This window comes from Cervus canadensis, chromosome 7 (genome assembly GCF_019320065.1).
Source record: "Cervus canadensis isolate Bull #8, Minnesota chromosome 7, ASM1932006v1, whole genome shotgun sequence".
In the NCBI taxonomy this organism is placed as follows: domain Eukaryota; kingdom Metazoa; phylum Chordata; class Mammalia; order Artiodactyla; family Cervidae; genus Cervus; species Cervus canadensis.
In genome coordinates this window covers 60,955,361-61,243,718 of record NC_057392.1, presented here as the reverse complement: position 1 = coordinate 61,243,718, position 288,358 = coordinate 60,955,361, and the positions used below count along the sequence as shown (strand labels likewise).

The 288,358-nt window shown below is 38.1% G+C and overlaps 1 protein-coding gene, 1 long non-coding RNA gene and 1 other non-coding gene across 5 annotated transcripts; all 3 read left to right on the top strand.

The window, feature by feature from the left end:
• Positions 1-71,127: 71,127 nt before the first annotated feature.
• Positions 71,128-71,198, top strand: TRNAD-GUC. The gene has a single exon. It is a non-coding gene; the product is annotated as a tRNA-Asp (tRNA).
• Positions 71,199-145,468: 74,270 nt separating this feature from the next.
• Positions 145,469-277,074, top strand: LOC122444891. Of its 3 annotated transcripts, none has more exons than XR_006270379.1 (7): positions 145,469-145,853; positions 145,968-146,040; positions 232,581-232,866; positions 248,417-248,524; positions 268,228-268,315; positions 269,802-269,953; positions 274,537-277,074. It is a non-coding gene; the product is annotated as an uncharacterized LOC122444891 (long non-coding RNA). The 3 variants fall into 3 exon arrangements; XR_006270377.1 differs by having other exon boundaries at positions 145,690-145,853; positions 145,972-146,040; XR_006270378.1 differs by lacking the exon at positions 274,537-277,074 and adding an exon at positions 271,621-274,477 and having other exon boundaries at positions 145,690-145,853; positions 145,972-146,040.
• On the top strand, positions 245,168-247,675 carry SOX2 (SRY-box transcription factor 2). The gene has a single exon (XM_043473638.1). It carries the CDS (start codon positions 245,608-245,610, stop codon positions 246,571-246,573), a length of 966 nt encoding a protein of 321 aa, XP_043329573.1. The 5' UTR covers positions 245,168-245,607; the 3' UTR covers positions 246,574-247,675.
• Positions 277,075-288,358: the final 11,284 nt, after the last annotated feature.

Sequence of the window (288,358 nt, the reverse complement as noted above, 5' to 3'; positions counted from 1 at the left end):
GCAAAGCTTCGGAGAAGGACAAAGCTAATAATATACTTCACATACTATTTTCCTCTATCTTCGTTTCCTCATTTTAACGTCTTCCTTCCTTTTTCTTTATTCATCAAAAACCAGCTGACACTCCCACAATGTGTGGCCACTTGGCTAGCCTGGGATGCATGACTATTGTCATAGTTTGGGAGATTTCACTGTCCCTGCTCTTGGATATTAGATAATTCCTGCTCTAAAGAAACCTGTTTGATATTGTTAAGTCCACCATTTTCCAATTATATTTACCCACATATGTATCCTTTCTTCAAAGAGTATCTGTTATCCTGGAGAGCAACTTTAGAAAAAGGGGATTTGACAATGATATTTTAAAGCATATTAACATACAATCAATAATCAGCAGGATTTGCTGGTAGTGCACTTATTGCCTTTTTAAAATAACTATTGCCAGGATAAAAAAGACTTCTGGTAGATTACCCATGCCCTGAAGTTTCTCTTGGAAGACTTGACCTGTACTAAAGGGAATAGAGGCAATCCTAAGCTTTCTTGATTATACCAGACGTTAGGTAAGAATCCTAATATACATTTCTACTTCTTTTTAGAAAACTGCGAACTCAACCAATTCACCTATTTTGTTATAAATTTGGGTAAATGATTCAGTATTATCATCTTGGTCTCTAACTGTTAATTTTCAGTTTAACTTTACTTGTTTTTAGATGATTAAAGCAACATGTTTATTTGAAAAACACACAAAACAGAAGCATATAAAGTAAACAGTAAGAACCAAAAATGATTTCCCATTCCTATTATGTCAGTCTCATTCCCTAGGCATGCTCCTGCATCTCTTTCTATTTTTTCCTATATTGTGTTTGCACACATACACATGCAATGTATGAGGAAATAAGTATGTATAATATGCAACCCTGGAATTCTCTTGCTTTTTCTATGATCCAGCGGATGTTGGCAATTTGATCTCTGGTTCCTCTGCCTTTTCTAAATCCAGCTTGAACATCTGGAAGTCCCCTTCATATATTATTGAAGCCTGGCTTGGAGAATTTTGAGCATTACTTTGCCAGAGTGAGAGAAGACTACAATTGTGTGGTAGTTTGAACATTTTATGGCATTGCCCTTCTTTGGGCTTGGAATGAAAACTGACCTTTTCCAGTCCTTGTGACCACTGCTGAGTTTTCCAAATTTGCTGGCATAGTGAGTGCAGCACTTTTACAGCAACATCTTTTAGGATTTGAAATGGCTCACCTGGAATTCCATCACCTCCACTTGCTTTGTTTGTAGTGATGCTTCCTAAGGCCCACTTGGCTTTGCATTCCAGGATGTCTGGCTCTAGGTGAGTGGTCACACTATCGTGGTTATCTGGGTCATGAAGATCTTTTTTGTGTAGTTCTTTTGTGTATTCTTGCCACCTCTTCTTGATATCTTCTGCTTCTGTTAGGTCCATACCATTTCTGTCCTTTATTGTGCCCATCTTTTCATGAAATGTTCCCTGGGTATCACTTATTTTCTTGAAGAGATCACTAGTCTTTCCTATTCTATTGTTTTCCTCTATTTCTTTGCACTGATCATTGATCTTTCTTATCACTCCTTGCTATTTTTTTGGAACTCTGCATTCAAATAGGTATATCTTTCCTTTTCTCCTTTGCTTTTCACTTCTCTACTTTTCTCAGCTATTTGTAAGGCCTCCTAGACAGCCATTTTGCCTTTTTGCATTTCTTTTTCTTGGGGATGGTCTTGATCACTGCCTCCTATACAATGTCACGAACCTCCACCCATAGTTCTTCAGACACTCTATCAGATCTAATCCCTATTTTCTCAGAATCTATTTGTCACTTCCACTGTATAATTGTAAGGGATTTGATTTAGGTCATACCTGAATGGTCTAGTGGTTTTCCCTACTTTCTTCAATTTCAGTCTCAATTTGGCAATAAGGAGTTCATGATCTGAGCCACAGTCAGCTCCTGGTCTTGTTTTTGCTAGCTGTATAGAGCTTCTCCATCTTTGGCTTCAAAGAATATAATCAATCTGATTTCAGTATTGACCATCTGGTGATGTCCATGTGTAGAGTCTTATGTTGTTGGAAGAGAGTGTTTGCTGTGACCAGTGGATTCTCTTGGCAAAACTCTGTAAGTCTTTGCCCTGCTTCATTTTGTACTCCAAGGCCAAATTTGGAGTTACTCCAGGTATCTCTTGACTTCCTACATTTGCATTTCAGTCCCCTATGATGAAAAGGACATCTTTTTTTGGTGTTAGTTCTAGAAGATCTTGTAGGTCTTCATAGAACCATTCAATTTCAGCTTCTTCAGCATTAGTGGTTGGGGCATAGACTTTTATTACTGTGATATTGAATAGTTTGCCTTAGAAATGAATAGAGATCATTCTGTCATTTTTGAGATTGCACCCAAGTATTGAATTTTGGGCTCTGTTGTTGACTGTGAGGGCTACTCCATTTTTTCTAAGAGATTCTTGCCCACAGTAGTAGATATAATGGTATTTGAATTAAATTCATCCATTCCAGTCCATTTTAGTTCACTGATTCCTAAAATGTCGATGTTCACTCTTGCCATCTCCTCTTTGACCACTCTAATTTACCTTGATTCATGGACCTAACATTCCAGGTTCCTATGCAATATTGCTCTTTACAGCGTTGGACTTTACTTCCATTACCAGTCACATCCACAACTGGGCATCTTCGAGTTGGCTCCATCTCTCCATTCTTTCTGGAGTTATTTCTCCACTGATCTCCAGTAGCATACTGTACACCTACCGACCTGGGGAGTTCACTTTCAGTGTCCTATCTTTTTGCCTTTTCATACTGTTCATGGGGTTCTCAAGGCAAGAATACTGAGTTGGTTTGCCATTCCCTTCTCCAGTGGACCACGTTTTGTCAGAACTCTCCAACATGACCCATCCATCTTGGGTGGCCCTACATGGCATGGCTCATAGTTTCATTGAGTTAGACAAGGCTGTGGTCCATGTGATCAGATTGGTTAGTTTTCTGTGATTGTGATTTTCCTTCTGTCTTCCCTCTGATGGATAAGGATAAGAGGCTTCTGGAAGCTTCCTGATGGGAAAGACTGACTGTGGGGGAAACTGTCTTGTTCTTGTGGGCAGGGCCATGCTCAGTAAACCTTTAATCCAATTTTCTGTTGATGGGCGGGGCTGGATTCCCTCTCTGTTGTTTGACCTGAGACCAAACTCTAGTGGATGTAATGAATATAGTAGCTACCTCCTTCAGAAGGTCCCAGGCACATACAGTTGCACTCAGTGTCCCTGACCCTGAAGCCGGCCACCGCCGACCCACACCTCTGCCAGAGACTCTTGGACACTCACAGGCAAGTCTGGGTCAGTCTCTTGTGGGATCACTGCTCCTTTCTCCTGGGTCCTGGTGTGCACAACGTTTTGTTTGTGCCCTCCAAGAATCTGTTCCTCAGTCCTGTGTAAGTTCTGTAATCAAATCCCACTGGCCTCCAAAGTCAAATTTTCTAGGGGTTCTCAGCCTCTTGGCCAGATCCCCAGGTTGGGAAATCTGTTATGGTTCCTAGAACTTTCTTAACAGTGTGAAAATTTCTTTGGTATAATTGATCTGCAGTATGTGGGTTGTAGAAAAAGCAAGAGAATTCTAGAAAAACATCTACTAATGCTTTATTGATTATGTCAAAGTCTTTGACTGTGTAGATCACAATAAGCTGTGGAAAATTCTTAAAGAGATGGGAGTACCAGACCACCTTACCTACCTCCTGAGAAATCTGTATGCAGGTCAAGAAGCAACAGTTAGAACTGGACATGGAACAGCAGACTGGTTCCAAAATGAGAAAGCAGTAGGTCAAGGCTATATATGGTCACCCTGCTTATTTAACTTATATGCAGAGTACATCATGTGAAATGCTGGGCTGGATGAAGCAAAAGCTGGAATCAGGATTGCCGGGAGAAACATCAGTAACCTCAGATGTTCAGATGACACCACCCTTATGGCAGAAAGTGAAGAGGAACTGAAAAGCCTCTTGATGAAAGTGAAAGAGGAGAGTGAAAAAGTTGGCTTAATACTCAGCATTCAAAAAACTAAGATCATGGCATCTGGTCCCATCACTTCATGGAAAATAGATGGGGAAGTAGTAGAAACAGTGAGAGACTTTATTTTCTTGGGCTCCAAAATCACTGCAGATGGTGACTGCAGCCATGAAATTAAAAGACGCTTACTCCTTGGAAGAAAAGCTAGTCAGTATATTAAAAAACAGAGACACTAACTTTGCCCACAAAGGTCCATCTAGTCAAAGCTATGGTTTTTTCCAGAGGTCATGTGTGGATGTGAGAGATGTAGTATAAAGAAAGCTGAGTGCCAAAGAATTGATGCTTTTGAACTGTGGTGTCGGAGAAGACTCTTGAGAGTCCCTTGGACTGCAAGGAGATCCAACCAGTCCATCCTAAAGGAGATCAGTCCTGGGTGTTCATTGGAAGGACTGATGCTGAAGCTGAAACTCCAATACTTTGGCCACCTGATGCAAAGGACTGACACATTTGAAAAGGCCCTGATGCTGGGAAAGATTGAAGGCAGGAGGAGAATGGGGATGATAGAAGGTTAAATGGTTGGATGGCATCACCGACTCAATGGACATGAGTTTGAGCAAGCTCTGGTAATTGTGATGGACAGGGAAATCTGGCATACTGCAGTCCATGGGGTTGCAAAGAATCAGACACAACTGAGCAACTGAACTGAAAATGCAACACTGGAATAGAAATGGGAGCCCGCCTAAGTATTCTTGCCTAGGAAATGCTATGGACAGAGGAGCCTGGCAGACTACAGACCATGGGATTGCAAGATTTGGACATGACTGAGCATGCATGTATGCATCATGTAATATATACAGTAAGTATATATTTTTGCAAAGATAACATCATACATTATTCTGAAATCCACTCTTCTGTATTAAATATGTTGTCTCAGGTTTCTGAAGTTCCCTCAAAATAGGGCTCTTAGGTTCCTGTGTACCTTTCACAACTTTTTGAGTATATCACCATGACCTTTATGTAAGCAGTAACACCTGGATCTAGAGTTTAAAGGGATCTATGTAAGTGTATTGCTTTCTGAAATATCCAAGTATCATGTGGTTGGTTAGTAACACCTCAGCACGTTATTACACGAGGGTGTATTCTCATGCATCAGTTGTAGGTGTGCCACATGACTTTCACAACCACATTCTATACAAACACATTTTTACAAAACAAATACTCTTTAAATATGCTAGAAGACTTTTACTATTTAAAGCAAAGCTGGCACAAAATTCTATTTTACATCTAAGAATTCCACTGAAAAATAAATAATTCCTCCCTAATTCATGAATCTGAGAAATCTGGCCTTTTATAAATCAAACATGTGGGTATTGGGAAGACTTTACAACCTCCCAAAACAACAAGATAACAAAAACTTACTATTACAAGGTCTATGTCATTTCCAAATCATGAACCATAAGAAAGATAACTCTTTGAATAAAGAAGAATGTTCTTTCCACAGTGTCATTTCTGTCTTCAATCTTTTCCCTTTTGATGGGATATAAAATGGAAGATACTTTTAATTTATTTATACTGAACTATTGATGAAATATTTAAAACAAAATATTTATTTGAAGAGATTAGCCATCATTATATTTAAAAATTGTATTTACAGTGTTTTGTAAAATAAAGCAAACCATGTACTTGATAAAAATGCTCAGGCGTTTTAAAAAAGATACTCAAAGTGAAATCTCCCTTTTCAAATCTCACCCCCAACAAGCAGTACCACTCCCCAAAATGACTATAGTTAATAGTATGTTGTGTTTATCCTTTCTGAAGAAAAGTCTATTATACTCCAGAGCTATATATTTTTTTATTATTCTCAGATAGGATCATACCATTTATTTTTTTATTCTCAGATAGGATCATACCATATGCAATTCTGAACCTGATCTTTTTCATTTAATAATATATGTTAGGACTCATCATATTGACATGAACAGATTTATTTCATTGTTTTTTTTAACAACACTGCATTCCTCCTTATCACTTCACTCTGATTCATTTAACTTAGCCTTTGTTTGGGATCACTTAGATTGTTTCTTTCTTCTTGCTAGTATAAACGTTGCTACAGTGAACATCCTTATGCTTACCTACCTTGGCACAGTTTTGCAAGAATATCAACAGATAATTTTTAGCAGCGATGTTACTCACAGAGATTAAGATGTATGATAATACTCAACATTCAAAAGCATGTCAAAGCAAAAGCTCTCTAATACTGTAGCAGTGGTGCAAATTGATGCATACTCCTGGGAGGGCAATTTGGTGATGACCCAACAAAATCTGAAATTCACTTAGTTTTATCTAGAAATTTTGCTGTCAGAAACTAACATAATGATATATGTCAATTATATATCAATGAAAACAAAAAGAGAAATTGATTCTATCAATGTGTGCTAAGTTGCTTCAGTCATGTCTGACTCTTTACAACCCTATGGACTGTAGCCCCCCAGACTCCTCCATCCATAGGATTCTCTGGGCAAGAATACTATCAATTCATAGTGTAATAGCTTTTTTGCATAGAAAGTTTTTGTTATTGAAGTATAATTGATTTACCATATTATATTAGTTTCAGATATACAGCATGGTGATTCAGTTTTTTAAAAAATTATGCTCCATTTAAAGTTATTATAACATAATGGTTATATTTCCCTATCTTGTTTATTTATCTTATACTTGGTAGTTCATGTCTCTTAATCTCATACTCCGATCTTGCCCCTCCCTCTAGTTTGTTCTCTGTATCTATCAGGCTGTTTCTATTTCATGCATTCATTTGTGTTATTTTTTAGATTTCACATATAAGTGACAACAGGGTATTTGTCTTTCTCTGACTTATTTCACTAATCTTAATGCATTCTAGGTCCATCCACATTGTTGCAAATGGCAGAATTTCATTTTTTATGGCTGATTAACATTCCATATTCTTTATCCATTTTTCTGTTGAAGGACGTGGGTTACTTCCCTATCTTGGCTATTGTAAATAGTGCTGCTCTGAACATTGGGGTGCATGTATCTTTTTGAATGGTGTTGTCTCTCTTTTCTGGATAAACACCTAGGAGTGGAAGTGCTGGATCATATGGTAGTTCTGATTTCAGTGTTTTGAGGAACCTCCATGCTGTTTTCCATACTGGATACATCAATTTGCATTCCCACCAACAGCGTACATGAGTTCCCTTTTCCACATCCTTGCCAACATTTGCTATTTGTAGACTTTTTGATGTTAGCCATTCTGACAGGTGTGAGGTGATGTCTCATTGTGGATTTGATTTGCATTTCTCTAATAATTAGCAATGCTGAGCATCTTTTCATGTGCCTGCTAGCCATCTGTATGTGTTCTTCGGGAAAATGTCTATTCAGGTCTTCAACCCATTTTTTGATTGTGTTGTTTGGCTTTTTGATAATGAGTTTTATGAGGTGCTAACCCCTTATCCGTCATATCATTGGCAAATATTTTCTCCCACTCAGTAGCTTGTCTTTCTGTTACGTCAGTGGTTTCTTTTCCTGTGCGAAAGCTTTTAAGTTTAATTAGGTGCCATTTATTTCTTTTTGATCTTGTTTCTTTTGCCTTAGGAGACAAATCCAAAATATATATATATATATATTGCTACAATTTATGTCAAAGAGTGTTCTGCTTTCTTCTAGGAGTTTTATGGTTTGGGGTTGTACATTGAGATCTTTAATCCATTTTGTTTATTTTTGTGTATGGCTTAGGAAATGTTACATAGTATCGTTTCTTATGGACACAATCTCTTATATTACATATGCAAGAATATTATGTAATATAAGAGGAAAGGAATTTGGAACTTACCTACTCCAATTTCTGAGATCTAAGGAGGGAAAGTTACATAGCGAACAGATGCCCTGTAGAAACTATTACACAAGTTCAGGACTACGAGCTAGCTATGCTAAAAGAGATGGATAATTAGACACATCCTTTTCCTCTCAGACCTCCAATTCATTGATCAGTCACTGTATTGCTCTCTCTTTCCCTTGCCATGTCTATTCTTATGTTGTTATGTCAGATCTTTATCAAAGGTATAGCTAAGGAAACACTGTTCTAGAAGATAGGTCCACTTCATATGGTTAAGGGCAGGACAGAATAGGAGAGAAACCAGGGTTAGGTTAGGAGAGCGAGAGAAGGGGCCTGAAATTTGTTCCTTAAATAGAAAGAAATTAAAACAAGTCAAGGGTCAGGGTGGTGTCCTTAGTTCCCAGGACCGGTCCGGATCTACCATGACCTCAGGCATTTCAAAGAGGAAAAGCATCTACTAGTTACAGGTTTGTAGAACCCACAGTGTGAGACGGAGATCGCTGCTGCTGCTGTGTAGTCGCTAAGTCACATCTAACTATTTGCAACCCCATGGACTGTAGCCTACCAGGCTTCTCTGTCCATGAGAGAAGGCAAGAATACTGGAGTGGGTTGCCATTTCCTTCTCCAGGGGATCTTCCCCACCCAAGGGTGGAACCCATGCCTCCCATTTGGCAGGCAGATTCTTTACCACCTGGGAAGTCCCATAGATTTCTGCAGCTGTCATCAATTAACTGGTCAGTTAGCAAGTGTTTTATCAAATGATGATTTTACCTGTAGATTTTTAATACTCAACATCTCAATATATTGTATGTATGGCAAGCAGGTACACATACATATATGTAGTAGGACATCACCAGGCAATTGAAACAAACAAAAAAAGGGAATTACTCACCAGAAATGGAGGAAAATGTTCATTTTAATTAGAAACAAAATAAGAACAATCATAAGGTACTATTTCCTGTTCAACAAGTTAACAAAAAATGTATTTTTCAAAAAAATAGTTAATTATATTAAGGTTTCCTTGCAATGGGTACTTGTTGGAGTAGGACAGGGACCTTGGGAAAATACAGCTGATGGTACAAACCTAAATATTGAAACATCTGGGGCTAGTAAAGTCATCCTACTACTAGGAATTTAGCCTGAGAACATCATTTAGGAAATGAAGTTGCTATAAGCTGTAGGATATTCCCATCAACTTTATTTTTTAACTAGAAACACTGTAAACACCCTTCAGTCTTATCAGTGAGGAATGGTGGGTGAAATTGTGGCACACCAATTAGATGAAACATTAAATAGATGATGATTACCAAAGCCATTTAACTCTATAAGCAGGTAGTATGATAGAGCCATAAAAGCAAGACATGAAATTGTACACAGTGATTGACACACCAAGTGTATGTCTGAGCTTGGATAAATTTTGGAGGAATACCCACACATAAAACATACAAATAGACTGTATTAGAACAATAATATGCTGGTTTTCCCTCCTTTTGTGATTTTTTGATTAACAATAATAATAAAATGAAACAATAAAAATAACAAATCTAAAAATGTCAGTAAATATTTTCACTTACAAAATTTTCTCCTCTCAATCTATATGTATTCTTGGTTGTTCCCACCTAGGATGTCAAGAAGGGATATATTTTGATCAATATATATAATTTCATGTAGATTCTTTCAGAGTTTAAGCACAATTCCAGTGTACTCTCTTAATTCATTTTGGAATAAGAAGACTAATAATGTAATAGAATAAAATCAAGCAAGACTTTAAAAATGTTTTTTTTTTTTTTAATTCAGGAAGATGTATACTGATTCAGTATTTCAACATGTCCAGTGTTAGGAAGTCACTAGCTCATAAAGCAGCATATTCAATTTATAAATTTCCATTTACTCATGATAAATGTATTAAGCTGATTCTCTGTTTAGAATGACAGTAACAAGACTGAAAGTAGGGAGATCAGTTTAGAGTCTTTCTCGTTAGTGTTGATGAGAAATGATGGAAACTGAACAAAATCAGCACCAAGAAAATAGAAGAACAAATTTAATACATATTTAGAAAACAGATCAATCAGACTTAATGACTAACTCCAGCCCAAATTCAAGGAGAGGGTATTAGTTTTCACTTCTTAATCAGAGGAATAGAAAAGAATTTATGGCTATCTTTTGTTTGACACATCCTCCTTCCATATTCTATGCATCTGTTTTAAAAATCTGAGCTCATCAGAAACCCCAGACATCTACAATGTTTCCTCTTTTAATTTTAAAATCTCACTTTTCTTCCTCCACTAAGAGACACTTTTTTTTTTATGGTTTTAAGGACTTTTTAAAATTAACTTCTGTTAAGATTTGTGTCCACAGAATAATCTAGATCTTATATCTTAACTTTTAAAAATCCATTTTTCAGAATTCTAAACAGTGCTTCTCAAATGTGAATGTATGCACACATCACTAGGAGATCTTGTTAAAATGCAGTTTATGATTCTGTAGGTTTAGGTGGGGCCTGAGATTCTGCATTTCTCACAGGCTCCCCAGATTATGCCCTGTTGCTAATCCTCACATCATACTTTGTGTTGCAAGAGTCTAGAGAATCCTATCTAATTCCAACATTGCTTAGCTCATGTGGCTCCATGACACTCTATCAATCAGTTCTGCCTTTGGGAACAGAGTAAATTTCAGAATGATGTTATTTCCTAGACTTTTTCAAGTGGTGTAATTGGAGACACATCAAACCAATAATTTATTAAAGACTCTGCTTAGTGAAATAAAAGTCCAGATAGCTATAGATACATCTTGTCACTGTACCTATTCCATACTCTGTAAGGAATTTTTATGGAGTCGCATAGCAGTCATATGAAGCATTTATGATTATCTTCTCTAGATGAAGAAAACAGTCTCAGAGAGGACAGATCCAATAGCTGGTATGCGGTTAAGTGCTGCCTCCCTAACTTGGATCATCAGACTCTTAATTATATAAAACTGAAAGAAAAAAAGTCTGATGAGGGTTCCTAAGGTCAGCATTGATTATCTACTAATCATATGAACCAGTATCCCAAACCCAGAGTACCCCTAAAATATGGGAGAATAAAACTCAAGTGAGGTAGCTGGGTATTTGGAAACCATCTATTTTCACATGAGATCATTCTTGATCCATTTTCCATCACAAGGCATAGATGAAGAGATACTCTCACTGTCTCCAGACCCCCAAACATTAGTTTGCCGTAATGACATGAACAAATACAAGTCTCGCCGCTCCCCGGCCCCCTAGGAACACACTTAGGTGTAGTGCTGGCACTGTAATGTTGAAGCTGTATTGAGAGCTTTTCTTCTTTGTTGAACATCAAGAATCAGGTCTGGGGAAAAAAATCTGTAAGTACTATAATTAACTTCAATTTAATTTCTGGGTGTCTTTTTTTTCTCCCAGCTGCTGCCAAGGTTCTCCTTCCACCACATCAGTTAGAGCAGTATAGCTGAAGCTCAGGTCAGACGTCCGGGAGCAATTTTTGTGAGGTTTCAGGGTGATGTACTCAAGCCCTTCTAGGAAACTGGGAGTCAAACTAATATCAGGATTGATTGTTTAAAAAAAAAAAAAAAGCATACCAGTTTCAAGAAGCCAGTTTATTTTTCTCAGTTTGGGGAAAAACTTTTAGGAGTTGAAATTTTAATACTTCATGGTTTTCAAATTGTTTGGGTATAATGCATTTAATCTTCAGTTCATTTTCTTTGTCATTTGTTTACTAATATTTTTATTACTCCTTCCTTACCTATTACTATTACTTTTCTCTATGTGTGTTCATTATTTCCCTAGTGACTCAGAGGTAAAGAATCTACTTGCAATGCAGGAGACTTGAGTTCAATCCCTGGGTTGGGGAGATCCCCTGGAGGAGGAAATGGCAACCCACTCCAATATTCTCGCCTGGAAAATCCCACAGAGGAGCCTGGTGGGCTATAATCCATGGGGTCGCAAGAGTTGGACACAACTTAGCGTCTAAATCACCACCATATATATTCATACATAGCATTATGTGCATTTATTCTGCTAAGAATGGAGATGACTAAAAGACTCAAAATGTATCCCTCTATTCTACTCCAGGGCTGTTTAAATTAAGGTCCTCACTTCTTTTAAAGTCCAATTTATGTTACTTGGAAGCCACATTTCATATTATCCATTATAATGCCTGTTTACCCACAAATTAATAGTGTACCAGACAGAACAAATGGAATAAAAATAGGATCTATTTGAGAAGTTAGGCTTCAGGCATAAAAAAGGCCTACTGTATAATAAACCATAGAGAGAGGGCAGGATGAGGGCACTGGTGACTGACCCAAAGGCTAGAAGGCATCCAGTGTTATTCTGGCATTAACTGAGGAGTAAGACTGTGCATAGTATACTAATCGTGGGTTTAAAACATGTACATGATTTCAGTCTTCAAGATGCTCACAGTGTAGACAGGGAGACAGATGAGAATATAGAAAGTGAATAGAAAGAGTCATGCTATGGGAATAGTATAGGAAAGAGATTCCTTTCAATGGAGGTAGAGGAAACTGGGAAAAGTCCATAGAGATTATTGCATTTGAACCAAAACTTACAGAATGGATAAAAATTAAATAAACAGGAATGAATGGTAAGGATAGTTAGAGAAAATAGATTATGCTGTTAACATCTACGGAGGTGGAAAGGTGGAAGGCATGCACAAAGAATGTGTGATTAATTGAAAAATTACGGACTGTAGAATTCAAAGTTAGAAAAGTAAACCTCCTTTTTCATCATTTTGCAAGTGGTGTATATCCTCTAACACCAATGCGTCTCACTTATTTTTTTAGCTCATTTCCTTTCGGTAAGACTCCTAAGAATAAAAATTGAGATTTTTGGTTTTATTGATAGGTATAAAGAAGAGGTTTTATTTTCCTTGTTGGGCTTCATAGCAATGTGTTTCCTATACATAACCCCCTATCACTTTTCAAGCATGTCCATACTCTTGTAAAGTATAGATGTCTAGTCATTTAAAGATAAGTTTAAATATTATAAATATGAGATGGATAACATAATTTATGCTCAGTTTAATGAAAGCAGAATATAAGTCATTGACATGTCTTTTCCTTGCTCAGTTTACTTTTAATTTTATTCCATTGTGTAGTTCATATAGGATGTCTCCATTTATATCTTGAGAGCAATTGAAAGATACTGATTAAAATAATTTTATAATAACTAAATAATTATTAATAAGTAATTAATACTGAACTAATTTGACTTGATCCTAAATTGCCATATTCTGACTTTCCTCTTGGCTCAAATGTGAATGTCTGTCTTTGTTATATTCTTAAGTTCAAATTCAGTGTCATACTTTCCCAATAATTCTGATTACGACACATCTAAATTTTATCCATTCTCTGGGCTTCAATTACTTCCAGAGTAACGTGGATATTACAGAATTTTAGGAAAGCCATTTCCTTCTCCAGGGGATATTCCTGATCCAGAGATCAAACCCAGGTCTCCTGCATTGCAGGCAGATTCTTTACCGTCTCAGCTACCAGGGAAGCCCCTTTAGGAATGTCAGGCATTCTAAATGTATGCAAACTGCCTTATTCTTTAAATTTGTCCCCTTATAGAGCGTAGCTTAATTATTTAATCCATTAAAAGGTTCTGAACAAGACTTTTGACAGGACAGGAATTGAGGGCCATCCTCCACGTCTGGAATCTTCTTTTTGACTCTCCCACTTCAAAATCCTACTTTGGACAGCAAGAAAATTTTGCATTGTGGAAGGTTATTTGATTTTTGATAGGTTTCCCTAGGCTTACATCTATCTATTATCTTAGGAGCCAGAAATCCTCTTTTTTAGGAAAGTGTATCATCATTATTTTGTTAGGCTTATAAAAATCACAGTATTTCAAATGACTGTATTGTTTAAAGTGACTATTTATGTGCACATTGAACATATCGCAGGTCACAGATAACTCTTCATCCAAATGTTTACTGATAAGGGTAGCTGGGTTCTGTTTTCACTTTCATTTATCTCTTTTTCAAGATGTGAATGCAATACATTTTTTCTTGCCTCCATCTGCTTCCTTCACCCCCTCTTCTTTTGCTCACAGCATGGAAACTAGAGTTACAGCTTAGCCTGTTTTGTTTATGGAACTGTGCCAGAAGCAGTTTTGAAGGTGTTTTAAAAATGAAGACATCTGGCAGCTGGCATACTTACAATTCATTTGCCAAAGACAAGTTGCACGCTGCTGGAATTTTTAACTGAAGGTCATGCACCAGGTAAGATGCAGTCAGACGGAGCTGGTGCATAGAAAGCCACACTGAAAATTTGTTAGCTCTGTGAAGTTGGGTGAACTAAATCAAGAAGCATGCCTGCCTCCTTGTCCACCATCTCCTCCATGTCACCAGGCCCCCTTAGAAGAAGTAAGAGGAAAATAAATCCAAACCAGGAAAGCTGACAGTGAATCACAAGACTCTGACATGTCCGCAGAAGCCCTGGAAAATAGGCAAGAGGAAAGAGTGTTAAGAAAATAGAGGTGAAAAGAGTATTTAGCATAGTGTTGGATACACATGGTTCTGTAACTTGAATAGTTCAGTTTTTCAGAAAGAAATAGCCTAAGAGATTATTGGGTTTATGACTCACGTCACTAGTGAATATCTAACAGCTAACCAACAAATAACGCACTCCAGTATTCTTGCCCAGAAAATCCCATGGACAGAGGAACCTGGCGGGTTACAGTCCATGGGGTCACAAAGAGTCAGACACGACTGAAGCAATTTAACACACACACACACACAAACCAATAGAATGCTCTATGATTGAAAATTGAGGTGTCTGATAGCATTAGAGTAGTTTTTTGGGGTTATCTGTTTTAAAATCTTTTATTGTAACTGGAAATAACTAAACACTAGAGTCAGATCAATTTGTTTTGTAATTTTACACTGGGATTAAATTAATCTGTGTTTTATACTTATGTTTTTCTGCAACAGGGATTTAACATATAAACATGGGTATTTCATTATGAGATTAACACTTGACCTAACAAAGGAAGGGAGGGAAATTATCCCACCACATTGACAATTTCTCTCTGACAAATTTCAGCACTATAAAAGTAGTGTGGGCCACATTTGACATATAGGCAATGAGATACACGTTTATAAATCAAGAACTAGAGATTACTTGTGTTAGACCTTGATATTTTTTCCATGTAAAAAGTCTGAGTTTTTTTCCTTCTGTTCTAAGTCCAGGCCTGTTGTCTCGAGTGTTCTTGTTCAAAATATTATGCCTAGGGGTGTTGGTTAGTGGAGAAGGAAGGAGATAATGTTGCTGTTATGATTCTGTTGTTGAGGCCAGTGGACCCTTACCTCACTGCAGATGGAGACAGAATTGCTGCCCTTGCAGAGGCTGCAAATCTGCGGTCTAAGTGCAGGATCTAGTCCAAATATGTGTGCATTTGACTCACTCAATATCAATTTGCAGAGTGTTCATAATTTTTTAAGTAAGTTGACAGGAGAGTTCACATTTTTAAAAATTTTGATTTCTGGTTTCTTTTTAAAAATCAGAAGATCAGGCATCACCACCCATAATTCCTCATGAGAGTGGTCTGTTGACCCTGGCCCCCATGATGCAATGGTGCAGGGGTCCTCCAGTCACCAGGCCCTGACACCCCTATTGTCTCACCAGGGCTGAATGCAAATTGCTACTTCTCTTTGTTTTTGCTGTTACTTTTCCAAACTCAGAGTCAAGAGGAAAGTGAAATATTTCTTATATCTTTGTCTCTGCCAAAAACGTGGAAATAGAAACAAGTCAGAGAGACATGTTTTTCTAATACCAGGCCCTTTGCCCACAGTGATATTGTCTCTCTTATCCCAGTCCATTTCCTTCCTTACATGAAGCACCTCCTTTGTCCACCTCAAATTCTGGGGCTGGAGACTCCAGGAGTTCAAGCAGCTTCCTGGCCCAGCCAGGATCACAAAACCTGTACTCCACATCAGAACTGCTGCAGTATCACAAGTGGAGCCTTCTATTTTAAAAAATGAATTTATTTATTTTAATTTGAGGATAACTACTTTACAATATTGTGATGGTTTTTGCCATCCATCAACATGAATTTGCCACAGGTAGACATGTGTCATCATCCCTCCCTCAGCTCAGTTCAGTTCAGTCACTCTGTAGTGTCTGACTCTTTGCAACACCATGGACTACAGCACGCCAGGCCTCCCTGTCCATCACCAATTCCCGGAGTTTACCCAAACTCATGTCCATTGAGTCAGTGATGCCATCCAACCATCTCATCCTCTGTCATCCCCTTCTCCTCCCACCTTCAATCTTGCCCAGCATCAGGGTCTTTTCCAATGAGTAAGTTCTTCGCATCAGGTGGCCAGAGGATTGGAGTTTCAACTTCAGCATCAGTCCTTCCAATGAATATTCAGGACTGATTTCCTTTAGGATGGACTGGTTGGATCTTCTTGCAGTCCAAAGGACTCTCAAGAGTCTTCTCCAACACCACAGTTCAAAAGCATCAATTCGTTGGCGCTCAGCTTTCTTTTATAGTCCAACTCTCACATCCATACATGACTACTGGAAAAACCATACTCTTGACTAGATGGACCTTTGTTGGCAAAATAATGTCTCTGCTTTTTAATATGCTGTCTAAGTTGGTCATAGGTTTTCTTCCAAGGAGTAAATGTCTTTTAATATCATGGCTGCAGTCACCATCTGCAGTGATTTGGGAGCTCAAAAAATTAAGTCTGCCACTGTTTCCACTGTTTCCCCATCTATTAGCCATGAAGTGATGGGACCAGATGCCATGATCTTAGTTTTCTAAATGTTGAGCTTTAAGCCAACTTTTTCACTCTCCTCTTTCACTTTCATCAATAGGCTCTTTAGTTCTTCTTCTCTCTCTGACATAAGGATGGTGTCATCTGCAAATCTGAGGTTATTGATATTTCTCCCAGCCATCTTGATTCCAGCTTGTGCTTCATCCAGCCCAGCATTTCTCATGATGTACTCTGCATATAAGTTAAATAAGCAGGGTGACAATACACAGCCTTGCTGTACTCCTTTCCCTATTTGGAACCAGTCTGTTGTTCCATGTTCAGTTTTAACTGTTGCTTCCTGACCTGCATACAAGTTTCTCAAGAGGTAGGTCAGGAGGTCTGGTATTCCCATCTCTTTCAGAATTTTCCAATTTGTGGTGATCCCCACAGTCAAAGGCTTTGGCATAGTCAATAAAGCAGAAATAGATGTTTTTCTGGAACTCTCCTGCTTTTTCAATAATCCAACAGATGTTGCTAATTTGATCTCTGGTTCCTCTGACTTTTCTAAAACCAGCTTGAACATCTGAAAGTTCCCTGTTCACGTATTGCTGAAGCCTGGCTTGGAGAATTTTGAGCCTTACTTAACTGGCGTGTGAGATGACTGCAATTGTGCAGTAGTTGGAGCATTCTTTGGGATTGCCTTTCTTTGGGATTGGGATGAAGCCTGATGTTTTCCAGTCCTTGTGGCCACTGCTGTTTTCCAAATTTCCTGATATTTTGAGTGCAGCACTTTCACAGCCTCATCTTTTAGGATTTGAAATAGCTCAAGTGGAATTCCATCACCTCCACTAGGTTTCTTCGTAGTGATGCTTCCGAAGGCACTTCACATTCCAGAATGTCTGACTCTAGGTGAGTGATCATACCATTGTGATTATCTGGGTCATGAAGATCTTTTTTGTACAGTTCTTCTGTGTATTCTTGCCACCTCTTCTTAATATCTTCTGCTTCTGTTAGGTCCATAACTTTTCTGTCCTTTATTGAGCCCATCTTTGCATGAAATGTTCCCTTGGTATCTCTAATTCCACCCTCCCCCCACCCCTATCACAAATGGAGCCTTCCTAAAGATACACAACATATGGGCCATCCCTGGTTTCAAAGGCTGTTAAGGGATTGGAGGGTGGAAGGGTAGAAGACCTGGGAGAGGGAGACAGTAAACTCTTTGATATTATGTCAGTTAAAAATGTACTTTTTTTCATTGTTGTTTAGTTGCTAAGTCGTGTCCAACTCTTGTGACTCCATGAACTGTAGCCCGCCTGACTCCTCTGTCCATGGGATTTCCCAGGCAAGAATACTGGAGTGGGTTGCCACTTCCTTCTCCAGGGGATCTTCCCCACCAAGGAATCGAACCCAACTCTCCTGCATTGGCAGGGAGATTTTTTTACCACTGAGCCACCAGGGAAGCCCTTTGTTCATAAATTTACTCCTAAATTAGTATTGCCTGTGAGGGATTTTTCTACAATCAGGCTCTACTGCTTTTATTGAAACTGACTAGTTACAAAACCTGGGAATATTTCTCTTTCTTTTTCTTAAGAGAAACCACCATAAACACATACAGGGAAAATGGTACGTGGTAGAAATGAAGACATTTGCCTGGTGATTTTAGTGATTGGTTATGAAAGCAATGATGCAGTAACTACTCGTTTCACCAGTCCATCTATTTAGTGTAATTGCTCTCTAAGGAGAATTTTATAGTTCTTGGAATTGTCACTCTGTGAAGTACTAGCAAACTCTACCTCATGTAATCTATACTAAAGTCTCAAGAGATGAATTATAAATGCTTAGAAATGGGTTTTAGAAAGAAAATTGATGATTTGTTAACTCTCCATCTTTCCTTTAAAACTTGCTTGTTATTGACAGTCAAGTGTCTATCAGATGAGGCCAGTCTAAAACCCCTGCTGTGTTTTTTATTCATCACATAAAGCTATTTATTCAGACTTTATAATATATAAAGCTAAACCCAAGGAGTACTGTTTCATTAGAGGATCTCAGATCTCTAAAATGACCATGGAAATTAATTTCTACAACATTAGTTCTCATTCTCCTTGTGGATGATTTTAGGTCTTTTCTTATTTATATAGAATTTTATTATTGGGTTAAACAGAAGCAAAGTGTACTTTATAGACAGCAAATATCATCTTCAGTAAGATCTCTAATCAAAAGGGAGTTGGAAAAGTGAAAAATGTGGATTATTGGAAGTAGGTGCATTTTCAAAGAATGACTTTTGGTTGTGTGTGTGTGTGTGTGTGTGTGTGTGGTAACAGAGTGGCAGAAACACAATTTATTCTTTTCAACATTCAATTTTAAAAGGTAAAGGAGATGGTTATGTTCTCCTTGTTGTTACTATTGATTTTAAAACATAAGAGTTTGCTCAGATGGCATGATCTAGAGGTTTTGTTTTAAATTTCATGTTGGTCATTCACTCAACCAACATTGAACAAATGCTATTCGCTAAATGGGCTTCCCAGGTGACACAGTGGTAAAGAATCTGCCTGCAAATGCAGGAGACATAAGAGACATGAGTTCAGTCCCTGGGTTGGGAAGATCCCCTGGAGTAGGATATGGTGACCCATTCCAGTATTTTTGTCTGGAAAATTCCATGCTTAGAGGAGCCTAATGGGCTACAGTTCCATGGGGTCACAAAGAGTTGGATATGACTGAGTGACTGAGCATATATGCTAAATACTTTAAAAGGCTCTGGGGCTACAGCTAAAAATAAAACAGACATGACCAGAGAGTTTACAGGCTGACTAGAAAGAGTATCATTAAATGTAATACCACATTTACATGTGTTCCAGGAATATACCACGTGTGCTCCTGTTTTGGGCCATTTGCACTCACTATTGCCTTTGCTCACACTTCTCTTCCCCCAGATAACTACATTGCTCCCTCCTTCACTATTTTCAAGTCTTTACTCAAATGTTACTTTCTCAGTTGAACAATGCAGAATTCTAAATCTAGCTAAATGAGCGCCAAATATTAAGATATGATGAAGGTATTTTTTAAGAAATCCATTCAGAAGGAAATGTTCAAGGAAGTAGTCAAAGAAAACAAAAAAGATTTCAGGAGAAAGAAACACATTAAATACAAAAAATAAGAGAGAAAGAGAAACCAGTGAGACATTTGACTAAGAGTAGATGCTAACGATCATGTGAACTTTTAAAAATACTAATAATTTGGAACAGAACTCCAAATGAGTTCAATATGAAAGCTGAAGGTGAAGCCAGTGTCATTGAAGGGAGAAATGATAGCATGCTGTGGTTCACTTTCTTTTATTAGGAAAAGGTTATATACATTTGGGCTTCCCTTGTGGCTCAGCTGGTAAAGAATCCACCTGCAACGTGGGAGACTTGGGTTTGATCCCTGGGTTGGGAAGGTCCCCTGGAGAAGGGAAAGGCTACCCTCTCCAGTATTCTGGCCTGGAGAATTCCACGGACTATACAGTATATGGGGTCGCACAGAGTCAGACACAACTGAGCAACTTTCACTTATATACATTTAAACATATTAGTTTAAAAATTCATGACTAACCAATGCAGGAATAGACACAGAAATGTAATTCTTAAATCTCTAGAGAAGGAAAAAGTGGAGAAAATGAAATTAAACCCCTCCCCCAAAAGACAGAGAGAGTAAAGAAAAAAAAATTTTTTTAAGGTAAATATGAAATATTTACTAGTGGTAATATGACCAAATATTTTAATAATTACAATAAATGTAAAATGTTAATTCTCCTATTAAAAGGCAAAGGTTGTCAGATTTTATTTTTGTCTAACTACATACTAATTCTCTGAGACACTTCCAAAACAAAATGACACAGCATAATTAAAGAGATGGACACAGGTATATCAGAAAGATGGTAGGTAACCAAGAAAAAGATTAGTTAAAATAATATTAACATGATTTAAGAGGTCAAACTCATTTATTTGGACAAAGAGAATTTCACACTATAAACAGAATAATCTGTCAAGATACAAAAATCAGTAAAATACATAAATTTTATGTACCTAACCATCCAGCTTTCACATATATAAAACAAAAACTATTAAAAATGCAAGTATATACAGGTAAATCCATAATCTTAGTGGGAGTATTTAGTGCAGCTCTCTTAGAATTTGATGATTAAAGTAATAATAATAATAAAGGTACATAGGGTTTAACAATACATATAACAATTTGTATGTGTATACACATACATGTCCAGTAAAAAAAGAATACACATTTATTTCAAATGCAAGTCCATTATTTATTTTTAAAAATTTACCACATAGTATGCTTCAGTAAATAATCTCAATAAATTTCAAAGAAAAACTGACACTACACGTACATGTACTGACTTCAGTTCAATAAAATCAGAAATCAATAACAAACTGATGACTAGACACAATCTAACTACTTAGGTAAAGTTTTTAAAACTGTTAAAATAATTCCTGGGCTAAGAATGATATTTACAAATGAATGATAATAAAAACACACTATAAAAAAACATGGGGCTTCCCAGGTGGCATAGCGGTAAAGAATCCACCTGACAATGCAGAAGATGCAGGCTCAATCCCTGTGTCGGGAAGATCCCCTGGAGAAGGAAATGGCAATCCACTCCAGTATTCTTGCCTGGGAAATCCTATGAACAGAGGAGCTGGTGGTCTACAGTCCATAGGGTCACAGAGAGTTGGATATGACTTAGCACACATACACATACAAATACATATAAAAACATGATATAATTCTAGGTAAACATATAGCAAAATATTAAAAGAATTATATTTTAAGAAAAGACAATTTAACATTTAGAAATGTATTTATGTCATTCACTCTAGTAACAATAATATAGAAGGATAAAAATATGGTCATCTTAATGTATTTCAAATTTTAAAAATATAAAATTTAATAAACATTTTTTTTGTTAAAGCTCGGTAAACTAGGAAAAGAGATAAGCCTCCACACTTTAACAAGAAATATTTATGTCTGCATCTCACAATATACCAAAATCAATAATGAAACATTATAAAGATCCCCATTAAAGTCAGGAATAAGTCTCCATATTCAAGATTGTACTCTCTGTCCTAAGCAGTGCAATAATAAAGAATAATATATTAATTATAGGACTAATAATATTAGAGTTATAAATGTTAGAAAGGACGAGAAAATTCATGATTTATAAATAATAAAATCTTATATCTTGAAAACCCAAAAGAAATAATTAAAATTACTAGAACTGAGAAAATTTAATATAGCAAATAACAATTTTAAAATGCACAGCTTTCGTATAGACCAATTAAAAACAACTAGAAAAATTTTGAATATTGTCTTTAATTGCAAAAAGGGAAAAAAACCACAAAATAAATAGGATATTAATATAATAAGAATATACAAGATTTACATGGAGAAAGCAGTGAAATATGGCCTCAACAATGGATAGAATTACTCAGTGTAGTAAAGCTCACAAGTCTTTTCAAATTAATCTGCAATTTAATGCAATACCAAACAAAACTTAAAAGTTAATTCATTTTAATATATTTTAATATATACATATTTAATTTATATGTTAAATTTAAATTAAATATGTATAGTTAATTTAAAATATAATTAATATATTAATATAATAAAATATATATTTAATTTTAATATATATCTGTAGGTGAGAATAGTCAATAGTGTAAAGAAAAATGGAGGTAAAGTATATTTTTAAACCTTCTAAAATAACAGGACATGTTAAGAAATTAAAAGAGATTGATATTGGGAGCAGAAAAATAAATAAATAAATGGAATATTAGAATGGAAAGTCCATATAAGCAAATTTAAGATATCATAAAAATTGCATTTTAAACCATTAAATACAGGAAAATATTTTTATAATACTGGAGCAGGACATGCACTGTTAGGAGAAAAACTAAAAGGTAAGAATCAAATTACTGATAGATTTGATAAAATTTAAAACCTATGTATGATCCAAAAAATACCCACAAGCAAATTTGTCACATGCAGTATATTTGGAGAAAATATTTGCTATATATATGTATACATATACATACACACACACACACATATATATATACACACACACACACACGTATATATATATATATACATAAAACAAAGGATTCCATATAGGATATGTTTAAGAAAAAGATAACCACCCCACAGAAAAAAATCAGCAGAATATGATCAAACAATCTTAAAAAGAAGAAGCATACATGATTAATTAACAAATAAAAATGTATTCCAATTCAGTAGCACTCAGAGAAATGGAAATTAGATCAGAAGTTAGATATAATTTCTCAGTCATCAGATTAGTAATTTATTTTTAATGGCAGAGTTCCAGTGTAATGTAGTATCATTAGAGCCAGCACTTCTACTCCGAGATGTCTGTGGTGGACACTGTTAACTGCCCATCTAGCATTTCATCCTTCCAGAGCACTGATTTCTGCAGTATTGCTTTCCCCTCCCACCACCTCCACAGCCTGTCTCAAGAAAAGCTGACCCCACCTTCAGCCCCAGGGATGAGTCTGATTGAACCAAAAGGTAATCTTAAGCCCCGCCCTCTCAATCCGTGATTGGTCAAAATTCTTGGGGCAGAGAGACACAGAGAATTTTGCAGCAAGTTTTTAGAAAAAGTTCTTCCTTACTCTTAAAGTGAATATCAAGAAGCAAAACTTACTTTCTCTCACAAGACATGAAAAATGAAAAATGGCCCATAAGTCCAAGTATGCCTGGCATGTTTAAGGAAGAACAAGAAACCCAGAGAAGAGAAACTGGTTTATGGTGGTGGAGGGGAGACATCAGGAGTTTGGTTCAGTTTTTCCGTTTGAGATAGTGTATTTCAATGTGGAGATGTCAAGTAAACATTTGGATACTCAGGTCTGGCTTTCAGTGAAAGTATTGGTTTGGAGGTAAAACTTTGGGAGTTGTCAGAATTCACAAGTCATTTGATCATGAGAAATGTTACCAGATCACCAAGGAAGTGAATAAAGAGAGGATACTGAAGAATGTGGCTCTGGGGCACTCCAGTGTTGATATTTAGGAAAGCCAGAAAGAGGAACAGGCAAGAAAGAAGAATGAGAAGGAGAGGTCAAGAAGATAGGGGGAAAGTTCAGGAAAGCATAGTGTTCTGAACGTTAAACAAAGAAAGTGATTTAAGGAGGAGGCAGCAATCAACTAGATAAATACTAGTGAGTCAGTATTGGGCTTCCCTGGTGGCTTAGACGGTAAATCGTCTGCCTACAATGCAGGAGACCTGGGTGCGATCCCTGGGTCGGGAAGATCCCCTGGAGAAGGAAATGGCAACCCACTCCAGTATTCTTGCCTGGAGAATCCCATGGACTGAGGATCCTGGTAGGCTACAGTCCATGGAGTCGCAAAGAGTCGGACACGACTGAGCGACTTCACTATACTATACCATACTATACTATACTATACTATCATGTAATGTCTAAGATAAAGGCTCTGAAGCCATATGCCAGGTTCAAATCCAACACTCACATTTATTTGCTGTGTGACCATGAAAAAGTCACTAAACCTCTCTGTCTCCTCTCCTCATGTAAAAAAGGTATTATAATGGCTCTGATGTCATATGTTATTGTGAGGCTTAAGTGTCTAAATATGTTTAACACACTTAGAATAGTGCCTGGAAGTGCTCAATAACTGGCAGCTAGGATTACTTTATTGTTGGATATTTTTTATTTTTCTCTTCCAGTTTTATTGAGATATAGTTGACACACAGCCCTCCAACAAGTTTAAGGTCTACAGCATGATGACTTGACTTTCCTATCCATATATACATATATGTGCTGTGCTTAGTCACTGTTATGTCCGACTCTTTGCGACTCCATGGACTGTAGCCCTCCTGGCTCCTCTGTCCATGGCGACAGAGTTCTCCAGGCAAGAACACTGGAGTGGGTTGCCATGCCCCCTCATATACATATATATACACAGACATATATACATATACTCTTTTTCAGATTCTTTTCCATTGTAGGTTATTATAAGATTAAATATAAGTCCCTGTGCTATAGTAGGTCCTTGCTGTTTTTCTATTTTATATATAGTAGTGTGTTTCTGTTAATCCCAAACTCCTAATTTATCCCTCCCCCCACCTTTCCCCTTTGAAACCTTAAGTTTGTTTTCAGTGGGTCTATTTCCGTTTTATATATAATTTCATTTCTATCATTTTTTTTAGATTCCACTATAAGTGATATCATATGATGTCATCATATTTGTCTTCCTGTTATTTCAATTAGTATGATGATCTCTAGATCCATCCATGTTGCTGCAAATGGCATCATTTCATTCTTTTTATGGCTGAATAATACTCCATTTTATGTATATACCACATCTTCTTTATCCATTTATCTGTTGATGGACATCTAGGTTGCTTACATGTCTTGGCTATTGTAGATAGTGCTGCAAAGAACTTTTAGGATGCATGTACTTTTTAAAATTAGAGTTTTCATCTTTTCTGGATATATGCCCAGGAGTGGGACTGTTGGGTCACACAGGAACTCTCTTTCTAGTTTTTTAAGAAACCTCCATACTGTTCTCCATAGTGGCTACACCATCTCACATTCCCACCAATGAGTGTGGGAGGGCTCCCATTTCTCCACACCTTTCTCAGAACTTATTATTTATAGACTTTTTGATGATGGCCATTCTGACCAGTGTGAGATGGTACCTTATCATAGTTTTGATTTGCCTTTCTCTAATAATTAGCAGTGTTAAGCATTTTTTCACGTGTCTGTTGGTTATCCATATGTCTTCTTTAGAGAAATGTCAATTTAGGTTTTCTGCCCATTTTTTTTATTGTGCTGTATATTTTTGGATATTGAGCTGAATACACTGTTTGTTTATTTTGGAAATTAAGCCCTTGTGAGTTACATAATTTGCAAATATTCCCTCCCATTCCATAGGTTTTCATTTTGTTTATAGTTTCTTTTGCTGTGCAAAAGCATTTAAGTTTAATTAGGTCCCATTTATTCATTTTTGCTTTTGTTCCCACTACTCTAGAATGCAGATCCAAAAAAATACTGCTGCAATTTATGTCAAAGAGTGTTCTGCCTGTTTTCCTCTAGGAGTTTTAAAATATCTGGTCTTACATTTAGGTCTTTAATCCATTTTGAGTTTATTTTGTGTATGGCATTAGAAAATGTTCTAATTTCATTCTTTTACATGTAGCGGTCTGGTTTTCCCAGCACCACTTATTGAAGAGACTGTCTTTTTCTCCACTGTATATTCTTGTCCCTTCTGTCATAGATTAACTGACTATAAGTGTGTGGGTTTATTTCTGAGGTTTCTGTCTACTTCCATTGATCTATATTTCTGTTTTTGTGCCAGGCCCATACTGCTTTGCTTACTGTAGTTTTGTAGTATAGTCTGGAGTCAAGGAGCATGATTCCTCCTGCTCTATTTTTTCTCAAGAGTGTTTTGCTATTCAGGGTCTTTTGTGTTTCCATACAAATTTAAAAATTTTTGTTCCCGTTCTGTAAAAACTGCCATTGGTAATTTTTTATGGGATTGCACTGAATCTGTAAATTACCTTGTGTAGTATAGTCATTTTAAAAATATTGATTCTTCTGATCCAATCATTCCATCTGTTATCTTTAATTTCTTTCATCAGCATCTTATAGTTTTTGAGTACAGGTCTTTTGCCTCCTTAGGTAAGGTTATTCCTAGATATTTTCCTCTTTTTGATACAGTGGTAAATGTGATTGATTCCTTAATTTCTCTTTCTGATATTTCATTGTTAGTGTATAAAAATGCAACAGATTTCCATATTTTCCATGTATTTTGCATCATGCAACCTTACCAAATTCACTGATGCACTTGAATAGTTTTCTGGTAGCATTTTAAGGATTTTCTATGTTTGGTATCATGTCATCTATAAACAGTGACAGCTTTACATCTTCTTTTCCAATTCAGATTCCTTTTATTTCCTTTCCTTCTCTGATTGCTCTGGCAAAGACTTGAACAAAAAATGACAAGAGTGTATATGCAAATCAATCAATGAGATATACCATATTAACAAATTGAAATATAAAAACCATATGATAATCTCAATAGATGCAGAAAAAGCTTTTGACAACATTCAGCACCCATTTATTATAAAAACTCTTTAGAAACTGTGCATAGAAGGAACCTATCTCGGCATAATAAAGACCATATATGATAAACCCACAGCAAACTTAAGTCTCAATGGTGAAAAACTGAAAGCATTTCCTCTAAGATCAGGAACAAGACAAAGGAGCCAACTCTTGCCAGTTATTCATCATAGTTTTGGAAGTCCTAGCTATGGCAATCAGAGAAGAAAAAAATAAATAAAAGGAATCCAGGTTGGAAAAGAAGAAGTAAAACTCTCACTGTTTGCAGATGACCTGATACTATACATAAAAACTGAGAGATACTATTAGAAAACTACTAGAACTAATCAATGAGTTTAGTCAAGTTGCAGGATAAAAAATCAGTAGTACACAGAAATCACTTGAATTCCAATATACTAACAACAAAAAAATAAGAAAGGAAATTAAGAAATCAATCCCATATACCATTGCAACAAAAAGAATAAAATATCTAGAACTAAACCTACCTAAGGGAAAAAAAGAGCTGTATACAGAAAACTAAGACACTGATGAATGAAATCAAAGACGATATAAACAAATGGAGATATTCCACGTTCCTGGATTGGAAGACTCAATACTGTGAAAATGACTATACTACCAAATGTAATCTACAGATTTAGTACAATCCCTATCAAATAACCAATGGAAATTTTCACAGAACTAAAACAAAAAATTTCCCAATTTTTATGGAAACACGAAAGACCCTGAATAGCCAAAGCAATCTTGAGGAAGAAGAATGGAGCCGGAGGAATCAACCTTCCTGACTTCAGACTATACTACAAAGTTACAGTCATTGAGACAGTTTGGTACTGGCACAAAAACAGAAATCTAGACCAATAGAACAAGATAGAAAGGCCAGAGATAAACCCACACACCAGTGGGCACCTAATCTTTAACAAAAGAGGCAAGAATATACATGAAGAAAAGATAGTCTCTTCAATAAGTGGTCCTGGGAAAACTGGACAGCTATGTATAACAGAATTAAATTAGAACACTTTCTAACACCATACACAAAGATAAACTCAAATGGATTAAAGATCTAAATGTAAGACCAGAAACTGTAAAACTCTTAGAGGAAAACGTAGGCAGACACTGTATGACATAAATCACAGCAAGATCTTCTATGACCCATCTCTTAGAGTAATGGAAATAAACAAGTGTGACCTAAGTAAACTTAAAAACTTTTGCACAGCAAAGAAAACTATTAAACAGGGTAAAAATGCAACCCTCAGAATGAGAGAAAATAATAGTAAATGAAACAACTGACAAAGGATTAATTTCCAAAATATACAGGCTATACAACCAGCTTATGCAACTCTATACCAGAAAAACAAGTGACCCAATCAAAAAGTGGGCAGAAGACCTAAACAGACAATTCTCCAGAGAATACATACAGCTGGTAATAAACACATAAAAAGATGCTCATTATTAAAAAGATGCTCAAAACATTGCTCATTATTAGGGAAATACAAATCAAAACTACTATAAGAAATCATCTCATACCAGTCAGAATGGCCATCATCAAAAAATCTACAAACAACAAATGCTGGAGAGGGTGTGGTGAGAAGGGAACCCTCTTGCACTATCAGTAGGAATGCAAGTTGATACAGCTACTATGGAAGACAGTATGGAGCTTCCCTGAAAATCTAGGAATAGAACTACAATATTGCCCAGCAATCCCACTACTGGACATATACCCTGAGAAAACCATAATTGAAAAAGACACATGTATCCCAATGTTTGCTGCAGCACTATTTACATAGCTATGACATGGAAGGCAACCTAGATGTCCATTGACAGATAAATGGATAAAGAAGCTGTGGCACATATACACAATGGAATATTACTCAGCCATTAAAAGGAACACATATGAGGCACTTCTAACAATGTGGATGAATCTAGAGCCTGTTATAGAGAGTGAAGTAAGTCAGGAAGAAAAAAACAAATATTGTATATTAATGCATTTATGTAGAATCTAGAAAGATGGCATGGATGAACCTATTTGCAGGGTAGCAGTGGAGATACCAACATAGAAAGCAGACCTGTAGACATAGGGGGCAGGGGGAAGGAGAGGGTGGGACAAATGGAGAGAGTAGCATGGAAACATATACACTACCAAATGTAACATAGATAGCCAGTGGGTTTTGATGTACGACTCAGGGAACTCAAACCGGGGCTCTGTGACAATCTAGAGGTGTGGGATGGGGTGGGGGGGTTGGGCGGGAGGGAGGTTCAAGAGGGAGGGGAAATATGTATACCTATGGCTGATTCATGTTGATATATGGCAGAAACAAGCATAATATTGTAAAGTAATTATCCTTCAGTTAAAAATCAATAAATCTTAGAGGGAATGCTTTCAGCTTTTCACTATTGAATATGATGTTAGCTGTAGGTTTGTCATATATGGCCTTTATTAGGTTGAGGTATGTTCCCTCCATGCCCACTTTCTGGAGAGTTTTTATCATAAATGGATACTGAATTTTATCAAAAGCTTTTTCTGTATCTGTTGAGATGATAATATAGTTTTTATTCTTTAATTTGTTAATGTCATATATCACCCTGATTGATTTTTGGATATTGAAAAATCCTTGCCTTCCTGGGATAAATTTCATTTGATCATCATGTATGATCCTTTTAATGCATTGTTGGATTCAGTTTGTTAGTATTTTGTTGAGGATTTTTGCATTATGTTCATTAGTGTTATTGGCCTGTAATTTTCTTTTTGTAGTATCTTTATCCGGTTTTGGTATCAGGGTGATGGTGACCTCAAAGAATAAGTTCAGAAGTATTCCTTCCACTACAAATTTTTAAAATGGTTTCAGAAGGATAGCTCTAAATGTTTTGTAGAATTCACCTGTGAAGTCATCCGGTCCTGGATTTTGTTGGGAGTTTTAAAATCATTGATTCAATTTCAGAACTTGTAGTCAGTCTACTCATATTTTCTATCCTGTTTATTTTAAATGTACCTTTAATCAGAGGTTGCCCTTAGAGAAGTCATCCTGAGGACTTGCTGGTGGAGGACAGAGAAGACGGAGGGATATGGAGCTCCAGGCACCTCATGTTTTGTACTTGTTTGTTATTATCTCTCTCTCACACACTACAATGTAAGTTCTGTAAGAGAGGGCCCTTATTTTATTCCCTGCTATATCTCCATCACCTTTAACAGTTCCCAGCACACAGTAGGTATCCAGTAAATTTTTGTTAAATGAATGACTACTTTCAGTAAAAATGTGAGGCCCAGGAAAGTTAAATAAAATGCTTTCCCACCTTATTATGTCAGAGTTTGATCTAAAACCTGAGTCTCCTGTTTCTCAATACAGGGACTATTCCAATAATACGCAAACCTGGGTTTCAGAATTTATATCCCACCCTTCAAAATGGTATCAAAGTTGTAACAATTTGAAAGGCAGAAATGAGACAGAAAAGAGTAGAATGACTTCCCACTTCTTTTCAAGATTATCCAAAGTCATTGCATAGACTGTTTTTATTTTGTTGAAAAGTTAAAACTTTTGTTGATGATGTGGCTGCTAAATAATTAAAATAGAAGTCTTAAAAAATCCATAAATGACCTAACAAAACTAGTCATTTATTGAACAATACAAATGAAAGTGAAATTTAAAAAATTACCACAATTTTACCTCCTTCTTGTTGCACACACTTTATGTATTTTTCAAGAACTACAATTGAAAATTTTAGAACATAATTCCTTATGGTAAAAAGTTAAATTGTGTATAAATATAACAGATACTTATTTCCACAAACCTCATCAGTAATATGACTTTTATGCAATTAGAAATAACCTTGAATCTCTTATCCCTCAGTTTAATAATTTATATATAGCATAAGACTGAAAGGTTAAGAGAAGAATTATATTTCTCTGTAGTTATTTACTCCTAGATATTTAAGTGGCAATATTAAGTAGCAATGAGTCACTTCATCCACATGTAAAACTTCATAGTTCTGTAAATAACTAGCTAGAACTGGAGAAATATTTTTAGAATAGCCAGGGGCTATAAAATGAAGCTAATTCATAGAAGTCTCCAGTTAATTATAGAGAGATTACTAGATGATTTCTACAAAAATATATAAAGTAGGTTTAAATCAACACAGATGGCAACATGTAACATGTCTGTATAAAGAAATTGAAAATTGTGTCTCCAATCATGTAATCATAAAAATGTCCCTCTTGCTAAGTTTCTAAAAACCATAACATTGTAAAATAAAACAAATAGTTTTCCAGAGTTAAAAAAATTTTTTTATTGTAAAAATGGCCTTAATTTTTGATCAAGAAAAACTCACTTTTGGAAGATTACTTTAGGGAAATAATCAAAAGGAAGGAAAATGCTATATGTTTTGGAGATGTTCACTGTGGTATTAAGTATATAATTGGAGAATCTAAAAACTTAGATGTCCAACAATAGGGAGATATTTAATTAAATTGGAGTTGATCTACTTAATATATAATCATTAAACAGTATAAAATGCTCATTATAAAAAAATGTTTAATCTGTATGTATATCATTAAGGAGTTCAATCCAAATTAACTCAGCTACTGTCATATATGTGTGTGTGTGTGTGTGTGTGTGTGTATACACACATACATAACTGTGTGAATGCTACCTAGGCTTAAGGGTAGGAAAAACAAAACTAGAGAAGAAGCACCCCTTATAAAATTCTTAAGAATGTTTAATTCTGACTGGTTAAGCCACGTGCACATGACACAGTGATAAAGACTTCTAGGTTCCTAGGGTAATTACAAGTCACACCTAAGCAATCACCATTTAGACTGCAGCTAGCCTGAAGCAGAGAAATTTAGTGTATTTATTCTGCATGTTTTGCTAACCTCTTCAAGTCATTTTGGAATCCTTTATAGGCGATATGAAGTAACTGTATATTTCAGTGCACATCTTTGCTATAGAAACATGATTTTCAGCTTTGCAGCCCAAGGATGCATTTCATGTATGAATAGGGTCTTTGTGAAACAAGAGTAAAGTCATCAGCTTCTATGCTATGAAGAAGAAATGTTCATCTTCTACTGTGCATATATGTAAGCCACCTCTTTAAAATCAGCCCCCTTAAATGGCAATGAGTATGCTTGTGTGTATGACACATCAATGTCCATTAATTGCATGAAGAGAACTGAGATTCCAATGGCAAAATCTGTAAAAGTAGATATACAAAGAAAAGTGGAAGCATCTGTTTAATATATACGACATTAGAATTTAATTTTACCTCTGTGATGCTTTTGTGTGACTGCAGTGTTACAGCAGAGCACATAAGCATAGCCGTGCAGTGTCAGCAGGTGCATGCCACCAAATTACTGCTTTTAATTTGCATATTCATCTGCTAAGAAGCATGTCATTATCATATCAAAGGGATACTAAGCAACATCTAGCTTGGAGAGATGTGGCATAGTTTCAATAGGAGCAATTAATGCAAGATGAGGACTCTCTTTCTGTCATGTCTCCCAGGGCTAGCTGTAATCGGGCTGATTATTGGATACCAATAAGACCGAGGGCCCAGTTGGCACGGAATAAGAGAAGAACTGGAAAGAGAGCCTGCTAGTCCTCTCCACTGTACTCTTGATGGCAACGTGATGCTCTGGTCACTCAAAAGAATCCTGTCCTTATTATAGATGCTATTTTTCTGCACTCATCTATTTCAGTTGTCATTAAATGACCAAATGCATTCCAAAAGTAATCATGTATTAAAAGAAAAATGATTTTGACTTTAGAGAGCATGGGAAAATTTTTGAAAAAGACATTAAAATTGTATTTTAATAGAGGTTTTGGTACTTCAGGTAAATTTCATTCAGGCAAACATTTTTCTTCCTCCTTCAAGCATTTATTGAGCACCTAAAGTATATATCAAACAGTGTCAAGTGATGAAGCTGCAGATGCAAACTAGTCACAGTCCCTAATCTCAGCTTGCAGTTGAACAGGGGGAGACAAACATGTAAACCAAGCAAAACTTGAATAACATTTCTTACTTACTGTTTATTAACTTAGGAAAGGTCACAAACATGCAGAACCACCTTTCTGATATAATAGTAAGGACATGTGGTGTAATTTCTTTGTGGAAAGACTTTAAGAACAGAATTTTAAATTTTAGTTTAGTTTTAGAAATGATCTCACTTTTTCTCTCCTAATGGTAGTAGCTAAAAACAGTGTACAAATATGAATACTTGAACAGTAGAAGTAGAGACAATTGTTTCAATTATTCTGTTGTTTTTTAATCTTTCATTGGATGCATTGGTATAAGCAAGTGCTTTTTAAAAACAGGAACCATTAACAGCTTGCTTCCTACGGTATATAAAATGGGATGGTATACACATACAGTTTCATTAATTTATTCAACAAATATTTTTTGAGCACTCACTATGTGGTAAGCACTGCTATAAGCACTGGGGGTTCAGCTGTGAACAAAATGGGCCAAGTGCCTGTCCCTGAGTTTATACTCACACATGCTCCCCTGTGTGAATATGTGCACTGAGCATATGCCTAATGAAAAGTTCAGTGACATTCATTCAACAAGCACTTAATAACCACCTTATGTGTCAGACTAGGGAAATGAAAGGAACATGAAGTTTACCTTGGAAACTACAAGCCAAGAATGAGTACAAGAGAGCTACCAAATGATCAGTGGACCTAAAACCACATGTCTAATGTGAAACAAAAATAAAACGGTATTCTTTTATGGTTGTCCAACCTTATAAGTAATTTCAGATATCAACCAGTCATCTCAGTATAACCCCAGAAAGTTCATTAACCACCTTCTTATCAATTGCTATTAAAATTTTAGGGGCGAAGTGTTGAACTTTATTGAGCATCAGAGCTAGGCACTTTGGGTGCATCATCTTTCTTAATACTCAGACGAACACTCTGATAAATGCTAATATACCCAATTTGCCAGTGAGGAAACTAAAGCTCAGAGAGTTTTCTATCTCCCAAGGTCACTCAGTTAGTAAGTGCCAGGTATAATCAGAACTTAGAATTTGCTAATGCCTAATATGTGTTCTAACCACAGTTCTTTGGGCTTCCCTGGTAGGTCAGCTGGTAAAGAATCCACCTGCAATGCAGGAGACCCCTGTTCAATTCCTGAGTCGGGAAGATCCCCTGGAGAAGGGATAGGCTACCCACTCCAGTATTCTCGGGCTTCCCTGGTGGCTCAGTTGTTAAAGAATCCACCCTGCAGTGCAGGAGACCTGGGTTCGATCCCAAGGTTGGGAAGATTCCCTGGAGAAGTGAATGGTTACCCACTCTAGTATTCTGGCCTGGAGAATTCCATGGACAGAGGAGCCCGGCAGGCTACAGTCCATAGGGTCTCAAAGGGTTGGACATGACTCTTTTGCTTTATTATAGTGGAAATTATGGGTTAAATGATATATATCTCATTAGAACTACTGATTGAAAATGTAAACAAATGAACAAAAATATAATCTCTTTAACTCTATGTTACTACTCTGGCTGACTTTTTCACCAAACGAAGAGGATCTTTTTTTCTTTTTAATTAACCTTATGCTGAGAATTGTAGACTCATTTTGTCTTGTTTAAATTGGTTGTTTCATAGAGCTGAGCTACTGACTTGGAGTCAGAAAGTCTGAGTTTAAATCCTAGTTGCCTGTGGAAGATCCTTAGCTGGTAAGAGCTTCAGTCTTCCTATCTACAAAATAAGGAATTTAATCTATATACTATATTAGGTTTCTTCCAGGTCTGGCTTTCTATGAGTCTATGAAAAACATCTAGAGAGGATCATAAAATATTTAAACATCCTATACTTCCTGCATCCTACTTTCCTGCAAAAAGAAAAATAAAATTCTGTTATGTTTTTAAATAATACCTTTAGGTAAAACATCAGTAAATACTAATTATTGATTAAATGTTTTCTTCTCGCAAAAGTTGACTTCATTAAAGCACTGAATGTTCATTTATTTATTTTTTACCAAGAAGAAAGGAATGAATGGAGGAAGGAAATAGAAAAGGAAAGAGAGAGAAAGCCACATATGGGTATATGTACATTATATATTCACTCATGTAACAACAGTTGTGTATGCATGCTTACATGTATGTACGTTATATGTACACAAATGAACATATCGAAAACCTCAAGTTCTATAATTTTTTTTTCTGCCATAGCAGAAGAAGGAAAATGTTGCCCTTTAACAAGTTCATATTTCAAGGAGTTTATGGCCTCCTTCCTCTAAGTGAATCCACAAATGGTGGAATTTCACAGAAAAGTTTATTTAGTTCTCCTGTTTTATCAAGTCAGCTTTATAAATCAATCATGAATTGGTTGAATTTACATCTATTTATAACTATTCATAGTTTTTACCACTATTAAGTTAAATATTATTCAATTATCATCTACTCTGGGCATCTGGGCATTTTCTAATTGGTTTAAGTCTGCATTCACACAAGGAGGTCTTCAAAGATCACTCTGTCCTTTTCAAGATACTCTAATTCATATCAAAACCTTAACTGATCTCAGACAGAAAAACTTTAATCACATACACAACTCAGTTTGAGGACATACTCAAAAGACAAAATCTTTTGCAAGTAAATCACATCTTCACCTATCAGTTCATTTTGTGTCCTTCTGTCAGTACAAATTCCCAAACTTCTTTACAGTCATTGTAGGCCTCAAATAAATGCTAGAACTTTTCAAACTATGAATAGGCTTTTTAAGCATAATTCATGAAGGAAATTTTTGTGTCAGTTCCTATCTTCATGGCTTATATGAAATTTCTCAGTAATTCACTCACAAACCTGTCCACTCCATGTTTGTCTGCTATGGTAGAAAATGAGAACCTCGGTGCTCTTACAGGGACGATTCAAAGTACTGCATCCACCTTAGGTAAACATATGTTTATTAGTATTTGTGTAACATATTTATGGGTATTGGTATAACATAAGATTTTTATATCTCTAAGGAAAGATAAAGAAGCTGCTTTCATTCGTGTATGGGTATATGTATTAGCAACAGTAAAGCCAAGTGGTGTTACTGGATATGGTAGAATAAGAAAATATGTGTTCTTTAGGAAAAAAACTAAACTTTATTGATATAATTCAAATTGCCAGAGATAACATTTATTTGTTCCCAAAAGGAAAAACTACAAATGAAAAATATTAAGTGATGTCTATAAAAAATTATTGCAGTTGAAACTGAAGAAAGAATTCTAGTATCACACATCAGCTTTTCTATTGGTACAGTAGGAGAGATATGAATAGAAAGAGATAAAATTATGCCATTAATAACATGGAAAAAAGTGAATCATAGACAAATCTTCTATTTTAACTATATAAGATATAAAGAGTAGTGGATTCATCATATGCTTCTGTTATGCAAAGTCATAGCTAGAAAGCCTTGGTCCATTTCTATAGCTATATGTTGATGGATTTTAACTAGACTTGTGATCATTTCACAATATATACAAATACCAGAACTTTATATTGCACACCGGAAACTAATATAATGTTGCATGGCAATTATGCCTCAATAAAAAAATCAAATAAATAAGAAATCCTTGATCTAGTTAGGAAGAAATACTTGGTAGAAAGATAATTGATGACTTAATTAAAATGCAGCTAAAACAAAAACAAATTTTGAAACCATCCACAACCATATAACAGTAATATATTTACATGGCAAAAGAGAATTAAACCAGAAGAGAAAATTGGTGACACCCAGATATGGTTGGCTGCTTTAAAAGAAGGGACATTTTATCATAAAAATATCTAGAATTTCTTTCTTTTTAAAGAAAACCAAAAGATCTGAAAGTACTGCCTGTATTCCTATATGACAAGTAGCAGGAGCTAAGCAGTAAATGTCCCCTTTAGCTGAGTCTCTCCTGGTTTGCCATAGTCCCCAACAGCTCCTCTCACTTTCCAGCCATATTGCTTTAGCTATGTGATGCCTTGGTGGCTTTTGAGTGTTCAATCCCTGATGTGCTAAATAACACTTTCTCTGTAAACAGTACCTTAAAGATTAGAAAGTTTAGACCAGTCATTCTCAAAATCAGCTACATATTAGAATGACCTGAGAAACTTAAAAAAAATATATATATATATATGGACCCTGTCTCAGGCTATAAATCAGAATCTCTTGAGGTGGCATAGGTTTTTTTTGTTTTTGTTTCTCAGTTAATTTTAATATATAGCCAGGGATGTAGTTTAGGTATTAAGGATGATTTCTAATTTGCTCTTAATTCTGATATTTATTAGTTGTGTATATGAAAACACAGACACAGAGACAGACATTTGGCATTACAAAAAAACTGCACTTGTTGAATGTTTAACATTTGAAAGTGTATTATATTGTTGTTGTTCAGTCGTTCAGCTATGTCCGACTCTGTGACCCCATGGACTGCAGCACACCAGGCTTCCCTGTCCTTCACTATCTCCTGGAGTTTGCTCAAACTCATGTCCATGGAGTTGATGATGCCATCCAACCACCTGATCCTCTGTTGTCCCCTTCTCCTCCTGCCCTCAATCTTTCCCAGCGTCAGTCTTTTCCAATGAGTTGGCGCTTCTCATCAGGTGGCCTAAGTATTGGACTTCAGCTTTAGTATCAGTCCTTCTAATGAATATTCAGGGTTCATTTCCATTAGGATTGACTGGTTTGATCTTGCTGTCCAAGGGACTCTCAAGAGTCTTCTCTAGCACCACAGTTCAAAAGCATCAATTCTTCAGCTCTCAGCCTTCTTTGTTGTCTAACTCTCACATCTGTACATGACTACCGGAAAAACCATAGGTTACACTATACAGACCTTTGTCAGCAAAGTGATATCTCTCCTTTTTAACAAGCTATCTAGGTTTGTCATAGCTTTCCTTCCAAGGAGGAAGGGTCTTTTAATTTCATGGCCGAAACCACTGTCTGCAGTGATTTTGGAGCCCAAGAAAATAAAGTCTCTCACAGTTCCCATTATTTCCCCATCTATTTGCCATGAAGTGATGAGACTGGATGCCATGATCTTAGTTTCTTGAATGTTGACTTTTAAGCCAGGTATTTCACCCTCCTCTTTTACCTTCATCAAAAGGCTCTTTAGTTTCTCTTCGTTTTCTGCTATTAGGGTGGTGTTATCTGCATATCTGAGGTTACTGAGTTTCTCCTGGCAACCTTGATTCCAGCTTGAGCTTCACAGCCTGGCATTTCTCATGATGTACTATGCATATAAGTTAAATAAGCAGGGTGACAATATACAGCCTTGATGTACTCCTTTCCCAGTTTTGAACCAGTCTGTTGTTCCATGTCTAGTTCTAACTGTTGCTTCTTGACTTGCACACAGGTTTCTCAGGAGGAGTTAAGGTGGTCTGGTAAATTTTCATCTCTTTAAGAATTTTCCAATTTGCTTTGATCCACACAGTAAAAGGCTTTAGTGTAGTCAATGAAGCAGAAATAGATGTTTTTCTGGAATTCTCTTGCTTTTTCTATGATCCAACAGATGTTGGCAATTTGACCTCTGGTTCCTCTGCCTTTTCTAAATCCAACTTGTACATCTGAAAATTCCTGGTTCATGTACTGTTGAAGATGAGCACAAAGGATTTTGAGCATTACCTTGCTAGCATGTGAAATGAGCACAATTGTACAGTAGTTTGAAAATTCTGTGTCATTGCCCTTCTTTGGGATTGGAATGAAAACTGACCTTTTCCAGTCCTGTGACCACTGCTGAGTTTTCCATATTTGCTGGCATATTGAGTGAAGCACTTTAACAGCATCATCTTTTAGGATTTGAAATAGTTCAGCTGTAATTCCATCACCTCCACTAGCCTTGTTCATAGTAATGCTTCCAAAGGCCCACTTGACTTCACTCCAGGATCTCTGGCTCTAGGTGAGTGATCACACCATCATGGTTATCTGGGTCATTAAGACCTTTTTTATACAGTTCTCCTGTGTATTCTTGCCACCTCTTCTTAATATCTTCTGCTTGTTACTGTATTATATAGACAAATAATTAACAAACCTCCTAAACTGAGTTTGTTTTGACCCAATTCTACATGGAGTTTGTATAGCCTGGTTTGTTAAAGTATCAAAACAAAGCAACCCTTTGAATATTGGTACCTGTTTGCTGTAGGGATCAAATATCTTCACAGGACTAACATTCAACTTTGCATGTATTGGGCCCAACCAGGCCTCTAGCTACTTTAAGTAATCAAGTTTTAGTACAGGTCATGGCAAAGCTTTCATCTTTTCTGATGCTTCAGGCCTCTTCTGGGTACTATATGCAAAGCTCAGTTTGATCAATCAGTGAAAAAATGATATTGGTTGTTTACTTTTTTAAAATAAGAAATTGGACTAATTTAACTCATCAGATCTACTAAGGTGGCTTAGTTTGTATGTGTAGACCATCTACAATATTAACGCCATTACTGTATTTTATTAAATTGTTGGAAAAATTCAATGTAATTTTTATGTGGATCAATTCAAATATTACTAGATCTGGAGAGGAGGAAGAAGAAAGTAGAAAATATAATTATTTAGTCATGGCAAAATGTGATACAATTTTTGCTTTAAAATAAACTCCATGCATTATAGATGAGTATTTGTTTTTAGAGGCTCGTTCAGTCAGGGAAAAAAAAAAAAAACTTGCAAATTACTTCCTTCTTTTGGAATATGTCTTTACCAGTAAGTGTACTGGAGATTATTCTACATTAGAGTGGTTTCTAAAGTGGTCCTAAAATTAGAAAATTTACTTCAGACATAACTTATTTTGATACATCATAAAATTTTGTGAAGAATAATTTTGAAGCGAGGTTTAAGATTGCAGTGTTCTCTATTTTAGTGAATAGAGAGCTGGATAGTTTCAGAATTTGGATATTCATCCAAAATTAGAAGCTAAAGAAGCACTGGAGCTTGCCACAATTAAGGGATGGATGTGTGGAGGCCTCATAAGCCTACTTTCTCAGGTCACTAGTATATGTTAAATAATCAGTCAGCATCTATTAAAAATCCTCTGTCTCAGTTAATTTTAGCTCATTTATTCTCAAAGCATCTTCGTCAGTAAGAATACTGATAAAAATCTATTTTACATACAGAATATAGTAGTAGTAGTTTAGTCACTAAGTCATGTCCGACTCTTTGTGAGCCCACGAACTGCAGCCCGCCAGACTCCTCTGCCCATGGGATTCTCCAGGCAAGAATACTGGAGTGGGTTGCCATTTAAGAGACAAACTTTGCTAAAGATGAGGTTGAAATTGCATAAAGTTTAAATTGTGAACTGAGTACAATATTGTAGCCTGTATAACATGTGGTGGGTAGGGGGAGGGAGGGTATGTATGCATAGACATGTAGGTATATATACATACATATACACAAATATCAAATATATATATAATACTTAGACTTTGATATGAATGTCATCATATCAATTTTTTAAAATTTTTATTGGAGTAGAGTTGCTTTACAACACTGTGTTAATTTCTACTGTAAAGTGAAACAGTTATATACATGTGTCCCCTCCTTTTGGATTTCCTTCCCATTTAGGTTACCACAGAGCATTGAGTAGAGTTCCCTCTGCTATAGAGTACGTTCTCACTAGTTATGTATTTTATACATCGTATCAATAGTGTATACATGTCAATAAAAATCTCCCAATTCATCCCACCCCCTTCCTTCCTTCTTGATAACCATATTTGTTTTCTACTTCTATGTTTCTATTTCTGCTTTGTAATTATTTACAATACATTGCTATTGTCTATACCAATTTCTTCAGATTCCACATATATGCATTAATATACAGTATTTGTTTTTGACTTCAGTCTATACGACAGTCTCTAGGTCCAGACACATTTCTACAAACGATCCAGTTTTGTTCCTTTTTATGAGTGAGTTGCAAAGAGTCGGACATGACTGAGCGACTGAACTGAACCGAATATTCTATTGTACATATATACCACATCTTCTTTGTCCATTCCTCTGTTGATGGACGTTTAGGTTGCTGCCATGCCCTGGCTATCGTAAATAGTGCTACGGTGAACACTGGGGTGCTTGTGTCTTTTTGAATTATGTCTCCCCCCCTGGATATACACCCAGTAGCAGAATTGCTGGATCATGTGGTAGTTCTATTTTTCAAGGAATCTCCATACTGACTGTATCAACTTACATTCCCACCAACAGTGCAAGCGGGTTCCCTTTTCTTCATACCCTCTCCAGCATTTATTGTTTGTAGATTTTGTGATGATGGCCATTCTGACTGGTGTGAGGTGATATCTCATTGTACTGATGGTTTTGGTTTGAATTTCTCTGATAATTAGAGATGTTGAGCATCTTTTCATGTATTTGTTGGCCATCTGTATACTTTCTTTGGAGAAATGTCTATTTAGGTCCTGCACCCATTTTTTAATTGGGTTGTTGTTTTGAATGATATCAAACCCTTATAATAACATAAGTTTTTTAGTTAGAAACAAGAAAACCCAATTCAAACTAACTAAACAATAAATAGTATTTATTAGCTGACATAGACCTGGCTTCATTCAGTGGCAAGTGGTGCCATCAGGGAATCTCTATGTTGGATTTTTCCTCAGACTGTCTCCACTTGACATCAAGATGCACTAAGAAGCCTCCCTCTCCCCAAACCTCCCTTCTGTTGTAGCCATTCTAGCTACGCCTCCAGAAAGAATTGTTTTCCAATAGCTCTAACAGAAAAGCCTAGGACAGCACCCTGATTAGCCTGGCTTGGGTCACAAGCCTGCCCTGTACCAATCACTAAGGCCTGAGAGAAAGTGTCCTCTTATTGCCTAGGGCTAGGTCATGTGCCCATCCTTGTATCTGGGTGAAGGATGAAGGAGCTTGGGTCATTCTGCCTCTCCAAGCCACGTGCAGAGGGTCCTCTCCTGGAAGAGAGAGCTCAGTTACCAGGAGGGTGTGGAGAAGCACAGCAGTTAAACAAAAACAACATATGCTCCACTTGAACATAAAAGGCTCATTGCATTTGGCCCCTGCCTTCCAGCATAGCCTTATTAATTCTCATTTCCCATAAATACATCAGTTACTAGAGTTTCCTGAATTTGATATTCAGGATACGCTCGATGAATTGATGAACAGCTTTATCAGTAGCGGTACCTCTATGCTATTACTGGCTATATGGAAAACTTGAAGCCTACCTAAAATAACTGAAAATTACAGATAACTTAAAGATAACCAATCTTGTTCCTAAATGATCATTATTATTCCATAGAATGTTGCATAAATATGAAAGTGGGTTTATTAATAATGATTTTGCATGATAAAAGTATTTCTATCTATGTATGTATCTAAGTACCAGGCTCCTCTCCCAGACTGAAGGCAGGAATCCCACTGCATTTACATCTTTCAAAGCACCTCTATGATACCATGTACATACTGTCTGCTTAGTAAAAGTTTTTGAACTGAAATGAATAGTGGACTTGAGTTTTGAGGCAGAGCACTTTCTGTTTTCTGAAAATAGGATGGCTATTTTCCTTCAAGCAGCTATAAAATGCTATAATTTACATATGTGTATTTAATAAAGAGACTCTGCTCTAAGTATAAACATTCTGACCTCATAGTAGTTGTCCAGATCACCCTGTATAATAAGAATTGTGTTTCCTTGTTTTTAGGTTGATGTTGAGTACTGGATTGTTTTAGAAACATTAGAGTCTATGCGTGAGAGATTTCCCTCTACTATTTGCAGCCAGATTAATGTAACCTTGTTTTTTTTAATGATATGGAGATTTTTAGAAGGTAGTAAGAATATCCACAAATTATAATTTATTCTGTGAACTTTTTCACTTTAAATATAGGTCAAATCTTCCATTTATGCTATTATCAATAAATAATATTAGTATAGTAGTTTATAGTCTATAAACTGCTTTCCTGTTCATAAATTTCCTAAGGTCATAAATTTCATAAGTCACATAAAAAAATCACTTAGGGTTTTAGTTGACAGCAAGTGAACCAATAAGTGTTTAGTTGCCAAGAAATGTAACACAATTTCAGACTGCATTAATAGAAGTAAAGTACCTGAACTAAGGAGGTGATAGTTTCACTGCAGTTTGTGCTAGTTAGAAAACACCCGGGCCATTGTGTTCAGTTCTAGGCTTCGTTGAGTCTTAAGAGGGGCAAAGATTGACACAACTGGAGCTTGTCCAAAGAAGAGCAATGAGGAGGATGTGAGATCTGGGAAGGTCAAGTCACATGACGAACACCTGAAAGAGCTGATGATATTGGGTCTCAAAACATAATTGAGAAAACAGCAACTGCCTTTATTAATAGGGCTATCATAAGAAGGAAGAATTAGACCTTCCCACATGTCTATTTAGAATATAGAAGTGACCAAGAGCTGAAAGCTACATACTTCAGTTCAATATTTTTTAAAGCCCTAACCCTCAAAAAGTTGTTTTCAATAACATAATGATTTGCCTGTCACTGGAAGTGACAACTCAAAATCTACATGATCATTTATCAGGAATATCAGCTCCACCATCTGTTAGTATGTAACTTGGGACAAGTTAACTTTCCCTCTCTAAGCCTCAGAGGTTTTTTAATCTTGAAAACAGATTTTTAGGATTGCTGTAAGGAACACATAATGTGATGCAAGTTAAGCCATCAACACAGTCAAGAATTATTATCAGAACAGCTTGAGAAGGGCACCTCTAAACAATGCAAGTAAGGTAAATATCAGGGTTTAATGACGTAGGCTCTTATACATAACCAAAGGTTGACAAAGGTTTGCCCTCATTATGTCACACAGTGATTGATTTTAATGATTCTCTTGTCTTGAATTTTACTGTAAGCCTTAGCCAAGGGAATTACCATTTTTCTTAATAATCAAAGACTTTTTATGGAATATCTCACTGATTTTATGAAATGCCATAGAGTATTAATGTTAAGCATTTGGGAATGAGAGTTACTTAAGAGGCAGCAGAAATGAAAGAGTGCGGTTGTTGAGCCAAGCAAAGGTCAACTTACAGTTTGTGATGTACCATATGCATCTGAAATAACTCAGGACACTTAAAATGGAATACTGAGAACAGAAATATATAATTTATGGGAATTTATCCCATTCACATTGCAAACATTTATTAAGCACCACGTGTCAGCATTTAAAGAATAAAAGCTGAATACAGGAAATATAGAAATAACTATAGGAAGTGATGCCTGTCCTGAGGATTTTATACAGTATAGTCTGAGACAGAGAAATATATAGAACTCAGCATAAATCCAAACAAAACAATTTTAACCAAATGCTGTGGGAAAAGAGAGTAGGAAGCAATGAATATAAAAGAGCCATAATTCTAGTGCAGGAAGCTGGGCAGGTTTTGCAGAAGTGAAATTTGTAGGTCCCATCTTTGTTTCCATGATGAAAGGAGGGCAAGCATTCAAGACCTTGGGGATAGCATTAATCAAGGTGAGGAGATATGGAAGAGCGCCAGTCTTGCAGGAATGGCAAGCTGTCTGGAGTGACTTGAATACAGGAGGTTGTGGGGAAGGAAGGAGTGGCAGATGAGCCTGGAAAGGCAAGTGTGGTCAGATGTTGAGAAGTGGAAAACCATGCTAAGTAAATAAACCAAGAAAGGATAGTTGGGGGATAAGTTTCATGAAGTATATTCACTGTTACATATTCCACTTGGGGCTGCTAATAACTTCTTTGGACCAGAAGGCATCAAATCATCCCAGGAAGGTTCCTGAGAAACTTATATTGAGACAATAGGTAGATATGACTCCTGTAGTCAACCACTGTCCTGAGTTTAAAACAATAAAAATATAAACAAATCAAAGAAAAAAAATGAACACACTATATTGTTAAAAGTTCGCTTGTTTTATTTCCCAATTTTAGTTCTTTCCAATCTCAAAAACCTCTTAAGCAGAAATATAGTTCCTGCACTAAGGAAGGAAATTCCTGCATATGATACCTAATTATTATTAATTTCCACCAGTTATACTTGTAAGGAGTAACTAGCAAATAGGCTTTTTACTCTTTGAAGTTTTCATAAACAAATCTACAATGTAATTTCTGCTATTTACAAACTGGAGTATTCTAAAGATGACGGTAGAGCAAGCTTTTACATGTATGTGCCTGACAATTCCGGACTACTTCTAAGCTCAACCTGTGAAGCAGGGATGCAATTTCCTCTCAGTTTATTGTCTTAAACTAAAAACATCAAAAATAGCAAAGATCATAATACTTCCAATACCCTTTGACTCAGCTTTCTAAGAATTTATCATTGAAATTTTTCATACATATATTCAAAGATTTTACTGCATGGATATTTTTGCCTTCAATAGCAAAAGGAGGGCAATCTAAATATCCCATAAAATGGAATTAATTAAATTATGACACAGCTATATGACAGCGAAATATTTTACAGCCTAATAAAAACATAGTATCCATTATGCTCACAATATAGTGTTAAGTGAAAAAGCATATCATGAAATAGTCTGTACTATATAATCTTATTTTTATAAAAATTAATGCACATGCATAGAAAAAGAATGACATTTATTTTTACATTATTCTTTGGCCTTTCTGTTTCTTATGGAATAAATACATAGAAAACAATATTTCTTAAATAAAGGGAAAGTACTTGAAAGTTATTATTTTAATGGCATGTCAGTAGACTTTTATTTTGAAGCTTAAAACATCAATGCATTTGTAACATTCAATTGGTGGTTAAGGCATTTTTCAAAACAACTTTAATTCTTCACTTATGTGAAACTCATAACAACAGTGAGAATGATATCATCTAGGACCCCCAAAAGGAAAAAGATGAATAGTTTAATTGTAGTTGAGAAGTGATTTTTTTCCCCATATAACTGTATAGTCAGAATGATTCTTTTGGTCTTTTGGTTCAATCTGACAGTCCCAAGCTCCACATCTGTTGGTTGTATGTGTGTGAACCACATGGAGTGAGTTTGGAAGAAGTCACGGGTATAAAAGTGATGAAAAGGGACTTTCTGCTTGGATGGATCTGCTTTGAATGCTAGTACAACTGTGACAAGAAGGGAAATACCTTTGAAAGAAAGAATCAGGAAGCTACTTGGAAGAGAGAGAGAGGGATCTCTGTGGTTAGAAGGAAAGCTTTATAACAGCACGTTTTCATGCTAGAGATGAAAAAAAAAATGGTTTTCCAAAGAGCAGAACTGAGATTATGGAATGACTGATGTGACTTTCAGTGTCCTGGGCTATGTGATGATCAGATGCAGGATGGCCGGTGTGTGGCACTGTGCTCAGCAGAACTTGAACTGGTCACCCACCCCTTGGCCAGGTGACTCAGATAAGAAACCTGAGACCTGTCTTGTGAAAATGATGGGGCAGATAGGGGAAGAAAGAGAAAGGCAAATCTTGAGATATGTGTGCAAAAACAATGGCATGAGAAAAAAGCACAGAAACATAATTTGATATGGTATGATAATCAAACTAAAGCCCTTAGTGAAAAGAGATGTAGTTTCTTCATCAGACAACCCAATGAAAGATGAAATAATATAGATGAAAGGTTAAGAAAGTCATGGCTATCATCATGACCATAGGAGCTACTTTTAAAGAAAGATACTTCAACCAGAGAAAGTGGGAGTCCTCTTGCGTGCTATGCCTGATTTAACGTCCAAATGCCCAATTCTGACAGTTTTCAAGACTCTGTCCTCCGAAACCTTCCAAGTCCCACCCACCCCCCAGTGCCTATGAAAGAAAGCTCAGATTTCTTGGCCTGGCTTTGGAAGTGTTCCCTGAACTAGATTCAGTCTCCTCCACAACTTTACCTCCCAATGTTCTCTTTCACACACTCTATGCTCCAGCCAGGAGGCTTCCCTGATAGCTCAGTGGGTAAAGAATCCTCCTCCAATCCAGGAGATGCAGGGGACTCAGGAGACACAGGTTCAATCCCTGGGTCAGGAAGATCCCCTAGAGAAGGAAATAGCAATCCCCTCCAGTATTTTTGCCTGAGAAATACCATGGACAGAGAAGCCTGGTGGGCTACAGTCCAAAGAATTGCAGAGAGTCAGACACAACTGAGCACACACATATAGGCTCCAGCAAACAGGATGATGCACTGACCACACTCTGCCTTTCCCTGTTTCCTACTTTTCACATACATTGTTTTCTCTACTTCTTCCCTGTTGTTAGATAGCTACTCTCAACTGTGCTTCAGGGTCTCATCAGAAGTGCCATTTGATCCTTTCCAGTGTCACAAATGACTTCTTCCAACACCAAACTTCCTCTTAGTTCAGTCGCTCAGTCGTGTCCAACTCTTTGTGACCCCATGTACTGCAGCATGCCAGGCCTCCCTGTCCATCACCAACTCCCAGAGTTTACCCAAACTCATGTCCATTGAGTCGGTCATGCCGTCCAACCATCTCATCCTCTGTCATCCCCTTCTCCTCCCACCTTCAATCTTTCCCAGCATCAGGGTCGTTTCAAATGAGTCAGTTCTTCGTATCAGGTGGCCAAAGGATTGGAGCTTCAGTTTCAGCATCAGTCCTTCCAATGAATATTCAGGACTGATTGCCTTTAGGATGGGCTGGTTGGATCTCCTTGCAGTCCAGGGACTCTCAAGAGTCTTCTCCAACACCACAGTTCAAAAGCATCAATTCTAAGGCACTCAGCTTTCTTTATAGTCCAACTCTCACATCCATACATGACTACTGGAAAAACCATAGCCTTGACTAGACAGACTTTGTTGGCAAAGTAATGTCTCTGCTTTTTAATATGCTGTCTAGGTTTGTCATAGCTTTTCTTCCAAGGAGAAAGTCTTTTAATTTCATGGCTGCAGTCACCATCTGCAGTGATATGGGAGCCCCCAAAAATAAAATCTGTTACTGTTTCTCCATCTATTTGCCATGAACTGATGGGACTGGATGCCATTATCTAAGTTTTCTGAATGTTGAGTTTTTAGCTAACTTTTTCACTCTCCTCTTTCTTTTTTTTAATTTATTTTTATTAGTTGGAGGCTAATTACTTTACAATATTGTAGTGGTTTTTGCCATACATTGACATGAATCAGCCATGGATTTACATGTGTTCCCCATCTCAATCCCCCCTCCCACCTCCCGCTCCGTCCCATCCCTCTGGGTCTTCCCAGTGCACCAGCCCTGAGCACTTGTCTCATGCATCCAACCTGGGCTGGTGATCTGTTTCACCCTTGATAGTATACTTGTTTCAATGCTATTCTCTCAGAAAATCCCACCCTCGCCTTCTCCCACAGAGTCCAAAAGTCTGTTCTGTACATCTGTGTCTCTTTTTCTGTTTTGCATATACGATTATCATTACCATCTTTCTAAATTCCATATATATGTGTTAGTATACTGTATTGGTCTTTATCTTTCTGGCTTACTTCACTCTGTATAATGGGCTCCAGTTTCATCCATCTCATTAGAACTGATTCAAATGAATTCTTTTTAATGGCTGAGTAATACCTCCATAGTGTATATGTACCATAGCTGCCTTATCCATTTGTCTGCTGATGGGCATCTAGGTTGTTTCCATGTCCTGGCTATTATAAACAGTGCTGTGATGAACATTGGGGTGCACATGTCTCTTTCAGATTTGGTTTCCTCGGTGTGTATGCCCAGGAGTGGGATTGCTGGGTCATATGGCAGTTCTATTTCCATTTTTTTAAGGAATCTCCACACTGTTCTCCATAGTGGCTGTACTAGTTTGCATTCCCACCAACAGTGTAAGAGGGTTCCCTTTTCTCCACACCCTCTCCAGCATTTATTGCTTGTAGACTTTTGGATAGCAGCCATCCTGACTGGCGTGTAATGGTACCTCATTGTGGTTTTGATTTGCATTTCTCTGATAATGAGTGATGTTGAGCATCTTTTCATGTGTTTGTTAGCCATCTGTATGTCTTCTTTGGAGAAATGTCTGTTTAGTTCTTTGGCCCATTTTTTGATTGGGTCATTTACTTTTCTGGAATTGAGCTTCAGGAGTTGCTTGTATATTTTTGAGATTAATCCTTTGTCTGTTGCTTCGTTTGCTATTATTTTCTCCCATTCTGAAGGCTGTCTTTTCACCTTGCTTATAGTTTCCTTTGTTGTGCAAAAGCTTCTAAGTTTCATTAGGTCCCATTTGTTTATTTTTGCTTTTATTTCCAATATTCTGGGAGGTGGGTCATAGAGGATCATGCTGTGATTTATGTTGGAGAGTGTTTTGCCTATGTTTTCCTCTAGGAGTTTTATAGTTTCTGGTCTTATATTTAGATCTTTAATCCATTTTGAGTTTATTTTTGTGTATGGTGCTAGAAAGTGTTCTAGTTTCATTCTTTTACAAGTGGTTGACCAGTTTTCCCAGCACCACTTGTTAAAGAGGTTCTTTTTTCCATTGTATATCCTTGCCTCCTTTGTCGGAGATAAGGTGTCCATAGGTACATGGATTTATCTCTGGGCTTTCTATTTTGTTCCATTGATCTATATTTCTGTCTTTGTGCCAGTACCATACTGTCTTGATGACTGTGGCTTTGTAGTAGAGCCTGAAGTCAGGCAGGTTGATTCCTCCAGTTCCATTCTTCTTTCTCAAGATTGCTTTGGCTGTTGAGGTTTTTCATATTTCCATACAAATTGTGAAATTATTTGTTCTAGTTCTGTGAAAAATACCATTGGTAGCTTGATAGGGATTGTATTGAATCTATAGATTGCTTTGGGTAGTATAGTCATTTTCACAATATTGATTCTTCCAATTCATGAACATGGTACATTTCTCCATCTATTTGTGTCCTCTTTGATTTCTTTCATCAGTGTTTTATAGTTTTCTATATATAGGTTTTTCATTTCTTTAGGTAGATATACTCCTAAGTATTTTATTCTTTTTGTTGCAATGGTGAATGGTATTGTTTCCTTAATTTCTCTTTCTGTTTTCTCATTATTAGTGTATAGGAGTGCAAGGGATTTCTGTGTGTTAATTTTATATCCTGCAACATTACTGTATTCATTGATTAGCTCTAGTAATTTTCTGGTAGAGTTTTTAGGGTTTTCTATGTAGAGGATCATGTCATCTGCAAACAGTGAGGCACTCTCCTCTTTCACTTTCATCAAGAGGCTCTTTAGCTCTTCTTCGCTTTCTGCCATAAGTGTGGTATCATCTGCATATCTGAGATTATTGATATTTCTCCCAGCAATCTTGATTTCAGCTTGTGCTTCATCCAGTCCAGCATTTCTCCCAGGCTCTTTCTATTCAATTTAACCAGAATTTATTGATTCCACATGTATGAGATACTCTACCAGATACCAGAAATACCTCTACACATGCACACAAATTTCATGTCCTCAAGAAACTAACAGTATAAATGAAATAATGAGACTATATAATAATTCATTATGAATCAGTGTGAAAAATTCAAAAAGAGAATCATGTACTAAATATACCACCAGGGTCCCAAAGGACAAATAAGTCCCCATCTCAGTAAATGGCCCCACCATTCAACCAATTGCTTAAGCCAAAAACTGTGGTGGTCATCTCAGAGTCCTTTTATCCCCACAGCCTCCACATCCAGTCTGTCAGCAAGCCTGTAAACCTCCATATCAATGCATATCCCAAATACATTCACTTTGCTCCTTTTCTACTACTATCATCATTTCCCCCCCTATCAGTCTCCTGTGAGTCTCTGCTTCCAGTCTTGCCTTCAGACTGGAAGAGAAATCAGGGTGAGCTTTCTACAACATTGACTGAATCATAGCCCTTTACTCTTTATAACTTACTATAGTGATTCCTAGCTACACGTAAAATCCAAACTTCTTTCCATGGCTTATGAAGTCTACATGATCCAGCCTCTGCTCCCATTACTACCTTTCTCATCCTCTCCACTTTTTTTCCCATTCATTCTGCCCCCATTTCTGTCCTCAGATACAAATTTGTTCTAATTTTGGCATCTTCACATTGTCTGTTCCTCCTGCCTGGAGCACTCTTCCTTCAGATCCCCTCATATCTCTTCCCATTATTCATTAGTAGTAATGAAGACTTATACTCCCCCATCACTTAAAGGTCTCTTCCTTGATCATCCTACTTTAAGTAGATGACAATGACGACTAATATTACTACTCTCCATTATATCCCTGTGTTTGTGTCTTTTATAAAAATTTTGAAATTCAAAATTATCTTTGTTTACTTATTTATGGTCTGTTCTCCTCACTACAAGGCAAGAAACTATTTCACTTCTGCCTCTCAACAAAGCTTAGCATGGTCCCTGGCATCTTGTAGGTACACAATAACTATTTTTGAATAATATTAACTCCAGTTAACATTTATATTATACCTATGGTGTTCCAGGTGCTGTTCTAACACTTTATAGGAATTAACTTAATCTTTGCAACAATGTTATAAGATAGATTAGATACTACTATCATCTTTATTTTATAGGCAAGAAATAGAGACTCCAAGGGGCTAAGTAACTTGTCCAAACTTATACAACTCCTTTAGTGTCAGAACTAGGATGCCAAACCTGAGTCTAACTTTAGAGCATTTGCTCCTCATGTCTACACAGGATCACTTCTGCAAATGAACTCAGTGTTGAACTTTGCTTATGTGGAAAGGATAATTACTCTGAAAAGAAAATGCTCTGGTGGAGTTTTGAAGGACAACTAAAAGTTTGCCAGAGAGTAAAGGCCAGAAAGGCATTCTAAGTTGAGGGAAGAGTGCATTCAAAAGTTTGTGTTTTGTAAAATCATTTGTATATATCTTTTCATATCTGCATGTACTTTACATTTCAAATAATACTTATTATATACCTACGTGCCCTGAGTGATGCACATATATATTAGTTTTTGTTTATTTATTTATGGCTGTGCTGGATGTTCTTTGCTGCATATGAGCTTTCTCTAGTTGAGGCAAGTGGGGGCTACTCTTTGTTGCAGAGTGTGGGCTTCTCATTGTGGTGGCTTCTCTTGTTGTGAGCATGAGCTCTAGGTGCACAGGTTTCAGTAGTTAATGGTGTGTGGGCTCAGCAGTTGCAACAATAGGCTCTGGAGTGCAGGCTCAGTAGTTCTGGTGCGCAGACTTAGTTGCTTCATGGCATATGGAATCTGCCTGGACCAGGGATTGAACCCATGTCCCCTGCAGTGGCAAGAGGATTCTTAACCACTGGACCACCAGTGAAGCTGCATATGTATTCGTTTTTAACATTTTTTCTGGAAGGGGCTTTCAACAAGAATCGAGAAAAATCTGTGTTCTATCCCCTAGCATCCTAGCATTTTAAATTTCTATGACCTCTTAAATGCACTCTCAACCTCAGTTTCCTTACTAGTAGAATGGGAATGATAATCCTACATTTGGAGATGCTGGGAGTCCTGAAGGAGATCATGGATGTAAAAGATGAGTGAAGATCATAACAGGCAAAGAGAAACTTTATGTTCTCTCCCTCACATAACTTAGTTTAATAATTACAATAGTTTTCACACATCTGTGAGATCTCTAGTCTTGTTCTGACATTTATACCTTTTCTATTTTCCCCTTCATCAGTCATATTTCCTCTATAAATTTTTCTTTTCTAGTTTCTAGAGGTAAATGTCTGTATCTGTTATGTCTAGTTTGGCTCTAAATGACCCTTGAAGCATAGCTTTAACTGTATTCCACAAATTTTGATATGTAGCATTTTCATTATCATTGAATTCAAATATTTTCTAATGTGCAGAATGGTTTTTTTCTTTGACAGCCCCTTGCATATTTAAAAGTTTACAATTTAATTCCTAAATCTGTGGGGTTTTTAGCATTGTTATTATTGGTATCTAATACATTTCCACTGGGTTTCCCAGGTCGCGCTAGTGATCAAGGACCCACCTACCAACGCAGGAGATGTAAGAGGCATAGGTTCAATCGCTGGGTCAGGAAGATCCCCTGGAGGAGGGCATGGCAACCCACTCTAGTATTCTTGCCTAGAGAATCTCTTGGACAGAGGAGCCTGGCAAGCTACAGACCATGGGGTCACAGAGTTGGACACAACTGAAGCGACTTAACATGCACGCACATATTTCCACTATGCCACAGAAAATGCTCTGAATTATTTTAATCTTTTGAAATTTTCTGTGACTTGTTTTATAGTTTGGCTCATATCAATTTGGATAAATATTCCACATTCACTAAAAAGAAAGCAGTCTAGGGTGAAGTGTCCAGTTTTTCACTTTTGCTATTTAAATCTTCCATGTTCATATCATTTTTTGGTCTGCTTGTTTCATCAGCTATTGGGAGAGGTGTATTAAAACTTCCAACATGATTGTGGACTTGTCTCTATCTTCTTTTAATTCTGTCCATTTTTCCTTTGTATATTTTAAATCTCTTGTCATTTGGTGCCCATAGTCATAAATTTTAATCTTCTTGTTGAGCTGAAACTTTTATCATTATGAAATGTATAAATGTACCAATATGCTATCTTTTAATTTTGTCTGAGAATGCCTTCATTTTTGAAAGATGTACTCACGGTGTATAGAATTCTAGGTTGACAATTATGCTCTTTCAATGCCTTGAACTGAACTGAACTGAATGCCTTGAAAACATAATTCCTTTGTACTTTGATTCACATTGTTTCTTTAGAGAAAATATATTATTCTTGCTTCTTTGAAAGTAATGTTTCTTTTTTTCTCTCTGCTTCTAAGATTTTTCTCCTTGATTTTGGTTTTCAGTTGTTTCTGTATTATGTGCTTAGCAATGGTTTTCTGTAGCTGTTCTGTGTAGGGTCTGCCATACTTCTTTAAAATGTGGTTTGATATCTTTTAGCTGTTTAGGAAGTTCTCTCCCATTATCTCTTCAACTAGTGCTTCTTTCTGTCTACAAATATATCTGATATGCCTCTGCTACTTTTTTCTGTATTTTCATTGTTTTGTGTATGCTTGTCTGATGCTTCTTCCTGAACTGTGTTCTGCATCATAAATTCTTGCTTAAACTGTCTAACTGGCTGTTGAACCCAGTTATTCTATTTTTCATTTCTAAAATTTTTATTTCATTCTTTTTTATAACTTTCTATTTCCTGTTGGGGTTCTCTTCCTTGCCTTGCCTTTTAATTCCTTGGACATATGGAACAGTTATTTTTCAGCCTATGTCTGATAATTCCATTATCTCCTATGTATTATTTTCTAGTATCTGCTTTCCCTTTTTCTTCCATTTTACTATTTTACAGATATGTTGAGACTTTGGATAATAGTATTTTTCTCTAAAGGGGATTTACATTGTGTGCATACTAAGTCGCTTCAATCGTGTTTGCCTCTTTGCAACCCAACCCTAAGGACTGTAGCCCACCAGGCTCCTCTGTACAAGGAATTCTCCAGGCAAGAATGATGGAGTGGGTTGCCATCCCCTCCTCTGGGAGATCGTCCTGACCCGGGGAATGAACCAACATCTTTGTGCCTCCTACATTGGCAGGCACATTCTTTACCACTAGTGCTACCTGGGAAGCCCCGGGTTTACATTGGTTTCTGGTTAAAAGACAGGCTCGGACCATTGCCAATCTTAAGATTATCTTAATCCAATTAGGAAATGAATTTATTCAAATCTGGGCTTTAATTCTTGTAAGGTACAGTAAGCCTAGGTTACCCATGAGCTTGGGCAGGTGGTGGGGTGCTCATGAACCTTGCAAGTTACCTTCCTATAAGGAATACTACTGAACTTTCTAAGAAGCTGGCCAGAGTGCCTGGGAACTCAGCAGGAACCTGCCCGCTGGGGCAGCTGCTCTACTTGCCAGAAGTCACCTTCATGTCAGGGGGAAGGATGTCTGAAATTCACTGGGTGTGATCCCCAGTGGTACACGAGAGCACTCCCTGGGCAGCACCACAGCAAGGAGGAGTAAGAGCACACTCAGACCAAGGAGGAGGGAGGCTTAAGACTGCTCATTCCCACATTACATTATTAAAGAGCTGAAAAGAAACTTCCAACATTAGTGGAATAGATTAATAAAATATACTTGTAAAGCAGTTTTATATAAAGTAATTTGGTCCTACATACAGCAATGTAGACATATCTCAAAATATAATTTTTAGTGAAAATTGCAGAAGTATTATAAAGTAACTTTTAAAATATACAAAGCCATACAAATGTGATATATACATAGGAATGTATCAAGTTCAGGATGTTGGCTACCTTTGGGAAAAGTAAGGAGAGAACAGGATTGGAAAGAGACACACAGGAGAATTTAATTATTTCAATAATATTTTATTACAGCTTAAAAGATCGTATCAAATGGAAAATGACTAAATAGAGTAATGTGTACCCATGGTTTGATAATATTCTTCTTTGTTTTCTATATGTCATTTTATAATAAGATATTTTTTATAAGACAGGCTGGGTGGAGTCTCTGTTATCTGTCACAGAAGATATTTCATAAGTAGTCATGAGCATTACTGTTTCAAGAAGGCCGTTCCATAGAGATGATTGTAATTTGAGACTTTCCCAGTCTGTGCTCTTTGTTGCTGCTGGTCGGTCACTCAGTTGTGTCCAACTCTCTGTGAGTCCATGGGCTGCAGCACATCAGGCTTCCCTGTCCTTGACTATCTCCCAGAGTTTGCTTAAACTCATGTCCATTCAGTCTGTGATGCCATCCAACCTTCTCATCCTCTGTCACCCTCTTTTCCTCCTGCCCTCAATCTTTCTCAGCATCAGGGTCTCTTCCAGTGAGTCAGGTCTTATCAGGTGGCCAAAGTACTGGAGCTTCAGCATCAGTCCAATCTGTGCTCTGGATGATTCTAACAGATGTTCTGTGAGAAAAAAAAACAAACTTCCTGCTTAAATAAGATGACTCTTGACTGGTTATAATATATATTGGCATATTCTGAAGGACAGGGGAACATTTTTTTTAAAAAATCCATTTAACTCAAACTTTCTTGGCCCCAGATTTTTCTTCTGTGTGATACTCATTGATATCTTACTGAACCCTATTCTATGCAGCACAGACAAGTGTTGATCTGCTAAAATAAACTGTGGTTATAACATACATAATTCAAGTTGTAAATGTAAGAGACAAAATTATGCTATTAAAGAAATCATCCTTTTGTTTAAATTGAGTATAATTTCTCAAGTGATAAACACAGTTCTCCCAGCATTTGATTTTACAGCCATACCTTATCAACCCATTTGTGATACCTTAGTTCAAGGCTTGATTTTCAACTGAAGCATCATTTATAGTAGAAAATATTACAAAGGAAAAGTGGTGTGACCTATATGTCCATTCCAATCCCACCAATTTTCCTGATTCTACACAAGCTCAATCAGTTGTAACACCCTTTAATTATCCACTAAAATAGTCGTTTTCCAGTTCAAAGCATTCAAAACCTACAAAAGCTTATGTTTGGGGCAGTGATTGACAGTACTCTTTGGGGGTGGGACCAGAGAAATGCAGCTAATTCTTCACTATTTCTTCTTATGGATGTTCTCATTATTGAAAAGCACAAACTCAGATTTTGTAAATACTACTTGTCTAGTCAAAGTGTTTGATTTTTAAGTGAATCAAGGAATGCATAAAAGCAATCTAAATGAAAATATACCATCAGGTCACTTGCTGGAACCATTTAATGTAATTTGCAGACCTCACTATTTGTCAGTTTTTCTATAAACACATAAATTTCAGTATAATCTTAATTTGTAAAATAGTAAGAAAGGCTTGCCAGGGATGACTTATTCAACAGTTGAAAATTGGCACTACATTTAAGCGTTGAGAAAGGATTATTCTCCTTTAAAGTTCTTTCATATAAGCAGTTGACTCTCTCTAGTATCACAAAAATGTTTATTCACTCATTCACTTATTCAACAAAGGTTTGCTTTTTTAACATGCCAGGCATTAAACAGCTTTAAGCTAATTTTGGCCAAATCAACTCGTCTATAAAAATGATCAGTGAGATAACAGAAAAAGCTTTATGACCTTGGAATGGCATTATCCCTTTATTCAATGAATTTTTGAGTACCTACTATGTGCCATACATTTTTCAAGGCACTGAGATTATAACAGAGATGAACAAAAAAGGCAAAGTTTTTTTTTTTACCAGTCTAATGATTAAGAGAGATATTAGTCAAGTAATCATGATAAAGTATGATTATGACTACATGGGAAATACAGGCTGATCTTTGAGAAGTTCATTTATTGACCCTTGTTCATTTATTTAGCAAATATTTTTATTATTTAATATGTACTAGTCATTGTTCTAGGAACTGCTGGCCAACAAGAAACAAATCAAAATACCTCTTCTTGTGGAGCTTCTGTTTCTCATGGAAGTCAAATCTACAATGCTGGTCTTTATCAGCACCACACACCAAGCCAGTACTTTCCAAAGTGCAGAATTCATAACACATGTGAAATCTGAATTCATGTAGGTGGTACACAGACTAATACATTAGTAGTTTTATATTTATATTTGTTATTATATTTTATTCATGATATAGGCTGTTTGTGACAGTTTAGATGATGACTTCTTCCTAATTGAATTTAATTTTAAAAAGCTGAGTTCAGTCAAAGAAAAGTATTTAGTAAATAAGTATAGATTGTATACTGACTTGGGAAAATGTTATGGTGATACATCTATTTCCAAAAAACAAAGCAAAACAAACAAAAAAAAAAGTGGAACACAGCTTTCACCTGAAATAAAATGTTGTCCAGATGTCACAGTATCATTACATTGCCCAAATTCTCAGGATAAACTTTTCACTATTTTAAAGTTTTATAGCTATATGACTCAATGGAGTGGGGATGAGGGAGATAGGGGTGGAGAAAACAGATTTACATTTTTTTCTTCCACTCTTCTGTAAACTGACTGAAAGTAGGGAAATTCTTATTCATAATTTTCAACATAGTATACAGTAATTAATAGATGCTAAATAAATGCTAGGTGAAGGCATGAAAGAATCAATTAATGAAATGGGAAACGCCCTATTGTACCATTCAAACTACAGTGAATGCTCTGACCTGACTGAATGTAATTAGCCACAGGGCACAAGAAGGAACAGTCTATCTGAACCAGTCTACAAGCACAATTTAAGACTCTGCCCTGAAGACTCAAGAGCTGTTTTTCTAATAGAAGGAACATAAAAGAGATTAACCTTTCTGCTGTGTAACTACAGACCAAGTGGTACAGCTTGCCTTCTATTACTGTCATAGAAGAACAGAGATAATGAAAAACCCTCACCAAGTTAGTTATATGCATTTTTTTAAAGGACTGATTAAATTATTAATAAGACCCTATTAGGTAATCTTTTGTCATCACCAGGACCTCTGTATTATGCTAACAATCAAAGAGAAATCATAGAAACTGCAAATTATAGACAGTTCTCTTTGATTCTTCCTATAAAAACTAAAAAAAAGGGCGGGGAGGGGCAAGGGGTAAGTAACCTTTGAAAAGTAGCATCCTGACCAAAAAAACACTAAAATATGGCTACTTTCCATATTTTCTGCAGCTTAAGAATAAAATTTTATATCCCTTATTTCAAAATGTTAATTCCTGCCATCTTTAACTGCTGAGGAAACCATATTTTCTATTTTGAGAGTTTCAAGAATTAAAAGGTCATTAAATTTTTGACTAATAGAAAATCCTAACAGCTAAATTTCAAAGAACTAAGGATTCAAATATGATGAATAACCCATGTTGTTATTTTTTACTGTGACAATTTAAATAGTGATTCTGTAAGAGGCAATCTTTCTCAGTCATATCAGTTCAACCAGGAATTATCTCCTTTCCTGTCCAAACTCTGATTGTCTCACAGTTATCAACACACAAATGAAGTAAATATCCTAGCCCTGTTGATGTCATGCTCGGGTTTTCTTGTCAACTGTCATGAGAAATGCTGTCATTAGGCAGGTTTGGTAGATGCCCACTGCCAAGTCCTCTTGCCTCATTAGACCAATTTCGTAAGGCTTTCTGAATCTATTTGGTAGAAATGGGATCCAGACATCCACGTCTGAAATTAAATTCTCCCAGCAGTTACCTCTCAAAGTCCATCTCTCTGCTCTCTTTTCATTGGCTGTGGTATGAGTTGAGTAGCATAGGATGAAGATGGACTGCTTGGCTTTTAAACTTGCCATTCTCCAAGGAACACGAATATGGTCTCCTCAATTTGAACTGCTGGGAGCAGGATTCAGTCCCTGATCTTGCCTAAGTTCACTATAAATACCTTGACAAAGGGGGGAAATGGCTTTCTTCTTGCTAATACATTGATATACACTGTCTAGATCCACTTACAAGTAGTTGCTAGCCAGTCCTTTGACTGCCTTTACAGATCAGTCAAAGGATCTACCATTTCTCTGTAACAAAACAAATGATTTCTTAGTGCTGACCGACACTGCCATGATAAAAGAGCCTTTACAAGCCTGCATTTTGTAAATCAAAACTATGGTAAATACAACATACAGAGCATACTTTCTTTTCAGGGACTAAATAAGCAAGGATTATTTATTCATTTATTTATTCACATATTTACACTCACATTTTTGTTTGAGGACATGTCAAGTAAGAGATTAGAAGGCAATTTTCACACGCAAGCCCCAAAGAAACATGATGTTATTCTGTGGAAGTTATTTGATTGTTCTTCATAGTCTTTTCCTTTCAATTGGCATTTAGAGAACTAGCCACACAAGCTGCTCCGTACCTTCCTGCATGATACCATTCCTTCCTGTTCTCCTTATCTGTACCTGCAAGGATGCACAGCTTTCTCTTTTTTCTTTCTTGTGGGTTTGTGCAGTTTCTTGATGTTTGTGACAGGCCACGATAGGGGAAGCTTTTATCACCGTGGGGTTTGGAGGCCTCGGTAAATTGAAAATTGCAAATGAAATCCACTGGGCTTGAATTCATCAGCTATTATGTCAGATGACCTTTGGCAGCTGCTGATAAAAATGAGAGAATGTTAGCTCTGATCCAATTTTCAGCACTAACCATTCCTTTTCAAATCCATTCACAGTCAGGCAGCAGACACATGGGAAGTGAAAATGATAGGGTTTCAAGAGAACGGCATTGTGTTGCAGATTAAGATTTTCTCCCCCTATTTCTAGAGGTCGGCCCCCAGGCCTCTGTCTGGTATCTACCTATTGTCCAATCAGTTTCAATATCTGCTTCAGAGGACATGTTAGCCATCCTTACAGATAAGTGCTTACAGGAGAGAATGTTGGACTTAATAGTTTTGCTTAGGAGGCATCAAGGGTCGCAGTGTAGCAATATTGACTGGCACATGTTAGTTTAATCTGACATTCTAAGGAATGTGACACTAGATTCTTTCGGAGTTGTTGATATCTAGGTGATTTTTTTGTTACCAGCTCTGGATTTATAAAATTTATTTTTGCACAACTATTTATATTCATGAGTCAGAGATATTCTAAAATGTCTATCATAGCCAAGCAAAGCAGCCTAGGCTTGTCTAAATAATGTGCGGATGCCAGAATTATGAAACTGGGAGCCAAATGATGTGTGCTGTTCCTGCTCCAGCTGAAGGCAAATGTCATCAACAGTATTTCAGCAGCTGGACTATCCTGAACTAAATGAGTTCCTATAGCTGGTAGGTGCCCCAATAAATGTAGTAGATTTTTATTTTGCAGGGGGAAAAATTAGACTTGGTATTTTCCACAGAGGTAGCATAAACAAGCAAAATAACACTATGGATAGTTGAGTCATCAGTATGATTTCCCTACCTGTGAAACTTTTAGAAGCCTTCTAAAAGCAAAGAAAATTGAAGTTAATCACTTTTCCTTCATTTGACTGTTCAGAAAGAGAAAAAAAAAGGTCTCTCCTTCAATTCTTTGAAAATGTCAAGTTCATTGTGGGAACAGTCTCAAATAAATATGAAGTCAACAAGCATCAAATAATTAAAATCCATGTATCATCATAAGCATTTTCAAGATAATCTAATAAACTGAAAAATATTTATTTAGGTTTTCTTAGTATTCAGACTTAACTCTTCTATTTGCCCTTGACACTGTTAGTTAATAGTACATTGAAAATAGATGTTTATATATAAACAGGGTTATAAAAATACTTTTCAAGGCATAGCAATTGCTTTCTTCATGTATAAGATTATAGAATCATAAAGACATTTAGATGACTCCTCCAAATGTCAGTATTTGGGTGGGAAGAATATGGTTCTATACACTTACTTCTAAAAAAAAAAGTAAGTGCATATATATCTATAGGATGTGTAGTATGCATACAGTATATCTTACTTTTGAAAAGTAATTGGGCTTCCCAGGTTTTGCAGTGGTAAGGAATCCACCTGCCAATGCAGGAGATGTAAGAGACACAGGTTTGATCCCTGAATCAGGAAGATCGCCTGGAGTAGGAAATGGTAGCCCACTCTAGTATTCTTACCTGGGAAATCCCATGGACAGAGGAGCCTGGAGGGCTACAGTCCATGGGGTTGCAAAGAGTCAGATGTGACTAAGCACACACAGTTATTTAAAATCAGTATGTTTTTCCCCCTTGCCTTTTTCTGGTACTCTTAAGCCCATTTAAGAGAATACAGTGATCTGTTGTTCAATGAGCTTATATAAATAAAATGCCTAATGATGGAGTCTAAAAGATTCCAACCCTCCCCCAAATATGCAAATTAAATCAATTATTATTGAACAATATTTTAAAGGAATCAAAGTCAGGTTGTAAGCACTTATTGTATCTAAAAATAAGAGGCACCAAATAACTAAAAAAAGTATGGATTCAGTATATTTGGGGCTGCCTTTAATTTCTCCAGGTGATTGATTTTCTAGGTTTTTTTTTTTTTAAACTAATGAAGACACACATTTAGACTCAGATTTAGAAAACTTTGATACATGATATTTCTGTCCTACATACCTCTGTCCATTTGGATCCCAGACAAATGATGACCTGGCTGGCTCTGTAAAAACACTACCCGGTTGTTTGGCTGAACCACCCTTCTGACAGTGTGGACAGCAATTCTTACCAAAAGGCTGAAGTCTTTACCTTCACAAATTTATCAGTGACTAAGGTCACACATGGCTCAATTGATGAATGCATCCATATGCATACAGCAGGACTTGCTTCTCTAAGTTATAGTTTGCTCAAACTTCTACCTGCCTTTAGGTTTTGCCATGGATACTAGCACTATTTCTAAAGAAGCAAATGACAATAGTGAGCATGTTCTTAGGGAACTGCAACTGTGCCAGGCCCAAGCCATTCAGCTTGGACCCACTCAGCTAACAGGTCCCTGCCAGAAGAAACAGCAGCAACACACTTGGCTGGGCCCTGGGCCTGGCTTTCAGCCACTGTGATCTGCATACTCAGATAGATGGAGCAATTAGATAGGCCTGTTAGGTTTTATGTCTTCATTATTGATTTATAGTATGAACTCAGCATGACAATTGAACCAGAGCAGCCAATAAAACAACTAAGTCATTGAGCTTTTCATAGGTACATATTTCCAATTTATATTTGGGGAGGAAATACATGGATATACCATTATTTCTGGTATTTTGTCCAAGGACTTGAACAGAGATTTGGGTAATTCATTATTCCCACTTCCTGATCTTTCATTGCTGTTCCTTCTATAGAAACACTATCCAATAGAACTTTCCATTATGATGGATATGTTGTACTCTATCCTGTTCAGTATGGTAGCCACTAGCCACATGTGGCTATTGAACATTCAAAATGTGATTAGTCGGACTGAGGAAAAATTAAAAATTTAAATTATTTTATTTAATTTTCATTGGAATTTAAATAGCCACATATAGCTAGTGACTACTGTATTGAACAGTGCAGCAGCTTTATAGTGTACTAAATTTCTCCTCCCTCCACCAATAGCTTTTTCACCTTTTCAAGACTGTTTGAAAGCTATGCCTTTGATAAAGTCTTTATTGACTCTCCCATCTCAACACTCCCTAACTCTTTCTGAATATATTTTATTTTGTATCTTTGATCATTTTCTGCCGTGTATTACAACGATCTGTTCTACAATGCCACAAACTGCTTGAGGACAAGGACTGTATCTGCCCAGTGACGTACTCAAATATTTGAGAAATTAAACTGAGTTGTAGGTGTTATAGGGAGAGAGGATGTAATTGTTTTAATACATGCTAATTAAGAGAAGAATTGACACTTTGTCATCCTTCTTTTTATGCACTCCTTTTAAAGTGAATTTACAAAAAGGCCTATTATTTCCCTCTCCTGATCTCTTAGGTAGATGTATAAAACAAAAGTATTACATTCTGTTCTTTTGAAGGCGTTAAACTTGGGGATACTTCTTCCTCATCTTTATAAATGATAACAATGCTATACATGTAGAAAAAACTCAGTACATACTTCTTAGGTCAATTAGTAAATGAAAGAATTATTACCCAAGTTTCAAGTGTATTTGAAGTCCCTGACAAGGAGATGTGCTTACACTGGCTTCTTATGTTAGAAAAATTCCTTCTAAATATTCATGAAAATAAACTCTAAGAACAGTCCTATACAGTAGTTACACAACTCTATGTATTTGGTAGTACTCAGAACTACACACTTGAGGGTGAATTTTATTACAGTGTATTAGTTTTTTAAAAGTGAGGGAAAATACCATATATTTTAGTGTATGCTCATAATTTTATTTTATTTTGCTCATAATTTTAAAGTAGCTGCTTAGCATTTTAGTGCTAAGCACTAAATAATAAATGCTGCTTAGCATTATATTTATATAATTAATTTAGCACTAAAATTTTATTCAGTTGTGTGTTCCTGTGATGCCCTATGACACACAGGTGACTTTTGGGGAATAGTGAAGAAATCTGAGAGAGTTGTAGAAACTAAATTCTTCCACTTACTAATTAGGAATACTACTACTAACTGCCACATTATAGTAGCTTATGATTACTGAACATATGCTACATGCCAGACACCATTCTCAGGCATCTATTTAGGAAAACTCATTTAATCCCTTGCAACCCCATAAAGTTAGTATTATTATCCCCATTTTAGAGATGAGGAAACTAACGTACAGAAGGATTCAGTGACTCAGCAAAGGTCACACGGCAGTTAAAGTGGCACTTGGCCACAGTAGGTTCTCCATTATTTAGGGTCCATGTGAATATTAGCAGGTAGAGTCAGGGGACAGGTTTTAGCAGCACACACTGGCTCTACTGGCTCTTACAATTTTACAACAGCTCTGACCTTGTATTTTCTTTAATAAAAGAAAGATTATTTCTTAAGCATTTCATGGAGAATGCTGCAATGAGGGCTGAATGAGATATTAATATGAAAATACAATTATCCATTTACTACCTGTGCTTGTTAGCTGTGTTTAATGTTTAAAACTACAGTTGATGTGCCTTTTTGTGTTTGCATGAAAGCCACTGGCCCCAAATATACCTCATTTCTGGTAGATGTCCTCCTCACTCCCAAGTTCACAGCTAATTAGTCATGACCACCCTTGAAGAAATCCAGGGAAAGGAACAATAAAGATTTCAGTCTTTTGACACCTAATTATACAGCAGGGCCCTTTGACTGTTTTTCCTTCGTGAAAAATATGGGGAAGAGGAATAGGAAGAACGGATGAGAAAGGAAGGGATGGGAAGCTGAAAGGAAAAGTAGAATCCCCCAGAGCTCACTGTGAAAAAATCAATTAATTCAACCAAGAGGAGCCTTTCTAGCACTTTCCTCTGCCCTCTTCCATTCACCTTAGCTGGGTAGTGTCAGATTCCGAAAATGCTGGACACAGGCTTCAGCAATACGTGAACCATGAACTTCCAGATGTTCAAGCTGGTTTTAGAAAAGGCAGAGGAACAAGAGATCAAATTGCCAACATCTGCTGGGTCATCGAAAAAGCAAGAGAGTTCCAGAAAAACATCTATTTCTGCTTTATTGACTATGCCAAAGCCTTTGACTGTGGATCACAACAAACTGTGGAAAATTCTGAAAGAGATGGGAATACCAGACCACCTGACCTGCCCCTTGAGAAACCTGTATGCAGGTCAGGAAGCAACAGTTAGAAATGGACTAACTCAATGGAAAAATAGACTGGTTCCAAATAGGAAAAGGAGTACGTCAAGGCTGTATATTGTCAGTCTGCTTATTTAACTTATATGCAGAGTACATCATAAGAAATGCTGGGCTGGATGAAGCACAAGCTGGAATCAAGATTGCTGGGAGACATATCAATAATCTCAGATATGCAGATGACACCACCCTTATGGCAGAAAGTGAAGAAGAACTAAAGAGCCTCTTGATGAAAGTGAAAGAAGAGAGTAAAAAAGTTGGCTTAAAACTCAACATTCAGAAAACTAAGATCATGGCATCCGGTCCCATCACTTCATGGGAAATAGATGGGGAAACAGTGGCAGACTTTATTTTTGGGGGGGCTCCAAAATCACTGCAGATGGTGACTGCAGCCATGAAAATAAAAGATGCTTACTCCTTGGAAGGGAAGTTATGACCAACCTAGACAGCATATTAAAAAGCAGAGACATTACTTTGTCAACAAAAGTCCATCTAGTCAAGGCTATGGTTTTTCCAGTTGTCACATATGGATGTGACAGTTGGACTGTGAAGAAAACTGAGTGCCGAAGAATTGATGCTTTTGAACTGTGGTGTTGGAGAAGACTCTTGAGAGTCCCTTGGACTGCAAGGAGATCCAACCAGTCCATTCTAAAGGAGATCAGTCCTGGGTGTTCATTGGAAGGACTGATTTTGAAGTTGAAACTCCAGTACTTTGGCCACCTCATGTGAAGAACTGACTCATTGGAAAAGACCCTGATGCTGGGAAAGACTGAGGGCAGGAGGACAAGGGGACTACAGAGGATGAGATGGTTGGATGGCATCACCAACTCAATGGACATGGGTTTGGGTGGACTCTGGGAGTGGTGATGGACAGGGAGGCCTGGCGTGCTGTGGTTAATGGGGTCCCAAAGAGTCGGACACGACTGAGCGACTGAACTGAGCTGAAAGTATTCTTAGAGTAAAACTTTTTAAAAGAGTAATAAAATAGTTCATATCAGAACACAAATTGCTTCTCATTCCCAGAAATATATACATGGACTATATGAGGGGTGGAGGGTGTTAATAAGGTTAAATTGTTCTACTTAGTGTTACTTTAGACATTTTATAGCTATTCATTGTGAAAATGTCCCTGCATCTTAACTTTTTTAGCCTATCAGTCAGTTCAGTCGCTTAGTCGTGTCTGACTCTTTGCAACCCCATGGTCTGCAGTACGCCAGCCCTCCCTGTCCATCACCAACTCCCAGAGTCTACTCAAATTCATGTCCATTGAGTCGGTGATGCCATCCAACCATCTCATCCTCTGTCGTCCCCTTCTCCTCCCACCTTCAACCTTTCCCAGCATCAGGGTCTGTTCAAATGAGTCAGTTCTTTACATCAGGTGGCCATAGGATTGGAGCTTCAGCATCAGTCTTTCAATGAACACCCAGGACTGATCTTTAGGATGGACTGGTTGGATCTCCTTGCTGTCCAAGGGACTCTCAAGAGTCTTCTCCAACACCACAGTTCAAAAGCATAAATTCTTCGGTACCCAGCTTTCTTTATAGTGCAAATCTCCCATCCATACACGACTACTGGAAAAACCATAGCTTTGACTAGATGGACCTTTGTTGGCAAAGTAATGCCTCTGCTTTTTAATAAGCTGTCTAGGTTTGTCATAACTTTCCTTCCAAGGAGCAAGCGTCTTAATTTCATGGCTGCAGTCACCATCTGCAGTGATTTGGGAGCTCAAAAAATAGTCTGTCACTGTTTCCCCATCTATTTGCCATGAAGTGATGGGACCAGATGCCATGATCTTACGTTTCTGAATGTTGAGTTTTAAGCCAACTTTTTCACTCTCTTCTTTCACTTTCATTAAGAGGCTCTTTAGTTCTTCTTCGCTTTCTGCCATTAAGGGTGCTGTCATCTACATATCTGAGATTATTGATATGTCTCCCGGCAGTCTTGATTCCAGCTTGTGCTTCATCCAGCCCAGCATTTCTCATGATGTACTTTGCATATAAGTTAAATAAGCAGGGTAACAATATACACCCTTTATGTACTCCTTTCCTAATTTGGAACCAGTCTGTTGTTCTATGTCCAGTTCTAACTGTTGCTTCTTGACCTGCATACAGATTCTTAAGAGGCAGGTCAGGTAGTCTGGTATTCCCATCTCTTAAAGAATTTTCCACAGTTTGTTGTGATCCACATAGTCAAAGGCTTTGATGTAGTTAGTCAATAAAGCAGAAGTAGATGTTTTTCTGGAATTCTTTTGCTTTTTCTTAGCCTACAAATACACAAAATTATGTCCAAAAGATTTACAACTACAGACCAAACTTTACTAATCAATACCTTCCATCAACATATTGTATTAACTTCTTTTTTGTGAAATCAATCATTCATTCAGATAAATAAGAAATAGTGGCATTAAGAAGTTCAGGTTAAGTGGAGACCTTAAATAAATAAAACAAATATAAAATACTATACTTCTTCAACCTTTTTGTGAAAACAGCCTCCTGAGAATATACATTTTTTTTAAGTAAGGTATAGAGAGAAGTTTTCAGAGTCAGAAGGAAATTGTTTCAGTCTATCCGGCCAATGAATATTAAGTACCACTGAAGTCTAAGGCTACCACTGGCCATTCCTTTTGATGGTGAACAACAATAATGATGATCATAGTTTCTATTCCTTGTTTCCCATCTGCATATATAAGGAAAGGTAAATAACTGTAGCTGCTACAATCAGTAAACCTCCAAATCCCAGTTCTTAAAAATATCTGCTAGATATCAGGAGAAACTTAGATGGGTCAGGTGGCTCTTCTTTGCAGTTTTCCTCTAAGAAAACACTTTCCTTCCATTCTGCAACTCTGTAATCGCCGAGTCTCTCTAGCAGTGATGGTGGAATAGAGAGGACTCCTTCCTGCCTCAACCAGTAAATGACATAACACTTCCCTTTACATCCCATTGGTGAGATTTAATCACACTACTTTACCTAGGTCTTAGGGAGCTGAGAAATAGTTTAGCTCCATGCCAAGGAAAATGAAATGGATGGTGAACCCATATGTTATAATCTGCCACAGCCAGACACTTCACATTTGTTATGTGAAATTAATATATTACATGTTACATATATTAACTTTAATGTTTATAAGAACCCTGGAAGGTATATGATATTAATCTCACTTCACAGAAGGGAAGTGAGAGATGCTTTATATAAGTTTAAATAAATTGCGAAAGACACACAGTGAATTGTGGGACCAAGATACAAACACAGTGTGTCTTCAATGGATTAAAAAAAATAAGATTTTATAAATGAAGATGCAAAAATATATATGAATGGCCAAAGGATATAGAAAGAAACAAGAGCTGCTAACTAAGTTATGAGAAATGGTCAGGCTCAAAAATAGAGAACTATTCTATCAGAACATTAGTGGAGAGAGAGTACTATCACATAATAAAATGGAAACTATCATGTGCTACCTAATAGTAATCTCAATCATATAGAAAGCAATGTAAAGACTGTAAATGCAGAATAAAGTGGTTTTAAAAGATCAGATCCTGGCAAATTGGTCAGAGTAATATTAGGGATAGTGAGTGCAGGTGGGGGTAGGGACAGGACAGGATGAAATGTTTCAGAGTGCTTATGTTTCTTGCCATTTGCAGAAATCCATTTTCAATTGATCAGCCAATTCAGACATGCCTCTTTTAGCCAAAAAGGGAGACTCTAACCACCTCTCTCCTCTCATTAAGATACCATGTTAGCAACATAGACATAAAACATATTTAAAGACAAGTCATTTCTCATATTTCCTTGTATTAAGAACAAACTTTCATGAAAATCAATTGGCAACAAGACTTGAACCTTTAAGTAAATTTTGAGAGATTCCATTAGAGTCTAAAAATAATCTAGAGATAGTAAAAAAAATTCTGAAATAAGATAGTGACTAAAGCCGATCTAGACCAGCATAGGACTAGAAGAATATAGCAAAAGCAAAATAAAAGCAAAAAACATAGGAAAAAAAGATCTCTATAACCTGGAAAAAAGAATATTTTAATATGGAAAATATTTCCCTGATCTTTTACTTAAAGGCCCATTTCACTAAATCCAAATAGTGGGTCTGCCTTGCTAACTAATGACATAGAGTTGTCAAACACTGTTAGCGACAGCTATTTTGTAATATGGCCAGTTATTAAAGCATTTTAATGCAAATTTCTCAGGTGTAGTGTACACAGTACCTCTTCTGAGATACAGGAATAGATATTCTATAAATGAGGATTTTGTGCTGGGTGAAACAAATCATGAAAAAATTTACAATAAAACTTAGCAAAGCCTTTAATATTAATACTATGGGTCTGAGATGGGAAGACGGATATACAACATTCAGTGTTTCACCAGTGGACCCTTTTATTTTGCCATGAAGCATATGGTGGCACTAGTGGTAAAGAACCTATCTGCCAATGCAGGGATGTAAGAGATATGGGTTCGATCCCTGGGTTGGGAAGATCCCCTGCAGAAGGGAATGGCAACCCCATTCCAGTATTCTTGTCTGGAGAATCCCACGGATAGAGAAGCCTGGCAGGCTACAGTCCATGGGGTCATAAAGGGTTGGACATGACTGAAGTGACTTAGCACGTAGTACATACTGAGGGGTGAATGTCTTTTGGATCATTCTTTGGAAGTACTGATTTGGCACCACTCCTCTCCGTCAACAGAGGCCTTTGTTTTCAGTTGTGAAAAAGGGGATAATGCAGTTAGGAGTTGTAAAAAGCAGTTGGGAAATGGAGGATAATGGTTAGGAGTATGGACTCTGGAGTTAAGACTGCTGGCGTTCAAACTCTGACTTGCTGCAGACTCTTGGGCAAGTTACTTAAGCTCTCCTTTTTCTTTATTTCTAGGATGGGCATGAGAGTAGTAACTAGCTAAGGGAAAGTTACTAGTGTTAAATAACTGGACACATTTAAAGTAGATGGAACAGTTCCTAGCATACGGTAAACTCCCAATATTAGCTCTCGGCTACTAAGGCAAGGCAGAGAAGGCAATGGCAACCCACTCCAGTACTCTGGCCTGGGAAATCCTGCGGACAGAGGAGCCTGGTAGGCTGCAGTCCATGGGGTCGCCAAGAATAGGACACGACTGAGTGACTTCACTTTCACTTTTCACTTTCATGCATTGGAGAAGGAAATGGCAACCCACTCCAGTGTTCTTGCCTGGAGAATCCCAGGGACGGGGGAGCCTGGTGGGCTGCCATCTATGGGGTCACACAGAATCGGACATGACTGAAGCGACTTAGCAGCAGCAGCAGCAGTAAGGCAAGGAACAGTTGCTCCAAATAAATATCTTCACTAGGACAACTCCAAATCTAGTCTGGGTTATGCTATGTGTGTGTGTGTGCATTAGTCGTTCAGTTGTGTCTGACTCTTTGCAACACCAGGGACTATAGCCCACCAGGCTCTTCTATCCATGGAATTTTCCTGGCAAGAATACTGAAGGGGGTTGCCATTCCCTTCTTCAGGAGATCTTCCCAACCCAGGGATCAAACCCGGGTCTTCAGCATGGCAGGCAGATTCTTTACCATCTAAGCCACCAGGGAAACCCAGGTTATGCTATACAGAACATCTTTATTTTGTAGGGAGGTTTTTCCCTAAGACTACTTCTAAAAATCATACTTTGAAATTTAAAATTTGTTATTAAACTCAGAGAGGTTTTTTCCCTCTAGGTTAAAAACATGACCATATAAACCTTCATTTCTTTCACTTAAAACTCTAATTTTCAGTAGGTTGCAGTGATATATTAATAGATGAGGCTATTTTCATCTTTGTTTTACCATCAGGACTCCAAAGATGACCAGATCCTTCTACTAAGGAATAGCTCTTAAATTCTGCATCCATGAATAACCAGATAACTAATGCCTGATTAGTGCTTCATCACTGACAGTATGTTTTCACATACATTAGAACACTTACGGTTCTTTCTGAACCATTTTCCTTTAACCCAGGCTGTCTCCTTGCCCCTACCTGTAGGTTCAGCCATATGTATATCCACCTCCAAGCAGGATGTATGAATTACTTATTACTCGTAAATCCATTTCACTGAAGAAGGATTTCAGACAAATAACAAAAGATTGACTCAGGATCAACATTAGCTCTACTCTTATCACCTACCTCCGCAGCAAGTGACCAGCTGCTCAGATACCCAGTAACTGGCTCTGACTCCATTGCTCCAGCTCTCCTACAGAGCTCACATACTACCATCACCTGGAGCCTGTCTTGTTGGCCCCAAAGACCCTTTATTCCAACTCCCAGATTCCAGATAACCAGGTCTCCTATATCATAATCTGTTCTGAGGAATGGAGAATTCTTGTGGGAAATCTATACAAAAGTTTCTCAGTTTTTCTGTTTAATTTTGCAATAAAAAAAACCAATGGGAAAAAAAAAAAAAAAAACCAATGGGACCTGTCCAATAAATCCTACTAATGAAGTAATGGATTGTCAAGCACAACTGGCCAAAGTGCCTCCTATGTCTTTGAAGCTGATATACAGATTACTTAACAACCTAAAGAATGTAGGTGTAAGCATTGGTGGTTCAGTGGTAGAATTCTCACCTGTCATGTGGGAGGCCTGGGTTCGATTCCCAGCCAATCCAAGAGCACTGCTATTGGATATCCATGGTGGTTCAGATGGTAAAGAATTGCCTGCAAAGCGGTAGTCCTGGATTCGATCCCTGGGCTGGGAAGATCCCCTGAAGGAAGGCAATGGCAACCCACTCCAGTAGTCTTGCCTGAAGAATCCCCATAAACCAAGGAGCCTGTCAGGCTACAGTCCACGGAGTCCCAAAGAGCCGGACATGACTGAGCGACTAAGCACAGCATGAAGAATGTAGATATTCTCAGGCTGAGGAAAGAGAAAAAAGCAGGAACCCAAAACTAGTGTTTCACATCTGAATGGTATGTACTAATGTATTTTTTTTTTGACTGATTTATTCAGATTTTTCCATTAAAGAATTCCAAAATACAGCTTAATTTTTCTGATACTTACCTGCTCCTTTAGCTTCCCTAAATAATACTGCCCCAATTTGGGGTTACATTTTTATTGTGGTAAAATATATGTAACATTAAAATTTTTTAATGTACAATGCATTGGTATTAATTACATTCACAAAGTTGTGTGGCCATCACCACTATGAATTTACAAAACCTTTTCATCACCCAAATAGAAACTCTGTACTCATGTTAAGCAGTAAATCATTCTTCCTCCACCCAGGCACTGATAACTTCTGTTCTACTTTTTGTCTCTATCAATTTGTCTGTTCTAGATAGTTCATGTAGGTGGGATCTATGGTATTTGTCCTTTTATGTCTAGTATATTTCACTTGTTCTCAAGGTTCATCTTTCTTGTAGCATGTATCAGAATTTCAATCTTTTTATGGCTGAATAATATTGTATTTATATACCACATTTTATTTATTTGATGGTGCTTGGGTTGTTTCAACCTTTTGGCTAATGTGAATAATTGTACAGTGTGTACAAGTATCTGTTTGAATTCCTGTTTTCAATTATTTGGGGGTATATACCTAGATATCTAGGAGTTTAATTGCTGGGTCATGTGGTTATTCTATTTTTAGCTTTTAAAGTAGCCTCCAAACTGGCTTCCACAGCCACCATACCACTTTACATTCCCACTAGCAATGTATGAGAGTTCAAATTTCTCCACATCCTCAGCAGTATGTCATTTTGTTTTTGTTATTATATCCATCCTGGTAGGTGTGAAATGGTATCTTATTGTGGTTTTTATTTGCACTTGACTATTGGCTGATAATGTTAAGCTTTCTTTATGAGCTTATTGATAATTTGTATATCTTCTTCAGAGAAGTGCCTATTTAATTCCTTTGCCTATTGTTAAATTAGGTTGTTTGTCTTTTTATTATTGCATTTTAGGATTTCTTCATATATTCTGGATATTAAACCCTTACCAGATATATGACTGTAAATAACGTTTCCCATTCTGTACGCTGTTTTTTTAAATAATATGTTTTGATTCAAGAAACTTTTCCATTTTAATGGTCAAATTTGTCTATTTTTTTCTTTTGTTGCTTGTGTGTTCTGTGTCACTGATCCACTTTGAGTTAAATTTTATATATAGTATGAGGTAGGAGTCCAACTTCATTGTTTTGCATAGGGAAATCTAGTTGGCCCATTCCCTTCTTTGAGGAAACTATTCTTTCTCCATTGAATGGACCTAGCACACTTGTCAAAAATCAATTGACCACAGATGTTTATTTCTGGACTGTCAATCCTATTCTATAAGCTTACATATCTATCCTAATGTCAGCATCACACTGTTTTTATTACTGCAGTTTTGTACTAAGATTTTAAAATAAAGAAATGGGAGTTCTCCAACTTTGTTCTTGTTCTTCAAGATTACACTAGCTATTATGGGTCCTTTACAATTCCATATGAATTTGAGGATTGGCTTTTCCATTTCTGAAAAAAAACCAACTTAGAATTTTTATAGGAATTATACTAAATTTCTAAATAGTTCTGAATAATATTGACATCTTAAAAACTGCATTTTCATGCTTAAGCACTTGAGCAATATGTAAGGTTTAGTAAGTTTAGGAATATCATATACTATATTCCATATAATTTTTATTCTTAAAGATTCAACCTGCACTGGCATATTAAATACTCAGAGAAATTTTGTAAGATAGAAGTTTTCAAAATTTAGTTTAATTCTGCATTTCCAAATCCATTGACCCCAAAATCTTTTTTCTTAACAGCTATGCTGTACTATTGAGCTCTGGAGTCAAAGGGCCCAGTTCAAATTCCAGCTCAACTGCTTACCGATGACATTTATCTAATCCTCATATCCCTCATCCATAAAATGGAAATAATAACTAAAACTACTTCAAAGACTAGTGAGCACTGGATGATAAAATGCATAGAAATCACATACTAAGTACTAAACAAATTTAGCTAAAACTGTTGTTAACAGTTCTCAAAATGAGAGTTTGTAGAACATAATTTGAAAATGGAATCATAATTATACAATAACAGCATAAAATGCATACACAAATAATTGCTGCAGGTCTATTATATACAACTGGGAATGTAAAACTTATTGGAAGGCTTTCAGGTAGCACATTTTTGTGAGAAGGTTTGCAATCCTGGCAAAGTGTGGCATTTTCATTCAGGGATGAAGGACCATGTAGTGTCATGGCCATTGCTGAGATCTGCTGATGTCTCTATAGATGTTTGCAAACACAGAGACTGTCCAAGAAAGGATAAAGGTAAAGCTGGTGCTCAGAGTCAGATAAAGAAAGGGCAAATGAGAAGGGAGTGCTAACTCATGCCACTTCTCTTACTGCAATCAGTAGTATCTATCTTATCATTAATATAACCCTGTTTCTCAAATACAAACAACAAAAAAGATACTCTTCATAGTGGTTACTTTCCCCCCCAAAAAAGATGAATCATGTTCTTTTCCTTTGAAACAGAAAGTGGAGAATTAAGAGAAAATACTACCAACTGTTTTTCTTTTAAAATGGAGGGTTTGTTGAAACCATACTCTGTAAAAGAAGACGTGTGTGTGCCTAGCCGCTAAATCATGTCTGACTCTTTGTGACCACATAGACTAAAGCCCGCCAAGCTCCTCCTGTCCATGGGATTTTCCAGGCAAGAATAATGGAGTGGGTTGCCATTTCTTTCTCCAGGGGATCTTCTTAACTCAAGGATCGAACCCGTGTTTGTCTCCTGCATTGCAGACAGATTCAATACCCGCTGATCCATTTGGGAAGCCCCATAAAAGAAGATAATACAGAGTAAATACAGCAGACTTTATTTAGGTTGATAGAAAATTCATAGGGAGACAATAAACAACTAATATTGCCATTGTCTATATATTTGTAGACCTATTCTTCTAAACAGCAAAGTATAGCTGAGCTATTGAAAATCCTAAAGATGATGCTGTTAAAGTGTTGCACTCAATAAGTCAGCAAACTTTGAAAACTCAGCAGTAGCCACAGGACTGGAAAAGGTTAGTTTTCATTCCAATTCCAAAGAAAGGAATGTTCAAACTAACATACAACTGTACTCACTTCACTTGCTTAATAAGGTAATCCTCAAAATCCTTCAGCTACATTTCAGCAGTATGTGAACTGAGAACTTCTGGACGTACAAGCTGGATTTAGAAAAGGCAAAGGAACCAGAGATCAAATTGCCAACATCCACTGGATCAGAGAAAAAGCAAGGGGATTCCAGAAAAACATCTATTGCTTCACTGACTACACTAAAACCTTTGATTGTGTGGATCACAACAAACTGGAAAATTCTTAAAGAGATGGGAATACCAGACCACCTTTTCTGTCTCCTGAGAAATTTGTATGCAGGTCAAGAAACAAAGTTAGAACTAGACATGGAATAACAGACTGGTTCAAAATTAGGAAAGGAGTATGTCAAGGCTGTATTTGTCTCCCTGATTATTTAACTTATACGCAGAGTACATCATGTGAAATGCTGAGCTGGATGAATCACAAACTGGAATCAAGACTGCTGGGAGAAATAACAACAACCTCAGATATGCGAGATACTACTCTAATGGCAGAAAGTGAAGAGAAACTAAAGGACCTCTTGATGAGGGTGAAAGAGGAGAGTGAAAAAGCTGGCTTAAAACTCAACAGAAGATGAGAAACTTCTTAGAAAACTAAGATCATGGCATCCGGTCCCAACAGTTCATGGCAAACAGATGAAGAAAAAGTGGAAACAGTGACAGATTTTATTTTCTCGGGCTCCAAAACTACTGCAGAGGGTGACTGGAGACATGAAATTAAAAGATGCTTACTCCTTGGAAGGAAAGCTGTGACAAACCTAGACAGTGTATTAAAAAGTCGAGACATCACTTTGCTGACAAAGGTCTGTTTAGTCAAAGCTTTGGTTTTTCCAGTAGTCATGTATGGATGTATGAGTTGGACCATAAAGAAGGCTGAGTGTTGAAGAATTGATGCTTTTGAATTGTAGTGCTGGAGAAGACCCTTGAAAGCCCCTTGGACTGCAAGGAGTTAAAACCAGTTAATCCTAAAGGATATCAACCTTAAATATGCATTGGAAGGACTGATGCTAAAGCTGAAGCTCCAATACTTTGGCCACCTGATTCAAAGAGATGACTCACTGGAAAAAACCCTGATACTAGGGAAGACTGAGGGTAGGAGGAAAAGGAGGCAACAGAGGATGAGATGGTTGGATGGCATCACAGACTCAATGGACATGGGTTTGAGAAACTCCAGGTGATTGTGAAGGACAGGACTGATGTGCTGCAGCCCATGGAGTTGCAAAGAGGCGGACATGACTTAGCAAATGGACAACAACAAAGTATATAATATACTATATTTGTTGTTGTCCATTTGCTAAGTCATGCACTGGGAAGACCCAGAGGAATCGGGTGGAGAGGGAGGTGGGAGGGGGGATCGGGATGGGGAATACATGTAAATCCATGGCTGATTCATGTCAATGTATGACAAAAACCACTACAATATTGTAAAGTAATTAGCCTCCAACTAATGAAAATAGATGGAAAAAAAGAAATTTTATTATCTAAGTATCACTTTGATATTGTCAGTAATAATTTATCACATTAACACAAGAGAAAATGGAAGTTTTATTAATATTAATGTATAGTTGTGAAACAAATAAACTAAACTCTAATGGCTGAGTAGCTCTGTTTCTGTTTTGCAATAAAAATAAATATTTTTTCTACAGGGTACCTTGTCCCACGCTTTTCTGTGATTAAGCTGCCTCTTCAATGCAGTAGTCATCAATTTATAGGATACCATTTATGGCTCATCAGGAAATCTTTATTCAATCCAGCATTACATAAGTAGGTTGCCTAATGCATTATTCCTTGTAAAAATGTTTATCCTTCCTGAATATGATGATGAGCGGTTGATTTATTTGTTCAAGTCTTTTTAAGGATGATTTATCAATGTCAATGATACTTAACAGTTCTGAGAGCAATTAATGTTGCTTCAAGAAAAGTTAATATGGCAGCTCCACTGAAGGTAGCCAGGGAAAACAATACTTGAATGGTTAAGATCATGGACTTTCTGACTGAAACTCTAACAAAGCAACCTCAAGAGTTCATTTTATTTTTGTGGGCAAGTTGGAGAAAGAATAGGGGGTACCCACAAAAAAGTATTCCCCTAGTTCAAATGTTACATTTATACAAACTTAACAGAGCCAAGATAATCAATGTAAACCTGACCTCTTTGCTTTTCCTTTTCTTTTGCAGCATGCAATAGTTTAATGTTTTATTTTGATATTACAGAAATTTTAAAGTAAAAGAATTATTTGTTGTGCAAATCAAAATATCTGAATTGAACTATGGCATATTTCTGAATCCATCAAAATCCAAGATCCATTCATGCTGCTATCTTCTGATAATCTCTTTCATCAGAAAATCTCAAAACTCTACTCTTGCAAGGTAGCTACAGAAGTCAACTCTTTCAGCAGGATTTGTCTGGCTGCCTAACCCTGGTGATGTAAGGGAGGTGAAATGCAGTTGGTAGGTAAAGAAGCCTCTCCTAGTGGGAGGGGTTGGGAAGTACAAAATGGTGCTGGTGCCAGGTACAACCTCACTTAATCAGAAATTGGAATCTGAGGGTTGAGACAAGAGACTGGAGAAAAAATGACATGAGCTCACCTCTGTTCATGAAAACACCAAAATCACAACTAACTGAGCAACCACAGACAAAAAAAAAAAAAAAAAGCTAGAATCTACCAAAAAAGATATCCTACATCCAAAGAAGTAGCCATGAGAAGACAGGAGTGGTGCAACTGTGGTAAAATCAAATCCCATACCCACTAGATGGGTGACCCACAAATGTGAAAATAATTCTATCAGAAAGGTTCTATGATAGGAGTGGAAGTTCTGAGCCCCATGTAAGGCTTCCCAGTCTGAGTGTCTGGCAACAGGAAGAGGAGCTCCCAGACCACATGGTTTTGAAGACCAGTGGGGTTTGATTACAAGAATTACACAGGAAATAGAAATTGTACTCTTGGAATTTCCACAAGGCATTGTATACACTGGAATCCAGGGGGAAAAACACTGACCTCATAAAGAGCCTGGACCAGACTCATCTGCTTGTGTCAGAGGGCCTCCTATAGAGACAAGGAGCAGCTGGCTCAAGGCAGGGACAAAGACACTGGTGGCGATAGTTCTGGGGAGTAGCCCTTGTCATGAGCTCTCCCGAAGCCCACCATTTTCTCACCAAGACCTGGCCCCACCCAACAGCCTGTAGGTTCCAATGCTGGGATGCCTCAGTCCAAACAACCAACAGGGCAGAAACACAGTCCCACCCATCTGCACAAAGGCTACCTGAAGTCTTTCTAAACCCACAGCTTCCTGCTAAACACACACCTTGACATGGCCCTGCTTACCAAGGAGACAAGACCCAGCTCCACATGCCAGTGGGCAGGAACCAGTTCCTCCCATCAGGAAGCCTGCACAATCCTCTTAGGCCAGCCTCATCCACCAGGGGTCAGACAGCAGAAGCAGGAAGAATACAAGCCTGCAACCTGTGGAATGGAAATCACAATCACAGACAGACAAAACGAGATAGCAGAGGATTATGTCACAGACAAAGAAACAAGATAAAACCCCAGAACAACAACTAAGTGAAATGGAGATAGGCAATCTATCTCCAAAAGAATTCAGAGTAATGACAATAAAGATGATCTAAGATCTTGGAAAACAATGGAAACACAGGCCAAGAAGATACAAGAAATGTTTAACAGCATGTAGCTAGAAGAGCTAACAAACAAACAGATGGGGACTGTCACACCCCACTTTCATCAGACAAATAATCCAGATGGATAGATAATCCAGACAGAAAATCAATAAGGAAACACAGGCCTTAAACAATGCATTAGACTAGATGGATTGATTGATATTTATAGAGCATTCCATCCAAAAGCAACAAAATACACATTCTTTTCAAGTGCATATAGAACATTCTCCTGATATGGACTGAGCACATAGTGACTGGCCACAAAGTGAAACTCAGTCAATTTAATAAAACTGAAATTATATCAAGCAAGTTTTCTGACCACAATGAAATGAAATTAGAAAATAACTACAAGAAAAAACTTTTTAAACACAAACACATGGAGGCTAAACAGTATGCCACTAAAAAACCAATTGATCACTGAAGAAATGAAAGAGGGAATAAAAAAATACCTAAGGACAAATGAAAACACAACAATCCAAAACCTATAGGAGGCAGTAAAGAGGTTCTACGAGGGAAGTTTATAATCTTACCTCGGGAAACGAGAAAAATTTCAAATAAACAACCTAACCTTACACCAAAAACAATTAGAGAAGGAAGAACAAAACCCAAAGTTAGAAGAAATTACAAAGATCAAAGCAGAAATAAATGAAATAAACATAAAGAAAACAATAGCAAAGATCAATGAAACTATAATAAAAGCTGATTCTTTGAAAAGATAAACAAAATTAGCCAGACTCATCAAGGGAAAAAAGGGAGACAGCTCAAATCAATAAAATTAGAAATAAAAAAAAGAGAGAAGGCACAATAGACACCACAGAGGATCATAAGAGAGTATACAAGCAACTATATGCCAACAAAATGCCAATAAAACCTGTCAGAAATGAACAAATTCTTAGAAAGGTACAATTTCCCAAGACTGAACCAGGAAGAAATAGACAAGATGAAGAAACTCAGTTTTGGGCTTCCCTGGTGGCTCAGATGGTAAAGAATCTGCTTGCACTGCAGGAGACCTGGATTCGATCCCTGGGTTGGGAAGATCACCTGGAGAATCCCATGGACAGAGGAGCCTGGCAGGCTACAGTCCATGGGGTTGAAAAGAGTCAGACAGGACTGAGCAACTTTCACTTTCACTTACCATTACTGAAACTGTAATTTTAAACTTGTACAAACAAATGTCCAGGACCAGATAGCTAAACAGGCAAATTCTATCAAACATTTAGAGTAGACTATTCCAAAAAGCTTCAGAGGAAGGAATGCTCCCAAACTCATTTTATGAGGCTACTATTACCTGATATCAAAACCAAAGATATCACAAAGAAAGAAAATTAAAGGCCAGTATCACAGGTGAACATAGACATAAGAATCTTCAACAAAATACTAGCAAATGGAATCCAACAGGACATTAAAAAGATCAAACACCATGTTGAAGTGGGATTTATCTCAGGGATGCAAGGATTTGTCAATATCCACAAATCAATCAGCATGACACACCAATCAACAAATTGAAGAATAAAAACCGTATCATCACTCCAACAGGTGCAGAACTTTTGACAAAATTCAACATCTATGATAAAAACTCTCCAGAAAGTGGGTGTAGAGGGACCATACCTCAAAATAATAAAGGCCACATATGTATGGAAAACCTACAGCTAAAATTATACTCAACAGTGAAAAGCTCAAAGCATTCCCTCTCAGGGCCTCCACAGTGGCTCAGTGGTAAAGAATCTGCCTGCCAGTGCAGGAGACAAAAGAGATGTGGGTTCAATCCCTGGGTCAGGAGGATTCCCCTGGAGTAGGAAATGGCAACCCACTCCAGTATTCTTACCAGGAAAATTCCATGGACAGAGGAGCCTGGTGGGTCCCAGGGTTGCAAGAAGTCAGACACAACTAAGCATGCATGCACACTCCGTCTAAGATCAGGAACAAGACAAGGATGTCCACTGCTGCCACTTTTATTCAACATAGTTTTGGAAGTCCTGGCCACAACAATCAGAGAAGAAAAGGAAATAAAAGGAATCCAAATTGGAAAGGAAGAAATAAAACTGTCATTGTTTGCAGATGACATGATGCTATGCAAAGAAAATCCTAAAGATGCTACCAGAATACTACTAGAGCTCATCAATGAATTTGGTAAAGTTGCAGGATACAAAATTAATATACAGAAATCTTGAATATCTATACCCCAACAATGAAATATCAGAAAGAGAAATCAAGGCATCAGTCCCATTTACCATTGCATCAGAAAGAATAAAATGCCTAGGAGTAAACCCACCAAGGAGGCAAAAGACTTGTACTTTGAAAACTATGACACTGATGAAAGAAATGGAAATTGGAAGAATCAATATTGTCAAAGTGACCATACTACCCAAGGAAATTTACAGATTCAATGCAACCCCTTTCAAATTACCAATGGCATTTTTCACTAGAACAAACAAAACATTTTTAAAGTAATGCAGAAATACAAAATACCCCAAATAATCAAAGCAATCTAAAGAAAAACAGTGATGGAAGAACCAGACTCCCTGTCTTCAGACTGTACTACAAAGCTCCAATAACCAAAAAGGTATAGTGCTGACACAAAAACAGAAATACATATAAATGGACGGGATAGAAAGCCCGGGAATAAATTTGTGCACTGTAAGACAATGAAACAGAATTTGTCAAACAGAACATTGTGATATCCAGTGGATTCGTGGGAGGCTTTTTGCTTGGCCTTGCATCTTAAGAATATAAATGTTCTATCACAGTGGAGTTACCTCTAAGAAGAGTAGTGGTGACAAGATGCTCTCAACATTACACACTGACAGATTCTCCAGGATGACAAGAGACAACTAGCTGGACAATACCAAAGTTACTGCTTAGCATTTTGCCATCTGAAATTTGTCAGACTAGTATCTGCTATAAAATAACCTATATGGTATATGTGTAATAGTATTCCTGAGCAAAATATGGCTTTATTATTTTTAAAAATTTGCATTTGTTTAAATTTTGCCTATAAAACACTAGGTGTGGAGAGAGAAAAATCTGTTGGATATATTCCCCAGTGAAATATTATCCTCATTTTATTTAAACAGGATGTTATCCACTGTGCTTTTTAGTATAGTGACAATAATTAAACATTTGTATTACAGCTTCAACTGTAGAGCTGACTTTTTTTTTTAAAGATGAGATATTAAACATTTAATACCAATTTTTAGGTTGTTTTTTCCTGCAATTCTTACTTTGCATATGTAGTAACTGTAGTAAACAGTTTCAAGAAATGCTCTAGGGAAATACTACATATCTAAAGCTCTTTTTGGTTTTTTGATGTCTATAGTTGTAAAAATATCTTCCTGTATATAAACTTTAATTTTTTCATTCATTTGCTTATTCTGGCAGTCTGGGTAGAATTAATTATCTTGAAAGTAAATAAAGTTGGGTCATGATTCATTTTATTAACTTTGAGTGATCTCATTTTTCATTTTTAAAAATCCTGATTATTATTTTGACCCCTTCTTTACAAAGAGCTAAAAATCACTTTATAATAGTATAGTATGAATTTATTGTCTGAAGATCAGTGATTTTTCTATACAATCATGAAATTGTAGCTTAAAGAGAACTGTTTCTTTGATCTAGTCTGAGATGGAAATGCTAAATAAGGCTTTCAGGTTTTTCAGTAGCATTATGTTGGTTGAACACTAGGCCAGTTGACCTGTTTCTCAAGACAATATCACAGGTGGCTCAGTGTTAAAGAATCCACTTGCAGTGCAGGAGATGCAAGAGACTTGGGTTCGATCTCTGAGTTTGGAAGATCCTCTGGAAAAGGAAATGGCAACTCACTCCAGTCTTCTTGCCTGGGAAATCCCATCGACAGATGAGCCTGGTGGGCTACAGCTCATGGGGTCTCAAAGAGTCAGACACAACTTAGCAACTAAACAGCAACGTGATCAATTAATCTATGAAAGAGGAGGCAAGAATACACAATGGAGAAAAGACAATCTTTGCAATAAGTGGTGCTGGGAAAAACAGACAAGTGCATGTAAAAGAATGAAATTAGAACACAGAACATTCTCTAATACCATATGCAAAGATAAACTCGAAATGTATCAAAGACCTAAATGTAAGGCCAAACACTATAAAACATAGGCAAAAAAAGGCAGAATATCCTTTGGCATAAATTGTGGCAATATCTTTGTTGATCCACCTCTTAGAGTAATGAAAATAAAAACAAAAATAAAATAAACAAACATAATTAAATGATAAAGCTTCTGTCCAGCAAAGGAAACCATAAAAAAATTCAAATGAAGTAATCAACAGGTGATTAATCTCCAAAATACACAAACAGCTCATGCAACTCAATATGAAAAAAACAAACCTCCCAACCAAAAAAAAAAGGCGGGGCAGAAGATCTAAATAGATATTTTTCCAAAGAAGACATACAGATGGCCAAAAGAGCACATACAAAGATGCTCACCATCACTGATTATTAGAGAAATGCAAATCAAAACTACAGTAAGATATCACCTCACACTGCTTAGAAAAATCAGAAAATCATCAGAAAAATCTACAAACAATAAATACTAGGGAGAAGGACATGGAGAAAAGGGAACCCTCTTACACTGTTGTTGAGAATGCAAATTGGTGCAGCCAATTACGGAGAACAGTATGCAAGTTCCTTTAAAAACTAAAACTAGAGCTACTATATGATCCTGTGATCCCATTCCTGGACAGACAGAGAAAGACAAATATAATATCACTTATATGTAGAATCTAAAAAAATGGTACAAAGAACTTATTTACAAAATAGAGTCACAGATGTAAAAAACAATTTGTGATTACCAAGGGGGAAAGCCAAGGGCAGGGTGGAGAGGGGTAAATGGAGAGACTGGGACTGCCAATATACACACAACTATATATAATCAACAAGGACCTACTGTGTAGCACAGGAAGTGTCTCAATACTATGCAGTGACTAATATGGGAAAAAAATCTAAAAAAGAGTGGATATAGGTATATGTATAACTGATTCCCTTTCTGTACATCTGAAACACACTGTAAATCAACTATACCCTAATAAATACTTCTTTTTAAAAGTATACAAACAATAAATGCAGAAGAGGATTTGGAGAAAAGGGAACCCTCCTACACTGTTGCTGGGAATGTAAACTGGTACAGCCACTATGGAGAACAGTATGGATATTAATTAAAAAACTAAAAATAGAGCTTGCATATGATCCTGAAATCCCACTCCTGGACATATATCTGGAGAAAACCATAATCTGTAAAGATATTGACACCTCAGTGTTCATTGCAACACCATTTACAACAGCCAACACATGGAAGCAACCTAAAATATCCATTGACAGAGGAATGGATAAAGAAGATGCAGTACTTACAAACAATGGAATATAAGCCATAAAAAGAATGAAATAATGTCATTTGCAGCAACATGGATAGACTGAGAGATTATTACACTAAGTGAAATTAGACACAGGTAGACAAATATCATAAGCTATCACTCATATGTGGAATCTAATTTTTAAAAAGGTATAAATGAACTTATTTGCAAAGCAGAAAGACTTACAGATATGAAAAACAAACATGTTTACCAAAGTGGAAACATTGTGGGGGTGGGATGAATCAGGAGCTTGGGATAAACATATACACACTACTATAAATAACCTCAGATATGCAGATGACACCAACCTTATGGCAGAAAGTGAAGAGGAACTAAAAAGCCTCTTGATGAAAGTGAAAGGGGAGAGTAAAAAAGTTGGCTTAAAGCTTAACATTCAGAAAACTAAGATCATGGCATCTGGTCCCATCACCTCATGGGAAATAGATGGGGAGACAGTGGAAACAGTGTCAGACTTTTTTTTTTTTGGGCTCCAAAATCACTGCAGATGGTGACTGCAGCCATGAAATTACTCCAAGCTTACTCCTTGGAAGGAAAGTTATGACCAACCTAGACAGCATATTAAAAAGCAGAGACATTACTTTGCCAACAAAGGTCCATCTAGTCAAGGCTATGGTTTTTCCAGTGGTCATGTATGGATGTGAGAGTTGGACTGTGAAGAAAGCTGAGTGCCGAAAAATTGATGCTTTTGAACTGTGGTGTTCAAAAAGAGTCCCTTGGACTGCAAGGAGATCCAACCAGTCCATCCTGAAGGAGATCAGTGGGTGTTCATTGGAAGGGCTGATACTGAAGCTGAAGCTCCAATACTTTGGCCACCTCATGCGAAGAGTTGACTCATTGGAAAAGACCCTGATTCTGGGAGGGATTGGGGGCAGGAGGAGAAGGGGACAACAGAGGATGAGATGGCTGGATGGCATCACCAACTCGATGGGCATGAGTTTGAGTAAACTTCAGGAGTTTGTGATGGAGAGGGAGGCCTAGCGTGCTGCAATTCATGGGGTCTCAAAGAGTTGGACACAACTGAGCGACTGAACTGAACTGAACTGAATATATAAGATAGATAACCAACAAAGACTTACTGTTTAGCACAGCAAACTCTATTCAATATTCTGTGACAACCTATATGAGAAAAGAATCTAAAAAGAATGAATTTATGTATCTGTATAACTGAATCACATTGCTATACACTGGAAACTAACAACATTGTAAACCATCGATACTCCAATAAAACTAAAATTTGAAAAAAGACAAAAAATAATAAGTGGAAGGATGTGGAAAAAGGAGAATCCTTATACATAGTTGATGACAATAGTAAATGGGTTCAGCCATTATGGAAAACAGTATACAGATTCCTCAAAATATCAAAAATAGAACAACCATATGATCCAGCAATTTCACTTCTGGGTATATATCTCCAAAAAAATGAAATCAGCACCTGAAAGAGATATATGCATTCCCATATTTGTTTCAACATATGTGCAACAGTCAAGATATAGAAACAACCTAAGTGTCTACCAGTGGATACACAGATAAAAAAGAGATGGTGTATATAACATTACCAGTAAATATGCAAAACCTGCCATCTGCAACAACATGAAGGAACCTGGAGGATATTATGCTAAGCAAAGTAAGTGAGAAACAAAAAGACATATACTGCATGCACTAACTTATGTGTGGAATCTAAAAAAGTCAAACTCACAGAAACAAAGAATGGAGAGATGGTTGTCAGAGGCCAGGAATGGGGAAAATGGGAAAATATTGGTCAAGGGGTATAAACTTTCAGTTATATGATGAACAAGTTCTGGGAATCGAATGTACAGCATGGTGACTATAGTTAACAATACTGTATTTTATACTTTGAGTGTGCTAAGAGTAGTTCATTAGCTTAGTTGTGGAAATCATTTCCAGTTTGTCCATATATTAAATCATCACATTGTACATCTTAAATATATATGTATTTGTTAATTATATCTCAAAAAAACTGGAAAAAATAAAAGAAACTGAAGATGACAAAGAGATAGGCAATATTTTTGAATTGGAAGAATCAATATTGTCAAAATGATTATACTACCCAAGGCAAGCTACAGATTCGATGCGATCCCTATCAAATTACCAATGACATATTCCACAGAAGCAGAACAACAAAAATTTTAAATTTGTAATGGAAACACAAAAAACCCTGAATAGCCAAAACAATCTTGATAAAGAAAAATGGAGCTAGAGGAGTTAGGCTCCCTGACTTCAGACAATACTACAAAGCTACAGTAATCAAAATAGTACCATAGTGGCACAAAAACAGAAATATAGATCAATGGAACAGCACAAAAAGTCCAGAAATAAACTCATGCACCTATGATCAATTAATCTACAATAAAGGAGACAAGAATATACAATGGAGAAAAGACAGTCTCTTCAATAAGCCGTGCTGGGAAAACTGGACAACTATGTGTAAAAGAATAAAATTACAACATTCTTAATCACCACACACAAAAATAAACTCAAAATGTATTAAGGATCTAAATGTCAAACTGGATACTATAAAACTCAGAGGAAAACATAGGCAGAACGACGCTCTTTGACATAAATTGCGGCAATGTCTTTTTAAATCTGTCTCATAGAGACATAATAAAAACAATAAAAATAAATGAAAACAAAAAACAAATTAGACCTAATGAAACTTAAAAGCTTTTACACAAAGAAAACCATTAAAAAAAAAAAAAAAGCAAAAAGACAACTCACAGAATGGGAGAAATATTTGCAAAGGATTAAAGGGATTAAACTCCAAAATACACAAACAGCTCATGCAGCTCAATATCCAAAAAAACAAACAACCCAATCAAAATGGGCATAGGACCTAAACAGACATTTCTCCAAGGAAGACACACAGATGGCCAAGAGGTACCTGAAAGGATGTTCAACATCACTAACTATTAGAGAAATGCAAATCAAAACTACAGTGAGGCATCACCTAACACCAGTCAGAATGGCCATTATCAAAAAGTCTACAAACAATAACTGTTGGAGAGAGCATGGAGAAAAGGGAACCCTTCTACACTGTTGGCGGGAAGGTAAATTGGTACAACCATTATGGAGAACAGTATGGAGGGGTTCCTTAAAAAACTAAAAGTAGAGCTACCATATGATCCAACCATATATCCGGAGGAACCCACAATTTGAAAAGATACATGCACCCCAATGTTGATAGCAGCACCATTTACAATAGCCAAGATATGGAGGCAACCTAAATGTCCATCAACAGAGGAATGGATAAAAAGAATATGTGATACATACATACAATGGAATATTATTCAACTATAAAAAAGACTGAAATAATGTCATTTGCAGCAACATGGATGGACTTGTAGATTATCATACTAATTGAAGTAAGTCAGAGACAAATATATACTATCACCTATACGTGGAATCTTAAAAAATGATAGAAATGAACTTATTTACAAAGCAGAAACAGATTCACAGACTTAGGAAACAAACTTATGGTTTCCAAAGGGGAAAGGTTGGGGGGGGAACGATAAATTCAGAGTCTGGATTAACATATATTCATTACTATATTTAAAATAGATAACTAACAAGGACCTACTATATAACACAGGGAACTCTATATTCTATAATGACCTAAATGGGAAAAGAATTTGAAAAGAAGAGATATATCTGTATATATAACAGAGTCACTTTGCTGTACATCTGAAAGTAACACAACATTGTAAATCAATTATACTCCAATAGAAAATTTTAAAAATTTTAAGAAAAGAAATTGTTATGCGATGAGATTACAAGGTGAAGAGCAAGTGCTCATGTTGATTTTTTTTCCCTCCTGGTAAAGTAGCCTTACATGCAAACTATCAGGGAAGAATACTGACAACTATTCAATTTTCATAGGAAAAAATGTGCTTATTGCATTTTTTTTGATCAGCAGGGAGATTTCTGAAGCATGCACTTCACACATGAACAATTTCCTTCTCCCAAAAAGTTCAGTATAATTTTGTCTTTTTTTGCTTGTAGGTTTGGAGCAGGCAGAACTTTAAAGGTATTTCTAGCTTGGATCTAGCTTGGATCCATACAGAAATAAAAGTGTTATCTTCTTAATTTTCAATGCAATTTCATTTCAAAGTGAAAGTGAAAGTCGCTTAGTCTTGTCCGACTCTTTGTGACCCCATGGACTGAATAGTCCATGGAATTCTCCAGGCCAGAATACTGGAGCGGGTAGCCTTTCCCTTCTCCAGGAGCTCGTCCCAACCCAGGGATCGAACCCAGGTCTCCCACACTGCAGGCAGATTCTTTACCAGCTAAGCCACAAGGGAAGCCCTTTCACTTATGTGTGAAATCTAAAAAACGAAAGAACAAATAGAACAGAACAGAAACACTCATAAGTAGAGAACTACTAGTGGTTGCCAGAGCGGAGGGAAGTGGGAACATAGGCAAATTAGATGAAGGGAATGAAAAGGTACAAATTACCAATTATAAGTAAGTCATATGAATGTAATGTATAGTACTATATATTGTCAATAATACTGGAATACAGTCAATAATATTATGAAAATAATGAATCATTATACTATATACCTGAAACTAACATCATATTGTAAGTTAACTATACTACAGTTAAAAAAAAAAGGCATTCAAATAGTACACCATTGTTGCAGCATGTTAATACAGAATTCTTCAGAATCTTAATTTACTTGAGCAAACCCGGTATAAACCCATGCCAAAGAGTGGGAAAGCAGGTTGGCAGCCAGAGAACTAGAAGCCAAATGGTTCCTCACTGGCAGTGGCATCTGGATGGGAGGTTGGCTTGCCTCCGGGACTCTTGGCCAAAGCACTGTTGTCTATACAGACGGCTGTGTATCTGTTCAGGAGTCCAACAACTGTGTGTATGTATTTTGGTAAGCTTTTATTTCTGGGCCAAAGATTTTCATGGCATTTTTACATCTGTTGGCACCAATTCTATGTTCAGCTCCCCCCTTCCTCACCCATAGTTACATTTTAGTTTTAGATGAAAAACACTGCACATAAATGGAAATGCATTAAGAAAATAAATTTCTTGAGATTTTTTTCTTAAATTCGATAAAACATGTGTAGGTATGGCACTGACATTATTCTAGATGGACAATCTTCCTTTATCAAGCCTTGAATAATGTGGAAATTCCCAAACACAAAGCAAAAATATCCTTGATCTTCATAAGATTTAGATAGAACCTAACTATAAAACTATCAGAAGTTACTGTCATCATCAAAAGTATAATGGACCATAAAGAAATTTAAAGTCAAGTTACTCTTTCAAAGTTCTAGAGAAACAAAATCATTTTATAATTTTATAAATGTAGTTCCTGCAATATAACCACAGGAACTGCCACACATCTAATCAACTAGCTTGTCAAAAGTTCTGTTTTGCAGGGTTTCAACTTCTCAACCTTTTAAGACTCTGCTACCTCCAAATTACTTGTTTCAAGGTCACTCACTCTCACACTAATATAATTCAACCAACATCTATCAAATAGCCCCTTTATACAGAATGATAGGGGATACAGAGATATCTAACCCCAAACATTTATAACTTTTTTTTGATGAAGAAAGTTGAAACAGACTTTTAAACAAGTGACAAGAGCACCAGGACAAAAAAAAGTAAAAGCCAAGTGGAGGCCCAAAGTACCATATAGCATATTCCAGGAATAGGACAATAAAGAAATGAACCCCATTTTAATGTGAAACATTTCAGTTGAGCTTAGTGCTTTAAAGCTAGAAGGGTCTGTGGAAATCATGTAAGCCAAAATTATTCTTCTATACTTTTGATGAGGAAACTGATGGTCAAAGAGAAGTAATTTGGGGGCTTACATGGTGGTCCGGTGGCTAAGGGCTTCCCAGGTGGCTCAGTGGTAAAGGATTTGCCTGCCAATGCAAGAGATGCAGGTTCAATTCCTGGGCCAGGAAGATCCCCTGGAGTAGGAAATGGCAACCCACTTCAATATTCTTGCCTGAAAAATTTCAAGGATAGAGGAGCCTGGAGGGTCATAGTCCACAGGGCTGCAAAGAGTTGGACACAACTGAGCACACACGTTCTGATGTTTAAGAATTTGCCTTTCAATGCAGGGGACGTGGGTTCAATCCCTGGTTGGTGAACTAAGACCCCACATGCTAGCAGGGCAACTAAGCCCAAGCACCCAAATGAAATATCCCACATACCACATCTCGACACAGCCAAATAAATAAGAAGTGATTTGGTCACAGTCACAAAATAATAAGTATGAGGACTCAGATCCAGTTCTCTCTCAATGCTACTCCTCATGATTTGAAAGTTAGAGCATACTTAAAGGAAGTTTGCATAGAAATCCTTTAAAATGCCATGGCTAGATTTCCAAGATAATAATAAACAGTGAACCAAGAAGAGGTAATTACTGTGTGACGTAAATGAGAGGTGGGATGGAGTTACTACAATTACAAGAAATCTTCTTTGGCTAGAGTGTTGGGACAGGACCCCAGAAATATCACTCAGTTCCAGCCTATAGATATTGCAATTGATAATGAAAAAAGCATCTGAATGAAAAAAGCATCTGCCACAACTTTTCTCTCCCTATGGCTTGTAGACATCTCTGTGGAGAGAGGAGGTGTGTCCAGAAGCTTATAGATGACTACGATGTTATCTCCATCCTCTTAGCGACCATGTTGTTATTTTTTTAGTTGCTAAAACATGTCTAACTCTTTTGTGACTTCATGGACTGTAGCCTTCCAGGCTCCTCTGTCCATGGGATTCTCCAGGTAAGAACACTGGAGAGGGTTGCCATTTCCTTCTCCAGGGTATCTTCTCAACCCAGGGATCAAATCCATGTCTCATGCATTGGCAGGTGGATTCTTTACCACTGAGCCACCAGGGAAGCCTCTTAGTGACCAGAGTGTCATAAAAAATGGCTCCCCCTCAGATATACTACTTAAATGTCACTCATCAGCACCCCTCTGAAAAAGACTGAGGGCTCCATGGTTTGAAAGAGGGTGATACACGTGTTTAAATAAGAAGTCTTATGTGTTAAGCTGAAGTTACCGTACACAGTAAATACAGTGTAGTCTGTATTGAACACTACTGAGAAAAGCTCTTATCCAACTTGGTCTGAGCAAAATAAGACTGTTTTCTGAATTAAACTAGGTAATCAGCACTTGATGGACTGGAGTCCTGTTGAACTGATAATCAATATACAAAACCAATTTAAAGAGGTTGAAGGATGCCCAGACCAGAAGGACCTCTTCATAACCTAAAAGAATTAACAAATCTGAAGGAAGAATACATCACTTAGAAAGGAGGTTAATCAACTACAAAGAAACACAGAAAAAAAACGAAGATGTGTATATGGGCAGTGTCCATACTGGGCAAGGACCCACCTACATTATTCATGCCTTTTTATTTTCTGTATTTTCTAGTATTTTGACATGTAGGCCCTTAAGGAAACTGGAGAGACCTCCCTTCCTAGTGCTAATTCCAAGAGAGAGCAAACAACTTAAAATGACCACACTTTCACAAGCAAACCACCCAATATTCAAAGCCCATACCCTCAACTTCCTTCTTTACATAGTTTTTACACTCTGGGCCCATTATCCACCAGCCCTAATCACCCCAGGGTCAGGTACTAGAAAAGCAGAGACAGTCCCTAACCCCTGAACCTGCTAAAATTATTCAAACTAGCCCATCCTAAACCTGCTCATCCTGCCTCACCTACTTCTCTCAGAATAACGGCTCTTGCCCTGCCTCCTGAGCTACCCTGGTGCCTCCCTGTAAAGCTATATACTGTGTCATTTATTTCTAGGGATTTGTGCATATAAAACTTCTTCCCTCATATCAGTCATTTCCATGTCTGTATGACTGCGTATCACTAACCATACCTGATTAAAACAAAGCCCCTGTACATTTTTTTTCTTTGAAATTTATTTTTTTTTTAATTAGTTGGAGGCTAATTACTTCACAACATTTCAGTGGGTTTTGTCATACATTGATATGAATCAGCCATAGAGTTACACGTATTCCCCATCCCCATCCCCCCTCCCACCTCCCTCTCCACCCAATTCCTCTGGGTCTTCCCAGTGCACCAGGCCCGAGCACTTGTCTCATGCCTCCCACCTGGGCTGGTGATCTGTTTCACCATAGATAGTATACATGCTGTTCTTTCGCAACATCCCACCCTCATCTTCTCCCACAGAGTTCAAAAGTCTGTTCTGTATACTTCTGTGTCTCTTTTTCTGTTTTGCATATAGGGTTATCGTTACCATCTTTCTAAATTCCATATATATGTGTTAGTATGCTGTAATGTTCTTTATCTTTCTGGCTTACTTCACTCTGTATAATGGGCTCCAGTTTCATCCATCTCATTAGAACTGATTCAAATGAATTCTTTTTAATGGCTGAGTAATATTCCATGGTGTATATGTACCACAGCTTTCTTATCCATTCATCTGCTGATGGGCATCTAGGTTGCTTCCATGTCCTGGCTATTATAAACAGTGCTGCGATGAACACTGGGGTGCACGTGTCTCTTTCAGATCTGGTTTCCTCAGTGTGTATGCCCAGAAGTGGGATTGCTGGGTCATATGGCAGTTCTATTTCCAGTTTTTAAAAACACCATTCTGGTGCAGTGACAATGGGCTCACAAATCTCTCTTAGCCTTAAGACTTTGAACAATCTAAATAGACAAATACCTTTCACTGTTTCCTGTCCATTCCAATCCTCTGCTCTAATTTGGCATCTCAGGTGGCATGTCTTAGGAAGAGGATTCTGGATCAGTCCCTACCATTTTCCTAATTTAACATATCAAGTAGATATTTATAATATAAGCAATAACAGATTTCTAGGTATTTACATCAGTCTTGTAAGCCTGGTTACTATGACTCTATTCCTAAAAGATCTCCTAATCAGACTTATCAGTCTTGGAAGCCTAAGTGTTGAGGACCAAAATCTAGAGGCTTGTTTCTCAAAATGTGTTCCTTAAACTAATAGCAGCAGCATTACTAAGGGCTTGTTAGAAATGCAGAATCAAACCTCAGGCCCCACTCTAGACCTACTGAATCAGATCTGTATTTTAAAGATTCCAGACTTGTATGCAAATTAAGACTTTGAGAAATACTATTCTAGAGCAAAGAGAAGCAAACTTCTTCCAGAAAGGACTAAATAGTGAAAATTTTAGGTTTTGTAGGATATATGATCTTTGTTGAAACTTCTAATCTCTGCCATTTTAGACCAAAAGAAGCCATAGACAATATGGAAACAAAAAAGCATAGCTATGTTCCAAAGGACTTTATTTATGGGCAATAAAATGTGAATTTCATATGATTTTCACATGTCACAAAACATTAAAAAGATTGTTAACCATTTAAAAATGTGAAAACCAGTCTTAGCTTTCAAAGACTTACAATAGTAAGTGGCAGGCCAAATTATCCTACTGGTGATAGTTTGCCCACCCCCAATCTAGACCATGGAAAATTTAATAAAAAAGTTAATAAAGTTATTCTTTCAAGTGAGGCATTACCTATTTATCCACCCTAAAACACCATGTGCCAAGTGAGATGCTTCCTCTTTAAATTTCCAGAGCTGGATTACATTTTTTGTTTTGATAATTAACATTTCAAATTAAAATCTTATAGGAACACAAGGATTCTAGAACACAGATGCAGAAGCTAACAGAGAAAGAGCTCCCTTCCTAGTGGAAGAGCACTGTAATCTGAAATATCAGTACTTTAGCCAAACATACCATTTCCAACTTATTTCACATGGTTTCCTGAACTGACAGAAGCAATGAGGAAGTGATAGACCATTAGCCTTACTCAACCACGCACTCACACGCAACAAGAATCATCAAAGCTTACTTATAAAGTGCAGACAGAAGCAGGCATGGAGTACCTATTGCCTGATTTTTAATCCTTGTCTATAACAAGGGCCAAATGACAACAACATCCTGGTGTCTTGATTTTCTTCCAGCATTTGTGCAGCAGGCTCTCTATTTGGAGGTGTGCCACAAGCACCCATCAGCCCTGACACCATCTAGTTCATCTGTCAACCACAGAAATGGTCTGGCCATCTCCAATGGTTTTATTTTTCCCCAAAGAGATAAGGCAATTGACCCTACAATTTCAATTAGTGACATACAATGAGTTGTTGAATTCAGAATATCATTTTTACTGTTGAATTATTAGCTATTTCTCTAATTGGATTAACTAAGAAAAAAAAGGTATTTCCATAGTAATACTTGAAGTGGAAACTTCAAATAACTCTATAGCTCCCATGGTGATGCACTTAAATTTCCTGATATCCATTTCACCATAATATTCTGTAATGTGAATTTTTACTTTTTATATTAAGTCTTATTACATAAGTTTCTAATTTTATATATTTATTCTCCATTCTAAAGCTTGAAGACACACACATGCGCATATGAATCACCTAGGGACATTTTTAAACATGCCAGTGCCCAAGGGGCTCCTAGTGGTGGGTCCTGAGATATTCATTAAAAAAAAAAAAAAACCTTCCAGGTTATTCTAATATATGGTAATTGGAACCACTGCTTTTGTGATTACCAAAATTATTAAATATCACCATTTTTTCCTGAAAGTTTTGTAAGTCATCTTTTGTTACAATTATAAAAACTTAGAAACAGTATTTTTAAAAATTAGGATTCTTCACGAAAATGACTTCCAGAATGTTCTTAAGATCAGAATTGATACAAGTGAAGCTATAAACCCCCTTTATTTTTGTCTTTTTATCTAGATAAACTGGTTTTAAATGCTGATTAACTATAACCCAGTAGGTACATATTTCCTAATGTCCTAGAAATATGGTAGTTTTATTACTGCTCAACACGGTTTCAAAACTATAATTGCAGTATAGTTGCCACTCTGGGTACTTTCATAATTTTCATTCTCTGTTAGATGGTTAATATTAAAGTAGATATATACTAAATTATCAAAATGACCTTACCTAGATGTTATATTTATTGTTCATGTTTGGTTTTCTTACTATCTCAATTCCACCAGAATATGGGATTGTGATAAATAAACATTACTCAGATTTGTCTCTATCATCACCCTAGAAGTTTCTGAAGACATTCTAGCCTCATCAATTCCAACTTTTGTGCTTCTGAGAAACATCTCAATAAATCAAAGTAGCACCTTGGGATATCTACTACCCAGGGATATTAGTAATCTTTCCTCAATTTTCCTTCAGGGATAAGTGAGCATAAAGTTGTTTTAAAAATTTTTTCTCTTATTATTTTGGGCATATGGAAGAAAAAAAGAATTAGTTCTTAAAATTTTCATCACATGAAATGGAAACTAAAGTAATTTGACTATTCTAATTACAAACAGTTGTGTTAAAAATAATTAAATATTAATTTTTTAAGTGCTTTCTATTCTAGGTACTGTGCTAGGATGCTTTACATATATTATATCACTTAATCCTCATAGTAACACTATAACACAGGTTGAAAATGCTCCCATTTTACAGCTGAGAAGCTGAAAAATCAGGAAGATTACATAATTTACCCAAACTCATACAACTAGTTAGCAGGATCAAAGTTTGAAACTAGGTCTTTAGGATTCCAAAACCCACAATCCTAACCACTCTGTATACAATCCAAAGCTATACAATATTCAAACACACAATTCAAAACTACTACTTATCATAGGAAATGACCTTAAAAAAAAAAAAAGACAGACTGGGTTCCTTCTCTCACACTTTGCTTTCCCCTGCACAAAACTTGACTCTTGGTTAATAATTAATCAGCTCAAACAGGTTAATCACCTCCTGACCAATCTGTTTCTAACTGTTAATTCAATAGAAGCAATCAGGCTGGCAGCAGTTTTGAATAGCTGCTTCAAGAAGATGGTTCCTTCAGTTTGGGATTGAAACAGGATTGAGAGAACTCAGACAGCCATTGTTTTCAGAGAAAATATCCAACTCTGGAAAAAAAATAATCAACCAAAATTTTTTTTAAATGACCATCACACACCCTAAGTTTGTGTCTGTGTTCTTTAGCATGAATATTCCTTAATAGTTACTGTACATACATGTAAATGGATATAAGGAGTATGTGTATGTATGCATATATGTATATGTACACATACACAGATTACTAGCAGGTGAGCATAAATTAAACCAAGTGTGCATCCTTTTATTTTTTTTAGTCATTTCTTCCACACCTGATAGATTTAAACCCCTACAGGTCATCTTGTCAAAATACAATTTTAGCTCTGAAATAAAATTACAGAACAGAAACAAACACAATCTATTACAACTCACTGCCAGTGTTGCCAGATAACTATAAAAAAATAGTGTCTCAGACAGAAATATCAATAACTTTAATGCGTACGATTTGTTAACAGGGAAGAAAACAAGCAAAGTTGCTCTCGGCTGACTGTCACTAATATTTATTCGTCCAGTGACTGTTAATCAAACCAAGTTTACAGTCCCGTACAGCACCTGTCACAGGTGCTGATCATTAATCAGCTATTACAGCAGTTTATTCTGCTGCTGACAACTCGCAATTTTCCACTGATTCAGCTAGTTTGTCAGGTGGGAATTATGGCATAGCGCATGTGACAAAACACATCACCCTCTTTTTTTTTTTTTTTTTTGCATTTTCAGGCTTCTCTCTCCTGCTTTCTCCCCCTTTTTAGACAAACAATATCTGGGAACTCAGAAGTAATAAGGCGGAATGCATAATTAATTACCCAGCTTGCTCTAATTAGGGATGAATAAGTTGTGTCCCTCTCATCATCACAAATGTGGTGATGGGTAATACCAGTTTATGCTGTATTAACTGCAAATATGCAATCCTTCTGAGAGCACTTTTGTTGATGAATTTGATGAATGTGACAATAATTAGCAGAGACAGATGAGAGCTAAATTACTACTGACAATGTAATGCTATCCTGCTCGAGGGCCTGGGAACGTGGCAGGATAACATGGCAGGGACCTGGGCCTCGTTTCTAATTAATAGTCTTTTTTTTTTCCCTTTTCCTTTTTTTTTTTTTTTTTGCCAGTGGGGGGAGAAAAGGAGTAACGGTAATTGTTTTCGTCAAAGGCTGCAGGGAGTTATCAGGGTAATAAAGTTAATTAGCAGAACAAACATCCTTTCACTGACTTACCAGTCTGAGGAAAAGAGGGTAATTCAAACTGCAGAAAGATATGACTAGATGGGATGATAAGGAAAGAAATTTTACACAGGAGGCCAACAGAGAAGAATGGTTTTCTCCCTTCACTTCTCTGACTTGATACATCGAAAGAAATTAGACTGTCCCTGCTTTCAGTTCACAAAGTTGCTCATATAAAGAACTTTATTGTTATGGTTTTGAGTTTAGGAAATAAAGTTGGCTTAGACTGTTTATTTTTTTTCTAGGTAGTGATAGGTTTGTTCAATTTCATCTTTATTCAAGTGACATTTTCTTAACGTCTCAGGTATAGAAGTTGAAATATTAGCCAAGGAGAACATTTAGCTGCATTCTGTCCTACAGAAATCTGTTTCATTCTCTGAAGCTTTGGGGAAAAGAAGTTATTAAGCAATTTCCACCAAGTAGTACTTACTTTCCTGTGTAAATTAAAAATTAAAATGGGATTTAAAAAATACATATAATTTTATTCTATTTTTGTAGCCTCAAAAAATCACCCGTATTTTTTATGGCAACATTGTTTTTCACTTCCACTGTCTCTTTTACAAATATAATTAACCAATTTTTAAAAAGGTGAACATTTTAATGAATCTCAGTTTTAGACTTTATTCAGTTCATAAACACTGCTTACCATAAGTAAGTATAACATAAAGAGAAAAGATCCAAACATTCTGAAGTCTTTCCAAGTTCATTTTCTCCCTTTAAATATCATTAGTGGTTGGTCACTTTAAAATATCAAACACTTGAAACAAGTCTAAAATAAATAATACTAAAGCGGAAGTCTGATGCCCCCATAAAAAAGTATCTATGGATTTTTATTCCATTTAGGTACTGGATTCAAAAAAGTTTTATGTTTTTTTGAATCATTAAATATCTCACATTTATTATGTACATAAATGCGCACACATTTGTTTGCTGTCAGAGTCAAATAATAAATATAGCCTCCCATAATGTTTTGTTTGATTCTAAGTTAGGAACGTAAAGAGTAAGTAAATGCTAAACCTGACTTCTGAGTTTGACTGCACAACACCAGGGTGACCTTCTAGCAGACTTCTGCATACATAGACTTTCACTAAGAATAGGAAAAGATACCAAAATGGCCTTAACTCCTAATATCTACATTTAAAAAGTGCTATGCTTGTTCCAAAGAAACGAGCGGCATGAGAGTGGAGGGCCTAACACTGAACTACACACAGACACACACACACACACACACCTGAGTTCTTTATCCACTTTTCTGTCAACATCTATATGATCATGAGCATTTCTGTCATGCCTCTGATCCTCAATTTGCTCATCAACGAAACTGGGGACCTTTCCTACTAACTTGATGGTATTGCTGTTAACACAAAAGAAATCATTTTTGTACTTTAGAGACCAAGAGGTAATCTAAGAATATACTGTTACCATTATTATAGTATAGGAAAAATCATGAGAAATAATATTGAGAAAATCCATCTTCTTTTAATAATCTTCCCATGTGTGTTAGTCAGAAGCCAGAGCTAAAAGACTTGACAAGAAGTTTTTGTAACAAAAAGAACTGAAATCTAGCTTTACTTCATGCTTTTGCTGCTAAATTTACCACAGAAATTCTCATTGAAAAAATACCCCCTCGGGGATTCCCCAGGGGCTCAGTGGTAAAGAATCCATCTGCAATGCAGGAGATGTGGGTTCAATCCCTGGTACGGGAAAATCCCCTGGAGGAGGAAATAGCAACCCACTCCAGTATTCTTGCCTGGAAAATCCCAGGACAGAGGAGCCTGGCGGACTACAGCTCATGGGGTCGCAAAGAGTTAGACAGGACTGACTGAGCACACAGCCCAGATAGATGTTTATCTTAAACACAGATGAAATAATACAGAATAAAAGTAAGCACAAACAATAATGCCACAGAGGTAAACCTGAATTCAGATTATTTATTAAAATTCATTAAATGCTAAAAAAGAAAAAATACCCTCCAAGTTCATTGGTCAAAACTACCTACCTTTTCAAAATTTTCTTAATCTCGTTAGAAGAACGTATTAAGGTCATGACTAGAAGAAAACTAATAACTGGTCAATATAGCAAGATCTCTTAGACTTGTCAAGCTAAATTTCCATTTGAAAATAGTCAAATTATCACGGACAGGTACGAGCGCGCACACACACACAACAGATTTAGACTGCTATTCTTTGCCTTGTATCCTTAGGAACATTCTGAAGTTTTTACCATATAATCAAACTTTATGTAGGAAAACTCTACAAATGAAAGAAACACTGTAATGCTACTTTCAACAACTTGTAATAGTTCTTATTTAATAACAGCTACCACATGAGGTAATAAGTTTTAATAGAAGCTCATTATACAGAGGGAGGGAGGGAGAGGGAGAGACACAGAAAAGATGTTAAGAAGCAACACAAAAATCCAAATGTGAAATTGTTTCTTTCCAGGAATGGGTTGGAATTTTTTATTGGGAGAGAGGGAGTAACAGGGAGCATGTTTGTTTCCTCTGGGACCAAGATGAATTTATCGAATATTTTGGTCTTTTCCCCTCTAGCTACCACCTCTTCTACTTTAGGCCACATGGTATGTCCTTTTGGAAAAGTAATGCAGAGTCTAATCAACCTAACTTCACTGACCTCCAAGGACTATTGAAAATTATAAAACTTGCTATGGTATTCTGACATGCCAGAAACCACTAGAAAAAGAAATGTGGTTATCTCAGAGGTTCTCCTCATCTTGGGATGGAGACCAAAGTGATACTTCAAAGTAAGTAATAATTTCCAATACTAGGTAGCCTATTGGGTGAGCTAAAAATGCTTAGTGAAAAAAAAATTGTTAAGAGATTCACCAATCAGATACTGTAAGCACTGGGAGCATGTACTGTTGGTATTATTATGAATGTTCAGGAAATTTAATTCTTTCATTTCCTTTTTGCTTGGAATTCCTTGGCCATTGTTTTTAGAGTTTTTTGACAGATTCTCAGTTCTTGAAGGCTCTAGGGCATTTTTGCTTCTAATTTGAGTGCAGAGAAGTGTTATGTAGTTAAATAATTGCAAAGGACTAAAAATAAACCATAGTTTACTTTTCAGATTTTGAATTACAAAATTATTTAAATGTTGTGTATAATCGAAGTGCTGCATTACTATGTAATGAAATTACAATACTGCTTAATGACATTAGGGAACTGCATGCAAAAAAATATTTGTACACAAGGTGGTGATGTTAGCAACCAACTACAATACTTTTACTCTGCTAAAATCCACAATAAATAACAACAAATTATTTTCCCTGAGGGATCTCCGAAGGGTATGTTTAGGTATTCATACAGTGACAGTATGCAAGGGCACAAAACACGTAAGAAATGTGTCATCACATCTTACAGAAGCAGCAGGGAAGAAAGAGAAAAAGGACAAATCACACAGACAGAGTAACTTCTAAGGACTAAGATTATACTGCATGTAGTAATGATTCAAGTATTCAGTTTTTAATACTTAGGTCTCTACTAACACGCCTTTGGATATTTAAGTCCAAAGATTAAATCCAAAATGTAAAGTTGTTTCTAAAACTAGCTCTAGCAAAATATTCCCACTTCCCAGAAAGGTTTCTTTAGAAAGTACTACAGTCTTACCACTCTCCCTGGCCTTTGTAAACAAGTTTTCTTATCCTGGTGACTCAAATGGTAAAGAATCTGCCTGCAATGCAGGAGACCCAGGTTCAATCCCTGGATGGGAAAGATACCCTGGAGAAGGAAATGGCAACCCACTCCAGTATTCCTGCCTGGAGAATTTCCATAACAGAGGAGCCTGGTGGGCTGTAGTTCATGGGGTCACAAAGAGTCAGACACAACTGAACAACTGACACTTTTACTTCCTTATTTTCCTTACCCCGATCCTAACTACAATGGTGATTAACGGAGGGCAATGTCGTACTCTCTATTCATGTTTCTTGTGAAGAAACTGAAGTTCTTAGATTTATATTAGCATAATTCAGAGCAATTAAAAAGTGAAGCTGATAAATAGTAAGTCACAATCTTATTTCTCATGAAATACTGGACTCATTAGCATTATCAATACTAAAATATAAGTTAGCTAATATATATAGGGCTACAAGCTAGCTAATATGTGTCCACAAAGAGTCGGACATGACTGAGCAACTGAACTGAACTGAATATATGCTAACACAAATCAATTCATATTTTTTGAGTACCAGTACACTAATAATGACATATAAGGCAGATAAATAAGTTTATCAAGCCCCAAGTCCAATTATTTGTTACAGTGAAATGTATTTCTACTGATAGTTTTTCTTTAAAAAAAAATTAAATGACGACACTAGCAGGAATGCAGAACTTGTTGGCTACAAAGTGAAAAGCTTGTGTGCCACGAAATCAAAAAGGTAGACAGATGTGTTTCAATTTTAAGATTCTTCTCCCAAGATGAAAAGAGCAGCAATTGTTATTTGCAAGCTAGAAAGCAGAATATCTGTTCATGAATTATCTAAGGATGAGTAAGAAACTTAAACCCATAGAAAAGTAATAAATAATGACAACAGATGTTTGTAAACCTGTGCTCCCTGTTCAGTGTTTCTACGTGTTGTTTTTGCCTTGATGGGCTGTCAGCCGCCTCTCACCTGGGAGTAGTGATATCTTATCAAAGCCCAAACAGTTCCTCTTCACAACAGACAGATAATAGTGCTTTTCAATTTATCATACTGGAAGTCTAAAAGAACCATGGGAACGATTGGTCAGGTGACAGCTTGATGGACAGTTTGACAGCACTTAAAGCATCATGGGAAATGGCTGTCACCTGATTTTCAGAGCAACCAGGGAGATAACCTTCAGAATGATGAGGAAAACAAAAATCTGAATATTTGTATAAGATCCAGAAGCAGCATCAATGTTCACTTAAGTGATAATAGGTATGAATTTAGATGACTCAAAATGTTATTATCAAACCTGAGAGGTTTCTCCAAGTCCAGAAGTGCCCTTCATCACTTTTGATGCCTTTTACAACTTTATTCAAATGTCATTTGAAAAACATATACATAATATAGGACTTTGACTTTAAAAAGACACAATAAAATATATTACATGCTAAATATATTACATGCTAAAATATACACATGCTAAATATATTGGATGACCACTAATATTCTCCAGCTTTGAAATCACCTTTTCTTTTTTTACAAACTCCTCGTACACTTTTTCTTAAATTTAATTTGCACATTACAGTTCTAATTAAAAACGCTATCATAAAGAATCATATGGATCAAATGTCATACTCTGGGTTAACTCGGCTTCATGATCAGTGTAATCTTTGTGTGAAAAACAAAATAAGCACATCAATTTGAAGATCTTTTGCACAAAAATGTTTGAATCTGTATTCATTCATTTATACAGCCAATGAATAAGAACTGAGTACTTACTACATCAAGGGTCTCTGCTAGATATATAAAGATGAGAAAGAAAACACTTCAGCTTACAACTTGTCTACAGTTTGAACGTGAGAATGGATAGAGTTTTAATTAATAGTAGTTGGCAAGTGAGATCAAGAGATCAGTCCAAATTTATTGTCTTTTAGATCATGAAGCTAATACACAGTCATTTGCAAAGTTGTCTCTTGAATATTTTCTCTTGTGTATTGTATATACAGTTTACACTAGTTTTATGGTCTGATCTGAGGAATTCTGCCTGAAAATTAGGATTCCAAAGGAAAAAATAAGCACTCAGTGTTTATACATTTACTGAGTGCCTCGCAAGTTTAAAGAATGATTCCAGAAGTAATAGAAAGGTAAGCGAGACTTAAGATGTAATTCCCACAATTAAGGACTCTAGACATCAAAAACCCTCAGTTCCTTAGATATTTCAGCTACCTTTTTTTTCAGAGCATACACTCGATAATTTATTTTAAAATAATACCTAACATAAGAAAAGTTATAAGAATAGTACAAAGAACTCTATTATACTCATCATCCAAAATTCACCAGTTGTTAACATTTTGCTGTATTTGTTTTTATTACTCCTATGCTCACTCTCTTTCTCACACACACATAACCCTCTCTTCCTCCTCCTCCTTCCCTGTTTTACTTAGTTATCTATATATTGTATTTTATATTTTTATATCATTTTAATAGGGGGAAATGAGATTAGTGTCTAATTCATCTTTATATTCCTTTACAAAACTTAGCAACTGCCTTTTATATACTTAATATACATGAATGAATGAATGACTTATAAATAATATTCAACCTAAATCTAGTCTCTGATCTTTTAGATTTGTGTTTATACATAAATATAAAAGGAATTATATTAGTCATCTAAAACACATGTAATATTTTACAAAATGTGAACCTTCCTTCTAACTATGTCTTATCACTAAGTGATTTAGTAAAATAAAGAATAATAAATAAAATAATGATATTGCAGCAGGAATGTCAAATAACTTTCCAAAGGGAGTAAAAGATAAAAGCTTCAGGTGCTGCTGGCTCTTTGTCTTTCTCTGGGACAAACAGACTAAGTATAGATGCCAGACAAAAAGCTGAGATTTAAACAAAAACTGTCTTTCTGAAAAACATTCTGGCACTATTGTTGAAACTGGTACCACTTGGCTGCTTGACACTTTTGGGATAACACTTTGCTTTCATAAAATTTGATGCTTTGGATTCACATTCCAACATGATTTTCCAAATCAAGTTGTGCCAAAGTCAGACAAGCCAAACAAATTGTGAGAGTACCCTTAGTGTTTTCCAGGGACCTGAAAAAAGCCAATAAATAATTTAAATGACTATTAACAACAAAATGTTCTCCACGTATTCTTAATAAGAAGACACATTATTTGAAAAAAAAATGAAGCTGAAGTTTGCAAATGCAAAACAAAATGCTTTTGAGTGCTATATGTAAAATAAAATACTTAGAGACTGATAAAAACACATTTTGCTTGTTTCAAATTGGGAGGGCAAGATGCGGAAGGAAGATTTATAATAACTGATATTTGGAGAAGGTCCAAGTGCTACTGAACAATTGAATTCAGAGTCATTTCTGAATCATGTGCTTAGTCATTGTTGTGTCCAAACCTTTTCGACCCCATGAACTGTAGCCCACCAGGCTCCTCTGTCCATGGAATTCCCCAGGCAAGAATACTGGAGTGGGTTGCCATGCCCTCCTCCAGGGGATATTCCCAACCCAGGGGTTGAACCCAGGTCTCCTGCAGTGCAGGCAGATTCTTTTACCATCTGAGCCACCAAGGAAGCCCAGAACACTTTTCCTTTCCTTGCTGAAATAAACCCATGCAACATCAGGTCCTAACAGGTCCCAGGTGTAGTCCCTAGCTCACCTGAAATGAATTGTTTCATTTTTAACAATGTAGTCAAACCAACTAAATAAGTTAAATATAAGGCCAAAACTAAAGTCTTATAACATATTTCATAGTAATGCCAAAATTTGTGGTCTGGAAACTTAGAATAAGTTTTAGTGTTGAACTTTCAGTCAGACTAAAATTTTCACAGAAAGAAATTTTCAAACTAAAAATTCCACAAAAATAAAAAATGATTAAAACCATTTAAAAAATAAGACATGCACTGTCCCATTATAAATTTCAACATATAAAATTAGTTTCTGGGGGGACTGTTAAGCAACATTTTGAAAGACATAAAAGTCTTAAAGTATCGGTTAATGTAGGTTGTATGAACCATGGACTTTTAGAAACACCATGCTTACTTGAAAAAGTGTATAAAATTGGTGATCTTTTGACTCAAAAATGTATGCACCACTGTTTGGACTCTGCTTTGGTATGAGATACAAAGAGAGCCTTGAGTCTTATGATCCAAATTTGAGCACTGAAGTTATTTCTGTTAGTTCTTTTTTCTTTCAAGGTATGTACAGTATGCTTTAAATGTGGGATATTCTGAATTCATTTTCCTTTACTTTTCTGACTGCATCTTTTTCAGATTTGGTAGATTTTGATATTCAAAACACAGAAAGCTTTCCTTTAGATGCCTTCTCTTATAGAGGCTTTTACGTATTTATTACTGATGATTATAAAGCAGGTAGTGATGGAGAGGGAAGCCTGGCGTGCTGCAGTCCATGGGGTCAGAGTCAGACTGAGCAACTGAACTGAAAACGCAGGATAGCTTGCACATTCAGAACACAGGTTTAAGGTTTTAAAATTTGAGCTCATCAAACTTCTGTACCTTTCCAGTAAACTGGAGACTTGCCACAGAAAAGAATCAGTGAAAAAAGCTGTTTAATTTTCTTAATGCCAGAAAGCAATCACTGAAGAATCTTATGTAAAGTTACCCTGTTGTTATGGCTTATACAATGTCTTTATGGATAAAAAGGCTTGATTTTTGTTTCTTTTTTTCTCAATAAAAATACAAAAATGTTGGAAAAGAGGGGAATTCGATAGCATATCTCACTTATACTATTTGAAAAGTGAAAGTCGCTCAGTTATGTCCGACTCTTTGCGACCCCATGGACTAGACAGGCCATGGAATTCTCCAGGCAAGCATACTGGAGTGGGTAGCCTTTCCCTTCTCCAGGGGATCTTCCCAACCCAGGGATCAAATCCATGTCTCCTGCATTGCAGGCGGATTCTTTGCCAGCTGAGCCACAAGGGAAGCCCTATACTATTTAAACATTTACTATGAAAGCTGCATATATACATTTATAAGACCATGTTTTGAATGTGGAAAAGGAATCGATTCTCAACTTTCTGTCCAACTATTTCTCAGAATTCTGATTTGTGGCTATTCAGAAATTTATGACAAATTTTCTAAACCTCACATATACTGTTTAAAGCTAGATTATAAAAATGGCACCTTACATAGCTCAACTTTCACATCTACCAAATTATTTTAATAAATTCTTCTGGAGGATATAAGAAGAAAATACCTGAAGCTAGGTTAAGCCAATTCTTAGTATCCAAGTGTTATTAGTACCTACATTATTTACTTACCATTATTTACCTACATTAGTACCCAACAAAGTGAAAAGTCAAATTATTGCTGAAGTAAGTGATTTTTTATCTACATTATATCAAATTAACACTTAGGTTTTTTCCATTGAGATGCTTAACTGGCAGTTGTGTTGGAATTTCATAGGTGCAGCTGTAGTGTTTTAACAATCGAGCAGCAACCTTCCTATTATTCATTCTATACGGCATTTTAAACCCATCATTTTCTTTCTAACTTTATAGTTAACAGAGAGCAAATGAATATCATACTTTCCACTCCTGCAGTGTTCCTTATCTGTTATGTTGGAAATTTGCTCTCTTCTCTCAGTCAAAAAAGGCTTAATCCTTTGTTATTTCATTTCCCTCACCATCTTAGGAAAGTTACAGCTCTCTGAGACTCAGTTTCCTCATCTGTAAAGTGGAAATAATTATGCCCACCTCTCAGATTTGTTATGAAGATTAGAGATTACTACCAGTAACTGCATAGGACCTCCTGTAACAGTCTGCTCCCAATAAAAGCTAATTCCCTTCTCTTTGATTAGTATTGAAATCCTTATTGATCGACTTGTATACAAAGACAGGTTATTCAATGTCTTAAATTAACCTCTTTTCAACTACACTGAAGCATAAACCAATGCATCAGCAGATACTAATCTTTCTTGCTGGGCTGATTCATTAAAAGGGATTCAGCACACACAAAAAAATCCTAAATCATTAAGGCTGACATTGACAACGTTCAGACAACACAATCTTTCCCAAAGACAGAAGAAAAGATTATTTGCCTACCTTACTAAAAGCCAATGGGGGACTGGGGCAAATTGAAAGACTGGGATTGACACATACACATTGCTACATGTAAAAGAGGTGACCAAGGCAACTGATAAGGACCTACTGTATAGCACAGGAAACTACTCAGTACTCTGTATGACCTATGTGGGAAAAGAATCTAAAAAAGTGTGGATATGTGTATCCACATAAAACACACTACCTTGCTGTATGCCTGAAACTGACACAACACTGTAAATCAATTATACCCCAATAATTCCCCTTAAATATCTTCCCTACAATTCCATGAGGCAATAATAGAATAATCAGATTATAGTCACAAGCATGTTTATACAGATATTTGAAAACTAAAAAAGATATACAAGGTATTATTCACATTTTGTTACTATGGAATCAAAGAGCTATCCTGTCCTCAAAACAATAATAGAAGAAATACCAGTGACAGGCATTGTGGTCAAGTACTTAACACGGATTATCTCATTTAATCCTCACACCACTACTGAAGTAGGTATTACCATTATCTTTCATAGATGAGAAGCATGGTCATGGAGAGAATAAGCAGTCTGGTGAAGGCTATATAGTTTGTAAGCGGTAGGACTGAAATTCCAAATGATCTACAGAAAACTCTTTATGTTCATTTGAAATTAAGCTTTAAAAGAATAGCAGTCTTTTTATTCTTTAAAAAAAGAAAATTATATAACTATTTCATTATCTTTTATCTCTCAGGCAATAATAAAATCTAATTTTCAATACGTAAGCATTCATAGCATTCATTTACTGTGCTTTTCAAATTTTGTTGGCCTCAGATATCCTTTACATTCTTAAAAATTATTGAAGACCCCAAAAAGCTTTTATGTAATCTAGATCTAAGAATATCATATTAGAAATTAAAACTGAGTAACTTTAATAACACTTAACAATTTGTTTAAAAATAACAAAGAATTAATTACATGTGAACATAACATACAAAATATAACTAGAGTTATTTCATCAAAAAAGTGGCATTACTTGACATTTTTTTCAAATCCTATACTATCAGGCTGAATAGAAGGCAGCTGAAGAATCTGAAATAAAAAACTTCCAACAAACAAAAATCCAAGACCAGATGGTTTCAAAGGTGAATTACACCCAACATATAAAGAACTTATACTAATCCTTTCCAAACTCTTCCCAAAAAACTGAAGAGGAAGGAACACTCTCAAAGACACTGTATGAATCCACCATCACTCTGATACCAAAATGAAACACACCACCAAAAAAGAAAATTACAGGTCAATGTCTTCATTGAATATACATGCAGAAATTCTCAACAAAACATTAGCAAACTGAATCCAACAATATATAAAAAAGATCATACAGTATAACCAAGTAGGATTCATCCCAAGTTCACAAGGATGATTCAACATACACAAGTCAATCACTGTGATATACCACACAAACAAAGACAAGACAAAAACCACATGATCATCTTCACAGATGCAGAAAAGGCATTTGACAAAATTCAACATCCATTCATGATAAAGTCTTACAAAGGTGGGTATAGAGGGGAACATATCTCAATATAATAAAAGCTATGTATGACAAACCCACAGCCAATATAATGCTCAATGGTGAAAAGCTGAAATTCTTCCCACTAAAATCTGGAACAAGACACAGACTCCCACTATCACCTCTTCTATTCAAAATAGTACTGGACGTCCTAGCCACAGCAATCAGATAAGAAAAAGAAATAAAAGGTATCCAAATTGGAGCTAAAATTATATACAGAGGTCATTATATGCAAGTGATATGATACTATATATAGAAAACCCTAAAGACTCCACACAAAAACTATTAGAACTGGTAAATGAATTCAGGAAAGTAGCAGGATACAACATTAACATATAGATATCAGCTGTATTTCTTCAAACCAACAATGAAATATCAGAAAAGGAATGTTAAAAAAATGATATATTTCAAAATTGAAGCCCCCAAAATAAAATACTTAGGAGTAAACCTGACCAAGGAGGTGAAAGACTTATATGCTGAGAACTATACAACATTAATAAAGAAAACTGAAGATGATTCAAAGAAACTGAAACATATTCCATGGTCTTGTGTTGGAATTAATATTGTTAAAATGGCCAAAGCAAACCCAAAGCAATCTACAGATGTAATGCAATCACTATCAAATTATCCATAACATTTATTTACAGAAGTAGAACAAATAATCCTAACATTCATATGGAACCATAAAGGACCCAGAATTGCCAATTCAAAGTGAAAGTCACTCAGTCGTGTCTGACTCTTTGCGACCCCATGGACCATACAGTCCATGGAATTCTCCAGGCCAGAATACTGAAGAAGAAAGCCTTTCCCTTCTCCAGGGGATCTTCCCAACCCAGGGATCGAACACAGGTCTCCTGCATTGCAGGTGGATTCTTTACCAGCTGAGTCACAAGGGAAGCCCAAACATTGCCAAAGTAATCCTGAAGAAAAGGAACAGAGCAGGAGGCATAACCCTCCCAGACTTTAGACAGGGTAGCTACAAAGCTATAATAATCCAAACAACATGGTACTGGCACAAAAACAGACATGTAAGTCAATGGAATAGAGAGCCCAGAAATAAGCCCACACATCTAAGGTCAATTAACCTCAACAAAGGAGGCAAGGCTTTACAATGGGAAAAAGACAGTTTCTTCAGCAAGTGGTACTGGGAAAGTTGGACAACCGCATGTAAGTCAATGAAGTTAGAACACAAAAATGAACTCAAAATGGCTTAAAGACTTAAACAGAAGACATGACACCATAGAAGTCCTAGAAGAGACATTGGCAAAACATTCTCTGACATAAATTGTACCAATGTTTTCTTAGGTCAGTCTCCCAAGGCAACAGAAATAAAAAAACAAAAGAAAGAAATGGGACCTAATTAAACTCGAAAGCTTTTGCACAGCAAAGGAAACCATAAACAAAATGAAAAGACAACCTGCAGAATGAGAGAAAATATTTGCATATGAGGTGACCAACAAGGGCTTTACAAAACATACGAAGGGTCACACAACAACAAAAGAAATTCAATTGAAAAATGGACAGAAGGCCTAAATAGACATTTCTCCAAGTAAGAAACATAGATGGCCAATAGGCACATGAAAAGATGCTCAACATCACTAATTATTAGAGAAATGCAAATCAAAACTACAATGAGGTACCAGCTCACACCAGTCAGAATAGCCATCATTAAAAAGTCAATAAATAACAAATGCCAGAGAGGCTGTGGAGAAAAGGGAACCTTCCTACACTGTTGGTGGGTATGTAAGTTGATGTAGCCACTGTGGAAAACAGTATGGAAGTTCCTCATAAAACTAAAAACAGAATTACCATGTGATCCAGCGATCTCACTCCTGGGCATATATCCAGATAAAACTATAATTCAAAAAGATAACATGCACCCCCATGTTCACAGCAACACTGTTCACAATAGCCAAGACACAGAAACAAACTAAAGTCCACTGATAGATGAATGAATGAAGATGTGGTACATACATACAATGGTATATCAGTCAACTATGAAAAAAAAGAATGAAATAATGCCATTTGCAGCAACATGGATACAATTAGAAATTACTATACCAAGTGAACTAAGCCAGAAAGACAAATATCATATGACATCATTTATATGTGGAATCTAAAATATGACACAAATGAACCTATCTATGAAACAGAAACAGAATCATGGACATAAAGAACAGACTGGTGGTTGCCAACAGGGATGGATGGAGTGGGACACTGGGATTAGCAGACGTTAAGTTTTTATATAGAGAATGGATAAACAAGAAGGTCCTACTGTATAGCACAGAGAACTATATTCAATATCCTATGATAAACCATAATAGAAAAGAATATTTTTAAAAAGGAATATATATGTGTATAACTGAATCACTTTGCTGCACATCAGAAATTAACACAACAGTGTGGGGAGTTTTCTGGTAGCCTAGTGGTTAGGATTCCAGGCTTTCTCTGCCATGGTCCAGGTTCAATCTCTGGTCAGGAACTAAGATCCTACAAGCCACGTGATGTGGTCAAGCCCAAAAAAAAAAAAAAAAGAAATTAACAACATTGTAAATCAATTTTCAAAATTGATTCAATTTTCAAAATCAATTGAAAAACTTAAAAAAGACAGCTAAATGCTCAGATCTGTTTCTTCACTCAATCTGCTGTGATTTTGACATATATCAAGAAATTCTGATCTCTTATAAATGTGTAGTTAGAAAGGGGAGGAGTGTCTAAATAGCCTTTATAGGTAGTTATGAGTATCATCCCTTTATGCAACACCAAAACTTGATGAACATGGTTTCTTTAATGGTTAGTTTCAATATGGAATCTGAAACATCAGTGAACTTTCTGTACTCTGTTATATTCAAATCCATTGGCTTACTTGGTACTTTGAGTGGATCTTTTACTAGTGCCTGGCTTTGAAATCAGGCTTCCTAGGTGGTTCAGTGGTAAAGAATCTGCTTGCCAGTGCAGGAGATGTGGGTTCCATCTCTGGGTCAAGAAGATCCCCTGGAATAGGAAACAGCAACCCACTCCAGTATTCTTGCCTGGAAAATTCCACGGACAGAGGAGCCTGGAGGGCTGCAGTCCACAGGGTCACAAAGAGTCAGACATGACTGAATATCCACATACACACTAGTTTTGAAATATTATATTAGTCCTTTGGAAAATATCCATCTACTTCAAATCTCCTACATGTCGATATATTTCATTATGTAATATTTAAAATCAAGCCATATTAATTAAAATTACCACTAATTTTATCAGAGTCACCTTGCATCTCAATCATGAGAGTGCTATCCTTGAGACAACTATGTTACTTCAGTACACAGCAGAAATGCTTTATGTGTACTTCCCATTTAGTTACACAGACTATTAAAAAAGACATGTACTCAAGGGACAGCATTTAATAAAATTAAAAACTTTTATTGTTGAATCAAGGAAATTCTTAAGTGCAACTGGCTTTTTACTGTAAGTGTGGAGGTGAAGAATATATTGACTACTAGAGTTTAGTACCACTGCCTTATATCATCAGCAGTTTATCTATCATAGTTTGTGTACAATGAGTGCAAAGTACCAACACAGTGAGAAAATAAGTAACATCTGAGTAGTATCACGGGCTTCCCAGGTGGCTCAATGATAAAGAATACACCTGCAATTCAGGAGATGCAAAAAACATGGGTTCGATCCCTGGGACAGGAAGATCCCTGGAATAGGAAATGGTAACCCACTCCAGTATTCTTGCCTGGAAAATTCCATGGATAGAGGAGTGTGGCGGGCTACCGTCCATGGGGATACAAAAAGTTGAACATGGCTGAGCACACACATGTGTAGGTATGTGCATGCACACATACACACAGCAGTATCATAAAAATAGTTTTGATTTCACAGACTCCTTGAAAGGCTCTCAAACAAGGGTCTGAAGACTGCACTTTCAAACCATTGATTTAAGGTTATACTCTCCTTTGCCAACCAAATCTTCCCTAGGCAATTCTGGCAGAGGAATTAAAATGGGATGGAAAAGATGCATACAGAAATTTTTTTATTCCTTTGATTCTTGGGTCTCCCTGTTGCATTACAACAACTAAAATTCGGCCTCTTCACATACTGTAAAACACTGAATTCATTTCTTTGTAACTGCTTGTCTATATTATTATGGCATCAGTCAATGTCTACAAGTTATTATACTGTCTGGAAAGGTTTCTGTTGAACATATTAGGAGAAAGAATAAACAAGTAATATTTTCCCAGAATATAAATTCTTTATTATGTGTAAACTTCTCAGCAGGTAAAGTTATTCAGTCAATAGGGTATCTCTCTCACTAATCAACCTCTACATTAATTTACTAATTTATCTGTACCTCCCAAAGTGAGAACTCTATGTTTCTTAGTTTGAACAGATTATGAATATATTATGATATAATTGAAGATACACAGATTGTGCATATTAGATCTTTTCTGTAATGAATTCAAGGATGAAATAATACATGTTTTTAGAAGTCAGTTATCATGGGTAAAAGATACAAGCTGGCCCTAAACTGAACCTCAGAGGGATTCTTTTACTCTGGGCCATTGTGAACTACTTAATTCTGAAAATACCTCCTTAAAATAAATTTTAAAATGTATTCCAATTAATCCTTTATGAATAAGGGTTAAAGACTTAATCCTATGAGTTTAAAAATCCATGGTGTCTAACAAATTTCATGTTTATTTAACTCTATCGTCCAAATCAGTTCATACAAGTTCTTAAACAAGAAGGGTTGATGCTGAACTATAAGACACCTTGTGATCTATGAACCCTTTATCTTACAGTCATTTTAGACTCAATATGTAACTAGTTTATTGTTTTTTCTTACTTTTTCTGGTTGTAATCTAATAGTAATACACAATAGAGGACTTTTACCAAATTTTCATTCTTCATGTAACATTTTAAATAACTTTATTTAGAGTAAAAATAAAGCTGAAATATTTATCATAGGAGTAGTTCACGTGAGCACAGAGTGGAGCGCGTGCTATTTCTCGAGTAAGGCAGTGCTAACCAGCGGCCCACTTCTGGGCTTTTAGATATCCCTTTCCTGGTATGTCAACACCTCACACACCTCCTTATCTTCCTTCTTAAATGCTACTCATTCTTCAAGGTCCTCTTCAATAAAGCCTGGTGATTGCTGGTTCCATGCTTGTCCCTGTTGTATGTTTATAATCTAGGGGCATTTCTTCTACTCCTCCAGCATTTTTTTCCAGCTTATTACCATAGTGTTAGTTATTAATCAGCACCTAAGAAAAACTATCATGCTCAAATATAAACTATCAGAAAAAAAAAAGTTATTTCACTGAAAAATTATTTAAATGTTTTGTCACATATTATGACTTTGGAAAAATACAAAATTCAAGTTAGAGACAACCAAAAAACTCAGGAAAACAATTTCCCTGTTTTACAAATTTTTATGCTCTAAGAACTGAATAAATTTTGAGCAATGGGTTTTCTGCAAAAGAGAGAGTAAAATGTTGGTTATAATACTGGCTATAGCCTGAAAAATACGTACAATAAAGAGGAAAATAATGATCTTTTGAGAAAACAAGTTAGACATGTATTTAGTGAGAAGAATAAAGCAAGTTTGACAGGTTCAGAGAAGAAAATAAAATCAGAACTCAGTTCAGTCCAGTTCTATGGCTTGAGATCCACAAAGGAGTTTGGACTTATACCTACAATAACAATTCAAAATATCTGTTTCCATTGAAACATAAGCCTCAATAAATCTGCTAGAGTATTACAACTTTCTCAACTGTGTGATTATTTTTCACAAAAATGTGCATTATAAATATTGGAAGACACAGTTTCCATTTTTATAGTGTATAATTTCCATTTTGTAGATATACTATTTGTATTTATAATACCCACATAGTATTATATATCTTAATTTCCACTCCATTTAGTTTCTACTATATACAACAATTTAATATATGAAAAACAATGTTTATTATAACTAATGAAAAAGGAAAGGATTATGCAGTAAACAGGAGTGGGAAATGAACTCAGGACTTGGAAAATTGCCAATTATTGCCAGTTAAGGTGGCCACTTCATACTACATACTACAAGCACAAATAAAATGTGCATGTTTTGAGAAAAATGAAAGGAAAAAGTTACTATGGGGATTCTGTAATTTGGCAGTGGGAAGATTCTAGATACTAGTCATTCATCCAAAGGGTGTTCATTTGATTTTAATTCCCAATGGTTTTTGCAATGTATGCATACTTGTCCTCCTCACAACTAGCACTGAGCTTTTCACACTCTAACTGTACAATGTATTTTTGATAGGTAGTTGATAGATTTATTCATTCATCTACTCATTCAACTCTATTATTTAAAAACATTTTACTACATTCACCTTTTATAGGTATATTTTTTTCCTTTAAAGAGTATATTTTGATACATCTTTTTATCTTTATACACACATAGTTGTATCTATACTTGGACTGTACTTTCCAAGCAAAATAAAAATAAAATGAAAACAATAGCTAAACTAAAAACAACCTTGTACCTATAGATTTTGGGTCATAACATGTTTTCCAGGAATGGAGCAATTGGGTATACCAGACTTTAAGATACTAGAAACCTGAAAAGTAGGGCCCTTCAATAACTGTCTTCATACCATAATTCAAACATACTAGTCTGGACTTCATTTTCCCAGTATAATGATTTTGGTCATGGATAATTTGTAGTGGAGGTCTCCATGCTGGAATTGGTCTCATTTCAGGATAAAAGATTTATATAAGAAGAGCAAGATAATGGTCAAAATAATCTTTCAAAAGTCAGGAGATAACCTTATCTCAAGAGAAAAATACCATCCAGTGACCACACATTCTAAAATAAAAGCCTTGCTACTGGTGTGACTTTTCTATCAGGGAAACTGTAAAAATATGATAAAATAGAAGCTATTACTTGAGTTCAGGGAAAATTGAAGGTATTTTATTTAAATATTGTTCTTTCCCCCAGTGTGCTCCTTGTTGTTGATTTTTTTTGCATGATATAATTTCATGGTATTTTGATAGAATTTTGAACCTAAAATAAATCTTAATTTGTATTATTGACCTGAAAGTTCAGAGGCAACATTATCAAATAGCAAGCAATGTCTGAGTTAAATTTTATTATTTATGACAAAGGCATCTCCATCTTGTCTGGACATGTTAGTCAGTTGTGCTTAAAGTGCAGTCCTCAGTCCTTTATAGATTGTGTTTATTTCTTCACGTCAGTTTCCTGTTCTTTTAGAAACCTTAAATCTAAATAACTGGGGTTTTTTTTCCCTACTTGAATAAAAGTTGCTTTCTTTTCTTCCGCCTTCTATATGGTTGCACAAGTTCCCTTCTAGGTTCATGAACCTATGACTGCTTAGTATAGTTGAATATAATTCTTAATGGATGCTCATGTATCACTTTGAATATCCAAAGACATTTTTGGAAAAAGACCTGATCACATGTACTACCGCATCTTGCAGGGGCCACGTGCTCTCATACAGTCTACTTTGCTGAGCACTTCAGTGGCTGTAGTGTTTATTAAAGCTGGTGATTTTGGCGGGAACAGACTCACAGACTTAGACAACGAACTTCCAGTTACTGGGGTGAGGGCGGAAAGGATGGTGGGGAGAAGTAGACTGGGAGTTTGGGACTGATTGCTATATTTAAAACAAATGATCAACAAGGACCTACTGTATAGCACAGGGAACTCTGCTCAGTACTCTGTAATAACCTAAACCATAAAAGAATTTGAAAAAGAATAGACACATGTATGTGTATAACGGAATCACTGTATGCCTGAAACTAACACAACATTGTTAATCTACTCCAATATAAAATAAAATTAAAAAATTAAAATAAAGCTGGTAATTTGGGGATAAAGTGACAGACTGAGAGATATGGTGCATGAGTGGATAGATGGATAGATGGATGGATGGTCAGGAGGTGAAAATACATATATATATATATATATACACACACACACACATATACACACACACACACACATTAATATATACTTTGATCTCTTCCTGATGAGGTCAAAGGTTTAAACTATTTTCTTTCCAAGGCCTTTGGATCACAGACATCATCTGTCTTGCTGCAGTAATGCTTCTGAAGCAGCCTATACAATACTGCTCTTTTATGAATGGCATATAGGGATCTGAAAAAGTGACAGAGTTTCAGCCAATGCAGATCATCATCCATGAAGATCCTCCCAGGCCTCAGTTATCTGCATGATTGCTGAGTCTTACATTTCCTCTCCCTTAGAATAGAGGGAGACTGACCCAATAAGACAATATAATTCCTGCTCTTCTTTCTGAAATGAGTTAAATAACATTTTCCAATGTCATATTTTGAAAATTATTTAAGGAATAAGTGGATATTTTAAAATAAATGTTGATGGTTAATTTTTAAAGGAATTTATCATGTGTAATCCAAAAACTGAGCAAAGGAATAATCTGTAAGAATGGATTTCTTTTTCTGTGTAAAAATTTTATAAGTCTTCAAGCATTCTTTTTAAAAGAAAATCTAGAATCAAGAGGTAGCACTATGAAAGACTAACGTGCATACATGTTCTGACAAACACTTCCCCTGATAGATTAGAACAAATTATTTTACCTCTACTTTCTCTCTGAAAAACAGGCATAATCTTAGCCTCTGACATGGAAGTTTTTCAAAGTGACATGTATGATCATTCTAAAGAATTCTGAGAACCAATCAGGATATGCCAGCTAATATGCACATTGGCATTATGTGGATTGTGGTTTGCCTTTCTCTGAGATGGGATATCAACTAATCTTGGATAAAGAATATTTAGGGGAAAAAAAAAGAATATTTAGGATGACATTAGATACCAAAGACAAGGATAGAATAAAGACATGGCCATTTTCAAAATATCTAGGATTTATGTCTAAAATTAATTTCTAAGTTGTGACCATCCACATGAGCAATATCACCAATTGAGTCTCCTTGTATGCGTTGTTATAGAGGAACTGTTAAATACACATGCAAAATATATTCATCTAAAAATAATTTCAACAGAAAGAGAGTATCATATAAGGCTAAATAATGAGAATAGTTTGGCCATTAAAAGACTGAGAGACCAAAATCTATCTCAATTTAAGATAGTTTATATTACCAATGATATTCAGTAAAGACCTTTCCTGAGAATACTATGGAAGTAGCAAGTTAGAAAAACATGTTGATATTCCCCCTACCCATCTGGAAATAAGTAGGTGCTATGAATACAGCAGTATGCAGGTCAAGAAGCAACACTTAGAACTGGACATGGAACAACAAACTGGTTCAAAATTAGCAATGGAGTATGTCAAGGCTGTATACTGTCACCTTGCTTATTCAACTAATATGCAGAGTATATCATGCAAAATACTGGACTGGATGAAGCGCAAGCTGGTGTCAAGATTGCTGTGAGAAATATCAGTAACCTCAGATATGCAAATGACACCACCCTTATGGCAGAAAGCGAAGAAGAGCTAAAGAGCCTCGTGATGAAAATGAAAGAGGAGAGTGAAAAGGTTGACTTAAAACTCAACATTCAAAAAACGAAGATCATGGCATCCAGTCCCATCACTTCATGGCAAATAGATGGAGAAACAATGGAAACAGTGACAGACTATTTTCTTGGGCTCCAAAATCACTGCAGATGGTGACTGCAGTCATGAAATTAAAAGACACTTGCTCCTTGGAAGAAAAACTAGGACCAACCTAGACAGCATATTAAAAAGCAGAGATATTACTGTACCAACAAAGGTCCATATGGTCAAAGGTATGATTTTTCCAGTAGTCACGTATGGATGTGAGAGTTGGACTATAAAGAAAGTTGAGCACCGAAGAATTGATGCTTCTGAACTGTGGTGTTGGAGAAGACTCTTGAGAGTCCCTTGGACTGCAAGGAGATCCAACCAGTCCATCCTAAAGGAAATCAGTCCTGAATATTTATTGGAAGGACTGATGCTGAAACTGAAGCTCCAGTATTTTGGCCACCTGATGCGAAGAACTGACTCACTGGAACAGACCCTGATGCTGGGAGAGATTGAAGGTGGGAGGAGAAGGGGACGACAGAGGATGAGACGGTTGGATGGCATCACCGACTCAATAGACATGAGTTTGAGCAAGCTCCGGGAGTTGGTGACGGACAGGGAAGCCTGATGTGCTGCATCCCATGGGGTCTCAAAGAGTCAGACATAACTGAGGGACTGAACTGAATGAATATAACAGCAGAAATTGGACACCCCAATTTAACAGACGTGTGTGACAGGGATCTTTGGAGTGTTCCGGTAGTGAGAAAATATGGGCCTGACGTTTGAGGAACAGCTACAATAAACAAGGACTTTGAAGAACACTTTGATCACATGAATTCAGTAACTGCTTAAAATATTTCTCATACAATAGGTTTATTCCCGTTTCAAGATGAGAAACTGAATTTCAGCCAAGCTGACTTTCTTAAGCTGATGAATACCAAGATGTGTAAAGGATGTGTTCTTTTGGTTACATTTGGCATATTCTAGGAGCTGTACAAGACAACAGAGATAGAACATTTTCATCAAATAATCTGCAAGTTGGTGAGGTATATATAGACATACATACAAATGTGACAACACTAGGATAAAAAGAAAAGAATGAGAAACACAAAACTCAGAAGAATGGTTACTCTTTTCTAAGGAAAGACAGGAATTACAGAAGGACACTTCCACTTTTTAAGTAGAGGGTACATGGGTTTTTAAAATTATTATTATATATATCATTTATGCATACAAAACAATATGAATTTTCCTGTTTGTATGTATAAAATAAGGAGCTTCATGTTTTAAAAACATAAACATAATTACAAGTAGCTAATGGGATTACCAGACCACCTGACCTGCCTCTTGAGAAACCTGTATGCAGGTCAGGAAGCAACAGTTAGAACTGGACATGGAACAACAGACTGGTTCAAAATTTGGAAAGAAATACTTCAAGGCTGTATATTGTCACCCTGCTTATTTAACTTATATGCAGAGTACATCATGAGAAACGCTGGGCTGGATGAAGCACAAGCTGGAATCAAGATTGCTGGGAGAAATATCAATAACCTCAGATATGCAGATGACACCACCTTATGGCAGAAAGTGAAGAGGAACTAAAAAGCCTTTTGATGAAAGTGAAAGAGGAGAGTAAAAAAGTTGGCTTAAAGCTCAACATTCAGAAAACTAAGATCATGGCATCTGGTCCCATCACTTCATGGCAAATAGATGGGGAAACAGTGGAAACAGTGGCTGACACGACTGAGTGACTGAACTGAACTGAACCTATATAGGATTTACAGGTATTATACCTATCTGTGAAAAAGTCCAAAATAAAATTTATGTATCAATCAGATGGAAAGTGATCTGAGAGGAAATCATTTTTGGGTCCATATATAACAGATAGGTACAGTGTCAGAATGAGCCATTTGATAACTGACGAAAATCAACAAATGCTTACATGCAATTAAGCTTTTTATCCTCAAATCACTTCAGGGATATTATTTATTTGTGACAACTCTTAGTACCACAAGGTAAGAATATGAGAAAATAATGGCTAACACAATAGCCTTCTTCAGTTCAGTAACTCAGTCGTGTCCGACTCTTTGCAACCCCATGGACTGCAGCACACCAGGCCTCCCTGTCCATCACCAACTCCCGGAGTTTACTCAAACTCATGTCCATTGAGTTGGTGATGCCATCCAACCATCTCATCCTCTGTCATCCCCTTCTCCTCCTGCCTTCAATCTTTCCCAGTATCAAGGTCTTTTCAAATGAGTCCGCTCTTCACATTAGGTGGCCAAAGTATTGGAGTTTCAGCGTCAACATCAGTCCTTCTAATGAACATTCAGGACTGATTTCCTTTAGGATGGACTGGTTGGATCTCCTTGCAGTCCAAGGGACTCTCAAGAGTCTTCTCCAACACCACAGTTCAAAACCATCAATTCTTTGACACTCAGCTTTCTTTATAGTCCAACTCTCACATCCATACATGACTACTGGAAAAACAAAAACCATAGCCTTGACTAGATGGACCTTTGTTGGCAAAGTAATGGCTCTGCTTTTTAATATGCTGTCTAGGTTGGTCATAACTTTTCTTCCAAGGAGTAAGCGTCTTTATAAGTCATGGCTGCAATCACCATCTACAGTGATTTGGGAGCCCCCAAAATTCAAGTCTGCCAGTTTCCACTGTTTCTCCATCTATTTGCCATGAAGTGATGGGACCAGATGCCATGATCTTTGTTTTTGCAATACTGAGCTTTAAGCCAACTTTTTCACTCTCCTCTTTCACTTTCATCAAGAGGCTCTTTAGTTCTTCACTTTCTGCCATAAGGGTGGTGTCATCTGCATATCTGAGGTTATTGGTATGTCTCCCAGCAATCTTGATTCCAGTTTGTGCTTCATCCAGCCGAACGTTTCTCATGATGTACTCTGCATATAAGTTAAATAAGCAAGGTGACAATATACATCCTTGATGTACTCCTTTTCCTATTGGAACCAGTCTGTTGTTCCATGTCCAGTTCTAACTGTTGCTTCCTGACCTGTATATAGATTTCTCAAGTGGCAGGTCAAGTGGTTTGGTATTCCCATCTCTTTCAGAATTTTCCACAGTTTGTTGTGATCCACACAGTCAAAGGCTTTGGCATAGTCAATAAAGCAGGAATAGCCTTCTTAATAATCTCAAATATTTACCAGCTACACTGTAAATCCCCATGTTCCTTACAGTATCACAGGGCCTTGTCCACAGCAGACACAAAAATCAGGGCTTTATTTAAAATTACTAACAGAAATATACTTAGCATGGGCTAGGTAATTTTCATACATTATTTTCCTCACAGCCACCCTGAAAGATAGGTGACCTTTTCTCATTGCAGTGTACAGAAAGTGTGGCTCAGAGAGATTCAGTATTTTGCCCAAGGTCACAAGAGTAGTATATAGCAAGAAAAGTATTTGAACCCAGATCTGTTCCCCCATACAATCATGGGTAATATTAATTGTTACAACCACCCTGTAAGATACATCCTATTGTGCTCTACAAAGTCCCTTTAGTCATGTCCAACTCTTTGCAACCCTGTAGACTGTAACCCACCAGGGTCCTCTGTCCACGGGATTCTCCAGGCAAGAATACTGGAGTGGGTTGCCATTCTCTTCTCCAGGGATCAAATCTGCATCTCTTCCATTCACTGCTTTGGCAGGCAGATTCTTTTTTTTTTTTTTTCCATTTATTTTTATTAGTTGGAGGCTAATTACTTCACAACATTGCAGTGGGTTTTGTCATACATTGACATGAACCAGCCATGGAGTTACATGTATTCCCCATCCCGATTTCCCCTCCCACCTCCCTCTCCATCCAATTCCTCTGGGTCTTCCCAGTGCACCAGGCCCGAGCACTTGTCTCATGCATCCCACCTGGGCTGGTGATCTGTTTCACTATAGATAATATATATGCTGTTCTCTCGAAACATCCCACCCTCGCCTTCTCCCAGAGTCCAAAAGTCTGTTCTTTACCATCTCAGCTACCTAGGAAGCCCATCCTAAATTTACAGATAAGGCAAAAGAGGCATGGAGGGACTGTCATATGTCCATAGTCACACACTTGACTTGGACTCAGGGAGACTTAAGTGGGCGGGAGATTGGACTAGATCTCATGTCCTCAGGTCTGGGTTCATGGCCACCACTGTGGTGGAAGAGAGGGACGCCATCTCATACTGAACTTTCCCAAGGCAAACCAGGAAGAACCCTCGCTGTAAATAACCTTACTTCTGGATTTAAATGACTTAAAACTGGCAAAAGTGCCCCCTGCCCTTTGGCCTCTTAAGATCTGTCCTAAGAGTGGACAGAATCTCCCAAGTAGCCCAGGAGACCAATAGAAAGGACCAGGAGAAATATAGACTTAACACTTGAGTTCAGTGTCCCATTAACTGGAGCAAGACAAGAATTCCCCCAAAGCTCTCTTTATTCCTCCTCTTCCTCCTCACAACTAGGCTTCTGACATCAAAGTTTACCATTAAAGCATCATTAACAGAAATATTACTATATATATTTTCACTAGAGAGAAGAATGTCATGGAAATTTTTCATGATAGGTGTTTACCGTAAGTTTGACATGCATTATTGTTAAAGCATTCTGCTCTCCTTCTATAATTTTTCTATGCAACTTATTTATGTGCATATTTAAATGGTGTGCCACTTAATTGAAATTATAGTGTGTTTAAGCCAGATCTGACGCTCACTGGCAGTTGCTGTTGAGGAATATTTGGAACCTATGAACAGGTCATTTTCCAAATAGTACAGATATAACCATGTTATCTGGCAGAATGTTTCAGAAAATCAAATAACTGATATTGCTAACCTAAGTACCCCATTCTTTCCAGGCAGGATTATGTCTTATTAACCTTTACAATCCACAACCCCAGATCCACAGATGACCTAACAGTGGTACCACTAACTTCTTCTCATATAAAGACTCTGCATACAAACCCAAGGATCTTGGAAATAACTTAAAAAAAAAAATTGTTCAATCATTGGAGTACTTCTTTAAAAATAAAAGTATTTGTATTGCATACAAAAAACAATATTTTTATTCAGTTTTCTGTAGTTTCCATCTGGATATTTATTATAAACAGTCTGTGATAAAGAAGACAAATCCAAGCTATCACAGGAAGAAGGTCCTTGATAGGGCAACAGTCCAAATAGTTCAAGGAACTAACAAAAACACCAAATAGCCTCTAATTTTAGTTGTGAATTTAGAAAGGCTAAATTTTATAATAAGCAACAGATTTTCTTCTCCCCCACTTTATGTTTCCTACTATACATATCTACTTTAGTTCTCAGGTACTTAGTCACTCTGTGTCTGCTCCTCATCTGTAAAATAGGATAATAATAATACCTTCTCTCTGGGTTGTTTTATTAAATGAGTTAAAGCAGTTAAATGCACATATCAGATACCTGCATGTGGTAAGTGCTATATTTTAGATAACATATTATTTATAATTATTGTTCTATTATTATTATTCCATGATTGTTATACACTATAACTTACAGTAGCTTTTAAAAAGTAAATTAACAAAACATTTGTGGTACCTCTATGAATATAAAAAATAAATTATGAACATAATGAAATGAGAATTGGTATATGATCAAAGATCACTTTGATGATAATACTCATAAAAATTATACAGTGAAGCCACTCTTTAAATGTCCTTTATTTCTCCACAGACTAGATTACATAACATCCTAATGTGTTCTGCAAAGAAACTTCTACCCTATATCAAAGGTGTCTATAATGCAAATCTCACTATAAGAAATACATGACAACCTTGATCTCTTTAAGATTTGGCTTTCCCCTGTAACTTTTGTTTGTGAATTAGAAATCAAGTAAATGAGTAAGTGATCAGTATGTTTTAAGTATGAGGGATGCAAAAGGGGAAAGGAATTAATATTTGTTGAACACTTTCTAAGTGCCAGAAAGTTTGCTATGTGTTTTACATTGGTCATTACTTCATTTAATCCCCATTACTGTCCCCTGAGATAGATATTATCCCTACTTTAACAAATGTGGACATTGTTTCTCAGAGACTTCTTTATTTGATATAATTAGTCAATTAATTAGGGATGGATCAGAGTTTAGAACCTAGATCTCTCAAGCCTATTCTCCTTATACTGTGAAATGTTTATTTTGAGAAACTGCTTTTTAAATTGAAGTATAATTGATATATAATATCATACTAATTTTAGGTGCACCTCATAGTAATTCAGTATTTATATATTTTTTCTTTTTTAATTGAAATATAATTGCTTTACAATCCTGTGTTAGTTTCTGCCGTACAACAAAGGGAACCAGCTATATGTATACATATCATATACCCCCTCCCTCCTGGACCTCCCTCCCGCCCATCTCACCCATGCAGGTCATCAGAGAGTACTCAACTGAACTCCCAGTGTTTTAGAGCAGCTTCCCACTAGCTATCCATTTTACACATGGCAGTGTATACATGCCTGCTCTCCCAGTTCATCCCACCCTTCTCTCCCTCTGTGATGGCCACATCTCTTCTCTACATCTATGTCTCTATTTCTGCCCTGCACATTGATTCATCTTTACCATTTTTCTAGACTCCATATATATGCATTAATATAAGACATTTGTTTTTCTGACTTATTTCACTCTGTATGACAGACCCTAGGTCCACCCACATCACTACAAATGAGCCCATTTTTACGGCCAAGTAATATTCCATTGTAATATTTATATACATTTTGAAATGATCATCACAGTAAGTCCAGTAACAACCTGTCACAACACAAGATTATTACAATCTTATTTTTTCCTATTCTGTACATTACCTCCCCATGACTTATTTTATAAATGCAATTCTGTACCTCTTAGCTCCCTTTTTTGTACCCCAACTCCCTCCCCTCTGGCAACTACCAGTTTGTTTCTGTATCTATGAGTCTGTGTCTGCTTTGTTTTGCTGGTTCTCTTGTTTTTTAGATTTCATGTGTAAATGAAATCATATGGTAACTGTCTTTCTCTGTCTGACTTATTTCACTTAGCATAATACCCTCGAGTTCCATCCATGTTGCTGCAAATGGCAAGATTTAGTTCTTTTTTATGGGCTTCCCTACTCAAACAGTAAAGAATTTGCCTGCAATGCAGGAGACCCGGCTTTGATCTCTGGGTCAGGAAGATCCCCTGGAGAAAGAAATGGCAACTCACTCCAATAATCTTGCCTGGAAAACTCCATGGACAGAGGAGTCTGGCAGGGTACAGTCCGTGGGATCACAAACAGTCAGAGTTCCTTTTTCTAGCTGATAATATTCCATTGTGTGTGTATATATACACATATCTACACCACATCTCCTTTATCCATTCATCCACTGATGGACACTTAGGTGGTTTCCATATTTGGGTTATAAATAATGTTGCAATGAACATAGTGGTGCATATACCTTTTCCAGTTAAGTGTTTTTGTTTTCTTTGGATAAACAGTCAAAAGTGGAATTGCTGGATCATATTTTTAATTTTTTGAAAAACCTCCATACAGTTTTCCACATGGCGGTACCAACTTACATTTCTACCAGCAGTACACAAGGGTTCCCTTTTTTCCACATCCTCACTGAGTAACTACCTTTGACTGACTACCGTCTTCTATTACCAGATAACTTATTTCTCAAAATTATCTGAGAATCAACTTTAGAATAGCACATTATGACCTTCTGGGAAATACTAACAAATTTTTTTTTCTTTTGCTGACTCTAATTAGGATATTTCTCTTTAATTTTGAGGAATCCTGGCAACAAATTTCTACAAAGAATTTCTGTAGCAGCTTAGAAACATCTCCATAAACATTTCATTTGATATTCTCATATTTTACATTAATGCAAGTGTTCTATACACCCCAGGGAAGTGAGCTGCCAGTCAATGCCCCACAGGGGAATTTATGAAATGAAATCCTGCATATGTTGTTTGTTTCTTTTCAGCCAAGACTGCATGCATTATTTGAACTAAATGGGGGGGGGGATGGGTGAAGGGGTGCAGGAAGCTAATACAGAGCTCTGCACCCCCATGGATGATAAATAAATACTTATGGCCTGAATGACAGACTACTTATTACAAAAGTCTAAAACTTTTTATTTTGAGATACTGGTTTTATGTAACTCCTGCAGCTTTGTTTAAAAAAAAAAAAAAATTTACCCCAATTATCATCACCATCCTTATTAAGTAAAAGCCAGACTCAGCTCCTTGAACTGCTCTTCTCCCTCCTCCAGGAGAGGGACTGCATATGAGACCCAGGTGCTTTATTCTGACCAGGTTTACCTTCTGAGACAGAAGAAGGGTTAGTCTCCGGATTTGGAAGGAGCTAGATGGATGGGGAAAGCACCATGGTTAAAGTTTGATCTTTTAAGGGCCTGAAAGTGAATGTGTAGTTGCTCAGTTGTGTCCAACTCTTTTCGATGAACTGTAGCCTTCCACGCTCCTCTGTCCATGGAATTCTTCAGGCAAGAATACTGGAGTGGGCTGCCATTCCCTTCTCCAGGGGATCTTCCTGATCCAGGGATCAAACCTGGGTCTCCTGCATTGCAGGCAGAATCTTTACCATCTGAGTCACTTGGGAAGCCCAAGAATACTGGAGTGGGTAGCCTATCCCTTCTCCAGGGAATCTTCCCCTCTCAGCAATCAAACTGGGGTCTCCTGCATTGCAGAATTCTTTACCAGCTGAGCTACCAGGGAAGCCTGGGTTTTACTCAAAGTCTTCCTACTTTCTAATTGTTTGACTTGGGCAAGATTAATTCCCAGAGACTCCAGTTTCTCATCTCTAATATAGAGGAAATATCATGAGCATTAAATGAGAAGCAATTTTTAAGACACCTGGTACATAGTAAGCATATCATTTACTAAATGCTAGCAACCTTTGTTTTCATTTTTGACGAGGCAGTAACACAAAATAGTATCATGCCCTGAATACACACTATTAGATATCTGGGAGATTTTACATGATTAATTGCCACTTAAATACCTTTTTTTTTCCTCTTCTAAACTGTAGTTATCACTGAACAACCCAGCAGAACTCCTTGTTCACTTAGTGGCTGTACATATAGTCTGACTAAAAACTAACATCCTCTTCTTCAGTAACCTTCTTCTCCAGGAATCTATATAGTACTATAGTCCTCAGATTATCTCACTAATTACTTCAATCCTAGTGTCTAAATATAAGTTGTCAAATCATCATCTACTTGTAGATATAGAGTAATATACAACATAAACATATGGTCAAAAGGATTTATCTTCACCAGAAAAATTTATATATATATTTTTTATTCTATATGTCTAGGGACTCAGCTGGACTAAAGTAGGGTTATTATTATCATTCTCAAGCCTGCGAGTGAAAGTTGCTCAGTCATGTCCCACTCTTTGCGACCCCATGGACTAGACAGTCCATGGAATTCTCCAGGCCAGAATACTGGAGTGGGTATTCTTCTCCAGGGGATCTTCCGAAGCCAGAGATCAAACCCAGGTCTCCCGCGTTGCAGGTGGATTCTTTACCAGATGAGCCACAAGGGAAGCCCATTCTCAAAAAGCCTGTACTACCTGGAATTAATGTGGAAGCTATCCATTTTCAAAAACTAGGCAAAATGAAATACTCTATGGGTCATCCTACTGCATTATTTTTGATATAGAGGTACATGTTTTAATCGGCAGAGAGCTAAACTTATCTTAAACAGTGGGATGTGCATCTTTACAGTTATAGAGACTGTTTCATGCAGAAAGGCAGACTGAGCTTTTCTACTTACTTTTGTTTTAGTGAAAAGCTGTGTGTATATGTGCGTGTATGTGTACAGTATTTGCCTGACCAGTTACACTTCAAGTACAAAAATTCAGGGGCTTTCCTGGTGGCTCAGTGGTAAAGAATCTGCCTGCCAATCCAGGAGACATAATTTCGACCCCTGGTCTGGGAAGATCCCAAATGCCATGGAGCAATTAAGCCCATGTGCCACAACTACTGAGCTTGTGCTCTAGAGCTGGGGAACTACGACTCCCGAAGCCCATGTGCCCTGGAGACCATGCTGTACAACAAGAGGCCACAATAAAAAGCCCATGCACAATTAGAGAGTAGCCCCCTGCTTACCGCAACTAGAGAAAAGCCTGCACAGCAGTGAAGACCCAGTACAGCCAAAATTAAATAAACAAATAAAATTATTTTTAAAAACTCAAAATTTCTGTCATTCATCCCAATATTTCATTTTCGGGAGCTCCAAACTTGTATATTTAACTAGATCACCGTTTGCCAGTGTTGAGACATCAGTGTATATAGGTAAAAATGTGATTTTAATATTTATTTATTTTAGTATGCTTTCAGAAATTTAACTAAAATACTAAATTATGATATAAAATTTCCTTTTTCAATAAAATTACTAACATAAAAAGAGATAATGTAAAGTATTAAGAAGATAATATTATAGGAGTTAATGTGGAAATGTCAAATATTACAGAGGTAGGGCTTTCCTGGTGGCTCAGGAGTAAAGAATCCAGCTGCCAGTGCAGGAGACATGGTTTTGATCCCTGGTCCAGGAGGATCCCACATCCCATGGAGCAACTGAGCCCATGCACCACAACGACTGAGCTTGTGGTTCTAGAGCCGGGGAGCCACGACTAGCGAGCCCACGTGTCACAAGTGCTGAAGCCTGCGCATCTGAGAGCCTATGCTCTGCAACAAGTGAAGCACCAAAATGAGAGGTCCACGCGTCACAACGAGAGAGTAGTCCCTGCTTGCTTAAACTAGAGAAAGGCCCGCACAGCAATGAACACCCACCACAGCCAAAAATAAAGAAAGAAAATTTTTAAAAAATTACAGGGGCAGTATTTGAATGAAGTTCAGAAAATAATTGCTCTAAATAACTCACTGAAAGCATCTTGCTACATGTTAATATTAAGTTATTTTGTTGTATGGTTTTACAGAGTATTTTGAGTGGTAAATACCTGATAGTTTAAAGAAACCAGGTTGGATCATTCAGTAATCAGAGACTCTTGCCTGACTAAATTAGCAGAAGAATGTGGTATGTACTCTTCTATCACTCCTTACTAAAAAATAAATCCCACATAAAGCAAAGATCTAAGGGGAAAAAAATAAGAGAAGGGGGCAACAGAAGATGAGATGGTTGGATGATATCACATACTCAATGGACATGAGTTTGAGTCAACTCTGGGAGACAGTAAAGGACAGGGAAGCCTCACATATTGCAGTTCATGCGGTCACAAAGAGTCAGACACAACTTAGTGACTGAACAGCAGTAAAAATCTTGGAGCAGAACAGATCTTTCAAAGCATGATTTAAATTTCAGAATACTTCAAAGATTTAAGAATTTGACCATTATTTTTGTTTTAATTTCTCCACTGCAAAGTAAGTAAATAATAAATAAAATCAAAAGACAAAATAGAAACCTTATTAGCAGCATATATGACAGACAAAAGCTAATTTCCATAGCATAGTAAAATACACACAATACACACACACACAAAAAAAAGACAACTGAAGGATAACAGAAAATCTAAGGTCATGAACAAAGGTCACAAACTAGTAAACATAAATGGCTTTTAAACATATTAGAATGTACTTAAACTTCTCATAATAAAAGAAATACAACATAAAACCAGACATTGCTTTTACCTGCCTCATAAGAATTTTAAAAGTTCAATAGATATGTGTATATACTCATATATATATATGATAGATATGTGTATATATGTATATGTATCTAAGCCTCTGCACCAGAATTAGTGAGCCTGTGCTCTAGAGACAGCAAACAGCAACTACTGAGCCCACACGATCCAGAGCCTAGTGTTCCACACCAAGAGAAGCCCCCAGTCACTGTAACTAGAGAAGGCTCGTATGCAGCAATGAGGACCTAGTGCGGCCTAAATTGATTAATTTTTTAAGATTATCTATTGTGCTTTATAAAATTTTAGCTTGTCTAAGTTCAAAAATAAAATCTGAGGCTAGCTGGTATTTTAGTTGATTCCTTTAAATTTGTGTGGACTGGATGATTAACCTCAGATATGCAGATGACACCACCCTTATGGCAGAAAGTGAAGAACTAAACAGCTTCTTGAGGAAAGTGAAAGCGGAGAGTGAAAAAGTTGGCTTCAAACTCAACATTCAGAAAACTAAGATCATGGCATCCGGTCCCATCACTTCATGGCAGATAGATGGGGAAACAGTGGCTGACTTTATTTTTCTGGGCTCCAAAATCACTACAGATGGTGACTGCAGCCATGAAATTAAAACACGCTTACTCCTTGGAAGGAAACTTATGACCAACCTAGACAGCATATTAAGAAGCAGAGACATTACTTTGCCAACAAAGATCTGTCTAGTCAAGGCTATGGTTTTTCCAGTGGTCATGTATGGATGTGAGAGTGGGACTATAAAGAAAGCTGAGTTCAGAAGAATTGATGTTTTTGAACTGTGGTGATGGAGAAGACTCTTGAGAGTCCCTTGGACTGTAAGGAGATCCAACCAGTCCATCCTAAAGGAGATCAGTCCTGGGTGTTCATGGGAAGGACTGATGTTGAAGCTGTAACTCCAATACTTTGGCCACCCTATGAGAAGAGCTGACTCATTGGAAAAGACCCTGATGCTGGGAAAGATTGAGGGCAGGAGGAGAAGGGGATGACAGAGGATAAGATGGTTCGATGGCATCACCAACTCAATGGACATGGGTTTGGGTGGACTCCGGGAGTTGGTGATGGACAGGGAGGTCTGGCGTGCTGCGGCTCATGGGGTCGCAGAGAGTCGGACATGACTGAGTGACTGAACTGAACGAAAAATAAAGAAAACTAATAAAATATTAGACTATTTTATGTATGCCATAAAAATACCAGGTTTTTAAAAAGAATTTAGAAGCCTGAGTAATTTTTTTCAGTCATTTCCAGGACTCTTGGATTTGTAGGCAAATTCCAATTTGTAGGCAAATTCTTATGATGCTAACAGTCTGTTTATTCAAGTCTGCATTAAATGCTCAATCGTAGGGCCCCATATCAAGGCAAGCACTACTGGAGTAAGTGACCAAGGGAGAAAGTGGTAAGATGTGAACTGGGAGATAGAGCCAGAGGTCAGGTCTTTTTGGGTCTTAGAGCCTACATAAAATATTTTGGACTTTATTCTAAGTGTACCATGTAATGACTGCAGGCTTTTATTTTTAAGCATGTCATTTCTGATGTTGATCTGATATGAATTTTTAAATCACAGAAGTCTATAATAGCCATTTTCTAATGATCTATATGAGCCATGCCATCTAGGGCCACCCAAGACGGATGGGTCATAGTGGACAGTTCTGACAAAATGTGGTCCATTGCAGAAGGGAATGGCAAACCACTTCAGTATTCTTGCCTTGAGAACTCCATGAACAGTATGAAATGGCAAAAAGATAGGACACTGAAAGATGAATTCCCCAGGTTGGTTGGTACCCAATATGCTACTGGAGATCAGTGGAGAAATAACTCCAGAAGGATGAAGGGATGGAGCCAAAGCAAAAACAACACCCGGCTGTGGATATGACTGGTGATGGAAGTAAAGTCCGATGCTGTAAAGAGCAATATTGCATAGGAACCTGGAATGTTAGGTCAAAGAGGAGATGGCAAGAGTGAACAATGACATTTTAGGAATCAGTGAACTAAAATGGACTGGAATGGGTGGATTTAACTCAGATGACCGTTATATCTACTCCTGTGGACAAAAATACCTTAGAGGAAATGAAATAGCCATCATAGTCAACAAAAGAGTCCAAAATGCAGTACTTGGATGTAATCTCAAAAAAGACAGAATGATCTCTATTCATTTCCAAGGCAAACCATTCAACAACACAGTAATTCAAGTCTATGCCCCGACCAGTGATGCTGAAGAAACTGAAGTTGAATGGTTCTATGAAGATCTACAAGACCTTCTAGAACACCCAAAAAAGATGTCCTCTTCATTATAGGGGACTAGAATGCAAAAGTAGGAAGTCAAGAAATACCTAGAGTAACAGGCAAATTTGCCCTTGGAGTACAGAAGGAAGCAGGGCAGAGGCTAATAAGAGTTTTGCCAAGAGAACACACTGGTCATAGCAAACACCCTCTTCCAACAACACAAGAGAAGACTCTACACATGGACATCACCAGATGGTCAACACCAAAATCAGATTGATTATACTCTTTGAAGCCAAAGATGGAGAAGCTCTATACAGTCAGCAAAAACAATACTGGGAGCTGACTGTGGCTCAGATCATGAACATCTTATTGCCAAATTCAGAAATTTGAATTTCTGAAGAAAATTGAAGAAAGTAGGGAAAACCACTAGACCATTCAGATATGACCTAAATCAAGTCCCTGACAATTATACAATGGAAGTGATAAATAGATTCAAGGGATTAGATCTGATAGAGTGCCTGAAGAACTATGGACAGAGGTTCATGACACTGTACAGGAGACAGTGATCAAGACCATCCCTAAGAAAAAGAAAGGCAAAAAGGCAAAATGGTTGTCTGAGGAGGCATTACAAATAACTGTGAAAAGAAGAGAAGTGAAAGGCAAAAGAGAAAAGGAAAGACACCCATTTGAACGCAGAGTTCCAAAGAATAACAAGGAGAGATAAGAAAGCCTTCCTCATTGATCAATGCAAACAAATAGAGAAAAACAATAGAATGGGAAAGACTAGAGATCTTGTCAAGAAAATTAGAGTTACCAAGGCAACATTTCATGCAAATATGGGCACAATAAAAGACAGAAATGATATGGACCTAAAAGAAGCAGAAAATAAAAGAGGTGGCAAGAAAACACAGAAGAACTATACAAAAAAGATCTTCATGATCCAGATAATCATGATAGTCTGATCACTCACCTAGAGCTAGACATCCTGGAATGCGAAGTCAAGTAGGCATCACTATGAATAAAGCTAGTGGAGGTGATGGAATTCCAGTTAAGCTATTTCAAATCCTAAAAGATGATGTTGTGAAAGTGTTACCTCAATATGCCAGCAAATTTGGAAAACTCAGCCGTGGCCGTAAGACTGGAAAAGGTCAGTTTTCATTCCAATCTCAAAGATTGGAATGATTGGCATTGCTTAATGCCAAAGAATGCTCAAACTACTGCACAACTGCACTCATCTCACATGCTAGCAAAGCAATGCTCAAAATTCTGCAGCCAGGCTTCAACAGTACGTGAACCGAGAACTTCCAGATGTTCAAGCTGGATTTAGAAAAAGCAGAGGAACCAGAGATCAAATTGCCAACATCCACTGTATCATCAAAAAAGCAAAAGAGTTCCAGAAAAACATCTACTTCTGCTTTATTAACTATGCCAAAGCCTTTGACTGTGTGGATCACAACAAATTGTGGAAAATTCTGAAAGAGATGGGAATACCAAACCACCTGACCTGCCTTCTGAGAAATCTGCATGCAGGTCAAGAAGCAACAGTTAGAACTGGACATGGAACAACAGACTGGTTCCAAATAGGAAAAGGAGCACATCAAGGATGTATAATGTCACCCTGCTTATTTAACTTACATGCAGAGTACATCATGAGAAATGCTGGACTAGATGAAGCACAAGCTGGAATCAAGATTGCTGGGAGACATATCAATAACCTCAGATATGCAGATGATACCACCCTTATGGCAGAAAGCAAAGAAGAACTAAAGAGCCTCTTGATGAAAGTGAAAGAAGAGAGTGAAAAAGCTGGCTTAAAACTCAATATTCAGAAAATTAACATCATGGCATCTGGTCCCATCTCTTTATGGCAAATAGATGGGGAAACAATGGAGACAGTGGCTGACTTTATTTTGGGGGGCTCCCCTCCCAAATCACTGCAGATGGTGACTGCAGCCATGAAATTAAAAGATGCTTAATCCTTGGAAGAAAAGTTATGACCAACCTAGACAGTATATTAAAAAGCAGAGACATTACTTTGCCAACAAAGGTCCATCTAGTCAAAGCTATGGTTTTTCCAATAGTCATGTGTGGATGTGAGAGTTAGACTATAAAGAAAGCTGAGTTCCGAAGAATTGATGCTTTTGAACTGTGGTGTTGCAGAAGACTCTCGAGAGTCTCTTGGACTGCAAGGAGATCAAACCAGTTCATCCTAAAGGAAATCAGTCCTGAATATTCACTGGAAGAACTGATGCTGAAGCTGCAACTCCAACACTTTGGCCACCTGATGTGAAGAACTGACTCATTTGAAAAGACCCTGATGCTGGGAAAGATTGAAGGCGGGAGGTGAAGTGGACAACAGAGGATGAGATGGTTGGATGGCATCACCGACTCAATGTACGTGAGTTTGAGTAGGCTCCAGAAATTGGTGATGGACTAAGGCCTGGCATGCTGCAGACCATGAAGTCGCAAAGAGTCAGACAGGACTGAGTGACTGAACTGAACTGAACTGATGGTATCTCTTATTCTTTATAGCAGAGGATATTTTGCTTTTTATAACACATTAATTTTTTTACTATGAAAGTAACTTATATCCTTTTCTTACTGTAGAAAGTTGAGAAGAATATTTGAAAAGGTAACAAAAGCATCTGCAAATCTAACCCAGAGGTTGACTAATTATGGCCAACAAGCCAATTTTTGTAAATTAAGTTTTATTGGAACACAGCACCCCTCCATCTGTTGACTGTTATCGACGGCTGCTTTCCACACCACCATAGCAAAGTATAGTAGTTATGACAGAAACTCTATGGTCTACAAAACCTGAAATGTTTACATCAGCCAGCACTTTACAGAAAAGGTTTGATGACCTTTGCTCTAACCATCTGAAACAATGTTAATATATTAACTACATTTTCAAAGGTATGGTCTAGACATATTTTTAAAGTAAGGATCAGACTATAAATACAACTATATATTTTGCTGAGCTCCCTTACCACTATACCATCAGCATTTGTGCATGTAATTAACATTCATTATGAAAGATAGCCAGAGGCCAACATTTTTTAAGCGAGTATATATTGTACCTTTTAAATATGTCATCATCTATGTAAAGAATCCTTATTTATTCCCCTATTTTCTGACATTTAGTTTTAATTTTTATTCCTAGATAATGCTATGGTGAGTATCTTTGTTAATACTTTTTTTTTCATTTTTATTATTTCCTTCAACTAGGTTCCTTAAGGCAAAATTATTAAATCAAAGGGTATCAACATTTTTACGACCCCTGATAAATATACTGAGATTTTAAATCATTGTTTGCCAAAACTCTGGGCTTCTGCCAAGATTGTATAACAACATATGGATAAACTAAACAATGGGGAGATTGCTTGCAGAAATTACTAATTTTTCATATTTTAAATATTTGTGAGGATATTTATAAATATAATCTTTATTTTGGATAGAATATTGTTCTAAGTGATTTACACATAATAACTCATTTAGTCCCTACAACAACACTTTGGGATAGGTTTTACTACCCCTATTTTAGAGGCAGAGCAAAGATTAAAACCTAGATAGGGTGACACCAGAGTTCTTGCATTTAACCACTTTGCTAAACAGTTTGAGTATTCCTGCTTCTTGTTCATTTTTCTTTTCATATACACTGTCATGTTACCACTACTATTAAGAATTATGTTCTGTGTGAACCTTCCAGGAAGTATGCTTTGACTAAAGATCTGTGACTTCAAAAAAGTTGGACACCCATTTATCTTAAGGACTGTATCTTGTTGGCAACAGGATTATTAATTTACATTACATATTTCTCCTTCCATTCCCTTGGGCTTTCTGTGTGTGTTCTCTCATTTTTTCATCTCTCAGTACTTTGTCTTGTCGACATTTATCTCCAAAGTTTAAAGTTTCCATGTCATGGTGTTATTGAAAATTTGTTTAGTATTACTCCTAATTATTATTACCACCATGAACACAGAGGCAGGCAGAATCAGCTTCCAGAAACTCAAGGAAAATTTTATCTACTATAATTTTTTTAAAAGATAGATGCAGACACAACTTTGATGTTCTAATTACTTCTTTTGGGTTTCCAGCTATTTTTAAAACAAATTTACACCATTTTTTGCTAGTGTGAAACCTCAAGGATAATATTCAAGAGTTCCTCCAATTATTTTTCCAAAGCATAAGGCCTACATCTTAATTGTTTTAATTAGCAAACCTATGAAAATTAATTAAAATTGGCATCATACTTCTAAAATTACATACCACTGAGTACTGAACATAAAAATCTTAATTGAAACACTGAAAAGCTTGAAACCAACTTGTTTTAATTGTCTGTCTGCTTGAGAAATAAAATAATGAAAACAGTGAGTAAAAAGATGATGCCTTTTTCAGGGAGTCTACAGGACCTTCTAAATTATTGCTTCAAGTAGTAACAATGATGATGTGGCCAGTTTCTTTTTCATTCTACCAAGATACAGAGTTTGCTTTCAGTAGAGGTGCCCACCCTGATGAGGGGGAAGCAAATCAGTTGCAGTGAGTCCCTGACAGCTTTGCATGGAGATGAAATGTGAGCAGCCTAAGGAAGTGGCATCAACTAAGGTCCAGGCAGAGCAAGGAAGGGAAAAGAAAGAGATGCAAATGGTCTGGCTTTCAGGAAAGTAAACTGTTGCTCCTAGTAAGCGCCAGGAACTGGATTAGAAGCTTTCCCAGAGGCTTTTTCTTTTTTCCCAAAAAAGGAACAGGCCAAACTGTGTTTTTATTAACCTCATTTTACAGCTAATGAAATCAGATTAAAAGGGATTAAGTAACCTGTGAAAAGCCATACAGAATGCACATGGCAGGACATGTTCTCTTCACCATTTGCTCCTTCTCCCTTGGTGGATCATGTCTCCCCTTCAAGCTGTAATCCAAATTCCATCCCTGCTATGACCACTTCAAGGAGGGAGGCAGTTCATACATGAAAAATCCACAGCTAACATCATACTCAACAGTGAAAAGCTGAAAGCATTCCTTCTAAGATCAGGAACAAAACAAAGATGTACACTCTGGCTACTTTTATTCTACATGGTTTTGGAAGTCCTAGCCACAGCAATCAGAGAAGAAAAGGAAATAAGAAAATAAAAGGAATCCAAATTGGAAAGGAAGAAGTAAAACTGTCATTGTATGCAGATGACATGATACTAATACATAGAAAATCTAACAATGCTATCAGAAAACTATTAGAGCTCATCAGTTAATTCAGTAAAGAGGCAGGATACAAAGTCAATTTACAAAAATCTGTTTAATATCTTAATGCACTATCAGAAAGAGAAATTAAGGAAACAATCCACATACCATTACATCAAAAAGAAGAAAATACCTAGGAATAAACCTACCCAAGAAAGCAAAAGAACTGTATTCCAAAAACTATTAGATGCTAATGAAAGAAATTAAAGATGACACAAACAGATGGAAAGATATACCACTCATCCTGGGATTGGAAGAATCAATATTTTTAAATGGTCATACTACCCATAGCAATCTACAGATTCAAAGCAATCCTTATCAAGTTACCAATGACATTTTTCACAGAACTGGAACAAAAATTTTTAAATTTGCATAGAAACAGAAAAGACCCCCAGTAGTCAAAACAATTCTGAGAAAGAATAGAGCGGGGAGAATCAAGCTCCCTGACTTTAGACAATACTGCAAATCTACAGTAACCAAAACAGTAAAGATCTTGGCATAAAAACAGACACCAGATCAATGGTACAGAATAGAAAGCTCAGAAATAGGTGGGACTGTACACTGATACAGCCACTATGGAAAACAGTATGGAGGTTCCTTAAGAAACTAAAAATAGAACTACTATATGACCCAGCAATCCCACTACTGAGCCTATACCCAGAGAAAACCATAATTCAAAAAGATACATGCACTGCAATGTTCACAGCAGCACTATTTACAAAAGCTAGGATAGGGAACCTACCTAAATGTCCATCAACAGAGGAATAGATGATGAAGTTGTGGTACATATATACAAGGGAATATTGTGTATATGCATGTTAGTCACTCAGTTGTGTCCAACTCTTTGTGATCCCATGAACTGTAGTCTGCTATGCTCCTCTGATCATGGAATTTTCCAGATAAGAACACTAGAGTGAGCAGCCATTCTCTTCTCCAGGGGATCTTCCTGACCCAGGGATCAAACCCAGGTATCCTGCATTGCAGGCAGATTCTTCACCGTCTGAGCCACCAGGGAAGCCCAACGGAATATTACTCAACCATAAAAAGAAACAAAATTGTATCATTTGTAGAGATGTGAATGGATCTAGAGAGTGTCATACAGAGTGAAATAAGTCAGAAAGAGAAAAAAAAATAATGTATATTAATACAGATAGGTGGAATATTTAAAAAAAAAAAAAGTCAGATGATCCTATGTGCAAAGCTGAAACAGAGACAGACGTAGAGAACAAATGTATGGATACCAAAGGGGAAAGGGAGCAAGAGGAACTGGAGACTGGGATAGACACATACACACTATTGATACCGTGTATAAAATAGATAACTAATGAGAAATACTGCATAGTACAGGGAACTCTACTCAATGCAGTTTGGTGACCTGAATAGAAAGGAAGTCCAAAAGGGACGGGATGTACACATAGGTATGGCTGATTCATTTTGCTATACAATAGAAATGAACATGGGCTTCCCTGGTGGCTCAGATGGTAAAGAATCTGCCTGAAATGCAGGAGACCAGGGCTTAATCCCTGGGTCAGGAAGATCCCCTGGAGTAGGAAATGGCAACCCACTCCAATATTCTTGCCTGGAGAATTCCATGGACAGAGGAGCCTGGCAGGCTACAGACCATGGGGTCACAAAGAGTCAGACATGACTGGACAACTAACACTTTCACTTTTCAGAAACTAACACAACATTATAAAGCAACTATATTCCAATTAAAATTAATTTAAAAAAAAGAAAGCTCAGAAATAAACCCATACACTTACAGTCAATTAACCTATAACAAAGAAGGCAAGAATGAACAATGCAGAAAAGATTCTCTCTTCAATAAGTCATGTTGGGAAAACTGGACAGCTACATGTAAAAGAATTAAATTAGAACATTCTCTAACACTAGATACAAAAATAAACTCAAGATGTATTAAAGACCCAAATGTAAGACCAAATACTATAAAACCCCGAGAGGAAATACATAGGCAGAACACTCTTTGACATAAATTGCAGCAGTATTTTTTTGGATCCATCTCCTATAGTAATAAAAACAAAAGCAAAAATAAATGAATGGGACCAAATTAAATTTAGCTTTTGCACAGCAAAGGAAATCATAAACAAAACAAAAATCTATGGAATGGGAGAAAATATTTGCAAATTATGTGACAGATAAGGGATTAATTGCCAAAAACACAAACAGCTTATACAGCTTGATTTAAAAAAACAAAACAAACAAAAAAACCTAAAACAAAACCAACCCAATAGAAAAATGATCAGAACACCTAAATAAATATTTACCCAAAGAAGACATACAAATGGTCATCAGGCACATGAAATGACACTTCACATCACCAATTATTAGAGAAATGCAAATTAAAATGAGGTATCACCTCACACTGGTCAGAATGGCCATCAGCATGAAGTGTACAAATAATAAGTGCTAGAGAGGGTGTAGAGAAAAAAAACATTTCTACACGTTGGTGGGAACGTAAACCAGTGCAGCTACTATGGAGAACAGTATAGAGGTTCCTTTAAAAACTAAAAATAAAGGTGCCATAGGATTCATCAATCTCATTCTCAGTGTAAATCCAGAAAAGATGAAAACTCTCATTCAAAAAGATACATGCACCCTGTGTTCAGAGCAGCATTATTTCCAATAGCCAATAGCTGGAAGCAACCTTGATATCCATCAATAGATGAATGGATAAAGAAGATGTGATATATATGTGGATTATTATTCAGCCATAAAAAAAAATGAAATAACATCATTTACAGCAACACAGATGGACATACAGATTATCATACTGCATGAAGTCAAAGACAAACATCATATCACTTACAAGTGGAATCTAAAAAAATGATACAAATTAACTTGCATACAAAACAGAAATAGACTCACAGAAATAGAAAACAAGTTTATGGTTTACCAAAGGGGAGAAAGGGGGAGGGATAAATTAGGAATTTGGGATTAGCAGATACACACAACTATATATAAAATAGATAAACAACAAGGATTTACTGCATAGCACAGGGAACTGTATTCAATATCTTGTAATAACCAATAAAGTGATGGCATCACCAACTCGATGGACATGAGTTTGGGCAAGCTCCAAGAGTTGGTGATGGACAGGAAAGCCTAGTGTGCTGCAGTCCATGGGGTCACAAAGAGTTGGACATGACTGAGTGACTAACTGACTGACTGAATAATCTATAACGGAAAAGAATATGAAAAAGTAAATATATGTATATATATCTGAATCACTTTACTATACACCTGAAACATTATAAATCAAGTGGACCTCAATAAAAATAATATGACAGATTCAATTTCTCTGCATCCAAATAAAATAAAAATTGGTGATCTGAATAAACTAAAGCTGCTTTGAAAAGAAAACATTTTCTTAAGAGTTAACGCTTATCTATGCAACTTGGATGATTCCTCAAACATATTTTCAGTAATCGCTTTTATAAAAAATCACTACTCCTGTATTTTACCTACTATCACTTTTATTCAAGAAGTACAAATACATCTTTCCACATTCTTCCCATCTTATTTGATGTTTCAGAAGTAAGCACTTCCTCCTGTTATGTATGTGTTATGTAGTTTATTTGTAATAAATCTCTCTTATTGCATGCAAAGACACGCAAAATAAAGAAAATGGCAATATTTGCACTTTGCCCATTTGGTTTGGAAAGTTTCCTCGCCTTATCAATTTTCATACTTATTATTCTTCAAGTATAATGGACTCATATTCTTGGATTTTTCTCTGGATTCTCCAGAGATCTAATAGTACATTTAGAACACTTTTCACCACAGATATGTGTATCTGTACCATATATGCTGCAGTAATAGATTTTCATCAGTGATACAAGATCATATTTATAATTTGATTTTGGAGTTCTTCAAAAACTCTCCATGGAACCCTTGGTTCCAGAAAGCAGTATGAAAACCATAATAATAGGAAATGGATAGTCATTAAAGGTGAGAGACACAAACAGATCTGCATTTTAGAATAACATCTCTGATCATAAAATGGAGGATGGTTAAAGAGGGAATATTTTATTAGAACCTGAGAGATCTGTTAGAAGCTTATTGTAAGACATAATGGAGGGCTGAACTTCAAATTAAGAATTAGAAAAGATGCAATATTTGAAAAGTAAAATTTTAAAAATTAGACAATTATCAGTTATCAGAATTGAGAAATAAGAGATGATTGATAGCTTCTTGCTTTGGAGTCCACCATAATTAAGTGTGGTAAAAACAGGATGTTGAAGACAGGGGAAATGTTTTCATTGGTTCACAGTGAAGCAAATAAAGAATCTGATTGATTTAAAATACTGTGCAGCTGAGGTACTAAATGTTCAGTGGACAGCTCAATACAGATCTAGAATTCAAGAGAAAGACTAGGGCTGCCTTTGAATTTGATAACCAATTTGGTAAAGCCATGGGAGTGATGGCCAAGGAGAAAGTGCAGACTGAGTTGAGAAGATGGTTAAGGGCCAATTCTGGGGATCGTGGACCATTATGGAGAGTGTGGGGAAAGAGCTACTGAAAAGTCAAGTTCCTCTAAGTCAAGCAGGCAAGAGCTAACATTACAGAAGTATGCAAACTAGAAATGTGGAAGTGAGGAAAAAGCCAGTCCTAAGCCTCTGAGAAATGCATTTTTTTCTCAACCCTTTTTTTCCTCTTCTAAATCCCTGTGCACCTTTACCCTCTGCTATCTCTTATTCAAAAAAGAAAAAAAGAAATTAAAGCCTTAGTGAATGATTTTATTCCTGCTTCAGAAAGAAGCTTGGTGCCATCAGGTATGACCTATTTTACACTCTTTACCTTCACAAACCATTTTTCCATATAAATCCTTCTATCTATCTTTTCTTTTTCCACTCCTAAGGCAACTCTGAGTCCTTTTACTTCTTGTCTACTTCTTATTCTTAGTTCTCATGATAGATTCTCTTCCCCACTTCAACAAATACAGTCTCCTGAAGGCTTCTTCCTTTAGTTCTTAAAATATGAAAACTTATTTCCTAACACTGGATTCTTGGAGCCTGTTGCTCCCAATAACTGCCCTCTTTCCTCCTTTCCCAACCAGTGTTGAGAAATAACTTTTTATACCTACTGCACCTCATTCTTCTCCCATTCTCTTCTGAATCTCCAGAGTCTGACTTTTCCTCCACCCCAATATTAAATTCCTTGGCCAAAGGTTAGCAATGACTTTCTTCCAGCCAACTCTTTTGTCCTTTTCTTAGATCAACCTAATCAACTGCCTGCCTCATTTGATGTTGCTGATTGGTCAGTTTGTCTTCGAAGCCACTGGGGGGATCCATGGTCAGATGGATCCTCCTGTCTCTGTGCCAGGTCTCTCCTCTAGCAGTGTTTCTTCCTCCTCCTAACTCAAAATGTTGGTATTCCCGGAATTGCAAACCTTGTAGTTATTTTCTCACTGTACATGCTATGTTCCTTCAGACCATTCATCTATTCTGCTAGTTTACACTGCCATTTCTATTCCAGTGGCTCTCGAGTCCCGTAAGTCCTGTCTTGACAGAATGATTATGGTGGTACTCCCATCTCTCTCAAGCCATCTGTGAATTAAAAGTGAAGACAGTAGGCTGAAGACAGAGGATGCAGCTGGTCAAGGGCAATACTTTGAGAATCACTGGTTTAGAACAATGATTCTCAAAACTTAGCTTCACATTAGAATCACTAGGATAGCATTTTAAAAACTCTGAATGCCCAATCCTTTCAACCATCACTCAAGTGCTTTCCAGAGTCCAACCCACTTGAGCTAATATTACTTGTCAACCTCTGATTTGAAGTATCCTTCTCAAAACTTAGGACCGAGAAATAAGTATGACCCTCCAGAGGTTCACCCAGTGTAAGCAGGATAGAGGAAGGCTGCTCCTTGCTGGTGTTGAGGCACCTGTCAGCAAGCTGAGGATCACCACTGTGAGCCAGCTCCGTTTCCCTTACAGCACCAACGATGCTCAGGAACCAAAAAGAAAGGAGAGAGTCAGTTGCTCAGTCCCATCCAACTCTTTTTGACCCCATGGACTGTAGCCCACCAGGCTCCTATGTTCATGGAATTCTCCAGGCAGGAATACTGGAGTGGGTAGCCATTCCCTTCTCCAGGGCATCTTCCTGACCCAGGGATCAAACCCAGGTCTCCTGTATTGCAGGCAGATTCTTTAACCACCAAACCTATGTTGTATCACATAATTCTACTTTTCTTGATTCACTATATATTCATATATATGAATATACATATATATATACACACATATACATACACAAAAAAAAAAAAGAGAGAAAGAGAAGTATTATAGATTTTAAAACCCAGGTGTATGTAACATGGCAAAAGCAGAGTCAGAGAGAGGTTATTCCAACAGTGATGTTGTGGGTTACGATGGTAGATCAGATCATCTTGAAAGCAGTTTTATTAATGCTTGTATGACCTGCTATAGATCTAGACTAGTACATAGGTCTTTGGAGAGCAAGTGTAAAGATATAAAAGTGATGTTTCATGAATTTTATCTGGGATATTTTGAATAATAATATCACTGTTATAGCAAGTACAGCAAAGCTAACAGGGAAGACAATAAATTGTTTTTTTAAGTAAACAAAACTTTAGTGCTGTCAATATGCCAGTGCCACGTGACAGTATCTGACGCGGTCATATACGTGTATTTATATAACATGTGGGGTTCCCAGGTGGTACAGTGGTAAAGAATTCACCTGCCAATGCAGGAGGCGCAAGAAACAAAAGAGTTCAATTTCTGGGTCAGGAAGATCCCCTGGAAAAGGAAATGGCAACCCTCTCCAGTATTCTTGCCTAGAAAATACTATGGACAGAGGAGCCTAACATTGAGAGAGAAAAAGTTGCAAACACTGTCAAGTCATTCTAGACAATAAAACTGTAGTTCAGTTTACGTTGTGACACTCAATAAAACAAATTTTATGGATTTAGGACATCAAGGGAAATAGTGAGAAGTCATGTTTCTTGTCTGGGTGTGTTTTTTCACTTTTAAACAAGATCTTAGAGAGGGGTGGGAGTGGAATAAGAGAGTAAATCAGTTCAATCTTTCATAGCGTATTTACATCACCAAAAATAGTAATAATGACTTTAATTGTACAGGGATAGAAAAAAATGTTTGAATACCCTTCTTCGACAAGATTCAGGACTTTGATGTGAGGAAAAAAATACACACTTACAGTAAGTTTAGATTTGGTGGTGGAATTTAAACCTCATGGCCATCAACATATCATAATGAATGTGACACTTGCATAATAGCACTTGTTTGAGCACTTTTAAAAAGAGCAGGGGAGTCTTTGCAGTGCAGTAAAGGAGTTTAAATTTTTAAGGATGTTTTCTTTTCAGTGAGAAACAACACCTACTCAAAATAAGTTGGAGATTCATGTTCAGAATCTATGTTGTCAGTCTGATGTTCAGGAATGGTTACAGAAGGAAAGAGAATCTCAAGGTCACTGGGAATGATCTTTAGGGTATTCTTATAGGGCTTATCTGTGTTCACATGCCTAATTTTTCTCCAAGTGCAAAGAATGGCCACTTGCTTGAGACAGGCCCAGTGCCATCCTTTATTCAAGTTCCTTTATACTCCTCTTTTTAAAGAAGCTGTCAAGTTCTTTTTTTGCAGCTGACAGAAAAGGCCAAATCTGTGGTACAGGAAAGGAGGCGCAAAAAGAAACTTTTTTGTGTTGATGTTTTACTAAGTGAGCTAAGGAGAATTTTAGAATCATGTAATTTACTCTGGAGGCATTTACTGTACATAGCTATAGTGATGGTAATTTCTTTCATTGTTGAAGTGAAAAGATAACCATCAATCAGCTGTCAATTGGTCAATTGCAGAAGTGATGAAAAGAAACTGGTAGGAACAATCACTTCTGTGGCTACCTAGACCATTTGCAGGCTTAAGAAAAGTATGGGAACTGGATTGCATCTTAAAAAGGGATTGGACCAGATTTCTAAAAGGTTAATAGGCATAACTTCCTCGCATAGAATGGCTTTGCAGTTAAACATGATCAGGAAATGCATTTAAAAACAATGAAAAATTTAAATGACATGGGGTCAAAAAGTTTTAAAAATGTATTAAACTAGGTATCAGGAAAGTAAGCCCCCAAATTTCGGAGTTCAGTGTGTTCTTAATGGAGGAAATAAATATAGTATATTAATAATCCAACACAAGTATTTTAGAACAAATTAATGAAAATTATTTTGTACTAAGCCCTTAGCATCAATATGGGTACTTTGAAATGAACTTTCCAGATATTTATCATAAGAAATTGAAAGTCCAAGTTAATTTTAAACACTGTTATTAGCAAATTTCTACAAATATTTTAATGTTTTAAACCTATGGAAGCTCATATAAAGGTTAAGATAAATTTAAAAATCATTAACTTGCATAAAAGGCAAGTGGCACTTTGGGATTTAGTGTTACAAGCAAGATTTCATTTTAATTTATCCTATTTACCTAAGAATAGCAATGTTACTGATTTATTCTGAAAGAGTTTCCCCCACACACACAGTGATTTTTTTTTTTTTTTTTTTTTACTGTGGTAGGTAATAAAAAGGATTACAGGCCCCCAGAAGGATGAGATATCATCAGTTTGTAATCCAGCCCATGGTTTCCTAGATACCGTATTGTCTATTCTGTTCCGCTATGTGAAAAATGTTGAATATCAACAATGGGTTTCAGTGCTGTATTGTTGAGTTTTGTATGAACTAATCTAGCTTCACTAAGGAAAAAAAAAAAGAAAGAAAAGAAAAGAAAGAAAGAAGAAAAAAAGAGGAAAAAAAAAAGAACCACAGCTTTGGACAAAAGTCTATAGCCAGTGCATTTGAAACTCCCCTTGCACAAGGGCTGACTGTAGCTGGGGAAAGACAGTTTACTCATTTGCTCTCTCCTTTCATACAGTCAGCTGGCCCTCTTCTCAGGTGTAGATCACCTATTATCATTTCACCTGTTTTGATTCTCTGATGAGGCAAGTCCCAGGACTTATCAGCAGGGATAGGCCTCATTGACAAGACAGCTCTGTTCAGTATCTGGAAGGTAAGCCATTTGCGCAACTTCTCTGCTGTAGTGTGCTGGCCTAGCTCTAGAACTTTTGCAGCATATCACTTATTTTTAACTTTCACTTTTTTCTTCTCTTTTCTTCTTTTGGAGAAAGAAAGCCTGACAGGTTTCTCCGGGAAAGTGACCATCCATGGAATGAATGAAATGTTCCCTTTCTATTTCTGTAAGTAATTGACTTGTAACTAAAAATTGAACTGGCTGCTATGTCAACTGCAATGTGAGCTGCTGCTGGCACAGGTGTTGCTTACTCTTTAGCCTGGAAAGAAAAGGGGCTTAACCTGTGATTAAATTTCAAGTCAATTGACCTCAACAAAATAGTACATAATTCTCACTTGCCTACTGAACGGCCTGAGTCTCATTTTGACCCTGATTCTGGCACCTGCTTTTTTAATGTTTGGTATAGCTAAAGCTAGAGGTTGCTCTTTTGGTTACAAATAAAGTGGGAGGAGAGTAGTTCTAAGCAAATAACAAATGATGGTCAGTCGACCAAGTCTTTAATCCAGTACTCAATGTGTTCTATTTCTTTAATGAATTAACTGTAAGTCATGTAAATTATTATTCAAACTTTTGTTTTAAAAAGTATGGGTTCATGGGCAACCATTTTATTACTAAAGACATACAGTAAATCCAAATCAATGAATTACAAACAAGCAAAAGAGGTGAGAATTATGATGCTTTCAAATGCTTAAGTTTGATTATGTAACCTATCACAGGCTCTCTAAATAAGACTTGTACTTTAGTGATTTTTTTAGCCCTAGGAATTATATAGCAGCATTGTTTTACCTAGAATTATCACAGTTATCCAAGTAGGAGAGGAGCAAGTTTCTGTAAATAAACAAAAAACTGTTGAACTTTAGCAAAATGACCCTATTTGAGTTCTTGGAGAAAAACCTCTATTTCCAAAAAGCAAAATAAAAATTAATGACATCTAAAATTACCATTTACACTTGAAGCTATTCTCCATTTTATGTAAAACGGTTGCACGCTAAGAACTGGTCCATAAGAGGAGACCAGCCTGGACTGTTGTTGTTTCTTCCTCATCTCCTTTTTAACCTGAGAATTAGAAGAAAGTGCTGATGATGCTTGCTTAACCCTGCTTTTAGTGCCAGGCTGTGACCAGCTCTCTGTGAAACCATTTCTGACCCTCTGCTTGCAGTGTTGAGCCTGAATTTTTCCCCTTCCTTGCCCATCACTGTCAGTCAATTATAGGATTGAACTGAACCAGAAAATCTGGTACAGTCTGGTAATTAGTACAAAGGGTTTCCAGTCTAGTGTAAAGACGGGGATGCAAGAGCCCCAGCAGTCACAGAAATCGTTTTGATTGGCCGTGGACACTGCCTTTTAGTGCTGCTCGGTGACTTCCTAAAGATGCTGCCTCCTACCCTACAGGTCTTCTCCTTTAAGTACATTATGGACCTTTTTTAAAGTCGTGTGTCTGTGTATGTGTGTGTGTGTCTTTTTTTAGATCCAACTTCTCCCATTTTTAGTCTGTCATTTTTGCCTATCAAACAGACACATTTTGACTTGCCCAACAAAGAACCAAGTTATCAACACTCACAGAAACTGACATTTTTAATTCAGGCTTCATTATGTCTTTGAATTATGACAGTGAAGAACAAAGACATTTTAAGAGTTTTTTCATTATTTTTTTTAAATCCAGCATGGGGATGTTTATCTTTCTTTAGTATTCATATTTCCTTTTCTACTTTTATTCTCAGTAATATATAATTAGCATTATCAAAACCATCAGCTATTATCCTTTATGACTTTTGACCTTTATTTTTTTAATATGTGTCAAGCTAGAGCACTCTCTAAAATAAGTAAAAACGCTTTCAGAGATTTCAGTGAAATATTTTAGGGTTATAAAAACAATGAAATAATTTAAAACATGAATCTCTTTTAAATATCAATGTTACATGATAAACAAATAACATGATAAAACTATAGTCACACAATAAATTTCAGAAAAAAATTATTTTGTAAAACAAACTTGTATTTGATGTTAAGTGAAATTTTATAATCTATATTTCATCACACATTTTTAAACTACTACCATGGAGTTCTTGGCTTAATATCAATGCTACTTTTAGGTAAATCATATATTTTTTTGCAGAAGCAAACATTCTCTTTGATTATAAATTACAAAAACTCATTAGTCACACATTAAATGCAGCAAAAGTGTTTGGTAGCTTGTCAGTGTAAACAAATGCCTGCCTTCAAAAGATAGATATATGTATATTTAAGGGCAAATTTAATGTCTGCCACCCTGTACAAAACTGCAAAAGCAACAGTCCCCAATATAACAGAAGCAAAAGAAAAAACAAGGTTTTTCATTTCCAAGAATGCTATCCTTAGCACAATCTGAATCATGATTTTATTTGTGATGCATGTGTATTGTGAATCTTCTAAAGGCCCATTTACTTACCCACATCTTAATGTAGCTTTAAATATCTGTTTTATCCTACATACAATCTTAACAAAAGTAGTTATGTTACCACGTCTGATACTGATTTTTACATGTCTGGCTTTGCTATTAAATTTCAAGAAGGTTAATATTGCTTTTGTAACCCCTGTCACAAGTAATGTATTTTTCCAGTAAACATGTCATAATTTTAAAGGCTGTTCAAGAAGCAGTACTTCTGTTGAAATAGTTCTGCACTCATTTTTCTATTGTTTTTTTAACCATAATATAGTGTATGCTTTGAAAAGAATACGCATATTTATGTAATTAACACTTTTTGTTTTTAGTAAAACCTTGCTCATTAAAAATAAGAGTCTTAGAAACCGTATAAATGGGCAACTTCTCAGTGACAATATTTGCATTCAAATTTAATCCACCATCATGTTGGTATCTTGAAATGTATCCATAAAGTGACTGAGGGAAGGATATATTCTGGTAATATTTTTCTTATGTTTTAATCTAAAATATATGATGAAATTTAAAAGGTGCTTGCCACATGTGGTGTGGCAGTATTCTACATTCTGTAATAGCTAAATGCTGTGTGAGTCTGTATAACATTACAGGGGTTCACAGGCTTTAATATGGACACAAATATTCTTTTCTGCTTCAGTCTTACTTCAAGTGGTAGGAATAAGGATCGGGTAAAACTAAAGATTATCTAACCTCATGATTCTCAAACTATGTTCCTTTGAGTTCTTGGGCTCTCGGGATACTTAGGGCCATAGAGGAAGGGAGGCCAAGTAGCCTCTTACCTCTTGTCTTTATCTGCTGTGACTATTAGAGTTCCATGTAAAATGGGATAACCATGCTGGAAGGAAGAAATAAATATCTTATGGATAAAGAAATGTTATCCATGAGATAACCAGGGTTTACTTAATGTACCACTCTGAGTCAGTAACAATGTCAATTTTTTGGCCCAGTTTCTTGTGCCTTAGTCTTAAACTCACTCTACTAAACCACAATAAACTTTCCCTACACATCTATAGGTCTTTTTGCATAGTCATCCTAAACAATATCACTAAAAACACATACTAAGAGATCCATAAGTCAATGTTCAAAACCAAGATACTTACTGAAAATACAGCATCTAGATAGGTAATACAATTGAGTAACAGGTTGTAGCCCCAAATCATGCCCTTTATTTGGCAATAACATTACATTTTTGGTTCATTATTGTAGCCCTTAGGTAAAATATTGATTCATTTATTTTTAGTAAAGTAGTATTTGGGCAGTATTTTTAAACTTTTAATTGTGATTTTAAAAAACAGAACATAAAATTAACCATCTTAACTATTTTTATGTGTAAAATTCAGTACTGTTAACTGTATTAACATTTTGTGCTTGAGGGTATCCTGTACAGTGAAAGAAATTAGAACTTAAATTCAAAAGAGAATTTAAGGAAGTAAAGTTGAATGAAGATGCTACTTTTCCCAAACTGTGTTTTATGGAATAGTTTTTCTATAAGATGTGCCAAGTAAAAGAGGAACATGATCAAATAATCTTTAAAACGTAGCATGTTATATCCTGCTCTAAGAAATTTACAGTGACAATTTGGACCTGAAAAACTGAGAAATCATATTGTAAAGATCTCTTTGAACTTTGTATAATATAGATTATTTTTGTATAATATAGATAATAAACAATTTTTTTCATAGACTTTCCTCACCTATTTTGCATTTTAAAAATCTATCTATTCTTCAGAGCTAATGTTTCGTTAAATATGTTTTGGGAAATTCTCTAGTAGAACTTTTGCAGATTAAAGAAAAAGACCTACAAGGTAATGCTTATGTTATTTATGTTAACTGGTCCTGTATTTACCCATCCTTTATCCTCATTTTTTGGACAGGATATTAATAGACATCCCATTAATTCAATCACTCAACAAATATTTAGGCACAATACTAAATGCCAGGAGTAGAGCAGTGAGGAAACCAATCGGGGCCCATGATCTTACAGAGCTTCAGGAAAAAAATCACCACAAGTGCTCCAGTGTCTAAAAAAGAGAAAAAAAGAAATAGAAGAAGCACAAGCAATTTTAGCTGTCTCTGGCACTCACATGTGGTTATGTTTGTTTTCCCTAATTCTAAAATGAGAGAAGGGGGAAAGGAAAAAAGAAAAGCAGAATATCAATCCAAAAGTTTACAATCTGTTCTTTGAATAGAGATATGCCACATTCTCCTGAGGTCTACTTATGCATCAATTAGATCTATGGTAATTCTCTAATAATCCAATGATGGGCTTCCATTGTTTATAACGAGGGAGATGGGTAGGAATGGAAAGAAAGAAAAGAAAGCAAAGGAGGAAGGAGGGAAGGACTGCCGAAAGGAAGGGAGGGAAGAGGATGAGGGGGGAGAAAGAAAATGCAACACAGTGTTTTCTGCTCTTTCTTCCTATTGTAACTGCTTATTATTGATGTTACATTCTATATAAGATAATTCTTTTTCAAGTGTAAGCTAAAGACCTTGCTTGTTCAACAACAGTCTGCATGTCATCACTGTCTTTCTAATAATTCAAGAGTATCCCTCCATCAGATTCAAGCCCTACTTCTGTTAGGAAGTATTTTCTTTAATTAACTAACCAACCTACTAGCTCAGGCTCTCACCTCTATACTGGGGAATCTGTGTCCTCATCTGAGAAGATGTCTCCTAAGCAAAGGAAAAGACAGGCGGGTTTAGCTAGTACATGATTCTCTAGAACTATCCCATCCCAGGAATGCCTACACAAAAATGTTTGACAAAAAAAAAAAAAAAAATGTTTGACATAGTCCTACCAAAAGATGTTCTTGAAAGGTTTATGAAGAGACTTGCCTTCTTATTGGATGGTTTCCTCATGTTCTGTTTTCTTGAGTGGAAGTCAATGACTTGAGAGGTAGCTCCTGTATATGCTACTTGAAAATAAATATTGTAAAAAAAAAAAAAAGAAAAGAAATATTGTAGGTTACTGGTCTTTGATCATAGAAATTTAGGAAGAAGGAAAGGCTGCAAAATTTAAAAGAGAAAAATAAAAAGGCTTACAACTAAGAGAGAAAAAAGGAAGACCTATGGTTTCTTGGCTACATTTGCTATCACTGATGCGCCACAGGTGATTCTGTAAATTGGTTCTGAGCTGCATTATCTAGGAAATCACAACTTCATTTTGTTCTTTCCCTCCAACTCCTCCCAGCAATTCCTTCGATGGAAATAATGTGAGATAAGATCATTGTCAGAATACTATGAGGAAAGGACTTAGTAAAGAATTTGGGATTTTCAAGTTTAAAATTAAGAGCTGTATTAGTCTGGTTTCTTGTTCTAGTTAGCTGGGAATCAATTTTCTAATTCATTCTCCTCTCTGTCATTTGCCTGTTGATAATATGCTAGGCCACAGCACTACTTGTCCTGTTTTATTCCTTTTAATTAACTTTTAAAAATCAATTATGATTACTTGCACAGATTTCTATTCTCTCTTCTCATCAAATTTGTTTGGCTTATTTTTTATTTACACACCACTACCCACTGCTGTGAATTAACAATAACAAAAAATCTGCACTCCTCCCTTCTACCTCTTGAACTGGAGAAACAGTTAGCTAATAAGAGGCTAAATGAGCCTTAGAGTATAGAGAAGCAGGAATCCTTAAATTATTTAAATTGAAAAATGGCTGGTTTTACAATCAGAAAAACTCAAGTGGACTGTAAGCCCTACTTGATTGTCCCCCCCTTATCTGGATGATCTTGTAATGACAGCTGGAGTTATCTACCATCAGCGTCACTGTCCACAAAAGCGTCTCCTCTCTCTGCTCCACTCTGCAGCAGCCCTGGGGAGCTGGAGTTGTTTCAGGGGAGAGGGTCCTAGAGGACTGGAAACTGTATTAAAATGCAAAGCTGTCTCTAGTGACAATAAAAGCTCAGTAACAGTGACAGATCTGCAGACTAGAAAACTGAGATTTCATACAGTGCCACCAACAGCCTAGGGTCAGTGTCAAATAAAAAGCAATGTGAAATAAACAGCAGTGTAAAATAAAGACTAAGAGCTGGAAGGAAAGGAAAATATCATGTTTCAATGTTAGAGTGCAACAAATGCCGTGTGTCACACCAGGCCTTGCAGATTTCTGTCTCAGGAAGCAACCCAGTCAAATGTATTGTGGGAAGTCAGGATAGTGTCTGCTTGGAAAGATTAGGGAAGTACCCCAAAAGCATTCCTGATTTTCTCTCCATAAGCAAGTTTTTCTTGAGCTATATCCATGAATTTTCTGCAACTTTTTGTTGCTAATAGTATTAGTAGTAATAAGATGGTAACAGCAATCTATCACACTTTTTGAAAGCCCTTCACTTCATTTGCCATATTGCCACGAGGAATCGAATCTTCAACATATATTTTATGCTACTTGCCCAATTTAATCGATTGCATTGTAAAATAAAATCAAATTTATTTGACATTGTGTCCATTTAACTCAAAGGATTCCATGTATATTACTCACTAATAAGTTGAGAAGCTGAAAATTAAGATGCCAAAGTATAATTAAGTCATTTGTTACAAACAAGGAAAATTAAAAACATGATTCAAGTGATTTCAATTTGAGAATGCTAAGCTTTTCATAAATCCCTCTTCCTTTATCTTGCATTCAAATTCCTTACTAGAAAAAAAATTAAGCACAAAAGTAATAAATAATACTTTAAATAGCTCAATACTCATAAAATTCAGAGTATGTTCCCTGTGATTTGAAAAACTTTCTCAGGAGAGATTTATTAACATTATCATCACCACCATGACAACCACCTACAGCCACTTATTGAGTGCTTACCATATTTCTCCCCAGCCCTTCTTTCTCCTTCAAGCCTCATCTTCAAGCTCATTTTCCCTTCTGCTCAGGAACCTTGAAAAGCAAAAAAAAAAAAAAAAAAACCAACAACAAAGTGTTGATCTAAATTACCTAACTGGCAATATCTCTTTTTATTCAACTAGCAAGTTCAGCTAGCAAATGAAAAAGCTGAACGGAGTACCCCATTCCTTCATGTTCAGCATAAAACATTAAAATTACTGGTCAGATCACAAGTACTCAAATTATCAGAAGAACCCCCTAAGTATGTAATACTTTTGTCCTTATTTTTCCTAAAAATATTGTGTTTACATTTGACGTATTTATATATTGACTTTTGTGATGATAAAGACTGGTAGAGTTACTTGTTTTTTCCATTTTCAGTTCAGAGATGCCTTAAGGTGTGACCTTGTACACCAGCTTCCTTCTCCAATGTAAGAAAACAAGATCCTCTCTGTCCCCCAAAACAAGACTGGGCACTGGAACACAGAGAGGCCCCTTTGTCCAGCTCCCTCCACCACCCCCATTAATATGCACTGCTGCAAACTAGGCCCAGTGAGGAACTCTTTTGACTTAGGAGATTGGATTTTTTGCAAAACCCCAATCTTTGTTCCACACATGTCAAATGACAGCCCCCCATAGTAATTGTAACTCCACCATGTTCTCCCATTCAGGACAGTGTTCTGGTGTGCAAGTGAGTGAAAACAACGCTGTTACAAAGATAACCTTGAGTTTTCTGGAATTAATTCTTAAACCCAAAAACTTATCATTTCACATTTCCTGTAACCTATCTCAATCACAGCTGATCATGACACACACACCAAAGTCTTGTGGACAGTGGGTTGAAAATATCCATTTGGCACAACTAACAGCCAAACAGGAAGAACTAATAAATGATGAGATCCTTTGATCCTTAGAGCTAACCAGAGACCCAAGAGAGCACTCTGAACTACCATTGCCTCTTAAGAATCTTTCAGTAAATGATAGGCTCAAATCCTACTGCTCTGCTCCTTCCAGCCTGGTACCTTTCATACCAAGTTGACTCAACAGCCTCAAATTTATGAGGCAGGGAAGAACAGAGGGTGTTTACAGTAAACTAGGTTTTAAATAACTGTGTGTGTGTGTGTGTGTGTGTGTTAGTTGCTCAGTTGTGTCTGAATCTCTGCGATCCCATGGACAGTAGCTCACTAGGCTCCTCTGTCCATAGAATTCTCCAGGCAAGAATACTGGAGTGGTTTGCCATTTACTTTTATAGCAAATAACCGTAAGATAACCAAAATATTCTTAACAGTATGAAATTAATTGTATACCCTGTGACTCAATTTCTTTTTATTAACTGCATTTTTGGCATGGGTTAACTTGGACTTTACATTGAAAAACAAAATTAATTTTGAAATTTTCAGTGCTCAAAGGTGCAATGACTTTCTGGAGAGTTTTAAAAAAGACAAATAAAATCAGACTCTCTGTCTGAGAATGGGACCAGGTCATTGGTAGTTTTTAAAGCGCCGCAGATGATTCCAAGGTGTAACCAAGATTAAGACCCACTGCTCTAAGGAGGGGAAAAGGGCAGGAGGGGGAGGTTAGTACAGGGTGATATTGAGAAACTGTGGTCATGCAATTATAACTGGTGTTATTTAGATTTGTCAACCTGCTATTCTTAGGGCTGCCAATGACACTGGAAACGGGCCTAAGATGTTCCCCAATGGCAATCATTTGCTGTCTCCCTGTGCCTCTATCCTCGGAGCCCTGTATCCCTGGGAGCCAGGGCAAAAAGGAAGTGCTGACTTCTGCATAGCTGCAGAATTCTCTGAAAACAGATTCATTACAATCTTTCTCTACTTCTTTCTCTGTAGAGGCAGGTAGAAGCAGATAGTCCTATACCTAATACAGACTTCCTCAGAATAGACAGATTCAGACTAGAGTGAAAAATATATATATATGGTATATCTATTACAAGCAAGGTGCTAACTTAATCCTTACTACCACCTCATGAGTCAGGTATTAGATGTGCCTCCATTTTACAGGTGAAGATACTGAGGAAAAGCAACATAAGAAGGCTGCTCAAGGTCATATAGCTAAAACATGTCTAAATCTGGACTTTTTACTCTAAGACAGATGGAAAACTGACCAAGGGTCACCCCAGCCATTCATGGACAGCTGTCTGTGTCAAAGCAATTCTTCATTCTTTAGGTAGAGAATCAAATTAGTATGCTAATTGTGTTCTTTGCTAGTATGTGTAAGCAAGCATTATACTCACAGACATAGAAAAGAATCTTAGTATTCAGACACCAGTGTGGTCTATTTGTCCTCTTTTGAAACATCATCACTAGTTCTCATAACCAATTTAAGTCTTGGAGTTTCTTTGATTAAAAAAATGTTTGAAATAGCTAAGAGAACCCAGCATATGCATCTAAGCTCAAGCTTACATGGAATCTTTGAAAACAGTGTATGAATCCTTTATATTACATTTTTTTTGTGTGTGCGTATCTAGTTGCTCAGTCATGTCTGACTCTGCAACACCATGGACTGTAGCCTGCTAGGCTCCTCTGTCCACAGGATTTTCCAAGTAAGAATACTGGAGTCAGTTGCCATTTCCTCTTCCAGGGGATCTTCCCGACCCAGGGATTGAACCCGAGTCTCTTGTCTCTCCTGCATTGGCAGGTGGATTCTTTACCACCAAGCTAACTTTTTTTGATACTGAACTTTAAAATTTTTATTGGGGTACAGCTGACTTACAATGTTGTGTTAGTTTCAGGGGTACAGCAGAGTGAATCAGTTATACATATACATATATCCACTGTTTTTTAAGATTCTTTTCCCATATAGGCCATTACAGAGTTCCCTGTGCTATACCAAAGGTCCTTATTAGTTATCTATTTTATATATAGTAGTACATACATGTTAATTCCAATCCCCCAATTTATCACCCCACCACCCCAGAGTAAATGGAAATCTTGAATTCACAGTGCTAAAAAAGAAAAAAAAAAAAACATCTTGTATGGTCTCCCTGTGAAGTCCTATTTTGCGAGCATAACTGGGATGTGGCGTCAACCCCAAACAGCTGGACCCATCTGTTTCCTATTTTGTAAACTTTCACTCAACCAGAAATCACTAGCTACCTAAAGAAACAGCCTAAGGTAAAACTTGCCCTTTACTCTCTGCCTTGAGTAAATTGTGTCTATTATGTGCTAGGCACTGTTGCTCTAGCTATTTCATTTTTATCCCTTTCCCAACTTACTGGCTCTCCTGTCCCTCTTCTTCTCACACTCCCAAAGGACTTTTCTCTGTTCTTCTACACCTCGGAGCCAAAACCTCCTCCTCGATTTTTCATTCATATGAAAGCAAAAGTGCTTGATAACAGCTAACAATATTATGATTTCCAAGGTGATGTGCACTTTCACAGTGATCAAATTCTTTATGCTAAAAGGGCAGTGGTCTTACAACTCCTAGCAGTGGTTCCCTGGAGATTGATGAAGCTTGTATCTGATCTTGTCACTTCATGGCAGCCTGAGGTCTGACCTCATGGCTCTCCCGAGGTCAAGTCCATGTCTTTCCAAGTTTTATCCCAAGTGCTTGGCACAGTGACAAACATATCTGGCATTCAATAATGAAAGAAGCTCTAGCCTGAGGCAAACAAGTTACAATAACAAGTTGCTGACACAGATGAATGAGAAGATGCTGGGTTAGTTTTGAGCCAGAATACCATCAGGAGAGGCCAGGTGGAACAATAAGAGGAGATAACCCAGAGCCATCATTTGAACTCTCCTAGAAGCCTGTGTCAGTTTTGAGAGATTCCTGGGAGTTCCCGTTAGCGCTAGGATCTACAGATCTGGTTTTACTTAGAAACTCTGATATATTTCAATTTGTTGAATGGAATTGGGATAACAAGTAACTGAATCATTTTCAAAAAATCCATACTGAGCATCTACTATGAGCTAGGAATGCTGCTAGGCACTGCAGATACAGCAACATAAAATCTAGTTCCTGCCCTCAAAAAGCTAATATTCTACTTAAAGAGTCTGGTGTGAAAGCATTAATTTAGTATTTAACTGGAGTCATATTCAGTGCTACAAAGGAAAATTACAGGGTACTAAGAAAGCATATAACAGAGGGACATGATCTAATACAGAAGATGAGACAAAGCTGCTCAGAAAAAAAAAAAAAAGTCATTTAAGCTGATTCCTGAAAGATAAGGAATTAGGAAAGGAATTAGGTGGGTAGAGTATACATTTCTAATAAGTACCTTTACTATGTGATACACTAGATACACCAGAGCTAATCCTGAGAATTGTCTCAACTCCTGTTCTTGATGATGTTCATGAAGTAACACTTTTGAGATCTTTGCAACAAGTTAGCCTATTCAAGGCTCTGAATTCAGACAAAAGGAAACACTGGCAGAGAAAAAGAAATCATTTCCATATATGTCAACAACTTGCTGAGGCACACACAAGTATACTGGGATCCCATCCATGACTGCTCTTCTGTGCTCTCACCTAGGTTATTAGCATGAATGCCCATTTGACTTATCCCATCAGCAGGCCAGCAGCTTTCAAATTCTAAAATGACCACAGACTAGACTTTCGATATGGCTCTACCCAAAAACCTTGGGCAAAAGAAACAGAATTAGGAGAAAGGAAATGAGACAAGGCCCTTAAGATCTCAGAGAGGGTCTGATCTGTGTAAGGGATACTTTAACCATTCCACCCACCTTTCTTTTAATACAGAGCCAATTCTTTGTAAGTTTGCAAAAAGACATTTCCAAGCTCATCACACTATTTTATACATAACCTTTCCTTGGTACCCTTCTTCAGCTAATTAAATTCTTGTTCCTAAACTTTAACCTCTGGCATTTTATCTTCTTACCTTACTGTCCCAATCTAGATCTCCCTTTTTTGTGCTCTCACAGAATGCTGTACTTTTATACCTCATCAGTTATAATAACCGATTTACTTATCTGACTCATCTATTTCTTGTGGGAGTAAGTTCCTTAAGGGCAAAGCTCATTGTTAATCATTTTTATATTCCTAGTTTCTAGCAGAGTACTACTTTAAAAATCCACTGAATGAATTAATGCTCATGTATGATGCTTTTCTTAGCCTCGAGACACACACGGAGATTTAGATTTTACATATCTAGTAAATGGACATGGAAGCCTGGCATGCTGCAGTCCATGGGGTCTCAAAGATTCGGACACGACTGAGTGACTGTGAAATGAACTGAACTATCTAGTAAATAAGTCTCGTTTTGTATATAGGAAATTTTTGACTCATGCCAGCCTGAAATTCTCCATTTAGAGAGAAGTCTGCTGTGATTATTTTAACTAGGTTGTTGCTCTATCGTCTTCCTTTGAAAACATCTTAAGAACTAAGTAGACCAGTATACATGGCCCCACTGACTAGGTCAGTCAAGAACATGATCAGTTTTGATGTTCAACACTGAATAAGATTCAACCATATGCGGCGTAAGTCTGATGTTTTAGACAGTGCATTTTAAATAACTTCCATGTTTTGTATTCCAAGCTAAAAGCAAGGAAAGAATAAACTATGCCTAGCAAGATACTTATCAAGTAGTAAGTACTTAAATATTTATTTAATGAGAAAAAGAAAGGATATATTAATAAAGGAATAACTAGGTATATGTATAAATATACCACAATCCACAGGAATCAAGTTATAAATTAGAATAAGAAACTTATCATTGCCAAAAATGACTAAGCCATCAAACATAAAAAATAAAAGCTATTGGATAGTCACATGGAATCAAAGTAGAATAAAAACATCATTCAAATACTGAAAAAGAGTGTGTCTGGAAAAAAAAAAAATACTAACCTGGAGGAGGCAAAATATGATAAATGAGAAGAATGTATTATGAACTCTAAAGAAATCCCCAAACCACCCAATCTTTCTTCTCACACCCATCCTCCTCCCCATCCACCCCAACATGCACAATCACCATCCTCATGTACACACATCATGGTTGTCTTGCCTACCTTCTCTTCCTAAAATAACTTTGATCTGCAAAAGAGGAAGTTAGAGATGATAGCAGGATAAAAGAGTTTCCTCCAGCTAAAATTCTCCTCTTCCAGTTCTGCCTATTATTCAAGAAAAAGTGAAAGTAAGTTACTCAGTCATGTCCAACTCTTTGTGACCCCATGGAATTCTCCAGGCCAGAATACTGGAGTGGGTAGCTATCCCCTTCTCCAGGGATCTTCCCAACCCAGGGATCGAACCCAGGTCTCCCACATTGCAGGCAGATTCTTTACCAGCTGAGCCACCAGGGAAGCCCAAGAATACTAGAGTGGGTAGCCTATCCCTTCTCCAGTGGATCTTCCCAACCCAGGCATCGATCTGGGGTCTCCTGCATTGCAGGCAGATTCTTTACCTAATGAGCTACTAGGGAAGCACCATTATTCTTCAAAGACTGGCATAATTGCTACCTCTTCTATGAAAACCTTTTTTGATCTACTATATAGCCCCCTAGCTAACTGCCCCCTTCCTCTGCACTATCACCACAGCTTACCTCTTCCCCTCTTTTGCAGTTATTTTATTACAATCTTTTATTACAGTTGCTTACGTCTGTCCTTCCTCTAGTACAGCAACTTTGAAAGAGGCGCTGGGTCTCATTTATCTTTATATTTCTGTTCTCCCTCCCTCTGTTTGTCATTCCTAACCCAGAATCTTGCAAAAAGTAGGAACTCAGAAAATGTTGTATGGAAAGGAAGAAAAAAGAAAAAAAGGAAGTTTATTTCTGGTGAAAAAAGCCATTTGTCTTTCTTAAAAATATTTTGTCTTTTCAAATTCAGGGGCAGCCTTTTATTCCCGAGGTGTTAGGGTGTGTGCCCTTAAACACCTTACTTTGGCAAAGAGCCCAAATTCCTTTTCCAACCAGCTGAGTCATTTTCAGTTTCTTTGTAGTTCATTCATGCTTTCCGCCTTTATTGACACATTAACATTTCATGGTGAGTGGGTCCTGTTCAGCTGGCAGCCCCTCAGCCCCACACCTCTAAGCTGTCCTCACTTCACTAGTTCCCAATTGCCCGCCTCTTGGGAAGCTCTCTGTCATCAGCATCATCTAGCTGGCAGAGTTGTCTGTTTGCTGTTGTCATACCTAAGTTTTGATATTGAACAACATGAAGCAAACTCAGAGACTGAGAGACCTCTGCTAGAGGCTATTTTCTCTCATATGTTTTTTTCAAAAGCACCTAGTTTAAAAAAATAAGAGAAATACAAACAAGGAAAGAACTGGATAGGTCTAATATCAGCTTAGTTTGGTATCTTGTTAAAATATCTCATGTTTATTCTTCTCAAATACCTCTACTCTGTACCTCCATGGCGTCCGCAACAGTGACACTCAGTGAGTTTTTCTAGCTTGATCTTGGTTTGTAGGTAATGAATTTAATATCTTAACCTCAAAAATAGTAATACTCCATGAACAAATTTAGTAACTAAAAATCTACCATCTCCAAAGCATGGCATACAAAGGTTTCTGCTCATTGACTTCCAAAAGGAAATCATACATGCATACACAACATAAATATCTGTTACAAGGTTACCATTTCAGGATTGACTTTCATGCCTCAGGCCCTTAGTAGGTGTTCAATAACTCCACACAGAGACTGATTCGTTTTAGTAGCTTCCTGTTATTTCCAAAGAGACAGTATTTTCCGGACTTTTCTGATCAACAAATGAAATGTCCATTTTTTTAAAGCTGTAGAAATAGAATAATTCATATTGCAAGGTTATTTATTACCAGCCAGACCCTCATCTTGCTCTACAGGGCTCTGATAATCACCTATTTCAGAAGCCATTAGCCTTCTGTGTGTTGTAAAGCACTCTTCACTGTAACGTGTCTATGCCTTTGTATTCTAGGGGGAGGAATGGTGTGTACTGAAGTGACAGACCTCTGTTGACCAAGTAAGAAAGACTTTGATGCACAAATAGTACATTAAACTGCTTTTATTTGATACTGTTGAAATTAAACAGTTTGTGGAATCCCTGCCCAGGTATGGGAACTTACAAAACCTTTGAGAATATGTACATTAATTCAAATGTTTAATGTTACTGAAACACAGACTTATAAGGAAAATGCACATTGAAAGGATGTAACCGTCAAAGCTTAGGCACTTATAGGAGGACAGCAGGAGCTGGATTTAACAATGATTTTAGAACCACTGTTTTTTAAAAAGGAGGCGAAATATTGCTTTTACTGTTTTCAGATAATAATGACTTGTTGTTGCAAATTATAAAATTTAATTAGCTATATAAATGCCAGAGGAACAAATAGTGTGCTATTGTCTTGATATCTTTCCAGAAATTAGTCTTTTAAAATAAATTTGCCATATTAATCATCTAAAAATATTTTTGATCACTGAATTAATAGTTTGCAGCCTGTTTTCAGGTACTCATTGCCATAGGTGATTGCTTCTTAATTACTACATGGGTTCTTTCTATTCACTCATATTAATTCATGTTTTCTGGCACAGTCCCAAAAGGCAGCCTTGCCCTATATCTTCTAATTACTTCTATAATTGAATTTGCCCACTTTTTCTAACCTATTTTTTAAACTGACTGTGTTTGTTCATGGTTTATTGTGTCTTTTTTGTGTCAGTTCTCTGCAAGCAGAATGTACATTGATTCTTTCCTCGTTTCTCATTAATTTTCAAGAGCTTTGCTGCATGTCTGTTTTTTCAGTCTGTCAGACCTATTGCTGAACCAAAAAAATAAAAAGACTCTTATTATTAAAGGTTAGGTAAAATAGACTGAAGTTAATTAATTCATTAGTAACTCTGAGCCAATTACTGAAGCCTTCTCTTATTTATATACTTGTTAACAAGACAGAAATGAGAAAGGCCAATTACAGGCACATGTCCTTCAGAAGTTCAGCAAACCCAGAGCTTATGCATTTATCAACAGTCCTCCAAAAAATATTCAGTTCATCTATTAGATATGTGAAACTACATTAAAAAAAATTTGACTAACATTCTATTCCACTCTGTTGATAAATTCTAACATGTTTTTGCCCCCATCCAGATATCTTTAATCTGTCTAAATTCTTCTAAAATTATCTCAGTGTATTACTTAGCCTTACAGCAATTACAAAAATAGAAAAAAAAATATTTTCTGGTTTGCAGCATTTTCTTCTTTATAAGCTTTTAACTGATAAAAGCTCAGATAACTGATTAGCAGATTTTATATACTAGAACTCTAAATATATTCCACTTGATTTTTATTATGTCAGAACTTTACAACATACAGAAAGGCAGTTTTTCCCAGATTTTTCCTGGTGACCAATATAAAAAATTTTAACTTCTTCATCCATACAAACTACCTTCACAGTACATACTATAACTGTTACTTCCCCTTCCCTACTTCAGAAATATTTTAATTTAAATGGGGTTAGGAGGGAAGGGGGGTTATCAGTGATTGATTAGTTTTTTTATACATTTATATTCTCTTTATAGGTTTGTGTCACCATGAGACCAACAAATAAACAGAATGAATTGACACTAATGTCTCAATAAACTGACTGGTTGTTGGTGGAATTAAAACTTATTTGAGGGTTTTTTTTTTCTCATTTTTTTCTTACTTTTAAAATATTGTATAGACATGGTTTTCCACAGTCAAGGGATGCCAGGGTTACTGCTCCCTTACTTTTTCCACAGTTCCAAATGTATTCAAATTTAATTGATTATTTGATAACATGATAATAACAGTCACAGTTTTACAAAATAAGAATCACAGAAGATGGTTAGTTCAGGTCTTTGATTCTTGGAAGTCCAAAGAATAAAATTTTATAAAAGGTAGTATGCCTTTCTTGATACTTTCTACATCTGAAGTTAATACTTTCTTGCCTCTAAATTTTCATATCCTCTTAATTATAACCATTTTATGAAGTTTTTCACTTTTTATCTTGCATTATAATAACTTGTGATTGAGGAAGAAACTGTGTTTTATGCACTTTGTAGCCCTAACACTTAGCACAATGCCTGGCAAATAGTAGGCCTTCAATAAATACATGCCAAAAGAATTAGGAATGAGGAATCCATAATCTCCTTTTAACATGTTGGTTGTCTAACCTCCCTCACTGTCTGGGCTAATTAAAGAGTCTCCTGCTTGAAATCAGTTAATGTATCTTAGTTTTATGTGGTAACTACAGTAAATGGATAACAAATGCTCCATTATTAATTCAGTATGTAGGCTTCTCTGCTCAAGATTAAAAATCTATAGTAATTTTTCCTCAGATGAACTGTTTCTCATTCCTTTAATTACTATATGACTAATTTTTTATGACTTTACCGGCCTCGAGTTTGTTACTTTGGACTGAGACCACACAGGCCCTTGTTACCACTGTTCCCAATTCCATGCGCAATGCAGCCTCAGTATTTTCATCAACACCTCTGCGGGACAGAAATTAGATTTCCCAGATTCCTGTACCTTCTTCTACCCATAAGTTCTTCAAACCCCTGCAGCAGTGACTGGTTTTCCTTCTGTTTCTTTTTTTAAATATTGTCCTTGCCTCTCTTTTCTTTTTACCCTTTCTTCCTTCCTTCCTCTCTTTCCCTGACCTCCCTTTCTTTCCTATTTTTTTTAATAAGGTATCTCATTGCTCTATCTCCTAGTAACAGAACTTCATATGTTTATAATGATTTTCCAGTGTATGAGCTCTTTTCACAGGGATCACCTTATTTAATTCTTACAGGCTAAGTATTATGCAGATGAGGAAACTAAAATTCAAAAAGGTGATGTGATTTGCTCAAGGCCACACAGCTAATTAGAACTTCAGGTTTTAAATTCCTGACTTGTCTGATAGTGAGTACAAAATTCTGAAGGCCCCTTTCCTTAGATAGTTCTTTATGTGAGGAAACTACCAAGCAATTGGATCTGCAGCCAACTAAAGGATTCTTCTAGTAATTATACAGATCACTCTAAGGGGAAAAACTGTCACCTAGTAGTTTAGGGTGCGTATATCATGTGAAAATGCATATTCTGACTCAGTAGGTCTGCATATCTAATGAGTTGTCAGGTGGCCTGGGGGCCAAGACTTCAGTCCACGGACCTCACTTGAAGTAGTTAGGCTAGTGACAGAGTGAGGCTCTGGAGTTGGAGGGACTTGATTCAAGTCCTGGCTCTTCTATTTACTGTAATCTGGGGCAAGCTACTTAGTCCCTCTGACCCTGTTTCTTCATCCTTAAATGAGGACAGTAATATGTATCTTACTGAAAGCCAAGGGAACTGACTTTCAATGAACTGGCCTGCTTCCTCTCCATACTACTAACTGGTCAATCTTCCTGAGATCTCCCTCCACTCAGACACTTCCCGGTGAGCCTCATCGCCTGGTGAATTACACACAAACTTCTCCCCTTGAGGCTCAAACCTTCAAAAATATCATAGCCAAAGTTGCCTTTCTAACTTTATCCCTCCTTATTTCTTATCCACGCCTTGTATGTCACCAACACATCAGATTTCTATTTTTCCTTCTTGATTCAACTTTCTTCCACTCAGCCTTCATCACATCTCTTTCATTCTTCCTTTTAGTCCCTTTTCCCATCCACGCTCTTAATGGGAGTGCTTTCCTGCTCTCCATCTCCTCTCATTCCTAACTCCCACACAGAGCTAGATAGGCATGTCTGGATCTGAATTCTCCTAACACTCTGTTTATATCTTGGTTGGTTTCTTTTGTATCCTTTCTTATGTCTTAAGTTATTTCTACAATTATATCATATCCCATTAGACTCTAAGTTCCTTGAGGATGGGATCCAGTATTGTTCAGACATCAAGGAACATAACTTTGGGGAGCACAGAGCTGGGTGCATATCTCATGAGGCTCCACCATTTACCAGAATAAGTTTCCTAACCTGTCTTAGCCCCATTTTTCTCATCTTTAAAGTAGGTGCTAATAATACCTAACTTGCAGAGTTACTGGGGAGAAATGCTGTATGTATAAAATACCTCACACAGTATCCAGCACATAATAAGAGCTCATGTCAGTGAAATTGAATAGATTAGAACTGACCATGTAATCCCAACAGAACTCAGACATTTATCGTAGCATATGAACAACTGGACCCAAGCCCAGGCTTCCAATCTGTGTGAACATTTTAACATTTTCTTTTCTGGCTATGTTTATGTAAGTGTTAAGTCTTATCAGAATGTTCCATATTCAGCCTTCTTTGAATTAAAGTACATTTGTTGATCTAGAACCCAGTGAGTATAGTTTAAAGTGATAATCGAAGGTAACATAGTATAGTTAAAAAAAAAAAAAAGCATATGGTTTCTAGTTAAACCTGAGTCTGAATCCAAACTGCTACTCTTCCAACTTTCTAATCTCTCAGAACTATAACAGTCTCAGAAGGTGGATCTAGGATGTTTTCACTTTCTTCTTTGTATTTGTCTATATTTTTAGATTTTTAAAATAAAAAGCATATTATTTCAATAGCCTAGATATAATAATAATATTACCATGAGTGACAGCAATAACTTTGAATGTTCCAAACCTCACTTTTGTAAATTACATTTATACTTATATTTTTACATGTGTGTGTGTGTGTATTTTTTTTTTTTTTTTTGCTTCACTGTTCAGGGCCTTTGTGGATTTAAATGTTTTACTATTTCAGTAATTGCTAAGGAGTAGTACATTCTTTTCATAATTTTATAAACTAATTTTAAAAACAATTAAATATATCAATAAACTATATAGCCATTCAGTTTAGGATTTGGGGAAGGACAAATAATATTACATTTTGTCAGTGCAACCAGATTTCATTCAATGCCTGGATACAAGAGACAGAAATCAAGTTCAATCTAAACTTGAAGGCAGTCAAACAAATGAACTTTTCTTAAAAAACAGAAACAGACTCACAGACATATAGAGGACAGAGCTGTAGTTCTTAAAAGCCAGGGGCCGGGGTGCAGGGGGTGGTCAGGGAGGGATGAATTTGGAGTTTGGGACTAGTAGATGCAAACTATTATATAGAGAATGGATAAACAGCAAGGTCTCACTGTATAGTACGGACAACTTTTCAATATCTTGTGATAAACCATAATGGAAAAAAAGAATACATATACATATAACTGAGTCACTTGCTGTACAACAGAAATTAAATAACACTAAATGTCAACTATACTTCGATAAAATAAATTTAAAAAATAAATAAATTTAAGACAGTCAAAGCCAAGGTCACAGCTACAGTCAGTATGCTGTTTTGTTAATGTGAGTAAAGATGGCTTAAAAAAAATAGAATATGGGGCAAACCTTGTTTTAATCATGGAGTATATGGAAAGAAAATTAAATGTCTATATTAAAACCTATTCTTTCAGACTACCAATAACATTTTCCCTCGGCCTCAAGAGACAATCACAAAACAATGGCTCATAGTGCTTTTAGAACAAGAACTGCAGTTGTGTACTGTGCATGTGTAGTCCTACATAGGAGGAAGGCAATGTTTAAAGCTGCTGTCGCCTCCTGGAAAAAAAAAAAAAAAGAAAAACTGGGACTCTGAGTCGAGTACGTATGCATTTTCTGTTTTTCTGTCCTGTGGGTCTTTATTGCTAAAAATATTTTTATGAAATTGTTCTGTGCTTCTTTAAGCTTCGTGTGGTCTTGTTTGCTTGTTCTCAAATCTCAAACCATGACATAGTTATGAAACATCTTGAGTTATTAAAAGTAGAGAAACTGTACTTTGTTTGTGAGCTGAACAGCAGGCCAAGCAATGGCTTCATAAGGTAAAATCTTATATGAAAAAATGTTCTTTCTTCATTTTAAGCTGAAATGATGACAAACTGAGACATACTTCATCAAGCAGTTAAGAGCGTGGGCTTCAATTTATACCCACCTGAGTGTGAGCCCTGGGCCTGCCGCTGGCTAACCATGTGATCTCTGACAGCTTAATCTCATTAAGTCTATCTCCTCTTCTGTAGTGCGGGGAGTATATCATAGTCCTCAGAGTTAGGGTGCATAGTCCTTCACATTTTAACATCTCTGATATAAGAATGCATCTTAGAACTGATGATATGTCTTGGTTTAAATAGTAAAGCTTTTTTCTTACTAGTAAATAAATTGTGGAATTTACAATCTATGACATGTGAGATTTGGTTAGATAATATATACTTCATGGAGTTGTTCTGAGATAGAAGTAAAATAATGATATAAAACCTAGACCCTGACCCATAGAAAACTCTCAGTAAGTAATATCTATTAATGTGGTATAGTATGGTTTTTCATAAACTCAGGCATTACCCTGTCCTTTTAATCATAACTTTTGTCTGCCAAAACTGGAAGTTCTTTTCAAAATGCTTGTGCTGGAATAGTCTGCCTACTGAATTGTTCATTAAATTTCCTCTAATTTCTCTGGCAGCAAGATATTGACCCTAAGGGCATAAGTCTAAAACATGATCAAAAGAAAGGTTTGGGCAAGTTCACACTGATTTGTCAGATTAAGCTCTCTGTAGACAAAAACAGGAGTAAACAGTGAGCATGCTTCGCCAGTGCCTGGCCCGTAGTTAGCTCTACAGAGTTGTAATGTTGAGCACTACACCACAGCAGCACGCATAGCGTGGTGAAAGACCACAGATTCTGAACTGGACTGGCCAAGTTCAAATCCTGGCTCTTCCCTTTACAAGCTGTGCAACATTGGAGAAGTTACTCAACCTCTCTGTGGCCTCCATTTCTTCCTATAGGGTTATTGTGAAAATTAAATGAGAGCTGTCTATGTCTAGAGAGGATGCTTTGTAAGTTTGCTATTATTGAAAATACAACCTTCTGTGCTTAAGTTCCTTTAAAAAAAGGTCTGGGTTTTCTTTTAAAAAAAAAGAAAAATCTATTATTATTTTTTTTTTTTTTTTGGAGCCGGGGGGCTGTGCTGGATCTTCACTGCTGTGTGCAGGCTTTCTCTAGTTACAGTGAGCGTGGGCTACTCCCTGTTGCAGTACACAGGGTTCTCTTGTTGCAGAGCACAGGCTCTAGCACCAGGGCTTCAGTAGTTGCGGCGTGTGGGCTCAGTACTTGTGGCATAGGGGCTTAGCTGACCCGAGGCAGACGGGATCTTCTGGGACCAGAGATCAAACCCCTGTCTCCTGCACTGGCAGGCAGATTCTTACCCACTGGACCACCAGGGAACTCTCAGGTCTGAGTTTTCTGATACTAAAAGGGAATATTCTAATCAATTTACTGTTCAAGAAAGTAACTATTATAATTCTATTAGAGGTTTGTATATACACTTATATGTTATATAAAAAAGTATAATATACAAAGAGTGCCTTTGAGGTATTTTTAATTATGTGGCCCAACTGATAAAACTATTCTTCCAATAGTCTCTGCAGTATCTGTATAATATCCTGTTGTGGCTTAAAATTCACTATGATACAGGTCAGCCTGTAACCTCTATGTTTAAGAATTTTAAAATGGATGGCCTTCTTCCAACATTTGTTCACTTATAAGCCATATTATTCTAACTTTTTACAGAACATGCCTAGAACAACTATGGCCATCAAACGTGTATCTCTAAGCACTGAGACTGAACATGGCTTTTAACTTACTGTTTGCACCGTTAAATACAGAGCATCAACTCTGAAATGAAATAATGCTTACCAGTAGTCATTGTTTTTAGAGTGGTAATTATGTGTTAGTTCACTCAAATAATTATAATCAATATTATTTTTTCATAAGCATATTTTTAGCTTTTCTCTTTCTCTTTATTCAAATTTTGTTCACTCTCTAATGTCTATCATTAGTGTCAATATCAAGACATTACAGCACAGTGTGTTAGAACTTTGGGGTCCCAACAACTTGCTCCAAAACCCAGCTGTCACTCAACTAAGCCCCAAAACCTTCAATAAGATTTATTCTTGTTCATGTCGTAAGTCTGATAAAGGATAACAATTCCTTTATCCTGTACCTCTGCTATCCTGGTAGGGAAAGCAGAACCTAGAGATAATCAGTTCTGGAAATGACTTATGTCACTTCCATCCAGATGCATCAGCTAAAAAACAATCACACAATCTGAACTGAATTACAAGACAGGCTGGTAAATACCAACATTCTACTTGCCCAGTTAGAAAAAAGAGTGTGGTTCCCTGGTGGCCCAGCGGTAAAGAACCTGCCTGCCAATGCAGGAGACGTGGTTTCGATCCCTGGATTGGGAAGATCCCCTGGAGGACGAAATGGCAACCTACTTCAGTATTCTTGTGGGGAAAATCCCACAGACAGAGGACCCTGGCGGGCTACACTTTGTGGGGGTCACAAAGAGTCAGACATGACTGAGCATGCACAAATAGCCTTTTCTCTACCACAGCCACTTACTAACTGTATTACTTTAAGCAAGTTACTTAACTTCTCAGAGCCTATTTTCTCATTTGCAAAGTGGCAGTAATAATATCTATCTTGCAAAGCTGCTATGAGGATAAGTGAGGAAAGGAACATAAAGCATGTGGCATATGATAAGTAATCTATAAAAGTGTTGTGTTTTATTACTAATAATAGTTTCTCCCTAAAACACATACATGCATAGAACCAAAGCCACTAGAAACCCAAGTGCTTTGGTCCTCACCACTTTAGCTCTCTACGGGGCCTCTAGCTCCCCCCCAGCCTGCGGGACTCAAGGTAGCTGAGACTCTTGGCCACGGGGCTGATATCAGTTATAAGGGTCATACTACAGGAGCCTGACTAAAGAGAAACCAAAGCCAGGGCAGGATACTGAAAATGGCTGTATGTTCTCCAGGAGTCTTGGAGCAGAAGACTTTATGGGGATGAATTAAAGGGGTAGAGGACAGATGGCAGAACTCACCTGTTAGTTGCGTGAACTTGTGCTCAAAGTCGACCCCAATGTGTACAGCTGATTCACTCTGCTATACAGCAGACACTGACACAACACTGTAAAGCAACTGTGTGTGTGTGTGTGTGTGTGTGTCCTCGGTCATACCAGGCTCTTTGCAACTCTATGGACTGCAGCCCACCAAGCTCCTCTGGCCATGGAATTTTCCAGGCAAGAATACTGGGAGGGGGTGCCCTTTCCTCCTCCAGGGGATCTTCTCATCCCAGGGATCAAACCAGAGCCTCATATGTCTCCTGCATTGGCAGGAGGATTCTTTACCACTGTGCCACCTTACTCCAATTCAAAATGAAAGTTTCAGTTACATAAGAAAAAATTAGTTTCTATCAAGACAGACGGGGGTGGGAGAGGGAAGGACTAGGAGTTTGGGATTAATAGATGCAAACTATTATATATAGGATGGATAAATAACAAGATCTTACTGTATACACAGTGAACTATATTCAATATCCTTTGATAAACCATAATAGAAAAGAATATGAGAAAGAATATATATATATAATCATTTATATATATAACTGGGTCCCTTTGCTGTATAGCAGAAATTAAATACAACATTGTAAATCAATTATGCTTCAATAAAATTATAACAACAAAAAACACAAATTGGACCCCGAGTCCCAAGAAGGCAGCAAGAAAAGGGGGGAAAAAATGGACACGTACTGAATACTTACAACGTGGCAGGCGTCATGCTAGGACCTTCACACAAGTGACCTCATTTAACTCTCATGAAGATACTTAGGTAGGAATCACGAACCCCTGTTTCCAGTATGGTCAAAGTAACTCACCCACGTTTACCTAGCTAGTAAGTTGGGACTGGGTCTTCAAAATCCTAATGTAGTGCTCTTTGTCCTACACCACCACTTTACATCTCCCAGTGATGCTCCATTGTGCTGAGGACCAGTAGATCTCAGAAAGTAGGCAGGAAGTTTGTCCTCCTCAGTGGGGCGGGAAGTAGATCCATTAACCTCCTCAAGTAATCCCCTCTACCCCTACTTCTCACATGACCAAAATAGCTTAGAGTACAACAGTAGACCCTGCCAAAGACATACAGATATATCCCTATCTGCTTGCTAGTATTTGAAATTTATTTCACTGAGAGAGGTAATTAGTGTGTGGATGGGTTTCTATTAACATGTATGTGATATCATTTCTTTTGTGGGGGCACATGGAAGGTGGAATCATTTTATGAATAGAGCACGGATTTGGATGGAGAAAATGGATGAAACCAAGGCCACAGCTCCTTGATTTCACCAGAAAATGGCTCAGAAGAACTTCTGAATCCTCTGTAGCCATGTAAACCTAGAATATGGTGGGAATTAATCCTATAGAACAGTCTCACAGAATAAACCCTGAGTACCATGCAATAAAGTGCCCTCAGGGTATCCAAACAGATTCAAAAAAACCAAAGGATTTGGGGCTTGGAATTTTACAGGAACAATATGAAGGCAGAACTACATTCGCAGCAGCAGAACTGAAATGAATATAACAGCAGGTTTTTCCAATCTATCAAAATAAATTTACTTGGAATTGTGAGCAGCATAAACTCTAAAAGTTCTAGCCTCTGCCTCTATTTTTAACACAAGCTAGGATTCTACCTACTCATTTGGGCAAGTATAAGAAAGAGTTCATAAGATGCTCAACATCGCTAAGATTAGAGAAATGCAAATCAAAACTACAGTGATTTACTAACTCATGCCGGTCAGAATGACCATCATTAAAAAGTCTACAAATAAATGCTGGAGAGTGTGTGCAGAAAAAGGACTCCCTCCTACTCTGTTGGTGGGACTGTAAGTTGGTGTAGCCACTGTGGAAAACAGTATGGAGGTTCCACAGAAAACTAAAGTAAGAATTACCATGTGATCCAGCAATGCTACTCCCTGGAATAGATCCAGACAAAACTATAATTCAAAAAGATACATGCACCCCTATGATCATAGCAGCACTATTCACCATAGTCAAGGCATGGAAACAACCTGATGTACCTCAACAGATGAATGGAGAAAGAAGCTGTGGTACATACATACAATGGAATGCTACTCAGCCGCAAAAAAGAAAAAAGTAATGTCCTTTGCAGCAACATGGATGCAGCTAGAGATTATTATACTAAGTGAAGTAAGTCAGAAAAAGACAAATACCATGTGATATCACTTAAATGTGAAATCTAAAATATGGCACAAAGGAACATATTTATTAAACAGAAACAAGGTCACAGACATAGGGAACAGACTGGTGGTTGCCAAGCGGGAGGGGGTTGAGGGAAGGGTGGAGTGGGAGGTTGAGGTTAGCAGATATAAGTCATTATATACAGAATGGATAAACAAGGTCCTATCACATAGCACAGGATATATTCAATATCCTATGATAAACCACAATGGAGAAGAATATTAAAAGAAGAATGTATACATATATATATATAACTGACTCTGCTGTACAGTGAAAATTGGCACATTGTAAACCAGCTTTAATTTAAAAAGAATAACAAAGGGAAAAAATACAGATAGCAGGACAAAAATACTAAAAATAACTATACTTTAAGTTCAAAAAAAGAAATAGTTCATGACCCAAGATGCATCTCTTATGTGCAGTATATTTTGGGACTCCTCTGCCATTTCTGTGAAATGGTATCTTCCTTACTATTACTTTTCATGGATACTATAATACTTAGAACAGGGTTTCCATAATATACATTGTACTGAGATGAAATTCAGTGTAGCAGTTAGTGGTTTTGTTTGTACAGGTCTGTACAGGTTTCATCCTGTACAAGCTGTCCAACTTTGGCCAAGTTTTTCCTATGTGCCTTGGTTTCTTCGTCTGTCAAACCTAGAGATTTACAGTGCTACTTCATAAGTTTGTTTCAAGGATTAAATAATATATGTAAAACAATTAGAAAAGTTACTGACACAAAGTAACAGCCAAATTCTCTACAAGGCCCTCAAGGATGACGGAAAGAAGCCGGCAAAGAGAAGATTCAAGCTCTAAATACTTTTATGTCATGCAAAAGAATGGAGACAAGCCAGCATAAAGTGGCTAAAATCTGTCTCACTGGTCCATGTCTCAACAGTCCAGAAACAAGGACCAGGGCTTCTGAAATTTTAATGTGCTTATGAATCACCTGGAGATCTTGTTAAAATGAGGACCTGTTAGGCCCAAGGTGCAGGTTAAGGTTCTGCATTTCTAACTGGCTTCCAGGTGGCAGTGATGCCGCTGGTCTGCAGAGCTCACCTGGAGGAAACCAGTATCAACAGAACACCTATTCTAACTTCCACAAAGGCTCCTTCTCTAGAACAAGAAAATTCTCCAGGGATCTTCCTTTAACTCCGTCTCTTTTGTCATTTTGGTCAAGGATCAGCAAAATGTTGGAAAATAAGTATTGATTCAGAGGAAAATGGCACAGATACTCTATCTTGAATTATGAAAGGTATTTTTAATCCTTAAGCATGTGATGATTTTTTACCCTTGGGATCCAAAACTGGTTTCTCTCTTCTGCTCATCAATTACAAACTAAAAGACTGAGACATTTTTTGAGGTAGGCAAAAATGTCTCCATCTGTTTTGCAAATAGGGATGGGATTAGCAAAATTAAGCATCCTCTTGCCAAATGGTGACCTTCACCAAGCAACCAGTTCTTTAATTCTAACCTCATGCACATTTCAAGGGAAATGTAAGCCACATGTCTGTGTTCCACTAATACATAAAGCATTGACATTTCTCATAAAAAGAGTTCTGATTGTTTAGGAGCTTCAAACTACCAGACACTGTTTTGCTAAGACCAAAGCTGGGCCTTGGCAAAGAGCTAAATTGAACAGCACTCAGATCTGAAAAGCCTAAATCCAGTCATATGACTGTTTTGACCTTGCCATTTTTGACCTCACAGATTCAATTAATTTTTAATAATTTAGCCAATTTTTTTCACTATCATCTATTCACACTTCTTCATAGAAAGCTACGGTATGCATAAACTTGAATTTGTGAGTGTATATGTATTTTAAAACATTGCCTACGAGCAAAATCAACAAGCATCACGTCTAAACTTTTCTGGAGCCAGAAAAAAGACCTCAGGAAGAATGATCCATAACCCACCATCAAGTCATGCTCAGCTCAGTAGCTCAGCTGTGACTTACTCTTTGTGACCCCATGGATTGTAGCCTGCCAGGATACTCTGTCCATGAGATTTCCCAGGAAAGGATACTGGAGTGGGTTGCCGTTTCCTTCTCAAGGGTATCTTCCCAGCTCAGGGATCAGACCTATGTCTCCTGCATTGGCAGGCATTTTCTTTACTGCTGAGCCACCAGGGCAACCCAAACATTAAGTCACTTACGATTAGTTCCTACTTCTAATTCCACCAAGATTAAGCCAGAGCCCTACAGCAGGAGTTGGCAAACTTTTTCTGTAAAAAGCCATTACTAAATACTATAGGCTTTGTGAGTTATACAGTATATTAGTTTGAGAGGGCAACTGTAACGAAGTACTACACACTGAGTGGCTTCAACAACAGGAAAGGATTGTCTCCCAATTGCGGAGGTTAGAAGTCAAGATGAAGGTGTCAGCAGGGCTGGTTCCTTCTGATGGCTGCAAGCCATCTGTCTCATGTCTTACCCCTGGTGGTTTGCTGGCAATCTCTGGCATTCCTTGGCTGCGTCACCCAGATCTCTGCCATCACCTTCACATGGTGTTTTTCCTGTGTACATGCTTGTGTCAGAATTTCTCCTTTTTATAAGGATACCAGTCATATTGGATCAGGGTCACATTCTCCTCCAATATGACTTCATCCTAACCTAACTGATTAAATATGCAATGACCCTATTTCCCCAAATAAGATCATATTTGGAAATACTGGGGGTCGGGACTTCAACAAACGGATCTGGTGGGGAGGGAAGCACACATGACATACAGTATCTGTCCCACCTACTCAACTCAGCTCTTGTAATACAAAATCAGTCACAGAAAATTCAGTTTAAAAATGTGTATGGCTGTGTTATAAGGAAGTTTCACTTAGGAAAACAGGCAGCAGGCAGGCAGGCAATTGTTAGATGAGCCTAGTCTTAGAGCATTTCTGATCCTTTCTGAATATGAGAGAAACCAGGAAGAGATTTGGCACTAGGCAAAAAAAAAGAAGAAAAAATTTTTCAAGCTTGGAGAAAATCTACTTTATATTTTATATTCTAGACACAGTGTTTCACATTAGACTTAATATTTTATGTTTGTATTCAGATAGAACCTGAGTTAGTATACATAGTTTCAATTAAGCAAACTGATACAAATTTTATGAAGACGACTCTAGTCATCATCATATACTTTGGGCTGTTACTAAGTTCTAAAATGACAAAAAATAGACCTTTCCATTTAACATTATGCTGCATGCTTTATTTTTAGTATAATTTGTCCAAAAACATTATAATTATGATTTCTAATCCCATAGGAAATGTGTATATATTTATCCTTATGAATACATTTGTATAATCCTCTCAATATGATTAACATTTCAAGAATGCCCACATGCACTGTATTTCATTGTGTACAGAGTCCTGGACAAGACACAAACATTGCTTCCAGGGATTTACTCTGTCCTGGAATTTGGCCTTGGAGTACAAAATGAAGCAGGGCAAAGTCTAACAGTTTTTTTCCAAGAGAACCCACTGGCCATGTAAACACCCTCTTCCAACAACACAAGAGAAGACTCTACACATGGACATCACCAGATGGTCAATACTGAAATCAGATTGATTATATTCTTTGCAGCCAAAGATGGAGAAACTCTATACAGTCAGCAAAAACAAGATAGGGAGCTGACTGTGGCTCAGATCATGAACTCCTTATTGCCAAATTCAGACTTAAATTGAAGAAAGTAGGGAAAACCACTAGATCATTTAGGTATGACCTAAATCAAATCCCTTACAATTATACAGGGGGAGTGACAAACAGATCCAAGGAATCAGATCTGATAGAGTGCCTGAAGAGCTATGGATGGAGGTTCATGACACTGTACAGGAGGCAGGGATCAAGACCATCCCTAAGAAAAAGAAATGCAAAAAGATAAAATGGTTGTCTGAGGAGGCCTTACAAATAGCTGTGAAAAGAAGAGAAGTGAAAGGCAAAGGAGAAAAGGAAAGCTATAGCCATTTGAATGCAGAGCTCCAAAGAGCAAGGAGACATAAGAAAGCCTTCCTCAGTGATCAATGCAAAGAAATAGAGGAAAACAATAGAATGGGAAAGACTAGAGATCTCTTCAAGAAAATTAGAGATACCAAGGGAATATTTCATGCAAATGTGGGCATAATAAAGAACAGCAATGGTATGAACCTAACAGAAGCAAAAGATATTAAAAAGAGGTGGCAAGAATACACAGAACTATACATAAAAGATCTTCATGACCCAGATAACCACAATGATGTGATCACTCACCTAGAGCCAGACATCCTGGAATGTGAAGTCAACTGGGCCTTAGGAAGCATCACTACGACAAAGCTAGGGAGGTGATGGAATTCCAGTTGAGCTATTTCAAATCCTAAAAGATGATCCTGTGAAAGTGCTGCATTCAATTTGCAGCAAATTTGGAAACCTCAGCAGTGGTCACAGGACTGGAAAAGGTCAGTTTTAATTCCAATCCCAAAGAAAGGCAATGCCCAAGAATGTTCAAACTACCACACAATTGCACTCATCTCACACGTTAACAAAGTAATGCTCAAAATTCTGCAAGCAAGGCTTCAACAGTACATGAATCCTGAACTTCCAGATGTTCAAGCTGGATTTAGAAAAAGGATTTAGGAAACGGAACCAGAAATCAAATTGCCAACATCCGTTGGATCACTGAAAAAGCAAGAGAGTTCCAGAAAAACATCTACTTCTGCTTTATTGACTATACCAAAGCCTTTGACTGTGTAGATCACAACAAACTGTGGAAAATTCTGAAAGAGATGGGAATACCAGACCACCTGACCTGCCTCCTGAGAAATCTGCATGCAGGTCAAGAAGCAACAGTTAGAACTGGACATGGAACAATAGACCGGTTTCAAATCGGGAAAGGAGTATGTCAACGTTGTATATTGTCACTCTACTTATTTAACTTATATACAGAGTACATCATGCGAAATGCCACGCTGGATGAAGCACAAGCTGGAATCAAGATAGCAGGGAGAAAGATCAATAATCTCAGATATGCAGATGACACCACACTTATGGCAGAAAGTGAAGAACTAAAGAGCCTCTTGATGAAAGTGAAAGAGGAGAGTGAAAAAGCTGGCTTAAAACTCAACATCCAGGAAATTAGGATCATGGCATCTGATCTCGTCACTTCATGGCAAATAGATGGTGAAATGATTGAAACAGTGACAGACTGTGTTTCTTTGGGCTCCAAATCACTGCAGATGGTGATTGCAGCCATGACATAAAAAGACGCTTACTCCTTGGAAGGAAAGTTATGACCAACCTAGACAGCATATTAAAAAGCAGAGACACTACTTTACCAACAAAGGTCCGTCTAATCAAAGCTATGGTTTTTCCAATAGTCATGTATGGATGTGAGAGTTGGACTATACAGAAAGCTGAGTGCCAAAGAATTGATGCTTTTGAACTGCAGTGTTGGAGAAGACTCCAGAGAGTCCCTTGAACTGCAAGGAGACCCAACCAGTCCATCCTAAAGGAAATCAGTCCTGAATACTCATTGGAAGGACTGATGCTGAAGCTGAAACTTCAATACTTATAGCCACCTGATGCAAAGAACTGACTCATCTGAAAACACGCTGATCTGGGAAAGACTGAAGGCCGGAGGAGAAGGGGACGACAGAGGATGAAATGGTTGGATGGCATCACCAACTCGATGGACATGAGTTTGAGTAGGCTCTGGCAGTTGTGATGGACAGGGAAGCCTGGTGTGCTGCAGTCCATGGGGTCGCAAAGAGCCTGAGGGACTGAACTGGAAGATATACACAAAGGAAATAGATAATACAGTACAGTAACATACATTAAAACACCATCCAAAGGTTTACATGTATTACTGGCATGGAGGGGTACCTCTTTGTCCTGAGTTCACACACATGCATATATATGTGAACCTTGTTTCTTCACTTACACATCCTTAAATGGAACCAAATTAGAGAGTTCTGTATAAGGTCATAGATGGAAGAGTGTTTTAAAAAGCGTTTACAGAAAGCTTGAAAGTTGACTATGTAGGAAAGAAAAGCTATCAATCAGCCACATACTATATATTTTGTAATAGTAGCATAGGTCATGCTCCCATTTACATTAAAACACAGACTGGGCTTATTAACGATCTTTTATATTAAAATGCTGGGCCTCTGGAAAACCCTGGAACTCTTCCTCCATATGGTTATAAAGGTGGCTACAGTCAGAGGCCAGCATCGGCTTTAAATGTTAAGGGAACATATGTGGAAGCAGTGAGTGGTCTCATTGAAGATGAAACAAACCTAGTCACAGGTATCAGAATTGGATGTTGGGGGCTCATTCATCTTCAGCAGAAGTGCCCCACAAAATCACTTACTTGGAGTGCCCCCAAGATTGGCCTTGTATTAAGATCTTAAAGAAAATACCCACTGGATTGTACCAATTATAAAATAGGTCAAATTTGGGGTCCAAAAAAAGTGGACCATATGCCTTTAATCAGGCTTGTTACCTAAAAGGTTTTCAGTTCAGACAGAAATTTTCAGAGAAAGTGTCAGCTATGATGATATATATATTTATTTAATTGCTATATGACCTGAAATGTCAGATATATGTGACTTTAACAATTTTAACTATTTCAGGTCCAAAGAAAACTTCTAAAAATCATAATTAAAATGCAGTTAGTCTCTTTATAATTATAAACACCACTACATTTCCTGACTACTATACCCATGACCTTCAATAACATAAGCCAAAATCTGCCTTTACACATACAGAGGATCTCATAACCACATATAGTTGACTTTTACTGCCTGAAATAAGATTTGAGCTCAAGGAATGCAACTAGAATTTATTCTATGAATAAGATAGTAGAAAACTCTTAAAAATTTTTTATTCTAGAAATTCTTTTAATTTCTTGGATTCCCCAGCCTATAGTTTAGAAGCAACTGTCAACTATCCTAAGGATTTTGTACAAGTTGTTTGGATATAGAGCAGTTTCTCTCTTCTCCTTCTACTTTCCCCAAAATAAAGAGAACGGACATCCATATTCCCACAGAACTAGAAAAAGAGAATGGAACTAAATGGCTTTTTTCTTCTCAACACTTTGCAAACTTTAAGAAAATGAAGCCCTACAGCATGTCAATGCAGAATAATGATAATATTAATAATGATGGTGACATTGATGATAATGATGAATTAGACAATATCATTCTCTTCTTATTCTAAATGTGAAAACTGAAGTAAAATGATGAAGTGCCTTTCCCAAGATCAGTGGCTCCACAATTAGAACTTGGGCTTTTCCTCCCTTCACACCTCTTCTTCTGAACAAATATCACTAATGTTCACCCTCACCAGGAGAAAACCATACTGGCCACTCAATGGCCAATTAGAATAAATTGTAAATTAGGATAAATATGATAGGTAATACAAAAATCAAAAGCTCTCTAAAGAAAAGGAACAAAAACCTGAATAAATAAGCTTAACGGTCCATTGTTTGTGGGGAAAATGATGAAATTATCATCAAAATATTCTATGAATTGAGAATGAAGATACATTTTTATGTGGAAAGATTTTACAAAAAATCTACCTAGAAAAGTAAGACTCTTCTAGGATAGGTATTAGTTTTCATAAAGGGGGCATCAGTCTGTCTGTGTCTGGTAAGAGAAAATATATGCTTTATGTAAATCTTAGTAAATTGGTTAATTAAGATTCTTCATACTAATCTATATTTAAGGGAATATTTGTGACAAGGTTAAGCATCTGGACATTAAAACTGTATCCACACAGAAGAGTTCCAATTATCCCTCAAGCGGCCACACAGTCTGAATCATTCAGGTGAAAACACCCCTTTTCTTTGAGAGCAGTTTTAGGGACACAGGTTAACAGTAAATTCTATAATGCTTCTTTTGCCCTGAAGGAAAAACAAAACAAAACAAAAAAAACCTAATCTAAATATCAATCCTCAGATATCAAACCTGTGTTTAAACAAAGTACCAATCTGCTCCCCCACCAAAATTCTGGGTGAGGTGTTGTCTCCATATTCAGTGACATTAGGCCAGCAGTGTAGGAAAAAAAATCTTCATTTGGACAGTGCATCTTTCAGACATTCCCTTCTTTTATTGATTTGTTTTCTCCTGTCCCTTTTCTCCTTCTTTTGTTTCCTTATCATAGCTTCAGGTTATTACGTGCAAAGTATTGATGGGAATGGATGGTTTTGGTCGATGGAGAGCTAATGCATCCCTAATCCCACTATTGTTACAGAGTTATGCTTTACTCTGGTCTCTGATGGGGGAAAAGGTGCAAAGCTGTTGATCCTAGTTTTATTTGTCACAAACCCATCCATCAATCAAGCGCAAGCATGTCTGAATGCTGAATGACATGTGGGTCTCAGCTGAAAAAATTCGATAACACTGTATTGTCAGGTCCCTCACTCTTTTTTTGATAAGAAATACATTTGACTGAAATAGATAAGCATGCAACTACTAAAGACTTGAAGAGACAAAGTGACACACTGGCACCAAAGGTTATATATCTTTGGCATTAATGATACTTATGAGTAAATAAAATGGGAGTGGGCAGCTACAGCTAGAGACACACAACATCCCTAAGGCTTGGTTATGTTTAAGTATTGTCACTCTACTATTATTCAGGTTTTCAAATATTAATCTGACCACATTTCACAGTTGGCTACACTGGTTAAAATGTAAGCAAATGTGCATTTAGTGAAGGTGGTGAGGTGGAGGGAATCAAATATCACTTGTTTACGCTGCTCTGAACAATACAGACAGATCTTTTTTTTGTTATGTATGGTACATAAACCCATGCAATATTTTTGTGTATATATGAACTCATAAGTTCACAACTGTCTCCTCTTGTGAGTGAAAGCATTTGGGGGGAAAAAGCTTTAATTATTTTAAACTGGAAATATATATACATGTCATTTTAATAGTGACTTAACTTATAATTACAGTCTCAAAAATGGTTTCTGTGTGTCCTTTTTATTCTTAGTTACTAAATTAGGTACTTTAATACATTATGAAAGGCTGTCTTTTCAGTTATACACAATTTTCTATTCATAGTTATTTCAAGATAATTGCATTTGGAAATAGTTAAAGCATTAAAAACAACACTAGTATAATATAATTTTAGAGGCAAAATTAATCAACAAATCAGAACATTTTAAAAACCATTTGATTTTCTTGTCATAACATTTTAGAGAAGACAAGAATTTTTTAAATGACCTAAAAAAGCCCATCAAGAAAGGTAACAAAAAGACAGTCCTGGATTAGAGGGCACTAAAGATGAACGTTTTGTAGCCGTTAAGTATCACCATGCTATGAAAGTAAGCCATCTTTTCTCTGTTCAGTGACTGGGGGCTAGAAAACTGCAAAAAAAAAAAAATCAATGTGGAAATGCTTTAGATTTGTGGGGTAAATTACATGTGCTTGGCCGCTCCATTGTATCTGCCCTATATTCTATACGAGATACTTTAAATGGAACTGTCACATAATACATATACTTAATATTGATTTTTAGAGATTTAACAACTTAAATTGAACTCAATAGCAAAGCAAAAGAAACTGTATCTTCTTCAAATCCCTAATACTTGAAATATTATTGAAATTAACTAAATAGTAACTCCCAATTTTAAATTCATGATAATAGACAAAAAAAAAATCAAGTTTGATTCCTAATTCTCCTCACTTTGTTTTGCTTCTCTTACTAACATTTTATCTTACTTTTCCACTTCTTTAAAACCATGTTAATTCTTAAAGACTTCCCAGGAGGGTCCAAGAATCAGCAAATGGAGCCAACTGGAACCTTTGAGAGTTGCTAGAAGTTCCAAACAATGACCTTTCTGTTGACTATTCTTTTGGGTTTTCAACTGGCTTTCTTTAGTTTGGCCTCAGTTTCCAGTGATTTCAGTTCCCAGGGCGTCCCTGGTGTCTGCAATGGAGACCTGGGATTGATTCCTGGGTTGGAAAGATCCCCTGGAGCAGGGAATGGGTACCCACTCCAGTATTCTTGCCTTGAGAATTCCATGGACAGAGGAGACTGGTGGAGTATAGTTCATGGGGTCACAAAGAGTTGGACACAACTGAGCAACTAACACTAACAGTGAATTATACACTGTTGTGAATTCTAATCCCATTTAAATAAAGTATCTGAAGCCACCAGCATCAGGGAGTCCATGGTTTTCCAAGGGCAGCCTCTCCTAGCTAGATACTACCTATGAGGCTCCAAACACCTCTAGTTGAGAGAGAAGCCAATTCAGTCCCTGATAAGAAAAATACTATGAGGTTATTCCAGTCAACTCTGAATATCCAGGTCCTGGACTTTGGACAGAAATATAACCTAGTCTTTATATACTCTTGAATAAGAATTTATTGCATCTAGGGTGACCTCAGTTCCACAAGTGGGCCTCCAGAAAGAATATGGACTTTGTAATTTTACTCATCATGATGAGAAGCAACAGCAAAGTCAAGCAAAACAGGGAACCATCTTGAGATCTGTTGGTATTAGGGACTCATTCCATCCAGAAATGCCTTGGGAAGAAGGATAAAATGTGGAATAAAGGGGATTTACGTTCGGGTGGTATTTTGAAATCTTTTTGAAATCTTTTAGGAAATATTTAATTTTATAAAGAAGAAAATGAAATCACATACAAAATGCCATAATCCACAAGTAGCAACTGTAGCTTTTCTATAATATATATGTGATACAATGAAATATTAAGATTAATCAATTGTTCTAATGGGAATATTTTAATGTGGCTAATTACACACTAATAACGCTATTCCAAAACTCCTCTGATAAAAGCAGCATGAAGAGAAGATCTGTTACTTCCAAGTGACCAATATTTTCACATAAATGAATGTTAAAGATAGCCAAGATATTAAACAATATCTACTTTCCCATGGGACACAGAATTTTGAACTCTACTCCAAAGATGAAAGAATTTAGAAACAGCTTTTCTCTAATAACTATGAGATAAAGTTCTAATGACTTCTGCTAGCCCTACTTAGTATAACAACCATGTGTGTGTGTGCGTAAAACCATTTGACTCTGGGAATGTCTATTACAGTTAATATTGCAATCAAACTTTTTAAATGGGGACAAAGTAAAACTAGGAAAAAATATATCTATAAAAACAACTCAAACTCTACTAAAGAATACAAAAGAAGATTTTGAAAAGTGGAAAGATATACTGTTTTACTGACTGAGAAGACTCAATGATAAACAGAGTAATTCTTTCCAACTAAGTGTACAGATATAATATAAACAAAATAAAAGCCCTAATGCCGTTTTTAACCTTAGAGACTAATTCTAAACTCTATTTGGAAGAATTGTGTGATGACAGTCTAAGAAGTGCTAAGAAAGAAACAGGAGAAAGGACTTGTTCTACCAGATGGTAAAGCATCCTGTAAAGCTTCAGCAATTAAACAGTGTGTGTTCTAATAATTTGTATCTCCTGGGTCCCCAGTAACGATGATGTTCACTATTAAATTATAGTGTCATATAGTCTAAATCACTCTCCAAACCCAAAGGGGAGAAAACAGGCAAAACAGTAGCAGCAATGGTGAGAGACCTTTTCTTCCTATCAATATTCCTAGGGTTAGACCCCTAGCAGAAGACAAAGGGGGAGGTGACAGCTATCATAGGAGCACATAAGAACTAGAAAACCTTGTTACTCTGTTTATTTTCCTATGGCACAAAGAGGTAGAATTCACTTTAAAAGGGCACACAGAGAAACATTTTACACTCTCTCCAATTCCTGTCTCCTTGCATTAGTCAAAGTTATATCGTATTAATAGCTATGCCTTTAAATAGTTTTAAAGTGAAACTGAAAGTGCTACTCGCTCAGTCGTGTCTGACTCTTTTGTGACCCCGCGGACTATAGTCTCTGTCCATGGAATTCTCCAGGCAAGAATACTGGAGTGGGTTGCCATTCCCCTTCTCCAGGGGAATGTTCCCCCAAATAGTTACTTTAAAACCTAACACCTTTGTAGGAAAGAAGGGAAGACAATCTTACACCTAAGCCCACTCAAGCATTCTTGGTGCTGATTATAGGAAAAAGTTGTCATATATGATTTGAAAAAGTAGAAACTATCTATGGCTTTTAGGCCTGGCTCTGGTTCATGGATCTCCCAAATTCTGCCAAAAAAGCGAGATGTTAGTGAAACAGACAAGGCAGTACAATAAACAGAATCTGGGAATTTGGTAGTGGTAAAAACAACATTTTAAATAGAGAGGCTTGCTCTCAGACACTACTGGTATGAATGTAAAATTGGTAAGCCAATTTAGAAGCCAATTTTTGCAGAATCTGTTAAGATGAAAGACATGCATAGCCCAAGACCCAGCAATTCCACTTTTCCATGACAAACACTGGCACATCTGCACAAATACAAGGTCACAGCACTAGTTGAGCAGTGAAAAATCGGAAACTACAAATGACCACAGGGGACTGGTCAAATGCTATGAATATAATACATAAGTAGGAAAGGGTGAGATCAATCCCTCTATACTGGCACAAAAAAAGATTCCTAAAACATATTACTGAGTGAGAAAAAACAAGCTTCAGAATACTACTACACAAAGTATTGTGTGCTTGAGGTATATACACATGTACAGTGCACCAATCACCATGAAAAAAAATCACAGAGATTTTCATTAACCCTTACGTACCTCAAATCATATACAAAAATATACTTCTTATGTATTACCTTAGCTGTGACTTTAAGCTATAAAGTTTGTTATTAAAAGGAATTATATGAAACTATTTAACCTTATTAAGGTTAAATAAAAGCCAGAAGCTATAAAAGAAAACAATAGCAACAAACTTTTGTATAACAAACAGCACTAAGAAAAACTGAAAGAAAAACTGTCAGGAGTTCAGACTCTTATCTCTTAGGGAGAAATCAATTAATATGCACATTTAAAATGCAGATACCCTGTATCCCAGCAATCCCATTTACAAGAGTTTATGCCAAGGAAATAATTGCATATATTGTCAATTATGTGTATAAAAGGATGTTCGGCATGGCATTTTGTGTTTATAACTGCACATAAAAGGGGGGGACACTAAATGGCCATCTGTAAGTAAATGGTTCAATAGATCATGGTGCTTCCATATAATGGAATACTATAAGGTCATTAAGATGAATAGTGTTAACTTTGTCAAGTTCCACTGACCAAACTCTGAGTTAAATGCAGTATCTCATTCAATCCTTTCAACAATGCTTTGAAGTGGCTATAATTAGGGCCGAACTCTGAGTTAAATGCAATATCTCATTCAATCCTTTCAACAATGTTTTGAGGCAGCTGTAGTTAGAATTATTTTAAAGATGATAGGGCTGAGACTTAGGTTAAGCAGCCCAAAAACATACCACTGTGTCACTCTGAATCTGGAGTTTTTGAAGTTCCACCTGTACATGGACATAGGAGGATATTTGCAAAATACTAATAGGAAAAAAAGGAAACTGAAGAGTAGTATGTATAGTGCAGTCGCATTTATAGACATAAATGTAAAAATATGATAGGGAGAGAGAAACATGTTAAAGTGGTCTCTAAATGGATGGATTCTTTTCTACTTTCTTTTTACTTGATTATATTTTCTGATTTTTTCCAGCAAGGAACACATACTGCACTTTTTAAAATAATAGAGCAATCCTGAGATAAAAACCAATAGTGTTTCAGAGCAGTGAAGATTATTATTCTAGCAAATGTAATTATTTAAATGAAGATTTTTAAGAAGTTCGATGATTTTGCCTAGAAAACACATTTCCATGTGTAAGTGAATGCTGTGTAAGTTAGAATATGAAAATTCAGCTGGCTTTTCCAATGATCAAAAACTGATATACCATTGGAGAGGTAAAACTGATCTTTTTCTAATTACCTAGAAGCTCAGGAACTGTTTTAAAGCACACTGGAATAAGAGCTTTTGAGCAAGCAATTAATAATATGAATTGGGGTTTTTGACAAAAAGGATGAAAAAAGCAAGTTACTTTAAACCTACTATCTCCACTTTTCAAAAAGCATCCTCTAAGATTAGCTGCACTTTCTCCAGGCAGAGTACTGATCTAGAGGACCCCTAATCCACTGGGATGAGCCTGCCAGACAGAATCTACACTTGTCACCTCCAGGGATGTAGTTCTTGAGACAAAATCACCACCAAATGTGAACCCTCAACCAAACCATGATCTTGTCAAACACCCCTACCACTTTTCTTTTCTCTTATGAAATCAGGTTAAAATGAGTATCAGAGGGAAAACTGAAGATGCTATAGCAAGACAATGCGGTTCTACTTTCTGAACTGGAAGATGTACCAAGTGAGACCAACAGTATGAAAGTAGCCCCTTCTTCCTAAAGCTAGAATCACAAGCCAGGTCTTCTTCACGGCACAGAATTCTCTGACTGGACAACTCTATATCTGAGTGGGCTGGTGTATAATGAAACACAGTTTTTGCCTTAGGGACGGAGTCAGGCAGAGGTAAAGATGGGGTAAGAGTCTGGGATGTGGGCTGATTGTAGACATGTATGCTTGAACACCAGCAATCAGAGCCACTTTTCCTTTCACCATAATTTCCTGAGAATGATGAGCCAACAGTTCCAAAGCTCTAGATTCCAAAATACCACACCCTAAGGAATGTTCACATCCATTCGTGAGAAGGCAAGGACCGGTACAGAAAAGAGCAACAGCTGTTTTCTCTCTTCCTCTAGTCTGCAATTTGGTTGAAAGGTATCTAAGATTGGAGCAAGGCATAGATAACCACCTTCTGGTATGATCTGAGAAGAACAGTCCTCCCACCTCTAAAACAGGTCCTCTAGGGACTTGCTGAAGTGCTTGACACATCCACATTAAAGAGTCATTCCTTTCGGACAAAAAATTATTTACATATTCAACACTGAAGAAATATTTACTAAGAATCTATGTGCCCAACACATGTTCTTTATGCTTCCCTCCTTAAAAAGTGACAAATGAATAGTAACTAGGCTCTATCCTAAAAGCATTTAAAATCTAGATGGGAACGAGAGCAGAAATAAGATAATTTAAGTAGAAAACGATGTGTTAGCACAGGTTTAGGATGTGTGTCAAGTACTCAGGAGACCTGAAGGCAAGCTGCAACAAAGGGAGGTGAGACTTATCTGATGGCAGGTGTAGGTATGGGGGCCCCAGAGCTGGAAGGAAGTGTAAGAGACAAAGACAGAAACTGAACACAAGCTGAGCATGAAGGGCCCACTTCATCCTGAGGAGGAGGAGAGCCACTGAAGAAAACTAGCAAGGAAGGGTGGGGAGAAGGTGATATATAACATATTATATTAATGCTTATGTATCATAGTGGAGAAAAGAATGCATCAGGTGATTAACAGACGTTAACATTTATGAAGAATTTGTTCCAGGAAACAAAAAGGGGAGAGGAATTAATCTCAGAATTACATTCTTGCTCTAAAACTGTGGGAAAACAGGATCTTGCCAGAATTTTGTAATCCTGTGGAACAAAAAAAAATCTGGCAAACAAAATCTTGCCAGAACTTGTAATCCTGTGGAAGGTAGAAATCTTTGCTTACAAAAATATTAGAGTACATATGCTAACCTACAGGGTGGAAATTTCAATGCATTAGTGGTTCAGGGAAAGGCCTGCTCCAGAGAAGACTGAAGCAGCCTCAAAAGACCTTATAAAGGAGAGGAGGAAATACTTGCTGGGAAGAGTGACAGCAAGTGTCTGTTTGGGGGTGACAGAACCTAGTGACATTCATTCAAAAACGTTAACCAAGCCCTACAAGGGTGCTTTCGGTGGATGAACAATAGGTAGAAATGACCTGTCCTTAAAGGCCTTCAGTTTAGTGTTCGCTGAGGGTGACAGAAATAAACAAGGTCTTATCATACAGCACAGGGAATATATTCAATATTCTGTAAAAAATAAAAAAATAAAAAACCATAATGGAAAAAATATGAAAAAGAATATATATCTATAACTGAGTCACTTTGCTATACAGCAGAAACTAACACAACATTGTAAATCAACTATACTTCAATAAAAGAAAGAAAAGATACTAGTCTGATTGGAATAGAAGCTTTGCTGAAAGAAGGATTCAGAGCAGGTGTGTGTGTGTATACTGGGCTAGGGACTGGGAGTCAAAGGACTTGCATGGCCAGGGTACAACTCTGAGTTCTTGAGGAGACAGACAGAAACCAGTGAGAACTCTGAAGGCAAACTTGATCACTTCACAGTACATCCTTCTGACTTAAACACACACACATGCATAAACACACACATGCACACGTATCTATTCACATGCATATTTAATACATACTGACTGAAGTGTACTTTAGAAGTATACCTAAGTTGCCCCTAGATGAAAGATTTGCTGTAGAATATTTAATTACAATGTGTCTCTATTTTAGTTAGAGCTGCCTTCCAAAGACATTATTGCTAAAAAAACAATCAAAATGAAAGCCCTTCTTTGGTGTGAATAGATATGCTTGACAAAAGGTAACTTTGGTTCATGTGTTACTTTTTTTAAACTACTTTACCTATTTATTCCATTTATATAAAATTTTACCGCTGTTGTGGGTTTTTTAACTTTTCATTTTATATCAAAGCATAGTTGATAATAATGTGATTCATGTATCATTTAGTTGAAAGATGTTTTTACAGAAAAAGTATACATGAAGGTCATAGCAAGGACCTTGGACCTTGGCTTAAAAACAAAAGTTTGTTTTCTACTTTGAAAACTTATCTATCCATTATGAAAAATGTATAATGTACATAAAAATATGAAGAAACAATCATCCATTAGTGACCACAGCTGACATTCATTGTAGCTCCTTCCAATTGTGTATCTTTTAACCAACTGTCTCATTAAAGCTGTGCTTGCTGTTTATATTAGTAGACACCCTCAGGTGCCCCCACTGCCTACAAAGCACAGGTGACTGTGTTAACTGACCCAGGTCTCTGGCCAGCCAACCTAAAGTTTTGTATTTATTAATATGTTCAGGGTAAACATCAATTTCAGGTTTTGCACTGAAAGGAACCTCAGGGAGCAGTGATTCTCAAAGTGTAGACCTCACAACAGCAGTATTGGCTTCACCTGTGAGATGGTTAGAAATGCAAAATCAGGGGCCCCACTCCCACCTGCTCCATATAAACCTCTGAGAAACGAGCCCAGGAAAGAGCATTTTAATGAGCTCTCCAGGTGACTCTAGTGCACATATGTATTTGTGAACCCATGCTCATGGGGAACACATAGCTAGTTAGCAATAGTCCCCAATCCACTGCAACCTGGAATAACATGTTTGATGGTGCCTTGGGTGACTTACACAGAGTAGGAACTTACTAAGTGCTTGTTGACTGAAAGAACTGACTCCTAAATTCTCCCAAATTTCTAACCTGTACTTTCCTGTACTTTTTTCTTAGAACAATGTCTGGCATTTTATTACCTTGTTACTGTTTACAGACTCATCACCTTCCACTGTTCACACATGCATGCACCATTTTTGAACACATACCACTGCAATCTGCCTCTGAAGTAAACATTCCTTTTATTTGCTGAGAGTTCCCTTTGGTGTTAACAGAAAAAAAAAAAATACTAAGTACCACAGTGTTTTCTTCACTTTCCTCATTCTAGGGCCTTACTACCCAAAGTGTGAACAGCAGGTTAGCAGCATTGGCATCACCTGTCAGCTTGTTAAAACTGTAGAATCTCGGGCCCCACTCCAGACCTAATGGACCAGAACCTGTATTTTAACACAATTCCCAAGTGATGCATATACAGTTAACATCTGAGGAGTAAAATTCCAGGGAGCCAGCTGCTACTCTTAATCATGCTCAGAGGGGTTTTGAAGTAAGTGTATCTCAGTATTAACACTATGTGACACTCATTCACTCATTCATTCAGCAAGTGTTTCTTGTGTAGCTACTGTGTGCAAGGATACGTGCTTGATTGTGCTTGCTAAGTTGCTTCAGTAATGTCTGGCTCTCTGCAGGCTCCTCTGTCCATGGGATTCTTCCGGCAAGAATACTGTAGTGGGGAGCCATTCCCTTCTTCAGCAGATCTTCCCCACCCAGGGACTGAACCCAGGTCTCATATCTCCTGCATTGGCAGGTGGGTTCTTTACCACTAGCGCCACCTGGGAAACCCATGTGTAAGGATGGGTGGTATGGAAATACAAAGATGAAAATGACTCTTTTAGGAACATAGTATAGCTAATAAGGAAGATAGACAGTGTGTGCCAATAGCTACAGTGCCAAGCAGGATATGGTTAAATGTCTTCTGAGTGGTCTAAGAATATTGGCATTCAGAGAGGGCAGAGAGTACTGTCTCCTAGGGTAGAGGAGGATAAATAAGTTATTCAATTTGAAAACTTGATTAAAGTATGAAAATAAGAAGTTTATTGTCTTAGCAATGCATAGCCAACTAGAGTAGAAAGAGCATCTTTGGAAACAGATGCCTGAGTTCAACCCCAGCCAGGTGATCTTGGGAATATTACCTAACTCTCTGAAGCTAACTTCCTCATCCACGAAAGAACATAATAGTATATTTCAGGATTGTTAAGAGGCTTAGTGAGAGTGAGTGCACAGCTCCTAGAACACAGTAGGTACTCAACAGCGATGTTATTGCTGCTACTCCTGTTGCTGAGATTCTTTGTGAGATGTTCTCTGTCTCCTTTGATCCCAGAGACATGGCAGGAGCTGCTTGAATGTGACACCACTGGAGTAGCCCAACAGATTCTAAGAAACAAAAGGGCAAGAAGAGAGTCTTGACAGTGTCTGGCTTTCCAAAGAACAGACCCACACAGAAGGAGTGCCACACAATCAGCACTGGCATGAAGATAGGGTGATCACACACCTTATCACTTCTCTTTTAATAATTAAAGAGCTAGTAATAATATTTATATAATTATAAAAATCATTAATCCAGGATAGTCCTGGGAAACAGATGTATAGCCACCCTACCTAAAGGCCTGAAAGGAAAGCACAAGATTTGGAGCAGAGGTAATGGTAGGTAGGGCTTCCCTGATGGCTCAAATGGTAAAGAATCTGCCTACAATGCAGGAGCCGTGGATTCGATCCCTGGGCTGAGAAGATCCCCTGGAGAAGGGAATGGCAGTTCACTCCAATATTCTTGCCTGGAAAATCCCATGAACAGAGAAGCCTGGCAGGCTACAGTCCATGAGGTTGCAAAGACTCAGACACGACTGAGCGACTAAGCAGCCATAGGTAAGGAGATATGGACAAATATTATTTTTCTGCATTTGATAAGTGTATTTATAAAATCTGTCCATGGGGCTACAGATTTATAGGACTTTGGTAAAGTACTTAAAAACATACCTCATCTGATTTATTCAGCAAGCTCAGCCATACGGACTAGACCAGAACTGAGTTTGAGTGGCAAAGCATACCCATTAACGTTCATGTGCCTACGAAGACACAAAAGAGAAGCCCCTCAAACCTTACCTCAAAGCTTACTGAATCTTCCATGAAATGCAATCCATTAAGATATTCATTTAACTAATGCCAGCCATGGTCTATAAAAAGTTGTGTATCAGAAAATATAATGGGCCTGGCACACTCATAAGCAGCACGGGACCCGATAGCCTCATTGTTAGAGGACAGAAAACTCCCAAAGCAAAGTTTCTATGACCTAGAAACCTATAGCCTCTACAGTTGCCATTGCTGCAACAGCACAGTACAATCACTGATGTCCATCATTATGATCCTGAGTCAAGAAAAGAGCTGTCATTTAAAACAGAAGCAGTATAGTGACACTGAAAGAACACTAACAATGGAAAGACCTAGGATACAGTCCGAACTCTCCTGTTCCCTAGCTTCGTGATCTTGGGTTAATTATTTAATCTCTCTAAACATTATCAGCATTAGCATCATCTCCAAAGTAGGAAGATTACATAGGCTTTGGAAGTTCTCAGAGTAAAAAAGATCTTTATAAATGATTGTACTGCCTTGAGAAGTAGTGAATTTTCCATCAACAAATGAAGATTCAAATTTAACTTAAAAAGTCTCTTGGTATGGGTTTTGTTGAATGGATTTAAGCATTGGCTGGAAGACAATTAAATCACCTCAAGATGGTCCTTTACAAAACTAAAACAATATTTCATTTATGTGGAATATTCTCAGTTCAGTTCAGTCTCTCAGTCATGTCCGACTCTTTGCAACTCCATGGACTGCAGCACACCAGGCTTCCCTGTCCATCACTGACTCCTGAACCTTGCTCAAACTCATGTCCATCAAGTCAGTGATGCCATCCAACCATCTCATATTCTGTCACCCCCTTCTCCTGCATTCAATCTTTCCCAGCATCAGGGTCTTTTCAAATGAGTCAGTTCTTCACATCAGGTGACCAAAGTACTGAAGTTTCAGCTTCAGCATCAGTCTTTCCAATGAATATTCAGGACTGATCTCCTTTAGGATTGACTAGTTTGGTCTCCTTGCAGTCCAAGGGATTCTCAAGAGTCTTCTCCAACACCACAGTTCAAAAGCATCAATTCTTCAGCACTCAGCTTTCTTTATTAGAGATTCATAAAAATGCTAACTGAGATGCTATTGTAAATAGTTTATTTTTTCTGAATATAAAGAGAACGTATATCAACTGAAAAGAATAACATAGTACCAAAACGCATATGTTGGGCTGGCCAAAAAATTCATTTGAGTTTTTCTGTAACATCTTATGTAAAACTTTTTGGCCAACCCCAACATAACAGAAAATAATCTTAATTCTACCCTTCCACAGACAACCATCATAACATTTTCTTTTCAGTCTTTTTTCCACAGAATTTCTCCAAAGTTGAGAATTTATTGCTCATACAATTTTTTATGGTTCTGAAAACTGCTTTCGTTTTTAATTTACAATGCATCATAAACATTTTTCCATGAAATGAATGAAAATCTGCTACCGAAACACAGAGGGCTGCAGTTGGCTAACAAGAGTGACACCTAAAGCACAGGATTAGCATAAGGTTAAAGAAAGCACAAGGCTTGGTAAATGCCTGCCAGAGGTACTGCACAGAAGGAATGTCTTCCAAGTCCCTTTGAGGGGCCCTGGAGCCACCCCTGAGTTCCCCTGGCCCCTCAGGTAGAATGGGTCCTGTAAACTTGTTTGCATCCACATAAACCCCTTCATTTTCTGTCCGGTTTTCTTCACCTCATCCTCCACCCTGGCCTTCTTGTCAAATTCTCTTATCATCTCTTCATTGCTCAATTGCATATCGTGTGTACGACCTCCTTATATTCCTTAAGACACTTAGAGCCAGCCCTTTTGTTGGTTTCCCTTTTGGCCTTCCTGGGTACATCCTCCCCAGGTGAATGCTTTCTGATGGCACTTGGTTCGCTGGCTGGCTTGTCCTCTTTTAGTTTTCCCTCGCTTTCTGCTTTTCTTTCTTTTGCTTTTCCTCACTCATTGGCATTCCTTGGCTCTCTGGGTTTCCTTCTTTTAGTTTTGTCTCTCTCTCTGACCTTTCCTTATCCTTTAGAATTTCCTCATCTTCCATCTTTCCCTTGTGATCTGTCCTTTCCTTGTCTTCTAACTTTTCCTTGTCTTCCACAGTACAAGCTACTCCTGCCTTTGCCACATCCAGTGGCTCTTCTCTGTTTTCCGTCTTGCCTTGGTTCTCAGGCTTTCCTTCATTTTCACTGCAGAGTTTTTCCTTGTTGAGTGTCCCCTCCTTTTCCTGTTCTGTGGAGACTCTAGATAGGTTCTTCCTCTTTCTCTAGCCCTGCAGAGCTCTGGGAACAAGAGACACGTAGACCCAAAAGAACCTGGAGCAACAATTAGGAATTTGCAGATGGTTCTGGGTCCAAGAGCACAGAGGGAAAATGGGTACCTGGATTGGTGCCCATTTTGGAGCCCAGCGGTCACCACACATACAATTTTTATCCTACTTTTTTTTTTTTGCTTTGTTATATCATAATCATTTTTGTGTTATCAAAAAAAAATGTTTTAGGCAGTATTTTAACATTGCAAAATATTATATTATCTGAATACCTCAAATTTGGGTACAAATTCACATGCCTAGGTAGGAATCCTGCTCTACCATTTACCAGCAGTATGAATTTGGGCCATTTACTAACACCTCTGGGCCTCCTCTGTAACGTGAATAACAGTACTACCTACTTCATAGTTTTATTACTAGGATTAAATGAGTTAATACATATAAAATACTTAAAGTGTCTGGTACATGAAAAAGGAAAGTGTTAGTCATTCAGTCATGTCCGACTCTTTGTGATCCCATGGACTGGAGCCCACCAGGCTCCTCTGTCCATGGAATTCTCCAGGCAAGAATACCAGAATGGGTTACCATTTCCTTCTCCAGATCTTCCCAACCCAGGGATGGAACCTGGGTATCCTGCATTGCAGGCAAACTACTGAGTGAGCCACCAGGGAAGCCTAATACTTAAGTGTCTGGTACATACTTAGAAGTGTCTGGTACAGTGTTTAATAAATTGCAATCATTACTGTTACTCATTTTCCAAATATAAGTTATTTAGATTTCTTTCAATCTTTTCATTATTATAAACAATTATGTGATAAACATCTTTGTAATGATTGAATTTTTAAAGATATTCTTCACAATCCAAAATCTTCAGCCATTTTTTAAAAATTTGTTTCAGCTGTATGCTTCAGCTATGAAACAGTGAATGAACAGATGCTATTTATCTGGAACCATTGGCTTTGCCCATATTTTTTAAGTTAGAACTATTTCTATTGTTCTCTTTTTTTTTTTTTACTGTGATACAACACACATAAAATTTACCATTACTGACATCTAGTACACTGTTGTGCAATTTGCCAATATGCTGCTAGACTACTTATCCTAAAAGTTGTCAAATATAATGCACAGAATGGAAGGGGAAAAAAAGGTAAAGGTTATTAACCTTAAAATGTCTCTCAAGAAAAAGGAAAAATAACTTCACTGTCAAATTTTATTAGGAAATCATTAGGTCCAATCACCAAATTATAACCACCTTAAATACTTTCTAAAGACATATCATACATATATATTTATGAAAACTTCAACTGTCTGTATCTCTGGAGTCAGGAAGAAGATAGCTAAGGGAAGACTATCACTTAGAGAGTTCCATTACTTAAGGAGTCCTATTATAGTTCAGGCATTGTAGAAGCTGGTTAACGTAAAGTATCCTGTTTAGTCCTTATAAAGACTTCAAGTTACAACTATTGTCCTCCATATCACCAGTGAGCAAACAGGTTTGGCAATGTAAAGTAATTTGTCTAAATTTACAGAGCTAAAAAGTGGCAGAGATGGGACTCAATCTCAGATCTACCTGGTTCCCAAGTTCCATTCTTTCCTTTATACTATGCTGTCTTGTTGATATAAGTATTCATTGTTATCCCAAGAGAAAGTTATTCTCTGAAAGTTGTAACAGAAATTCCAATAATCATCTAGATAGAAAACTGCAAGTCTACAAACCAGCAAATTCAGTTTTTGCAACTTTTCCTAAAATGGATGATATAGTTCTCTTAACATTTCATCCTCCTCTATTGCCATCAAGTTGTTGCCTGGATATCTCAACATCCCCGAAAGGGTTATTCTAAAAGGATTAGGCATTAGCATTGTCAGTTCTATGCCAAAACACACAAGGCTTGTTGACTCAACAAGAAACTGCTTGTAGAGCAGCTTTATATAAACCAAAACCACAGATCTCCAAATTTTCTCTCTTTTCTATCACAGTTTTTTTTTTTTTCACATTTGACAACACACACAGACCATCAAGAAGAAAATGTTTTTCACTGATTTACTAGAATTTAGTGATAGAAATTAGCAGTGAAAAGTAGTCTTCTGTTAATAATCTCATTGAATCCAAAGCCTTTTTTATTTGCTCATGTCCTCCAGTTTTCCATGATGCTTAATTTCTCATTTATAACACAAGAATGACTTAAAAACTGTACCTAACATTGTTACACAGAGATCCCCTTCTGCTTCACCTGCTCTTGGCTTACTTTTCTTGTACCCCTCATTCCCATCCCACTAATAAACTCCTGAGGTGATTTTCCTGGGGTATTACTAACCTCCAAAGAGCAAGAAAAAGAAGGAGCAAATACTGTAAATCTTAAGGGAAAAAAATTCCTTCCTAGATGACTACAATTTACAACCATAGTATTTAGTCTAAACAGAAATTATCGATTTTAAGTTAACCTTCAACTTTTTTTAAAGATTTTTTTTTGATGTAGATCATTTTTAAAGTATTGAATTTGTTACAATATTGTTTATTTTTTATGTTTTGGTTTTTTGGCCATGAGGCATGTGGGATCTTGGCTCCCTGACCAGGGATCAAAACCCACTGCCCCTGCACTGGAAGGCAAAGTCCTAACCCCTGGACCGCAGGGAAGCTCCTGAAGCTACCAACCTTCAACTCTTTACCAGGGCCAGAGTTCCCCTCTCCTGTTAATGTCCAGTGTTTAAGTGTTTAATGTCCAGTGTTTTGGGGGTGGGGGATCAGTAAGTGTCCACAGATTACAGCATTCTTTTTCCAGAGTGACATTCATCTGCCCAGACAAAATTAACTCATCAGCAGAAACAAGTTCACAAACAATGACTGTGCAGATGTACAATGCAATTTCCATCAAAATCTAGAACTTTCCAAGGCATTTTAACCAAGGGGGGAAAAAACTGAAGAATTAAATTTCTCTTTCCTCCTGTGCTCCCCTCCACCCCTCACGGTACTATCAATATTCTGTGTAACTTGGATATTTCAGAGGTTATTATACTAAAAAGGCCATGGTCTGTCATCTCACTTTCAGTAAATAAGCTGTAAACATACACAAAAAACCAAAAGTTTTGGAGAGACATTTTATAGTTTATCAAGATATGAATATAACTAATTATAACCAAAAAAATTAACTATTGGGTATGATTATCATACAGAATCTACAGATTGCCTCAAATGACATTGTGACACACTGCTGACTTACAGATACTTGGACTGTAGGACACTCAATGCTCCTTAAATCACACCATCAACACGGTTGCTTATTTCACCTAAGGACTATGGAATTCAATTTTATATGGTGTGATTACAGAATACTAAAAAATCAGCTGGTGGAATAGTTTGAGTCAAGCAAACTGTTAAGGAAAAAAATCACTCAAACCTATCCTCTAAGCAATTTGGAAAATATTTATCAAAATTATAAATACATTTACTTTAATACAATTTTACATCTAGGAATTTATTCTAATGACTGTGTAAAGAATGACTTTTACAAAGTTATTCATGTCATCATTGTATCAGTAAAATATTGGCAATAACTTAAACGTTCATTAACAAGGAATCGTTTACATAAACTGTAGTAGATTCATGCAGCAGAGAATGAAGCCACAAAAAAAGAATGAATATACTCTATATGAAATGATACAGAAAGTGATATAATAGATTTAAATTAGCTGAATTTTAAAAACTAATTATTTCTGGAAAATTATGCAAAAAACTAACTACATCAACTGTGAGGAGGGGGATTATTAGGTGGCTAGGGGTCAAGGCTGAGGGAGAAAACTTTCTGTTTTGAATTTTGGACTAGAGTTGACCCTTGAACAACATTGGTTGTTCTACTACATGGGTCTGTAGACTGCATGGGTCTACTTAAAAGGCTGATTTTTTTCAATAGTAATGCTCAAATTTGGAACCAGAAATACCAAGGAACCACAGAGATGAAGGAACCATGTACAGAAGGGCCCACTATACGTTACACCTGGATTTTTGACTGCATGAGGAGGTTAGCATCCCTAACCCCACAGAGTTCAAGAGTCAACTATAGAGGAAATAGTCCGGTTAGTTAGGTCAAAACAACTGATACGGACAAGGCCTCAAAAAATAAAACATGATAATTCATGTATCTTTCAAACTGCCCTGCAAAAGAAAAAACTGCTGTAAATATTCCTCTTATAAATTTTCTCAGATTCCAAGATTTTAAAATTTAGTTAAAAAAAAACAAATACTAATGCTTGTTGTTATTGTTTATTTGCAAAGTCATGTCCAACTTTGCACCCTCATGGACCGTAGCCTGCCTGGCTCCTCTGTCCATGGGATTTCCCAGGCAAGAATACCAGAGTGTGTAGCCATTTCCTCCTCCAGGGGATCTTCCTGATCAAACCCACGTCCCCAGAATTAGCAGGTTTTCGACCGCTGAGCCACCAGGGAAGGCATATAATAATAAGCAAATCAACAATTAAATGGGGACTTGCCTGGTGGTACAGGGGTTAAGAATCCACTTGCCAATGCAGGGAACATGGGTTCAATCCCTGGTTCAGGAAGATTCCACATGCTGAGGGGCAACTAAGCCCACGTGCCACAACCTGTGCTCTACAGCCAGCAAGCTATAACCAGAGAAGGCCCACCTGAAGCACCAAAGACTCAGCACAGCCAAAAATAAAATTAATTTTTAAAAAACTATTAAAAGGCTTTAATTATACAGTTTATAATACATGTACCTATGCAAAAATAATGAAAGGCAATTTAATCTTTTGTCTTTCTCAAAGTTATAAACTTTTAATGTAGGCATCATTATATATTTTATCAACTAGGACAACAATAATCATTCCTCATTCTCTTAAATATATATTGAGCACCTACAAGATATCAAGTACCAGGTTGGCCTCTGGAAACTCAGTGTTGAACAAGATAGCCTTGGTCTCTGACCTCTTGTACGGTTCTGATACTCTAACTATTAAGGACAGAAAAGATTCCTTTTTTTACAATGATATATGCAACACTCAATAGCTGCTTTCCACTTCCAGTAAAACTGTAAACATTCAAATGTGAAACAAAAACAGCTGGAGCAGATGGATACAATTTAACATTACATTAAAAAATCCTCAGACATATATTACTTATTCTCTTCACACTCATGAGTTCAGAAGGCTCAGTGTGCAAGGAGAGTTGGAAAAGACTCCCCTATTCCTCATGTCTCCATCTTCTTCCTGTAAGTGCACACTTTCCTTGGCCCACAAAGAGGAAAATATAGGAGTGCTTTTAGTAAGGTTCCGTAAGTTATGGTTGGACTAAATGATAGTTTCCTAGGTATAAACTGTTTTGTTATATTCACTCTATTTTTAGAAAGTCTGGAAAATACATTGTTTAAAACCTGTGGAAAAATTACTGGACAGTCCCTATTAGAATTCACTTGCATACTCTCTTCTTTTGAGTTGAGATAAACAATCAAAAACCTCCCCAAATAAGCAAAGCATACTTTGGTGAAAGGTGATGAAGGGGATGGTTTTCAAAAAGCAACAGCAGTGAGAGGAGAATAAGGGCAATGAGGTGAGAGTAACTGCATCCTCAAGTGCCTCCTTCACACGTGACAGACATTAATCATACTTCAGAAATAAGATGCTCTCCCTCCTGAGGCAACCAGAGTCTGGGGCAGAGAGCAGTCCTCAAATGAGAAACCAGACAGAAAACATGAATGGCTGTTAAGGCAAATTCCATTCAAGCCTGAGTAAATCACAGGAAGGAGACACTGTTGAGGCCTACTTCCTGGGGAATACCTGGACTGCAAAGATGGACAAATACTACAGTCACAATAGAAGATCAGGAAGATGTTCAATAAACTGATCTCATCACTGCTAATCTGATGAAGTGAATTTCTGTCTTTGCTTCCATGATTATTTTTAACAATTAACACACATATGTTCTTATGCAGGTATATGACACGTTTCACAAGCAATAGCCTTCAGGAAAACAATATGCACTTTGCAAACCCAAGTTCTGCTAAATGAGAGAAATTATTTTCTAATAATAATTAGAAATACTTTGGGAGAACCTTTAATTATTCATAAAAAAGGAAACCTTTATTACATCATTGCATTTCTTTTGGCTACCAGAAGAGTGGATATGATTTAAAGCAACTACATGTCACTAACTTTAGGCTATAAAGAACTTCAATATGCCTCACAGTTTTGCAAGACCACACACTTTCAAATGTCTAACACACACAATAATCAGTTAGTGCTATACTTTATGTGTTGAGACAGGGTTGGGGGAGGGGTTAGGAAAAGGAACAAAAGTATTCTAACATGAGATGAACTGGTGAGAGAAAATCTATTGTTGAAAATTGTAATATCTCACAGAAACAGTCCTATGTTGTCTACTTTTACATATATAGGACACCAAAATTTTTTATTTATTAGAACTATATGGACTTTTATATATTTGAAAATTAACTTACCAAGATGCAATTCTCTTATAACAATAGCATATAGTGGTATCCCTTTTGGTTTATGGAGAAACAAAGTACTGTAAAATAAACAGAAATGAAAAATGAAGAGAAATGAAACATAGATCTTATATGTAATCATACTTCAAAAAGTTATTTGGACAAAAAGATGAATTCTAACGAATCTCATTCATGCTTATTCCTTACCAAATTTTGACTGTTTTGCCAAATAACTTATAAGAAACAACCATAAGCAGTTTGTTGGGCAACTGGACAGTCACATGCAGAAGAATGAAACTAGACTACTATCTTATACCAGACACAAAAATTAACTCAAAACGAATTAAAGACTTGAATATAAGACCAAACCATAAAATTCCTAGGAAAAACATTGGCAGTAACTTTAATGACACGGGCTTAGTGAAGTTTCTGTGGACCTGAGTCCAAAAACAAGAGCAACAAAAGCAAAAAGTAACAAATGGGGCTGCATCAAACTAAAAAGTTTCTGCACAGCAAAGGAAACCATCATCCAAATGAAAAGTCAAACTACTAAAGGAAGAAGAATTGGCAATGATATATCATATAAAAAGCTAATACCCAAAATATATAAAGAACTCATACAATTCAGCAACAGCAACAAATTTTTATGGGCAGAGGATCTCAAAAGACATTTTTACAAAGAAGACATACAGATGGCCAATAGGCACAAGAAAAGATGGTCAACATCACTAATTATTAGAGAAGCAAAAGTCAAAACCATAATGAGATATCACCCCACACCTCTTAGAATGGCTATTTTCAAATAATAATAATAATAAATACTGAAAAGAATGTGAAGAAATGGGAACCTTCATACAGTGTTGGTGGGACTGGAAGCTGGTGCAGTCATTATGGAGAGCAGTATTGAGAGTCCTCAAAAAATTAAGAATACAACTACCTTTCCGCCCCCACCCCCCACCCCCGGCTCAGTCATGCCCAATTCTTTGCAACCCCATGAACTATACAGTCCATGGAATTCTCTAGTCCAGAATACTGAAGTGGATAGCCTTTCCCTTCTCCAGGGGATCTTCCCAACACAGGGATCGAACCTAGGTCTCCCGCACTGCAGGTATATTCTTTACCAGCTGAACCAGAAGGGAATGACTCAGCTATTTCACTTCTGAGTATTTATCCAAAGAACACAAAAGCATCAGTTCAAAAGATTCAGGCATCCCTGTTTACTGCAGCATTACTTACAATAACCAAGATATAGAAACTACCTAGGTCTCCATGGATCACTGAATGGATAAAGATATGGTACACAAATACACAATGAACTAGTACTCAGTCATAAAAAAGGACAAAATCCTACCATCATCCTATGACAACATGATGGATTTCGAAGGTATTATGCTAGCAATAAGTAAAATATGTCACATAAGGACAAACACTGTATGATTTCATTCATAAGTTTAAAGTTTAGTCGCTCAGTCATGTCCGACTCTTTGTGACCCCATGGGCTTCAGTCCATCAGGCTCCTCTGTCCATGGGATTTTCCAGGCAAGAGTACTGGAGTGGGTTGCCATTTCCTTCTCCAGGGGATCTTCCTGGCCCAGGGATCAGACCCGGGTCTCCCACATTGTAGGCAGACGCTTTACCGTCTGAGCCACCAGGGAAGTCTGTAGGGTCTAAAAAAAACAAAACAAATGAATAGAGAATTCCCTCATGGCCCAATGGTTAGAGCTCTCCACTTCCACTGCAGAGAGCATGGGTTCAATTCCCGGTCAGGAAACCCAAGATCCCACATACCATGTAGTGCAGCAAAAAAACAAATGAATGAACAAAACAAAAACACCGAGCAAAAGACCAGAGTAGTGGCTAACGGGGGAAAGGGAATGGAGGTGGGTGAAGAAAGTTAACTGTATGGGAACTAGACTTGTGGTGATCACTTTGTCAGGCATACAGATGTTGAATTATTCTTTTTTTTTTTTCAAAAATAAATTTAAAGTAGGCCTGATTCAATATGGTACAGAATATCAATAAGATCTCTGAAAATTAGCTTTTCAGGAAAGATTATACAAATAATCTCCGGAATCATTTTCCAATGCTATTACTTGGTAATTTTAAGAGTTGATAATGATTTTAGGCCCATAAATATGTAACTAGAAGTGAAGTTCTTTGCTTAAAGTTCACTAAAATTTCAGAATTACTAATGGATTTAGGACCATCTTAAACCATAGATTCTGTTATCTTCTAGCTATCATGTAAATTCCAGTAGTAGTAAAGAGAAGTCACTCAGTCATGTCCGACTCTTTGTGACTCCATGGACTGTAACCTCCTCCATCCATGGATTTTGAAGGTATTATGCTAGCAATAAGTAAAATAAGTCACATAAGGACAAATACTGTATGATTTCATTCATAAGTTTAAAGTTTAGTCGCTCAGTCATGTCTGACTCTTTGTGACCCCATGGACTGTAGCCCATCAGGCTCCTCTGTCCATGGGATTTTCCAGGCAAGAGTACTGGAGTGGGTTGCCATTTCTTTCTCCAGGGGATCTTCCCGACCCAGGGAGTGAATCCAGGTCTCCCACATTGCAGGCAGACACTTTCCCGTCTGAGCCACCAGGGAAGCCCTCCAGTAGTAGTAGCTGATCTTAAACAGATGGGAATATCAGACCACCCTACCTGCCTCCTGTGAAACCTGTATGCAGGTCAAGAAGAAAGTTAGAACTGGACATGGAACAACAGACTGGTTCAAAATTGGGAAAGGGGCACATCAAGGCTGCTTATTTAACTTATATGCAGAGTACATCATGCGAAATGCCAGGCTGGATGAAGCACAAGCTGGAATAAAGATTGCCGGGAGACATATTAATAACCTCAGATATGCAGATGACACCACCCTAATGGCGAAAGTGAAGAACTAAAGAGCCTCTTGATGAAAGTGAAAGAGGAGAGTGAAAAAGCTGGCTTAAAATGCAACACTCAAAAAACAAAGATCATGACACCCAGTCCCATCACTTCATGGCAAATAAATGAGGAAACAATGGAAACAGTGACAGACTCTGTCTTCTGGGCTCCAAAATCACTGCAGATGGTGACTGCAGCCATGAAATTAAGACACTTGCTCCTTGGAAGAAAAGCTATGGCAAACCTAGACAGTGTATTAAAAAGCAAAGACATACACTAATGTATGTAAATAAACAGCCAATGGGAATTTGCTGTATGACTCAGGGAACTCAAAGAGGAGTTTATAATAACCTAGAGGGGTGGGAATAGGCAAGAGGTGGGAGGGGGATTCAACCACAGATACACCTATGGTTAATTCATGTTGATGTATGACAGAAATCAAACCAGTAGTATAAGCCAATAATCAATCAGTTAAAAATAAATACTTTTCTAAAGTAAAAAAAAAAAGCAAAAGTATCACTTTGTCAACAAAGGTCCTCATAGTCAAAAGAATGGTTTTTCCAGTACTCATGTAAGGATGTAAGAGTTGGACCGTAAAGAAAGCTGAGCACCGAAGAACTCCTGCTTTCAAACTGTGGTGCTGGAGAAGATGCTTCAGAGTCCCCTGGAAAGCAAAGAGATCAAACCAGTCAATCCTAAAGAAAATTAGTCTTGAATACTCATTGGAAGGACTGATGCTAAAGCTCCAATACTTTGGCCAGATGATGCAGAGAGTCAACTCACTGGAAAAGACTGATGCTGGGAAAGACTGAGGGCTGGGGGAGAAGGGGACGACAGAGGATGAGATGGTTGGATGGCATCACCAACCCAATGAACATGAGGTTGAACAAACTCCTGGAGATAGTGAAGGACGAGGAAACCTGGCATGCTGGCAGTCCATGGGGTCACAAAGAGTCGGACACGACTGAGCGACTAAACAACAACAGTAGCTGATAATCAATACAAAATATTGTCGCCATCCACACTTTCAGTTAGTAGAGCAGAGCAGTTGACAATAAATAAGATTATGTTGCCTAGGTTAAAAGAGGCCTTCAAAAAACTCTGAAATGTCTTAGCTACTCTTAAAATTCATCTTCCTGGTGTTCTTCACAGTTCTCTACTGCTACTTCCCCAGCATCTACCTTCTCTTTCTTCTTTCATGTTCTTCATTCACCATATATTTATGGAAAATCTACTAGGTACCAGTGTGCACCTGCTCAGTTGCTCTGCTCAGCCATGTCAAACTCTTTGCAACCCCATAGATTCAGCCCACCAGGCTCCTCTGTCCATGGAATTTTCCAGGCAAGAATACTGGAGTGAGCTGCCATTTCCTCCTCTGGGGGATCTTTCTGACCCATGGACTGAACCTGCGTCTCTTGCATTGGCAGGTGGGTTCTTTCCCACTGTCCACCTGGCAAGCCCACTAGGAACCAGTACCAGAGCAGCAAATAAGACAGGCAAAGATTTTGTACTCCAGGTTTAATTACCTTTGAGCCTTCATTAATTACCAACTGCTTATATCATTCTTAATCCAAAGTTGCAAAAGCGATAATTCTCCTCTTTAATCTAGATTTACCTAACTACATTTAAAATCCCATTTCTTTAAGCCAAATCTCCATCCCCTGGAGAAAGGAATGGCAACCCACTCCAGTATTCTTGCCTGGAGAATTCCATAGACAGAGGAGCCTTGTGGACTACAGTCCCTGGAGTCAGAAAGAGTCGGACATGACTGAGCAAGTTAACACTTTCACTTTCACACTTTCCTAGTGGTTCAAAGGTAAAGAATCCGCCAGCCAATGCAGGAGCACAGGCTTGAGTTCCCACATGCCACAGAGCAACTAAGACTCTGCGCCTCAACTCCTGAGCCTGTGTTCTAGATCCCCTGGAGTCAAAACTACTGAGCCCATGTACCACAACTACTGAAGCCCCCTGCACACCCTACAGCCCATGCTCATCAACAAGAGAAGCCACCACAATGAGAAGCCTGCTCCGCAACTAGGGAAAAGCCTGGGCAGCAATGAGAGTCCAGAATAGCCAAAAATAAATTTAAAAAAATTTTTAAAGTAGGAAATAACATAATCTCAGTGCAAAGGACAGTACTAATTTAAACTGGATAAATTTAATAATGAAAAACTTATTATGTTCTTCTAATATTTCTATTTCACCACAGACAGGTGTAAATTTAATCATGAATCACTACTTAGGAACCAATAATATAGATTATGCCAAGTCTAGACCTATCAATTATTTTAAGAATTGCATTTGAAAAGTATTTGTAAAAGCTGGCTGCCTTAATTTTAAATTTTAGATAAATTATCACTAGGCTTCGCTGACCAAAACAACTAAGTTTTTAAGACAAAAAAAAAAAACCCTATCTCTACTTCTAGGTGAGATTTTAATAAAGCCATTTTAGAAATGAGAGAATCTACCTTATTTTAAAAAAGCAATTTCTAAGAGTTTCCAAGAGTCCTTGGGATAAACCATCTTGGAGTTTTCAAACCATGCTGGAGAACTTTGAAGATGTGTTGTAGTTGTACATAGCCCACAAGTTGTGTCTGTAGGGGAGCAAAATATCTGTTACCTATTCAATAGTTTGATTTGCATGTACTCTCAGAAATGAATTCCAGATGCAGAAACCACAAGTTTCCATAAACATTCTCAGGCAGGCAGACAATATAACTTTTCTGCTAATAATGAGAAAAATCTTTGACAGACTATTCCATAGCTGTATTCTTGCTCTTCCCACGTGGGAAGGGGAGGCAGTTTCTGCAAGGAAATTCTCATTCCAACCACATGTGAAAATAGAACAGTGATGCCTCCAAGCTGGAAATGATGCCATTCCCAGAAATTTCTGTGCAACACAGAAAAAGATTAAAAAATTGATTCAGCCCCCATTTGAGTAACTTCTGATTTTTCTTCTAAACATAAAGATTTATCTATTTTTCCAAAAATAAAACTTAATATGAAATAAAAATGATGTAGTTTGATCTCCTCATGTAGAACAAATTTAAGAAAATTTTGACCTTAATTTTGTTAGTTATTAAAGTTGAGTCTGTTAGAAAATAATTATTACTTGGAAAAATAATGAATAACTTAATGATGAAGGTGCTATATAAAAAATGAATGCTACAATTATGTAGGTTATAAATATGCTTTTTTCATTAATGAAAGCTTTTTAAAAAGTGGCAAATGGATTATTTTGTATCACATATGTGTATGTCCATAAAGACATGTAAAACTGTAAAATGCTTCAAACAAACTGAATTGCATCTTTCCTCTGTTTTCCAATTATACATCAGAAATTTGACACCATGTAAGTGTATTCTGAACTTCTGTTGCCCAGAGTAAAAGAAAGAAAAAAAATAGTAAGAGAAAATTTATGGCAATTACAGTATATACACAAGGAGCTTACAATAATAATTTGTATTACCTATGGTGATTCATGAGTTTGAGGAAACAGTAAAAGGTTATTATGTTATTATTCACTTACATTAAATATATATTATATTACATTTATAAATTTATAAATGTAAATTTATACCTTTGATTTACTGAATTTTCAGTAATGGGATATGTTCTATCTGATCAAGTAATCACTTGACTGATGTAAGAAAAGTATGAAAATTCAGGAATCAATGGATCAATTATAAAATTTCAAGCTCTGTGACTAGTCCCAAAACTCAACAATCTGGTTTCTGTCTACCTGTACACAAAAAGGTAAATAATTTTTTTAATTTTTAATCAGTTTATTTGGTATAATATGAACTCTGCTTTACTGTTTGTTTAAAAAAGGGGGGGGCATAATTCAGAACCACCAGCTCTCATATAGACATTTGTCCATTCACATGGAGTAGTCTTCATTCAAACATATTTTTATTCAGGTCTGGGAATTGGAGCATGACTGGAAGCTCATGTTTATAAAAACACGAAAGAGAGAGAGAGAGAGGAGGTGTAGGAAATAAGATACTGTCCCAAGGAAGAAAGACCATGGAACTAAAAGTGAGTTTTATCTCATGTGTAACACTATCATAACTAATAGCACTGCAATGTCACTGTCCATTTTTTTCACTCATTAACTCAATATGTATTAAGTGAGTACTGAAAATACTAGATACATAATTTCAATTTCATGCACCAAAAATAGATGTATTCTTTTTCTTCCCATTTTCTATCTCTGCAACCATAGAGAGAAATTTAGTACCCGCCAGGTAGTATAAATCATTTTTAAAAATCTTTCAAAAGTAATGGGTAACATGTTCAGTTTTTTCCAAAACAAAATATATGGTGATAGATATATAGACAACACATGACTAGGAGAAAATATTTGCAAATAATGTGACCAAGAAGGGATTAATTTCCAAAATAAACAGACAGCGCATGCAACTCAATAACAGGAAAACAAACAACCCAATCAAAATATGGGTAGAAGACCTAAAGAGACATTTCCCTAAAGAAGACAAACAGATGATCAACAGGCATGTGAAAAGATGCTCCACATCACCAATTATTAAAGAAATGCAAATCAAAACCACAATGAGGTAGCTACCACCTCAAACCTGTCAGAATGGCCATCATCAAATATTCTGCAAGTGATAAATGCTGGAGAGGGTGTGGAGAAAAGGCAACCTTCCTACACTGTTAGTGAGAAATGTAAATTGGTTGCAGCCACCACAGAAAACCATCTGGAGGTTCCTTTAAAAACTTAAAATAGAGTTACCATATGATCCAGTAATCCCATTCCTGAGCAAATATCAGAAAAGAATAAAACTCTAATTTGAAAAGATAACTGCACACCAGTGTTCACAGCAGCACTGTTCACAATAGCTGAGACAGGGAAGCACCTGAAATGTCCATCAGCAGACGAACAGATAAAGGAGATGTGCTACATATACACAGTGGACTATTACTCAGTCACAAAAAAAGAATGAAATACTGCCATCTGCAGAAATATCGATTCTGATAGAGATTATCAGACTAAATGAAGTAAGTCAGAAAGAGAGAGACAAATACCATATTATACCACTCATACATGGAATCTAAAAAGATAACACAAATCAACTTAGTAATAAAACAAAAACAGATCCACAGACATAGAAAATAAACTTACTATCAAAGGGGAAAGAGTAGGGGGAGATGTAAATTAAGAGTAGGAGAATAATAAATACACAGTACTATATATAAAATAAATAAGGATTTACTGTATAGCACACAAAACTATATTCAATTATCTCGTAATAATCTATAATGGAAAGAATCTGAAGCTGTACGCCTGAAACTAACACAAACTGGAAATCAAGTATAGTTTAATAAATAAAATAACGTAATCCACATCACAATGATATATTAAAAAAAGAAAAAGATAGTGGCACAAAACCATTCTATCATTATCATTCAGCACCATGCTAGGAGGAAAGACAAATTCATTTAAGAATGTCCTCAATGAGTCAGTAGAAATTACTAGTTTTATTCAATCTTAACCCTTCAGTACAAGCCTTTTTAATATTCTGTTATAAAATGGGAAGTACACACAAAACACTTCGGCTGCACTCCAAAGAAAGGCCTACGTATATCTCATGATACTGTGTGTTGTACCTGAGTTGCAAGCTGAACTACTAGTATCTGTTCATGGAACTCCATTTTTATCTGAAAGAAAAGACTGCAAACAAACTACAGTTTATTCAGACTTGGGTATTTGGTATTTTCTCAGAAGTAGAGTGAGTCTATAACCTGAAGGGGAAAAACTGACAGTTGCCAATGATAACTTGCAATGAAAACTAAAATTTTGGAAAACCTGTATTCAACTGCTGGGAACTTCAAGGTTTCCCAATACTTAAGCACTTTTCTGATGAGATCAGTGTTATAATTAACAAATGTGATTTTTAAAAATTGTATGCGTTCTCTCGTGTGTCATTGGTAAAGAATCCGCCTGCCAATACGGAGACTTGGGTTCGATCCCTGGGTCAGAAAGATGCCCTGAAGAAGGAAATGGCAACCCACTCCATGTATTGTTGCCTGGGAAATCCCACAGACAGAGTAGCCTGGCGGGCTGAAGTCCATTGAGTCGCAAGAGTTGGACATGACTGAGTAACTAAACAACAAAATAGTAATACGCATAACTCAGTACACCAGAATTTTCCAACTGACCAATGCGTGAAATTACAAAATCATGCATGGTTAAAGATTCATCAAAGTGTAAGATACACCAGTAAATTTAGTATAACGAACTACAAAAAGTTCATTGATAATAGTTACAGGTTTCACACTGAAAATCAACTTCAAGAAACTACCACTTGTCGAGCTTTGGTGCAATATCAAAGACAAATATCCACAATTAACTGAAAGGGCTGTTAAGATACCCCTCATTTTTCTAACTACATGTCTGTGATGCTGGATTTTCTAGATATATTTCAATCAAAACAACATTTTACAAGAGATGAATACAGAACAAATATGAGAATCCAGCTGTCTTCTATTAAGTCAAACATTAGAGATTTGTACACATGTAAAATGATGCCACTCTTCTCACTAAATGTTTGCACTGCAAAATATTATTTTTCATTTAAAAATGTTATTATGTTAACATTTTATGTTTTATGATTATTATTTTAAAATTATTAAATATTTAACATTTTTATTTCTAATGTGGTAAATAACAAGGGCTCCTTAGGATCCTCAATAATAAGAATATAAAGAGATCCCAAGACCAAAATCTTTGAAAGTTGCTTAAATAGTGTTTTTCTCTCAGGATCAGTAAAGCAGTTCATGTGAATACCCTTGATGCTTGCCAGGCACATAACTATGATTTTACTTCTGCCTAAAGTACTTCAGAAAAGAACAGGACTAGAGAAAACATCTAAGAAATGCATAGTACAAGAAAAATATTTCATTTTTTAATTACAAAGTAATGTATGATAAAGATAGCCACTGTTGCAAAAGACTAAAAACCACCTAAGTGTTTGATCTGTTGTTAGCTTTTGAACTTCAGACACAGAGACAGCATCTAATTGTGGCCTTAATTTCTCAACATGTTGTCATCACGAGTCCATGCAAGACCCCTCTCCTTTGCTTTACTCTTTCTTCACTTTGATCTCTACTTTTCACTTCTTATTCAATTTGCACCTCAATTCCCTCCTCTGAGTATTAACCCATTTTAAAGAGATTAGCATGTATCTTTAAATATGTGTAGTATTATAAAATAGCTATATCTTTATAAATATGTGCATTATAAAACAGATGTATCTTTAATATGTGTAGCATTATAAAATAGATACATCTTTAACATGTGTAGCATTATAAAAATAGATATCTTTAATATGTGTAGCATTATAAAAATAGATATATATTTAAATATATGTAGCATTATGAAACAGATATAGTTGTTTTGTAAAGAATTATGTGTGTTCTGTTTAAATAAATAGCATTTGTGCTATAACCCATTATGTTTTCTATGTTTTCTTTCATTATGTTTTTAAAATTCTTCCATGATCAATGAGTTCACTGCTTCATACTGCTGCATAGCACTTCATAGTATGCATCCACTCTATTTTACTTAGTAAAATTATTTATTGGATGCATCTTTCTACCAACACTAGTGATATTATAACATCCATGCATATAATCTCAGATGCATCTAACTCTCTACCTCCATTTGTGGTAATATAACAAGCATGAACATGTCCTCACTAAAACTTTTGCTAGTTCTCTGGAAAAATAGGCCCATGAGCAGTACTGCTATTTATATGATTGTGCAATTTATATCCCCACCACTCACTGCTGTGTTCAGTTGTGTCTGACTCTGTGCAGCCCCAAAGGCTGTAGTCTTCCAGGCTTCTCAGTCTATGAAATTCTCCAGGCAAGAATACTGGAGTGGGTAGCCAATCCCTTCCCCAGGGGATTTTCCAACCCAGGGATCAAACCCAGGTCTCCTGCACTGCAGGCAGATTCTTTACCATCTGAGCCACCAGGGAAACCTCATCAGCAGTGCAAAAAATCTCCCCTATCCATATCCTCTCCAATACTTGGTATTATCTACCTTTCTAAGGCTTCCCTAGTGGCTCAGATGGTAAAGCGTCTGTCTGCAGTGCCGGAGACCTGGGTTTGATCCCTGGGTTGGGAAGATCCCCTGGAGAAGGAAATGGCAGCCCACTCCAGTACTCTCGCCTAGAAAATCCCATGGATGAAGCAGCATGGTAGGCTAACAGTTCACGGGGTCACAGAGAGTCGGACATGACTGAGTGACTTCACTTTCACTTTTCTTTCACCTTTCTAACTGCTGCCATTCAAATGCCAATACTTGTAAAGTGATATTTTATCATTGCTTTAATTTACACTTCACCTTCTTAGAAATGAACTGTAGCAGCTCTTCATTCATTTGCTATTTACTCAGACATCTTCTCTGAATTACCTGTTCATTCTTTTATAGAGCTTTTTGCTTGGGTTCTCCATATCTTTCATGTTGATTTAAGGGGTTCCTCCACTTTGGAGATATTATCCCTTGCTGGTTTTAAATACAGCAAATATCCTTTCCCAATCTAACATCTATTCGTTAACTTCATCTATGGAACACTGCATTGAACAAAATCCTCAACTGTGGTGTAACCAAATCCAGCCACTCTTTTTTGACTTACAGTTGGAGCTTCTAAGAAAAAGCCTTTTCTAGTGTCAGGAAGGGATAAATTAGGAGGTTGGGATTAATATATTCATGCTGCTGCTGCTGCTGCTAAGTCCCTTCAGTAGTGTCCAACTCTGTGTGACCCCATAGACGGCAGCCCACCAGGCTCCGCCGTCCCTGGGATTCTCCAGGCAAGAACACTGGAGTGGGTTGCCATTTCCTTCTCCAACGCATGAAAATGAGAAGTGAAAGTGAAGTCGCTCAGTCGTGTCTGACTCTTCGTGACCCCATGGACTGCAGCCTACCAGGCTCCTCCGTCCACGGGATTTTCCAGGCAAGAGCACTGCAGTGGGGTGCCATTGCCTTCTCTGATATTCATGCTACCATATATAAAATAGATAACCAAGAAGGACCTACTGCATAGCACAGGGATATTAATATTTTATAATAACTTATAAGGAAAAAGAACCTGAAAAAGAACATATATATATACACACACAGATGTATATATGTAATAACTTATAAGGAAAAAGAATCTGAAAAAGTATATATACACATGACTGAATCACTGTGCTGTACACTAACAAACATTGTAAATCAACTATACTTCAATAAAAATAAATAAAATTAAAATCTTTTTCCTATCCTTTGGCCACAAAGATTTTATTTCACATTTTCTTCTATTATCTTCTACTAGCGTTACATCTTTCTCTCTTACTTTATTAGGGGCCAATCTTTATGTAAGTTAGAGGTTTATATTTTTCTCTGTATAATGAGATGGTTATCTCCACATCATCTACTAAATGATTTGTCTTTTTTATACAAACATTTATCATGTAAGTCTTTATATATACCCAGATCTACTTTCGAGCTCTCACTTCTGTTTTATTTACATATTGCTGGAACAGCAGCAGCAGCGTCACCATCACCATGTATAACATATCTTATCCGATGACTAAGGGTGACCATCAATTTGGCTCATCTCTTTCTATGCACAGTTTTAGAAATTTTGGAGCCATCAGCCATCCATATAAATTTTAGAATTTGTTGGGTTCCTCAAAAATCCTCAAGAATTTTGACTAGAATTTCACTTCCTTTGCATGTGTACCTGGGAAGAATTAATAACTTCATTAGGTTAAATAATACCAACAGTGCACACAGTATCTGTCCCCATTTATTAAAATCGTATGTACTTTTCTATTTTTCTACTAAAGGAAACAAAAATTATGTTTCTTAAAATAATACCTTATTTTTATTATAATAATAATTTGTCTAAAAGGACTCCTTTTTTGAGTTGATATACAAATACAGAAGTATACAAATTCTATTCATCTTATTAAACTTTTGTTACTACTCACAGTATGTTCATTCAATTGAACTTTCTACATAGATAATCATATCTGCAAATAATGATTTTCATCTCTTCCAATCCTAAAACACCTTTATCCTGCCTTAAAAGACAGGTGGGACCTCTAATATTATGTTTAAGTGGTAGTGAAAATTGTACACATATTTTTCTTGCTCTTTGTTTCAATGGAAATGCCTCTAATTTATTCCAATAAGTTTTCTGTAAATTGTCTGAGAAATCCTTTGATATTCCTAATATTCTGTTAATATTTCATAAATAAGTATTAATACTTTATTCTGCAACTTTTATCATAGATAAGATGCTTTTTATGTGTCTCATGAAATCATCATGTATTTCTTCTTTGATCGAATACTAAAGTGAAATACATAGATACAATTTTTCTGACACTGAACTGTCCTTTCATTCTTGGGATAAATACTACTTAATCAATATGTACTTTTTAGGGAATTCCCTGGCAGTCCAGTGGCCAGGAGTCGGTGGTTTCACTGGCAGGGCCCAGGTTCAATCCCTGATCAGGGAACCAGCCAAAAAAAAAAAGTACTTTTTAAAAAATACTATTGGATTTGGTTAGCTAATACTGTATTTAGAATTAGTGCACCAACATCCATAATGAAACAGATATATGCTTTTCTTATCTTGTATAGTTCCTTGTCTGTCTTATATCTTCCTTTTCCTTATCTTGACTTGATAATCAAGAATATAAAACTTTGTATAAAATGAAGCTGGGCAACTGGGCAGCTCTTCTCTTGCTCTTTTTCTTTAATTTCCTGGAGCAACATATATAAAATAAATACTATTTGTCCCTTGAAAGTTTTGTAAAATTCCACTAGAAAACCATCTAAGTGAGGGAGCCTATTTTGGTAGAGAGGTTATAATTTTTTTCTTTTAATCATTATATATACACTCACATACTTTATAAACCTTGTATTATATGAATGTGTAAGTTATACAGAAAATTATACACACACCTTTTAAAAAAACACAGAAGTAAGACACCATTATGTTTTTAAATTCATACAATGCAATCTGTGCCGAATATCTTCCATTTGCCCATCCAGACCCTTTCCCACCCTCTTCTGCCTCAGGAGCCTGCCCCATATAGACATGTTGCCTAGTCTCTAGCTCCCTGAGTATTAGGCACTCTGCAATGAGAAATCCGAGAGAGGGAGGAGAGCATTAACCCCCCTGTTGGGCTTGTTGCCTCCCTGACCAAAGTCACAACCTTTCCTAAGGTAGCTGTCCCTCCTCCACTCTGTCTCTGCATTCCAGAAATTGCTCCTTCTCTTCATTCTTTTGGGCCTCAAGGTGTGAACAGTCCCTGCTGCTGCTAGCCCTGGGATACTACACTAATTTTTGTGGTTTTCCAACACCTCATTCACATGTTTGTAAACAGTCTCTTTATTAACTGTTTTGATTATCCTAATTTGGAAGTACCATCTGTTTTCTCTCAAGACCCTGATACGGACATGAAAAGAAAAATCCAACTCCAACTAATTAACAATTATTAACAGTTTGGTGTATATCCTTCCAAACACAGAACATATTTGTGACATATATAACACCAAAAGCATGCAGATAGACAGTTTTCATTCCAATCCCAAAGAAAGACAATGCCAAAGAATGTTCAAACTACTAAGCAACTCCACTCATCTCACATGCTAGCAAAGTAATGCTCAAAATTCTCCAAGCAAGGCTTCAACAGTCGTGAATCCTGAACTTCCAGATGTTCAAGCTGGATTTAGAAAAAGCAGAGGAACCAGAGATCAAATTGCCAACATCCACTGGATCACAAAAAAAAATAAGAGAATTCCAAAAAAACATCTACCTCTGATTCACTGACTATGCCAAAGCCTTTGACTGTGTGGATCACAACAAACTGTGGAAAATTCTTCAAGAGATGGGAATACCAGACCACCTGACCTGCCTCCTGTGAAACCCGTATGCAGGTCAAGAAGCAACAGTTAGAACCAGACATGGAACAACAGACCAGTTTCAAATTGGGAAAGGAGTACGTCAAGGCTGTATATTGTCACCCTACTTATTTAACTTACATGCAGAGTACATCAAGTGAAATGCCTGGCTAGATGAAGCACAAGCTGGAATCAAGATTACCAGGAGAAATATCAATAACCTCAGATATGCAGACGACACCACCCTCATGGCAGAAAGCAAACAGGAACTAAAGAGCCTACTGATGAATGTGAAAGAGGATAGTGAAAAAGTTGGCTTAAAACACAACATTCAAAAAACAAAGATCATGATATCCAGTCCCATCACTTCATGGCAAATAGACAAGGAAACAATGGAAACAGTGACAGACTGTGTTTTCTTGGGCTCCAAAATCACTGCAGGTGGTGACTGCAGCCATGAAATTAAAAGACGCTTACTCCATGGAAGAAAAGCTACAACAAACCTGGACAGTGTATTAAAAAGCTGAGACATTACTTTGCCAACAAAGGTCTGTATAGTCAAAACTATGGTTTTTCTGGTAGTCATGTATGGATGTGAGTTGGACTATAAAGAAGGCTGAGCACAAAGGAACTGATGCTTTTGAACTGTGGTGTTGGAGAAGACTCTTGTGAGTTCTGTGGACTGCAAGGAGATAAAACCAGTTAATCCTAAAAGAAATCAACCTTAAATATTCATTGGAAGGACTTATGCTGAAGCTGCAATACTTGGGCCACCTGATGTGAAGAGCCGACTCCATTAGAAAAGACCCTGATTGGGAAAGATTGAAGGCGGGAGGAGAAGGGGGTGACAGAGGATGAGATGGTTGAACAGCATCACTGGCTCAATGGACATGAGTTGGTGCAAGCTCCGGGAGATGGCGAAGGTCAGGGAAGCCCGGCGTGCTACAGTCCGTTGGATCGCAGAATTGAACGCAACTGAGCGACTGAACAACTCTTCTCTCACCATCTTATCTCTCTGAGACTGTATTCCCCACAAAGCTTCAACTATAATTACAAGGCAAATGATTCCTAGATCTGTCTCGAGTCCTGATTTCTCTCCCAAGTCCCTCTATTTTCATCACTCTCTGATAGCTATCTTCATTCAACCTGAGGAAACTAACAATTCCGATACAACAGGATCAAAACTAAATTCACACCTTTTCCACTAACTCAGCTCCTCCACCTGACCTTCCTCTTTCTACTCCTAATACCATCATTCTCCTTGTCATCCCAGCCCCAAATCTGGTGACATACTTGGTTCTTTTTTACTGCTTTCCATCGCTTCTACTTTGACAAATTTTAGCAGCTCCTAGTCATACTACTCACCCAATATTCATCTCCTTGTTTACAGTCAGAACAGCCAAAGTCCAGTATGAGCCTCTTATCCTGGAATCTCATCACAGACTTCCAACTTAGCTACCCACTGATAGTTTTTCCTTCCCTCATACCTAGCCTTCCAAAAGACTGACAACCTAATCCTCCTTAAAAAAACACATTTCTATTTTCTAAATTAAAAAATAACTGCCCAGTATTCCCTGAATTTAAGTCTGTATTTCATAGTTTATATTCAAGTGTCTCTACTATATGACCTTAAACTGATACAAGCCTTCATTTCAAAACTTCCCCTATACTTCTATCATGGAGCTTTAATATGCTCTTTTCTCTGCCTCACATCCTCTGCTGTTTTAAGTCCTTCAAGGTCCAGCTCAAACGCTACTTCCCTAATGTGCCTCCCTTGAAACATTAATCATATTAATCATATTCTGCTTTACATTGTATGTGTACTGTCTTCTTGTTCACCAGATTAAAAGTTCTCTGAGAACAGGGACTATTTTTTAACCATTTTTGTTTCCCTCATAGCACCTGTAGAACCCCTTTACTGTATTGGCAGTCAACAAATAGTCATTCTTATGTTAAGTCAATGAAACCAAATCATCAGAAACAAAAAGTAAGTTTTCTTTCCTCTAATGAAGACTTAGAAACCACTTGCTTCTTGGTTTTTTGGTTGCTGTTTTTAATAGTTTTTCTTTTTAAATTTTATTTATTTTTGGCTGTGCTGGGTCTTCACTGCTGCATGGGCTTTGATCTAGTCGTGGTGCACAGGGCCTACTCTCTAATTGTGGTACTCCAGCTTCTCACTGCAGTGGCTTCTCTTATTGTGAAGCATGGGCTCTAGAACACAAGAGCTCAGTAACTGAGTTTCCGGGGCTCTAGAGCACAGGTTCAATAGTTGTGCCGCACCAGCTCAGCTGCTCCACAACATGTGAGATCGTCTCAGACCAGGAATTGAACCCATGTCTCTTGCATTGGCAGGCAGTGTCTTTACCACTGAACCACCAGGCAAGTCCAATAGTTTTTCTTTTCAAATGCATACATACCTATCCTCTGTAAGTTGTCTATTCTAAATTTTTAAAAGATTATAAATTCTATAAACTACATACAAGAGATGAAATCCAACATAAGGTATGATCGATCACAACGTGATCCATTTGTTGCATGTGTGTGTGTGCTTAGTCGCTCAGTCTTTGCGACTCCATGGATTCCTCTGTCCATGGGGATTCTCCAGGCTAGAATACTGGAGTGGTTTGCCAGGCCCTCCTCCAGACGATCTTCCCAACCCAGATACTGAACTCAGGTCTCCTGCACTGCAGGCAGATTCTTTACCATCTGAGCCACCAGGGAAGCCCAAAATTGTTGCATGATCTCTAACCAAAACTAAGTGTGACTTTGGCACAAGTCAATCTTTCTTTAAAGAAAGAGTAGAATAAGAACTCTGGACCTTTAACTGAAAGACTATGTGGTTACTTCCTCTTTAGTGATACTACCGTCCAAACCTACTTGAATGGAATTACTCTAATTGTATTTTTGTAGGTAACCAGTGCAAACAAAAAATAAATATGGTACTTGTGGCTGTCAGAAACTGAAAGTGTTGAGTGACCAGCTCAGCTTAAAAGCTACACTATGAAGTGTTATATAGTATATACATAAAAGAATAACTTGTAGCGTCAAAGATGGAGTGGCACAGGTGGCTGAAAAATCTGTTTATTACTTCAGGGTGAAGAAAAGATTGAACATTTTCCTGACTTCCTTCCTTCCTTCCTTCCTAAATCCATCCTACATGCTGATCATTATGGTAGGCACTAAGGGTATCAAGTAGGATAAAGACATGAACCCTTCTTTAAAAGAGAAACACAATTAGAAACAAACGATGAGAAAATAATCTAAATGTAAAGTTTGTGCCAGGTATAGCGGCAACACAGAAAAAGAAAATAAAATTGTTAACAGTTTTATCCTTTAGAGCCTTTGCTAATCTAGTTTTTCTATAAATTACTATAAAAGATCACTCACCAGACAAAACCAAGGAAAAAAGAATATTTTATAAGACTTAAGTATTTGAATAATGGCTATATTACTCAGAAAACTTCAGTTCATTTAGGCAAATGATGAGATCACTGATCTCAAAATTGAAGAAAAGCATATAGCATTGTCAGAGAAGGCAATGGCAACCGACTCCAGTGCTCTTGCCTGGAAAATCCCATGGATGGAGGAGCCTGGTAGGCTGCAATCCATGGAGTTGCTAAGAGTCGGACACTACTGAGCAACTTCACTTTCACTTTCATGCATAGGAGAAGGAAACGGCAACCCACTCCAGTGTTCTTGCCTGGAGAATCCCGGGGATGGGGGAGCCTAGTGGGCTGCCGTCTATAGGGTCGCACAGAGTTGGACACAGCTGAAGCGACATAGCAGCAGCATATGGCATTGTATGGCCTAAAAACAATATACAATTCCAAGTATTTAAAAGTGATGGCTAAACTAATAAGGACCTAATTCCAGCACAGGTAATTCTACTCTGTAATGGTCTCTATGAGAAAAGAACCTTAAAAAGAGGGGATATATGTATAACTGATTCACTTTGCTGTACACCTAAAACTAACAAAACACCATAAATCAACCTTGCAGCATGCTCAGTCATGTTCAACTCTTTTGCGACCCCATGGACAGTAAGTAGCCTGCCAGGCTGCTCTGTTTATGGGATTTTCCCAGCAAAAATACAAACAATCCTCCTCTAGGGAATCTTCCAAACCCAGGAATCAAACTCCTCTCCCCCATGTCTCCTGCACTGGCAGGTGGATTCTTTACCACTGAGCCATCTGGGAATCCCTGTAAATCAACTAGATGCCAAGAAATATTTAATAATTATATTTTTACTATTAAAAAAAGGGGGGGCTAGTCGTAATTATTTTCTGTAGTCAGGAGGAAAAAGGCCTGTTTACTTCATATTTTAACAGAATACTTACCTGCCTGAGATTTCTTATCTCTGAGCTAAACAAATCATTTTAATTCCAAGCAAAGCCACAAAGCATTATTTCTCAAAATATGTATTTAATTAACTGCTTATTTACTGGGCTTTTTCCTCTCTAAACTGTGAGCTTCTTCTAGGACAAAGACTATTTCCTATTCATCTTTATATCTAGGGCCCAAGCACAATTCCTGGCACATAACAGGCAATAAATACCTATTAAATGAAAAGTGTAAATACAGACCTTTAGATCCTTTCCAGCTCGCAATATTCAAGTTTTTAATGCTCGTTTGCACACTTTTTCTTATTCTCCTTCTACTGATAAAGACAAGGGGGATATTTCCAAACAGTCTAATTTGTGGTTTACTGGTGATTCAACAAACTAAAGCCCCAAGAATTACTGTGTCTGCGCTCAGTAGCTAAGCTGTGTCCAACTCTCTGCAACCCCATGGACTGCAGCCCTCCTGGCTCCCCTGTCCATGGGATTTTCCAGGCAAGAATACTGGAGTAGGTTGCCATTTCCTCCTCCAGGGGATTATCCTGACCCAGGGACTTTAATTCTCAAAAAAAAAAAAAAGAAAAGAAAAATTAAAAAGGAGAAAGTAGGGATTGGAGGGAGGGAGAAAAGAAATCTATTTATATTTCAACTCAAAATTGTACGCTTCCTGAAGATATTAATCTTGCTAGTTATCTGAGAAACCTTGAGCAAATAGAAAATGGCATACATGGCCCTAAACTTCACCTAAAATAATTGTATTTATTATTTATATTTTTATCCTCACTTCTGCTGTAGCTGCTATGAATGGCTTGGAACATGCAAAATATGCTAAACAAGAAACACAGCCCATACCTGAAGAGTTAGCAGTTGAAAGGCACAAAGAGGTACAATGGATTTAAAAGCCTCTTGAAGAACAGCCTTTTGCTGCATAGATGCCAGGCAAGACAGTATGTGGCAGGAAGAGAGTTGGGGAAACTGCTTTAAAAACCTATTAACTAGGAATGTGAAAAAGCAGGGAACAATTGGGAAAGGAGGGAGGTGCTCACTGCTTAAAAGGCTTTTAAATGTGACTATATTTTTGTTGGCTTTTTGCCTGCAACATAAAATGAGGATGGTGTAGGGAATAGCTTGATGGCTGCTGAAGGTGAAATGAATGGAAGCTAGGCTAGGGAGTCAAGGCCGAATTTTGAGATGCCACTATGGACCGTGTGCAGCTGTCAAGACCACTGTCAGCAATGGCTTAGTGAAGTAAACACAAAATTCGGTCAGCCGGTTCAATCACCCTTTCATTCTTTTGGTTTTCTTGATCCTATAAATATTTCCCTATGCAGTCTTTGCAGCAGATAACAAGGAGTTAACAAATTAGGCAGCCAAACAGGCAGGAATGGAGAAAAGCCACAGAACTTAGAATTGAACAGCTGACAGCAGATTCTGCAGGTGTGAGATGAGAATCAGCTCTGCATTTTCCTTGTAGCACAATTTTCTCTGTCTGGGCTGTGGCCTGATTTTCTGGCCCCTTCAGGACAAGCTGAGTTATAAGGGGGAGAATTCCAGAGGGTTTTGTTCTATGATCTTATGAACTCTAACTTACTTTAAAAAGGAAGCAATCTCCTATGTTTAGACTGATAATATGACACGTTGTAAGATGTTAGTTTTAGTATTAGGAAGGAAAATACTCTAGCTGCCATCCTACTTAAATAAGAAATGGTGGATTAAACTGCATAGCACAATGAATCATTCCCTGCAATTGGGAGTCAAGGGGCAGCCCACACATACACATACACACACGTGTAAGAAAGGGGATCGCTACTTGCATTTGCTGGTAAAGGACATTCAAGGCTAAACTCCACACTGTGGCAGTTCTTCTAAATCTTTTTGACTAATAGTGATAAAATACACACACACACATATATATATACACACACTAATTACATAACACATGAAAGTGTTCAATATGATGCCCTGCTTAACAAAACATTCCACTGTTTCTTTCTGGGGTATCTACAAAAGTGATTGTGATTGATCAGATTGATAATTTAAAAAATTAATTTCTCTTTACACTGGTGAATATGGCCTACCAATCCAAACCCTTTTGACCAAACTCTGCTTTTGGAATAAGGATAGAAAAACTCAGCAAGCTCAGGCTTTTTTCTAGATAGACTCTGGGAAGGACAGGTAAATACCTTCAGTTATCAACATTCAGAAGTTGATGCCTACTATTAAAATCTCATTTTGGATCTTCTCTTTCTCTAAAACCTACTTTATGTCCCTAAAATCTTATGTTTCTAATTTCTTCTTCTAAAACAGAAGATCCTATGATTTACACCATAAAAGATTAGCTGCTTTCAGATACACTGCCCTTTCTGAGCTCTGAAAGTCTCCCCAATCCAAAAATACATTCCTTTTTTTGTGAAGGTATAAAATTTTATCATTAGAGATTTTACTATTTAGGGAAGTCATTGTCCCTTCCCTAAATGACAGATTCAATTTCAAAAACAAAAAAGTAAGCAAACATAAAAATCAAAAACTATGTGTACTACAAATGTAATTTTTAATTATCTATGGGCAAAGATCAGAAAGGAATACAGAAAATTTAAGTTATTTACATTGTTAGGTTGGTTGTATTATAGAGGACAGTTTCGTTTTTAAACTTTCCCTTTAATGTGTTTTTAATAAACATCAGTAAGGAAAAATTAATATCACTTTTAAAGACTAATTCTGCTTGATTGCTATATCTAACTGTTGGAGCCTAAAAAATAAATACATAAAATTTAAAAATAAAAAACACAAGATTAGTCTCAATTATATACAACTAGATGTGGGGAGAAAAACATAAAGCAACAAATATTCATTTAGGAGTTAATGTATATTTATTATGGGGAAGACGTTAATGAGTGATACTCAGATACAAAAATGACTCTAAGATCTCTACCCACCTTCTCCTTCAGTAACGAGGAACTTTGAAGAAAGAACACAATGTTATTACCAGTCATTAGTATATTAGGTTGAATCTATTGGCCATTAGTTTCAGATTTTGAAGAGCAGAACGGTGGGGTAAAGCTGGGACATTACCTAGTAAAGATCAGCCAGGATTAAGATACTTAATGAAGGAAGATGAGGGCAGTGGGCACAAACAGGGGAAGCGATAGCAACAAAAGAGGAAAGAAGATGAGAGCATGCTGACAGCCTACTCTCTATTTCAGAGGGTTGATCAGAGTTAGCTGTGACTTTGAGCAAATAATTTTCCACATATAAAATGGACCCTGAAAATGTATTATTTCTATCATTCAAGGAGCACCAAGTAATTAAGGAGGGATATTTAAACACAAATATGCCTTTATATTCACAATATAAACTCTGAAATCATGTGTATTTCATTTAAACCACCACTGTAGTGAAGACTCTCTTAATCCAATCATTTTGAAGCTCATTCTGATCTGATGTTGCAGATATCCTTGTTCTACTATTCTGTCCCAAATGTACAAAGCATGATGGGGAAAAAAGTAATATCCTTAAGGAGAAGAATTCATCATTAAAAATAAAGTATTTTCCAAGTTGTTTGGGAAATGGATTACTTTCTCTCCCCCTCTCATTCCAGGCATCAAAATACATTGACTTTTCCTCAATGATAAAGAAATATGGCATTAAGAAGTGTCAAGTGAATTCACCCTACAAGAGTTCAAAACAATACTACTAAGCAATTGTTTTTAAATGTTTCTCTCTCCAAGACTAAGTTCTTACAGCTGATAACTCTCTTTAGGAAGTGCTGACACTCACAAGGCCCTAAATTTTCATTTGATCCCTAATACTCTATTTGCTAATCAATATCCTCTTTTACTCTTCCCAGAAACCCCATAAGTCTTATTCTTCATCAGTATCACATTTTTCTTTTCATTGTCTTTTATTTTTAATCTTTCCTTTTGGGCCAAGTTGTCTGCCTTTTATATCTATATTTATTTTCCCTTCTCTTTCTCATTTGACCCTTTTCAGACCTTTAGATTATAAATGCTGACATTTGTGACTCATTTTTTGCCAAGGCAGCCTTTCATGAATAAAATTTCCCTCCTCCACAAGACTGTTCTAAGTAAGCATAATTTTAAGCATCTACAACTATTGTCCAAATAGAGATTCATTTCATTTGATTCTTCATGTGCTAAATCAAACATGTTTAAGAATATGATTTCCTACTCCTGTTCCTTTTCAATATTTTCTCTGTGTCTCCTTTATTATACCTTTCTATTGCCATGTGGAAACTTTAGCTATCCATGGTCTAGTGTGAACTGTACATGGGACAGTGATAATGACCTTCTGACCCTACAGTTCTTCCTGGCTGTGGGTAGAATTGATAGCACTTTTCCAATTTCTCCCTTGTCTTTGCTTGAACATACTGGAATTACAACCTCTGACAGAGGTAACATCCCTTTTGTAGTGGAAACAAAAGGAGTGTGTAATGAATTGGTTAAGATTACATTGCATGTTTAGATGATGAAATCCAACTGCGGCTCAATTCCTTCATTTTCTCTAGCTGGGCCTGGTCTTTCAATAAGACATTATTGACTGGCATCTTCCCCAGAACAGGTGCTTTGGAATACAGTCTTGCTGCTTCGAGTTCTTTAGACTGAAACACAACTGCACAGGTCAAGGGAATCAGATATGAGACAATAATTCCCAGTATCTTATGATGAGCACTGTAGATGATCCATACCCAGGTGGCATTAAAAGAATGAATGGTCCTTGAATTTATATGACGTGCCAACCCTTTCAAATTAACTTTAGTTACTAAGATGGCAAGATGTGAATTTTAGTTTTATATGCCATTTCTCTGCAAAATTCTAGGACAGAGAAGTTCTAGAGCAAGGAGAGCGGAGGAAGGCAATTTTTATAATTCATCAACACAGATTTTGCTATACTGACATTATAAAACAAATTAATAATCTTTACGACTATGGAATCAATATCACAATTACGTGGTATTAAAATCTATCTTTTTATCACAAAACATATAACACCTTTGGTTGCTCTGAATAGCAAATTACTGGCCTCTTTCTGCCCTCCCTCTTATTTAACTTGTACTTTTCTCTTCAATACTTTTCTTTTTCTAACTTAATCTTTTTTTAAAAAAAGCACTTAGAATTTTTCTTTTCAAAATGGCATAATACCAATATTGGCTGCAGAAAATATTTAAAATGTGTGTTTTTCAAAGAATGATCAGATCACTTATTCATCTGATAAAAATGACTATATTTATCTCAATTATTTTTGCCAAGGACTGTAACACTAATTTTACTCTTTCTAAAAATTAAAATGGCAAACAGTTTATATAAGGTGTTGATAATTACCTATATTATTGTACTGCTGTGACAGATGTTGGCAAAAAAAAGCCTAAAATGCCTACAGCTGTGCACTCCATGACATCTAGTTTACACTCAGACAGAAGGCTAACAGATGTTCTGAACTGTCACTTTGCCTAAATGTTTTTAAAGTCTAAGGACCTGCTTTATAATTCACCAGGGTCTGGTTTGGTTTCACACAGGTCCTCAGAATTCCCATCTGTGACAATTAGTTTTAAAGACATTGACAAATCAACCCTTGTGTCTTCCCTCCTCTTTAACAAACAGGCATCAGTTTATATATGGACTGTGGATTGTAAAAGCTGTTTTTATATACATCCTAGTTGTTAAGTTCTTTCCTTAAACATAGATTTTATTGAGCTAACAGAATTCATGAAGCTCTATTTTGAGCTGAGTAGATGGAAAGAGCCAGGAAATCACCTATTCTTTTCTTTTTGCTAAATTTGATGCACCATGAAAGTAAAATGTTAACTATTTCCAAAGACAGTTTTATTTTTTCTAGTGAATAAAAGTGTTTTGTTATTTTTTACTTCAGTATTTTAATAACTCTGCTCAAAACAATAACTATTAATTGCACAGCCTGTTAGGATAATGAAAGAATAAAATAAATGGCATTCACAAAGCATACAGCACATCTTCCTCTGCCTGACACCCTAATACTTCCTCTTCCCAAACATACCTTCAGATCCTTCATACAGAATTACTGCCCCGTGCAAAGGCCATCAATGCCTTATTTGCTGTTGCTCTTAATTTTAACAAGCTGGATTCCTGTAGTACACTTGCTTAATAGTTTAAACATTCTGTTAACAATCAGGTGTTTGGCCTATCCTGTTTCTCTCCCATTCTGTATCAAAATATAACTCCAAATAGTACATCTTTCTGGGTTTGTTTCTAAATTAGTCCCCACACTTAATTATGAGGATGAGAGGGATGCCTTATTCCTCTTTGTTATAGGCTAAGCTCTCAGTAATCCCAAACAAAAGAGCCAGTTCTGGAAGATATAGGATTTGCTAGCAGGATTATGGTCTCATAGATAATGATGTGCAGTCAGCAGAAGCGAAGCTTTATTTTAATTCAAATAAGCTAGTAAACAAACCACTGACAAGTCTGCTGGTAAGAGTAACTGGCTGCTGTTGCCACATTGGCAGCTAAATTATAGAAAATCTATTATACCCTGTTCACCATATGTTTAATTTAATACAAGATACAAATTAAACTATCCACAGTGCCTATTAAAATAACAATACTTTTTTATATTTGAATGTCTTAAAATAATTTCTACTGACCTTTTAAAGGGTGGTTTTGATATAGGTGATTATCTGGGGGGGAAAGGTAGTTAATAGAAGGCAAAAAAAATTAATTGCCTTTGAGAAAATATAAATGTTCACTGGCTTGCAGTTGTTAATAAGGTTAATTAGCAGTCATGTGTTCTGTTATTACTATATTTCCCTCCCACCCTTTTCATTTCTGAGGCTGGAGTTTTAAGAGTGATACTTAGTTTGACCTGAGTCTATCCTCATGAAATCATACCTTGACCACAGCCTATGGGTAGCCTTACACCTGATGCCAATTGAGACCTAAATGCAGAAAACTTGAGTTTAAACTCTAGGTTCAACTTTGGTATGGCACAGGAAAAAGACACAGAATTTTATATCCCTGCTTCAAATCAATCTCTTCATAGCCAAAAGATCCTAAGGAGAGCCAGAATTAAGACCTTGCCTTCTAGAAAAAGGAGGGAAAAGAAAAAAAAAAAGACAAATGACTACTGTTCACAAACAGTTTCCACCTGAACCTGCAATAATAATCAGTAACCAATGGTGCTTGCTTGAGTCTTAGACTCAGTTAACCAGATTCTAAACACCGAGCTGGGTTTCAGAATTATAGAGCTAGATTTCAAACCTAGATTAACTATTGCCACCTGTGTGACCACAGATATTTAAACCAGCTGGATCTTTCCCTTACTTTTTTAAAGACTATAATAATTCCAATTTTATAAGATTATGAAAATTAAGTATGAGAAAGTTTCTAATACATACTAGATGTCCATTAAAGGTTAGATCCTGTCCTCTTATTACCCTCAAGCAAATAGAATGTTGCTCTTTTTCCAACAGTGAAGGAAGAATGTTAGAAAAATGGATTGGAAGGGAAGATACAAGTAGGAATTCTCCCTACAATCAGTTTCCTTGGATCATTAACTACTTTACACAGGCAAAACTTCAAATGGGATGGTCCTTTTCTCCCAAAATTCACAATTTTTACTCTCTTTAAGAATGTATCAGCAAATCAACTTATTTACAAAACAGAAACAGACTCACAGACAGAAAACAAGCTTATGGTTACCACAGGGGAAGGGATAGGAGATAAATTAAGACCTTGGGTTTAGCAGATATGCACTGCTATATATAAAATAAACAAGGACCTACTGTAGAGCACACAGAACCATATTCAATTATCTTATAATAAACTATAATGGAAAGGAATATGAAAACATATATTTATATATAACAGAATTAATTTACAGAATATCAGAAACACACCACTGTAAAAGAACCCATTAATATATATATATACACACACACACACATTAAAAAAAGAAGAAGGTATCAGTGCTCTACCCATACCAACTGCCCATCCTTGGGCCTCTGAAATAGAGAAGCAAAGAATAATCACCACATTCTGAGATACCTTTTCAAACATTTATGTACATACAGCTTTTGCACTGGGTTTTCAAGGGTGTTATGGAGCCGCACTCTACCATTTCAGTTCAGTTACAAACCTATCAAATCCAACTGCATACTGGTAGTTATAATACTGCATAAGATATGTGTGGAGAATATCCTCAGTTTGTGTCATTCTTGAAGTCCAGTAGATGGTGATAATATTTGAACTAAAACGCAAGTTACTTTATCTTGGGAGCATAGTACTAGTATGAATATGCCAAAGGGACACAAAACAAATATTCCACTACCCTCAGAGGTTGAAAGACCAGAGACATTTCCATTTATTGAAACTCTAAAACTGATAAAGTAAGAAATTTTTTTCAAAAGTCACAGATGTGTGGCATATCTTAAATGTTCAACACTTCCAAATGCTAACACATAAACACAAAACATATCGACTGCATGTATAATTTCATGTATCTCACGAAAATTTAAGGAGGCCATTTATGAATGCTACTCACAGGCCTTACTCCTACCTCCAACTTGCCTCTTAATTACAAAAACACATCCTTCTTGGTCCCTTCTTAACGTAAAACAAAGAGTGGGGGATCCTCTGAGAGTTCCTAAAGTTTGAACACGAGTGGGGAGGAAGACCACGCCTGGCACGTGACCAGTGCGGAAGGAGGCCGCCTTGGCGCCTGGAGCCCCGGCTTCTCACTTGGGCCTCCCAGGTCGTGGCCGCGGACCCGCGAGCCGCCTCCCCTCGGAGTGTCGGCCCTCCGCTCCCCACTAAACGACTAAACGTCCTTGAATCCCTCGAGCCGTCGAGATGCCCACAACCCAGGCCCGGGGAGGACGCCAGCTCTCCACTCTTCCTGGGCTGTGCCGGGCTCGGCCTCCACACGCGGCGTACTGGGAATAGAACCAAACCCGCCCTACAGTGCGCTCGAGTATACGAGCGAGTCCCAACACGCTCGAGTCTAGAGCCCGGGAGGCAGGCGCGCCCAGCGTGGGAAGGGGTGACCTGGAAAGCAGGCCTGCAGGCGACCCGGGACCCAAGCTTCCACTTACTCGGTCCGCGCCGCTGGTCCCTCGGCGGATAACCTCCGCCTTCCCTCTCGCAGCCGGAGACCGAGCGGGACCCGGAGGCGGGGCCGCGCGGGGCCTTGTAGGCCGCGCCGGGAAGTACCGGCCGAGAGCGCGGGAAACGCGGCGGCGCGCGAGGGACGCCGCTGCTGTGGGGCGGGGGTTAGGCAGCCCGGCCGGCCGATCGAGCCTCGGCTTTCCAATGCGAGCGCGGTCGGGTCAGGCAGACCGGTCCCGCAGGGCCCCGACCCGACCCGATGAGACTCGTTCACCCACAGTCCCGGCTGTCCTCGGGAGGAGAGGGAGGCGAGAAGTTTCTTCTAGAGTCTCTGAAAACCAAGGTTCCCAGCCTCTTCACACACTCGCGCGCGCTCCCCGGTTAGAAGCTCAAGAGCTTGGATTTAAAACACGTTTCTCCCGGAGTCGTGTCCGGCGGAGGGTCTGCCTGGCCGCGCTCCCCTGTCCTTTTTAAGTGCGCATCAAGTGGCAGGTTGGTGTGATGGTTTATCTAAGTGAATGACTGAATCATGTTGGGCGAGTTGACGGGAACAACACGTTCAGAGTCCCCTAGTGATTTGGAGGCACTCGCGGCCGTACCCTCCGTAGGCTGGGGAGGCAATCGCCCTCCGATCTGGAGCGGGCCGCTCCCATCCGAGCCCCGCTTGGCCGGCACTCAGTCGCCCGCCCGCGCGCCCGCGCCCGCAGAGGGTTCCCAGACCCAGCCCGCGCCGGAGGCCGTCCGAGTCCGACTTGTTTCCGTGCGGAGTGGTGGAGCAGCCAGTTAGTGAATGATGGATTGCCTACGAGAGGGAGGCTAGTTTTCACGGTAGCTGATGGCTAAAGCATGACACTGTGCCATCTCTGTGAAACTCGCGATTTGTAGGGTCATCGGTTCGCTGGAACACCCAGACCCTGATCGTGCGTACAGTGTTTCCTTCTAAAAAGCACTCGCCAATTTAAAACCAGGTCCCGAGTGCCCCTCTTGTTAATCCCCTCTGCCATTAAGTCCGATTAAATCCTCTCTTTTTAAAAATCTCTTCTCTTTCCTCCTTTCTTCCTTCCCTTCCTTCCTTCTTTTTCTTCTTTCTTTTCCTCCCTCCCTCCCTCCATCTGAGTCGTTCTTGCTGAATGCAGCCTAGTCTGGTAGTGGGGGTGGAATATCCCCCCTCCGCATCTCCCCAGTAGGGCTTTCTGCTTGTAGAGTTGGAGAGCTCATTTGGCCCCAAAGCACTTTTGAACAGTGAAGTTTCCAATTCAGAGGCACCTATGAACGCCCCTAAATCAGTGCACACGGATTCCCCACCCCCGTCAGAAAGCCGGTCCTGTAACTTAGAGTCGTTTTTGTGGTGTGTGCTTGCTCCAACGAGAGGGGAGCTGACTAGTCAACTTAGTTTGTGGATGCAGAAAGGTTATTTTGCTTTTTTTTTTTTTAAAGCAGTGTCCCAGTTGAAGGCAACTGGTTCTTGATTCCCTCACCTACTAAGGCAGTTAGTCACTTTCCCTTCATCATCACCCACTCCACATTTTTTAGTCATAGGCTGAAGTCTCCCCGCATGTCAGATAGAATGGATTGCATTACAGCTTTTTAGACAACTTTTGGAGGCTTACCTACAAAACTGTCCTCCTATCCTTAACCAGAGAAAGTGAGACCACCTGAGAGATTTTAAACTTCCTTTTGACTGGGATTGAATAGACTCAGTTGATAAAATGTGTAAGGTTTAACTCACCTTTAGACACCTCAGGGTACTCAACTGATGCCTTCCTAGCTACAGACACATTCAGTCCCAAACCCCTCCCTTGGTGGAAAAAGGACAAGCAGTTCAGATTCTTCTTTCAGTTCATTATCATAATGAAAATATATCAAAGGAAAATAGCTTTCAGCAGGTTGGGACCTCCTTTATAAATTTTGACATTCAAAAAAATATGACAAGGGAAGTAGGAAGAGATCATTCCTTTATTTCAATGGATTACTTTTGTAGTACAAAGTTATGAAACCCTGGAATAAACATTCTACATTTGCCCTCTCCCACTTCACCTTAGTTGGAGGAGGTGTTTCTACTATTGACTTTCAGTTTTGCATAATGCCCCACACATACACCTTTACCCTGGTGAGGAAAGTAACACTTCTCAGCCTATTTTATTAAAGGTCGCTCTTGATTTATACTCTCCACTTGCTTGCTTCACCAAAATACACTTATACAGGCACATTTTTCTTGATTCAGAGCATGCAGAAATGTACATAACTTTTTAGTATTGCCTTGACTTTCATTCCTTTCAAACTGATATTAAGGTGTTCATCCTGAGACATAAAATGAATTTTTGAGAAACAGCCATGTGGAATACTGTTTAATTTTCTGTTTTATTGTTTGTGTTTTTCAAGTTTTGCAGGAAAGGCTTTAATTAGTGTCTAAGTAATAGTCCCCAAGAATTCCTTATTAGATTATTTCAGACCAGTTGTAAACAAATAACATTACAGTTTCCAAAAGGGAAAGTAGAAGCTAAGATCAGTTCTGTCAAGAGATTCATTTGAGTATTCATCTTTTATTTTGAATGGTTTGTAGGAAGAAAGGGAGAACTGAATGAAGCAGGGGGCAAGAGAACCCAATGAAAACTTGTTTTTAAGACTAAAGCCATTTCCCCAGACTATTGTCTTGCCACAAGTGACAATACACAGAAGTCATGAAAGTGGATTACTGTCACTTTGGACTATTGGAGGCCCAGAGAGCCCTGGCATTAATTCCTATAGAAAGGTAGAGGAATCTAGCCATCTTCTCCTGCGGCACCCTCATTGCCTTAGGGTTCAGGGCTCAAAGTTGATACAGACCTCAGCTGAGTCTAGGTGGCAGGGCTCCCCCTGTGAGGGGAAGCAGATGTCCTCTGTGGAACTGAGGGGGAAGCAGGGTGGTTATAAGAACCCTGAGGGCATGGGGCACTGCAGCAGGAAGGCTGTGGCCAAGAGTCCCCTTGCAGTATAGCAATCCATGAGTCAAAGCTAACTAACAGTAAATGAAAGAGAGCCAAGAGTAGGACCCTTCAGGTGCTAAAGACTAACCTCTAGTTTGTTCTAGTCCTCCCCCTGGGATCCCATCCTAGGTTTTCTGTGATTGGAGATCTACCTAGAGAAGAGGGGAAGCATAGTAGGAAAACATGCCTAACCCCTGTCCAACATGCATGCACGGGTGGAGCTTGCAGAGATCAGCAGACACATCTCAAGTCCTCAGTGATCTGTGTGTCTGGCTTGTGCAGTTATGCATGGCCAACAGGGGGTGGGGGTTGGCGGGGAGGAAAGCCTGGTTTCCCCCCCCCCCCCAGTCACTCTGTCTGGGGCTGATGTGTTTCCTCTTCCTCCAGCCCTCCACCTCACCCCATCAGAACTAAACAGAATTCAAACTCCATTGCCTTTGCCTGCACTGAGCCTAAAAACTCAGGATTTGATAAGGTTACTGCACCATTGATACAATTGCAGATTTTTTTTTAAAGCTTCCTCAAAGAGACAGATGTTTGGGCTGATTAAGAATCGAGGAGGAAACCTGCAGCTGCACCAAGGAATAATCTATTGGACAAATATTTTAATAAAAAATATGAAGAGATCAGCCCGACCTTGCAAGGTCTTCTGCTTTAAAAAAAATCTTTATCAAACCCCTATTCTATGGCTTCAATAAACAGAACCCATTACCTCACGGCATCTTTTGTTGGCCCCATACAAGAGAGAACAAAATGGTTATTCAGGGGAACGCTTTCGATTTTTATTGTGGGTAGCCTGCACAAAGAGCCGTGTTATTGTATTTAAAAGAACCATCTGTAGCAGAAACAATGGCATCAAATTATCTTTGAATACCCACTGAAAAAACATAAAGCTTTTTTTTTTATTCTTCTTCTGTACGGTGGGGGGATAGAGCAGTGTTAGGATAACTGACTTTTTTGTTGTTCTCTGGGTGCATTCTTCTCGCTCCCCCTCTCTCTCCCCCTCACCCTCTCTCTCCTCTCTCTCTCCCTCTCCCTCTCTCTCTCTTTTAAAAAATCAGCCATTTGGGGTTTTAAGCCATAAACGATTTTTCTTGTTGCAGGGGATTGCAGTGGCAAAGCTAGGCTAGGTCTTGGAGGCTGGTGTAAGGCGAAGCGGGTGAAGGCAGGAGGCTGATGGAGAGACTGGGGGGAAGAAAAGCCGAAATGGATTCATGGTGCCTTGGATGGAGGACGAGAGGGGAATTGCAAGCTCCTTCAACTCGTTCTGTCCGGTGAGAAGTGATCAAGCTTGGGCTGACAAGAGGCTCAGGGAGCCCTCACGTTCTTTTGCTTTTTTACCTGCCAATCAAACTGCTACAAGACAACACCCTGATCTGGCATGGACATGTAAGTAGCTTGCAACCCAACTTTGACATTCACTGCTAGCTGACTCCTCTCCGCCCACCCCACCCCCCCAACTCACTCTTCCTCTCATTCTATTTTTTTTTTTTTTCTTTTGACCTTTAAGAGATCTGGAAATACACTCTGTGTGGCAGTCATTTTACACAGATTTAAGTCTGAAAGCGTTAACTTTTGGAATTAAACACTAATTTTGATTTCTTTAACAAATGCAGAAATGAAATGACATTATTTTATTCTCTTCTGAGCAGTTTTAGCACTGAACATGATCAGTTGCCTTGCCTGGTGTGTTTCCTTTTCTATGAAAATGAAGAAATCTGTGAGCCCCCAGAGAGAAATGCAGAAATGAAAAATTCAGGCTTCCATTTCAAAAAGACTAAATTCTAACATTTCATCTCTACAAAGAACCTTCTCCATGCCTAGATTACACAGAGTAGACAGAGTGGTTCGAGTCAAAAGGTATATATATCATTAAGGGGCTGCTCCTGTTTTATCTGGCATCTTACTATTTTGATGGTGGCTGAGGGGAAGGGTGTGAAAAGAGAAGGAAAGGGACATGGCGACACCTTGTTCTTTATGAGAGATTGACACTGAGGAGGCTAGAAAAGCAAGAGGGCAGGATAAGCCGGAAATATTACCTGAGAGAAGGAATTACAGAGCATGGCGAAGCTGGAAGCTAGGAGGGCTTCTGTGGGAAGTTGTGCGAAGGGGTGATAGGGCTTGCTCTCTGGTGCCCTCTAACGGCAACTTAAACCAACGTTTTACTTTCTCAATTCTACACTGAGAAAAGCAGCTGGGTTTTTGTCGTTACTGTTGGTGGGTTCCCCCCCTCCCCCGCAGACTTAGAAACTATAGACTATTTGTGTAGTAAATTAATTGTTTTCATCCCGGAAACTTATGTACGTGCCTTAAAATTACCAATATATTCTCCTCAAACATTCGTTCTCTTCCAAAATTTTGTTAAGAGTAATAGAAAAGGAGAGGCTAATGGCAAACGGACTTATGGAGGGTGGCCCATGCCCAATTAGTAATTCGGGGGAAAAGATTTCTTTCCCACCTGAACAACATTCCGACTCTCTTACTACACTGGAGAGATGCATCGGGCTGGGGTGAGGAGGGAAGATTTGGAAATTGCAGATTCTGACACAGGTTCATTATAATACAATTTTAAGGGGGCTCTTAGGAACCTCTGTTATTTCGACATGCGGTGGTAAGGGGACTTTCCTTCCCGCCTCCTTTTTCTTTTTCTTCTTTCTTTCGTTCCTTTTTTTCCTTTTTTTTTTTTTTTAATTTGGTAGATAAAGGTTAATCTTGGGCTGAATGATAGAACTATGATTGACAAGAGAAAAGGTGTTGAGGGCAGGTCGCGCTGTCTTATTTACAGCCCACTGCTTGCTGTAGAGTCTTTGTTAGGACTGGAAAGCTAATTTAGTGCTGATCAAAAGCACCACAGAGTTAAAGGACTGGTAATGACTGCTAATTTCATTTCAGCCTCATGCATCCCCAACTGCTGTAATTAAAGACACGCTATTTAAATACAGGTGAAGGGTTTTTTTTTTTTTTTTTTAAGTTAGGGTGGGGGTGGGTGGATTACAATTTTATTTAGATTTCATCTTACACTTGGGCGTTATGTAGTCCAACATCAAAAAAAATTTTTAGAGTCGCTTCATGTCATTTATACCTGGCTTTGCAGAATAGGCAACGTGAAATGTGTCAATCACATAAAAGTCCCTATTTAAAGAAAGAAAATGGGTAAAAAAGGATGCAGAGGAGTAACTGTTTTGGGGGATTTAAATATTTGGGTCTCTTTTTTCCCCCTTCAAATTAATAGAAGGGTCTTCGAAATAGCTGAAGTATTTGAAACTTGGGGCAGGGTGAACGGGCCAAAGGGATCAGTGTCAGCTTTTTAAGTACTTCTAAAAAGATCATGTGAACAGATGGAAAAATATATTTTTAATTAAATAATTTCCCTCACACTGTAGCTGCAGTGTTGGCTCAGAAACCATGTAATTCCCCCACCGATAGGAGTCTCTTTATATAGAACATCAAAGGATAAAAAGCTCTACATTTTCGTAGTTGGTTAAAATTGATAACCCCCCCCGCCACACACACACACATACACATACACACACCCACGCACGCACACACACACACCCCAAAAAAGAATTTAGCCTTTAATCTCTTTTTATCCACGAAGACTAAAGCTCTGTACTCGACCCCGTGAGCGGCTCTCGCCTTCAGGGGCTAGAACCCGGCTCAGATGTGAAGCGGCGCTGAGCCGCCGCCCAGGTTCGAGCCCAGCGCCCCCTGTTGGACACAGTCGGAGCTGCGCAGCGCCAGTCCTGGAAATCGCTAGAACCTTGCTCTGGGGTTAAAGATAACACGCTTTATTACCGTCCAAAAAGGAGATGGGACCAGGAAACAAGTTCTTGTATCTTTGGAAGATAATATAAGTTTAATTAAAAAAAAAACTAAAAGGAGATAACACAATTTTAATTCAATAAAAAATAAAGACCAATCTATTCTCCCTCCTTACATCCCGGCAGCCACATCCTATACCCGTTTGGATTTGGAACTCTCTTTAAAGATTCAGTGAGAGTGAAACAGGTACAGAAGCATGATTTTAAAGAGAGAGAGAGCGAAAGAGGATTTTCCTCTGTAGCAGTGGAGAACCAACCACAAGTTACTTCTCCCGTTCTGTACACATTTCAAAAAAAAAAAAAAGAAACCGAAGACGCTGTTGCGTGCTCTATTGACGTTGTCAACAGCATCTTGTTGCCCTAAGAGGTTCTTCACATGTAGTAACAGAGTGTCTGACTAAACGAAATAACTTGCTCCTTTAAAAATTTATTTTCAGAGTGTAATTAAAAGGCCAGTCTCTTCTTTTAATGTTTCCATCCCCCCAGACCAATCTTGATCAAACTTTTCCTTTTCCGGCTAGCGCTTAAATTCCAGGTATTCTTTAAGAAACAGGTGCCTGATACCTCTCTCTCTCTCTCTCTTCACCCCTCCTCGCCCCCCCCCCCCACCTCGAGCTGTAGGATTCCAGGAAAGCTATGCCGACGGTAAAGAGTATTTTCTTTTGAAATTCAGCATTTTCATTGACTAGGAATCCAAATCATCCTAGGGGAAGAGGAGTATTTTTTTACACTTTCAAAAACTACCTGTCTACATAAGAAAGAGCTTTGACTTTTTCTTTGGTTTGGGAGTGAGGGCAAAGGTACACTTTGAAATCTTTCAGAAAGATAACTATAAAAATGACACATCCTCTGAATTTAAAACAGTGGGGAAACATGGGTTTGTTTAGGTGTTTAAGATCAAACTGAAACGATGTGTGTGCTAAATGAACACACATGATCTCAGCAAGGTGTTTAGTGATATGGTTCTTGAGGACTGTATTATAATTCTAACTTTTAGATAAAAACCATAAGAAGTTCAAGGCTTGCTTGTTTGCTTTAAGTTTGCCTATTGAAGGAAACTAGCTTAATTTTCATAATAGAATTACTTTTTAAAATATTTAATACTGTGGCTACACAAGTTGTTTTTAACATTGATCTTACCTTTGTTCTTCTCACCTCCCACAATCAGCAGATCTGAGATTGTGTTTTCAGGGAAATTGCTGTTCGGTGAGATGAGAGATGTTTTCTCTCCCTGATTCCAGAATCAAATCTTGGTTTATGTTTCTCAATGAGTTCGGAAACCGTGGCAGAAAGAGATGCAAGGCTTTTATTCAGTTTTTACCTGGAATTCTATGGAAATGACAGGCAAGCAGCCTTTTCCCTGCCCCCCACCCCGACACTTTGCTTCACTGAAAGACTGGTCCCCATTACAGAAATACTAGGTCTGGGCAAACTTTGGTGCCAACCTTGTTAAGGTGACAAACTGTGCCCTGACTGCCGCGGTCCAAGGCTGCCTAAGGCGTAGGGAGGCCAAACCAGCAGAATCTTGGAGGTGACCAGCTAAAGGGGCTAGATATATGCTTGCTGTTCAGAAGTGATGTAGAATTTGCAAAAGCAGAGGCCGAGATTTCACACACACCCAAACTACCCCCACTCACCCCCCCTGCGCCCCCCCCCCACTCCTGCCCCATGGGGGTCCCAACCTACTGGGAGAAGTCTAGGGAAGGAGCTGCACCTGGCTGAGAGGGCCAGTGAGCACCCAAATTCCCAGGACCCAGGGAGAAAGCACAGCCCCAAGTTTAGGAAAAAGAACTGAACAAGTGGGTGGCCTAGGCCTGGGAATACCACCCAGCTCTCCCAGCACAGTGTCATTGCTGTGGCTTCAGGCAGCCTCAGCCCCTGCAGGAATCTCACGCCCCACGCTGGCAAGCAGGAAAGCAGCCTCGCATCTTTGGGGCCTGGGGAGGGGGCAGCGGGCGGCTGACTCCTCAGTAGCAGGCAAAGCCGCAACTCTGGCAACCCGCTGCGTTTTCTCTGCGGGAGCTAAGTGCCCTTTAGGGGCGGGGCGGGCATTTTTGGTCTCTTGTCCCAGGGTCCAGGCCAGAGCCCGCGTCTGTTGCCTGGGCCCCCTGCTTTGTAAGTAGTCAATCTTGTCCGTTTCTGAGGGCGACCCAGGAGGATGGGCTGGCCTAGCTTTGGGCCCACCGGGTGCCAAGTCCTCAGACCCCTCTCCCCTCCATCCCTCACACCTTTCCTGGTGAATATAAATCCTCCTTCTGAAAGCCAGTATATGAGGCTCGGAGTTTGGTAGCTATTTGGGAGTGTAGAAAATGATTATTAAAACTGAGATTATAAGGATGAACCCTCATTTATTATTGTTTGCTCTTTTACTTTGTCTTTAAACTTTGAGGATCTTTAAGTTCACTTGATCCAACCCTGAGACAGACAGGGAACCAGGGAGAAAGTACAGCCTGGCTTGGGCAGGAGCTGGGGTGTAGACAGATCCTCACCTCTCCACCACTCAGTGGGCAGATAAATGCTGCCAGACTTTGGGTCCTAATCCAGGGCCCAGCTGCTATGTGGGTTGCTGAAGGGTGTTGAAACTATAAGTACAACTTGACACCATTGAGCCCACAGTGCTTGTCAATAATCTGTGAATTAGGTGCAGAGATTGTCACCGTAGATCATAACAGTTTCTGAAGGACTCATTACAGCCTATCGTGTCAATGATCTTCAAATTAAGGAGGGGGGTGGAGCGGGAAGCAAAAGGAGTAAGGAGAGCCTGCAAAAAGGAAAGAAGTGTGGGAGGGGAGATAAAAGTCAGAGTCCTAGCTCCGAAGGAGCCTTTAAAGATTATCAGGCTAGCGATCTGAGAATTCCGTTGGGATGGATTTGGAAGCCCAACTTCATCTGAGCCTAAGCCAGGTCTGGAAGCAGGGGCGCTAGGGTTTGAGCAGAAGTGGGCCCCTGGGAAGGCAGACTCTTCAGACATTTCTTCTGAGAGCAGAAGAGCTTTGGGGAGAGTGCTCCAGATGTAGAGGGGAGGCCTTGAGGATGCTAGTCCCTCCAGTATGGGCGTATACTTTGATTTACAGTACTTTCCGGGGCTAGACGTTACTGCAAATCTTGGAGAAAAAGTAGGTAACAGTTTTGTTTAGAGCTGATGGTGGTTGTACGGTATGTGTTTGTTTTTTCCAGTGGTTTGCTTTCAGTGTATTTTCATGGAAACCCGTGAAAGGCTTAATTCCTTTTCCTTTGATAGTACTCCTGTCCCTTACACACACCCTAATTAAGCAGATCTTTCTTCCCCCAACTTGCTTTTTGGTGTGTCAGACACCTCTGCCTTGTGAGGTTGTTGAGTTGTCACTCTTGGGGAATTTGTATTACGCCTGATTGTACTTCTGGAAAGGGGATTTTGCAGGTAACACAGGAGCAGTATGCACCATGAACTCTCCAGAAGGAAGGAAATTAAACCCCACTTCTATAGCTTGGAAGGGACCAGGCTAAGGGATAGATGTGCTCTCTGCTTGGTGGGCTGCCAGTGCAGGCTGTGAGGAGCTCAGCCCACACTTTGGTGTCATTTATGTGTCATTTAATATGGCCTAGAGAAACTTTAAGGAGGACTTAGATTTGTTCTTCACACAAAAGTTGTGATCATAGTCAACTGAAATAATTACATTTGGAGAATTTGAGACAATCATCTTTTTCCTAAAATGGGGGCAACAATCTTAGTCACTAGAAAATTAAGATTCTAAGGAAACCCTATTCCTTTGGTATGATTAATTGCGTGAGATAGTATGGTCAATCAAGGAGATCAGGGAGTATTTAGACTCACGAGCAATGATTTAGAGGTGGGAAAAGGCCCATGTGTTTTTTGGGCCATTTGCAGTTAGTTCTTGGTGATCTATATGCTGATTTTTATTTTTCATTTGCTTCTCCTAAATTTAATATCAAAATCAGAGGTTCATTTTTTTTTTCAGTGCAAATGAAAACCACTGGTGGCAGCTGTTTACTTATTTTTAATTAAACTTTTTATTTTGTATTAGAATATAGCAATTTACAATGTCGTAATAGTGTCAGGTGGATAGAAAAGGGATTCAGCCACACACATACGTGTATCCATTCTCCCCCAGAATGGCAGCCTTTAAATTTTCAGTTTGTCTTTTTAAAAAGAGAATTTCTATTTAAATAATTAGATTATTTAATGGCCACACTGAATTTTTCCGTGGACAATAGCTGCAGTACAGAGACTGAATCCTATGTTAAAATTATGTGATAATTCAGGAATAGAAATGAATTCTAAAATCGTGTTAAATATTTTCAGAAAACATTTAAGCTGGAATATATAAGGATGTGTGTGTGTGTATATATATATATGTGTATATATAAAATACTATAAGCAATATGGTTATTATTATATACAACCCTAAAGACATACACCAGTGATTATATATAACTCTGTTGCTGTAATTTGAAAGGGGAGATATATTTAGTTTTATAACTATTGAGTTCTTTTTAAAATGTATTTATTTCATCAGTGGGAATTAGATGAAAGAAATGTGTATAAAAAGGAACTGAATGCAGAGTAGCCCTGCATTCCTTAGGTTTCAAGGGTCCTTACAGCTCTTGAGTGAAATTATTTGGTGAAATTGGGTCTGGACTGAAATAGCATTTGTTATCCCCTTATTCATTTGTTATGTGTAATACCACTTCTGAAAATTAAATGCAAGGTGCTGAAGGGACAGACAAGAAGAAAAAAATATGATCAAGCAATTTAAAATTGTCACTCTATCATGCATCCACATGCATATCTATGCCTTGGTAAATAAAAAGGGATAGAGGTATATGCTAGTCCTTTGTATCAGGTAGAATTTTCCGTTTCTGTTGCTGTCAGTAATCCTTCACACTTCCAAAAGCTGACAAGTTTGGCAATAGGAAGAAAATGGGGGAAATACAAGTGAAAGTTTCTATCATTTTGAAAATTGCTTTATAAAAATTGAAGTATCCCCCTTGGATTTCCTTCCTGTGAGGGACCCTTCACAACCTAAAGCAAATGAAGTTTGGTAACAGGACAATTCTATTCTAATTTTTGCTCTTCCTTTCAGTATTCTAACTTTTTCCAGACTATTTTGTATTGATGTTCTGGGGAAATACATGGTGCTTTTTTTAAGGAAAAAAAATCCTCTAATACGTTTCTTTCTTTACCTTTATTTACCTATGTTTGTTTCATAAATCTTGGAGAGTCAAGTGTTGATCATTTTGAAAGTCTTGTGACATGATCCAGTTTGGAGTGACTGAGGTTTTTTACAGTTTGGAAGGGGGAAGGAAGCATTTTAAAAATTGACATACCAGTTTCTTTATAATTCTGTATTCTTTTTTCTTGTGTTGGGAGCTAAATGTCAATAAAATCTCATCTTACCAGATTGCACCAACATTGTCCCAAACACTGAAAATCTTCCTTTATTTTTGGCTTTTAAAGTCAGGAACTTTCCTTGGGTTGCCGTACTTCTCTTTTTAGTTGTATTCGCTTCTTACTTCCCACACTGCTGGTATGATCTCTTTCACTGCAGTATGATCACTGCTATGGTCACTTTCCCTGGAGCTGGTTGGAAGGTTAGGATTCGAAGGAAACATGATTTAAAAGAGGAAGAAGAAGAAGGAAAAAAAACCCTTCATTTGGCCAAATCTAGCTCCTAATATATTTAACCAGTTCCAGAATTAGAAATCCTTTCTGTACATTTTCTTCTATTTTTCTCTCTTTTTTTCCCTTACGTAATGAAATTAAAACTTTTGGAACCCGCAGTTGACATTTTTCAGAAAATTGAGTTATCAAGGCAGTAATTATTTCACGGGGAGATAAAACTCTCATAGCCCTAACTGTCAAATAGGGCCCTTTTCAGATTTTAATTACAAAATAAAATTAGTCTGCTCTTCCTCGGAATGGTTTGTGAGTGGTTAAACAGAGCTTTCCCCCCAATACTGGTGGTCGTCAAACTCTGCTAATTAGCAATGCTGAGAAATTCCAGTTAACAAGGACATTCTCCAAGACTCTGCAGGTTCCCTGCCGTTTGCCTTCATTTCCATAAGAAGATTAAGAGAGGAGGGGAACACACTCAAATGCAGATGCAGAAAAGAAGCGTTTTTTAACAAGCATCATAATAGTAAGATGCCTGGCTAGTTCTCACCTAATTACTGCAAGTTAAACCTCTATTTGCCACTAAGGAGAAAAAATAAGTCTACAGTCCCCCATCTCCACAAAATTGTTAGTTGGCTTCAGATATAACACTTGAGGAGGGATGCGGGAGTTCAGGAGGGAAATATGAATGCAAAAGGTTTTTAAAATAAAACTGAGTTACACTTAATCAGTTAAGGATTTGAAGTTGGGGCCTATAATAAAACAAAATCGAATCAAAATATCCTGGGCATTAAGAATTCTTAATTTCTAAGCTTACTTTGAAAGTGTGCAGCTTTTTGCTGCCCAAGGAAGGGAAATGTTACACTATCTTTAGATTAAGCACTTTCAAATTTTCATAAACTGTGCCAGTGGCAACATTTTAAATTCTCAGAGGATGAAGCACCCTCTCTTCCAAGTCTTATTTTGATTCCTCAGTAGTCAATGGTGTATTGTTATTAGTACTGTAGCCGTCTGTTAGAAGCCTAAAGCCGGGCTGCTTCTGTCATCTATTATGATTGTTATAGTTATTATTATATTTAGGGCCCAGTGATGGTGCTGGATTGAAATAGAGTGGCCGGTGATCTGATTTTTTTAATGCATATGTTCTAAAAAATTTAATGAGAAAATTGTTTCTGCTATCACCATCTTCTTTAATCTTATTTTCATAGCACATTATTATGCATAAACGCCAGCCACAGTTAGTTTATTGCCTTGATAAGTACAGCAGGCTTAATTAAAATAAAGCTGTAAATAAATGCAACCAATGATAACACAATTGTAATGTATTTCCATAGCTTATTTATATGATAAAAGCAATTAACAAAAGACCTAGCCAGCCCCTTTAACCTCTTAAATGCATTATTATAGAGTTCAGGCACAAACACATGCATCTGAGAATGTATAAAAGCTTTTATATATCATACCAAGGAAAAATCTGTGCCTCTTACTACTACCCTTGAGAGAGATTAATAACATTTGCTTCTATAACCATCCATTATTAGTATTTATTTTAATACATATACACCATTATCCACATCAACCCCTTGTATTTTTTTTCTTCAAACTTAATTATCCATAACCTTTTTTTTTTGGTTTTCCGATAATGCTATTAAGCGCAGACCAATGCATACACAATCATAAAGTGAATGCTTGGTCTGCCCTTCATGGCGTCTGGACAATCACAATTCATTCATATGTTGAATCTCATAATTTGTACCTATTTTTTCCCATGGTTTAACCTCCCACTTATCTCGAGGTTATATGTACATTTCTAAGTTAAGCAAATTAAATCCGATTCTTGTGATTTGGTTCCATAGCTTCTACAACATGTTAACTTTTCTTTTGTTTAGATTACATGTAATTAGTTTGCTCTCACTCCCATCCCCCTCATTTTTTTTTTCTTTATTTCCAAACACCTTATTTTAAAGGTAAAAGCAATAGTCTTGGGAAAGCGAATCCACCAGTAGGGGGCGCACCAGCCACATCCCTGAAACCAGACGCGCTGAAAAGCCGGTGGCCGCCTCCTGTTATCCAGATCCTCTCAACCTTTTCTCTTTCCTAACTCCAGGTCCCTGTTTAGCTTAATATTACACCTCGAATAAACAGAAGACACTGCTTTATTTTGAAGAGTAAGTGTGTAAGTTTTCGAACTAGCATCATCCTTCCCGGATTCCTGATAACTAAAACTAATCGTAACTTAAGTGCTAATAAGAGAAAATGCAGGGGTAGGAGAGGCTGATTGGAAATAATAATTTACTAAGAAAAGTCTGCAACTTTTCCACAACTTTTCTGGGTTTCCAGTGAGCAAACTTATCTTGAGTTTGACTAGAACAGAAAAGCCTCGGAAGGCAGGGATCGGAGAAGCTGAAGCGGGGGGCGGGGGTGGGGGGTAGGTTATGGGAAGAAGGTTAGTAAGGAACAAAACAATGCACAGTTTTGTAAAGATAATAAATGGAACGTGGCCGACAGATACTATTCAGTACATTTTCTTTGGGTGAGTAAGGGTAGATCAGGGGAGGAGGGAGGCGGAGAGAGTGTTACAGAAGAAAGAAAATAAGTAACCCTGATGGTTTAAGCCCTTTATAAAAAAGAAACGGCATCAGGTTTTTTTTTTTTTTTTTTCACCTCCTCCCCCCCCCACACAACCCCCCCCCCCACCCCGCTTTGTAGTCAAGTGCATTTTAGCCACAAAGATCCCAACAAGAGAGTGGAAGGAAACTTAGACGGGGCTTTGTTTGACTCCGTGTAGCGACAACAAGAGAAACAAAACTACCTATTTGTAACGGACGTGCTGCCATTGCTCTGCGCATTGAGCGCCTACCTATTGAAATCTTTACGTCGGGACAATGGGAGAGCGGCTAAAATTACCCTCTTGGGTCCTGGGAGGGCAGGATTCCTGAGCCCCTACTCCCGCCTCCATCCCATCCTCCTCCAGCCCGGGCCTGGCCGGGTTCGCTCCCTTCTCCAGCCCAGGTCGCCTTCCTCTTGCCTGGCCTGGCCTGCACCTGTGCCTGGAGAGCACCGCCCCCGCCTCCCAGGCCGGGAACCCCATTCGAGGGCAGCCCAGACCCAGGCTGCCGGGGCGATGCGGCCACCGCGGTAGAAGTCAGTGGGGGAAATGCCAGGGCTGGTTCTGCTGGAGTCCTGGGAACTCTGCGTGGGAGGGAGTTTGTGAGTGCGGCTCAAAAGCCACCTCCAAGCAGTGCCCGGGGATGCCAGGAAGTTGTGACTACCCTCCCCCATAGCCCGCACTTCTCTGGGCCCTTCTGTTGATCTTTTTCTCCCCCCCAGCCCCCCCTTTGGAACCCCGCTCCACTGAGATCCCCCCTTGGGGCGGGGGTGGGGTGGGGGCGGGGAGCGCAGGAGAGTGGGGAGAGAGGACGAGCGTCCCCTTTTGCACGGACTGAGTGGAGGAAGATGGGTGGGAGCTGTGGCTGGGGTGAGGGCCAAGCTGTGGTTTCCTGCCCCGCGGGCTGAGCTGGGCCGGGAAGAGGGTGGATTCGGCTGCTCACCCAGGCCCGGTCTGACCTCAGCTCTGGAGGCAGCCGTACAGTCGGGGCAGGCTTTATTTAAAAAAAAAAAAAAAAAGAGCACATTACGTGGAAGCAAGAAGGTTTTGAGGACAGAACTTGTCGGGACAGTGTGAGAAGGGGGCGAACGAGTGTCCGTACCCGTGGAGCGAGCCGGGCGAGCGGAGAAGCCAGCTTAGGGAGAAGCGCTGGAGCGGCTGGAGTTGGGGGAAGTGTGCGGAGGAGCGGGAGAACAATGACACACCAACTCCAGCAAGGCTGGCTTCCCGAAATACTGGTGGGACAGTCTCACTGAGCCACCTTCTCTGCCCTGCCCCCACCCACATCAGCTTCTCGCGCCCCCCTCCTCATTCCAGCAGCCCGCAGCAAAGGAGTAAATTCAAGATTAAGTTTAAAGAAGAAAATATCGTAGTCTTAGGGCTGTTTACCCACTTCCTCCGAAAAGGCGTGTGGTGTGACCTGTTGCTGCGAGAGGGGATACAAAGGTTTCTCAGTGGCTGGCAGGCAGGCTGTGGGAGCCACCTCCCCCTCCCTCCCCCCCGCCTCCCCAGCGCGGCCGGCGGCGCGGCAGGCCCCGCCCCCTTTCATGCAAAACCCGCCGGCGAGGCTGGGCTCGAGTGGAGGAGCCGCCGCGCGCTGATTGGTCGCTGGAAACCCATTTATTCCCTGACAGCCCCCGTCACATGGATGGTTGTCTATTAACTTGTTCAAAAAAGTATCAGGAGTTGTCAAGGCAGAGAAGAGAGTGTTTGCAAAAGGGGGAAAGTAGTTTGCTGCCTCTTTAAGACTAGGACTGAGAGAAAGAAGAAGAGAGAGAAAGAAAGGGAGAGAAGTTTGAGCCCCAGGCTTAAGCCTTTCCAAAAAATAATAATAACAATCATCGGCGGCGGCTGGATCGGCCAGAAGAGGAGGGAAGCGCTTTTTTGATCCTGATTCCAGTTTGCCTCTCTCTTTCTTTTCTTCCCCCAAATTATTCTTCGCCTGATTTTCCTCGCGGAGCCCTGCGCTCCCGACACCCCCGCCCGCCTCCCCTCCTCCTCTCCCCCCCGCCCGCGGGCCCCCCAAAGTCCCGGCCGGGCCGAGGGTCGGCGGCCGCCGGCGGGCCGGGCCCGCGCACAGCGCCCGCATGTACAACATGATGGAGACGGAGCTGAAGCCGCCGGGCCCGCAGCAAACTTCGGGGGGCGGCGGCGGCGGCGGCGGCGGCAACTCCACCGCGGCGGCGGCAGGCGGCAACCAGAAGAACAGCCCGGACCGCGTCAAGCGGCCCATGAACGCCTTCATGGTGTGGTCCCGCGGGCAGCGGCGCAAGATGGCCCAAGAGAACCCTAAGATGCACAACTCGGAGATCAGCAAGCGCTTGGGCGCCGAGTGGAAACTTTTGTCGGAGACGGAGAAGCGGCCGTTCATCGACGAGGCCAAGCGGCTGCGAGCGCTGCACATGAAGGAGCACCCGGATTATAAATACCGGCCCCGGCGGAAAACCAAGACGCTCATGAAGAAGGATAAGTACACACTGCCGGGAGGGCTTCTCGCCCCGGGCGGCAACAGCATGGCGAGCGGGGTCGGGGTGGGCGCCGGCCTCGGCGCGGGCGTGAACCAGCGCATGGACAGCTACGCGCACATGAACGGCTGGAGCAACGGCAGCTACAGCATGATGCAGGACCAGCTGGGCTACCCGCAGCACCCGGGCCTCAACGCGCACGGCGCCGCTCAGATGCAGCCCATGCACCGCTACGACGTGAGCGCTCTGCAGTACAACTCCATGACCAGCTCGCAGACCTACATGAACGGCTCGCCCACCTACAGCATGTCCTATTCTCAGCAGGGCACCCCCGGCATGGCGCTTGGCTCCATGGGCTCGGTGGTGAAGTCCGAGGCCAGCTCCAGCCCCCCCGTGGTTACCTCTTCTTCCCACTCCAGGGCGCCCTGCCAAGCCGGGGACCTCCGGGACATGATCAGCATGTACCTCCCCGGCGCCGAGGTGCCGGAGCCCGCCGCCCCAAGCAGACTTCACATGTCCCAGCACTACCAGAGCGGCCCGGTGCCCGGCACGGCCATTAACGGCACACTGCCCCTCTCGCACATGTGAGGGCCGGACGGTGAACTTGGAGGGGGCGGGGGAGACATTTGCAAAGAAAAAGAGGGAAATGGAGGAGAGCAAGAAACAGCATGGAGAAAAACCCGGTACGCTAAAAAAATAAAATAAAATCATCCACAGCAAATGACAGCTGCAAAGAAAGCGCCAATCCCATCCACACTCACGCAAAAACCGCGATGCCGGCAAGAAAACTTTTATGAGAGATCCTGGACTTCTTTTGGGGGGACTATTTTTGTACAGAGAAAACCTGGGGTGGGCGAGGTGGGGAGGGTGAGGGAATGGACCTTGTATAGATCTGGAGGAAAGAAAACTACGCAAAACTTTTTAAAAGTTCTAGTGATACGGTAGGAGCTTTGCAGAAAGTTTGCAAAAGTCTTTACCAATAATATTTAGAGCTAGTCTCCAAGCGACGAAAAAAAAATGTTTTAATATTTGCAAGCAACTTTTGTACAGTATTTATCGAGATAAACATGGCAATCAAAATGTCCATTGTTTATAAGCTGAGAATTTGCCAATATTTTTCAAGGAGAGGCTTCTTGCTGAATTTTGATTCTGCAGCTGAAATTTAGGACAGTTGCAAAAGTGCAAAGAAGAAAATTAATCAGATTGGGCATTTTAATTGTTTAAAAATTGTACAAAAGGAAAAAATTAGAATAAGTACTGGCAAAACCATCTCCGTGGTCTCTAAAGGGGCAAAAGTTTTAGATTGTACTAAATTTTTTTAACTTAACTGTTAAAAGCAAAAATGGCCATGCAGGTTGACATCGTTGGTAATTTATAATAGCTTTTTTTGTTTCCCAACTTTCCATTTTGTTCAGATAAAAAACCAACATGAAATTACTGTGTTTGAAATATTTTCTTATGGTTTGTAATATTTCTGTAAATTTATTGTGATATTTTAAGGTTTTCCCACTTTTAGTTTCCGTAGTTGTATTTTAAAGATTCGGCTCTGTATTATTGAATCAGTCTGCCGAGAATCCATGTATATATTTGAACTAATACCATCCTTATAACAGGTACATTTTCAACTTAAGTTTTTACTCCATTATGCACAGTTTGAGATAAATAAATTTTTGAAATATGGACACTGAAATTATGCTTGAGTCTTTCATTTATTTGGATAACATTGTGATTATAACCCAGCTCCTCGGGGAATAGACTGTGCTCAGCCAAGAAAGCAGAGTACCTGAGACCTTGGTATTCTAGTCCAGTAGCATGAGCAAATGTTAACAGCAACAAATAAATGGCTGGATGATTAATTGAATAAGTACTCTCGAAAAAATGGAAATGCTTATGTCATTTCCAAAACAGAAACTAGGGACATATATTGTAAATCCACCCCCTCCTTTTCTAAGCAGCATGAATAAGCATGATGGGGACTTAAACTGATTTTTGCCACTTGTTGCCAGAAAGGAGTCAATTCTGAAAAATTTCATGTAGCTTAGCAGATGGGGTATTGAGCCAAATCAGAACCAGGTTGGCTGGTTTTGTTTTCGTTTTCTTCACAGCACAATGGCCCTTTGGAAACGTGGTTATAGGGGGAAATAATGCTTCTTGTATAGGAATAATTGCAAACTAGACAAGCAAAGTGCTCATCTGCTGGGTGGGTGTTTGGATTACTCTGGCCCTGCTATTGTCTGAGAAGAAACAAGTGGTTTGCTTCTTTGTTCTATCACTTCATAAACTTTCTTCTCTACATTTTCCTGTTTAGGGACGGGGGAAAGCAAAGAGCGTCTTGCAAAAACTCCCCGACTTATCACAGCTATTTATTATTATTATTTATTTTCTTTTTTCCTCTCTCTCCCTCCACGAATTCCATTTCTTAAATTGACAGCGCGGGTCCAAGCCTGTAGCCCCAAATCGGATAATCTCTGCAGCTGATAACAAGCAAAAGAGAAGCCAGGCAACAGCCATATTAAAGAAGAAAACAATCAACTCTGAGGTAGATATTTTACTTTGTCCGGTCTAATCACATTTAGAGATGATTGTGCTTTTGATCTGTTAAACATGTTTTACTAGAGTAGTAGAGAAGTAGGGGGAGGGGAAAAGGGGTGGAGAAACAAGATTGGATTTGTTGTTTTCTTTTGCCCTAGGAAAGGTAAAGAAAGACTGTAGTTATCCTCAGTGGGAGCGGAAAAGTTGGGGAATCGCCACGGTCTTTGAATTAGCGATGTTTCTGCTTCGCAGCGGACCCGCGCGCTTTGGCGCAGTCAGAGAATCTAAGACCGACTCGGGGACTTTTTTTATTCACTACTTACGTCGCTCATCTTCCCCTACCGAAGGGGACCAGGAACCTAGAGTCCTGCATTAGGAGCGTGGGTTTCCTTCCTACAATTTCAAGGGCTTGTTGTGTGAACTTGCCACAACTTTGGAGAAGTTGGAATCCAGCTGCGCCTTTCACCCTTGAGTAAAGTATCGGCTGCAGCCACCAAATTAGTTCATCCCATTGGTTTGCATCTTCTCGTTTTCCAAGAAAGTATTTCTCTCTCGTGGTGTTGTTAATGTTAGTTCTGGGCTCAGCTGGGGATATCCTCATATTTTCTCTTTTTATTTCATATGGATTGCTTTATGTGTTGGTTTTTTATTTTATTCCTTTTTTAATCCTCATTTTTAGGGTAATATTGTACTGGGAGAGACAATTATTATGCCAGTTCCCAATTCTAAGTGAGGCATTTCCCCCCCTAATTAATGCAGAGACTCTAAAAGAATTTCCCCTGGCCTGGCCAGCCATTGTAATGCATATACAGATTATTCACGTGGTAATGAGCACATTCGCCAGTTCTTGCTCACACATACGAATAAAAGAAACTTTGAATAAAGATCCAAATGATCTTGCTGGGGGGGTGGGGAGAATATTCCCGGAATTTGAGCCAATCAACTATATAGAGTGTATATATTTGAAAAAAAAAAAAAGATATATTAGAAATATGTATTGGGGTTTGGAGTAATTGCACTGCACTAACCTCCCAGTTTAAAAAGCCCCACAGGATCCGTCTAAAAAAGAAAACAACTTACTGGCAAAATGCTCAGATTCAAATATTTTGCAAGAGGCAAGAGAGTGATATTGTGGGAAGTTGAACTAGTTTTGAATGACTGTTACTGTCTGCATGAAAGGAGAGTACTCGTGTTCTCCCTTCTAACCCTCCATATGTCCTAACCAATGAATGGAAAAACATTTTGTTTGCAAATATAAATTCTTTTGATAAACTGCATTTGAAGAAAATGCTGCATATTTCATCACTCATTGGATTGGGTTAAATGGTTCCCCAAAATGTGTAGTTTCATGGCTAGATCGATATTGAACATATTATATTTTAATTATAACATGATTTCCAAGAATGGGGTAAACCCGTAAGCTTGCCTAGAGATGATTATCTCCCAATGCTAAAGTTGTTGAGTGTTCAGTTCCTTCCTTGGGATATCATCCTGCTTACTAAAACCATTCAATTTGCAGTGAAAGGGGTGAATTTAATGTTTTGCTAACCTTATACACAGAACAGAAATGGCAGAAGGATGAGATTATAGTTTGTTCCCTCTGCAATTTTTTTCTCTCCCTGCATCCCCTCCCATACTTTAAATAAAGAATGTTAAAGTATTTTGCTGAGCTGTAGTAGATTAGCAAGGTTTCTTGCCAATGCTGGGAAGCCGGTATTACAGATGGTCCCAGGGGAAAATGGCTCACATTAACCACTAAATGAATATTTGACAAGGGCTCATTCGGAAGTATTATTACTATAAACGTGTCCCTACTGGACTTTTCAAGGGTCAAAGAGCAACGCTTCAATTAATTATTTAGTCTGCTAGTAGATTTGGTTGTAATAGCTGTACTTATTTCTAGAACCGACACATTCTTACAGTAGGAAATCTCAGGAGAATCTTCTCCATCAGCAGTGCCTTGAATTGAAATACACACAGAGCCGTGGCATTCTAAAGCTGACTTTTTCATAAAACCTTTTCCTGGACTGGGAGTATGTGTATGTGTATTGAGAGGGAAGGGATTATAGTCTCTTTTTCTATTTTATTTACTGGTTTTAGATTTCAAAGGAAAAAAACAAGAACATAATAAGTTGTCTTAATTTCTGCATCATGTCTGGCACAGTCTTTTAGGGCCTTGCAATTTGGAGAGAGAGGGGAGGAGATTTATTTATAACCTTTGCCTTTTCTAAGTGGAGATGTCACAGGATTGCAGAAACTCAAGCAGGCTCTGAATTTAGAAAGGATACAGATTCCCATTTGCCAGTAAAATTCGGGTTTTAAAATGGAAGACTCCGTAGATTGAGTACTGAGTTCCAGTAGTCTCACAGTAAATTGGGGTACAAGATAATCCCTCCTCCCCTCTCTACCTATTGGATCTGAACATTTCCAGGTGTAGTGGGGGGTGAATGTTCCATTTCTGCCCTGTCATAAGTTCCTCTGAGACCCCAGGTAAAATGGGAAGAGGATGATTTTGAGAGTAAGATTCTTTGACAATAATATAAGGTGAATGAATAAGAGATAAGCTGCAAGGGGTGGGGGAACGGGATGCAGTAATTACAAACCCAATTCATTCAGCTTTTCAGAACTTTTGTTGTGGGTGCTTCATTGACGGGTTTTGGGCTGCCACTTTTCTCACATTATAAAATCTGATCAGCACCTCAGGGGGACAAGAAATACAGTTTAACTGCATAGTGATGGGGTCTTCATTTAGAACTCTTACAAGAAGAAAATTAAACAGTGCCTTTGTGTGCACAAGGTTTACTTTTCAACTGCTAACAGTTTATAGCTAACTGCCCTGAGATTGAAGTTTGATTGTGGTTTGATTGCCTGATAGCTGGCATTGTTAATTAATTTATTTGTTGTAATTAAAAGATTTTTAAACATCCTTCCCCCCTGCTTTTATTTCTTGCTTTTGGAGAATTTTCCAAAACAGGCTCTTTCTTATATTTTGCTTTGTGGAAGGAATTTCCTTTGCCATGAGCTTTAGCAGAGGTCTGAGTTAACATTTTCCTGAACTTCCTTTCCACGCCCCCACCCCCAATATTGCCTTAAAATAATTTGCATCTCACTGTTTTTTATACTGCCTTTCCTTGCTCTCAGAGCAAAGGCTGTTTTCAGGACAACTACAAGTGAGATTGGGGGTAGGGTTGATTGATTTATTTTCGTTGCTTTTTTTTTTTTTTGACCGAATTTGGAAGATGGCTGGATGGATTTCCTTAGGGACCTCCTCGATGAGGTGAATCCCTTAAAGACAGGAGAAGAGGGAGAATCTCTTGACCTTTACTATGAAAATATGGGTTAAAGTCCAAAGGGAAACGGCTTCCAGAGTTGTAGAGTAAGCAAATGTGGAAAGAGCTTGCCAAAGATAAGGAAATTGCCCAAACCAGAGAAGTGGTTTAGTGTCTTTCATAGTTATTTTCTATTTAAAAACTTTCCTGGAAATATGACCTCTGATATCACCCAGAGAGACGTTGTAACATCACTCCCTTCTGACGATGCTGTCCAGTTTTACAATTTTTGTTTTCAATTGTTTATGTTTTGCTTATGCGGCCTTTAGGAAATTATAGATTTGACTTTCTTATTTTAACTAACAGACTTCTCTTTGGGAGAGTGGGTTCCTAAGACAAGGCCAAGATTTCCCATGGCAGAGAGCTCCCTTTCTGTATGCGGGTTCGAGGGATTTTATTTTATATTTTGGTGTAACGGTAGTATTTCATATTCCTTGAGCGGTGCACTCAGTTTCTGTTCAAAAGCAAATAGGACATCCTCTTTTTTCAGGATGCAAAGATATTTGTTACTTTTGGGATTTTGGACTTGAGAGGCTTGCTCTACTTTGCAAAGAAGTGCCAGGTGATGTAAAAGCTCCAAGGAGTCACTCGTTTCATTACCCCCGTCTGCCTTTATGTACAGATGAAATGTGCAATATTAGTAAAGATTTCAGCGCTTTGATCTATCTTCTGCCTCCCGCCCCGTGCTTCTGTGCGGGGCGCGACTCGGGGCTGTGAGCGCGCGGGCCTCCCACCCGCCTGCCCCAGGGAGCGCGCCGCGCCCAGCGCTGGGAGCGGATGCGCGGGCAGATGGAAGCTGAGGCCGCCAAGCGCCGGGCCGGGGCCCTGACGTCACCGCCGCCGTGGCCACGGCCCCCATCCGGCTCCCGGAGAAGGTGCTGCGTGGGGCTCGAGTTCTCTCCGCGCGGACCCTGCCCAAACTGCCCGATTTCCTCTCTAGGCCCTGGACCGTGCCCGCGTCGGGCAAGTTTGCAGTCTCCCGAGGTGTTGAGAGCTCTCGCCCCTCCAGAGTGTTCTAGCTCCTGTACCCCAGGCCTCTCCACGTTGACATCGTGACGCCAAAGACGGCTCTAGACTCTAGACTTCCCAAATCAGAGGCTCACTGACTCAAGTTCTGCCTTCCTCTTGCCTCTTAACCCAGACCCTTATTTTTAAAGAGTTGTTTGTTCCTCTTTGGCGCTGAGGCTCAGCATGAGTTATCTTGATCTTAGTCCTTCCCAATGCCAGAGGCTGCGGATAGACATGGCTGTGGGATGCTACAAGAGCTATGTGGATCCCGGGAATATTACCCCCCCACCCCCCAGGATCAGAGTAGGTGGGAATGGGAGGATGCAGATCTCTCTTTCCCGTTTATAAAATAGGGATAATATATAGTTACCCCGCAAAAGATGAGTACAAAGTCACTGACGCTAAACAGAACTGATAGTTATTACTTTTCTTACTGCCCAATGGTGATAGGGAAGGTGATAGGGAAGGCAAAATAGTCTCATTTAGACTCCAGAGATCAATACAGACATTTGGGTTCTTCCTCTGCTTGCTGGTCTTGGGCGATGAAATTAGCCTTGTTCGGACCACCCTTCTTCCTTTTCCAGTGCCCTTCCTGGCTTTAGGGTTCGCCTAGGAAGTTATCCTGCAAACTTGCCACCCCTGGGCATCTTTCTGAAGGGAGGGATACAGACATTCCTGCAGGAGCCGCCCCCACCCATAAAAGGCAGAAAAAATAATTACTGTATTAAAAGGAGCAGCAAATTCTTCCCGAGGGTTCTTATCGCTGGCGGCCAGACCAGTAGCAGGACTGCGCCCCCACCCCCACCTCGTGACGTCAGGGTCTGCAGGGCCTCCGGATGAGATGATTCGTTTGAGCGTCCCAGAAAGGACCATCCGAACGCAGGGCGAGGCCAGGGGAGCTGGCCCCTTTCCCCAGCACCCAGCTCCAGCTTTTGAAGTCTCAGAGGCTCTCCCCCTCAGCACAACCAAACACAGCAATAGCAGAGTCTTCACTACACATACAGTCAGGCACAGGACAACCATCTCCATCACCTTGGCACTTTATATATTTATATAAATATATATTTATCCATTTACATATATGTAAAGAACAATATTTATATATTTTTGATTTGCTAACTAGAGTTTGTTGTGAGATCTGAATGAGTTATTTTGATTTACGTGTGTTTTGAAGTGATCAAAAAATTACACTAAACGCCTTTACAAAGTACACCACATCCTTATTTTATTTGGCGCTGCATAAGTTTCACTGGTGGTTGGCGAACTGGACTCCCAAAAGTTTTCTGGTTCCAATATGGAGAGGTGATTAGGACAGTTGCTTCTGACTTGCCATTGCTATGCCATTTCCACTTTCCCTTTCCTTCTCCATCCCTAATAATTTGTGTAGCTTGTAATAATCTTTTTTTAGAATCAAAAAAGTATTGCTGAGAGAACTCCTTGGAACAGTGATTTAAACTGTAGATAAGAATGACATTTGGTCTGTGCACTCCGTATGAAATGGATAAAATTATGTGTTAGGTGAAAGCACCTCTGCATCTCTCAAGGTTTATTTATGACCCAATGTAATTCATTGAATGCCCTTGCAACAGGAAGGACTGCAGGGCCTTATATTGGTTAGACTAATGATTTGCTGAGAATTAGCCAATATTTCACACACAGTCAGTTTAGTATCAACTTACATCCAGGTTGATTTGACGATCACATGTAACTCAATTCTGGGTTATTGCATAATATTACAGTTTAATCAGTCTGAAATACTAACTGGCAAAGTTGTGCTTCCTTCTGCTCAAAGTCCTTTTCCCTTTCTTTGCTTCCCCCTTACTCCCACCTCCAAGGAAAATCTCATAAACTCAAGTTTGCCTTGTGAGAGTTTGTTTATTCCAACTTCTGTTAAACTAGACTAACACTCTCTCATCAGCTTTCTAAACACTCTCTCATCAGCTTTGTAAAATGGTGCAAAAACATCTTGGAGTCTAAGATGGCAAAATAAACCTGAGCATATGGGAGGAAGACTTCATTGTTAGAAAATTGATTTAAATGTTTAACTCACACTTCAGCCTGGATGCCTCCCTTACTACCCTCTCTCACTTTGCTCACTGCCCACCCCTGGCTCTTGGGTACCTCACCTCTCTTAGCAAGTTGGTTCACCAGCATAAATTATGAATGCATTTCCAGCCACCCTTCTGTAAGATAAACCAGGGGCTTTTCTCTTTTGCAAATTTCTACTTTCATTCCCATTAAAACTTCTCCATGAGCCATGCTGCAGTGTCTTTTTGCAAACTTACTATGCTGGTGTAAAATATGGAGGTATGTTTTCAGTAGGAAAAACCAGGTAATCTTTTCTCAAGAAGCCTTACACGTTAAGGATACAAAATATTTCATGGTTAGTTGTGTGAGCTTCCAAATTAGCTGCATATAAAGTATTTTAAGATTTTTTTTTGGCTGTCACTGGCTGGCAATACTCATTTTGTGTGTGTGTGTTGGTTTGAAAAGCAGGAAGAAATGTAATGAATTGAGTGCTGTCAGAGATGTCTTCTGTTTGAACAATCTGCGATGGGCTGAATGGCAGAGACTCCCTCATCCAGTGCAGGTGCAGTAGAGCTGGGGAAGGGGGGGAGGGGGGGCTCCCTCTGTTCAGTCAAAAAGCACCATTCTCCACAATAGACCACACACTGACAGCCAGCGTGACATCAACTCACACTTTCATACTTTTCCCCCCATCCATAGTTCTGAGTTCACAAAGTGGCTATACAGTAGCCTTGGTTAGGTTCCTTTAATGAACATTTTTGTGGCTCCATGACCAACATTGAAATCTGCTGAGCCCTGGGAGGAACAAATAGATTTTTAATCGAGAGTTCCAAATCAAAACGTATAGCCATAGATTTTTAAAGTTAAGCTGGTCTCTCCACTCTCTCCCAATATCCATGCTCACAACAGCCATCGCACCCCCCACCCCCCACCCCCAGATGATCTGAAAACTCTGAGTTAAAAGTTCTTCTAAGATTCACTAGGTTCCAAGACGCTGTTTTCTGATGTCTGGAGAGAGAGACCAAACAGGAAAGGAGAGACAGCACGAATTTGGGGTGTTTATTTAAATTTAAAAAGAACCTCTAGTATTTTATTATGCTTCGTAAGAGGGTTAATCCTGCAAATGAACGGACATTAATCTGGTGGAGTGGAGTCTGTCTCCTTTTGAATTGGTTTTACTGGGAGATAGAGAAGGGGGTTAGGAAAGACAGCAACTGTTCCAAAACTTTCGACAAAGATGCGACCACCCTTTGGCTGCCCTGCCGCTGAAGGGCCGGACCTTCTGAAGATTTCATTTTTACATTTGTTTAAACTCAGGCCTTGGTGCCTCAAGTTTTAAATGGAATTATTCAAGGAGGGTTCGCTACTAGAGAAATTCTTCTCGTCCATCCCTTCTTGCCACCACCCCCACGCGGTTCCTACTCTTCTCCGCCCCCAACCTCAACCCCCCCACTCCCCCGCACTGCTTAATCTGGGATCCGAGCGTTTGGTGGAAAGAGGGAGGGGCGAGGAAAGGACTCTGCGGACCAGGAAGGTTCCCCCAGCACCGCCGCCGCGCGGGGCCAGATTCCATGGCCCTGCCACTGGCTGATTTCCCTCTGTGCCCGGACTTGCTGAAGCATCGCGCCGAGGAAAATTGCTCCCCTGTTTGCTTATTTAAAAACCATGTAACCGTATACATTTTTAATCGCGGCAACAAAAATATCAACTTTCCAGCCCTTGGAGCAAAACCTTTATCATTCGCCTGAACATTGTTCAGTGGGGTGGGGGCGGGAATAGGGAGACCTCTCAGGGCCGAAGTCACAGCCTTACCCAACACTCGTCTACGGCGTGGAGGCAAGGAGTCGGGAGTCCCAGGATTTGGTGAGCAGGGTAAATAAGGACCAAGTTCTTTAAAACCTCAAATAACACAGAAGAGATGTATCTTACCATCTCCGTGGCGCCCTTGGCTTGGGACTGCAACGAGTTGCCGACGCCCTGCAATAAGTATGCCTACGGCGCCTACTAAAGTCTTGGCCTCGGAGGAAAGGCATCTCCCTCCCCTCGACCCGCTGCCCGCCACCACTTGATAACTGCCGCGTCTTCCGGCAGGTACACACCCACAATTAATCTTTCTTATTAAAGCCTCCATTCTGTACCCAAGGGGCGACTCAAACCTATTTAGATTTCCTTGGTTGGCTGCACAAATTTAAGTGGGCAAAGAGTTATAAACCTAATAACAGAGGGCGAGACAGAGTGATTTGAGTAGAGAAGACGCAAAGATCCACTAGGGGTGTAAGGATGCTGCGGGCCTTGCCCGCCCCAGGCCCCCGCCTCCGGTTGCACTCTAGGCTCTGGGAAAGACAGCGAACCTCCCGCGCACACACCACACGCAACCCCCGTACACACACCTTCATCGCTCACAGGTACACTTGCCCTGAGATTGCCTCTTCCCGATTTCTTATAAACCCCTCCCAGAAAAGAGGAATTTTCAGAGCATCCCAAACCAGGGAACTCCCAGAGAACCAGGGAAGGTCTGCACTGTTTGGGATTAATTGAGAATAATTAACACTGGAGACCGTTAATCACCACTTTGCTGCTCTCGCCCTCCTTTCGGGTCTGCGGCGACTGCCTCTATCGCTCCGGCTGCCGGCGCGGGTGGGTTCGCTGGTGAAAGTGAAGACGTCGCGGTAGCTGTCACCCAGTTCGGCTGTACTTTTTTAAACGCTCGCATATTGTTTGATTACTAATTCGAGTTAATATGATCTTTATGGCAACATAACAGTGGATAATTGGCCTTTTTTTCTGAACAACAATGTAAATCACAATCGCTTTATTATTTAATAACGTCAAACGCTTCGTTGGATTGGCCCCGACCGAGAAGACCTTTTCTTTCTAGACAGTGTTGTGGAGGAAGAACAATGAAGATCTAATTGTGGAGATTTCATAAGTTGGCTCCCGTAAATGAACAGCTTAGATATGGAAGTTCCAGCAGATGTGGGCACTACTCGCCGTAGACACTCTACCCCCACCCCCCAATGCACTCAGCCCAAACACTCTATTGGAGGTTTTTGTGGTGGTGGTGGTGGTCCTCAGATCCTAGCAACCACCCAAATCTTCCAGTAGCAATTAGAGCTTTTATCGGGCTTGCTCTTCAGCCCTTTATATTGCCGGTTTAGCATTAAGGCATTGAGTCCACATACCAAATTAGCGCAGCTCCCGAGGAGCCACAACCACTAATGCGCCCCTTCGGTTACTTTGGTTGTTGGACACGGAGAGCACCGACTCGGGGCTTTTTAAAAGTCTTATTTTGTTTTGATTTGATTTTAAAAACGGCTTCACCAACGCAGTGTCTTGGAATATACTTTTTCAGGTAGGGTTTTGCAAGAGGTACGAGTCATTATTTTGCTAATGCCTGCAAGAGCAGATGAAAGCCAGAGACCCCTCAAATGCAGATGGCAACGCTTGGAAGGATGGGCCCTCGTGGCCCGCATGAGAGATGAGTCACATTTGCTCCCAAAGCCCAATTCTAACGGTTCTCTGTCGCGGCTCTTGCAGACTCAGGAGGACCGCTGTCCCTGGGGGTCTTAAGACTTTGGAGTTTTTTGCAAATGGGGAACCCTCACCATTTGCAGTTCGGGTCAAGGAGAGAAACTCCGAGCCTACAGCAGGTTTTGTTTTTTGCGTGTGCCCGCCTCTCCATTTTATTCAACTTCTACTGCCTGTCGGGAGGAAGAACAATTCGCCTCTCTCCTGCCCACCCGCCTCGCTTCTAAGATAAACAAGAGGTGCGAAATGCTTCGCCCGCACACGCGCCCTCGGGGCCCCTCTCCCCTCTCCCCCGGCGTACCGACTGTGCAGCTGTCCTCCGCCCAGACCTGAGTGGAGACACCCCACCCTTCTCTTCCCACCCGCATTTTAAAACCGTCACATCGACGGTTCTAGAGTCATGTTCACATTTTCGGCCCTTCTTCCAATTTTTTTCCGGTCCACTCTCCCCCTTTCTGAGAACCGAAAAAGTGACAAAGGAAAGAGTTGAGAAAGTGAGAGAAGGCCATGAATTTTTCAAAAGTTATTCCCCCATCCCACCCCGCCCTGTTAAAAGTGTATTTTACCACAAGGAGTGCATTAGGAAACTTTCCCTAACAGGACTTGGGCGCAGTGTTATTCTTCTCCAGGGGCCCGCTGGCCTCCCCGCCCCCGCTGGACAATGCGCGCTTTGAGGCTCGGTGGCCTGCAGGCAGCGGGAGACGAGGGGACTGGGCGGCCTTCCTCCAAGGGGCCCGCAGCTGGGGGAGCGCCGGGCAGGGAGCAGGGCCGGGGAGGCGGGCCGCGCAGAAAGAAAAACCATAAAAGCACAAGTTTCCTCCCCCCCACCCCAGCCCTCCGCAGAAGTCGGCTTTGAGGACGTGGGGGAAGGGCGGCTGGGGAGGGGGATGTAAGAAGTTTTGCATTTTGTTTCTTTCTTATCCTGCCCCCACCCCCTCCCAAACATTTTATTTCGACACAGAATTGAGCAGCCTAGGGTTTCCAACCCTCGCCTTCACTCTCGGGTACCTGGTCTCTGGTTAATATCTCAACCCGGGTCTTTAATGCTCGAATCGACCAGACGCCAAAGCCTGGCCCCAACCCTTCTCAACACCGACTCCCCCCACCAAGCCTCCCAGCTCGGGGTGCCGGGCCACAGGGGAAGCCCCCTTGGCCAGGTACTCTGGGATGCTAGTTTCTAGTTTGGGGTCTTTTTTCTCCCAAAGAGAACACCACCACACTCCCTCCGTGCAGCATCAGGGCAGGACCGCTGAGATCAGCAGAAGCCCTTGAAGGGTTTCTATATTGGTGCAAGCGTTTGTCTGATGTTTTAAAAGTTATACCAAACGGGGCGCCAAGGCCACGTGCTGTGCCTTCGAAACGCCGCCGCGGGCCCAGGCTTTCAGAGCCGCGGACGCCGGGCTGGCGCGGAGCGGGCGCAGAAGCCCCGCGAGGGCGTTAGGGGCCCGCGCTGCGCCGTAGGTCTGGCCGCAGCGCTGAGTGAAGCGCATTATCTGGAGCGTGTTTGATCTGGGACTGCGTAGTCAGCTTCTGCTTTATTTGTTTGTTTGTAATCTCATATTTAGCAAGCTGGGACGGTGGCAGCAAGGGAGAAAAGGAAGGGATGGAGGAGGGGGCTTCGCCGTAACCACACCCCTTCCTAATGAGTTAATTTCCATATTTGCGCCTCCAGTGTCTAGCGCCCTCTTTTTCGCGACGCTACCGTGCTGTTGCGTCTTGCGCTGCGCAGACGCCTCCTCTCAGGGTTGAAATGAAAAAGCTCGCGGTGGGAGCAGAAAATTGGTCTATTGATACATTCGCTCCGAGTCTTGCTTGATTTTTTGGCGTCACCGGCAAGCGGTTATTCCCCCCGCCCCAAATGGTGTGCACACGGATTGCAGAGCTCGCAGACACGCAGGCAGCAGACACAAACCGACCTTCCTGCTTTTTCCCGAGCTCCAACTGTCCGACCCCCACGTCCCTTTCTTTTTACCCAACTCCAGATTTTTTTTCCTCTCTCTCTGTCTATCTCAAGGTGAGGGCAAGAGAGGGCGGGGTCGCAAAGAAAGGGAGGATATAATCCCAAACGAATGAATCAAAAGTGAAAGTTTCAAAGTAGATCCCCGGTCCTGATCGAGAAAATAATGTTATCTTGCACTCGAGGGAGTGTGCTGGCCCGAGTCGTTTGTATGTCAGAGAGGAAAGGAGAGAAACTGAGGTTGTGAGAACTGCCTGTTCTCTGAGTCGGTTAAAAGTTGTGGCAAAGATAGTGACGTTTTGGAAGACCCTCAGTCGAAAACTCGAGGCAGGTTTCAGGTGCTTCTCACCTGGTTTCCCATACATTCTTGTGGCACGCCTGCTCAGGAAATTGGAGAAACAAACTTTTACAATGTGCTCACAACCCCCCCTCCCCCTTATCCGCACCGCATCACCCTCCTTACTTTGCTGCGCGCGAACTAGGGTGTGGGCTCGGGTTTGAGCTCCAAAATAGCGTGCTTGTCAATTGCGAGCTGTAGCAATATCAAAGTGAACTGTCCCAAGTAACTCTTGTCTAGAAGCTGGGAAGAAGCTTAAGCAGCTCGCTTTAATGATGATTTGTAGCTCGGCGAGGGACACGGACAGCAAACACCCCGCAGGTGTGTGCCGTAACACCACCATCCGGACTTGAATGTAGATTACTCTGGCGATCGTTTGATCGGCCCTTTGAAACCCTTCACAATTGCCTGTGACGAACGGCCAGTCTCAGTTTTTCTCGGAATAATGCCTTGAGGGTAAGTCCTTCGGGCTTTTAAAGAGCTCCAGTATTTTTTTTTTTTTTTAAGAAGAAAAAAAACCCAAAAAACGTTCGATTTTGGCTTAGACGTTGTCAACTTTGAGTCGCTAACAGGCATCACTCAAGCTATTCAATACTTAATGGCCGTTTACCTTTGCTGCTTTTATATATATATATATATACTATATATATATATCATATATATGAGAACGAAGTCATTAATTTTGTTACAAACTGCCCTGCCTGTTTACAGATGTTTGTGTGGGTGTTTACTATAGACACGCATTATTATTATTAATGGCATTGTTAATCTTGTCTTAGTATGTTCTCTGTATTCTCTCTGAGTTATATCTCTTTGAGCAGGTGGGAGTTTAGCTTAAACATTAAGGCTTTCCAAAACTAAAACTGTAGTTTAACCTGCCACCAACACCTTCACACCAACCCCCATCACCCAAATGAAAAACATAGTGCCTGTTCGGCCTTTAATATTTACTTTGAGTGTTTATATAAGGGGAGGAAAATGAACTTTTGTCTGAAACGTGCAACAAGCGGCACTTTGATTCCATAAAATAAATGTCAACAATTGCAAGAGCTTATCAAACTAGGGTAGGGGGTGGAGGGTGGGAGTTGCAGTTGAATTAAAGGCCCATTCCTGCCATTTCAGACTACAAAGGGTTACACATAAATAAGTGCCACATTTGCCTATTGCAAAAGTTTTCTCGGTGCTTTCTAAGTCACAACAGGGGAGGAGGAAAGCTGTCGTTTATTATCAGCTCTGGGCAGGAGCAGACCCCAGAACCACGAGGCTCTTAGCTTTGGCCGGCAGAAGAGGGGTAGCCTTTCAACAGCAGCCCCCTTTGTTCTCCCGATCTCTTTCCCAATTTCAAGCTTCACTTGCACATCCCAAGTTTGTGTGTTAATGACGCTATTACCATCTGGCTCGCCCTACTTTCCAAAAGATATAAATCTCCTAGCTCCATTGCCCGCATTATCATTTAAGTGCCACCATAGCCAGAAGAAAAAGATGCTTTCAAGACTCCAGATTCTCTTGCACGGACTACCCCTGGCATGACTCTTCCACGATATTTATAGACTATACATTGGGTGCGGGAGAGCTCCCTGAGAGCCCTGATTTCTCAAGAGCTGTCCCTCCAAGCCAAGGAAGACATGCTACTGGATGAAAGGAGGACTTCAAATAAATTTCCCCTTAATATATTTTTGGTTTGTTTATAGCAAGCAGATCGTTTGCCCCAGCATAGTTTTACGTGCCTGTGTCTCCCTTTCTCCTGCTTTAGGTTTGTAAAAAGTCGAGGTACAACTCCTAGACATTCAAGATGTGCCACTCTTCAAACCCTATTTTGAGCGGGAGAATAGACTGACCTCTTTATGGGGGCAGGGGTGAAGGGAGCAAAAAAGTCCTGTGAGGCAACTTTTGGGAGCTGGGACAACTGCATCCCCTCTCTTAAACCCTCACTTTTATAGTGCCTGCGTAGATGTGTAGATGTTGTGGGATGTGCCCACTTCTAGCTATAGATTTAGATCCAGCTCTTTTTTCCCAGGTAATCAGTGATTTGCGTGTTTTGAGCGCAAAAGCTGAGAAACTACAGCAAAAAGCTTTGGGCTGACTTGCGAGTGGCTCCACAATGACCTCATTTATCTGGCCAGGTCTGAGTGACCAGAGCAGAGCAGAGTCTGCCTCCAAGGGCATGGAGTTTAGACTCAGGCCACTAGCTGATTTGAACAGCTCATTTCCCTCTGAGAGCTTCTCCTGTCTGTGGCCCTAGATGGCCATATCCAGGGGCATCTCTCTCCTTCCCAATGCCATTTCCACGGAGGTGAGTTCCACTAAGATCAGCCAACCCCACAGGTGGGAAGTGGAATTGGAAAGGTGAACTTCTCAGGTTCCTAAGAAAAGCTTTTAAAATCAGGATTTGAGCAGACCCCTCTCTCTGACTCTTAAAAAGAATCTTGTCAGACAGAGAAAGAAGAAATTATATTCTTCTGGAGAGATGAAAAAATTCACCTGAGTATATTCCTAATACTTTGAACTGAGCACAGAAGATACCCAAAACAGTGATTAATTTATATCGCACCCGTGTGGCTGTTTGCATGCAAAACCCACTTTTTTTTTTCCAGTTCACTTTCCTGCTTTCCCCCCACCCCAAACTCAAAAAAGATCTTGTTTAGAAATGTGTATCCCTATTTTTTCCTTTTGAGAATATTATCAAGTTGATATGAACAAATTGCAGAGGATATACCATTTAAGTAAGATGCACTTTTAATCACTGATCATTAAAATGGTTATGTTAAATATACTCAATTACATGCATGACTTAACTCTAACAGTACTTTCTATTCTCCCAGCTGCTCACGTATTCCTTAACGATAGTCTGCGGTAGAAACTTGATTATGCTGAATTCATACATTTCGATGGATTTCATCAGCCTAATTAATGCCTCAGTGTGGTCCTGGGGTCTGAATGAACCCTTTACTATGTTTGAGGTTAAAGGCAGTATTGGAATGTAGTCGGTTTTTCTTTCTTTCAAAGTACTCATGGATTTCTTTCCAAGTACTCAAAGTACTTTGGAATTCCACTAAGAAAGGTAGGTAGCAGTTGTTAAACAGAAAGACAGCAAAACAAGGACACCCATCCTGATGACGGAAGAGAGACGAGGCTAATCTCTCATCCTTCCTTCCATGTCAGTGTTTCTGGATTTGATAGACAATCTCCAAATATTTAGTAAACAGGGAATTACCACCTGCCCCCTTGTACCTTAAAACTATGCTAAAAAGGAAAAGTTGAACATAGAGTTATAACCAGTGGCTGAATAAATTCCCTTTAATTCATCAAGACTGTCCCTACTCGCCACCCTTCTTCCTGCTCCCGGGCCATAACTTTTAGACAACTTTCCCCTCCATTTCAACTTTCACATTTCCCAAGGAAGCACTCAAGGCCAGCATTCATGAGAAACTCCAGTCACCCCCCATGTGGGTAACTGCATTCAGCCTTTTCAGGTGTAAATTAACATCTGAATACATCTCAACCTTGCTGACCCTTGCCACCACCGCTGCCATCCGGGCCTCAGCAGAGTCTCAGCTAATCTACAAGGCCACAATTGGCAGGGCATGCTGAGGTCGGATTCCCAAACCCCGCCCCCAACAAAAGGACCGAATAGTGTTTGTGTTGCATGTGAGAGCAGGACCGATATCTGCCCATGTCCAGTGAGACACCTGTGGAAGAATATCGTTTAAGACATTTTTTTGGGTGGTCAAGGAAAGAAGTGTACGGAAAGAGGAAGGAAAAAAGAAATGGAGGCATCTGTAAGAAATGTCCCAACCAGGGCAGCGGACACTTGAAACTTTTACCTCACTTTGAGTTCCTGAGGACAAACGGTTCAGGTCAGAAGAATTTCCCTCCAGCAGGGGATCCACTGACTTGGATCCTAGTGGCTGGCCGCAGGGCAACCTCATACCGCAACACCAATCTGATGGAAGAAGAAGGATTTGAGATCTATAACCAAATTACCACTTGGAACTTTGTGCTTGTTATGCTAATGTAATGACTTCTCTAGTAAGAGTATATTTTTCAGAGTTGAAAATGAGCTTTTTAGAATGCTTTGTGTAATGACAGACATTAGACAGAAGAGACAAATGTGCCAGCAGTGGTGGCACAATACTCCTGGCAAACACCCTGAACCATTTTAACAGATAAGTGGAGACCCAGATAGTACGTTTGTAAAATTGAGCTTAGAGTGAGTTCACGGAACTGCCTGGGAAAACAGGTGCAGCCAGAACACTGCAATGGTGAAGATGCTCTTCAACCCCCACTTTTTCTCTCAGATCTAGTTGAGTAGCACCATGCATCACTCAGTCCCTTGGGGTGGATGCCTGGGTAGGAAAAGAGAAGTATTTCATAAATAGATCTGTTACCTCCAGCTCATGATTTGTGTACTCTTAAATTTAGATTGTAGACAGTAAAGGAAAGAAATATTTTCTGTGTGGTGGTGGGGGTGGAGGGGGTGTGTCTGAAATTATAGATGAAATTTCTCTATATGAAATTATAGAGAGAAGAATGAACAACTTAAAAGTTTCAGAGCCACATATACACTGAGGTTGTCCAGTACATCTGTATCTCTGTGTGTGTCACATCTCTGCACTGTGCGATTAAAGAATTCAGGCAGATCCTCAAATTTGTGATATTGACCTCATGTGATTTATGTCTCAAGAATCAAGGATAAGATTTCTAAATAGGCTGGGATGGGATCAGTCATTTCTCATAATCGTGAGTAAGATAATTTCACACACTGAGCAAGTATCCAAGAAGAGATCTTGTTTCATCAGTTACCTGAATGTCCTTGATCAGAACTCAGTTACTCCCAGCCTGGTTATTTTGTGGCTATTTCTTTTTCTCTCCCGCCCTGCTCTGGCCTTGCCCCCACTTACCCATGGCAGTTACTTCGGAAATAAGGGACTTGGTTGCTGGATGGATTTTCATCCCGTCTGCATGTCACAGGTTCCAAATGTCAACTTGCAGCTATGGAGAAGCCTGTGAACTATGATAATGGATAAACTCTACTGTGTTAACAGTCCTGTTTGGGGCTGGGGCAAGTTTGCCAAGACATAGTCTGAATGAGTTGGGGGTTTCTGAGAACTTGTAAAATGAAGCCAATTTGAAATGTTGGCACTGAATGCTGAGCTTTTTATAATAGCCCACGTTGTCCCATTTTCTTCTAGAGTTGAATAGGAGCAAAATACCTGGCTTGATGCAGTGGTTCTCTGATGACAAATGAACTAATTAGAGGTGGTGGTTCTTAGTTTACCGCAAAGATCTTAGCCGTGGTAGATGTGGGAAATGCGGACTCCAATAGCTTTAGTTTTAGAAAAGACAAATTTTAACGGCTTCATGCTTTGAATTTATAAACTGCATTTGTCTAACCTAGCTTGCTACTGTCTGATCTAGTACTCTGCTTTGTAGCAGTGGGTCTAAGTAGGCTAAGGGTAGCTGTACTATTTAATACATCATTTCATTGACAGAGCAAATCTATGAATGAAATTACCTTTCACCTTTGGTGTGTAAAGGATTCCAAGTACAGAATGGTATGCAAATAGTATGTCAAGGTCATGAGGTTTCTTAGCAAGGTTCTTGTGAGATAAATTAACCTTTTAATCACATAATTTAATCTATCAAGTGGCGTAGATTCCACAGTAGGTCCACCCAGTACCACTTTATTTTTTTTTTTTGTCTTTTTTTTTTTTTGCTTTATTTATTTATTTATTTTTTATTTATTTATTTTTTTCAGTGGGTTTTGTCATACATTGACATGAATCAGCAATAGATTTACACGTATTCCCCATCCCGATCCCCCCTCCCACCTCCCTCTCCACCCGATTCCTCTGGGTCTTCCCAGTGCACGAGGTTCGAGCACTTGTCTCATGCATCCCACCTGGGCTGGTGACCTGTTTCACCATAGATAATATACATGCTGTTCTTTCGAAACATCCCACCCTCACCTTCTCCCACAGAGTTCAAAAGTCTGTTCTGTACTTCTGTGTCTCTTTTTCTGTTTTGCATATAGGGTTGTCGTTACCATCTTTCTAAATTCCATATATATGTGTTAGTATGCTGTAATGTTCTTTATCTTTCTGGCTTACTTCACTCTGTATAATCACATAATTTAATCTATCAAGTGGCGTAGATTCCACAGTAGGTCCACCCAGTACCACTTTAAAAACACTGCCAGTGGTGAAAGTTGAAAGTACTTTATCTAAGATAAAAGGGGAGAAAATATAGATAAGAATTACATCTTCTTCATGTTCTCATATGATATGGCAGCATTTGTACATGGCAGATTGTAGAAAGCCAAAAATGCAACTAGAGACAGCAACTTTGAGGCAGAGAAAGAGAGATTATGGGTTCCTGCTACTTATGATCAGATACCATTCAGTTACTTTTGAGCCGAAAGATTTATATACTGCAGAAATCCTGATCACATTGATGGAATGATGTAGGACTTCAAAGGATGGGTGTTGAAGTTGTTGAACATTTAGTTTCAGATTTCAACTCCAAAATCCACATCTGAATTGCTCATTGGCTCAGAGAGGAAAATGCTTGATTTAAAATTCTCTCATAAACTCTATGAGAGCAGACAAACTTAGATGAGGTTAGAAATAGCTTTGAATCCCAGATCCCAATGTTCTTATACTACTGGATAACAGAAGAAAAAAAGGAGCACCTGGTCTCTAACCAGGAGAGAGGACTATGTGAACTATCTCATCAGGTCCATCCATAGCCAATCATAGAGACCACAACATTTAAACCGTCTGGGTAGTTCTGGTCTCATGTCATCCAAACAGCATATTTTTCAAATTCAGAAATGCCAGATCGTGTTATTTCTGTGGCAAGGAGTTGCTTAGGATCTGTGACAGCTGAGTTTTTCCTATCGATTATGTGACAATGCAGTTTATTTATAGAGCTCAAGGAAATGGGAAACGCCTTCAGTTTAACAAGAAGACCCTAAATTCAAATGCTGTGTGGTATTTACATGCAGAAATCAGAATTCAACTTGGAGAAAGTGGAAGAGTGGCTTCAACTGTGAACTCAAACTTTAATAGCTAAATCAGCCACCTAGGTGGGCTGTGATTGATAATGGAAACTGAAGCCTTAAGTTTACAGATAACTCACATAAGAAATCATATCTTACATAGAGAATTCATGTTTAGATCGATGTGTGTGTTTTAAATTACTCTTAAATTTGAAACACGGGTGAATCCAAAATGTAAAAAACAAATCAAAGGGCACTCTGGTGAATCTGGTGTGTGTGTGTGTGTGTGTGGGTGGGTGGGTGGGTGGGTGGCTGGGTGTGGGGGTATGGGTGGGAGAACGTGTGATGATGTGTGTGTGGGGGGTGTGGAGGCACTAACTTGCAAACACTTTGAAAGAGCTTTTTCAGATTTATCTTAAATTCTGAAACTATTTAACATGCACACCTTCTTCCAATGCATCCACAGGTAAAAATATTATTATTTCTCTTGAGCCTCAATTCCTAATCATTTTCTCTGTCGCAGGATACAGACAGGCATGCAGAAGTAACTAGACGTCCCAACACATGCCAAAGTCTTGCGGGCCCAGGATTTCAAACAAAAGAAAACTCGGGTAACGTGACTGTAAATCAAGGGCGCTTGAGACCATAGACACGCGCACCCAGAAGGGTTAATCGGCGGAGAGGGAGGAGAGAGGCTCCTCCTGCGGTCTGTGTTGAGTCAGACTGCAGAAAGAGAACCAGAGCTCCAGCGGGCGAGTGGGAGCCCGGCGGTCCTGCACCGCGCGCCGTCCCGGGCTGAGGGGCTGGGGTGGCGCCGGGCTGGGGCGGGGCGCCACCTGGGAACCGCGGACCCGGCTGCGACCCGCCCGCCCCCTGCCCACTTCTTGGTGCGTCTGCTTTTTTATTGCCTGCAAGTCATTTTGCACGTCGAAGGCGCGATTATCGACAATTTGTCAGCCCCAATTTGTCGCTGGCAATAACTTTTGGTGACGTTTCACTCGCAGGCATTTGAGTTTGGGGATGAGGAAGCTGGTGGTGGGAGGGCATTGTCGTATGCACTGCTTCTCATTTCGACGTGGCCTGGGAAGGCAGAAGGAAAAGGAGCGTTAATCCAACCACAGTCACTCCAGTATACAAGTCATGGGGATCCAGGAGAGAAAACGGGTTCCTTCTCCTACGGAAATCTCCCCTTTTCCCCAGGTCCCTCACAAAAGGGCCTCATCTCTCTCTCTCTCTCTCTCTCTCTCACACACACACACACACACACACACACAGACACACACACACACACACACACACACACAATGTGTGTTCTTGGGCCCACAAGTCATTTCAGCAACCTGGGACTGAGTGATAGCTGTTTATTTGCTCACCTTGTCCTTGGCGTTTGTGGCTGTGGATGTCACTCCAACACTCAGGGCCAGGGTCCTCTCTCTAAACTTGCCCACTTCAATTTGTGCCCCTCTTCTTGCGTCCTTCTGGGACTAGTGGGTGTGGTGCCCAAGAGGCTGGCCTTTCTCGACGCTGGAGCAGCTGGGGCAGCTGCTTGGGAGCAGCTGCCCATGCCTCACCCCTCTTTTCTCAGTCATTACAACTCAATTTCAAAATTTCTGTCTTCAACAGTTTCCTAAGGAGCCTTTGAAGGATGCCAAAAGAGTGAGCCCCTTTTCGAGTGCTCCTGTCTCAGCAGAAGGAAGGCACTGGCCAAGTTGCCTTAGCTAGCACTCCCCAACCTCTTTGGCACCAAGGACCGGGTTCTGTGAAAGACAATTTTTCCATGGACCAGATCGGTTGGGGTTGGTGGGGGTGGGGATGTTTCAGGATGATTCAAACCCATTTATTGTGCACGTTATTTCTATTATTATTACATCAGCTCCACCTCAAATCATCAGGCATTTAATTAGATCCCAGAGGTTGGGGACCCCTGCCCTAGACTGTGCCCTTCTGGGAGCAGTGCAGTGGATTGTTATAGGAAAGGAGGCTGGTGTTTGAGAAGACAGTTATGTGTGATTAAAAGGTAAAGGCAATGAGTCATGTAGTCCTTAAATGCCATCTAGAATTTCAAAGAAGTGCTATATCCTTTCCATGGCGTTTTAGACAGGAGTGCTGTGCCCACCTGGACTGAGGGAACAGCCCTGGCAAAGTCTCAAGACAGGTCAAGAAGCTGGGGAAGGCAATCAGCTCTTGCATCATCCACATTGTTCCTGGAGCACAGCCTGGCTGATCCTGGGGCTAGAGCTCAGAACCAGGTGGGAAGTTCTCACTCTTTAATTTCACCATTCCCCACTGACTTTCTTGGCTGGCTTCTCATCCTTGATTCCAGAAAGAAAAAATGTTGGTATATAGGAAGGTTTCTGTCTGCAAAGGAATTTCCCTTAACAGCTCTTTCTCCTTTGAGTGAAGTGTTTTTGAGAAAAAGAACGATAGATAGACTCACACACATAACTGCAGGATAGGTAGCTGAACTTCATCAGGAGCCTTGAGTAGCCAAGCAAACATTCTTCTGACCCTCAACCTCAGAGTTGTTTTTCATTCCCGTCCCCCAACCACCACCACCTCCAAAACTTTAACAAGTAATTAGTACCCAAAATGCCTCCCTGAACTAACACCCATTAGAATCTATGGAAAAGATATAGCTTTTCTTTGAAATTCTAGATGGCAGTTAAGGGACTACCTGACTCTTGCTGCCTTCACCTCTTAATCACACATAACTGTCTTCCTAAACACCAGCCTCTTTCCATATCAAAATATCTCAGCATACCTAGAACTTTTCCTCCTCCCCTTAAATTCTTATCCTTTACTCTTTTTTCCCCTCTGGAGCCCTGAACCAGACTCTCAGGATTCAATCATGGTCTTCTCCCAAACACCATGACAAGTTAGAAGGGAACTTTGATGGTTGCACTGAAAATACATGATATAGAGAATAAATGTTAGAGTTGAATGCAGTTGACAAATGGCAGTTTGGGGTATAAGCAACGAATTCCATATTTTTCTAGGGGCTTCCTTTTACTTCATTTTTAGGATCCAAGGATCCTAATAGAAACAAGTTGAAACTAAAGCTAATTAGAGAAATATCAAAGAAAAACCACATTAAGCCCTTTCTGGACTGGCAGCCATCAATCTTCCATAGCTCATGGTTATTTGGACAGACCTTCATACCACTGGAAGTTTAGACGAACACCTAGAGCCCTTCTTCTCAGTATTTAATTATAAACCTGGCAGAGTGAAGACTCCATACTGATTAAAAGAAAATCAATCAGTGCCTGTTAGCCATAACAAATCAATAAAAACAATTAGCTGAAGAAATAATATTAACAGCCTACCCCTGTTACCAAAGTTCCTGAAAATTTTGAAGCTTCCTACAGCACACATTATTGTGTTATTTCCTACCTGATTTTGTGGAATTTTTGCTTATCTTGTACCTAAAGTTGTTTCCTGGAAGTGTAACTTGAATGAGTTTTACAATCATTTTATACCACGGTTCCAGAATAACTCTGTCACTAAGGCTCTGAATAGGTCTACTGGTATGGGGTTGTAACATCCTTTCTACCCAGTGAAGCGACCACACATTATAGTGGAGAATCCACTAAGCTAGAAGTGCTGAGCAGGATCTAAGTAAAGAGATAGGACCAGATGATCTCTTAAATCCCTTCCAGTCCCTGAATTCTGTAGTTCTATAACCAACTGATGAATTTTCAACAAAAGAGAAGACCCAGGTCTATGGACCCTCTAAATATCTATTTATTTCATTGTCCTTTTAGTAGAAGTTTATGCAGAAAACTGATAGGTGACTTTTGTTTTATTCCTGGGAGAGATCCTAACTTTGACTTAAGAAAACCAAACTAAGAGACTTGGCACTGTTTTCTTACGTACAAATGAACCATTGTCTCATACTTTAACTTCTTTTCCTTTTCAGATCCAGCTTAGAAATAATGTTTCACTCAAGATAAGGCTTGTGGTTTAGGAGATTCTGGTCTGGCCTGCCTCACTTTAAGACTTCTATCATCTCTTTTCAAAACCTGAGGAGGACCTCATTTCCTGTTTGATAGTTCTTCATGCTTTGCCAGCCTCCGGGTCTTTAACGAAGCTTGCCAAGAGTTCCCGGCTGGGAAGGACAGTCTGAGTTCATCATAGAGAATGAGCTGGCACCACACTTGTAGTGACTCACCAACCTCATTGCCCACTTTGCAATGGCAAGAACCACACTATCTAATTGAAAGACCTGTGTTTTAACAAAGTGCAGTTGGATCACATGGCAAAATCTTCTCAAAATATATCTCCAGTCTTTCCTTTCACTGGATGTTTTGAACCCAAAGGAAATTATATTCTGAATTATATTTGTTTTTTTGTTTTTAATTGAGATTAATTAACAGATACTTGGTTTTATGTCCAATTCTGTTCTAGGAATTTAGTGGTGATTACAAAGCAGTGAAAATAGGTCACAGCAAAATGAACATTCAAGATTAGGTTAAAGCATTCCTCTGAAATTTCAGTATTCATTTTTGGAATGTCAGTTACTACATTTCTGTAATTCATCATTTTTTTTTTTTTCTTGGCTTACAGTCAAGATGAGAAATGATATTGAAACCAAAGACATTGTTTTGTTACATAGCCAATGCTTTTTAAAATGCAAAACCACCCTCCCCTCACCAATGCTTAATCATTTGTGTGTGCTTATGTTCACACACACACAAACACACACATATGCTGGAGAAAAATCTTTCAAGACTTCCAGGACCTGGGCCGTGTAAGAGGCAGATGAGAAAATTAAAGGAGGGCCAGAACAGTAGCAACACTGAGTCAATGATTTCAGTTTACAAAAAGTCCTTATATAGTACACAGGCAGTTTTTAAAAGCAAGTATTATTATAATTAAATAATATACTTCTAAAGTATTATGATTCTCATCTAATTTCAAGATGTATATAGGAGCCGTTTAAAAGTATTTTTTATTGTAATCTGTCATCAAAAATCAACTAGCAGAGTTTTATAATGTGTGTAGGTTTACCCAATGGGAATTAAATTTTAATTTATAAGTCTTTCTATCACTGTAGAAATTTAGGACAAGATAGCATTTGGTATTAACATAGAATAATATTCTAGAGCATTTTTTTTTTTTTTAGCTTTGAATTGATCTAAAAGAAAGTACACCTTGAATTTTTCCTCCTAGTGTTCTTGTGTTATATTAGAGTATTTTCATGACATTGTTTTTAATGTAAACATTATTTTATTAAGTCATTAGGTAAAAAAATTTTTTTTTAATATATAATAATGGTCACTTGCTTTTCTCTTAATTTTACTATTTCAAGTCAAGCAAAAATGGACATTTTTCTCTCAGGAAAAAAAAATTGAGTGTGTTTTTGACACAAAAATGAATATTTAGTTACAGTGTTTTCCCCCCGACTAAATTAGCATTTATGGTGGATCTTATTTAAAAGCTGATTAGTCTCAAAGAAGAGCAGAGAGATAATAGAATTTCCAAGTAAATTATGTTGTTTAAAAAGTATTTTAATGCATTATTCAAATTGTTTTCAGTTATTGGTTTATAAAAAAAAAAAGCAGTATCTGTTACAAATGTGAAATTTGGTTTTGAAAGACCTTACAAGTTCCAATTTCTTTAGGACAACAGTGGAAATTAAAGTCATAGACAATTTAGAACTCCTTCAGTTTTTTCCCTTTAAAAAAAAAAAAACTTGTGATAGGCATCTCTGCAAGGTAGGTTTTAACATATTTTTTTCCTAATTTTTTTTTCCTTCTTTCAGTAAGAAGGATAAGCTTTTAGAGTACCCAGTCACCGTGGTAACTGCCAAAAAAATTCTCCTGAAGTTTGAAGAGGTCAGCTAGCAGGGTCAACAACTCTAGCCTCTCTCTGAGCTCGGTCTAGCATGCCCCAGCCTGCGGTTGGAGTGTCAGGCCAGATCTGACCCTGGGAGGTGGACTATTCCGGCTCTGATATAAATTTTTTGAGTCAGTTCATGGCCTGGACTCTCCAGGTGGCCTCCAAAATCGATTTTGACCCCCTGACCCTGTCTCACGGAGGCATAGCATCCACCCTAAGTAAGGATTTAGCCAGGAATGACAGCTTTCCACTGAGTGTTATTGGGACAGTATAAACAGTTTGGAAAGCAAGTAAGGAGGTGTGAGAGCTAGAAATCATTAAAAGCACATTAAAAAACAATTACAATTTTTTCTTAGCTTAAAAAAGTTTAAAATGTTTATTGGTTGTGTAATTCTTACCTGATTTTTAAGATTTTTTAATCAAAAAAGTTTTGAATATAAATAATGAACCACACATCTTCATCTTTTTATATACTTTGTTACCAATATGTAAATAAGATAGCCTCACTTACAACAAAATAAGTACAGCAGGAATGTAAAACTAGGGAAAAGAAAAGCTAGTTATTAAAATACATAAATAGATAAAGAGTTTCAGGTATTTTATCTTATTTTCTCAAGTATTTTAAATATTACATTTCATGTGCTTGTGTCTTGAAATGTTTAAAATGTGAAAATATGGAACCCTAAAAAGAAACAACCACCATCTGAAAGGAGATAAACTTGTATTTCACGTCAAGTGCCTTGGTACTTTGTAAAACAACTAGCTGATACACTCATTTGGATACAAATGAGGTAAAAATTATAAATAGGGAAAGTTAGATCTTTAGAGGAGAAAAGGACAAAGTTATAAATGTATAGTGTCTTAGAATTAATTTTGTATTTTCAATAGTTTAAGATATTAGAAGCTTGGGAAATAAACATAACATGTGTAAATCATCAGTGATTCTTTTTCCTTCTTTTTCTTCTCCTTCTTCATTTTTTTTTTTTCCTCCCAGATGCTACCCTGAAAATTCTATTTTCTCCAAGAAAGTGGACTACTCTTTGAGAGTTCTAGCCTGTGAACTCAATATGTAAATGTGGTCATCAAGCAAGACAAAACTGCCAAGAGAGAAGATTTTATCCTACGAACATTCCTTCTTCCAGTGGTTCTTTGCTCAAAGTTTCCCCCATTTTCCAGTGATGTTGAAATGGCTCCAGAGCAACTCTATGGTAGCTAAACTGAGATGCCATTTCATTTGAATCCTTTGTAAAAATTAGATTTTAAGTAGGGGTGAATGTCCTTTCCGGAGAATAACCCAGGAAGAGTGGAAGCAGGGGGGAGGAGACAGCAGTTTATACACATATATACTCTTTGTGTTTGAAGGCCTCTGTGTCTTGGCTTCTCACTATGTTAAATCCCTATTATAAAACTTATCTTCACAAAGCCTATTATAGTATTCTGAGAACAAATTGGACCATGAATAACTTAGTTGGAAGTGTAGATTATTTTCTACTTAGGGAAAGTTAGAGATGACAACAGCTTAACTAAAAGAATAGTGATTAATCTTAAATAGATGGATTTCAAAGTTTCACTCTTGATAAAGAGTACCTTTGATAGTTCCCCTCTTCAGACTCATGTTTCCACTTTCTTTGTATTAAGAGCTGTCCTAGTGATTACACTGTCCACCTAATACAGCATGGCTCTAACTGTGGATCCTTTTCTTACAGTTTGTTAATCTGTCTGAGAGGTGACCAGAAAGATATTCTACTTCCTATTGGTAAATGTATGATTTCAAAGTGGTACCCATGCCTAGATATCAAACTCACTGTTAGGAAAGATATGTTGCATAAATCATAATTTCTCAACTAGATAAAATTATTACTTAAAAACATCTTAAATTTGTTATAATGCCCTGTAACTTACAAAGCACTTCTCAATTCATAATTTTGTTTGATCCTTAGAATAATGTCATGAAATAATATCATTAATCCCATTTTACCAAGGGGCAGCTGAGTCATTGGCACACTGTCACCCAGCTGATAAATGGAACACCTCGGATACCGACTCAGATTTTACAGCTTCTGCTTCAAGTGATTAACCTATAGCAATAGGCTTTTTAATTGTTTTTATGTTCTATATCCCTGAAAACCAAGATTTTGTATTAAGGAGCAAAGTTTTTATATTTCACAAGAAAGTTATGACACAACTTAGAAACATTTTTTTCATTTAGAAAGGAATTTTACTAGTTATCATTTTCTTTTTTGTGTATCTATCTATGTATCAGTGGTCTTTCAGAGTTAATCTCTAGAAGTCAAACATGGGCAGCCCTACATATATTAAATAACTACCTGGAATTTTTTAAATGAACATGAAAACCATCGATAATACTATAGGTGAGTTTTCCTGTCTAGTGTTTTTTGTTTTTGTTTTTTTAGCTCCGTTGAGATATAAGTGACAAATAAAATTGTTAGATATTTAAAATGCACATCATGATGATTTGATACAGGCTTACATTGTGAGGGGATTCCTCCAGTCAATTAATATACCCATCACCTATGCATTTATTTATTTATTTTTTGAGGAAAATATTTAAGTTCTACTGTCTCTCTTTTCTTTTGGCCGTGCCAAGTGGCATGCAGGACCCCAGTTCCCTGAACCATGAATTGAACACATGCCCCCCACCAGTGGAAGCTTGGAGTCCCAACCACTGGACCTCCAGGGAAATTTCATTAAGTTCTACTCTGTTAACAAATTTCAGTTATTCAATACAGTCTTATAAACTATAGTCACCATGTTACACATTAAATTTTCAGACCTTATTCATCTGATAGCTAAAAGTTTGTACCCTTTTATTAACCTCTAATTCCCTCACTCTCCAGCTCTGCCTTCTAGTGTTTATAAACTGGTACTTTTAACATCTTATCAAGTTTGGATGAACAAAGTTGTGAAGGGCTACTTCCTGTTTCTCTTGTATTTTTTACTCTATGTGTGTAAAAAAAAGTTTGCAAACTACTTTATGAATGATAAATAAAAGGTGTAATTCACCTGATGTTGATGTAACCTATCTAAACACAGAAATCAAAAAATACAAAAGGATTACAACATGTGATTCTAATTAGGCTTTTGATTATATTGTTTTAAGTATGTAATATAGATGTGTGAATGTTATTGATAATATGAAAAAATCCTTTATTTCTTAAAGTTTATATACTTAAATTAGTCACTTTATATATACTTAAATCAAGGTTTTTGCTCCTGAATTTTGCTAGCAGCTAGACAAATCCAGTCAAAGTTTTTAGGATTAGGAAAAAATGAAAAGGTATCTGGAAAAGGGAAAACAAGTGTTCTGGTTGAATGTGTATCAATAATGACATACATATATTATAACCTTTCTTGGACCAAGGTTTTTCAATTAAAACATGACATTAGACTGAGAATTGTTTATTGTGATTTCTAAGTAGATGTTAAAGCCCCCAACTTCAAACTTCTAATGTCTTCTCTAGAATTTGCAAATTAAGAAATGCAAAAATAAAGACTCTCATATTAACATTGATATGTTTGCTTAGATGCCCTTTTTGTTTTGTACATTACCAATCTAATTAATTTTATTCATATCTGCCTTTAACAGCTACCGTTGTCCTAAACAGGCTTTTCCCCGCCTGTCTTCCTCCCTTCCTTCCCCACTTCTTCCCTTACTGCTTTCCTTTCCTTCTTTCTTTCTTGTCTTCTCTCTCCTCCTTCCTTCCCTCCCTCCCTTCTCTCTTTTCCTCCCTTCCTCCTTCTTATGTTACTCATCAGTTTTTAAGTAGTTTTGTTTTAAACCCAGCTTGGGTTAAGAGGCTTATCTAAGGCAGTGCCTTATGCCAGACAAATATTCAGCACAACACAATGCTCACTGCAGCTAACCTACAGGTCAGAGAAGCTAAGTACAATACCAAGAGTTTCCTGACAACCAAACTCTACTCCTAGGGGTAAACTTTTAATGTTACAGAGTATGGCAATGTCCCTCCCTCTTGCTGTCTTCATAGTATTTTTAAGTCAACTAAGTTATTGGTTAGTTTTCATGTAAACTTCTCATGTTGCAAAAGAAGATAACGAAGAAGGAGGAGGAGGAGAATTATTTTAGGAATCCAAAAAGAAATATTGTCAATTGCTACATAAAACTTGCATGTAAGTACATAGAAGCACCACACTAACATTGGGAAGCATAAATAAAGATGAAAGGTTTCTCATTTTTCTTTTAAGTTACTCCTGCCCAATATACTGAGGTATCAAAGATATGTTTTCTTTCTTTCCTTCTCTCTCTCTACCCTCCTCTTTCTCTCCTGAAGCTGTTATCAATCTGAGCAACTTAATATAATTTTGCAAAATAGGATTTTCTTTTCAGTGATACAAACATTTTCCCCAATGAGGTTTTTAAGCAAGTCAACCAGGCATAAAAATGTTTTATATTCTTCTGAAAGGAATATTATTTATCTATGTAGTAGAAGATCACAGTATATAGTGAAAATTCAGTCAGTTATTTGTATATTAGTTTCTATAGTATCGGATTTTTCTCTGTCTCTCAATATTGTGAATATATATTACATAATTGCTGATAAATGCAGTTTCTGACTATGGAACTTAATTTGCTAGAGTAACCTGTTTATGTTGAGTATTGTTGAGTGCCTACTATCCATTGAATAGGCATAACTGACTACCTCTAAGTAAGTATAAGGTATTCCTTTAAGTTATTCAAAGATGAAAAGTATAAATCCCTGCCATCATGGAATTTTGTGGAAGTAAGGATTAGAATTAAAAAATATTTTAAAAGCTCAGGATTTGGGTCCAACAATCTGGGAAAGAGAAATGGGCATGTATATGTCTCTTCAGAATAAGTTTTTGGTAAAGGCTTAAACAAATGACTGAAAACATGGAGTAGCCTGGATAAGTTTGATAGAGAAGATGGGCCTTAGAGCGGAGGTAGGGCTCTGATAGACAGACACGGGACCATATTCTATATGGGAGGGGAAGGGAGGGAAGTGAGGTTGTACAGTGTACCATAGAAAATGATTTAATGGATTCAAAATGTTTCTAGAATAACACAAAGTGAGGCTGAATATTCTGTTTTAATGGGCCATCCTATACTTTATTCATTTAGTAAATACTGTCATTAAATGTTTTATTAATAATAAAAACATTTATCTTAAGGGGAGTTAAAATTCAATGATGAGAATTAAGTGTGAGAAATCTAGTGCTTTTCATATCAGCTTATTCCTGGATCTGGGTGCCTCTGTGTTTCTCATATCTCCATCTGGATATCTATTTCTCATATTTGTGAAATAACCTATCAATTATTAAATTGAAGGTTTTTATGAAAAATCAATTATACTCTTTCAAAGATATTTTGTGGGTCACTTCCTATGTGCCACTTGTGCTCAGAGTTCCAATATAGGATTACAAATAAATACTGCATCTTAAAATGTATCATTATTCTTTTTTTATATTTATTTATTTATTTGGCCACACCAGGTCTTAGTTGTGGCTTTGGGGATCTTTACTTGCAGCATGTGGGATCTAGTTCCCTGACCAGGCATCAAACCCAGGCCCCTGCATTGGGAGCTTGGAGTCTTAGCCACTGGACCACCAGGGAAGTCCCCAAATGTATTATTTTTTAAGTTAGTGAATCTTCAGCTTGAGAGGAAAAAAATCATTTTTTAAATTCTCCATTCGGAAGTTCTACATTCATGCTTATGTAAGTGAATGAAAGTTTAGAAATACATTTAAATATGTTTAAAAGCCTACTGAGATATCTTGAAATCAGGAAGTATCAGCCAATTATATAAACAAAGTCAAAATCTCTGATAAAAAGATACTAAAAGGCACAGAGGCAAGGAATAAAAGCTTACTGAATACATTCTAGCTACCTCATACTCATCCTGCAATAATCAAAATAATAAACTAATGCAAATGTTTTTGGTGATGTAATGCACAAGAGTCCAAGAATGGAATGCCTGTTGTGTCAATCTTCCTAACATGAAACCTCAAGTCAAGTGGAAATTAAATCTTAGCTCCAAAGCTTAGAAATCCAGGTCCAAGAAATATTTTAAGAAGAAAGTGTAAACACCAAACTCGAGTAAAATATGAGGCAAATAATGAGGATGGGTGTGAAGGTTTGTGAGGGCAAAGTGAAATTCACTCAGTTGTGTCTGATTCTTTGTGATCCCATAGACTCTATAGTCCATGGAATTCTCCAGGCCAGATTACTGGAGTGGGCAGCTATTCCCTTCTCCAGGGGATTTTCCCAACCCAAGGATGGAACCCAGGTCTTCCGCATTGCAGGCAGATTCTTTACCAGCTGAGCCACCAGGGAAGCCAGTGAGGGCAAAAGAAACCTTTATTCTTATCTGTGGCTGTTTAATCAAGTTGGATAAAGCACTGGTTAATTGTCCAGAATCATTTATTTAATTTCAATTTAATTTTGCCCTTCTCAGTTCAGTTCAGTTCAGTCGCTCAGTTGTGTCCGACTCTTTGCAACACCATGAATCGCAGCACGCCAGGCCTCCCTGTCCATCACCAACTCCCGGAGTTTACTCAAACTCATGCCCATCGAGTCGGTGATGCCATCCAGCCATCTCATCCTCTGTGGTCCCCTTCTCCTCCTGCTCCCAATCCCTCCCAGCATCAGGGTCTTTTCCAATGACTCAACTCTTCGCATGAGGTGGCCAAAGTATTGGAGCTTCAGCTTCAGCATCAGTCCTTCCAATGACTACCCAAGACTGATCTCTTTTAGGATGGACTGGTTGGAACTCCTTGCAGTCCAAGGGACTCTCAAGAGTCTTTGCCCTTCTACATACCCCCAAATTATAGCCCTGCTCTAACAGATATCCTTCACATATAGTCTCCTTTTGGTCAGGAAACAAAACTTTTGAGTGCTCATAGGGGACAAGGCATTATGTAGGTGCTATTGAAGTAAAAAGGTGTCATAATTAAAAGGAAAAGTGTCATACCCACCTCCCCCATCTCAAAGATACAAACAATATTCATATTTAAGGCCCCAAAGTAAATTATTGACATTGCTTTTAGTGCCCACTTAAGGACCACGTGCTTGTAAAGCTTTTCCTTTATAATCACTGCAGCTCTATATCAGATCTCCCCAGTACTGTACTTCTAAACTTGACTATGGAATGGCAAACAATGCACAGGTTTATAGAAGTGAAAGTGATGTGTAGAATAAAAAGTGAAAGTGTCCCTTGTCACTTTTCCAAAAGTGTATAACCTTCCAGATCTCAGATAGATAGATGGATGATAGCTAGATGGGTGAACGGATGGATGGAAAGATAGGCAGATAGATGATAGGGAGTTGACAGATTGATAGATAAACAGGCTGACAGATAGAGAATGAAGCACATAGATTCTGGATCCAGACAGTCAAGGTTTCGGTTCAAACTCTACTACTCACCCCATGTATAATCTCACCTGAGCTTTCTCATCTATTAAAGTGAAGATGACAACAGAACAATTGCATTGGGTTATTGCAAGGATTAAGTGAGTTTATATGTGAACTGCTTAGAGCAGTGCTTGGCACACAGAAACCATTTTATGTGTAGTTAACTACTCTTCTTATTACGACTACATATATACTAATTGTTTAAAAACAAATGAGACTTTATGATGTTTTTCTCACTTCATAATATGTCAGGGAAAACATTCTTATAACACAGATCGAACTGGTTCACTCTTTGTAACTGCTGCCTAATATCCCACGGGAGGGTTGAATCAGAATTTCTTTAACCGTTGTCCTACTGATGGTCATTTAGGTTGTTTCCAGTGTTTCCGCTTCAAAGCCACTACTCATATCTTGTCCTTGAGGATAAAACAAGAGATGCAGAAGGGGCAGGCAAAGAGGTATTCCCATTTTATACATGATCAAAATGAGGCTCAGAGAAATTTAGTAAACTGCATAAGGTCAAAGAGCTAATAAGTAACAGAGTTCAGAGAACTACTTTAACACAGTTTCACACTGCTGTATCTCAAATTTTCCCATTTGACTTAAAATAGTTTCACAGACATTGTGGTCCTTATGTCACAATAAGATATTTCTGCTTTCTGGAATAAGCACAGGCATAAGTCAACGTGCTGCAAAAGTGGGCATGGACAGAGAGATATAAGAGAATGTAGTAAAAGACTGAATGAAATAGTATACATGGTGAGGTTCTAAGTACTACAGATAATACTGAATATATGAGCCCAATCTTAAAATCTTAAATGGTTTGAAATCAGGATAAATAAAACATAGTGGTGGGGGAAGTAGTGTAAAGGATGACTTGCTATTTGACTATTTGGTAAAATATTATTTGAAAAACAGCCATATTGACCTCTAGTCTTCCGAGATGGGACACATTTGATTAACTCTGATCTGGCATTAGTATGACTGATATTAATACTTTATACCTCCCACACCCAAAATCTATAACCTATCACAGTCTATTAAATAATAAGATAATCAAACCTTCATTAATTACAAATATGAAACTGACTTTAAATTATTGTGCTCTTAGAACAGATAGTCCATCTATAATACAATGAAGCGTTAGCCAAATATATTCCTCTCTCAGACAAGAAACTATTGTACAATGACTTCAAAGTGTACAGAGCTCATTGTGGAAATACCCTTCTAATAAGCCACATTTCTAATTCCAGCAGTATTTAAATTCAGAATTTTATTCTCAACTAGGTCATTCACTGTCTTTAGGACTGGGACAAAGACTTCTCCAAGTTGAAGTTTTCCTCCTATATAAAACATGGTTTGTGTGTTTATTTTGTTGGGAAATAGGTGAATTCATCTTGTTGGTGTTTATCTGAAAGTTTGAGAAAGCCTCAGAGATGCCAAATGTGACCTTTTACTGCAATGCCAACATTTAGAAATGTGAAGGACATAGTGTGACTTATAGTAGAGAATGGATAAAAAATGAAGCACCGTGGCCTTTTCCAGATATATTTCTTAGCATGAAGTGTGTTTATTTATCCATCTGTTGTTTACCTTCTGCCTCTGTTTCTGAATTATGATAAGGTGTAAGCAGCTTACAGAAATACTTATCAAACTCAGTAGGATACAAGGCAACAATTTAACCACTAATGACAGCCACCTTTAACTATGAATGACATATAATAAATTATGTTTGAACTGGATTTTCAGCTGCAGATCCTCATTCTGCCACCCAGACAGCCCTATAAAGTTGCACTTGTGGCCTTAATCCCACTTGGATGTGTGCCCTACTGCCTCTACTTTCCATCATTCTAGTGCTTTAGTCTTCTTGAATAAGTGAACAATCTTTGTTTCTGTACCTTATTAGGCCAAAGACCATAACAGCTAGTGATGGCATCGGCAGGCCCTGCGGGCAGGATTCTCTGCAGATCCAGCCAACCTCCAACAAACCCCTTTTTATACTCCTGTTTCTAGGAAGAATTATGATGGCGGTGCCCTGCTGTTGATCAGTCAAATCTGTGGTAGGCCTAGAGATAAGTCCTGTAAGTGTGGTGTACTGTAAAACAGCGGCTCCCATTCATTAGTGGCTTGTGTGTAATAAACCACCAAAAAGGGGGGTGGGCTGGGGAGGCAGCTGCAGTGTGCAAGAGCAAACAACGCATCTCATTCTTGGGAGCCAAAACTTTGTCATTCGCTACTGGGCAGCCTGCTCTCGCTGACATTCTTTCTGATAACAGAGTAGTGCCCTCTCTTTATTTATAGCTAGACTACTAACCCAAGAGACTCTATTTGGTAACTAGGTATACATATTATAACAGACTGTTATTAAGGAAGAAATGAAAAATACCAGCAAATTGCCTCTGGCAAACAAAATTACTGGGTTCAAGGGACATTTTCCTCTACCAGCTGATAACCTTAAAGACATTTCTATTAGCCACAGTTTCACAGTACTAGTTTCACAAGGATGACATTTCACAAGACACCAACTGAAACACACAGAAGGAATACTCTTTGGGAATGAGTTTCTTTGGTAACAGTTTTTAGACGTAAAAGTGTTCATTGAATAGAGAAATGTTTGGAGGATGCTTGTCTTTAAAGTTAAAGAAAAATCTATAAAAATGTAAAACTAAATTTTATGTTTTGGTTGTTAAGTGTCTAAGAAATTCTCTTTTGCAACAGTACTACAAATGACTCATCGGCCTGAACCAAAACGTAGGAGGCAATTTAATTGTGAAAGGAAGACAATATACTTGTTGCGGAAGAAAAGGGAAAAAATTCTCAAGAAGCCCTTTTAATTCAGGATGGGTTAACCTAATAAAAGGGAGACACACTTGAATTTGCTCACGACTACTTAATGAGAAGATGAAAAATGCTGCAGTTTCTGTAATAAACCCTTTCTTTTTACATCCAAAGCAGGTGCACGGCATTGTGATATCAACACTGTACTAGTTCCCCATCAGCCCCCCACTGCTCTTCCAAATAGGAATGGAAGACTGTACATTCTAGGCATTTTTGTCTTTACCACTCCGAACTCAGGGTCAGGAGAGTGGCTATAGCAGAGTGGAAGGCTTGCCAGTTGTTTTGGAATTCTTGCAGGTGTTTAAAAAGCAAAGGATTCTTTTCAGAGGCACATCTGCATTTGTCATATGCCATTTGTGCTAAAGCCTGTGGTGTTTTTGTTTGTTGGTTTGACAGATTGACATGTAATGGCCAGGACCGTTGGGCGGCTGCTCCCAACAAAGTCATTCTGATGGCTGGAGTCCTCTAGAAATCAGCTCGCCCGAATTACCCATGATTTTTCTCTGCCCTTCAAAGGAAAATGCGGAGTTCTAATGCTCTTTTGGCTTTTTGTTTGCTTTCACAATTCTTTTTCTTTTTTTGTTTCATTGTTTCAAATTCTAAATTAAGATGAAATATGGATTTTGATGGGATAATAATATCTAAAAAGAGTTTTTTTTTTTTAAAAACCAACCAGTTCTTAACATTTACTTAGAAGTGGTTAAAGAGATTTGTGCATCTTAAATAAATATTGGGATATCATAAAATTATTATAAAAATTAAGAGAACATAACTGTGTCGGTAGTGGATAAGGGAACCTAACAGAGGTAAAAACTGCCACTTTTGAAATTTTTAACATTTTTAAACAGTAAAATAAAATTCCTTTTGAAACCATTTTTCCTTTTACATGTTAGTGAGCGATATATCTGAATTTATATGTAAGCATGCATCTTATCAACCATGTTACCACAAAGCCTAGTACATATGTGTGAAAGCACATTTTAGTATGGTGTCTTTTGTTGACAAAGTTAAATCAGATATTCTTATTAATATTCTCTATACATAGGTAGTATCTCACAAAATTAATAGCTCAAAGCTCAAGCTTCAAGTATTAAGTTTATTGTTAATGTAAGTTTCTGATTTCTTGTGGGAGGCTATCACCCTGTCACCCTATTTGGAAAATATAAACTAACGAAGGACTACCAAGAGTTAATCAAGCAAATGCAAAATGTCATAAACATGTTCACTGCACCCCTTTACACTTACTTGGTTGACGTGAACATTTCCTGGACACACATCTTGCCTTACTACACAATGCCACTTTACTGGAAAGGACCATTCTTTTTGACAAAGCATCTCAATTTGGGGGTCTTATTTGTCAGTTTACTCTCAGTTCCACAGGTCTGTCTGCATAATCAAGTTTCCATGGAGCCCTGCACTGGAGAAAGAAGAAAGACAAAACAAAACAAAATTCAGAACTGGCCAAGGGAGCCTGGAAACTGCACATTGCCATGGTTTGGGTGAGAGATTATTAAAAACCAAAAGCCAATGGCTACACTATAAAATGAAAAAAAAAAAAAAAAGGCAGTTGTTTTTTCCTCTTATATTGAAAAGCTAACATTCTGGATATTTGAAAAGTTTTAATAATGTTAATTTATTAATCTATTAATTTATTTTAAACTTTTTGAAATAAGGATTTCTTTCCTGTTACCACAGTAGGGACCTGGGCTAAAGGAAGTAGGAATTAAATAAACTCAGGTCTCTACTGTTTGCAGTTAGCTTGTCTGATGTGTGAATAAAAAAGAGGACAATCAGTTACATTTGAATTTTAGATGAGCAACAAATAATTTTTTTAAAGTACAATATTGCATGGGACATCTTATAATACTAAAAATATATGTTGTTCATCTGATATTAAAATTTAACTGGGGTCTTTTTTAAAAAATCTGTCAATGGTATTTGTAGCAGAGCTTGATTAATGATAAATTCATTATCAGAAACTTCATGGTTTGAAGGGTTTAGGTTTTTCTTTTTTTAAAATTAGGTTTATTTTTTCTGGGGTTCCTAATTTCTTTAAGACTTTCTGTTACCTTTTTAGAGGAATGGGATGAATGATAATGGCTACTTTGATTGGGCACCTACCCAAATACAACCAGGTGCCTTCCGTTTATTATCTTATTTAATCTTCACAACAATCTGAGGAGACAGATGATGTTGTGCCCATTTTACAGATAAGAAAACCAAAGCCCAGAGACAATTTTTCTTGAGTTAGACAACTAGTAAGTGGGAGAACTAGGATTGAAAACCAGGTTTGTCAGAGTCCATAGTTGAGACTTCTCCTCTTAACTGCAATAGCTTATTAAACGTAAATGTTCACTGAAGTTACAAATGATGGAATCAGCTAATTAGAACTCATTAAACAATATCACCCTGGAGAAGGAAATGGCAACCCACTCCAGTATTCTTGCCTGGAGAATCCCATGGACAGAGGACACTGGTAGGCTACAGTCCATGGGGTCACAAAGAGTTGGATACAACTGAGCGACTTCACTAAACAACATCACAGGTTTCCCTGGTGGCTCAATGGTAAATTCGCCTGCAATTCAGGAGTCATGGGTTCGATTCCTGGGTGGGGAAGGTAGCTTGAAGAAGGAAATGGCCACCCACCCCAGTATTCTTGTCTGGAAAATCCCATGGACAGAGGAGCTGTCGGGCTACAAGTTCATGAGATCTCAAATGGGTCAGACAGGACTTAGCGCCTATACCACCACCAAGAAACATCCTATTGCTAGTCATCTGTGTGTGTGTGTATTTGCCTTTTTCTTGCTAATCGCAAGGGCAGTGTCAGTGTCTCATACACATTTTAGCATCTTCCCTTAGACAAGCAGTCATATAATTTTATAATGTCACATTAAAAGAATGTCATAATATTTAAAATAATCAGAAGTTTGTCTTTTGTTTGAACCAAGTATGTTTTATTATTATATAAAATTTAGAGCATATTGTCCTAATAACTCTCACCTAGTTCTCACCCTACGACTCAGTTTGCCATTGTTGGTATATTCTGTGTTGTTGCACTTCTGGAGTTTTAGTTGCTGTACAAACTACTCACAACTGCTCCCCCCCTCCCAAAAAAAAAAGAAAAAAAAAATCAACCTTTTCCTTGCTAAAATACAAAATAGAAACAGTTATTGCTTCAATAACTTAGATGGATCAGGGCTGTAAAGTATTGAATTTAGGCTCTTGTTTCCCTGGAAATTCTTCAACCCTCAGTTTACTTTTGGCTGTGGTACACTGTATGATGTAAATATTATTCTACAATGACGCCCCTCCTCCTTGTCCTTTTATGGTCCTTGGATATTACTTAGAAGGTCATTACATAGCTTCATTTATCTCTTTGAATGCACAGGTTTCATGGTCATTCAAATAATCACAGACTCATCAGTTCTCCCCATACTTAAAATAAGATCAATACAAACCAGAACAAGAGGCTTCACTCCTCTATTCACCAAGATTTCTCTTTTCCTTCTCCTTTCTTTCACTCTCCATCTTCCCTCTACTTCTCTAATCCCCTCCCTTCTTTCCAACCTTCAAACATATCATATACAACAGTTTTTTTTAATAGTTTCTTCTGTAATGGCTCAAAACATCTATTCAGCTGTTATCCAAGACATGGTGAAGTGTTGCCTTTATACAAATGGCTAGAGGCAGCTGTTGCAATTTTGGTGTTTGCTAGAGAGAGAGAGAGAGAGAAAACCAACCCTGCTGGTCTGGCCTTAGAAATTAGTTCAGCAATGAAATGGTTAATAGGATGAGTAAAGGCTATTTTTAAGTCTGGCTCCCCTCTCTGATACACTCTTGAAAATTCACCCTGTACTGCAGAAATCCTAAATTGCAGTGCCCTGCACCCCACTGAAACTCTTCAGTCTGCTGTAAGTAAGCCTCAGCATGGGCAAGATTGGGGGTGAACAGCTGGAGGAGGGGCTCAGGCCCTGGGCCTTTGTGATGGAGGGGCGCAACACTGAGATCCCGCCGAGAAGGAACACAGAAACCCTCAAGGCCTAGAGAAATAGACCCAGACAAAAGCCCCGTTACATGGTTGCAAATCACCCCACTGCTGTTATTTTATTTACTGTGGTCTGCAGGAGGATTGTTTTCTCCTTGCAAAATTTTTAAGCTTCATGGGCTTTTCTCCTCCACAACAGCGGTCACTTATACCACAGTGCCACATAGAGACAGCCCTCACCTTCAGCTTTCTTAAGGAAAATGGGGAAAAAAAAAAAAAAATCTTGTGTAGTCAGGATGCAGTATTCCCAATCTTCCAGTTCTTTCCCAGGGATTGAAGTACGTGTATTTAGAATATTGACTTATACTGGTTTTATTGGATTGGTTATGTTTCATGTTTTTCTGGCTTTACTTGATTATTTTTCTTGAAGATGACACCTACATTCATGCTTTTGGACATACGTTTATTTAGATGTGGAAAGGAAAGAAAAGGCAACATAATTTTGTATTGACTCAATTACAGATACGTAAATGAACATTTTCTCCAGTAAAATAAAATTTTTTTATTCAGTTTCAAAATTGATAG

Bases quoted from the DNA above. Each gene is read 5' to 3' on its own strand.
- SOX2 (XM_043473638.1), top strand. From the start codon at position 245,608: ATGTACAACATGATGGAGACGGAGCTGAAGCCGCCGGGCCCGCAGCAA.